Source organism: Jaculus jaculus, chromosome 7 (genome assembly GCF_020740685.1).
Source record: "Jaculus jaculus isolate mJacJac1 chromosome 7, mJacJac1.mat.Y.cur, whole genome shotgun sequence".
NCBI classification, from domain to species: domain Eukaryota; kingdom Metazoa; phylum Chordata; class Mammalia; order Rodentia; family Dipodidae; genus Jaculus; species Jaculus jaculus.
The window spans coordinates 104,156,540-104,444,897 of NC_059108.1; the positions used below are offsets into that span (position 1 = coordinate 104,156,540).

Genomic DNA, 288,358 nt, shown 5'->3' on the forward strand with positions numbered 1-288,358 from the left:
CTTTCATACGTGGGTACAGAGCGAGAGCTCCAGGTCAGCCTGGGCTATGGTGAGTCTCTATCTCAGAAAAAAAAAATGGAGGGCTGAAGAGATGGCTTAGTGGTTAAGGCACATGCCTGCGAAGCCTAAGGACCCTGGTTCAATTCTCCAGGTCCCACATAAGCCAGATGCACATGGTGGTGCATGCATCTGGAGTTTGTTTGCAGTGGCTAGAAGCCTGGCATGCTCATTCTCATTCTCATTCTCTCTCCCCCTCTAAAAAATAAATTTAAAAAAGAGGTTTTAGAGTCAAGTGTGCTGGCGCACGCCTTTAATCCCAGCACTCTGTAGGCAGAGGTAGGAGAATTGCCATGAGTTTGAGACCACCCTGAGATAATATAGTGAATTCCAGGTTAGCCTGAGCTAGAGTGAGACCCTCCCTCAAGAAAACAAAAACAACAATAAAAACTTGTAAGCTTAAAAAACCCAAAGCAAGCTGAGGCCACCTTGAGACTACAAAGTGAATTCCAGGTCAGCCTGGGCTAAAGTGAAACTCTACCTCAAAAACAACCACCGGGGGAGGGGGGGGGAGGGGGGGGAAGCCACTATGGTGGCACACACCTTTAATTTAATTTCAACACTTGGGAGACAGAGATAGGAGGCTCATTATGAGTTCAAGGCTACCCTGAGACTGCATTGTGAATTCCAAGTCAGCCTGGGCTTGTAAAACAAACAAACAAAACAAAACAAAAAAAAAAGGAAAGAACCCAAAACAAGGGGCTGAAGAGATGGCAGGCCCTTGCCTACAAAGCATAACAACCTGGATTCAATTTTCCAGTACCCACATAAAGCAGCAGCTGAAGCCATGCTATGTCCATTTTGTCTGTCTCTGTCCCACTCTGCTTGCACATTACATAAATTAAAAAATAAAAAAAAGCCAGGCATGGCGGCGCATGCCTTTAATCCCAGCACTCGGGAGGCAGAGGTAGGAGGATCGCCGTGAGTTCGAGGCCACCCTGAGACTCCATAGTGAATTCCAGGTCAGCCTGAGCCAGAGTGAGACCCTGCCTCGAAAAACAAACAAACAAACAAAAAAAAAAAATTAAAATTAAAAAAAAAACAAGGTGGGTGTGGTGGTGCATGCCCCTAATCCCAGCATTCAGGAGGTAGAGATAGGATAGCTGTGAGTTCAAGGCCAGCTTGGGACTACAGAGTGAGTTCCAGGTTAGCCTGAGCTAGTGAGACCCCTCCTCAGAAAAAAAAAAATGGTGAGGCAGGGGTCCCTTACTGTAATCCCAGCAATGGGGAAGCTGACCAAAGGCTAATTCCTGGAATTTGTTGGAGCTCACTGGCCAATCTAGTCTAATTGGTGAGTTACAAGACAAAAATAAAGAGACCTTATCTCAAAAATAGGTGGACAGGGCTGGAGAGATGGCTTAGCGGTTAAACGCTCGCCTGTGAAGCCTAAGGACCCCGGTTCGAGGCTTGGTTCCCCAGGTCCCACATTAGCCAGATGCACAAGGGGGCGCACGTGTCTGGAGTTCGTTTGCAGAGGCTGGAAGCCCTGGCGCGCCCATTCTCTCTCTCTCTCCCTCTATCTGTCTTTCTCTCTGTCTCTGTCGCTCTCAAATAAATAAATAAAAATATTAAAAAAAAAATAGGTGGACAGTGGTCCTGAGGACAACACTGGAGACTGTCTCCTGGCCTCCACATGCACACTCACACACATGCACATGCTCTTGCATGTACAAACATGCATGCTGCACACACACAAATCCAGGAAAGACAGATAAGAGATAAGCTTCTTGTGCTGGCTCAGCATGGTCTTGGTGTCTTTTCTTTGAGGCCTTATGCAAATCACATGTGCCAGCCCCATGCCTAAGACCCTCTATCCAACTCACTGCCATGTGAAAGTGGAGACACTTTGGGGATGGCAGGCAGAGCCACAGAGCATCCTGGATGTGGCCCATCTTGGTGGCCAGTTCCCTGGTGGTTTCCTAAGATCAGCTTTTTGTTATCTACATGTGTTCTTGTGTGTGCATGTGAGTGCACATATGTGCAGGGGCATGTGGAGACCAGAGGTTCATCATGATGTCTTCCTTATCACTCTTCTCTTTATTTACTGGAGTAGGGTCTCTCAGTGGAATCCAGAGTTCACTGATTCAGCTAGTCTTAGCCACCTTGGCTCAGGGATACCCTGTCCCCACCTCCCAATTGCTGGGGTTGCAACTCCCACCTGGTGTTTACATGGGTGCTGCGAGTTTGAACTCCAGTCCTCACACTTGCACAGTAAGTGGTACCTACTAAGTATCTCCTCAGCCCCTACATGTCCTTCTTTTTTTTCTGAGAGAGAGAGAGAATGTGGTGTACCAAGGCCTCCAGCCATTGCAATCAAACTCCAGACACGTGCGCCACCTTGTGCACATGTGCAACCTTGCACCTGTCACTTTGTTCATCTGGCTTATGTGGGAACTGGGGAGTTGAACATGGGTCCTTATCCTTTGCAGGCAAACGCCTTAACCAGTAAGCCATCTCTCCAGTTCCTACCTGCCCTTCTTGAGCTTACTGGTAAGCAGTTCTTGTTGACCAGGGTAAAGATCTAGGCAGTGATACAGGCCACCTTCATCTGCTTCCAGAACCAGATCCTTGGCTATGGGTCCAACAGACATAAATAAGTTAACAACAGGAAATAGGGCTGGAGAGATGGTTCAGTTTAAGGTACTTGCTTGCAAAGCTTAAGGACCCAGCTTCAGTTCCCCAGTATCCATGTAAAGCCAGATGCACAAGGTGGCATATATGTCTGAAGTTTGTTTGCAGTAGCTAGAAGCCCTGGCATGTCCATTCTCTGCCTCTTTCTTTTTTTATTCTCTCTCTCTCTCAAATAAAATATTAACAAGCAAACATGAAATAGAAGGCAGCTTCCACCAGCAGGGGCTCTTGTAGCACGAGCACCTTGTTGAAGGTGTAGTTCACCAATGTCCTGAACATGTTGCTCCACCAGATTTTTTTTTTAAGGTTTTTGTTTCTCAATTTTTATTAACATTTTCCATGATTATAAAAAATATCCCATGGTAATACCCTCCCTCCTCCCACTTTCCCCTTTGAAATTCCATTCTCCCGTCCCCTGTCCATCTCAATCAGTCTCTCTTTTTTGATGTCATGATCTTTTCCTCCTCTTATGATGGTCTTGTATAGGTAGTGTCAGGCACTGTGAGGTCATGGATATCCAGGCCATGTTATATCTGGAGGGAGCATATTGTAAGGAGTCCTACCCTTTATTTGGCTCTTACATTCTTTCCGCCATCTCTTCCACATTAGACCCTGAGCTTTGGAAGGTGTGATCGAGATGTTACTCAGTACTCCAGTCACTTCTTTCCAGCACTATGATACCTTCTGAGTTGTCCCAAGGTCACTGCCATCTGAAAAGAGAAGATTCTCTACTCAAAGTGAGAATAGCATTAATATAAGGGAATGAATATTAAGAGAAGTGCTTACTGGGCAGTTTGATAAGCATAGTATATACACTTATCCAGACATCAGCAGATGTTACACCCCTAGGGCTCATGACTACCTGTTTTAAGTTTTCAGTATCAGGGATGTATTCCCTCCCATGGAGTGGGCCTCCAGTCCAATTTGAGGGCAGTTGGTTTCCACCATGACAGACATGCCACTATTGTACCCGTTGGCTCATTTGGCCTGGCTGGCCAATTATAAGGCTTGCAGTGTCCACTGTTGAGTATCTTCACTGGTGGTATCTCTTTCTCCCAATGAACTGAATGTAGAATGGCTTCTTCCAGCTTTCTGTAGCTGGTCTACATGGAGGAGGTTATCAGCTTGGTTCCAGCAGGATGTCTCAATGGCCTGTAGCCCAAGTATGTGGAATCTTCAGCAATAGGGTCTTATCATCTATTACTGTCCACCAGATCCTTGTAGGTTACAATAATGGGGCAGCTGAATGTGTCCAGGTGGGTGTAATACAGCTCAGCTTGGGTATATAGCACAATAATTGTCCTCCTGGATGCTTGTGGCCCGCAAGATGATTTTCATCACTACAGAATCTATCAAACAAACCTCATCTTCTATGCAAACTGATCACCTATATTATACAGGTATCTGTAGCTTGGGAGGTTGTAGACAACAACATAGTGTCTTTCACCCACCAGAGAGGAGAAATTGAAGCCAGATTTCCATCTCCACAGCATCATCCAAAATAGGGCGGCTGGTGGAAATACTGCCAATCTTATCCTGACAACACACACCCTAGGAAGCAGCAGGGAGGTTTTACAAGAATGGATGGAGGGCTGGACAGATGGTTTAGCAGTTAAGGCACTTGCCTGCAAAGCCTAAGGACCCAGGTTCAATTCTCCAGGTCCCATGTAAGCCAGATGCACATGGTGGCACATGCATCTGGAGTTTGTTTGTAGTGGCTAGAGGACCTGGTGCACCCATTCTCTCTCCGTCTGTCTGTCTGTCTCAAATCAATAAAAATAAATCTTGAAAGAAAAAAAAAAGAATGGATAGAGGGACCAGCATGTAGCTCAGTTTGTAGAGTGCACCACCAATACCCCAGCTTAACAGTTTCAAGGACTCCTCACAACATGTTCCCTCCAGAAATAAAATGGCCTGAATATCCATGACCTCATAGTGCCTGATACTACCTGCACAAAACCATTATAAGAGGAGGAAAAGATCATGACACCAAAATAAAAAAGATAAGACTGATTAAGATGGGGAGAGGATATGATGGAGAATGGAATTTCAAAGGGGGATGGAGGGTATTACCATGGGATATTTTTTATAATCATGGAAAACATTAATAAAAATTGAGAAAAAAATTGTACATTTAAGGGCTGGAGGGATGGCTTAGCGGTTAAGACTGCAAAGCTAAAAGACCCATGTTAGCCAGATGCACAAGAGGGCGCATGCATCTGGAGTTTGTTTGCAGCAGCTGGAGGCCCTGGTGTGCCCATTCTCTCTTTCTCTGTCAAATAAATAATGAAAAAAAAAATTAATGCACATTTAACCCCAATGTGGTAGCTTATTCCCATACTCCCCACACAAAGTGCACTTATTTTAGGATGACGGGTTTGAATAAAAAAAGACCACCTTTAAAAGAAACAAATAAACAAAAAACCCCCAGAACTGTCCTAGACAGTTCCGCCATGCTGGGACCAATATTCAACCAGAATGTTATGGGAAGAAGGGATTTATCTCAAGCTTACAACAATAGTAGTGGAAAGTTATATCATTGATAGAATAAGCTGGCTCCCATTCATAAATCCAAGCAGAGAGGGAAACCACCACCAGCCAGCAAACACCAGAAAGCAGCAAGCAGGGACTTCGCCAGAACAAAACCCTCTCTGCGCACCTTTGGACTGGAGTTCAGATCTGCCCCTAGTGACACAGTCCTTGCAGCAAATGTCAGCCTGTACAGTTTAAGATACAAACCCAATTTAATAAAAAACTTTTTTTTTTTTTTTTTTTTTGTTTTCAAGGTAAGGTTTTGCTGTAGCCCAGGCTGACCTAAAATTCACTATGTAGTCTCAGGGCGGCCTCAAACTCATAATGACTCTACTTTGAACTCTTGAGTACGAAGATTAAAGGTGTGTACCACCACTTTGGGCTAGACTCATTTTGGGGAGGTATTTTAAAAAAATTTTATTTGCGAGCCGGGAGTGGTGGCACATGCCTTTAATCCCAGCACTCGGGAGGCAGAGGTAGGAGGATCGCCAAGAGTTTGAGGCCACCCTGAGAGTACATAGTGAATTCCAGGTCAGCCTGAGCCAGAGTGAGACCCTACCTCGAAAAACCAAAAAAAAAAAAAAAAAAAAAACACACCAAAAAAAAAATTTTATTTGAGAGATAAATGTGCTACCTTCTGCATCTGACACACACAGGTCCTGAGGAATCAAACCTGGGTCTTTTGGCTTTTATGCCACAGCCAGGTTTACAAAGCCAATTATTTTAATTAAAAAAAATTTTTGAGAGAGAGAGAGAGAGAGAGAGAGAGGTGTGCACCAGGGCCTCCAGCCACTGCAAACGTATTCCAGATGCATGCACCACCTTGTGCAGCTGGCTTATGTGGGTTCTGGGGAACCAAACCTGGGTCCTTTGGCTTTGCAGACAAGCACCTTAACTACTAAGCCATCTCTCCAGCCCACAAACTCAGTTTTAATGAAACACCTGAGTCTTTGTGGCCATAAAATTACAAGAATCAACTTAAAGGTTTTTAAGTGACATGATATGATTCACACAGCTGTGAATCACTGTAACCCCAAATTCAAGGGAGCATGTGTTACATCAGGAATGCAATGCTGTTGCAAGAAATCCCTTTGAGCCAGATGTAAGTGGGTAGTACTATCTCAACAGTTATCAGGAGACTGGTTTCCTTGTTAGGAGTTTAATCATAAATAACTGGGTTCTTCATTTGTTTGAGATAGGGACTCATGTGACTCAGGGTGGCTCCAAACTATGTGGCAAAGGACTCTCCTCCTATATGATAGGATTATAGGCATTCGCCAGCATACTTGGCACTTAACTCTCTTAAGTCAGCACATGGGAAGCAAAGGGGGGAGTCTCAGGCAATGAACATTTTATTATTATTTTTTAATCCTTAAACTTTTATTTCTTTTTTTTTAAATTTTTATTTATTTGACAGCGACAGACACAGAGAGAAAGACAGATAGAGGGAGAGAGAGAGAATGGGCGCGCCAGGGCTTCCAGCCTCTGCAAACGAACTCCAGACGCATGCGCCCTCTTGTGCATCTGGCTAACGTGGGACCTGGGGAACCGAGCCTTGAACCGGGGTCCTTAGGCTTCACAGGCAAGCGCTTAACCGCTAAGCCATCTCTCCAGCCCTAAACTTTTATTTCATCTGAAGACTTCAGTAAGAGAAGACTCTAGTAACACATTGTTCTCACCCCAGATCCTATATGCTTGGAAGCCTCCTGGACACTGTGGTGACTACGTGGTTCGATGGTATTATGACAAACAGGTCAACTCCTGTGCCCGCTTTTGGTTCAGTGGCTCAGGAAACAGATTCAAAAGTGAAAAGGAATGTCAAGAAGTCTGCATGGAAGGGTGAACAGGTGAGTTAACTCTGCCCAGAGTCTGTAAAGAGGCCAATACAAATAAGGCACCATGTCATAGTGTGCCCTAGATACTGACAATTCAAGAATGTAAGAGAACCCCACATAAACCACCTCAGGATATAGTACGTTAGTATTAACTACTTAGAAGTGAATATAGGACTCTGACAACTATTTTAGTGGCTTGCTGTCATACAACTAGAAGGTGGCAGAACTGGGGATCTGGGCTCAGCTGCATATGTTCAGTACCTAGGTTCTGCTTCATAACCAGCCATGCTAGTTGGTTCTTTTTTTTTTTTCAATTTTTTTTTAACTTCCATGATTATAAAAAAGATCCCATGGCAATACCCTCCCTCCACCCACTTTCCCCTTTGAAACTCCATTCTCCATCATATCCCCTCCCCATCTCGATCAGTCTCTCTGTTATTTTGATGTCATGATCTTTCCCTCCTCTTGTGATGGTCTTGTGTAGGTAATGTCAGGCACTGTGAGGTCATAGATATCCAGGCCATTTTGTGTCTGGGGGGTGCACGTTACAAGGACTCCTACCCTTCCTTTGGCTCTTACATTCTTTCCACCACCTCTTCTGCAATAGACCCTAAGCCTTGGAAAGTGTGATAGAGATACTTCAGTACTGAGTACTCTGGTCACTTCTTTCCAGCACCATGATGCCTTCTGAGTCATCCCAAGGTCACTGCCATCTGAAGAGAGAAGATTCTCTACCAAAAGTGACAGTAGCATTAATACAAGTATGAACATTAAGAGAAGTCCTTACTAGGCAATTTGATAAGCATAGTATATACATTTAGGCAGACAGCAGCAGACGTTATATCCCTAGAGCTCATGACTACCTCTGTTTTAAGTATCAGGGAAGTATTCCCTCCCGTGGAGGCAGCCTAGGGCAATGAACATTTTAGTGAGAAAAGTCCCCCCCCACCACCCTAGGTCTTGCTCTATGCCAGGCGGGTGGCCTCGACCTCACTGCGATCCCCCTACCTTTGCTACCCCAATGGTGGGATTAAAGGCGGGCCTTTCCCTTTCTAGCCACGCCACCTTGGTCAATGTACTGCATGACGGTCCCAGCGTGGTGGAGGACAGAAAACAGGATCAAGCAGCAACTACTCCACCGAACAGCGAACTGCAGACGCAGCCCTAGATTAGGCATATTCCCAAGACGTTTTCTAGTGCAGCTGTCGGGCAGGCGAGGAATCACGTTTAGATTCCGACTTTCTTTCGGCGTCACTAGAAGGTGTGAAGTAGGATGGAACCGAGCTGGGAACAGGGCTAGGCGGCTACGGGGTCGGGGAGGGCCGAGCACAGCAGGCGAACGAAGGGCTTCGGTTTCCATGGTCGCAGCAGAGGATCAGACCCTCCACCACCTAAACCCTCCTAGTTAATATCCGCAAGGGCAAACAGGGAGGAGCATCGCTCCTCCCACAAACGCCTAGTAGGCCACGGCCTCCGCCCACGCCATATGCGGCTGCGTGGTGTGCGACCCGAAGCCGGGGGCGGAGCGTCGGCAGCGCTTCCGGTGCTTCGTTGACGTCATCCGAGGGAACTTCCGGCGCCGCGTCAACAAGGACCGGGCATCCGGGGGCGGGGCGGGCTGTCTGTGCAAGCTTACCCCGAGGCAGGCCGCTTTCTCGCCCTCTGCAGACCTGGCCTGTCGCCACCCGTCCTGCACGCGTCCCGGCGGCCGGGTGCCGCTCGGGGGTGGGACGGTGGGGCGCCGCGGCCTCCCGAGCTCCTGTGTCCCCTGGCGCGGCCGCGGACGTTCCTGGCGCACGCTAGCGCAGCATCAAGATGGCTGATGGCAACGAGGAGCTCCGGGCGGACGACGCGCCGGGACCCGCCTTCGAGGGCTACGAGGCCTTGGAGCCCGCCTGCCCCGCCGAGCGCAGCGGCCACGTAGCCGTCAGCGATGGGCGCCACATGTTCGTCTGGGGCGGCTACAAGGTCAGTGCGGCCCCGCGCCCGGGGCGCTGCTTCTCGGCGCGGGAAGCGGTCCTTCTCCCGGCCCCGCTCCAGGCTCCGGCCGCCACCCCTGGCTCATCCGCCCCCCGAGTTCCCGAGGTGCTCCCCGGGGAGGCGGCGAGCTGCGGGGTCACGTGGACCCCTAGTCGCGACGACCCCAGAGGACTTGGGTCCACACATACCGGGTCCGCCTGTGCGGCCGGACACCACAGCCCTCCACGCAACCTTCCCGCCAGTGGCCCCACCAGCTACACTTGTGCAGATGACTGTCACCTTATTGTTTGAACGTAGGGCCATCTTCCTCTTGGTTTCAGCTGACAAAGGATTTTAAAGTTCTTCAAAAAGAAATTCCTACTACGAAAATGAATGTTAAAATTCCACGGTGACCAATAAAGCCCCTGCTGCAACACATGTAACTCGACTGCAGCTCTTGGGCCCAGTAGTTAACAGTGTGGCCCGTTGTCTGTTCCAAGTCAGTTACGCTGTTGCTGTTACCCTCAGCTGAGGAGGACTACCTTGCTGTCTGTTAAAGCCGCGCTCACTGGTTTTATGTGTTGCTTTTGGAGTTCTGCACTACCGTCTAGTTCTAGAATCTCATTTGCTGCGTGGTTCTGATCCATGCCTACCACCAAGCTATTATTCCCTTTTAATCATATAAACAATCTCCCCGTTCTCAGTGCTTGACACTTAGTTCCCTACACCGGTTTTGGACAATGTGCTTTGTTACTCCAGAAACAATGTAGCTTATGGTACAGTCTAACTGATCACAGTTGACCATTCTACTATTCTTGAGATAACTGTCCTCATATCTTCACTTGGTGTAACTACAGTTGCTTATTTTCCAGTCTGAATTAACCTCTCATGTTTTCCCCAGCCTCCAAAGAATAGGTGTTTAGAGGGTACTTGGTTGGTGTTTGGAACTTTCAGGGGAGAGGAGCAGGTATAAAGTGACCATTATTAAAATGAGGCAAACAGACCTGTTGGCCAGTTATACTTGTCTAAACTGTTTATTGTAAAAACCAGCCTTGAGGGGATGGAGAGATGGCTAAGCGGTAAGGTGTTTGCCTGCGAAGCCAAAGGACCCAGGTTCAATTCACCAGGACCCACAGATAGATGCACAAGGGTCACATGCATCTGGAGTTCATTTGCAGTGGCTACAGGCCCTTGACCTGCCCATTCTCTGTCACCTTTCTACTTGCAAATAAATAAATTAAAAGAAAAGAAAAAAAAAAAACAGCAGAGGGAATGGCACTTTTTCTCTGTTCTCCCATCCCTTTGGACAGTCTCGTCTGAACTTGAACTTTTGAGGTAGCTTTTGCACCACTCAAGTTCTGGGATTACAGGAGTGATCCACCACACCAACTGCCAGAAAAGGACTCCTCTTTGGAGTGTGGGAAGGAGAGGGTTGTCAGGATGAAAAATTTCTGATGGTGGGTTTATGAGGTCCTGGATGCCTGGGTTGAGGAGAGGGAAAAGGCAAAACCACTGAATTGGGTGGCTCTGAAACCCACACTCCTCTACATTTATGGAGATCCTCCTACCTGGGATTAAAAGTTTGCACCACCACACCTGGCTGATGATATCTGTTTTTTTTGGTTATGAAACTGAAACCATTCATTGATAGCATTACGTTCTGACATGGTAAACTTGGTTTTTGTTAGGATTTAATACCTGAAGGGAAAGGGAGCCTAGTGGGGAGCCTACAGTTTTATGTGAAAGCTCAGTATTTGGATATTGCCCTTTGCTTCTTGTCAGAAAATGAGTAGGTCAAGGAAAGCTTGGTTAGAACACCACATTAACAGGGGCCAGGGATTTTCAAGAATCTGCTGGTCATGAAAAGTATGTTCTAACTCATGCAACTGATATTTGGTGTGTGGTCTGTTTAATTTACAGTATAGTCTTAGAGATAACCTAGAGTTCTCTATACACACTTGGGATTGCTTTATTAAAAGTTTGAGAGATAGTCAGGTGTGGTGGTGCATGGCCTTTAATCCCAGCACTTGGGAGGCAGAGGTAGAAGGATCGGATTGAGTTCAAGGCCACCCTGAGACTGTAGTGAATTCCAGGTCAATCTGGCTAGAGCAAGAACCAACCTAGCAAAACAAAAGAAAAAAAAAGTTTGAGAGATAGCTAAGTGGTTAAAGGCACTTATTTGTAAAGCTAGATACACAAAGTGACACATGCATTTGGAGTTTTGATTGCAGTGGCTTGGGGAGATGGCTCGTTTGGTAAAGTGCTTGCTGTGCAAACATGAGGATCTGAGTTCAGATCTCCAGCACTCATGGAAAAGCCTGGTGCACAGGCATTTAGGCCCACCTGTGGGGTGTGTGCCTGCAACTCAACTCTGGGAAAGTGGATACAGGAGGATCTTTGGTGCTTGTTGGCTAGAACTGTAGCCTAATTGGTGAGCTCCAGGAGAGACCTGGTCTTAAAAGATAAGGTGGAGGGCTGGAGAAATGGCTCAGTGGTTAAGACACTTGTTTGCAAAACCTGATTACCTGGGTTTGATTCCCCAGCACCCATTTAAAGCCAAATGGACAAAGTGGCACATGCTTCTGGAATTCGTTTGCAGTGTCAAGAGGCCCTGGTGTGCCCATTCTCTTTCCTTGCAAATAAAAAATATATTTTTAAAAAAGACGGAGAGCAACAAGGTAGACATCTGACATTCTCCTGTGGCCTTCACATGAAAACACATATATGTGTTCACCTAAGTATTACATTTTACACACACACACACACACACACACACACAGTTTGAATTAAGTTTACCTTGAGCATGTGGCATGGATGTTGGAGGTCTGTGTACTTAACAAGTATGCATAACTTAATTTTACATCATATAGTTAGTATCTCAGGCAGATATGAAAAACTTGTAGTGCCTCATTAAAATGTCAGTTACTTATATTTGCAATTTTTTTCTTATTCTTCATAGAGTAATCAAGTGAGAGGATTATATGACTTTTATCTGCCCAGAGAAGAACTATGGATCTACAACATGGAGACTGGAAGATGGTAACTGGATAGATATCATGGGGAGCGGGGACTACAAAGCAAGGTTGCAAAGTAAAAGAAAGCTGAAAATGCATTCTTAGGAATAAAAATATTGAAATTAAGGATGCCATCTATACTGAATACAGTGTCACTAGTTTAGATTAGTTGCAAAGTTAGATTATGTTTTTTGCTGATTTAAAAAAAAATATTTATTTGCTATTTATTTGAGAGAGAGAAAGAGGCAGATGTTGAGAAATAATGGGCACACCAGGATCTCTAACCACTGCAAATGAGCTCTAAATCCATGTGCCACCTTGTGCATCCAGCTTTATGTGGGTCCTGAGGAATCGAACCTGGGTTCATCCTGGCCTAGAACTCAGAGTGATCTCCCTCTGACTCCCAAGTGCTGGGATTCAAGATGGATTAAAGGGGTTTGCCACCATCCTGGCAAGATTATCTTTTCCAAGTTGTTCAGTAGATACTTTTATAACCTTAGAAAGTTTCTTCAAAAAATAGTTTCTCCCCCCACCCCCACCAAAATAGTTTCTTGGGCTTAGAAATTAAGGTGCTTGCCTGTGAAGCCTAAGCACTCAGGGTCAGTTTCCCATGCATCTGAAATTTGCAGTGGTTGGAGTTCCTGGTGTGTCCATTTTCTCTCTTTCTCTCTCACTAAATAAGTAAAAAATAAATTAAGCCAGGTATGGTGGTGCACACTTCTAATCTCGGCCCTTGGAAGGCAGAGGTAGGAGGGTTGCCATGAGTTCAGAGCCACCCAGAGAATACAGAGTGAATTCCAGGTCAACCTGGGCTAGAGTGAGACCCTACCTCAAAAAAAAAAAAAAAAAAAAATCTGAGTTAGGTGTGGTGGGTGGCACATGCCTTAGAAGCAGAGGTAAGAGGATAGCTGTGAATTTGAGTTCAAGGCCAGTCTGAAAATTACATAGTAAATTCCAGGTCAGCTTGGGCTAAAGAGAGACCCTGCCTTCAAAAAACAAGAAAAAAAAAAAAGAAAAGAATTCTTGGAGCTGGGAAGATGGCTAAGAGTGTTTGCTGTGCAAGCATGAGGACCTGAGTTTGATGTCAGCACCCACTCAGTAGTGCTGAGAGGACAGATAAGAAGTCAAGGAAGGGGCTGGAGAAATGGCTTAGTGGGTAAGACACTTGTCTGCAAAGACTAAGGACCCAAGTTTGATTCCCCAGGACCTATGTAAGCCAGATGCACAAGGTGGCGCATGTGCCTGGAATTCATTTGCAGTGGCTAGAGGCCCTGGCACAGCCATTCTATCATCTGTCTGTGTGTGTGTGTGTGTGTCTCTCTCTCTCTCTCTCTCTCTCTCTTTCTCTCTCTCTCTGCATCTTTCTCAAATAAATTAATTAATAAAATACTTTTAAAAATCCGAAAATTTCAACACCAACATGCACACACAAAAGTTATGCCTACAATACAAAAAACAATTTAAAAAAAAAGAAGTCAAGGAACTAAGGCAGAAAAGCCAATAGAAGTTGTACCCCTTTAATCCTGGCCCGTAGGAGGCAGAGATAGGAGGATTGCTGTGAGTTCCAGGCTAGAGGCCCTGGCATGCCCATTCTCCCTCCCTCCTTACCTCCCTTCCTCTCTCTCTAATAAATAGTTTCTTTTTTTAAATTTTCTTTAATTCAGGCGTGGTGCCACATGCTTTCTTAAAAATATTTTATTCATTTTTATTTTTATTTATTTGAGAGCAACAGAGAAAGAGGCAGATAGAGAGAGAGAGAGAGAGAGAGAGAGAATGGGCATGCCAGGGCCTCCAGCCACTGCAAATGAACTCCAGATGCTTGTGTCCTGTTGTGCATCTGGTTAATGTGGGTCCTAGGGAATCAAGCCTCAAACCAAGGTCCTTAGGCTTCACAGGCAAGCGCCTAACTGCTAAGCCATCTCTCCCGTCCAAGAAATAGGCTCTGTTAAAAAAAAAAAAAAAGGCTGGAGAGATGGCTTAGTGGTTAAAGCACTTGCCTGAGAAGCCTAAGGATCCAGGTTCAATTCTCCAGGTCCCACACATGTGTCTGGAGTTTGTTTATAGTGTCTAGAGGCCCTGGCCTTCCCCTTCTCTCTCCCTCTCCTTCTGTATCTAATAAATAAATAAATAAATAAATAAAATAAATATAGCACACGCCTTTAATCCCAGCATTTGGGAGGCAGAGGTAGGAGGATTGCCATGAGTTCGAGGCCACCCTCAGACTACATAGTGAATTCCAGGTCAGCCTGGGCCAGAATGAGACCCTACCTCAAAAAAACAGAAAAAAAAAAAAAAAAAAAAGAACCTGGAATGGAGCTGGGTGTAGTGGCTCATGCCTTTAATCCCAGCACTCCAGAGGAGGCTGAGATTGGAAGATCACTGTGAGTTTGAGACCAGCCTGGAGCTATAGTGTTCCAAGTTAGCCTGGGCGTGGGCATGTACACACATATACACACATACACTCTCTGTCTTTTTCTTTCTCTGCTTGTAAATAAAATACAAATTAAAGACAAAAGAATAGTATGTTTTGGGCTGTGAAGATGGCTCACTGGTTAAAGGCACTTGCTTGTAGTTAAAGTCGATCTGCCTCAGTTTAATCCCCAAGCTGCTCATGTAAGCTGGATACAAAAAGTGGTGTGCTAGCTGGGTGTGGTGGCATATACCTTTAATTTTAGTACTCGGGAGGCAGAGATAGGGTTGCTGTCAGTTTGAGGCCAGCCTAAGATTACATAGTGAATTCCAGGTAAACCTTGTGAGAGCCTACCTGGGGGGCAGGGGAAGTATGCCTACACACACGTGCATGCAAATCAATATTTTTTTTTAGTGGTGTGGCCTAGGGTAGAGATGTTCTGTGGCAGAATGCTTGCCTGCCAAGCCTGAGGACTGGGTTCTTCACTCTCAGCATTGCAAATGAAATTATTCTGTTAAAAATCAAAATGAGGGCTGGAGAGATGGTTTAGTGGTTATGTGCTTGCCTGTGAAGCCTAAGGACCCTGGTTCAAGGCTCGATTCTCCAGGACCCACGTAAGCCATATGCACAAGGTGGGCACATGCGTCTGGAGTTGGTTTGCAGTGGCTGGAGGCCCTGGTGCATCCATTATCACTCTCAAATAAAATAAAAATTAAAAAAAAATTTTTTAATCAAAATGAACTTACATTTGTCTTTTTTTCCCCCCAAGGTAGTGTCTCATACTAGCCTAGACTGAGCTGGAACTCTGTAGCCCAGGCTGGCCTTGAACTCATGGTGAACTGCCTACCTATGCCTTCCAAGTGTTGGGACTAAAGGCATGCACCATTATACTTCGCTCACTTTTATATAAATAGTGATAATCTGAAAGTCATTTACATAGTCAAGGACATGTTATTAACAGCCTTGATGTATTCCTCAAAATGTTGGATTAGCGTATTTGGACATTTAAAAAATTGTTTCCCCCATGGATGTTTTATTAAAACTTTCTGCTTTAGGGCTGGAGGGATGACTTAGCAGTTAAGGCATTTGCCTGCAAGGCCAAACAACCCAGGTTTGATTCCCCAGGACCCATGTTAGCCAGATGCACAAGGGGGTGCACGCATCTGGAGTTCATTTGCAGTGGCTGGAGGTCCTGGCATACCCATTCTCTCTCCCTCCCCCTCTCCCCTCCCTCTTTCTCTGTCAAATAAATAAATAAAAAGGGGGAAAAAACTTCCTGCTTTAAAAAGATGACCTTTGTTCTTTAATATCTTACTTACTCTAGATCTCAGAACTAAAATAGTAGTCCTTGATTTAAAATAGGTCAGTTTCTGTAACTGTTCTGTTATTTCTGTAAATGGAAAATGAATGTTAGTGTAAACTGCTAATCTCTTTCTAGATGATTAGAAGTTTATAATTGTACAGTACTCACTTAATAGAGGAATTCTACATATTAAAATTGAGAATTCTTGGGCTGAAGAGATATGTAAGTGGTTAAGGTGCTTTCCTGCAAAGCCTAATGACTCAGGTTCACATCACTAGTGACCTCATAAAGCCAGATGCATAAGGTGGCATATATGTCTGGGTTTTTGTTGTTTGTTTTGTTTTTTCCAGGTAAGGTTTCACTCTAATTCAGGCTGACCTGGAATTCACTGTGTAGTCACAGGGTGGCCTTGAACTCATGGTGATCCTCCTGTCTCTGCCTTCTGAGTGCTGGGATTAAAGGTGTGCATGTTGTTTGTTTTGTTTTTTTCCAGGTAAGGTTTCACTCTAATTCAGGCTGACCTGGAATTCACTGTGTAGTCACAGGGTGGCCTTGAACTCATGGTGATCCTCCTGTCTCTGCCTTCTGAGTGCTGGGATTAAAGGTGTGCGCCACAATGCCTGGCCTTTATATCTGGATTTTATTTGCCATGGCTGGAGGCCCTGGTGTGGCCATTCATATTCTCCCTCCCTCCTTCTCTGCTTGCAAGTAAAGAATTCTTGGCGGGCTGGAGAGATGGCTTAGTGGTTAAGCGCTTGCCTGTGAAGCCTAAGGACCCCGGTTCGAGGCTCGGTTCCTCAGGTCCCACATTAGCCAGGTGCACAAGGGGGCGCACGCGTCTGGAGTTCGTTTGCAGAGGCTGGAAGCCCATTCTCTCTCTCCCCCTCTATCTGTCTTTCTCTCTGTGTCTGTCGCTCTCAAATAAATAAATAAATATTTAAAAAAAAAAAAAAAGAATTCTTGGGCTGGGGAAATGGCTTAGTGGGTAAAAGTACTTGCTGAGCAAGCTTGATGACCTGAGTTGGGATCACCAGAACTCATGTAAAAGCCTGTACACAGGCTGGAGAGATGGCTTAGTGGTTAAGGCACTTGCCTGAGAATCCTAAGGGCCCAACTTCAATTACCCAGTACCCACGTAAGCCAGTTGCACAAGGTGGCACATGCCTCTGGAGTTTCTTTGCAGTGGCTAGAAGTCATGTTGCGCCCATTCTCTGTCTCCTTCTGTCTCTCAAGTAAATAAATAAAAATTTAAAAATATATTTATTTAAAAAAAAAAGCCTGTACACAGTAAAGTGTATCTGTAATCCCAGTGTACCTACAGTGAGATGAGAGGAGAATCCCAGAAACTCACAGGCCAGGTAGTCTGGCATACACAGTGGTGAACAAGAAACCCTCTCTCAAGCTGAAAGGCAAGAACTGACACCTGAGATTTTCCTTTGACCTCTACACACATGCTGAAGCAAACACATACCTGCACTTACATATACAAAAGAATTCTTACACTGGAGAGATGGCTGGGCAGTTAAGTTGCTTGTCTGTAAAGCCTACAGACCCAGATTTGACTCTCCAGAACCCACATAAGCCAGGTGCAGGTGGTGTTTGTTTGCAGTTGCTAGAGGCCTTGATGTGCCTATTCTTTCTCTCTCTCTCTCTAAATAAGTAAAAATTTAAAAAGAATTCTTAGCTCTGTGTGGTGGCACACACCTTTAATCCCAGCCCTTGAGAGGCAGAGGTAGGAGGATAGCTGTGAGTTCAAGGCTGGTCTGAGACTACATAGTGAATTCCAGGTCAGCTTGGGCTAAAGAGAGACCCTGCCTCAAAAAAAACAAGGCGGGGCGGAGGGGGGGAGAATTCTTGGGGCTGAGAAGATGGCTAAGAATGTTTGTTGTGCAAGAGGACCTGAGTGATGTCAGCACCCATGTTAATAGCGCTGAGAGGACAGACAAGAAGTCAAGGAAGTAAGGCATAAAAGCCAATAGAATGCTGGGTGTGGTGGCGCACATCTTTAAGTGAGTTCGAGGCTACCCTGAAACTACACAGTTAATTCCAGGTCAGCCTGAGCCAGAGTGAGACCCTACCTCGAAAAAAAAAAAAGTAAAAAATAAAAAGCCAATAGAAGCTGGGCACAGGTGTGGTGGCACACACCTTTAATTCCAGCACTCAGGAGGCAGAGATAGGGAGATTGTCATGAGTTTGAGGTCATTCTGAGACTACATAGTGAATTCCAGGTCAGCTTGGGCTAGGGTGAGACCCCTACCTTGAGAAACAAAAACAAAGGAAAAGAAAGTCAGTAGAGGACATCTGAATGCTGAATCAAGTACTTGGCACACAGTAACTAAAAAAGCACCACTTAAGCTTCATTAGTAGTATGTCAGGATTTATTTGAATGACTCAAAGGTGACTGAATAAAAAACTCTATTAATCTGTTAGCACTGGAGATGTTGATATTTTCCTTTTTATGTTCTTGGCCTACTCACAGAAACAAAACTGCTATTTATGGCCATGTAAATAAAAAACAAACAGTTTAGTCCGAGGAATAAGAAATAGTTCCTAGAACATACGAATTTAGGCCTTCAGAACCTCTTATTTTTGCCTATGTGTTAGGCCAGTTTGTACCCTCTGGAATAGCTAAGGAGGAGTTTTTTTTGTTTGTTTGGTTTTTTTTCCTTGAGTTCATGTTAGAGTTAGAAGATATCCTAGATGACATCAGCCTTCTCTGTTTCCCTTCTTTACTGTGAGGATAGAAGTAATAGAAGGGAAATTAATAAATTCTTACATTTCTTACCTTTTGGGAAACTTACATACGTTTAATTCCACCCAGGAAAAAACTTAACACTGAAGGTGATGTTCCTCCTTCTATGTCGGGAAGCTGTGCTGTGTGTGTGGACAGGGTGCTATACTTGTTTGGAGGACACCATTCAAGAGGCAATACAAATAAGGTAGGTGTTTCTAAGGATTATGGTTCAGTGATACTCACTTCTCACTTTCAAGCCTCAATTTCTCCCCAGTCCTCAAACATCAAATTTCTAAAGTTAGGATTATAGTTATTTCTGTTCTAGTTAAAAAATACATACTTGAGTATAATAAATATGCACTTTAATATTTTTACCTACCAGTCTGTATTTACCCAGGCTTTTTGTAAAATCAACTTTTGTTGGCCTGTGTGCAGTGACTTCCTAGTTGGTTTTTCTTAGTGCTCTTTGCAGCTGCTTATTTTCTTATATGCCTTGAGTATTGGGTGAATGTTAGGAAAAATTTAAATCCCTACACTTGGGAAGTAGAGGCAGGAAGATCGAAAAAAGTTCAAGGTCATAGCTGGGTGTGGTGGCACACGCCTTTAATCCCAGCACTCAGAAGGCAGAGGTGGGAGGATTGCAGTGAGTTCAAGGCCACCCCAGACTACGTAGTGAATTCCAGGTCAGCCTGGGCTAGAGTGAGAGCCTACCTTGAAAAAAAACAAAACAAAACAAAACAAAAAAAACATGAGAGAGAAATAAGTTAGAGTGAAGGGTAAAGATAAACACTAAGGATAAATTATTAATGAAAAAATTTAAGTAATATTACTATAATTTATTGTCCTAAGACACAGCTGTTCAGATTTTGTCTGTTTTTTTCCAAATAGGAAAAAAGATGTCAGTTCTCATCAGACAAATGAAGTTTCAGAAAGGTACATGATATAGATAGATATTTATCCATTCATTTTGCAACCTAGTAAGACCTTATACTGAGTATTCAGTGGAACACTGGAGATGGAGATGGAGATGAATGATTCAGCTTCCACCTCACATTCTGGAAGGGACACATACACAAGTAAATGAATGTAGCACATCTACCTGACTGAGAGGCACAGAGCCTGGTGCACAATAATCACAGTGTGGTGGTGCATGTCTTTAATACCAGCACTTACAAGGCTAAGGCAGAGTGAGTGTTCCAGGTCAGCATGGACTAACATGAGACCCTACCTTGGGGGGGGGGGGGAAGTAACTTTGAAAGAGTAATTGGTCCTGGGTTTGGTAGGATGGGGAATAGAGAAATGAAAGTTGTTCATCAAAGACACTGTTTGAATTGAATAATAAGATGGGAGGGTTAAAGTGTGGAGACATAAGTAGGTGCATCTTATTCAAGGAAATTCCATGTGGTTTTGTAGCTAGGACAAGTGTTTGCGATTGTTTCCAACTGTGTTCTTAAAAGCTTGCCCTGTTATCCCTGGGATGAGAATATGGTGTAGCAAGGGCTCCAAACCATACCTACCTTCCCCATTTAAATAAACACAGTCAGGGGAAGAAAAATAACTGACACAAGCAGAAGTAGCTTATTAGGGAGAGAAGCTGGTTTTGAGGGTGGTCACAGAGAGTTATAACTGTGTATCAGATGTAGAGTTGACCAAAGGGAAGCTTGGGTGCCTCAGAAAGGTGAGATGTGTTACCTGGATGGAAGTCCTTTGAGTGATGGACCAGTATATAACCTCCTAAATATTAACTGATCTTTACCTTCTAGAATTAATTAGGCAATTAATTAGACTTTTGTTGAGTCTGAGGCAAAACTGATACACCTAACTTTTTGTTTTGTTTTGTTTTGTTTTGGTGTGGTCTGGATATAAATAGATCAGTAAAATTCAAACTACCTATCGATAAGGCAAGATAAGTAGCTTGTGAAAGAATGTAAATGAACACACTTCCAGCTTCTTTGTTGTAAGTGTAGCTGTGATAGTTAAATATTTTAATAGCATTGTTAAAGATTTAGGTAAGTTACATTCTAACTTCAAAATCTTAACCCAGACTAGTGTGGCAGCTAGTTTGCAATCACAATTTCAGCAGCAGTGAATTAGATGGCACCCTTATTATCACAAATTACAGTAAAGTTAAATGCTAAATTTTGAATTTTTTCCCACATAACCAAAACTAATTGAAATCATTGCTTGTGGCAGTTTTACATGCTGGATTCAAGGTGTACCGACAGAGTGTTACAGTGGGAAAGAATTGATTGCCAAGGAATTCCTCCATCATCAAAGGATAAACTTGGTGTCTGGGTATATAAAAACAAGTAAGTTAGATGTACTATGGGTTTGGGCTTTTGTGCAGAGTGTACTTTGCCCTTTAATATTTTAGTCAACAAGCATTATAAGCACAGAGATTATAAGCATAACTTATAGGACCCACACTAACTAATACATTAAAGCATTTAACTCAGCACTTAAGATATAGTTAAGTGTTAGTCATGTTAGCCATTGTCATTTAAGTAAGTAACTTTCATATACTAAGCTGTACTTTGCAACTCATCCCATATATCAAAGTAGGAAAAATTCTGTGTCCTAACATACAGATGTTTTAATATTTAATGTCTTTGTTTTCTTTCAAACAGGTTGATATTTTTTGGAGGATATGGATATTTACCTGAAGATAAAGTATTGGGAACTTTTGAGTTTGATGAAACATCTTTTTGGGTAAGTGAAGTTTCATATTTGGATATGGTCTATTTAATAAGTTGAGGTAATAATCATTAGTTTTGTTCATTTTACTTGTTATTAAATTAGACTCGGGCTATATAACTTTACAAACATTACTTGTAAAATAATAATCAGGTTCTTTTATATAGAATTCAAGTCACCCAAGAGGATGGAATGATCATGTACATATTTTGGACACTGAAACATTTACCTGGAGCCAGCCTATCACTACTGTGAGTAATAAATTTTTTCAAAACATTTGATCATTTTTCATATAAATTGATTATTTATTTAACAGAGAAAGAGGGAGAGAGAGAGAGAGGATGGGTGTACCCAGGTCCTCCAGTTACTGCAAATGAACTCCAGACACATACATCCCCTTGTGCATATGGCTAACATGGGTCCTGGGAAATCGAACCTGGGTCCTTTGGCTTTGCAGGCAAATGCCATAATCACTAAGCCATCCCTCTAGCCAAGAATGATAAATTATTAAAAAGAGATGACTTGGAGAAGGGGATATACCAGAGTTGGGATGTGGTCTAAAACTGACAGTTTCATTCTTGGTGTGAGATGACCTATGGTATTTATTATTCTCCAAGAGACCTACCTAGACCTTGGAGAAGTTGCAACGAAGGAATAAAAGGTAGCACAGGAATGGAGAGATGGCTTTTAGCAGTTAAGGTGTTTGCTTCCAAAACCTAAGGACCCAGGTTTGATTCCCCAGAACCCATGCAAGTCAGATGCAAATGATGGTGCATGCATCTAGAGTTCATTTGCAGTGGCTAGAGGCCCTGCGGCACTCGCTTTCCAATAAATTAAAGGAAAAAAGGTAACCACTGATAGGTCCTATGCAGTAGCTTCAATTGTTTGTAATTAAATAAATAATAGTAAACTAAAACTTAACAGTAGTATATATTTTCCCTCAGATTCAGACATTGTATGTGCCAGGTTTTATTTTGTTCTTTAAAAAAATATAATTTCATTTATTTATTTGGCAGAGAGGGAATGGGCACATCAGGGCCACCAGCCACTGCAAATGAACTCCAGACGCATGTGCCCCTTTGTGTCTGGCTTATGTGGGTTGTGGGTCATGCAGAGTTGAACCAGGATCCTTTGGTTTTGCAGGCAAATGCCTTAACCACTAAGCCATCTCTCCAGCTGGCCTCAAACTTACAGTGATACTCCTACCTCAATCCCTCAACTGCTGAGATTGAAGTCGTACACCACCATGTCCAGCTTGTTTCAGTCTTTAAAAAAGTAAAAGTTAAGCAGCCATTCTGATACACTAACCAGCCCATTAGGACATTTCCAAAATATAAAACATTAAAATTTTAAGTTGTGAGCCAGGTGTGGTGGTACACACCTTTAATCCCAGTACTTGGGAGGCAGAGATAGGAGGACTGCCATGAGTTTGAGACCACCCTGAGACTACATAGTGAATTCCAGGTCCACCTGAGCTAGAGCGAGAACCTTCCTCAAAAAAATAAATAAATAAAAGTAAAAATAAACAAAAAAAATTGTGGTATCAGCTTTTAATATTGCCATTATCTAGAAGTCTTCAGCTTTTAGAAGCCTGATTATCTGGTGTATTATCTCATACCCAGTGAAGACTCTGGCATTTCCCTTCTGTTTAAAAGAAGCCACTTACTAGTTACCTTGGGACGACTCAGAAGGTATGATAGTGCTGGAAAGAAGTGACTAGAGTACAGAGTATCATCTCGATCACACCTTCCAAGGCTCGGGGTCTAATGCAGAAGAGATGGCAGAAAGAATGTAAGAGCCAAAGGAAGGGTAGGACTCAGAGAGACTGATTGAGATGGGGAGGAGATATGATGGAGAATGGAATTTCAAAGGGGAAAGGGGGGGGGGGAGGGAGAGTATTACCATGGGATATTTTTTATAATCATGGAAAATGTTTTAAAAAATTGAGAAAAAATAATTAAATTTTAAAAAAGAAGCCATTTATAAGCTGTTTTTGCAACTTTTTAATAGGGTAAGGCACCTTCACCTCGCGCTGCCCACGCCTGTGCAACTGTTGGGAACAAAGGCTTTGTGTTTGGTGGCAGATACCGAGTGAGTATGTATTTTTAATGACTTGACTTTGTATTTGTCAAGACATTAACTGTTTACTTTCCTTTTTCAGGATGCTAGAATGAATGACCTCCACTGTCTTAATCTGGATACGTGGGAGTGGAGTGAGTTGTAGGTATCTCTTTAGATAAGTCATTAGAAAAGATTATCAAATGCATTTCACCCCCCCTTCATATTTCCTAGTAGTATGTAATGAAACTGCTTAAAGTTTGTAATTTTGAATTTAAATAAGCATGCTTAATGGGGTCCTTAAGGAATTTAATTTTAAAAAATATTTTTAGGGCTAGAGAAACAGCTTAGCAGTTACTCTTACTTGCCTGCAAAGCCAAAGGACTTAGGTTTGATTCCCCAGGACCCACGTAAGCCAAATGTACAAGGTGGTGCATGCTTCTAGAGTTCATTTGCAGTGGCTGGAGGCCCTGGCATGCCCATTCTCTCTCTCTCTCTGCTTCTTTCTTCTCTCAAATAAATAAAAAAAAATATTTTTGAAAAAAATTTTTTTCTTTTTCAAGGTAGGGTCTTACTCCAGCCCACTATGTAGTCTCAGGGCAGCCTCGAACCTACGGTGATTCTCCCACCTCTGCCTCCTGAGTGCTGGGATTAAAGGCGTGAGCCACCATGCCTGGGTATTTTTGAAAATTTTTAATTTTTATTTATTTATATGGGGGGAGAGAATGGGTACCACAGGGCCTCTAGCCACTGCAAACAAACTCCAGACGTATGTGCCACCATGTGCATCTGGCTTTATGTGGGTACTGGGAAATTGAACCTGGTTCCTTAGGCTTCACAGGCAAGCACCTTAACCACTATGCCATCTTTCTAGCCCATGAATTTTATCTTTATTTCCAGTTTCCATAACTGCCTGGCACAGCATGTGTTCAATGTTTGTTGAAAAGAAAGTCTACTGCCTTCAAAAAACATAGTTCAGTATAAAGTATGTAGCTGTTAATACCAAGAATTCTTTTTAAAGTCCTTTTTCTCCTAGTAACTCCATATACATTTTAAAAGACAACCAGCATTTCTCTGTAACAAATATCTGCTTTGAGCATAGATATTATAACTCAGCTATTATTTTCAGAATTCCTCAAGGTATATGCCCCGTTGGCCGGTCCTGGCACTCACTAACACCAGTCTCTTCAGATCATCTTTTTCTCTTTGGAGGATTTACCACTGAAAAACAGCCACTAAGTGAGTCCTTTAAACATGATATATACATAGATATATATGCATATAATCATAACTGCCTCTCATATAATTAATATATATGTCCGTATAGTAATATCTGAAAATCAGTCTCAATTTAACTTCTTTGGTTTTTTGAGGTTGGGTTTTGCTCTAGCCCAAACTGGCCTGGAATTCACTATGTAGTCTCAGGCTGGCTTCAGATTCTCAGGTGTCCTCCTACTTCAGCCTGCCAAGTGCTAGGATTAAAGGCATATGCCACCATGCTAGGCCTTTATGTTGTTGAGTTAGTTGGAAGATTTATTAACTTTGATCCTGTAACGTACCTGTACCATAATTGCGTACGTTATGACATGAATCCATTCTTTCCAGTTTAAAAAAAAGTCCTAAGCTGGGGGTTAGTGGCACATACCTTTATTCCCAGCACTTGGCAGGCTGAAGTAGGAGGGCTGCCATGAGTTCAAGGCCATCCTGAGACTACATAGTGAATTCCAGGTCAGTCTGACCGAAAGTGAAAACCTACCTCAAGAAAAAAGAAAAAACCTAGAGCTCTCAAAAACCCTGCTAAGGGCTATAACAGACAGGGGACTTATTTCCTTAATTATAGAGAGGGGAAAAAATAAGATATTGCTAAAGTTGTGCCCTTAAAATGTCATACTGACATGATAAATACTTCATGGCTTTTTCTTTTGTTTAATCAGGTGATGCCTGGATTTACTGCATCAGTAAAAATGAATGGATATACTTTAATCATCCCTATACTGAAAAGCCAAGGTAGGAATTACCTGAAAGGTTATTTATTTATTTTTTAGGTAGTATCTCTCTCACTCTAACCCAGGCTGACCTCAAACTCTCAAAGATCCTCCTACCTCTGCCTTCCAGGTGCTGGAATTAAAGGCGTGCACCACCATGCCCGGTTGGAAGGTTATTTTTATCTTTATGTGCCTGTGTAAGTGTGGGTTTTTGCATATCTACAGGTATGTAAAGGTTGGAGGGCAACCTCAGGTATTGGTCCACACATATTTTCAACCTTGAAGGCAAGGTCTTTGCTAGCCTAGCTGGCCCAGTAGCTTCTGGGATTCTCATTTCCATATCTTATCTTGCCATAGGTATTATCTGGCTTTATATGGGTTCTGAGGAATCCAAATTCTGATACTTCTGCTTTCATGGCCAGTGTTTTTACCCATTGAACCATCCCTCATCCCCAGAGCAAGTTAATGAGGCTTATGTGGTTGAATATTTAGCTCAGGTGTAGCAAGTGCAAGGCCCTGGGTGTGGTCCCCTGCCATAAAAAGGGGGAGTGGGAAGAGGAAGCACATGGATGGACAAGGCTGGTAAGAACTGATGTTTTGGCTACACTGTGTCTATCATACTCAGAAAAGTCTTGGTACTAAGTACATCATCTTTATTTTTTTGGTTTTTTCAAGGTAGAGTCTTGCTATAGCTCATGCTGACTGGAATTCCCTATGTAGTCTCAGGGTGGCCTTGAACTCCCAGCAGTCCTCCTACCTCCATCTCCTGAGTGGTGGGATTAAAGGCATGTGCTACCATACCTGGCCACTACTTTTTTATTTTATATTTGTTAAAGAAATATTTTATTTGATAGAGAGAGGGAGAGAGTGGATGCCCTAGGGCTTCTAGCCATTATAAATGAACACCAGATATATGCACCACCTTCTGCATCTGGTTTGTGGGTCCTGGGGAATTAAACCTGGTCCATAGGCTTAGCAGGCAAGCACCTTAACTACTAAGCCATCTCTCCATCTTACTTCTTTTTTTTTTTTAATTTTTATTTTATTTATTTATTTATTTATTTATTTATTTATTTATTTGAGAGCGACAGACACAGAGAGAAAGACAGATAGAGGGAGAGAGAGAGAATGGGCGCGCCAGGGCTTCCAGCCTCTGCAAATGAACTCCAGACGCGTGCGCCCCCTTGTGCATCTGGCTAACGTGGGACCTGGGGAACCGAGCCTCGAACCGGGGTCCTTAGGCGTCACAGGCAAGCGCTTAACTGCTAAGCCATCTCTCCAGCCCTTTTTTAAAAAATTTTTATTAACATTTTCCATATAAAAAAAAATCCCATGGTAATTCCCTCCCTCCCCTCTGACACTTTCCCCTTTAAAATTTCATTCTCCATCATATTACCTCCCCATCTCAATCATTGTACTTATATATACAATATCAACCTATTAAGTACCCTCCTCCCTTCCTTTCTCTTCCCTTTATGTCTCCTTTTTAACTTACTGGCCTCTGCTACTAAGTATTTTCATTCTCACGCAGAAGCCCAGTCATCTGTAGCTAGGATCCACATATGAGAGAGAACATATGGCGCTTGGCTTTCTGGGCCTGGGTTACCTCACTTAGTATAATACTTTCCAGGTCCATCCATTTTTCTGCAAATTTCATAACTTCATTTTTCTTTACCGCTGAGTAGAACTCCATTGTATAAATGTGCCACATCTTCATTATCCACTCATCTGTTGAGGGACATCTAGGCTGGTTCCATTTCCCAGCTATTATAAATTGAGCAGCAATAAACATGGTTGAGCATGTACTTCTAAGGAAATGAGATGAGTCCTTTGGATATATGCCTAGGAGTGCTATAGCTGGGTCATATGGTAGATCAATCTCTAGCTGTTTTAGGAACCTCCACACTGTTTTCCACAATGGCTGGACCAGATTGCATTCCCACCAGCAGTGCAGAAGGGTTCCTTTTTTTCCACATCCCCGCCAACATTTATGATCATTTGTTTTCATGATGGTGGCCAATCTGACAGGAGTGAGATGGAATCTCAATGTAGTTTTAATCTGCATTTCCCTGATGACTAGTGACGTAGAACATTTTCTTAGATGCTTATATGCCATTCGTATTTCTTCCTTTGAGTACTCTCTATTTAGCTCCATAGCCCATTTTTTGATTGGCTTGTTTGATTCCTTATTATTTAACTTTTTGAGTTCTTTGTATATCCTAGATATTAATCCTCTATCAGATATATAGCTGGCGAAGATTTTTTCCCATTCTGTAGGTTGCCTCTTTGCTTTTTTCACTGTGTCCTTTGCAGCGCAAAATCTTTGTAATTTCATGAGGTCCCAGTGATTAACCTGTGGTTTTATTGCCTTAGCAATTGGGGTTGTATTCAGAAAGTCTTTGCCAAGACCAACATGTTGAAGGGTTTCCCCTACTTTTTCCTCTAGCAGTTTCAGAGTTTCAGGTCTGATGTTAAGGTCTTTAATCCATTTGGACTTAATTCTTGTGCATGGCGAGAGAGAAGAATCTATTTTCATCCTTCTGCAGATATATATCCAGTTTTCCCAACACCATTTGCTAAAGAGGCTGTCTTTTCTCCAATGTGTATTTTTGGCTTTTTTTTTTTTTTTATCGAATATCAGGTGGCTATAGCTACTTGGGCTTACATCTGGGTCCTCTATTCCATCTTACTTCTTTAAAGAAAACCAGTATTACTCAAGTACCCAGTGTTTTCTTTTCCGTCACCTATGTATGAAATATTAGGCTGGACTATAGAGATGGCTCAGTGGTAAAGATAAGGCTAGGTTTGTACTTTTGCCTCTTCCTTATTATGAAATTATTGATATAGTTAAAACCCCAAATTAAGCTCTTCAGTTGAATGAAATTTCACCTACATTTATCATTTAAAAACAAAATGTGTAGAGAATTGCTGATTGATTTGCAATATACAAGAGAGATGAAGTCTTTTTGGTGATGTGTGTGTGCAGATGTACTCATCCTGTGTGCATGCATATGAGGCCAGAGGAGGACCTTTTCGTTTATTTCCCTGAGACTGAGTCACTGAACCTGGAGCTTATGGTTTTCCAGTTAGAGTGACTAATCAGTGGGCCCCAGAGGTCCTCCTACCTCTGAGCCTTCAGCATTTGGAGTTGCAGACATATGTGGCCATGCCTACCATCCATTTATTTATTTATTTATTTATTTATTTATTTATTTATTTATAAGTGGAGAGAGAAAGTAGAAAGAATGGGTGTGCCAGGGCTTCTGGTCACTGCAGATGAACTCCAGATACATATGCCTCTTTATGTATCTGGCTTATTACATGGATACTGGGGAAGCAAACATGGGTCCTTAGGCTTTGCAGACAAGTGCCTTAACCGCTAGCCATTTCTGCACCCCATGATCATTTTATTGTTTTTAAGAAAGGGTCTTAAGCTTGGCATGGTTGTGCACATCTTTAGTTCCAAAACTTGGGAAGCTGAGGTAGCAGGATAACTGTGAGTTTGAGGCCAGCCTGGTACAGAGTGAGTTCTAAGGTAACCTGGGCTATAGTGAGGCACTGCCTCAGTGGGGGAAAAAAAAAACAGGGTCATATATAGCCCAGGTTGGCCTTCAACTCATTGTGCAGCTGAGAATGACCATAAACTACTACCTCTCCTTCCTGAGTTGCTGGGATTACAGGTTATAATCACCACATCCTGTTTAATTTTATTTATTTTAGAGAGAGAGAGAGAATTGGCGTGCCAGGGCCTCACCCATTGCAGTCAAATACCAGATGTTTGTGCCACCTAGAGGGCATATGTGACCTTGTGCTTGCCTCAGCTTTCTGAGTCTGGCATACGTGGGATCTGGAGAGTCTAACATGGCTCCTTAGGCTTTGCAGGCTGGCACCCTACTGCTAAGCCATCTCTCCAGCTCCACACTCAGTTTTTATATTCATTGCCTGGGTATTGAACCCAGGGCTCTGAGCATGCTATGCAATTAGTCACCAGCTAAGCTACATCCCGATTCTTTTCCTCAAGATCTTATTTCTCACCACGATGTTTGGTCTGAATTACTTTAAGATCTCTAGTCTTGGGGGCTGGGGAAATGGCTCAGTGGTTAAAGGTGCTTGCTTGCAAAACCTGCTAGCCTGGGTTCAATTCCTCAGCAGCCCACATAAAGCTTCATGGGCATTTATTTGCAGTGGCAAGAGACTCTGGTATGTACATATGTATGTGCAAATAAATAAGGACTTAAAAAAGATCTCTAGTCTTTATTTCACCAGCTGTTCTTTGTAGCTTAGGGTTACTTGCAACTCAAATTTTTGTTTTAAATGCAGGCTATGGCATACCGCTTGTGCGAGTGATGAAGGAGAAGTAATTGTGTTTGGTGGTTGTGCCAACAATCTGCTGGTTCATCACAGAGCTGTAAGTATACCACTTGATACTCTTCTGATACTTATTCATAAAGCACTTTAAAAAAAATTGTGCAGGGCTGGAGAGATGGCTTAGCGGTTAAGCGCTTGCCTGTGAAGCCTAAGGACCCCGGTTCGAGGCTCGGTTCCCCAGGTCCCACGTTAGCCAGATGCACAAGGGGGCGCACGCGTCTGGAGTTCGTTTGCAGAGGCTGGAAGCCCTGGCACGCCCATTCTCTCTCTCTCCCTCTATCTGTCTTTCTCTCTGTGTCTGTCGCTCTCAAATAAATAAATAAATAAATAATTTAAAAAAAAATTGTGCATTGCTTAGGACAGAACACAAGGCTTTGTGTATACTATGCAAACACTCGGCTATTAACCCACATCCTTGGCCTTGGTTTTTGTTCTTTTGTTTGAGGCAGGGTCTCACTCTAGCCTGGAATTCACTATGTAGTCTCAGGGTGGCCTCAAACTCATGGTGATCTTCATTCCTCTGCTTCCTGAGTGCTAGGATTAAAAGCATGTTGCCCCCGTGGCTGGCCTTTTTTTTTTAAATTTAAATATTTTTATTTATTTATTTACAAGTAGAGAGAGAGAAAAAATAGGCACTCTAGGGCCTCCAGCTATTGCAAATGAACTATAGATGCATATGCTACTTTGTGCATCTGGCTTTACTTGGGTACTGGAGAATTGAACTCGGGTTGTTAGATTTGAAAGCAAGTGCCTTAACTGCTAAGCCATCTCTCCAGCCCTGTTTGTTCTTTTTGAGACACTCTCCCTCTATAACCCTGGCTGGCCTTGAATTTTCCTCCGTTCTCCTGCCTTTGCCTCCTTAATGCTGGAATTAAAGGAATGAGCACTTGCTCTTTTTAATATGTTCTTCATCTCTTTTTCAGGCACACAGTAATGAAATACTTATATTTTCAGTTCAACCAAAATCTCTTGTGCGGTAAGTACCTTTTTACCTACCACAAACTTTAGTAGTCTAAAAAAAAACAGGTTTACGAGTTTAAAAATATATATATTTGGAAAAAGAGAGAGAGAGAGAAGATGGGTGTGCTAGGGCCTCTAGCCACTGCAAATGAACTCGATGCATCTGCCAGCTTATCTGGCTTTACATGAGTACTGGGGAATTGAACCTGGGTCCTTTGGCTTTGCTGGCAAATGCCTTAACTGATAAGCCATCTCTTCAGCTCAGGTTTATTGGATTATTTAAAGGCAATAATGAGTGTGTCTTTAACTTGAACTTAAAAAAAAATCATTTGTAAGGCAGAGGTAGGAGGATAACTGTGAGTTCAAGGCCACCCTGAGATTACATAGTGAATTCCAGGTCAGCCTGGACTAGAGGGAGACCCTACTTTGGGGAGGAAAAAAAAAAAGGTAAAAGAAAAGAAAAAACCCTTTGAATGTGTTTCTAAGCAGTAATGTGAGATTATTTTTTCTTTTTCCTTGTCCACTTTCAGGTTAAGTTTAGAAGCAGTAATTTGCTTTAAAGAAATGTTAGCCAACTCATGGAACTGCCTTCCAAAACACTTACTTCACAGTGTGAATGAGAGGTTCGGTAGTAACAACACTTCTGGATCTTAAGGCTTGGCAGATGATACATCTGATCTACTTGCATGGACAGCAATCCTATACTCATCACAGAGTGGGATCATTTGTATAATTATATGCTTTGTTGTAGTTTTCGGCTTTTTGATTTTAAAGTGCATGTGAATGGCCTAGAGAACCTATTTTTGTGTCTAAAATTTACAATAAATGTATTTAACACCAGTCACTGTCCTCTAGTAAAGCAAAACATTAAGGCTTTGTCTTTTTTTTTTTTATACCAAGAATGATAGGTACAGTTCTTTTTGGGGCCAGGCATGGTTGCACATGCCTTTTAATCCCAGCACTCAGAAGGCAGAGATAGGAAGATTGCTCTGAGTTTGAGGCCAGCCTGGACTAAAGTGAGACCCTCCCTCTAAGAAAAAAAAATTACTTTTTTTTTTTTTTGGTAACTTCAGGATATATGTTGAAGTAAGTGTAGCAAATAGTTGTACTATTATCAAAGTGGTAAAGTTTTTTTTGGGGGGGGGGGTAGGATTTTACTCTAGTCCAGGCTGACCTGGAATTCACTACTGTGTAGTCTCAGGGTGGCCTCAAACCCACAGCGATCCTCCTACCTCTGCCTTCCGAGTGCTGGGATTAAAGGTGTGCTCCACCATGACCAGCAAGGTCTTTTTAACATTCAAATTTTGGGCTAGGGAGATGTGTTAGTGGATAAAGCAGTAGCATACAAGTATGACTGCTGATTTGGATTCCCAGACAGACCCCATGTAAAAGCTGAGAGCTGGGTTTTTGTAATTTAGCATGCCTATAGTGAGATGGAAGGCAGAGACATGAGACTCTGCAGGAAGATCACAGGCCATATGGCAAACACTGGTAAACAAGGACCCTGCCTCAGAAATGAGGTGGAAGGCAAAGGCTAACACATGAATGTTGTGTCGTGATCTCCCCACTCTCACAAACACACACATTCTCACTCCCGAATTGTTTTAACTTTTATTATTATTTTTGATTTTGTCTCACTCTAGCCCAGGCTGATCTGGAATTCACTATGTAGTTTCAGCATGGCCTTGAACTAACGGTGATCCTCCTACCTTTGCCTCCTGAGTGCTGGGATTAAAGGCGTGTGCCGCCATGCCCGTATCTTAGCTTTTATTTTACTTTTTCGAGGTAGGGTCTCACTCTAGCTCAGGCTGACCTGGAATTCACTATGTAGTCTCAGGGTGGCCTTGAACTCTTTGGTGATTCTATCTCTGCCTCCTGAGTGTTGGGATTAAAGGCATAATGCTACCATGTCTGGTAGTTTTATATTTTCTTTCTTTGGGTAGGGTTTCACTCTAGCTAAGGCTGGAATTCACTATGTAGTCTCAGGGTAGCCTTGAACTCATGGCAAATCTCCTACCTCTGCCTCCTGAGTGCTGGGATTAAAAGAGTGTGCTACCATGCCTGGCTTTTCTTTCATGTTTTTAAGACAGGGGCACATGTAGCCAGGATGACCCTTACTGTCTCTGCCTCCCAAATGCAAGCACTATAGGCTCCCATTTGACTGGGCTTTTTGGTTTTTTTTTGGGGGGGGGGGCGGTAGGAACAGCCGGTTGAGATAATAACTTGCTTATGTAGTCCAGGCTAGACTTAAACTCTGCCTCAGCTTCCAAAGTGCTAGAATTACAGGCGTGCACCTTCACACCTGGCTTAGTTTTCCCTTTAAATAGCCAAGCAGTCTATAATTATATAACACTGCATCAAAAATTATAACAGTAAAGACATTTTTACATTAATACTATTTTCTTATTTTTTAAAAAATTTTTGGTTTATTTTTATTTGAGAGTGACAGAGAAAGAGGCGGCGAGAGATGGAGAGAGACAGAGAGAATGGGTGCACCAGGGCTTCCAGCCACTGCAAACAAACTCCAGATGCGTGCACTCCCTTGTGCATCTGGCTAATGTGGGTCCTGGGGAATTGAGCCTCAAACCAGAGTCCTTAGGCTTCACAGGCAAGCGCTTAACCGCTAAGCCATCTCTCCAGCCCTACTATTTCCATTGGATATGAAGTATGTGGCAGGATTAATAGCTATCTGGTACTTTGACTTTAATGGGCTGGTGTAAGACCTGGGGCAGACAGTCATATTTACATAGTCAAGAGTTGTCCACTTGATTAAAAAGTGACAATTTTGTAGCTCAAAGGAACAGAATAACATATGATTTTATTCTCCATTCTTTTTGTTGTTGTTGTTTTTTGAGTTCGAGGTAGGGTCTCACTGTGGCCCAGGCTGAACTTGGAATTCATGGTGATCCTTCTCCTTCTGCTACCTCCCCCACCCCGTGCTGGGTTTAAAGGTATGTGCCACCATACCTGGCTCAATTCTCCATTTTTATAGGAGATAAGAAGAAAGATGGATCAGGAATCTTTAGTTGTAAATCTAAAGTGTACTTCTGATATTACATGTTAAGACATAGTGTAACATCCTATCAGAAGTGGAAAATAGTACAGAACAGAGAATGCAAGGGAGAAATTAATATGAAAAGTGATGTATAAAATGAACATAATGATCAATACCAGTTTTCTAGGTGTTAGTTTTCAAGCAGAGAGACACAGAAGGGGCATGTTAAGGCCAACAAACTCTGGACACATGTGCCATTTTGTGTATCTGGCTTTACTTGGGCACTAGGGAATTGAACCCAGTCCTGCAGGCCTTGCAATCAAGGGCCTAAAACTCTGAGCTATCTCTCCAGCCATATATACATATATGTATGTGTATGTATAATTTTTTAACTTTATTTGCAAGAAGGGAAAGAATGGGTGTGAAAGGCCCTCTTGCCACTACAAACTCCAGATGCATCATGCCACTTTGTGCATCTGGCTTCATGTGGGTAGTGAGGAGTCAAAAACCCTGGTCATCAGGCTTTGCAAGCAAGCTCTTTAACTGTTGAGCCATCAAAGTTGTCAAGGCATAATTCTAAATGTTTATTTGTCCCCACTCCCACAACAAAAATTTCCTATTATTATTAGCCTTTAATATGTATATATTTGATATATTCAGTAAACCACTAAGTAATTTTCTTTACATAATGAAATGAAGTTTAGTCTTAACCTCTACAATTTCAATAAAATGTAGAATTACAGATGTATATCATTAGCATTTAGCTTTCCACAAATATTTATGAAATTCTATCATAAGAGTGATTCCTCCATATAAAATGGAAAAAAAAAAAAAACAAGAATTAAGTCATTTTGGTGAATGTAGCAAGGCAATGTGTAGTTTATTTTCAAATATGGAAGTCCTGTTGACATGGTGTTTCCATTCCAAAAGGTTATATAAAATTGAATCTTCTCAGAAGTTCATTTCAGCTATTTTCTCTTTACATTCAGAAGATTAGGTGCAGAGACTTTGACTTTGCCGGGAATGTTTCTTGATAAATCTGTGTCCTAAAAAAGAAAACTGCTGAGTATCTTCATATCCTAGATAGCATTCATATCAAAAGAAGGGCATGGTGGTACATGCTTTTAATCCCAGCACTCTGAAGGCAGAGGTAGTAGGATTGCTGTGAGTTCGAGGCCACCCTGAGACTACATAGTGAATTCCAGGTCAGCCTGGGTTACAGTGAGACCCTACCTCAAAAAAAAAAAAGCATTTCCAAAATTACTAGCTGACATTTTATTACTCACTGCTTCTAGTAGAATGAAATTCTGTCAATAGAAAAATAACTTCTTGCCAGGCGTGGTGGCACACATCTTTAATCCCAGCACTCAGAAGGCAGAGGGAGGAGGATCACCATGAGTTCAAGGCCACCCTGAGATTATATAGTGAATTCCAGGTCAGCCTAAGCTAGAGAGAGACCCTACCTGGGGGTTGGGAGAAGGACATGGGCTGGAGAGATGGCTTAGCAGTTAAGATGTTGGCCTGCAAAGCCAGGACCCATAAAAGCCATATGCACAAAGGTGGCACATGTGTCTGGAGTTCGTTTGCAGTGGCTGGAGGCCCTAGCATGCCCATTCTCTCCCTCCTTCTCCCTCTCAAATAAGTTAATTTTTAAAAAAGATTTAGAATATTTTTTAAAAAAGAAAAATAACTCCTATTTAACTATCACCAATCTCCAACGTTCTGAAGAAAAACTTTATTTACCTTGACACTGCGGAATAAGTCTTTTTCTCTTGCTGTTGCTTCTTTGGAGTGCATGAAACTATTCAAGGCTGTTTTTGCAGCTGTAAACAACAACAAAAAAAATCTATTACTGGTTCAAACACTAAACTGTCTTAAAAATACAATTCAAATGAACAAAGCAATACCTTTTCCCTTTTTCTGAACTCCTGGAGTGAGTTTCACTTTATATCTTTAAAAGAGAATAGTGTACGGGTTACTGAATAGACTAGAAATCAATAAACAATTCATGAAGGTCATTTTGTCAACTACTTTTGAAACTGCTGACTTACTTATAGTTTGTCATGGTGGTGTAAGGGGCACATATTGGAATGGCAAACATTAGTACATCTTCAGGATGTGGCTGGCCTGTTAAAGAATCAAACAGATTTTCCTAAAAGAAGAAAATAGAAACAATTATAAAAGTAATTTAGAGCCGAGCATGGTGGTGCATGCCTTTAAAATTCCAGCACTCAGGAGGCAGAGGTAGGAGGATTGCTGTGAGTTTGAGGCCACCCTGAGACTACATAGTGAATTCCAGGTCAGCCTGGGCTAGAGTGAGACCCTGTGTAAAACAACAACAATAAATAATTTATGCAGAATGTGGTGGCGCACACCTTAAATTCCAGAACTTGGGAGGCAGTGGTATGAGGATCCTTGTAAGTTTGAGGCCACGCAGAGATTACATAGTGAATTCCAGGTCAGCCTGGACTACAGCACGACTCTACCTCATAACGACAAAACAAAACAAGAAGGCAAAACTCACGAATACTCTTTAACATCTGAATATCTCCTTTTCTGATAGGTATATAGTGCAAGTAGTGATAGCAGTGCCTAAACTCTCCTTTATGGTTCCAAAGTACTGAAGAATGTTTCTATATTCTTTTTCTTTTCTGGGTTTTTCCTTTTTCTTTTTTTTTTTTTTTGAAATAGAGCCTCACTCTAGCCCAGGCTGTGCTAGATTTCACTATCTAGTCTCAGGGTGGCTTTGAACTCGTAACGATCCTCTTACCTCTGCCTTCCCAGTCCTGCTATTAAAAGTGTGTGCCACCATGCCTGGCTTTTTCCTGTGTTTTTTTTTTTTTTTTAAATTTTTAATTTATTTATTTGAGAGCGACAGACACAGAGAGAAAGACAGGTAGAGGGAGAGAGAGAGAATGGGCGCGCCAGGGGCTTCCAGCCTCTGCAAACGAACTCCAGACGCATGTGCCCCCTTGTGCATCTGGCTAACGTGGGACCTGGGGAACCGAGCCTCGAACCGGGGTCCTTAGGCTTCACAGGCAAGCGCTTAACCGCTACGCCATCTCTCCAGCCCTTTTTCCTGGTTTTTGAAGCAAAGTTTCAGTCCAGCCTAAGCTGACCTGGGCTTGAACTCAAATGTGATTCTCCTACCTTCATCCTCAAATGCTGGGATCAAAGGTGTCAGCCACCACAGCTGGCTCTCCATAGACTTTGTGACTTATAGCCTAGCATACTCAATAAGGAGTTTTCAAAGCACATGTATAAATATTTTTAGAGAAAGGATAAAAGCCCTATTGGCTATTATACTCAAGTTTCAGAAAGCTACTGCAGATTAAAATGATGTACAATAATAACCACAAACCAGTCTTAAGTGCTTCATGGCATGAAAATGAGACTTATATATATTTTTTAAAATTTTTATTTATTTATTTGGCAGAGAAAAAGAGAGAGAATGGGGCAGACTCATGCACCACCTTGTGCATCTGGCTTATGTGGGTCCTGGGGAATTGAACTTGGGTCCTTTGGTTTTGCAAGCAAGTGCATTAACCGCTAAGCCATCCCTCCAGCCCGAGACTTATATTTTTGTGACACCACTTGAATCTATTCCCTGGACAGTTTTGATTTTCATAGTTGGGAGTGGGATGGGAAGGCAGCTAGTCAAGCAAGACCAGGGATACTGCTGATAAGCTTCTGTATATGACACAGACCCTGGTAAATTATTCATTCCAAATTGTTAGTAGTGTTAAAATTGAGGCCTGGGCTAGAACAGCACCTTCTCTTACCTATTTTCTTTCTTTCTTTAATGTTTTACTTATTAAAAAAATTTTTTTTAAATTTATTTGCAGCCGGGTGTGGTGGTGCACGCCTTTAATCCCAGCACTTGGGAGGCAGAGGTAGGAGGATCACCGTGAGTTCAAGGCCACCCTGAGACTAAAGAGTTAATTCCAGGTCAGCCTGGACCAGAGTGAGACTCTACCTCGAAAAACAACAACAAAAAAAAAATTATTTGCAGAGAGAGGGAGAGAAAACAGGCATGTTTGGGGCTTGTAGCTGCTGCAAATTCCAGATGCATATACATGCTCCATTTTGTGCATCTGGCTTTACTTGGGTACTGGGGAATCAAATCCAGGTCATTAGGCTTTGCAGGCAAGTGCCTTAACCAGTGAACCATCTCTCCAGCCCCATCTTTTACCTGGTTTTAATGAAAAAAAAGCATAGGGCTCCTTCAACTAATTCTCATTTTGTAGGCTATTTAAGAGAATGCCCCATTTTTACTAACATACATAAAAGCAGGGCAAAATGCTTGGTGTGGAACTATAATCAACATTTGAAGTTTGTACCATATATGGTAGAAAGACTAAGGAAAGTAGGGGATAAAGAATGGTTCTGGGTTTACGGTTAAATTTAGCATAGCTGGTATTTCAAATCCAGAAAGTAAGTAGCTTTTCAAGTTTTGAGTTGGTGTATCACATATTCGGGAAAAGGAGTACAATGAGAATGTTCAACTTAAAGCCATACCTCATTTCCCTGTTGATCCAGATCTTGCTCTTCCTGTTCCAAACAAAAATTAAAATTAGCTTGGAAGTTCTGTACCATTAAGCCACAATGAGAAAGAAATAGTGGTATAAGACTAACCCACAATATACTGACCCCAAAATTGTATTCTTCAATGTCCCCAAGTTGAAAGTAGATCAGTATTTATTTAACATTTCAGAATGCAGTGCTATCCAAATAACATAGTCCTTTCAAGTGGAGGGGCAAAACTTTTCATGTAAAGTGCATGCTAAAACAATAGAAGTTGTAGGCAGTGTTTAAAATAACCCTGGTTAACAATTTACATTTATTTTTTTAATTTTTCGAGGTAGGGTCTCATTCTAGCCCAGGCCGGCCTGGAACTCACTGCGATCCTCCTCCTGCCTCCCGAGTGCTGGGATTAAAGGCATGTGCCACCACACCTGGCAACAACTTACTTTTAAATTTCTGTTCAAAAGATAAGCTTTTCAAATACAATTGCGACTTAATTTTGTGTACTTATGTTACATGAGAAGAAACTTTTTGGAGACAGCCTATTCTCGGTTTGTTCAGGTTGCTAGAATGAGAACTCAGATAAGATTAAAAAAAAAATGAATTTCTGGGCTGGAGAGATGGCTTAGCGGTTAAGTGCTTGCCTGTGAAGCCTAAGGACCCCGGTTCGAGGCTCGGTTCCCCAGGTCCCACGTTAGCCAGATGCACAAGGGGGCGCACGCGTCTGGAGTTCGTTTGCAGATGCTGGAAGCCCTGGCGCGCCCATTCTCTCTCTCTCCCTCTATCTGTCTTTCTCTCTGTGTCTGTCACTCTCAAATAAATAAATAAATAAATAAATTTAAATTAAAAAAAAATGAATTTCTATCTTAACAGTTCTGTAGTTATAGCATTAGAAGTCCAAGACTGGGATTCCAGGAGATTCAGTGTCTGGACGGGACTTGACTCAAAAATGGCAAAATAAGCCAGGTGTAGTGGCACACTTGGGAGGCAGAGGTAGGAGGATTGCTGTGAGTTTGAGGCCACTCTGAGACTACACAATGGATTCCAGGTCAGCCTGTGCTAGAGTGAGACCCTATCTCAAAAAAAAAAAAAAAAAAAGCAAAATATGGCAAAATGTTTTATTTATTTATTTGAGAAAGAGAAAAAAAGGTAAAATAGAGAGAATGGACACACTGGGGCCTCCAGCCATTGTATGCACCATCTTGTCCATCTGGCTTATGTGGGTGCTGGGGAATCAAACCTGGGTCCTTTGGTTTTGCAGGCAAGCTCCTTAACTGCTAAGCCATCTCTCCAGCCCTCCCTCTCTCTCATAAACAAATACTTTTTTAAAGGGCACCATAGGGGCTGGAGAGATGGTTTAGCGGTTAAGGCACTTGCCTGCAAAGCCAAAGGACCTAGGTTCAAGTCCCCAAGACCCACTTAAGCCAGATGCACATGGTGGTGCATTTGTCTGGAGTTCGTTTGCAGCGGCTGAAGGCCCTGCTGTGCCCATTCTCTATCTGCCTTTCTCTCTCTGTTTTCTCTCTAAGAAAATAAAATAAAGTAATAATAAAAATAAATGGCACCATAGGCTATGCATGGTGGTGCACGCCTTCAATTCCAACATTTGTGAGGCAGGAGTTGGACTGCTATGAGTTTAAGGCTAGCCTGAGACTACATAGTAAGTTCCAGATCAGCCTGGACTAAAACAAGACCCTACCTTAAAAAACAAGACAGACAACAGCACCACCAAAATAAATAAATAAATTAATTAATTAAAAAGCACCAGAGTGGAGCACAAGCATTGAGGGGGCAGCAGAAGAATCAGGAATTTCAAGGTCATCTTTAGGTACATAGTGAGTTCAAGGCCAGCCCTGACTTGCATGAGACTATGTCTCAAACAACAAAAACTGGGGAAGATGGCTCAGTATTTTAAAGATGCTTGCAAAATTTGCCAGCCTGGGGTTCAACTCCTTAGTAGCCACATAAAGCCAGAAACAAATGTGACACATGCATATGGAGCTCAGTTGACGTGTCAAGAGGCTGTGGTATGTCCACACTCTTTCTCAAGTAAATACTAAAACAACAATAAAAAAAACCTGGTACCTTGTTGCTATGTCCTCACATCATGGTAGAAGAGATCCTCCCTTCAGCCTCTTACAAGGACACTAGTTTCATTCCTGAAGGCCCCACTTCTTAGTATCATCACATTGAATATATAGGTTAACATTCAGACTGTAGTCCTTACTCATGAAAGATGATTGATAATGACTCTTGTGAATTTTTTTTTCTTTTGGTATGAGGTTGGGTCTTACTCTAGGCCAGGCTGGCCTGGAATTCACTATGTCATCTCAGGGTGGCCTTGAACTCACAGCGATCCTCCTACCTCTGCCTCCCAGTGCTGAGATTAAAGGTATGTACCACCAAGAAAAGTTTCTAGGCCTTTATTTAGTAATAGAAACTTGTAATTTAGCCAGGTATTGTGGCTCATGCCTTTAATCTCAGCACTCGGGAGGCAGAGGTAGGAGAATCACTGTGAGTTTGAGGCCACCTTGAGACTACGTAGTGAATTCCAGGTCAGCCTGGGCTGGAGCCAGACTCTATTTCAAAAAAATGGGGGAAAAAATTCTAATATTAAACTCATACAATATTTATAGCTGGGGGTGTGCATGTACATATGTGATCATGCATGTAGAGATCAGAAAAAAAAGGTATGTGCCACCAAGCCTGGCATTATTCCAAGACAGGTTTCTCTACATAGTATCTGCTGGCCTTAACTTTGTAATTCTTCTGCCTCCATCTCCTGAGTATTAAGATTACAGGCATGCTGGCACTACCTACAGAATATCCTCCCTCGTAACAGCAGGAAAAGATGACATCAAAATAAGAGTAATGGGGGGGGGAGGGGTATGATGGAGATTGGATTTATGACGGGGAAGGCGGGGCAGGAATTAGCATTGCTCACTGTCTATAATTATGGATGCTGTCAATAAAAAAAGATATTTAAAAAAACAATAGAGCAGCTAGAGAGATGGCTCAGCAGATAAGGTGTTTGCCTTTGAAGCCTAAAAACCTAGGTTTGATTTCCCCAGAAAGATGCACAGGGTGGCACATGCATCTGGAGTTTGCAGTGACTGGAGGCCCTGGTGTATCCATTGTCTTTTTCTCTCTCTCAAATAAAGAAATAAAATATTTAATTCCAGGCATGTGTTACCACACTTGGAATGAATAGTTTTGAGATGAGGGTTTATACAATAAAGTAAAAAAATATGGCAATAGTATAAAAACTTGAGAACCAAAATGAGTTTCATAACTATTACTACCACTGAAGAAAAAACAATAGAGGAAAAAAGTTATAGAAAAATCCCTCTACATCCCCTACAATTGTAATTTAAACTTTAGTTTACAAAAGCAAAAGTTTTGATTCAGCTTGTATTTTTTTACTGTCTTCTTTTGGGAGGGATGGGGGTTGTTCAAGGTAGGGTCTCCTTATATTCCAGGCTGTGCTGTGATTCACTATGTAGTCTCAGGGGTGGCCTCAAACTCACAACAATCCTATCTCTGCCTCCCAAGTGCTATTTTAGTGCTTTCTGAGACAGGGTCAAGAGCTGTAGCTTAGTCTGCCTTGGAACTCATGTTCCCCAGGCTTGGCAGTGTGACAGTCACACCTCAAGCTTCTTAGTGATGACAGTACGTAAGTTACCATGCCCAGCTTCAGTATATATTCTATACTAATTTAAGACTAACATTTCAGTAATATGTATATACTCATGTAAGAAGATATACTTAGTTTTTTTGGTTTGTTTTGTTTTTTTCAAAGTAGAGTCTCTCTCTAGGTCAGGCTGACCTGAATTTACTTTGTAGTCTCAGGGTGGCTTCGAACTTTTGGTGATCTTCCTACCTCTCTGCCTCCCGAGTGCTGGGATTACAGGTGTGCGCCACCACACCTGGTTAGTTTGGGCTTTAAAAAAAAAAAATTGAGAGAGAGAGAGAAAGGCAGATAGAGTAAGTATGGGTAACCCAGGGCTTCCTGATACTGCAAATGAACTTCAGTCCTTAGTCTTTGCAGGCAAGTACCAAGTCTGGGCTTTTATATATTCTATTTTAATTAATTAATATATTTGAGAAAGAGAAAGTAGAATGTGCATGCCAAGACCTCTAGTCACTGCAAATGCACTGAAGATGTATATGCTATATTCTCCCTGTAACTGAGAAAACTAGCTCTTGATACATGAAGCCATTTTCAACATTAAAAAAAATTATTTACTTATTATAGAAAGAGGCAGAGAAAGAGAGAAAATGGGCATGCCAGGGCCTCTAACCACAGCAAATGAAGTCCAGATGCATGCACCACTTTGTGCAGGTGGCTTTAACCATGGGTACTAGGGAATCAAACTCAGGTCCCTGGGCTTTGCAGGGAAGCACCTTAATGGCTGAACACCATCCTTCCAGCCCCATTTTCAACACTTGTCAGATAATACAGTATATAATCCTATAGAAAAGCTTGCAGAATTAAAAATGTATTTTCTCACTGGGCATGGTGGCACACTCCTTTAATTCCAGCACTCGGGAGGCAAAGGAAGGAGGATGGCTGTGAGTTCAGGCCAGCCTGGGCTAGAGTGAGACCCTACCTCGAAAAAACTAAAAAAAAAATTTTATTTATATATTTATATATGTGTGTGTGTGTGTGTGTGTGTATAAAATTTTTTCTCCTCATCTTCAAGACATGACCAGATTTTTCTCAATCTTAACTGAGTTTCAGTCAGAATCATATAAAGCTCCCACAAAAACTGATAGCTTTTTAAAGGTTCTGAATATATTTATCAGTTATAAAACAGTTTATTTTTATTTATCAGATAGAGAGTTTGGGCTCACCAGGGCCTCTTGACACTGCAAACAAAACAAAACAAACAAACAACAAAAAAAAACCCTTCAGATTGCATGCACCACTTTGTGCATCTGGCTTTATGTGGGTACTAGGGAATCAAACCCAGGCCTTCATGCTTTGCAAGCAAGTGTCTTTAACTGATGAGCCATTTCTCCAGCCTTCACTACTATTTCTATGAAACTACTTTTGGGCTTTATTTGTAAGACAATGTTGCCACTCACCTTGGTCTTAGCCCTCTAAGTTCCAAGTTTTAGTCACCCTCAGAAACAAAGCCCTGGGCTGGAGAGATGACTTAGCAATTAAGGTGCTTGCCTGCAAAGCCAAAGGACCCAGGTTTGATTCCCCAGGACCCATGTAAGCCAGCTGCACAAGGTGGTGCATGCATTTGGAGTTCATTTGCAATGGCTGAAGGACCTGGTGCACCCATTCTCTCTACATATCTACCCGTCTCTTTCTCTCTCAAATAAATATTTAAAATATGTTTAAAAGAAACAAAGCTCTTGTGTGAGATCCATACCTTGTCATCATGTGGATCATCTATAGCTAATTCTTGTAATTCATGAGTTAAAACTTGAAGGGATGGAGTTTCTTTCTTAATACTGTCTGAAACACTCTGTCCACCTCGGGGTTTCTGGAGCTGTTTCTTCATAGGTTCATCCTTTGATTTTCCTTTCTTTCCCTTCTTCCCTTTTTCTTCCTTGTTTGAACCTGCAGACTGTTTTCATAGGGGGAAAAATCTGTTAATATTAGTATTACCAATGTTAAGAGTTTAACAAAAATGTATTGGGATGACTCAAAAGGCACCATGGTGCTGAGAAATGACAGAGGAGTGTGTTCAGCACTGAAATATCTCTATCACATCTTTCAAGGCTCAGGGTCCGTTCCAGAAGAGGTGGTGGAAAGAACAAAGGAAGGGTAGGACTCCTTAAAATGCACTCTTTAGAAACAAAATAGCCTGGATACCCATGACTTCCCAGTGCCTGAAACTACCTACACAAGACCATCATAACAGAAAGAAAAGGTGATATCAAAATTAAAGAGTAATTGGAAGGGGGAGGGGGCTCTATGGAGACTGGATTTGTGAAGGAGAAAGTGTGTGGGGGAATTATGGTTTATTTTCTGTAATTAAAGAAATTGTCAATAAAAAAGGTGTTCAAAATATGTATTGAATAGTTATCTTAATCTAGACATGGGCTGGATGTCATTGAAAAGCAAGTAAGAAAGCCAGGTGTGGTGGTACATACCTTTAATCCTAGTACTTAGGAGGCAGAGGTAGGAAAGTCACCATGAGTTTGAGGCTACCCTGAGACTACACAGTGAATTCTAGGTGAACCTGGGCAAGATCCTACCACAAATAATAATAATAATAATAACAACAACAACAGCAACAACAAACAAAAGAGAAGCTTAATGGTACTTACTCCCAGCAATTTCATAATTAGTTCACGATCTTCCTCATCTTGGTCTTTATATTTTTCCTTCATTTTTTTCATTTTACTCTATAAAATCAGACAATTTAGAAAAAGACAGTAGTAAAGAATATCAAATACTTGTAAAACACCATTTTAGTTTTCTTTCAAAAATATTCTGAAAAAATACATACTGAATAAGGCACAGAAAGACAAACTATCTTCAAGGAATTTTCCATATTACATACAGAGGACACATATACAATAAGGGTAAATTAAGACAACTTACTTTAATTGCTATAGGAAATTTTAAGATAATGGCATTTGGAGTCATAGCACACACAGAAGAGCAGGAAATAGAGCAGCAAAGCCAGGTTAGGTTGAATTTTAAGTAAACCAGTGAGTGACTCCCTCCTCCTCAAGTGCTGGGAAAGGAACTCTTGATTATATTAGGCAGGAGCTCTACCACTAAGCTATACCCCAAGTACAGAGTTAATTGTTACAAAGATACATGCTGCTAGAATACTACCTCTTTATCATTCCTCTTAAGTAACATATGTAAGAACTCTAGCCAAAATTACATGATAAACACAAAAGGAACTACTACAATTTTCAAAATTCAGATCAGCTCAGCACCTAGAGGTATAGCTGAATGGTATAGCAATTGCCTAGCATGCATGAGGCCTGGACTTCAATACCCAGCACTGCAAAAGGAAAAAAACAAAAAAGGATACATCAGCTCTGCCACTGATTAGCAGGGCAAATCACAATCTCCTACATAAAATGACAGTGTGGGCCTGGCATGGTGGTACACACCTTTAATCCCAGCACTCAGGAGGCAGAGTTAAGAGGATCGCTGTGAGTTCAAGGCCAGCTTAAAAATATATAGTAAGGGCTGGAGAGATGGCTTAGCAGTTAAGCGCTTGCCTGTGAAGCCTAAGGACCCCGGTTTGAGGCTCGGTTCCCCAGGTCCCACGTTAGCCAGATGCACAAGGGGGCGCACGCGTCTGGAGTTCGTTTGCAGAGGCTGGAAGCCCTGGCGCACCCATTCTCTCTCTCTCCCTCTCTCTATGTCTGTCGCTCTCAAATAAATAAATAAAAATTTAAAAATATATATATAGTAAATTCTAGGTCAGCCTGGACTAGAATGAGACCCTACCACAAAAGGGGGGGGGGGACTGGAGAGATGGCTTAGCAGTTAAGGCATATGCCTGCAAAGCCAAAGGATCCTGGTTCAACTCTCCAGGCAGATGCACAATGGGGCACATGCATCTGGAGTTTATTTACAGTGGCTGGTGGTCCTGGCATGCCCATATTCAATCTCTCTCTCTCTCTCTCAAATAAATAAGATATATATAAAAAAAAATTCTTTAAAAAAAAAGCATGGGCTGGGCATGGTAGCACATGCCTTTAATCCCAGCCCTGAGAAAGCAGAGGTAGGAGGATCACTGTGAGCTCTAGGTCAGCCTGGGCTAGAGTGATACCCTCCCTACCTTGAAAAGCCAAAATAAATAAGAGTCAGGGACTGGAGAAATGGCTTAGCGGTTATAGCATTTGCCTTTGAAGCCTAAGGACCCAGGTTCAATTCCCCAGAACCCACATAAGCCAGAGGCACAAGGGGGCACATGTGTCTGGAGTTTGCCTGCAGTGACTAGAGACCCTGGCATGCCCATTCTCTCTTCCTCTCTATCTGTATCTTTCTCTCTTATAAATAAAATATTTTCTAAAAAAAGAATGTGATAGTTAATGTTTGGTTGTAACTTGACAGGATTTATTATCATTATTATTGGAGGGTTTTTTTCTTTTTTTTTTAAAGATCCTCTAGGCTGGTTTTTTAAAAATATTTTTTGTTCATTTTTTATTTATTTGTTTGAGAGCTACAGACACAGAGAGAAAGACAGATAGAGGGAGAGAGAGAGAATGGGCGCGCCAGGGCTTCCAGCCACTGCAAATGAACTCCAGATGCGTGCGCCCCCTTGTGCATCTGGCTAACGTGGGACCTGGGGAACCGAGCCTCGAACCGGGGTCCTTAGGCTTCACAGGCAAGCGCTTAACCGCTAAGCCATCTCTCCAGCCCCGTTTTTTTCTTTTTTAAACAGGATTTAGAAATACCATAGAAACAAATTTCTGAGTGTGTCTGTGAGGGAGGAAAGAGCCACTGTAACTGGGTGGCACCATTCCAGAGGCTGAGGTTCCAGACTGAATAAAAGGAGAAAGCAAGTGGAGCACCAGCATTCATTATTCTGCTCTGCTTCTTCACTGTGGACTTAATTTGACCAGCTGCCTTAAGCTTCTGCTACCATGCCTTTTGTACCATAATGTACTGTATCCTCAAACTATAAACTGAAATAAGCCTTAAGTTCTTCTTTTCAGGTATTTGGTCATAGCAACAAGAAAGTAATTATTCCAGACAGCATCGGTGGAGGTGGTTTTATAGGGCTAAGGAACATATAATTGTGATCTCTATGTCCCCTAAACACTGTTATCTTTTCAACTGATTAGCAAAGGAAATTACAAAAATTTTTTGGCTTACATTTTGTATATTCAGTTAATCTTTAAAAATTAAAAGGAGTAACATCAGATTGATTGATACATCTAGTCATACTGCAGATATCAGAAAATCTAAGCATTAAATTAATCCAAGATGCAAAAATATGTACATTATAACACAAGAAACACAAAAAATCAAGACAGTACAAATCCACCAAAAAGTATTAATGCATCAGAAATGACCTCCAGTGAGACTGATTTAGAGGAAATGCCTGAGAAAGATTTCAAAAGAATGATTATAAATATGTTCAAAGAAATCAAAAAAATGACATAAGACATAGTAAACCAATTTAATGAAATAAGGAGGTCAATACAAGACATAAGTAAGGAAATAGAAATAATAAAAACCAGTAAGAATTACTAGCAATGAAGTAAAAAAAGCTCTGTAGAAAATCTCACCAGTAGAATGGATGAAGGAGAGGACAGAATATCTAAACTAGAAAACCAGGTGGCAGATCTAACAGAGTCCAACCAAGAGAAAGACAAACTAATAGGAAAGTATGAATGGGAATTTCAAGATACTTGAGACACTAAGAAAAAAAATCAAACATAAGAATTCAGGATAGGGACTGGAGAGATGGCTTAGTGGTTAAGGCATTTGCCTGCAAAGCCAAAGGATCCCGGTTTGATTTTCCAGGATCCACATAAGCAAATGCACAAGGAGGCGCATACATCAAGAGTTCATTTGCAGTGGCTGGAGGCCCTGGCATACCCATATTCATTCTCTCTCTCTCTCTCTGACTCTTTCTCTCTCTCAAATAAATAAAAAATATTTTTAAAAAAACGAGTCGTGGTGGCACCCGCCTTTAATCCCAGCACTGGGGAGGCAGAGGCAGGAGAACTGCTATGAGTTCAAGGCCAACCTGAGGATCACTACATAGTGAATTCCAGGTCCTACCTTGAAAAAAAGAAAAAACAACAACAACAAAAAAACCAAAAAAAAAAAAAAAAAAAAAAAAAACAAGAACAACAACAACAAAAATTCAGGGTACAGTAGAAGAATTTCACTCCAAAGGCATTAAGTGTTTTCAACAAAATCATAGAAGAAAACTTCCCCCAGATTGGGAGAGATGCCAATGCAGATACAGGAATCCTTTAGAACATCAAACAGACAAAAACTGGAAAGAACCTCTTCTCACCATATAACTAAATTACCAAACATACAAACCAAAGAAAATATGCTGAAAGCAGTTAGACAGAAAAATCAAGTCACATACAGAGGCAAGCCAAGCCCACCAGGATCACAGCAGATTACTCAACACAAACTTTCAAAGCCAAAGGGCTTGGAAAGATACCAAGTTATGAAGGAGAACAACTGCCAACCAAGGTTAGTTAATCCTGCAAAGCTATCCATTCAAATAGATGGAGAAATAAGGACATTCTACAACAAAAGCAGGCTAAAGGAATATTTGAAGACAAAACCAGCTCTCCAAAAATATTTGAAAGGATCTTCCATGCTGAAGAGAAAGAACAGCACACATATCAAGAACCTAGAAAAGGGCTGGAGGGTTAAGCGGTTAAGGCATTTGACTGCAAAGCCAAAGGACCAGGTTCAATTCCCCAGGATCCACGTTAGTCAGATGTACAAGGGGGCGGGCGCCCATGTCTAGAATTCGTATGCAGTGGCTGGAGGCCCTAGCGCGCACATTCTCTCTCCCCCTCCCTTCCTCTCCTCCTTTTTTCTCTATCAAATAAATAAAAATAAAATAAAATATTTTAAAAAATAACCTGGAAAAAATAAGCCATACTCAAATACTAGTTAACAAAAAAGCAAAGGCAAAACTGGAAGAACTATGAAACAAACAAACAAAAAATGGCAAAAATAAATACACACCTTTCAATAGTAATTCTTGTGAAATCTTTTTTTTTGGTTTTTCGAGGTAGGGTCTCACTGTAGCGCGGGCTGACCTGGACTCCACTATGTAGTCTCAGGCTGGCCTCGAACTCACAGCGATCCTCCTACCACTGCCTCCCAAGTGTTGGGATTAAAGGTGTGCGCCACCACGCCCAGCTCAATAGTAATTCTTAATAGCCTCAATGCCCCAACCAAACATAAATTGTAAAGGAAGAAGTCAAGTTATCATTATTTGCAGATGACATGTTTCTGTACACAAAGGACCCTAAAAGACTACCAGCAAACTGTTAGAGCTCATAAACACCTATAACTATGTAGCAGGATACAAAATAAACACCCAGAAATCAGTACCCTTTCTGTATGCCAACAACAAACACATAGAGAATGAAATCAAAAAATCACTCCCATTCACAATGCATCAAAAAACAAACAAACAAAATGTACCTTGGAATAACCCTAACTAAGGAAGTGAAGGATCTCTACAATGAAAATTTTAAAACACTCAAGCAAGAAATTGATGAAGATACTAGGAAATGGAAAAACAGCCATTGTTCTTGGACCAGAAGAACCAACATTGTGATAATGGCAATCTTACCAAAAGCAATCTACACATTTAATGCAATTCCCATCAAAATTCCAATGACATTCTTCATGGAAATAGAAAAACAATCCAAAAATTCACTTGGAAGCACAAAAACTCTCAATTATCTAAAACAAATTTGAGCAACAAACATAAGGCTGGTGGTATCACCATACCTGATTTTAACCTATACTACAGAGCCATAGTAACCAAAATAGCATGGTACTGGCACAAACACAGATATTTAAATCAATGGAAAAGAATAGAGGACCCAGGTATAAGCCTGGGTAGCTGTAGCTACCTGATGTTTGACAAAAATGCCAAAAATACTCATTAGAGAAAAGACAGCCTCTTCAGCAAATGGTGTTGGGAAAACTGAATATGTATCTGTAGAAGGAGGAAAACATATCCTTCTCTCTCTCCATGCACAAGAATTAAATTCAAATGAATTAAAGACCTTACTATCAGAGCTGAAACTCTGAAATTGCTAGAGGAAAAAGTAGGGGAAACCCTTCAACATATTGGTGTTGGCAAAGCCTTTCTGAATATAGTCCCAATTGCTCAAGCAATAAAACCACAGATTAACCACTGGGACCTCATGAAATTACAAAGCTTTTGTATGGTAAAGGACACTGTGGATAGAGCAAAGAGGCAACCTACAGAATGGGAGAAAATGTTTGCCAGCTATACATCTGATAAAGGATTAATATCTAGGATATACAAAGAACTCAAAAAATTAAATAATAAGAAATCAAACAACCCAATTAAAAAATGGGCTATGGGGCTGGAGGATGGCTTAGTGGTTAAGCGCTTGCCTGTGAAGCCTAAGGACCCCGGTTCGAGGCTCAGTTCCCCAGGTCCCATGTTAGCCAGATGCACAAGGGGGTGCACGCGTCTGGAGTTCGTTTGCAGTGGCTGGAAGCCCTGGCACGCCCATTCTCTCCCTCTCCCTCTATCTTTCTCTCTATGTCTGTCGCTCTCAAATAAATAAATAAATAAAAAATGAACAAAAAAAATATTTAAAAAAAATTTTTAAAAAATGGGCTATGGAGCCAGGTGTGGTGGCACATGCCTTTAATCCCAGAACTCGGGAAGCAGAGGTCAGAGGATCACTGTGAGTTCAAGGCCACCTTGATACTACGTAGTGAGTTCCAGGTCAGCTTGGAGTAGAGTGAGACCCTACCTCTAAAAATAGAAAAAAAAAAAAAAAAAAAGGCTGTGGAACTAAATAGAGAGTTCTCAAAGAAAAATACCTACGGCACATAAACATCTAAAAAAAAATGTTCAACATCCCTAGTCATCAGGGAAATGCAGATTAAAACTATTTTGAGATTCCATCTCACTCCTGTCAGATTGGCTGGCTACCATTATGAAAACAAACAAACATAACTGCTGGTGAGGATGTGAAAAAAAAGGAACCTTTCTACACTGTTGGTGGGAATGCAATCTGGTCCAGCCATTGTGGAAATCAGTGTGGAGGTTCTTGAGACAGCTAAAAATATATCTACCATATGACCCAGCTATAGCATTCCTAGGTATATTTCCTAAGCACTCCTCTGACTACCTTAGAGATATTTGCTCAACCTTGTTTATTGCCACTCTATTCACAATAGCTAGGAAATGGAAACAGCCTAGATGTTTCTCAACTGATGAGTGGATAATGAAGATGTGGCACATTTATATAATGGATAAAGAAAAATGAGAAATTTGTAGGACAATGGATGAATCTGGAAAGGATTATACTATGTGAGGTAACCCAGGCTCAGAGATCCAAACATCACATGTTCTCTCTCATATGTGCATCCTAGATACACATGATTGGATATCAGTGTGAGTAGGAAGAAAACTCAGTAGCAGAGGCCAGTAAGCTAGAAAGGAGATATAAATAGAATAGAAAGGAAGAGAGAGGAGGACTTAATAGGATAGTATTGCCTATATGTAAGTAGAAGAAGCAATTGATGAGGGTGAAAAGGCCTAAGCGGAGGTCTGGGGAAGAGATTGAGTAAAGGAAAGGTAGAGAGAGGGTGAATCAAAATTTAAGAGGATATAAATAAATCATATGGACACCTACTTTTTTGGACAATGGAACACTCAGGAGCCATAGATTGTTACTAGAAAATTTTCAGTGCCAGGGATAGAATACCTTTCAGTGAGTTGTTGGACAGGGAGCCCTCAAAGCATTACAGGCCATTGCCAAGGCCCTTGGCTTCCCACCAAGAATAGATAATAAGACCCTATTGCTGAAGACTCCACATACTTGGAATACAAGGTCACTTAGAAATCCTGCTGGAAATAAGCTGAAATCCTCCTCCATGTAGACCAACTGGGAGAAGCCACACTGCAAGCAATTCAATGGGAGAGAGAACTCACCAGTGAAGATACTCAAAAGTGGACACTGAAAGCCTTAGATTTGGTCAGCGAGGCCAAATAAGCCAACGGGTACAGTAGTGGCACATCTGTTATGGGGGAAACCAAATGCTGTCTAATTTGACTGGAGGACCACTCCTAGGGGGAAAATACATCCCTGACACTGAAAACCTACAACAGGGGCAATCATGAGCACTAGGGGTATAATGTATGCTGCTGTCTGGCTAAATGTATATACTATGCTCATCAAACTGCCCAGAAAGCACTTCTCTTAATGTTCATACCCATATATTAATGCTACTCTCACTTTTGGTCACAGAAACTTCTCTCTTCAGATGGCAGTGACCTTGGGATGACTCAGAAGGCATCATGGTGCTGAGAAGAAGTGACAGAGGAGTGCTCAGCACTGCAATATCTCTTTCACACCTTCCAAAGCTCAGGGTCCATTGTAGAAGAGGTGGTGGAATGAGTAAGAGCTAAAGGAAGGGCAGGACTCCTTACAACGTGCTCCTCCAGACACAAAATGGCCCGGATATCCATGACCTCACAGTGCCTGACATTACCTACACAAGACTATCACAATAGGAGGAAAAGATGATGACATCAAAATAAAAGAGAGACTGAGAGGGGGAGGGGGATATGATGGCAAATGGAGTTTCAAAGGGGAAAGTGGGGGGAGGGAGGGAATTACCATGGGATATTGTTTACAATCATGGAAGTTGTCAATAAAAAAATTAATTTAAAAAAATTAAAAGGGGGCTGGAGAGATGGCTTAGTGGTTAAGCACTTGCCTGTGAAGCCTAAGGACACCGGTTCGAGGCTCGGTTCCCCAGGTCCCACGTTAGCCAGATGCACAAGGGGGCGCACGCGTCTGGAGTTCGTTTGCAGAGGCTGGAAGCCCTGTCGCGCCCATTCTCTCTCTCTCCCTCTATCTGTCTTTCTCTCTGTGTCTGTCGCTCTCAAATAAATAAATAAATAAAAATGTAAAAATACTTTAAAAAAATTAAAAGGAACTTTATAACTTCATTGTGAACACTGTCATAAAAGATCACCCAAAATTTTATTACCTTTTGTCCTCGCTTCATCGTCTGCACAGTTACAGCACTTTTGCCTGTGGTCTGATGAGTTTCAGTGTGCACAGCACTTTCTTTGTCCTTTTCTTCGATCACTTCTAAATCCCCTGAGTCATTTGGAAGTTTTTTCTTCTTCATTTCTCTAAATACAATTTGGAAACATCAAATTTTATGAACCCCAACTAACAAAGTAGCAAAAGGAAGCGAAGCATATGGTACATACCTTAATCCCAGCACTTGGGAGGCAGAGGGAGGAGGATCACCATGAGTTTGAGGCCACCCTGAAACTACATAGTGAATTCCAAGTCGGCCAAGGTAGATAGAGCAAGACCCTACTTCAAAAAACAAAATAAGTAAAAATAACAAAAGGAAAACATGTACACTTTATAAAATGATTATCACAAGGCTATAGTGTACACAGGCTAATATAATAACAGAGGAAACATTTTTTTGTGTATGTACATGTTCACGTGTGTACACCTATGTAGGAAGGTGTGTGTGTGTGTGTGTGTGTGTGTGTGTGTGTGTGTATGTGTGTGTGTGAGAAGATCAGAGGATGATGTTGGGTGTCTTCCTTAATTGCTCTCCACAGAGATATATTACTTTGTGTATGGTGAACATGCATAAATATGTGTGGGTGCATGTGCGTGTACACATGAACATGCATATATGTACATGACTATGGAGGCTGGAGGATATCAGATCCTCAAATACACCTATGTTTTTTTCAGCCAGGGTCTCGTACTGGCCTGGACCTCACTAACTGGGCTAGACTGACTGGCCAGTGAGCTCTACAGATCCTCGTATCTCCGTCTCACTGGTGATAGTATTACAAGTGTACACTACTATATGCTCAGAATTTATGTGGGTACCTGGGGATTGAATTTAGGTGCTCATCATTACAAGATAGACACTCTACCAAGCTATCTCCTCAGCCTAAACATATAACACAGGTTGCCTTCAAACTCATGATTATCCTGCCTCACCTTTAGCAACTGACTACTAGTGTGCACCACAACCAGCAATTTTTTTGTTTGTTTGTTTTTTTGAGGTAGGGTCTCACTCGAGCCCAGGCTGACCTGGAATTCACTATGTAATCTCAGGGTGGCCTCAAACTCACCATGATCTTCCTACCTCTGCCTCCCAAGTGCTGGGATTAAAGGCGTGTGCCACCATGCCCAGCTCAGCAAAATTTTCATCATGAATTTTCATCTTTTCTGTCATCCAGACTGAATGTATTATCATGTTTGGCATATTGTACTCAACTAGGCACATTTACTTATTCAACTGCAAACTTTAATGATGAGGCACTAGGACTTAACAGTTCACATATCAGTATGGCCTAGTCAGCCATTCAATAATATAAAACATGTGTTGATTTTTTTGGTATAAATTGTTTGGAAAGAAAGAAGGAAAGAAAGAAAGAAAGAAAGAAAGAAAGAAAGAAAGAAAGAAAGACAAAGAAATGAGGGGAGCATTTTATTGCTGTAATATTTTTCTGTTTTTTAAAAATATTTTTTATTATTTATTTATTTGAGAGAGACACACAATATGGGCATGTCAGGGCCTCCAGTCACTGCAAACGAACTCCAGACACATGCACCCCCTTGTGCATCTGGCTAATGTGGATCCTGGGGAATCGAACCTGGGTCCTTTGGCTTTGCAGGCAAACACCTTAACCGCTAAGCCATCCCTCCAGCCCCACTGTAATATTTTTCTATACTCAATGCCACGATTCTAGTCTAGCTCCTCACTGTTTCCCATACGTCCTTCAATTTCCCATGCATCTGTTCTACTTGAACTTTTTTTTTTTTTTTTTTTTTTTTCAAGGTAGATTCTCACTCTAGCCCAGGCTGACCTGGAATTCACTCTGTAGTCTCAGGGTGGCCTTGAACTCACAGCACTACTCCTACCTCTGCCTCCCGAGTGCTGGGATTAAAGGCGTGTGCCACCATGCCTGGCTTACGTGAACTGTTATATTCGTCCTTCCTAACTGTTTGCCTATGTCACATTTCCTTTTTTTTCGTTTTCTATTTCTTTTTTCTTTTTTTTTGGTTTTTCAAGGTAGGTTCTCACTCTAGCCCAGACTGACCTAGAATTCACTATGTAGTTTCAGGCTAGCTTCAAATTTATAGCCATCCTCTTACCTAGGCCTCCTGAATGCTGGGATTAAAGGTGTGCACCGCCATGCCTGGCTACATTTCCAATCTTTTTTTGTTGTTTTTTTCAAGGTAGAGTTTCACTCTAGTTCAGGCTGACCTGGAAGTCACTATATAGTCTTAGGCTGGCTGTGAACTCAAGGTGATCCTCTACCTTTGCCTCCTGAGTGCTGAGATTACAGGCATGCGCCACCATGCCCGGCTACATTTCCAATTATAACAGAATGTTCTAAAAGAAATTTTCTTTAAAAAAAATTGTATTTATTTATTTGAGAGAGAGAGAGAGAAGGGCAGAGCAGATAGAGAGTGAGAATGGGTGCATCACGGCTTCTAGCCACTGCAAATGAACTCCAGATGCACACACCACCTTGTGCCATCTGGCTTATCTGAGTCCTGGGGAATTGAACCTGGGTCCTTAGGCTTCACAGGCTAAGCCATCTCTCCAGCCCCTAAAGGAATTTTCTGAAGGTTCTCAATATAATTTGCAAAATAAAATCTTAAATCTTTAGTCATCTTTAGTTCTCTCCTTTTTTTTTTTTTTTTTTTGTTCTCACTCTAGCCCAGCCTGACCTGGAATTCACTATGTAATCCCTAGGCTGCCCTCAAACCCAGTGATCCTCCTACCTCTGCCTGCTGAGGATTAAAAGCATGTACCACCATGGCTGGCTTCAAACATTTCTTGAAGGTATGAACTTTATATTTTACCACTCTGTGTACTTAGCATATAGCAAAGTGTCATGTATTTAGACAATTCTTTGTAACAGTTTAATGATTATTTTTCTCAGATGAAATGGGTTTATTATCTATTCCAATTCAGACACTGAAATGCTTTACCAGATTTGCTCATTCCTTTGCCTTTCTACTTACCTCCAAGACCTGCCATTGAAAGGGGAGGCAAAGAGGGGGACTGCAGAGATGGTTTAGCAGTTGAGGCCCTGGCACACTCATTCTCTCTATCTGCCTCTCTCTCTCTCTCTGAGAAACAATAAATAAAAAGATTTTATATGTGGCTGGGAAGCCAGGTGTGATGGCACACACTTTTAATCCCAGTACTTGGGAGGCACAGGTAAGAGGATTACTGAGTTCAAGGCCACCCTGAGACTACATAGTGAATTTCAGGTCATCCTGGGTAAACAAACCCTACCTTGAAAGACAAAAAAAAAAAAAGGTGGCTGGAGAAATGACTCAGCAGTTAAAGGGACTTGCTTGAAAAACGTGATGGCCCAGGTTCAGTTCCCCAGTACCCATGTACAGCCAGATGCATAAAGTGGCACATGAGTTTGTTTGCAGTGGCCCAGAAATGCACATACTCTGTTTCTATCTCTCTCTAATAAATAAAAATAAAAGAAACAAGCAAAACAAAACAAATCACCAAGCATGATGGCACACTCCTATAATCCTTGCTTGCACTTTGGAAAAAGGCAAAAGGAGTGCTAGTGCCACAAGTCTGAGGGCAGCCTGTGAGCGAAATACTTGAGAAGATGAAAGATTTTAAGTCCAGTGCAGTAAGATCCTTGTCTCAAACAAACAAACAAACAAATCCTAAAGGGTTCCCGAGGTCCTGGGATTGATCCCATGCAAAACACACACACAAATACATTTTTTTTTTTCTATTTCAAGGATATTCTTTACTCTTACCAACACCTTAGAATCAAAGAAGAAAGAAAAAGGAAGGTAAAAGAGGGTAGGAGAGAGAGGAAGAAAGGTCAAAATATGATATAGGCACCTATGGAAATATCATAGTGAAATCCACTAAGCAGTAAAACAAATATAAGTGAATAATTATAACTTCTGAAAAATCAGTGCAATGCTGGTTCTATAATGCAATTATGCTCTAATCATAATACATTACAATCACTGTCTTATTATTTGATCTATCTTTCATTAGATAGATTAGAACCTTAAACCCCAAAATCAATAGAGTTGAATATCAAAAACTAAAGACTTGAGCTGGAGTGATGGCTTAGAAGTTAAGGCATTTGCCTGCAAAGCCAAGGGACCCAGGTTCGATTCTCCAAGACCCACACATCTGGAGTTCATTTGCAGTGGCCAAATGCCCTGCACACCTGTTCTTTCTCTCTCTCTCTCACTTGCTACCCTCCTATTTCTCTCTCTGCCTCTTTCAAATAAGTAAATAAAAATAAAAATCATTAATTAAAAAAAACTAAAGACTTGTATGTTAAATCTGGGATAATTTTAATTAAGTCTTTGGAATAACCAAGTAACCTGTAGTAGCTAAATCATCAATTTTTAAAGATAAAATTTTCAGTTACATTAACATAAATGTTTACCTTCTTTCCTTGGCTGACAAATGTCTCCGGCTCTGTACTTTACTGTCATTCTATTAAAATAAAAAAACAAACACAAGAAATCACAATATTACCACAAATATTATTTTTAAGGTAACTTAAAATTATTCATTGAGAAAAAACATAATTGTATAAAACTTCAAAAATAACTTACTGAATTAGAAGATTCTTCTTTTAAAGCCAATTTCTGGAGGGACCTATGATATGAAAAGCAAAACAATTTACTAACATACAAAAAATAATCAAAAAGGAAAGGAGGAGGGTACTTAATAGGTTGATATTGTATATATGTAAGTACAATGATTGTGATGGGGAGGTAATATGATGGAGAATGGAATGTCAAAGGGGAAAGTGTGGGGGGGGGAGGGAGGGAAATTACCATGGGATATTTTTTTATAATCATGGAAAATGCTAAGAAAAAGAAAAAGAAACAAGAAAATGAGCTCCAAAAGGCCAAAGCCACACAGTCAGGTGTCTAGCAGCAATCCCACTCCTCAGTACCACTTTACTGTTGCAGTCTTGTTTGCATTGCTGGTAGAAATCACCTGACCAAGAGCAGCTTGTGGGAAAAAGATGTTTACTTTGGCTTATAGGCTCAAAAATGACGGCATGAGCAGAGGGTGGACATCACCCCATGGCCAACATAAGGTGGACCAGAGCAACGGGAAAGTGTGCCAGACACTGGCATGGGGAAACTGGCTGTAACACCCAAAGCCCACCCCCAATAATACACTGCCTCCTGGAGGCATTAATTCTCAAATCTCCATCAGCTGGGAACCTAGCATTCAGAACACCTAAGTTTATGGGGGACACCTGAATCAAACCACCACAGTTAGTATACAAAATAATCCCATTATCCATTATGACATTTTCTTTTTTTTTTGTAATAAAATATTTATTTTTTATTTGCAAGATGAGAGGGAGGGAAAGAGAGAGAGAGACAGAGGGAGAGAGGTACAGAGAGAATGGGTGCGCTAGGGCTTTTAGCCACTGCAAATGAACTCCAGATGCATGTGCCACTGTGTGCATCTGGCTTACGTGGGCATTGAGGAATTGAACAGGGGTCATTAGGTTTTCAGGCAAGGACCTTCACTGCTAAGAGATCTTTCTTGCCCCATTATGACATGTTCATCCTGCTGTGCTGTTTTGCTTTGCTCGTATTCCTCCCACTGTCCTTTCTCGTCCCCCTTCCATCCTCTTGCTAGCCTCAACCCCGTCACACAGTCCTTCTGCTTTCATGTCCTCTGCACACACATACACACGTATCTGCACATGAGGAAAACGTGATATTTGTGGTGTTTTTCCCCATTACTCTTTTACTTATCTTCTTATTCTTAAATCTGTCCTCCCACATAGTCCCTGTGGTCGTTTGAATAGATGGCCGATATTTTCAGTGTTCTATTAGTTTGTAGTTTGCATCTGCAGCCACCTGGCTGGAGGCAGGGTCACTGGGTAGATCTTAAGGTGTGGTGGTGGGTTTCAGATTTCAATCTAAAGATATGCAAAGTGTGCAAGCTGGAGTTCCTGAAGTGTGCTGTGCTGTGTGGCTTTTGGCTTTTTGGCTTGTGCTTCTCTCTCTGTGCTTGGTCCTGTGAAAGCAGACAGCTTCTTCTACCATCATGGAACTTCCCCTGTAATCTGTAAACTCCAATAAATCCCTTCCCCCCATAAAAAAAAAAATACTCATTTACAAAGTCTCAAATAATTTCCCTACCCTCTTAATTACTTATACTGCTACAAATATTCATATTTGGTTTATTTTTTTAAAAACTATAGGGAAAAGGAGGCTATGGAAACCTACTTTTTTAGACAATGGTGCCCCCAGAAGCTATAGATTGCTACTAGAAAATTTTGAGTGTCAGGGATGGGATACCTGTTGTTGGCCAGGGAGGTCCCTGATGCCCCTAAAACATTACAGGCCACTGCCAAGGCTCTTGGTTCCTATCAGGAATAGATGGTAAGACACTATTGCTGAAGACTCTACATGCTTGGGCTGCAAGGTCACTTAGAAATCCTACTGGAGCTGAGCTGAAAACCTCGTCTGTGTAGACTAGCTGACAGAAAGCTGGAAAAAACTATGCTGCAGGCAGTTCAATGGGCAAGAGAGAAGTTATCAGTGGAGATAAAACACCAGTGGACACTGCAAGCCTTAAGCTTGGTCAGCCAGGCCAAATGAACCAACAGGTGCAATAGTGGCATGTCTGTTATGGGGAAAACCAACCACTCTCCAATTTGACTGGTGGCCCACTACACAGGAGGAAATACATGCCTGATACTGGAAAACCTATGATGGGGGAAGTCATGAGCCCTCAGGGTCTAACACCTGCTGGTGTCTGGCTAAATGCATATATTATGCTCACCAAATTGCCCAGTAAGCACTTCTCTTAATGTTCACACCCATATATTAATGCTATTCTTACTTTTGGTTAGAGAAGCTTCTCTTTTCAGATGTCAGTGACCTCTGGGATGACTCAAAAGGCAACACAGTGCTGAGAAGAAGTGACAGAGGAGTGCTCAGCACTGAAACATCTCTATCACACCTTTCAAGGCTCAGGGTCCATTGCAGAAGAGGTGGTGGGAAGAATGTAAGGGCTGGGCTGGATGGATGGCTTAGCAGTTAAGGCACAAGCCTGCAAAGCCAAAGAACCCAGGTTCAATTCCCCAGGACACAAGTAAGCCAGATGCGCAAGGTGGTACATGCTTCTGGAGTTCATTTGTAGTGGCCGAAGGCCCTGGCATGCCCATTCTCTCTAATAAATAAATTTTTAAAAAATGTGGGGCTACAGAGATAGCTTAGCAGTTAAGGTATTTATTTGCCTGTAAAGGCAAAGGATCCTGGTTCAATTCTCCAGGACCCATGTAAGCCAGATGTACAGGGTGGCACATGCATCTGGAGATTTTTTTTTTTTTTTTTTTGCAGTGGCTGGAGGCTCTGTTGTGCCCATTCTTTCCCTCCCTCCCTCTTTCTCTCTCTCTCTCTCTGCCTCTTTTTCTCTTCAAATAAATAAATAAATATATTTTTAAAAAAGAATGTAAGAGCCAAAAGAAGGGTAGGACTCTTTACAATACACTCTTCCAGACACAAAATAGCCTGAATATTCATGACCTTGCAGTGCCTGACACTACATACAAGACCATCAAAATAGGAGGAAAAGATTATGATATCAAAAATAAGAGAGTATGTGATTGAGAGGGGGAGGGGATACAATGGAGAGTGGAGCTGTGAAGGGGAATGTGTGTGTTGGGGGGGGGGGAATTACCATGCTTTATTGTTGATAATTATGGAAGTTGTCAATAAAAACAATTTTTAACTGAAAAAAAAAAAACTGTAGGGGACTAGAGAGATGGCTCAGCAGTTAAGGCACTTGCCTAGAAAGCCTAGTAACTTGAGTTTGAGTCTCCAGTACCCATGTAAAGCCAGGTGCATAAAGTGGCACACATATCTGCAGTTTGTTTATAGTGACTACAGGACCTGGCACACCCATTTTCTCTCTCATACACTTTCATAATAAATAAATAAATAAATAACATACTAAAAAAAATATCTAGGGAAAAATAGAGTGGCTAGAGAGAGAGAGCTCATCAGTTAAAGGTGCTTGTGTACAAAGCTTGACAGCCTGAGTTTGAGTCCCCTGTGCCCACATAAAGCCAGATACACAAAGTGGTGCATACATCTGGAGTTTGCAGTGGTGAAAGGCCCTGTGGCACCCATTCTCCCCTCCCTCTTACTGCAAATAAATAAATAAATGTGAAGCCAGATACACAAAGTGGCACGTTCATCTGGGTTTTCTGCAGTGGTAGGCCCTGGTGCATCCATATTGAACACTCTTTCTCTGTCTGCCTCCTTCTCTCATCTATCTCTCTCTCTAAAATAAATAAATTTTAAAATTTAAAAACAGAAAAATATATAACTAAATCATCACACCATGTATGTATGTATGTATGTATGTATGTATGTATGTATGTATGTATACACACACACACACACACACACACACACACATACATAAATATATGACTATAAATGTGATGTGCTGGCTGGCTTGGTGGCTTAAGCCTTGAATCTCAGCATTCAGAAGTCTGGGAAAGGATGGCCAGCCTGAGACTCTGCCTCAAAAAACAACAACAAAAAAAGTATTATGGGACTGGAAAAATGGCTCAGCGGTTAAAGGTCCTTGCTTGCAAAGCCTGATGACCCAGGCTTAATTCCCCAGCATCCATGTAAAGCCAGATGCATGAAGTGGCCCATGTGTCTGGCATTTGTTTGTAGGGGCAAGAGATCTATTCATTCTCTCCCTGCCCCTGCAAATAAATAATAAAGTACTAAAAAAAAAAAAAAAAAAAAAAACTCTGTTGAAATCTTAATTATGTTCCAGGTGCTCTTAAGTGTTTTACACACATGGAATCTATACCAAAACCCTGTGACAGGGATACTGTTGCAGTCAACTTCTCATTGCTGGCAGAAAACACCCAACCAGGAGCAGGTTATGGGAAGAAAGGGTTTATTTTGGCTTACAGACTCCAGCAGAAGCTCCATTATGGCAGGAAAAATGATGGAATGGGCATTGGGTGGACATTACTTCCTGGCCAACATCAGGTGGACAACAGCAGCGGGAGAGTGTGCCAAACATTGGCAAGAGGAAGCTGGCTGTAATGCCCATAAGCCCACCAACCCCAACAACACACTGCTTCTATGAGGATCCAATACCCAAATTGCCACCAGGTGGGAACCTAGCATTCAGAACACATAAGTTTATGGAGGACACCTGAATCAAATCACCACAGATACTATTTCATTTTCACCTAGACAGAAACTAAAGATTACACAAAACAGTTTGCTCAAGGACATATCCTAAGACTTAATTTTGGTTTGCCTGCTAAGCCATTTTGTATTATCCCAATAATAATGATTAAAAAAAAAAGCAACCCAGAGCTGAAGACATAGCTTAGCAGTTCAGGCACTTTTGCCTGTAAAGCCAAAAGGCCCAGGTTCAATTTCCTAGGACCCATGTAAAGCCAGATGCACAAGGTGACACAAACATCTGGAGCTCATTGGTTAGAGGCCCTGGAATGCCCATTCTCTCTCTCAAATAATTTAATTAATTTTTTAAAGGTGCTTTCATCAGGCATGGTGGCGAATGCCTTTAATTCTTTAATTGCAGCACTTGGGAGGCAGAGGTAGGAGGATCGCCATGACTTTGAGGCCATTCTGAGACTACATAGTGAATTCTAGGTCAGCCTGGGCTAGAGTGAGACCCTACCTGGAAAAACCAAAAAAAAAAAAAAAAAAAAGTGCTTTCTTGCAATGTCTGCTGGTGGGGTCTAGGTTCAACTGCCCAGTATGTGCATAAAGCTAGATGCACAAAGTGACACATGTGTCTGGAGTTTGTATGCAGTGGCAGAAGGCACTGGCATGCCCATATTTTATCAAATAAATAAGCAAAAACATTCCAGGTCAGCCTGGGATACATTACCTCGGAAAAAATTTTTTTTTACAACAGATTGTGAAAGTACTAGGCTAGTACTAACAAAACAAGGGAAGGTAATAAAAGTACTAACTTCATTTTGGTATTGTTTCCTAAGTATTACCTTATCATCATTCCTTGATTATAAAACTTAGAATTATCTTTTGAAAGTTACCTTTGGGATTGAAGGTGGGACAAGTCAATGGTAGTATCAGGATATTCTAATGTCTCTTCTCCATCTTTCAATTCACCAATAGGTTCCTGATCTTTTAAAACATCTTCAGATTCTCCTTCATCTTCAGAGCTTTCTTCCTGAATTAATTCCTCAGTTAGTTCATCACCACCAAACTGAACAGCAACATCCTCTTGGTGAACCTGAGTTACAAGTCCTAATTCTATAGGAGCATCATGTAATTCCTCTTTATCATCTTCACTGCTGGTATCATCTCCTTATGAAAATTTCCAAAGGGAAAGTTAGTATTAAACTCCCAACAAAGCTATGTAATTTTCCTGACGACTTCATAATAATGTTCTATTGACTGTTTTCCCTGAAAGACCAACAGAATAATTCCTGATCTTCTCCATAAGGTACTGCTCTGACTCAGACAAAAGGGTATTCTGTATCATAAATACATTGAACTATGTGATTTCAAGATTCTTTTACCACTGATTTATATAATGAACATAAATTTATTTGTTTTAGGTATTTCTAAAAAGCATGACAATAAAATTAGCAATTTAAATTCTGCAGCTTCTTCTTCTTTTTTTTGTTTTTAACCTCTCTTGAACTTCCAGGTCCCTGCTCTGTTAAGTACTACTTGTTTCAGCCCAAATGGGCTGAGATGGGAAAGGAACCTCACTTCTATGTAGGCTTTCTATGTAGGCTCTCTACTCCTCTTGCCTTCCATATGCCAGGAGTTCTCTGTACCTTCTTTACTCCTTCATTATCTCTCTTAAAAAAAAAAAAAAAAAAAAAAAGCCAGGCATAGTGGCACATGCCTTTAATCCCAGCACTCGGGAGGCAGAGGTAGGAGAATCACCGTGAGTTCGGGGCCACCCTGAGACTACATAGTGAATTCCAGGTTAGCCTAAGCTAGAGTGAGACCCTACCTCGAAAAACAAAAACAAAACAAAACAACAAAAAAAACCAACCAGCCAAACAAACTACACACACACACACACACACATACATATAAATTTATTTATTTGGCAGAGAGAGAGAAAAAGAGAGAGAGAGAGAGAGAATGGGTGCACCAAGGCCTCAAGCCACTATACATGGAACTCCAGATGCATGCTCCACCATGTGCATCTAGCTTACGTGGGCCCTGGGGAACTGAACTAGGGTCTTTTGGCTTTGTAGGCAAGTGCCTTAACTACTAAGCCATCTTCTCCAGCCCTCCTTCCTTCTCTTAATGTAGTCTGAGAACTAGGGTCTTTTGGCTTTGTAGGCAAGTGCCTTAACTACTAAGCCATCTTCTTCAGCCCTCCTTCCTTCTCTTAATGTAGTCTAAGTCTTAAAAGAAATAAAATAAAATAAAAATAAATTCTTTAGCTTTATTAACTTATAAGTGAAAATTAGTACAAACCATGAAGTGGCAAGGGGCAGATATACTTTTTCAAAAAGAATATTCTCTTTAAAATAAAGGGGGCTGGAGAAATGACTTAGCAGTTAAGTGCTTGCCTGTAAAGCATAAGGACCCCAGTTCGAGGCTCAATTCCCCAGGACCCACATAAGCCAGATACACAAGGTGGCACATGCATCTGGAGTTCATTTGCAGCAGCTGAAGCCCTGGTGCACCCATTCTCTGTCTCTTTTTCTCTCACACACAAATAAATAAAATGGAAAAAAAGAATACTGTCTAATATTAATTGGGTCCAGGGTTTGAGAAGATTGCTCAGTGGTTAAAGGCACTTGCTTGCAAAGCCTACCGCCCTAGGTTCAATTCCCAAGCCACCCACATTAGCTGGACACAAAAAGTGGTGCAAGAATCTGGCATTTGTTTGCCATAGGAAGAGGCCCTGATACACACATGCATACACACCCACACACACAGTGCAAATAATTAAAATAAAGATTATGTATAATAAGATCCAAAAAAATCAAGGTATAACACTTATTTTTCAAGGTATGGTCTCGCTGTACCCCAGGTTGACCTGGAATTCACTATGTAGTCTCAGGGTGGCCTTGAATTCACAGCAATCCTCCTACCTCTGCCTCATGAGTCCTGGAATTAAAGGTGTGAGTCACCATGCCTGGCCTAGTGATTATATTAAAAAAAAAAAAACCAAAAAACAGAGGCTGGAAAGATGGCTCAGGGATTAAAGGCATTATATGCAAAGCCTGACAACCTGGGTTCAATTTCTTAGCACCCATTTGTTAAAAGCTTGAGGAACAAATGGCACATAGCTCTGGAGTTTACTGCAGTGGCTGGCTCTGACATGTCTATACTCTCTGTCTCTCTGTTCCTATCCCCTCAAAAAAAAAATATATATATATATATATATATATATATATATATATATAAAGAATTCTTTTATTTAATTTTTATTAACATTTTCCATGATTATAAAAAAATCCCATGGTAATACCCTCCCCCCCCCCACACTTTCCCCTTTGACATTCCATTCTCCATCATATTACTTTCCCATCTCAATCATTGTACTTACATATATACAATATCAACCTATTAAGTGCCCTCCTCCCTTCCTTTCTCTTCCCTTTATATCTCCTTTGTAACTTACTGGCCTCTGCTCCTAAGTATCTTCCTTCTCACGCAGAAGCCCAACCATCTGTAGCTAGGATCCACATATGAGGGAGAACATGTGGCGCTTGGCTTTCTGGGTCTGGGTTACCTCACTTAGTATAATCCTTTCCAGATGCATCCATTTTTATGCAAATTTCGTAATTTCATTTTTCTTTACCGCTGAGTAGAACTCCATTGTATAAATGTGCCACATCTTCAAATAATATATTTTTTAATTGTCATATAAGAAATTGTACTTTTGGGCTGGAGAGATGTCTTAGCAGTTAAGCACTTGCCTGTGAAGCCTGAGGATCCTGGTTTGAGGCTCGATTCCCCAGGACCCACGTTAGCCAGATGCACAAGGGGGCGCATGCATCTGGAGTTTGTTTGCAGTGGCTGGAGGCCCTGGCGCGCCCATTCTCTCTCTCTCTATCTGCCTCTCTCTCTCTGTCACTCTCAAATAAAATAAATAAAAATGAACAAAAAAAAAATTAAAAAAAAAAAAAAAAGAAATTGTACTTTTGAGCTAGGGAGATTGCTCAGCAGTCAAAGGTACTTATCTGTACCCACATAACTCAGATACAGAGTGATCTCTCTCTCTCACACACACACACACATAAGTAAGAGTTTGAGGCCAGCCTCAAAAAATATATATATACATACATACATACATACATATATATATAATATATATGTATATATTACTTTTTATAAATTTATCAATGTTTTCTAACCCCTAAACCCAAATATAAATCTTTTTTTTATGTTTGTATTTCAAGATAGGGTCTTCCTCTGGCCCACACTGGCCTGGAATTCACTCTGTATTCTCAGGTTAGCCTTGAACTCACAGCAATCCTCCTACCTCTACCTCCCTAGTGCTGGGATTAATGCCTGGCCCAAATATAAATCTTAATTCAGACATACTCATCTTTGCCAGGTACATTAAGTATTCAATTTTTACTAAAGAATGTTAGTAATGGATTCAATTAAATACTTTCAAATTCATTAGAATATATATACATATAAACTATTTTATTTACTTATCTGCAAGCTGAGCAATAGAGAGAGAGAAAGAGACAGAGAGAGAATGAGAATGGGTGCACCAGGGCCTCTAGTCACGGCAAATGAAATTCTAGATGCATGCACCACTTTCTGCATCTGGCTTTACATAGGTACTGAGGAATCAAATTCTGGTGGTTAGGCTTTGCAGGCAAGCGCCTTAACTGCTGAGCCATCTCTCCAGCCCTCATTAGAATATATTTGTAGGGCAGGAGAGGTGACTTAGCAGTTAAGGTACATGCCTGAGAAGCCTGAAGACCCAGGTTTGATTCTTCAGGTCCCACATAAGCCAAATGCACATGGTAGCACATGCATCTGGAGTTCGTTTGCAGTGGCTAGAGGCCCTGGTGTGCCCATTCTCACACACTCTCTCTCTGTCTCTAATAAATGAATAAAATAAAATAATTTTTTAAAAAAGAATATATTTTTAAACTTTATTATTTTATTTTTATTTATTTTATTTCTAGCCACTGCAAATGAACTCCAGACACATGTGACTCCATGTGGATGTGGCTTACATAGGTACTGGGAAATTGAACCTAGGTCCTTAGGCTTCACAGGCAAGTGTCTTAACCACTAAGCCAGCGCTCTCTCTGCAAATGAACTCCAGATTTGTGCGCCACCTGTGCATCTGGCTTATGTGGGTCCTGGAGAATCAAACCTGGGTCCTTTGGCTTTGCAGGCAAGTGCCTTAACTGCTAAGCCATTGTTCCAACCCTAAAAAAATATATATATTTATTTTTTGGGGGGAGGGTTGAGGTAGCGTCTCACTTTATAAGGCTGACGTAGAATTCACTATGTAGTATCAGGGTGGCTTCAAACTCATGGCGATCCTTCTACCTCTGCCTCCCAAGTGCTGGGATTAAAGGCATGCGCCACCACACCCAGCCCCTGTATTTTTAAATCTCAGTATTTAACATCTTCAGAAGCAACATTTAGTAAAATTGGAACCTATTGTTTTGTTTTTGAAATTCTGGTTATCTCAAAGATACATGAACATAGACTGTGAAGTAAAACTACATGATAAAATCACAAACTTATTACAATGTATGAATTACCTAGTTGTTCCATTTCTTCTGACATGAGCTCACTTGAGCAACTTGCCAGTGTTTCCATGTCTTCATCCTGCACTCTGACTTTTCGTTCACCCCGATGTCTCCAAATGCATGATTCATCTACCTACAGAAATAGTTTTTTCTTACTGATGGAATTTTAAGGAAGATTTATGAAAATAAACCTTAAGAAGCTGAAGAGTACCTTAAAGAGGAAGCTAAACCCCATCATTAGATACGAGGGTGGCAGGAAATTCTTTTTTCCTACAAAAGATAACATATTACTATTGTCAAAAAGTTTTATCCTGTTGTTTTTGCAGTTAATTTTTATTTTTATTTTTATTTTATTTTTTTGCAAAGACACCAGGAGTCTTTTACTCTTCATGAAGAACAGTTAAAAAAATTGGCAGTGTGCATGTAAACAGAAACTATGAAAAAATATGTCTGCTCTCATTATCTGGATTATTCAGATCTTTAATAGCCTGTTCTTTAAAGCATTTTTATTATTCATATGTGTGTCTGTGCATGTTTGTGGATGTGTGCACAAGCATGTGTGTGGAGGTCAGGAAAGAATGCTTGGGTCAATACTCCGCCTTTCCATCTCTTTATTTATTTATTTGCAAGCAGAGAGACAGAGAGAGAAAAAAAGGGTACCCCAGGGCCTCCAGCCACTGCAAACGAACTCCATGTGCATGTGCCACTTTGTGCATCTGGTTTTATGCGGGTACTGGGGAATCAAACCCAGGTTGTTGTGCTTAGCAGGTAAGTGCCTTAACCACTGAGCAATCTCTCCAGCCCCCAAATCGATTTTTTATTTATATATACCGCCAGGCTAACTTTTCTTGGCCACCGCTTTTTCTTTTCTTTTTTTTTTTCAAGGCAAGGTCTCAATCTAGCCCAGGCTGGCCTTGAAATCGAGGTGATCCATGTACCTCAATATCCTGAGTGCTGAGATTAAAGGTATGAGCTACCATGCCTGGTTTAAAGGTTATCTTTTCTTAGCTGTACAGCTAATCTATGTGAAAGCACATTCTCATCAATAAGAATATGTATAAAGACAGGAGAAATACTAAATTTGCCATACCAAGGGAAAAACTCCCTCATTTCCTAACACTCATGTGTGAAATCAGAGTAACTTGCTTCTACCTAGAATATTTATAGATGGTGCCTCCATATTTAGTTCATGTCAAGCTATTACCTCTTATCATGAAGCTTCCTGTTGTCAAATATTCTCCAGTTGGTGCTGTTTTTGATACCTAAGGAATATAAGAATATATTTCATTCTTGAAAATACTTAGTAGCAGAGGCCAGTAAGTTAAAAAGGAGACATAAAGGGTAGAGAAAGAAAGGGAGGAGGAAACTTAATAGGTTGATATTGTATATATGTAATTACAATGATTATAATGGGGAGGTAATATGATGGAGAATGGAATTTCAAATGGGAAAGTGTGGGGGTGGGGAAGGAGGGAATTACCATGGGATATATTTTATAATCATGGAAAATGTTAATAAAAATTTAAAAAAAAAGAATATATTTCATTCTTAAGATTTTTTATTTTATTTATTTATTTTTTATTTTTTGGTTTTTCGAGGTAGGGTCTTACTCTGGTCCAGGCTGACCTGGAATTAACTCTGTCATCTCAGGGTGGCCTTGAACTCATGGCAATCTTCCTACCTCTGCCTCCTGAGTGCTGGGTTTAAAGGCGTGCGCCACCACGCCCAGCTACCTCTTAAGATTTTTTTTAAAATCTTTTATTTATGAGAGAGAGAGAATGGGTACACCAGGGCCTTCAGCCTCTGCAAAGGAACTCCAGACACGTGCCATCTTGTACATCTGGCTTATGTGGGTCCTAGGCAATCAAACCTGGATCCTTAGGCTTTTTTGTTGTTGTTGTTGTTTTTGTTTTTCGAGAAGGTAGGGTCTCGTTCTCACTCTAGCTCAGGCTGACCTGGAAATCACTATGTAGTAGTCTCAGGGTGGCCTCGAACTCATGGTGATCCTCCTACCTCTGCCTCCTGAGTGCTGGGATTAAAGGCATACGCCACCATGCCCAGCTCTTTTGGCTTTTAAGGCATGCACCTTAAATGCTAAGACATCTCTCCAGCCCTTACGAATTCTTTTATTCCCTTAAGAATTTTTTAAACTATGCCTCATGTATCCCAGGCTGGCCTTGAATATACTATGTAGCTAAGAAACACTTTCTTTTTTTCAAAGTAGGGCCTCACTCTAGCCCAGCCTGACCTAGAATTCACTATGTAGTCAGTCTCAGGATGGCCTTGAACTCACAGAGATCCTCTATGCTAGCCTCCAAATGCAGGGATTAGCTGGTTGTGGTGGTGTACACAAGTCAGTAGGAATTTGCTGAAGAGGCAGAGGCAAGAGGATCACGAGTTCGAGGCCAGCCAAATGCTGGGATTCTACACATATGCCACCACATTCACTTTATGCCTATTTCTGTATATCTTTCTCAAATAAATAAATAATAATAAAATATATAAAAAAGAAGCAATCTTTTTAAAAAAGATTTTTTAAATTTTTATTTGAGAGTAACAGACAGAGACAGAAAGAGGCAGATAGAGATAGAGAATGGGTGTGCCAGGGCCTCCAGCCACTGCAAACCAACTCCAGATGCATGCGCCCCCTTGTGCATCTGGCTAACGTGGGTCCTAGGGAATCAAGCCTTGAACCAGGGTCTTTAGGCTTCACAGGCAAGTGCTTAACCACTAAGCCCATTCTCCAGCCCAAAAGAAGCAATCTTTAAAAATTTGGGGGGCTAGAAAGATTGTTCAGTGGTTAAGGCACTTGCTGGCAAAGCCCAAGTACCCAGTTAAGATTACCCAGTACCCATCTGTGGTGGTTTGACTCAGGTGTCCCTCATAAACTTACGTGTTCTGAATGCTAGGTTTCCAGCTGATGGAGATTTGGGAATTAATGCCTCCTGGAGGCAGTGTATTGTTGGGGGCAGGCTTATGGGTGGTATAGGCAGCTTCCTCATGCCAGTGTTTGGCACACTCTCCTTTTGCTATTATGCATCTTATGTGTGCCAGGGGGTGATGTCCACCCTCTGCTCATGCCATTGTTTTCTTTGCCATCATGGATCGTCCCCTTGGGTCTGTAAGCCAAAATAAACCTTTTTTTCCCAAAAAGCTGCTCTTGGTCCAGTGATTTCTGCCAGCAATACCAATGTAAAGGCAGATGCACAAGGTGGCACATGTGTCTGGAGTTCATTTGCAGTAGCTGGAGCTCTCTGTGTCTTTCTTTCCCTCTCAAATAAATAAATATTTTTTTAATGTTATTCATTTGTAGAGGAAGACAGGGAGGGAGAGAGAGTGAGTGAGTAAGTACGGGCACAGCAGGGCCTCTAGCCACTAAAAAGATCTCCAAATGCATGTATTACATTGTGCAAGTGGCTTTTACATGAATACTGGAGAATCAAACCAGGGTCATTAGACTTTGCAGGCAAGTGCCCCAACCACTGAGCAATCTCTCCAGCCCTCCACTCCTTTCTTCTAATACAATAAAATGTAAGTTTAATATGCCTATCATAAAACTTTATTGAAAGAATAAAGCTGTATTTACTAAAATCCTTTGCTGAGATACTTTTGATAATAAAAAAGCTTTTCATTGAAGAAAATAAAGATAATAAAAGATTTTTATTTTTTATGTTTTGGTTGTTCGAGGTAGGGTTTCACTATAGCCCAGGCTGGGCTGACCTGGAATTCACTACAAAGTCTCAGGGTGGCCTTGAAGTCACAGTGATCCTCCCACCTCTGCCTCCTGAGTGTGCCAGCATGCCAAGCTAAAAGATTTTTAAAAATATAGTTTTGAAGGAAAATTATACACACATACATACATGCATGCATGCGTGCGCGCACACACACACACACACACACACACACACACACACACACAATTTATATATATATTGTTTGGGACTGGGATATAACTTAGTAAGGAAAATGCTTCATAAGCACAATGACCTGAGTTGGGTACCGTGTACCTAGTAAATGCTGTGCAAGGTGGTGTGCATCTCTAATATCACTGCTGATGAGGCAGAGGCAGAGGGATTCCTGGGGCTCACTTGGCCAGCCAGTCTGGCCAAATTAGTAAGTCACAGGTCAATGAAGGATCCTGTCTCAAAGGAGGTAGACAGCATTTCTAAGGGTGATACCTGAGATGACACAGGCTTTAAGTCACAGCTACTAAGGAGGCTGAGGCAGGGGGATTCAAAGTTCAAGTCCAGCCCAGACAACAAAGACAATTTCTTAAAATAAAACAATAAGCCAGGCACGCCTTTAATCCTAGCACTCAGGATAGAGGTAAGAGAATTGCCATAGTTCTAGGCTAGCCTGAAATCCAGGTCAGCCTGGGCTGGAACAAGACCCTATGTGGAGAAACTAACAACAACAACAATAATAAATAATAAAAATAATAATAATAAAGGCTGAGGCTACAGGTCCCTAGTAGAGTGCTTGCATAGTATGTATGAGGCAGTATGCATGAGGACCTAGATTTAAGCCCAGGCTGGGCATGGTGGTTCATACCCTTAATCCCAGCATTGGAGAGGCAGAGGTAGGAGGACTGCTTTGAGTTTGAGGCCAGCCTGAGCTAGAGTAAGATCCTACCTTGAAAACACACATACACTCAAGCCCAAATACTAATAAAAACAAACAAACAAACAAAACAACAGCGCTAAATAACAGCATTAACCATAAAGAAGGGCTATTTGCCAGACATGATAGTACATGCCTTTAATCCCAGAACTAGAGAGGCCCAGGTAGGAGGATCTCTATGAGTTCGAGGCCACCCTGAGACTAGAGTGAATTCCAGGGTCAGCCTGAGCAAGATTCCACCTCAATGCATGCATCTGGACTTCTTTTGCAGTGACTGGAGACCCTGGCCCACCTATTCTCTGTCTCTTTCAATGAATTATTCAAAAACTTTGGATGTTATTGTTAAGAAATCATTAAAATTCCTATCTTATAATTGGGAAACACATGGACTCATTTTAAAAGCATGTAAAGTTTCCTACCACAGGCTGGCATGGTGGCCATGCCTTCAATCCTGGCACTTGGGAGGCCGAGGTAGGAGGATCACTGTGAGTTCAAGGCCGCCCTGAGACTATAGAGTGAATTCTAGGTCAGCCTGGGCTAGAGTGAGACCCTACTTGGAAACAACAGCAATAGCAACAACAACAACAACAACACCCAAAAGACAGACAAACAAAACAAACAAACAAAAACCTCAATTTCATCTCATGGGAAAACTAAGAAATGGTACTTAGGCTTGGTGTGTAGTTCTTGCCTGCTATATATATGAGGCCCTGTATTTGATCCACCCACAAGAAAGTAACCACTCAATGGTTATTTTAATTTAAATCATATTCTACTGGTAAGAAAAGTTCCTGTGAATGCCTTTAAAATGGTAGTAGCTAATGCTTTGTATTCTATTTCCTATTCCTCATTTTAGGGTCAATACAGATGTATTGCAGAAGCCATTGCAGGGGATATTGAAGAAAAGCTATTTTGTTTGAACTTTACCATTGTTTACCGCCCTAATTTCAATTAGAATAAATTGAGTATATTTTCAAAAAAAAGATTCCACCTCAAAAAAAAATAAAAATAAAAATAAAAAAGGAGAGGAGAGCAGTTATTAAAACCAAGTGAATACAAAAAAGATTTGCCTATTTTCTGGAAAGGCAAAAAGAGAATTTAGAAAACTATAACAAAGATGAAGACGAGAAAGATTTTTTTATGTCAGTATGCCAGGTATAACTACAACATTCTCTACACAGTGTAACTTGCATGGGTATACTCCCTTTTGCTCAAATCATACCTGTCACAGATAAGACTCCTCTGATACTTTATTAAAAATGGGGCTAGACGGGCTGGAGAGATGGCTTAGCAGTTCAATGCTTTCCTGTGAAGCCTAAGGACCCCGGTTCAAGGCTCGATTCCCTAGGACCTATGTAAGCCAGATGCACAAAGTGGCACATGCCCATTCTCTCTCTCTCTGTCGCTCTCAAATAAATAAATATAAACAACAAAAAGTAAATAAGGGCTGGAGAGATGGCTTAGCGGTTAAGCGCTTGCCTGTGAAGCCTAAGGACCCCGGTTCGAGGCTCGGTTCCCCAGGTCCCACGTTAGCCAGATGCATAAGGGGGCGCACGCATCTGGAGTTCGTTTGCAGAGGCTGGAAGCCCTGGCGCGCCCATTCCCTCTCTCTCCCTCTATCTGTCTTTCTGTGTCTGTCGCTCTCAAATAAATAAATAAATAAATAAATAAATAAATAATTTTAAAAAAAGAAAAAAGTAAATAAAATGGGGCTAGAGAAATGGATCCACACTTAAGGTACTTGCCTGCAAAGCCTAATGACCCAGATTTGATTTCCCAGTACCCACATAAAGCCAGATGCACAAAGTGGCACATGTGTCTGGAGTTCATTTACAGTGGCTAGAGGGCCTGGTATGCCCACTCTCTGCTTGAAAATAAATTTTAAAAATATATATTTTTGCCATGTGTCTCCTTTTATTTATTTATGAGAGAGAAAGGCATAGAATGGGTGTGCCAGGGCCTCTCGCGATTGCAAAGGAACTCCAGATGCATGCACCACGTTGTGCATCTCGCTTTAGGTGGGCACTGGGGCTTTGCAGACCGGGGTTTTTTTAACCACTGGGCCATCTCTCTAGCCCTTGTGTGTGCTTTTCTGATGGGCCTTCCCATCACTCCAAGCAGGTGTTCAGGCTCAGGGCCCAGGCATTAGCACCCATGGATGCACAGGCCAGTTGAAGAGACATGTAGAAACAGGCTCCACGTAAATTTTTTCTCAGAGTTGTCTTTTTTTTTTTCTGGTGTTTTTATTTATTTATATTTTTATTAACAACTTCCATGATTATAAACAATATCCCATGGTAATGCCCTCCCTCCCAAAATATTTTAAAAGGAAAATAAGACCTTCGCATTCTATTCTATTGTATACTTTAAGTTTTCTTCTTCAGGACTGGCTTAGCTATTAAAGGTGCTGGCTTGTAATGCCTAATAGCCCAGGTCAGTTCTTCTATACCCATGTAAGGCCAGATGCACAAAGCAGTACATGTATCTCAAGTTTGCTTGCAGTGGCACAAGACCCTGCATTGCCATATACCCATATTCTCTCTCTCTCTCTTTCAAATAAACAAATTTTAAAAATAGGGTTGGAGAGATGGCTTAGCAAGACACCTGCCTGCAAAGCCTAAGTACACAGGATCCCCAGTACCCACATAAGCCAGATAGATGCCCAAGGTGGCACATGCATCTGGAGTTCATATGCAGTGGTTAGAGACCCTGGCACATCCATTCTCTTCCTCTCTCTCTGATAATAAATATTAAAAAATAAAATAAGGGGGGTTGGAGAGATGGCTTAGCAGTTAAGGCATTTGCCTGCAAAGCCAAAGGACCCAGGTTCAATTCCCCAGGACCCACATTAGCCAGATGCACAAGGGGGCACATGCTTCTGGAGTTCATTTGCAGTGGCTGGAGGCCCCGGCACTCCCATTCTCTCTCTCTTTCTCCCCTCTTTCTCTGTCAAATAAATACATAAAAACAAAGTATTTAAAAAGTAAAATAAGGGGGCTGGAGACATGGCTTAGCTATTAAGGCGCTTGTCTGCAAAGCCTAAGGACCCAGGTTCAACTCCCCAGTACCCATGTAAGCTAGACATGGAAGGTGGCATGTGCATCTGGAGTTCATTTGGAGGAGCTAGAGGCCCTAGTGGATCCTTTTCTAAATAAATAAATTAATTAATTATTTCATTTGTTTGGGTTTTTGAGTTAGTGTCTCACTCTAGTCCAGGCTGACCTAGAATTCATCATGTACTCTCAGAGTGGCCTCCAATGCACAGCAATCCTCCAATCTCTGCCTCCCAAGTGCTGGGATTAAAGGTATGCACAACTATGCCTGCCTTTAAAATTTTTCTTTTTTTGTTTGTTTTTTCAAGGTAGGGTCTTGCTCTAGCCCAGGATGATCTGTTATTCACTATGTTGTCTTGTAGTCTCAGCTTGGCCTTGAACTCATGATGATCTTCCTACCTCTGCCTCCTGAGTAATGGGATTAAAGGCGTGCATCACCACACCTAGCTAAATTTTTCTTCTTCATAGCACTTGTTACTTGGATTCTTTTATTTGTTGTTTTTTGTTTTTTCGAGGTAGGGTCTCACTCTAGTCCAGGCTGACCTGGAATTCACTATGTAGTCTCAAGGTGGCCTCAAACTCATGGCACTCCTCCTACCTCTGCCTCCCAAGTGCTGGGATTAAAGGCATATGCCACCATGCCTGGCTCTGGATTCTTAAATATAACTCTACCAAGACAGGAACTATGTCTGTGTTATTTACTCATATCTTAAAAGTTTGGCATGAGTGAGGTAGCTCTTCATAAAGTAAAAGGGATCACAGCCCTTATTACCTGATGATGGTACACCCACCAAGCACTAGTGATAACTCGTGCATCCCAAGCAGCACTGTAACAAAGTGCCATCGTGCCGGCCTCAGTCAATGTCCGTGGAGGGATGGGTTCTCCTGTAATAACAATGCTACATTTCAATACTGAAGTGCAGACTTTCTATTAGAGCAACATGTGAAAATTATATGCAGCATAATTTCAATCATCTTGTATCTTGAATACTACTTCTACATTTTATTTCAATACTTTAAAAGTCAGCTGGGTATGGTGGCACATGTGTATAGTCCCAGCACTCTTGGGAGGCAGAGGTAGAAGAAATGCCATGAGTTCAAGGCCAGCCTTAGACTACAGAGTGAATTCCAGGCTAGTCTGGGCTACAGCAAGACCCTACCTCACAAAAAAAGTCAAAGTAAGGAAGATGATTCAGGGGTTAAATGTACTTGTTTGCAAAGCCTACCAGCCTGATGTCCAATTCCTAAACCATCCACTCATGTAAGCTAGATGCAAAATCTGACATGTGTCTACTGTTCATTAGCAGCAGCAATAATCCCTGGGCCTAAGCACACACACAATCACACGTGTGGGCTTGCTTTAGGAGCATCTCAAGTTTTGTTTTTTTTTTTTTTCCCCTTGGTATTTCGAATAGGGTCTTATTCTAGCCCAGGCTAATCTGGAATTCTCTATGTAGTCTTGGTAGCCTCAAATTCACCTCCTATCTTTGCCTCCTGAGTGCCAGGACTAAAGGCATGTACCACCACACCTGGCTCTTATATTCTTTTCACTTAATTTCCCATTATGTAGCTCAGGAAAACCCTGACATCTCAATTCTCCTACCTCATCTTTTTTGTGTATGTGTGTTAACTTTTATTTATTTATTTGATAGCAGAGAGGGGAAAGAGAAGAGAGAAAGGGAAAAAGTATGGGTTTGTCAGGGCCTCTTGCGCTGCAATTGAACTCCAGACACAGGAGTCACTTTGTGTATCTAGCTTTATGTGGGTGCTGGAGAACTGAGCCCAAGCCAGTAGACTTTGCAAACAAGGCTTATAACCGCTGAGCCATGTGCCCAGCCCTCTGCCTCAACTTTCTAGTGCTGGGATTGATGTAGTGCTTAATGGCCGTACAATTGTGAATCTTTAATATTTTCTATAATTGGCTTTTAATTTTGTCCTATTATGCTCAGAAAAGTTACTTTGTATTACTTCAACTGTCTTAAATTTAAGACTGATTGTTGTGGGGCTGAAAGGATGGCTTAGCGGTTAAGATGCTTGCCTGCAAAGCCTAAGCACCCAGACTCGATTCCCCAGTTACCATGTACGGCAGATGCACAAGGTGGTGCATGCATCTGAAGTTTATTTGCAGTGGCTGGAGGCCCTAGCATGCCCATTCTCTCTTTTTCTCTTTTTTCGGTTTTTCGAGGCAGGGTCTCACTCTGGCCCAGGCTGACCTGGAATTCACTATGTAGGCTCAGGGTGGTCTTGAACTCACAGCAATCCTCCTACCTCTGCCTTCTGAGTGTAAAGGCGTGCACCATCACACCTGGCTCCCTCTCTTTCTCTCAGTCACTCTTTTTCTTTCAAATAAATAAAAATACATATTAAAAAAAATAAGACTGAGTATGTGTGGTGTGTGTACCTGTGAGTCTATAGAAGAAATGCTTTCAGTTTTTCTCTATTTAGCATAATGTTGGCTTTTTTTAAGGCATATGTATGTGCATGGGTAAGCATGTTTTTATGTGTGTGTGCTGGTGCTGTGGAGTCAAGAAGCTGATAGTGGGCTGGAGAGATGGCTTAGCGGTTAAGCGCTTGCCTGTGAAGCCTAAGGACCCTGGTTCGAGGCTCGGTTCCCCATGTTCCACGTTAGCCAGATGCACAAGGGGGCGCACGAATCTGGAGTTCGTTTGCAGAGGCTGGAAGCCCTGGCGCACCCATTCTCTCTCTCTCCCTTTATCTGTCTTTCTCTCTGTGTCTGCCGCTCTCAAATAAATAAATTTAAAAAAAAAAAAAAAGAAGCTGATAGTGATTATCTTCCTCAATCACTTTCTATCTTATTTTTTGAAACAAGGCCTTTTTACAGTGATCCTCCTAAGGGCTGGGATTAAAGGTGTGTACCACCATACCCAACTTTGAAACAAGATCTTTTGAATAAACCTGGAGCCCATAGATTTGGCTAGACTAGCTAGCCAACAAATCCCAAGGACCTTCCTGTCTTTGCCTCCTCAGTACTGGGTTTACAGATGTGCACCGTCATGCCTGGCTTTTACATGGGTGTTGCAGACCTGAACTCTGGTCTCATGTTCCCAAGACAAGCACTTTACTCACTGAGCTGTCTCCTCAGTCCTGAAAAGTGGATAGTCTGTTCATACTGTTAGGTGCTACATTTTAGCAAAATTGAAGTTTAGTTTATAGTGCTGTTCAAACCTATTTCCTTTTCATCTACTGTCTAGTTACTCTATTCATGAGTAAAAGTTAATTGCTACTGACATCTCTAAATATTACTGTAGCCTTCTTTTCCTCCTTTCAATACTGTCTGGTTTTGCTTTATGTATTATAGGGTATAATTGCTAGATATACATGCTTCTGATTGTTACACCTTCACGAAATACTCGTTACTGCATCCTGCTTCATCACCATTGGTTTTTTTTTTTCTTGCAGTGCTAGGGATTGAATATTAATTTTTGTCATACTTGTTATATTAAGGGGGAGGGGAGAGAATTACAATTGTTTATGGTCTATAATTATGGAAGCTGTCAATAAAGAAGTTTTAAAAAGGCGGGCATGGTAGCTCACGCTTTCAATCCCAGCACTTGGAAGGCAGAGGTAGGAGGATCACTGAAAGTTCAAGGCCACCCTGAGACTATACAGTGAATTCCAGGATAGCCTGGACTAGAGTGAGACCCTACCTCAAAAAACCAAAATAATATATATGTATATTTTTCTCTTTTCTTTCTTTCTTTCTTTTTTTTGCTACCAAACTATGGGTAATGATTTCTAGCAAAGGATGAGATTGATCTATTCCTCCCAATATGTATATTTTAAGGAACTAAATTTCTATATAACGGAAATATATTACCTGTTGGATTCTTAATTACACAGCTGGTAGCTCCATGAAGATCAGCATGCACATATATGTCTCCTTAAGTAAAGATAAGAAATGATAAGTCCTTTGTGTCCCCCACCACTTTGTTGCTTTTATTCTTTCTTTTCTTCTTTTTTTTTTTTTTTCCTTTTTCTTTTTTGAGGTAGGGTCTCATTCTAGCCCAGGCTGGACTCAAACAGTGATCCTGCTACCTCTGGCTCTTGAGTCATGGGATTAAAGGCATAAGCCACCAAGTTTCCCAGTCTTTCTTTCTACAATTGGCTCTTAATTTCATCCTATTATGCTAGTTTCCTTCCTTCCTCCTCTTTCTTTTTAAACAAACAAACAAACATAATTTATTTATTTGACAAAGAGAAAGAGGCAAAGAGAGAGAAAATGAGAATGGGCACATCAGGGCCTCTAGCCTCCACAAGTGAACTCCAGATGCATGCACCACCTTGTGCGTTTGGCTTATGTGGGTCCTGGGGAATTGAACCTGGGTCCTTTGGCTTTGCACGCAAGCGCCTTAACTCCTAAGCCATCCCTCCAGCCCCTTTCTCTCTCTTTCTTTTTCCCCAAACAGGGTATCACTATGTTGCCTAAACTGTTCTCAATGTCCTGAGTTCAAATGATACTTCTGTCAGCCTCCCAAGCTGCTGCAACTCCATGTACATACTACAATGCAGCTATAAATCCTATTTCTAAATGGGAAAATTAAGCCTTTAAAAATTTGAGCTATAGGCTGGAGAGATGGCTTGGTGGTCAAGCACTTGCCTGTGAAGCCTAAGGACCCTGGTTCCAGGCTTGATTCCCCAGGACCCACGTTAGACAGATGTACAAGGGGGTGAGTGCATCTGGAGTTCCTTTGCAGTGGCTGGAAATCTTGACATGCCCATTCTCTCTGCCTCTTATTCTGTCACTCTCAAATAAATAAATAAAAATAAAAAAATTTTGAGCTACAATGACTTTATAAACACAGTAGAAGATCAAAAGTCGCTTACAAGGCTGGGCATGGTGCATACAACCTTAATCCTAGTACTTGGGAGGCCAAGGTAGGATTGCCATGAGTTTTAGGCCACCCTGAGACTACATAGTGAATTCCAGGTCAGTCTGGGCTAGAGCAAGATTCTACCTTGAAAAGCAAGAAAACAAACAAAAAATCCAATACCAAAGATTATCTCAGCAATACTAGAAATATTTATTTAAACTGAGAATTAAATGACAAAATACTTCAACAAAACATAAAGCATCAAATATTTCTACTAATTAATTCTGTCAAACCACAGTATAAAGACAGAAAATGTTTTAGAATTGTAATCGTACTTACCTGGTGTCAAGTATCTTTTCACAATTATCTCATTCTGTTGCTGATCTCGCCCACCTATAATTAGATAGTTTTCTGAGCTAATGAACCACAGAAATTTCTCAAACCTGTCAAATTGTAAGAAAGCAAGATTAACTTTTTTTGTTTTTGTTTTTTTGAGGTAGTGTCTCACTCTAGCCCAGGCTGACCTGGAACTCACTATATACTTTCAGGGTGGCCTTGAACTCATGGCGATCCTCCTACCTCTGCCTCCTGAGTGCTGAGATTAAAGGCGTGGCCACCATAGCTGGCTAACATTTTTTTCTTTATAACTGCCTGAATTCATACCATTAAATATTTTTGTTTGCATATGTGTGCTTGCACATGTGCCCACACACCTATGGGCACAACAGGGCCTCTCACCACTGCAACGAATTCCAGACATTTGCATCACTATTTGCAATCTTATGTGGGTCAATTGGGAATTGAACCTAACCCTACAGGCTTTGTGCAGTGGTAATATAATGGGAGTCCCAGCTAATCAAGAGGATGAGGCAGGAGGATAGCTTAAGCCTAGGAATTTGATATCAACCTAAGCAAAATAATGAGATAATATGTCAAAAAAAAAGGGAGGCTGCAGATGTGGCTCCCTTAAGAGTGCACAGGTAGCATGCATGAGGCACTGGGTTTAATTCTCAGCACAGCAAAATAACAAACAGTGCTCTAAGAGAGATCACTGAACTATTATTGAGGGAGATGGTAATGAAATTCCAATGTGTTTGAACATACTTGAAAGAGAAGTTGAAGAAGAGTTAGTTACACAAATAAAATAAAAATAAAGTAAATTAAACAAAATTTTATTTTTATATATTTATTTGAGAGAGAGAAAGACAAAGATGCACAGTAAAAGAAAGAAGGGGGGGGGGCAGATAGATAGACAATGGACACACCAGTGCTCCAGTGCTTCCAGCCACATCAAATGAATTCCAAACAAATGTACCATCTGTGCATCTGGCTTATGTGGGTCCTGTGGAATGGAACCTAGGTCCTTTGACTTTGTATGCAAGCACTGTAACAGCTGAGCCATCCCTTCAGCCCAAATTAAACTATTTTGAACTCCAGGGAAGACATAAAAACTGAACAAAAAGGAAAAGCAATACTATATGGCTCAAATGTGACTACAATATAACTATTCGTAACAATATTAAAGGTAAATATCAATCTTGACAAAATTATGCTAGAGCTGTGTATATGCAACACAGTTTAAATCTAAACTGAAATATTCCTCTTCCATAGTGAGCAGTCAATAATAGACTATTATGCAAAAAAATAAAATAAAATAAGAAGTAGTAATACAAGCATTCACAAAGAGAAATGGAGGAAAATAATTAAAATAGCTAAAAGTAGTTTTTCTGGGATAGCAGGTAATAGGATACAGGTGAAGAACTGTAAGGCTACTGATTTGTAACAAGCACTGTACAACTGCTTGACTTTCTAATTATTATGCATAGCTAATTTCAATAAAGACAGCAAATTTTTAAAAAGGCACAAATAGGGGCTGGGGGAAGGTTTGGAGGGATGGCTTAGCGGTTAAGGTGTTTGCCTGCAAGGTCAAAGGACCCAGGTTCAACTCCCCAGGACCCATGTTAGCCAGATGCACAAGGGGGTACACACATTTGCAGTTCATTTGCAGTGGCTGGAGGCCCTGGTGCACCCATTCTCTCCCTCTCTCCCTCTTTCTCTGTCAAATAAATAAATAAATAAAAATAAAATAGTAATAAATAAATAAATAGGGGCTGGGGATATGGTTCAGAGGTTAGCTGTGCCAGCTGAGGCCTGAGACTGAGACTGCCTAAGTTTGATTTCTTAGCACCCATGTAAACATGTAGGTATGTAATCCCAGTTCAGCAGGAGGCAGAGATTGATGATGCTTGCTGACTGGGAAAAAAAAAAGAGCAAAAATGGAAGCTCTTGATAGAGTGAGAGACTCTTCTCAAGGCAACAACAGGCAGAGGAGCAAAAAGAATGACATCTAAAGTATTCCTTTGGCCATTGTATATGCATACACAGGATGCACACGTGCACACGCACGCACACACACACACACACAAGCTTAATACTTGCCAATACACTTTTCTTGCTTTTTGAATAGAGGTAACGGTTTGTACTTCTTTTAAGGTTTGCTTTGTTTTCTTTTCTGCTGACTTGAATGCCTATTTATAAAAAAAAAAAAAAAAGTTTTATAATGCACTTAATTAATACCAAAGTAAGCAATAGGACAAGTTGTCTGACTTGAAGGTGATTTTGAACTCACAAAGATACACCTGCCTCAACCTCCACCATACTGGGATTATAGGTATGCATAATAATACCAAGTTTCAGAAATAGTTTTTACAGGGGTTAGAGAGATGGTTAAATGGTTAAGGCACTTGCAAGCAAAGCCAAAGGACCCATGTCGGGTTTCCTGGTGCCCACATAAAGCCAAATGCACAGGTGGCGTCTGGAGTTCATCTGCAGCGGCTAGAGGCCCTGGTGCATCCCACTCTCTATCTGCCTCTTAATCTCTAAATAAAAAATAAAAATATGTTTTTTAAAAGTTTTTACAGCCGGGTGTCGTGGTGCACACCTTTAATCCCAACATTCAGGAGGCAGAGGTAGGAAGATCACAGTAAATTCAAAGACAGCTGATTCTAGATAGTGAATTCCAGGTCAGCCTGAGCTAGAGTGAGACCCTACCTCAGAAAAACAAACAAACAAACAAACAAACAAACAAACAAACAAACAAACCAACAAAAAGTTTTTACACTGTCACATAACCTATATACATACTATAATGAAAGATAAAAGATTTAGCTGGGAGAGCAAACTAACACACTGGGTAAAGAGGTGCCTGTCAGGAGGGAGACGAAAATGATCTCACGGGGAAAGTGAGGAGAAAGGCAAGAGGGTCTCTGCAAAGGAGCGGCTAGAAAGGCTTCCTAAAACTGGGGGTGACCCCTGAGGGAAGTGAAGGAGGCAGGGGTGCTATGAGGCAGTACAGCGAGAGAGAAAGAGGAAGGAAAGGAAATTTCAACCATTGCTACTACTAATCAGGGAAAACCCTCTTTTTTGGTTTTTAACTTGTTTAGTTACTGGAAGGCTATTGCTTTGTTTTATGTAAGGAGCGATGACTAACAACTACTCAAATGCTGGGCCTCTGGCTCTGTGATGAGGGCATTTAAGATGGCTAATGTGGGCTGGAGAGATGGCTTAGCGGTTAAGCGCTTGCCTGTGAAGCCTAAGGACCCCGGTTCGAGGCTCGGTTCCCCAGGTCCCACATTAGCCAGATGCACAAGGGGCGGTCTGGAGTTCGTTTGCAGAGGCTGGAAGCCCTGGCGCGCCCATTCTCTCTCTCTCCCTCTATCTGTCTTTCTCTCTGTGTCTGTCGCTCTCAAATAAATAAATAAAAATTAAAAAAAAAAAAAAAGATTTAGCTGGGTGTGGTGATGCACCTCTTTAATCTCAGCACTTGGGAGGCAGAGGTAGGAGGATCACTGTGAATTCGAGGCCACCCTGAGACTACATAGTGAATTCCAGGTCAGCAGAAAAAAAAAGAAGAAGAAAGAAATGTAAACAGTACGGTCAAGTCAAGAAGGCAACTCATTTAATAGATATGAAAGTGCTTACTCTGTTCCAGGCAATACTCCAGAAATTAGGCTACAGCAAGAATCAAAACACAAATCAAACTTTGATGCATATTCTAAAGAGAAAAATATTCAAAGTTTTATGTCAATTGAGGGGGTTAAGAATAATAGCAAAGTAAAATGAGATTGAGTGTGGTAATTTTTAGTAAAAACAGTCAACAAAGGTATCTCTGATAGTCTTATTTAAGTAGACATGTGGATGAATGAAGGAAAGGATCAAACCTTGAAAATGTGAGAACATTCCAGGCAGAAAAGAGAAACAAGTGCAAGGACCCTTAGACATCAGTGATGCACCTTGGTCCTAGGAAGAGCTAAGATCCCAGAAGATCCAAAAAGAGAAGGAACGCAGGTGATAAGTGAGGTCAGGAAAAGCAATCATATAAGCCAGCAGTGCTGTACATTGTATTAAGATGGGAGGAAAGTAAGTGGAAGGTTTTTGTTGTTGTTTTCTTTTTTTATATATTAATTAATTTTACACTCAGCGAATATAGTCAATTTGGTACCATTATTAGGCTCATCCATTACCTACCCCCTCTCCTTGTTGAAGTATATGGGGCATGCATTCTGGAGTTAGCCCACAGTTATGGGTAGGATAAATGTCTGCATATCATGACCCAACATGTGGCTCTGACATTCTGTCCACCCCCTCTTCCGCAAAATTTCCCTGAGCCATGTTGGGTTCGTATTTGGTCTGCTTCAGTGATGAGGTGTTGGAGGCCTCTGGATCTCTGATTTGTAGTAGTTTTTTCTCTGTGTTGATCTCCTTATGTTGTTGTCATTTTGAGGTAGGGTCTCACTCTAGCCTAGGCTGACCCAGAACTCTGTAGCTCCACTCTGTAGCCTCGCGCTCACAGTGATCCTCCTACTCTGCCTTCCATGTGCTGGGATTAAAGGTGCGTGCCACCACACCCAGCAACTGTAAGGTTTTGAGTGAGAGAAAATGGAGTTTGCTTGTAACTTAAGAGAATTACTACTATGTTGAGAACAGGATATAGTGAAGAAAAAGAACAATCCAGTAAGAGACTACTGTTAATAGTAACAGACTACTGTTACAGGTCATGTGGCTACAGAGATAAAGAAGGCCTGACCAGTGGAAACAATGGAATGTGGCCAGATTTTGGTTACTTTTTAATTTCTTTGCTATGCATTTGGTATTGTGGCTGTCTCAAGTAGCTCAGAGTGATCTCAAACTTAATATGAGGCTAAGGATGACCGTGAACTCTTTTGTTTTCTTTTTAAAAATATACTTAATTATTTGAGAGCAGGGAGGAGAGAAGAAGAAGCAGATAGAGAGAGAATAGATATGCCAGGGCCTCCAGCCACTGCAAACTAACTCAGTGGCATGTACCACCTTGTGCATCTGGTTTATGTGGATACTGGAGAATGGAACCTGGGTCCTTTAGGCTTCACACACAAGCACCTTAACTGCTAAGCCATCTCTCCAGCCCATGCAAAAACATTCTTTTTAATCAAGTTAAGACTAAAAAGTATCCTAATTTGTTTTGTAGACTATAGCTGAGCACTAAGTCATCAGAAGCCTTAGGCAGTATGGGTAGGTAGGTTATATATCATAAATATTAAAGAAAATGTTGTTGCTTGACTATGTCATACTGCATTTCATTTTGATGGATTTTAAATTCCTGAGAGTTAAAAAGATGACTAAATATTGTTTCTTGTTGCATCTCAACAGCACCAAAATCTAAGCAATTAACACATTTCTCAAGACATTTCTTGTTTTATTTCCTTCAACTTTTCTTTTTTAAATTTTATTTATTTATTTGACAGAGAAAGAGGGAAAGGGAGAGAGAGAATGGGCACATCAGGGCTTCCAACCAATGCAAATGAACTCCAGATGCTTGTGCCCCATGTGCATCTGGCTAATGTGGATCCTGGGGTATTGAACCTGGGTCCTTTAGCTTTGTAGGTAAACACCTTAACCACTAAGCCATCCCACCAGCCCTGCTTTCACTTTTCTACCTGCAACTTCAACATCACATTTCCAGATTATTCTTTCTCAATTCATTTTCGTGCCTTACATAATAGCCATGCGGAACTGTTTTCAGTATAAAAGCTGATCTCTATGAAGCTTTGACATTTTGACAATCCCAAATGTGCTGTCATCTAACCCCTCTAACATTAATAAGTCTCTTACACTGAAACTAAAAGAACGGGTCTCAGAAAGACACTTCTTTGCACATAAGAGCATTTAGTGAAGACTTGGCCTTCAAAATTTATGGCTTTTTTTTATCTTGAACTGTTCATTTTCCTGCATCTACCTCCTAAGTCTGGGAATTACATGTATCCCCATCACACCTGGTTATATTTAAACTGAGAATCAAAACAACTTGCAGCTTGGTTGGAGAAGGCTTAGTGGATAATGAAGACACTTGCCTACAAAGACTAAGGACCCAGGTTTGATTCCCCAGTACCCACATAAACCAGATGTATAAGGTGGCACATGTGTCTGGAGTTTGTTTGCAGTGGCTGGAGGCACTGGTGTGCCCATTCTCTCTATCTGCCTCTTCCTCTCCTTCTCTCTCTCAAATAAATAAATCAATAAAATACTTAAAAAAAAAACAAAAAAACTTGATTGAGGCTACCCTGAGACTTCATAGTGAATTCCAGGTCGGCCTGGGCTAGAGTGAAACCCTGCCTAAAAAAAAAAAACTTGATGATAGCCTGGATATCATTTATGAGAAAGGAGTTTTGGGTTTCTCCAGCATTTGATCCAAGAAAAATGAAGGTGCTATTTCCTGAAATGGGAGAAAAAAGATGAAGGTGATGCAAGCTTAGGGAGAAAAACTAGAAATATACACATTTAATGCAAAATTAGGCTGGATGAACTGCTTGCTTGCTCAAAGCCTGAGCTCACTTTGAATAAACCTATCCTTCTACCACTTCAAATAAAAGGAAAATTTCCGGGCGTGAGGAAGCAACGAAGAACACAGTTAATGAAATAAAAAACTGTAGATAATCTACCCAGTAGAATGGATGAAGGAGAGGACAGAATATCTAAACTAGAAGACCAGGTGGCAGACTGAATACAGTCCAAGAAAGAGAAAGACAAACTAATAGGAAAGTATGAATGAGAATTTCAAGACATTCGAGACACTATGAAAAGATCAAACATAATAATTCAGTGTATAGTAGGAGAAGAATTTCACTCCAGAGGCAAAGTAGGTATTTTCAACAAAATCAAAGAAGAAAACTTCCCCCAAATTGGGAAAGAGATGCCAATACAGATAAAGGAAACCTTTACAACACCAAATAGACAAAACATGGAAAGAACCTCTCCTTGCCATATTATAACTAAACTAACAAACACTCAAACCAAAGAAAATATACTGAAAGCAGTTAGAGAGAAAAATTGAGACACATACAAAGGCAAGCTCATCAGGATCACAGCAGATTACTCAACACAAACTTTCAAAGCTAGAAGGGCCTGGAATGATGTATTCCAAGTTATGAAGGAGAACAACTGTCAACCAAGGTTACTTTATCCTGCAAAGCTATCCATTCAGATAGATGAAGAAATAAGGACATACAACAACAAAAACAGGCTAAAGGAATATTTGAAGGCAAAACCAGCCCTACAGAAAATACTTGAAAGAACCCTCCATGCTAAAGAGAAAGAAAAGCACACATAGAAGAAACCTGGAAAAAACAAACCATATTCAAATACTAGTTAATACAAGAAAGCAAAGGTAAAACCGGATGATCTACAAAACAAGAAAAATGGCAAAAATAAATAATACACCTTTCAATAATATCGCTTAATATCAATGGCCTCAATGCCCCAACCACAAGACATAGGTTTGCAGACTGGGTTAAACATCAGGATCCTTCAATTTGTTACCTCCAAGAAACTCACCTTTCTACAAAGGATGGACACTATCTTAGGGTAAAAGGTTGGAAAACAGTGTTTTAAGCAAATGGGCCTAGCAAACAAGCAGGGGTTGCTATCCTAATACCTGACAAGGTAGACTTCAGTCCAACATTAGTAAAGAAAGATAAGGAAGGTCACTATATATTTATTAAAGGCACACTCCAACAGGAAGACATTACAATCCTAAACATACATGCACCAAACACAGGGGTTCCCAACTTCATCAAACAAATGCTATTAGAACTAAGGTCACAGACAACACCAAACACAGTTGTAGTGGGTGACTTCAACACCCCACTCTCATCAATTGACAGGTCATCCTGGCAAAACAAATAAACAAACAGAGAGGGAGGTATCTGGATTAAATTGGATCATAGAACAAATGGACCTAACAGATATCTACAGGACATTTTATCCAAATGCTGCAGAATATATTCTTCTCAGTAGCACATGAAACATTCTCTAAAATAGATCATATATTAGGACACAAAACAAATCTTAACAAATACAGAAAAACTGAAATAATTACATGAACTCTATCTGATCACAATGGGATCAAACTACAAATCAATAGCAAGAAAAGCTACAGAGCATACACAAAATCATGGAAACTAAACAATACACTATTAAAGGATGAATGGGTCAATGAAGAAATCAAGAAGGAAATAAAAAACTTCATAGAGTCAAATGATAATGAAAACACAACATACCAAAACCTTTGCGACACAAATGAAGACAGTCCTGTGAGGGAAATTTATAGATTTAATGCCTATATTAAGAAATTAGAAAGGTCACAAGTAAACAACTTAATGCTTCACCTTAAAACCTTGGAAAACCAAAAACAAGGCAAACCAAAAATCAGTAGACAGGAAGAAATAATAAAGATTAGGGCAGAAATTAATGAAATAGAAACCAAAAAAAAAACCAATCCAAAGAATCAATGAAACAAAGAGTTGGTTCTTTGAAAGGATAAACAAGATTGATAAACCCTTAGCAAATCTGACCAAAAAAAGAGAAGAGACACAAATTAATAAAATTAGAGATGCCAAAGGCAGTATCACAACAGATACCAGAGAGATTCAAAAAATTGCCGGGCATGGTGGCACACGCCTTTAATCCCAGCACTTGGGAGGCAGAGGTAGGAGGATCGCCGTGAGTTCGAGGCCACTCTGAGACTACATAGTGAATTCCAGGACAGCCTGAGCCAGAGTGAGACCCTACCTTAAAACACACACCAAAAAAAAAAAAAAATCACAGGGACATACTATAAGAACATATACTTGACTAAGTTTGAAAATCTGAAAGAAATGGATAATTTCCTTGATTTATATGACCTACCTAAGTTAAATCAAGATGAGATTAACCACTTAAAAGACATGTAACAACAAGTATGGAGATCCAAGCAGTTATGAAAAAAAAAAAATCATAAACTGGGCATGGTGGCGCACGCCTTTAATCCCAGCACTTGGGAGGCAGAGGTAGGAGGATCACCATGAGTTTGAGGCCACCTTGAGACTCCATAGTGAATTCCAGGTCAGCTTGAGCTAGAGTGAGACCCTACCTCGAAAAAAAAAAAAAAATCTACCAACTAGCTGGGCATGGTGGCGCATTCCTTTAATCCCAGCACTTGGGAGGCAGAGGCAGGTGGATCGCTATGAGTTCAAGGCCACCCTGAGACTACATAGTGATTTCCAGGTCAGCCTGGACTAGAGTGAAACCTTAGCTCAAAAAAAAAAAAAAAAAAACCAAACAAACTAAAAAAAGTCTAGGCCCAGAGATGGGTTCACTGGTGAATTTTACCAGACCTTCATGGAAAAACTAAAACCAATGCTTCTTAAACTTTTCCATAAAACAGAAAAAGAAGGAATCTTACCAAACTACTTCTATGAAACCAACATCACCCTGATACCAAAACCAGGCAAAGATAGAACAAAAAAAGAAAATTACAGACCAATGTCCCTCATGAACATAGATGCAAAAATTCTCAACAAAATATTGGCAAACAGATACAAGAATATATCAGAAAGATCATTCACCCTGACCAAGTAGGCTTTATTCTAGAGATGCAGGGATGGTTCAACATATGCAAATAGATAAATGTAATACATTATATAAATAGGCTGAAGGACAAAAATCACATGATCATCTCCTTAGATGCAGAAAAAGCATTTGACAAAACCCAACATCCCTTCATGATAAAAGTCCTACAGAAAACCAGCTGCACAAGGTGGCGCATACATCTGGATTTTGTAGTGGCTAGAAGACCTGGCATGTTCATTCTCTCTCCCTCTCATTCTCTGTCAAAAGGTAAAAAAATAAAAATATATATTTAAAAGAAAAAGTCGGGCTGGAAAGATGGCTTAGCAGTTAATTGCTTGCCTGTTAAGCCTAAGGACCCCAGTTCGAGGCTCGATTCCCCAGGACCCACGTTAGCCAGATGCACAAGGTGATGCATGCATCTGGAGTTCGTTTGCAGTGGCTAGAGGCCCTGGCACACCCATTCTCTTTCTCTCCCTCCCTCCCTCTTCCGCTCTGTTGCTCTCAAATAAATAAATAAAATAAACAACAACAAAAAAAAGTCCTACAGGGACTGGGAATAGAAGAAAAATATCTCAACATAATAAAGGCTATTTGTGACAAGCCTACAGCCAACATAATACTAAATGGAGATAAACTTGAGCTTTTCCACTAAATCAGGAACAAGACAAGGGTGTCCACTGTCCCCACTTTTATTTAATATAGTACTGGAAGTCTTAGCTATAGCAATAAAGCAAGAGGCACTCATAAAAGGGATACAAATTGGAAAGGAAGAGATCAAGTTATCATTATTTGCAGATGACATGATTCTGTGCAATAAGAACCTTAAAGACTCTACTTAGCAAACTGTTAGAGCTGATGATAAACACCTACAGCCATGTAGCAGGATACAAAATAAATACACAGAAATCAGTAACCTTCATATATGCTAACAACAAACACAGAGAGGATGAAATCAGAGAATCACTCCCATTCACAATAGCATCCAAAAAAATAGAGTACCTTGGAATAAACCTAACCAAGGAAGTAAAGGCTCTCTACGATGAAAACTTTAGAACACTCAAGCGAAAAATTGCAGAAGACATTAGGAAATGGAAAAACATCCCTTGTTCTTGGGTTGGAAGAATCAATACTGTGAAAATGGCAATCCTACCAAAAACAATCTACACATTTAATGCAATTCCCATCAAAATTCCAATGGCTTTCTTCACAGAAATAGAAAAAAATAATGCCAAAATTCATTTGGAAGCATAAAAAAACCTTGAATATCTAAAACAATACTGAACAAAAATAAGGCTGGTGGTATCACCATACCTGATTCTAACCTATATTACAGAGCCATAGAACCAAAACAGCATGGTACTGGCACAAAAGCAGATATATGGAATAGAATAGAGGACCCAGATATAAGTCCGTGAAGCTATAGCCACCTCATCTTCGACAAAAATGCCAAAAATACCTACACAAGACCATCATAATAGGAGGAAAAGATCATGACATCAAAACAAAAGAGAGAGTGATTGAGAAGGGGAGAGGATATGATGGAGAATGGAGTTTCAAAGGGGAAAGTGGGGTAGGGAGGGAATTACCATGGGATATTATTTACAATTATGGAAATTGTCAAAAAAAATTTAAATAATAATAATGAAGGGCTGGAGAGATGGCCTAGAGGTTAAGGAACTTGCTGGCAAAGCCAAAGGACCTCGGTTCGACTCCCCAGGACCCACATAAGGCAGATGCACAAGGTGGCGCATGCATCTGGAGTTTGCTTACAGTGGCTGGAAGCCCTGGTGCACCAATTCTCCCCACCCACCTTCTCTTACTCACTGTGCCTCTTCCCCTCTCTGAAATAAATTTAAAAAAAATTTTTTTTAATGAGGCATCTGAAAAGCACGTAAGGCAGGGTTTCACTCTTTCCCCACTATGGAAAAAAAGCCCAAACACAAAAAACAATGACCATTCATTCTATTGTTACCTTCTCAGCAGCTTCAACAGTCTTCTGAGTTTTTTTCGCAGCATATCTCTTGTGATCATAATATCTACAAAAAAATATGACTCTTACACACAAAGTAAAATCTGTACTATTTAGTTATTTATTTATTTTAAATCATACAGAATTAAGCTAGTCTCAAATAATACAGAACAAAGTTGCAGGTGCACAAACTAAAGATAATTTTGCACCAAAGTAATTATATACAGGGCTGGGCCTGGTAACACATGCCTTTTATGCCAACACTAGGGAAACAGATGTAGAAGGATCAACGTGAGTTGGAGGACACCCTGAGACTACATAATAAATTCCAGGCCAGCCTGACCTAGAGTGAGATCCTACCTCATAAAATCCAAAAAGGGTCTGAAGAGATGTCTTAGTGGTTAAGGCATTTGCCTGTGAAGCCTAAGGAGGCAGGTTTGACTCCCCAGTACACATATAAGCCAGACTTACAAGGTGGTGCCTGTGTCTGGAGTTCATTGCAGTGGCTAGAGGCCCAGGCATGGCCACTCTCTCTATCTGCCTCCTTTTCGCTGTCTCAAATAAATAAATTAAATTTTTTAAAAATGTATTTTTTTTAAATTCAAGAAAAGGGACTAGAGAGATAGCTCAGCAGTTAAGGCATTTGCCTGAAAACCTAACAATTTAGGTTTGATTCCTCACATAAAGCCAGATGCACAAATTGGTATGTTCATTTGGAATTTGTTTGCAGTGGCTAGAGGTCCAGATGTGCCCATTCTCTCTCTCCCCTGTCTCTCTCTGCCTACAAATAAATAAATGAAAATATTAAAAAGCCAGGCATAAAATAAATAAATAAATAAAAAGCCAGGCATAGTGGCACACCTTTAATCCCAGCACTTGGGAAGCAGACATAGGAGAATGGCTTTGAGTTCGAGGCCAGTCTGGGATTACAAAGTGAATTTTAGGTTAGCCTGGATCAGAGAGAGATGCTACCTCAAAAAACCAAACAAGGGCTGGAGAGATGGCTTAGTGGTTAAGGAGCTTATCTGTAAAGCCTACCGACCCAGGTTTAATTCCCCAGTACCCATGTAAAGCCAGATGCATCGAGTTCATTTGCAGTGGCTAAAGGCCCTGGCATATCCATTCTCTGTCCCACTCCCCTCAAATAAATCAAAACTTAAAATAAATAAATAAAAATAAAACATTTTTAAAAGAACTTACTTTTTGGCATTGGCATAGGCTGACAGGCTTAGATCAACATCAACAAGCAATGGCTTATTTTTCAGAGGCTTCTGCAACTGTCTATTCTTTTGCTTTTTCTTTTTTCCCTTTGGTGGTTCAGCTTCACTTTTCTCAACACTGGCATCACCATCGTCATCTTCCTCCTCTGATAACAAGTATGGATTTCTATTAAAAATATTCAATATATTCAATAGTATTTCACTTATGTCAATGATATCACTTTTGTTTAAGTCTTTTCTCTATAAAATTGTTTCATTATTTATTTTAGAAAAATTTTTATTTCTAAAAATTCCTCCACTGATAACAAGTATGGGTTCCTATTAAAAATATTCAATAGTATTTCACTTATATAAATGACATCACTTTTTGTTTGTCTTTTCTCTATAAAACTGTTTCATTATTTATTTTAGAAAAAATTTTATTTCTAGCAATTTCCAAATATAAAGAAAAAAATGAATGTAGCATACATTAAATAACAACATAAAAATAAGCACTAACTGCTTAACTAAGAATCAAACTTACCTTAGCAGCATTGTAACATGGTTTGTTTGTAGTTTTAATTCTTTGATCGCATTTGCAACAGGATCTCCTTGAGCTTGGGCTTCTTTCACAATGACTCCAATTTCTGTCCAATTTATCTGGTTGGCCAGAGCACTACGAACTACTTGAATGGCTCTGTCAACTATCTGTAGGTTCATTTCTATAAGCTCTCCTTTCATTTTGTCTATTTCCTTAAGAAACAAGGCACATATACTGTAATGCCAGCTGAGATTATCATTTTGGAAAAAGCATCTGAGAAAGCTAAATATAATACCTGAGCCTGCTGAAGAGCTTCTAATCTGTTTTCGTGATCCTTTCGGACATTATCCAATTTCTTCAGTGCTTGTTTTTCCTTTCAGTAACAAAACAAGATTTTTCAAGTTATATTTCTCCCATCTCATGGTACCTTCTCTCTCCTAGCTCCTAATATTCTCTGTCTTGTTCTCTTCATGTTGTTATTTGGCCAGCTTCTCCATCATGTACTCTTATCAAGATGAACACACTAAAAATGCCATGCTCCAAATTACCTCTCTTGTCTACCAACATACTACTCTCCTTATAGGAAAATGTAAATTATAAGATGACTCTTAATTTATAACTATGGCATAAAATGTTTTGTTTTTCTTTTATGGTACTGGCAACTGAACTCAGGGCCTTATGTACACTAGACAAGCACTCTATTACTGAGCTATATCTGTGCTCAAAATCAATTTTCTTTTTTGGTTTTTCAAGGTAGGGTCTTACTCTAGGCCAGGTTGACCTGGAATTAGTCTCAGGCTGGCCTCAAACTACCAGCAATCCTCCTACCTCAGCTGGGGATTAACGGTATGTGCCACTATGCCTGGCCAAAATAAATTCTTAAAAGCAAAACTAGGGCTGGAAAAATGGCTCAGCAATTAAGGTACTTGTTTTCACAGCCTGGGTTCAATTCCCCAGTACCCACAGCAAGTCAGATGCTCAAAGTGGCGCATGCATTTAGAATTTGTTTGCAGCTCCAAGAGGCCCTGGAGTGCTCATTCTCTCTTCTCTTTCTGTCTCTCCTTGCGAATAAATTTTTAAAACTGTACAATTATAGCTGGGTGTGGTGGCGCACACCTTTAATCCCAGCATTCAGGAGGCATAGGTAGGAGGACTGCCATGAGTTCAAGGCCACCCTGAGACTACATAGTAAATTCCAGGTCAACTTGGACTAGAGCGAGACTATACCTCAAAAAAGCAAAATAAAACAAAAAATTAATTAATTAGTTAATTAATTAAAAAGCACAATTATATCAATACTTTTAGTTTAAGTACTATTTCTAGTATTTTTCAGACTACTTTTATTCCTAAATTATCAACATACTGGTTCAAGGTAGTCATTGGACCTACTGTATAGCACTTAATAATATGTTAATTTATATTTGTTTTGTATGTACGAGGGTACACATGTACCATGTAGAGGTCAAAAGAAAACCTTGGATGTCAGTTCTTGCCCTCCAGAGATTCTCTGGTCTCTGCCTCCTATCTTGCCATAGGCCCTCTGGGATTGGATGCCTACTACAGCATCCAGCTTTTTACATGGTTCTAGAATTCTGAACTCAAGATACTCATACTTACAACACAAGCACTTTATCCACTGAGTCATTTCCCAAGCCCTTTTTTTTGTTTTTGCTTTTAATTTTTATAAATATTTGCATTTATTTACTTGACAGAGAGAGTACCCAGCCCTCTTGCCACTGCAAACGAACTCTAGATGCATGTACCATTTTATTCATCTGGCTTTATGTGGATACTGGGCAAGTGAACCCTGGCAGGTAGATTTTGCAAGCAAGCACCCTTAAACACTGAGCCATCTTCCCAACCTTGTTGTTTTGTTTTGAGACAGTATCTCATGTAGCCCAGGTGGGCCTCAAACTTACTGAGGCTGACCTTATATTTTTCTTTTCTTTTATTTATTTATTGGGAGTGGGGGAGAATGGATGCACCAGGGCCTCTAGCCATTGCAAATCAACTACAGATGCATGCACCACCATGTGCATCTGGCTTACGTGGGACCTGGAGAATCAGACCTGGGTCCTTAGGCTTTGCAAGCAAGCACCTTCTCTCCAGCCTCCCCCTCTTTTTTTTTTTTTTTGAGGTAGTCTCACTCTAGCCCAGGTTGACTTAGCATTCATAGTCTCAGGCTGACCTCAAACACACAGTGATCCACCTACTTCTGCCTCCTGAGTGCTGGGACTAAAGGCATGTGCCTCCACACCCAGAAACATTTTTCCTTTTTAAAAATTATTTTATTGGGTTGGAGTGATGGCTTAGCAGCTAAAGCACTTGCCTGAAAAGCCTAACAACCCAAGTTCAACTCCCCAGTGTCCATGTAAAGCCAGATGCACAAGGTAGTGCATGCATCTGGAGTTCGTTTGCAGCAGCTAGAGGCCCAGGTACACCCACCATTCTGTCTATCTTCTCTCTCTCTACTTGCAAATAATTAAATAAAATCTAAAAAGTAATTTTATTTATTTATGAGGAAGACACACACAGAGTGAGGCAGACAGAAATAGAACATGGGTGCACCAGGGCCTACTGCCACCGCAAACCAACTCCATCCCTCTCAGAGGCTCTCAGTGGTTAAGGCGCTTGCCCGTAAAGCCAAATGACCCAGGATCAATTCCCCAGTATCCATACAAAGCCAGATACAAAAGGTGGCACATGCATATAGAGTTTGTTTATAGTGGGTGGAGAGCCTGGAGCACCCATTCTCCTCTCTCCCTGCTAGGTATAGTGGTGCATGCCTTTAATCCCAGCACTTGGGAGGCTGAAGTAGGAGGATCACTGTGAGTTCCAGGCCAGCCTGAGACTACATTGTGAATTTCAGGTCAGAACGGGCTACAGCAAGACCCTACCTTGAAAAAACAAAACAAAAATGTTTCAAGCCAGGCATGGTGGCACACAGCTTTAATCCCAGCACTCAGGAAGCTAAGGTAGGAAGACCACTGTGAGTTTGAGGCCAGCCTACTAGGCTAAGTAGTGAGACCTTACCTCAAAAAAATTACATATTGGGCTGGTGAAATGGCTTAGTGGTTAAGGCATTTCCTCGCGAAGCCTAAGGACCCTGGTTCGATTCTCCAAGACCCATGTAAGTCAGATGCAAAGAGGATGCATGCATCTGGAGTTCGTTTGCAGTGGCTAAAGGTCATGGCACACCCATTCTCTATTCCTATCTGCCTCTCTCTCTCTCTGAAATAAATAAATAAAATATTTTTTTTAAATTATATATATAGGGGCTAGAGAGATGGCTTAGCTGTTAAGCGCTTGTCTGTGAAGCCTGAGGACTCCGGTTTGAGGCTCCATTCCCCAGGACCCACGTTAGCCAGATGCACAAGGGGGCACACGCGTCTGGAGTTCGTTTGCAGTGGCTGGAGGCCCTAGTGCACCCATTCTCTCTCTCTCTCTCTGCCTTTCTCTCTCTGCCTGTCGCTCTCAAATAAATAAATAAAATAAACAAACAAAAAATATATATATATAAAGCTGGGCGTGGTGGCACATGCCTTTAATCCCAGCACTCGGGAGGCAGAGGTAGGAGGATTGCTGTGAGTTCGAGGCCACCCTGAGACTACAGAGTGAATTCCAGGTCAGCCTGGGCTACAGTGAAAACCTACCTTGGAAAAAAAAAGTTTATGTGTGTGTATGTATGTATGTATGTCGTATATATATATATACGACATACATACATACATACATATATGGACTGGAGAAATGGTTCAATGGTTAAGGCGCTTGCCTACAAAGCATAATGACCACAGTTCGATTCCCAGTACCCACATAAAGACAGATGCACAACTGGTGTATGCATCTGCTGTGTCTGCAGCAGCTGGAAGCCCTAACACACATGTGCTTGCTCTCTCCTTGAAAATAAATATTTAAATGAATAATAAAGTTTTTACCAGTCATTGTGACATATGCCTTTAATCTCAGCACTTGGGAGGCTGAGATAAGAGGATAGCCAGCAGTTTGAGGACAGCCTGGAGCTACAGAGTGAGTTCCAAATCAGCCTGGGCCACAGTGAAACTGTACCTCAAAAAAAAAAAAAAAAAAAAAGTTTATAACAAAAACAATTATTTTTGTGTAATATTTGTGGCATGTATGTCCATATAATATAATATATGCATATGTATACATGGCAAAGGCCACAGAAGGATGTCAAGTATCTTCTATCACTTTTCTGCCTAGGTTCCTTGAGACAGGATCTCATTGAACCTGAAACTCCCACCATTTTTTAGTTAGGAGTAGCTTGCCAGCAGGCACCAGCAATCTCTGCTCCACTCTGCACTGGGGTTAAAGGTACTTTTTAAGTGGATGCTGGAAATCAAACTCCATTCCTCATGCTTGTGGAGCAAGCACTCTTACCCACTGAGCCATCTCCCTAGCCCTCAGGCCCATTTAAAATATTCTCAAAGAGAAAGGGAGGGAGGAGCGTACTTAATAGGTTGATATTGTATATATGTAAGTATAATGATTGAGATGGGGAGGTAATATGATGGAGAATGGAATTTCAAAGGGCAAAGTGTCGGGGGGTGAGGGAGAGAATTACCATGGGATTTTTTTTTATAATCATGGAAAATGTTAATAAAAATTAAAAAATTAAAAAATAAAATAAAATATTCTCTAGTGTGGTAGCATACACCTTTAATCCCAGCACTCGGGAGGCAGAGGTCGGAGGATTACTGTGAGTTTGAGGCCACCCTGAGACTACATAGTGAATTCCAGGTCAGCCTGAGCTAAAGTTAGACCTTACCTCAAAAAAAAAAAAAAACAAATAAGTAAATAAAAATTTAAAAATCCCCCCCCCAAAATAAAATACTCCCTAGTAGTGTTGTAATTACAAACTAATTGCTTAATAAGTCACACTATGTATAAATAAAGGGCCTCATAATCACACTAAGATTCCAGTCATGTTAGAAAGTATCTTAAAATGGGCTAGAGAGGTGGCTAAGCAGTTAAGGCACTTGCCTGCAAAGCCTAACAACTGGAATTTGATTCCTCAGTGCCCATGAAAAGCCACATGCACAAAGTGGTACATGCATATAGAGTTCATTTGCAACAGATGGAGACCCTGGTATGCCCATTCTCACTGTCTCTCTTTTATCTCTACTTGCAAATAAATAGTCAAATTAAAAAAAAAAATGTTTGGACTAGAGAGATGGCTTAGGCAGTTAAGGTGCTTGCCCGAGAAGCCTAAGGATCCAGGTTCCATTCCCCAGTAGTCACGTAAGCCAGATGCACAAGATGGTGCATGCATCCGGAGTTCACTTGCAGTGGCTAGAGTCCCTGGCACGCCCATACTCTCTTTTGCTCATGTGCCTCTTTCTCTCTCAAGTAAGTAAATATTTTTTTTTCTCTTTTTATTTAAAGAGAGAAAGAGGCAGATAAAGAGAGAGAATGAGAATGGACATGCAAAGGACTCCAGCCACTGCAAACAAACTCCAGACATATGCTGCTCTATCTGGCTTATGTGGGTACTGGGAAATTGAACCTGTATCATTAGGCTTTGCAGGCAAGTGCCTTAACCTCTAAACCATATCCCAAATATTTTTTAAATGTTATTTTAAAAAATCTGAAAGTGGAATACATGAAAAGAATGAAGATACATACTTATAATGAGACTTCCCTTGACCTTGATTTCACTCCATGAGATGGCAAGTTGATACTATTTCCCACATTTCTTCTGTAAGGTAGCTGATTCCTAAATGAAAGCAACATCTACCCATGAAATCTATGTCTAACTGGTCTAACATATTTTAAATAATACCATACCTGTTGTAAAGCTTTTAAATCAATTTTCTGACCTTCTATCTTCGAATAAAATTCATCCACAGCCTTATTTTAAAAAAATAACAACAGATAATTAAGTAGCTGTTTTAAAAAAAACTACATTCTATGCTTCAACTTACATATACAAAATTTTAGTCTGTTTTATACCATAATGTCACTCAGCAAACCTGGTCAGATGTCTAATAAATCTATTACATATCTAAAAATATCAAGAATAAAACTGCCGGGCATGGTGGCACATGCCTTCAACCCCAATACTCAAGAGGTAGGAGGATCACCGTGAATTCAAGGCCACCCTGAGACTACACAATGAATTCCAGGTCAGCCTGGGCTACAGTGAAACCCTGCTTCAAAAAACAAAGAATAAAACTATAATCAAGTCTTTGGTCCTTATTTTCAAATCCAATGATAACAATTGTTTCCAATAGTTGTTAATGTGACTTCTTGATTTTTTGTTTTGTTTTATTTTGTTTTCCAAGGTAGGCTCTCACTCACTGTAGCTCAGGCTGACCTGGAATTCACTATGTAGTCTCAGGGGGGCCTTGAATTCATAAATGCCAATCCTCCTACCTCTCTGCCTCCCAAGTGCTGGGATTAAAGGCATGAACCACCATGCCCGGCCTACATTGATTTTTAACCCCCACAATTGAATGATTTAGTTTTTGGTGCCGGGGACTGAATCCAGGACTTGCACATGCCAAGCAGGCACTCTACCACTGTACTATATTCTCAGCCTAACCCCAGATTCACAGTGATTATAATGTAAGAATATTTATTCTCTTTTTAGGAAAGTGCTGATAATTAAAAGCAGGGCCCTGAAAATGAAGCCATCCTTTCTAAAGTAAAAAGACTGTTTTAGTTGCTAGTTTGTACTGAGTGTTGACCTCTCCTGTGCAGTTTTTTGTTCTAAACTTGTATAAGTAACAGCTGTATAACATGTCTCCTTTCTCCATTTTAACAACTGCTTCAGCCTACATTATAAATAAAGAACTACTGAAGGCAGGGCCCTTGGAATGCTAATAATAGGCAAAGATGCTATCAGTGAGCTCTATCCCCCAAACCAAGGTAGAGCATACAATTCTTAGAACTGATGCTAACAGAACAAAAAAACAGAAGAGGAAAACTCACCTTGTCAAATGATTCAAATTCTATATATGGACATTGTGAATGTTGAGAAAACAAGAAAGGATGAAATTCCTCATACCTATAAAACATATTTATTATATTACATTAAAGAACACTAGTTAACAATACAAAGCAAATTGGTCCATGCCTACATACTTACGTGAGTATATTTTCAACTGGTTTATCTGCATCCAGGGTTGGTTTTACTTCTTTTTTCTGAATTATATAGCCCTATCCCACAAAAAAATTCCAGTATTAGACATATTTAAATTCACAATTAACAACATTTCACTTTTCAAGACATTAATTTTATTGAGTTTCTCCTAAGTACTTTGAATTCAAAAGAAAAATACAAGGTATAAGGTACCCTTTTCAATATTTAACTCTTAAGTAAGTGTCTTTACGTGTTGGTTAATTAAAACATGCTTCTTTGACTAAAATCAATTCAGGAAGCAATGTTTTAGCCAGGTGTCGTGGTACATACCTATGATACCAGTACTTAGGAGCTCAAGGTCATCTTGGACTACATAGCAAGACTTTATATCAATCAAAAAAAATACAATTTCCAAATTCCTCAATTTTTTCCAGAGCACTCAAATAATGTCACTGACAAAGTATTATCTTGTTTTTTGAGACAGGGTCTCATAAATAAAGCTGGTCTTTACCTTGTTATGTAGCTTCTCAGCTACAGTCTCATGACCCTGAACTTCCCAAATTATGGGATTTGGGATTAAAGGAGTATATCACCAAATCCTATTTATTTGGTGCTGTAATTTCAGCACTCAGGAAGAGGGCCATCATGAGTTAGAGGCTAGCCTGAGCTACAGAGTGAGTTCCACATTATCCTGACCTAGAATAAAGACCCTGCCTCAAAAAAAAAAAAAAGAATAAAATAGAGACTTTTATTTTTATTTATTTATTTGGTTTTTCAAGGTAGGGTCACACTCTAGGCTCAGGCTGACCTGGAATTCACTGTCATCTCAGGGTGGCCTTGAACTCAAGGCGATCCTCCTACCTCTGCCTCCCGAGTGCTAGGATTAAAGGTGTGCACCACCACAACTGGCCTCTTAATTTTCTTAAAGATTGGGCACCCCTGGCCTCTAGCCACTGCAAATGAACTCCAGATACATGTACTACCCTCTGCATCTGGCTTATGTGAGTAGTGGGAAATTGAACCTGGGTCCTTAGGGTATGCAGGCAAGTGCCTTAATCACTAAGCCATCTCTCCAGTCCCAGTTTTTATTATTTATTTATTTATTTAATTTTGGCTTTTCAAGGCAGGGTCTCACTCTAGCCCAGGCTGACCTGGATGTAATCTCCAGGGCGGCCTCAAACACGTAACAATCCTACCTCTGCCTCCCAAGTGCTGTGGTTAAAGGTATGTGCCACCACACACGGCTTATTTTTCTCTTTTCAAGGTAGGGTCTTGCTTTAGTCTAGGCTGACCTGGAATTCACTATGTAGTCTCAGGATAGCCTTGAACTCATATCAATCCTCCTACCTCTGCTAAGTGCCAGGATTAAAGATATGTGTGACCATGCCCAGCCACTTATTTAATTTTGATTAACCTTTCCCTTCTTGTCCCCTCAGAAATCAACTTTCAAACCTATAACAGTAAATTGATATACATGAATCTTTTAATGGATATGTCATTTATGAAAATCCAAATGATAAAGTAATAAACAGTACATATACATAATTTTGCTACCTTTCCATTGAAGTTGCATGTTTTCTTCATATAGTCTTCTGCCTTCTGCAGACAAATCAATACTTTTTCAATATCTAACAGGAAAATCAAGAAAAAGAGAGAAAAATGGAATGCCAGTGAAGTGTTGATTAGCCACTACTAAACAGATATGTATAAAAGCAGAAAGGCTGGGCTAGAGAGATGGCTCAGTAGTTAAGATACTTGTCTACAAAGCCTAATGAGCCAGATTTTGTTTGTTTGCAGTGGTTGGAGAGACCTGGTTTGCCCATTCTCACTGTCTCTCTTCTTTCTCTCTGCTTGCAAATAAACAAACAAAATTAAAAAAACAAACAAACAAACAAGGGCTGCAGAGATGGCTTAGCAGTTAAGGAGCTTGCCTCCAAAGCCTAAACACCCAGGCTCAATTCCATAGAACCCATGTAAGCCAGATGCACATGTTGGAACCTGTATCTGGAGTTCATGTGCAGTGGATACAGGTCCTGGAGCACCCATTCTCTCTCTCTCTACCTACCTACCTAGTTTTATCTATCATTTATCTTTTTTTCTCTTGCTCAAATAAGTAATAAGTAAACAGATAGTCCCTGAACTCAGACCAATCAGTCCTCTAACAGACTCACCTGAGCTTGAGGGTAAAACCCACCACAATAAAATTATAGATGCTGGGCTGGAGGGATGCCTTAGTGGTTAAGGCTCCTGCTTACAAAGTCAAAGGACCCAGATTCCATTCCCCAGGACCCATATAAGCCAGATGGACAAGGCAGCACATGTGTTTAGAGTTCATTTGCAGTGGCTGGAGGCGTGGTGTACCAATTCTCTCTCTTAAATACATACATACATACATACATACATACATACATACATACATACATACATACATACATACATATAAACAAACAAACAAAAACCAAAAAGCTAAGTGTGCAGAGGAACAGTGATGGGTGATGGGTATGTGAGCATCCCTCAACAGACAGCATGAGCAGTGCCAGTACCTGTACCACCACCCGATTCCCCAGGACTGTGTAAACTGAAAGAATGCTCTCTACTCCCCCTCCTTGGTCATTGATGGTGGACCTCCCTCCCCCCACCACAGGACTACCTGGCTCCCCACCAAACACTGAGTAAAGCTCCCAGAGGAAACCTGTTCACTTCTAAGGGATAAAAGGGAGGAGAAGGGGGAAAGGAAGGAAATATGGGAACTGCCCAGGCACTGAGAGTCCTACATTGTCAAGCTTCAGATGAATCTGAAAAAAAAAAACAAAACTTAAAAAACCAGGCATGGTGTTACATGCCATTAGTCCTAGCAGCCAACAGGCTGAGGTAGGAAAACTGCAGTAAGTTTGATATCAACCTGGGATACAGAATGAGTTCCTTACCACTACCACCAAGAGAAGAAGGAAAGAAGGAAGGAAGGAAGGAAGGAGGGATGGAGGGAGGGAGGGAGGGAGGGAGGGAGGGAGGGAGGAGAAAAATAAGTGCATGGGGAGATAACTCAGCAGTTAAAGGCACTTCTAAGCCTGCTTCCCTAATTCAAGTCCTTAGCAATCATGTAATGCTTGATGCCGAGTGTCTGTAATCCCAATGCAACTAAGACAATGGGAGGCAGAGCCAAGGAATCCAGAAGCTTGTAAGCCAGCTAGACTGGCACATGCAGCAGTAAATCAAAACCCTGTTTCAAAAAAGAAGAGGACAAGCACTTAAAGACTGTCCTCAGACCACCCCCACCCCCACATGCCATGCACACAAGTATACATACACATATCCACATACACACAAATTTAAGAAAATGGAAAAATTATTTATGAAATAGTGTTCTTAACAAAAAAATAAGTAGAAGAAGAGATTAATAATAGGGGTAAAAAGGCCTAAGTGAGGTCAGGGGAAGAGGTGGAGAAAAGGAAAGGTAGATGGAGGGCTAAACAAAATCTAAGAGGAAGAAAAAATAAATAAATAAATCTAAGAGGATATCAACAAGTCATATGAAAACCTACTTTTTTGGACAATGGAACACACAGGAGCCACAAATTGTTACTAGAAAATTTTAGGTGCCAGGGATGGGATACCTTCTGTTGAGTTGCTGGCCAGAGAGGTCCCTGGTGCCCCCCTAACATTACAGACCATTGCCGAGGCTCTTGGTTTCCCACCAGGAATAGATGGTGAGACCCTATTGCTGAAGACTCCACATTCTTGGGCTGCAAGGTCACTGAGAAACTATGTTAGAGCTGAGCTGAAAACCTCCTCCATGTAGACTAGCTGACAGAAAGCTGGAAAAAGCCATTCTGCATGAAGTTCAATGGGAGAGAGAGAGATCACCAGTGAAGATACCCAACAGTGGACACTACAAGCCTTATATCTGGCCAGCCAGGCCAAATGAGTCAACAGCTACAATAGTGGCATGTCTGTTATGGGGAAAACCAACCAACCTCTAATTTGACTGGAGGCCCACTCCATGGGAGGGAATACATCCCTGATACTGAAAACCCATAGCAGGGATAATCATGAGCTCTAGGGGTGTAACATCTGCTGCTGTTTGGCTAAATGTATATACTATGCTCACCACACTTCCCAGTAAGCACTTCTCTTAATGCTCATATCCATATATTAATGCTACTCTCACTTTTGGTTAGAGAAGCTTCTCTTTTCAGATGGCAGTGACCTTGGGATGACTCAGAAGGCTCCATGGTGCTGAAAAGTGACAGAGGAGTGCTCAGAACTGCAATATCTCAATCACGTCTTCCATGGCTCAGTGCCCATTGTGGAAGAGGTGGCAGAAAGAATTTAAGAATCAAAGTAAGGGTAGGACTCCTTACAACGTATTCCTCCAGATACAAAATGGCCTGGATATCCACAACCTCACAGTACCTGACACTACCTACTCAAGACCGTATTAGGAAGAAAAGATCATGACATCAAAATAAAAGAAAGACTGATTGAGAAGGGGAGGGGAAATGATGGAGTGGAGTTTCAAAAGGGAAAGTGGGGGGAGGAAAAGAATTACCATGGGATATTGTTTACAATTATGGAAGATGTCAATAAAAAATATTTTTAAAAAGAAAAATTTTTTTTTCTGTTTTGTAAATGATATACATATAATAAATGAATATCAGAATCAGTTTATAGTAACAGACAAAAACATCACTATCACCTGTTATCATTTTGTATGTGTGTGTATGTACACATATGCAGGGAGGAATTATGTTGAATTAGTATATTTTAGAAAATAAAACATTCAGATTTTTTTTCTTCAAGGTATTGTCTTGCTCTAGCCCTGGCTGACTTGAAATTCACTCTGTAGTCTCAGGGTGGCCTCAAACTCATGGTAATCTTTCCAACTCAGCCAGTCAAGTGGAAGGATTAAAGGCATGCGCCATCACACCTGACCCTCAATTTGTCTATTTTTTGGGGGGAGGGCTGAGGAGGGGTCTCACTCTAACCCAGCCTGACCTGGAATTAATTCACTTGGTAGTCTCAGGGTGGCCTTGAATTCAGGGCGATCCTCCTACATCTGCCTGGGAAGACTAAGGCCTGGGTTTGATTCCTCAGAACCAGGTGCACATGGTGATGGCCTGGCATGCCCATTCTCTTTCCCTCTCTCTAATAAGTGCTAGGATTAAAGGTGTGTGCCACCACACCAAGTTTGGATTTTCTTTAAATGTATCTATCTATTTATTTATTTATTTTGTCTGTTTTTCAAGGGAGGGTCTCACTCTAGCCCAGGCTGACCTGGAGTTCACTATGTAGTCTCAGGGTGGCCTCGAACTCATGGCAGTCCCCCTACCTCTGCCTCCCAAGTGCCACCACTCCTGGCTGCATTTATTTTTATTTATTTATTAGAGAGAGGGAGAGAGAATGGGCATGCCAGGCCATCACCATGTGCACCTGGTTCTGAGGAATCAAACCCAGGCCTTAGTCTTCCCAGGTAAGTGCCTTAGCCGCTGAACCATCTTTCCAACCCAATTTTTATTTTTAAAATGCAAGATAGGGCCAGAGATGGCTTAGCAGTTAAGGCACTTGCCTGAAAAGCCAAAGGACCAAAGTTTTATTACCCAGAACCCATATAAGCCAGAAACACAAGGTGGCATATGTGTCTGGAGTTAGCAGCTGGAGGGACATGGTGTGCCCATTCTCACTCTACCTCTTTCTCTCTCAAGTAAATAAATTTTTTAAAAATTATTTAAAAAAATTTTTTAAATAGGGCTGGAGAGATGGCTTAGTGGTTAAGGTGCATACCTGCAAAGCCTAAGGACCCAGGTCCGATTCACTAGATCCCACATTAGCCAGATGCACATTGTGGTGCAAGCATCTAGAGTTTGCAGTGGCTAGATGCCCTGGCATGCTCATTCTCTCTCCCTCTGTATCTAATAAATAAATAATACGATTTAAAAAAATTAAAAATAGCTGGGCATGGTGGTACATGCCCTTAATCCCAGCACTCAGCAGGCAGAGGTAGGAGGATCACTGTGAGTTGGAGGCGACCCTGAGATTACATAGTGAGTTCCAGGTTTTCCTGGGCTAGTGCAAGACCCTACCTTGAAAAACCCAAATAAAAACAACAATACAGCCAAACACCACAGAATTGAAAAATTCAAATACTGTGCCTGGCATGGTGATGCACACCTTTAGCCCCAGTGCTTGCAAGGCAGAGGCAAGAGGATCTCTGTGAGTTCAAGGCCAATGTAGGATTACAGAGTGAGCTGCCAGATAAACCTGGGCTAGAGTAAGACCCAACCTCAGAAAGAAAAAGAGAGAGAGAGAGAGAGAGAGAGAGAGAGAGAGAGAGAGGGAGGGAGGGAGGGAGGGGGAGGGGGAGGGAGGAAGGGAGGGACGGAGATGGGCCAGGTATGGGGGCATACATTTGTAATCCCAGCACCCAAGAGACTGAAGCAGGAGGATCCACAATTCAAGACCAGCTTAGTCTACAGTGTGAGACAGACCCTGCCTCAAAAACAAAAAGGAAATAAATAAAGTGCAGCTGAAGAGTAAGGCAGTTCTTAGCATCATAAATTTTTTTTTAATTTTTGTTGTTGTTCATTTTTATTTATTTGAGAGTGACAGAGAGAGAAAGAGGCAGAGAGAGAGAGGCAGAGAGAATGGGCGTGCCAGGGCCTTCAGCCACTGCAAACGAACTCCAGACATGTGCGCCCCCTTGTGCATCTGACTAATGTGGGTCCTGGAGAATCGAGCCTCGAACCGGGGTCCTTAGGCTTCACAGGCAAGCACTTAACCACTAAGCCATCTCTCCAGTCCAAAATCATAAAATTTAAAAAAGAAGCCAGGTGTGGTAGTGGACACTTTTAATCCCAGCACTTGGGAGGCACAGGTAGGAGGATTACTGTGAGTTCGAGGTCACCATGAGACTACATAGTGAATTTCAGGTCAGCCTGAGCTAGTGCAAGACCCTACTTTGAAAAACCAAAACAGAAAAATAAATAGAAAGAAGAAAGAGGAAGTGAAATAAATGAAAATAAACAAAGCTTGGACCATATAAACATACCTTTACTTCCAAGTTTTTCATCCACTTTGACATTGCCAGAAAATCCATTTTCTATGAGACAGTGCTCAATAAGAGCAGGGCCATAGGCTATTAAAACAGAGGGTATTTTTAGTATTTTCCCATAAAATTTAATATGTAAAATGTAGTACAAAGTTATATCTCAATATAATCTACTCAACAAAAGTCAGCTGAGCATGCTGGTACATGTCTTTAATCCCAGCACTCAGGAGGCAGAGGTTGGAGGATTGCTGTGAGTTTGAGACCAGCCTGGAACTAGAGTGAGTTCCAGATCAGTCTGGGCTAGAGTGAGACCCTACCTGAAAAAACCAAAACAAACAAACAAACAAAATATAATTGAGCCAGGCATGGTGGCGCACGCCTTTAATCCCAGCACTCGGGAGGCAGAGGTAGGAGGATTGCCATGAGTTCGAGGCGACCCTGAGACTCCACAGTGAATTCCAGGTCAGCTTGGGCTAGAGTGAGACCCTACCTCACCCCCCCCCAAAAAAAAAAATAAAGGACTGACAGGAGTTGGGGATTACAATAAATGCAGAAGAAAACAGTGTGAGTTCTAGGTATTTAATGGCAATCAGCCACATATATAAAAGAATAGGGGGCTGAGTGTGGTGGTGCACACCTTTAATCTGAGCACTGGGGAAGCAAAAGGAGGACTGCCGTGAGTTCAAGGCCAGCCTGAGACTACATAGGGAATTCCTGGTCAACCTGGGCCAGAGTGAGACTCTACCTAAACCCCCAGCCCCCAAAAAGAAGAAAGAAAAAGAAAAAAGAACTCACGGCAATCCTCCTACCTCTGCCTCCTGAGAATTCAGATTAAAGGTGTGCGCCACACCACACCCGGCTTGAAATTCTTTTCCTTCCTTGGAAGCACAGCAAAGTTTATAGCACTTGTTTAGCACATAGTACACCCTGGATCTGATCCAGTATCACAAAAAATAAAATCATGTGAAAAGACAATAGGGATGGAAGAATAGTAAAGCACTTGCCATGCAAGTCTTAGAACCTGAGTTCAGACCCCAGCACCACTATGAAATGCCAGGAACAGTAGTATGCTCCTGCAGTGTCAGGGCTGGAGGGGTGGAGACAGGTGGATAGATCCCACAGCTTGCTAGCTACTTATATATTCCTGAAAACACAATCTTAGAAACGTTTTAATGCTATATGAAGGATTACTCACGAAGTAAAGGGTTAAGAACTCTCTTCAGTAATTCACCTTTAGGAGCACTAGCTATTACTTCAGTCAATCTGTGAAACAAAATTGATATATTTTATTATCTTGTCTTTATTAAGCTTTACAGCAGTGTTCACATTCATTTATCAAATTCATTTCATCAATTCATCTGATCTTTATAAGATTCGGAAATACAACAGAAAATAACTCTTCTAAAGCCAAGCATAGTGGCGCATGCCTTTAATCCCAGCACTCAGGAGGCAGAGGTAAGAGGATTGCTGCGAGTTCCAGGCCACCCTAAGACTACATAGTGAATTCCAGGTCAGCCTGAGCTAGAGTGAGACCCTACCTCAAAAAACAAAAAAAGAAAGAAAATAACTTGTCTTGTAGGTAGAAAAATGAGTTATGAAAGTAATTTATCCAGTCAGGCATTGCAGTATATACCTTTATTCCCAGCACTTGGGAGGCAGAGGTAGGAGGATAACTGAGAGATCAGGGCCACCCTGGGACTACAGAGTAAGTTCCAAGCCTGGACTAAAAGTCAGGCCTTACCTCAAAAACAGTAACAACAACAAAAGAATTTATCCTGAGCTGGGCTTGATGCATGCCTATAATCCAAACATCCCAAAGTCACCATGAGGCAGGAGGATCACTGTGAGGTCAAGGCCAGTCTGGACTACATAGTAAGTGTGATGCCAAGACCCTGACTCAGCACACACACACATAATTTATTCAATTAATTAGTTTCTGAATGGCAGTCTGAGACTTGAATCCAGACTTCCTAGTAGAAATAAGTTTTTCAGAATTGGTCATTTTATTGCTTATTATCCAAGTACCTTAAAACAAACATTTCTTGGGCTGGAGAGATGGCTTAGTGGTTAAGCACTTGCCTGTGAAGCCTAAGGACCTCAGTTCCAGGCTCAATTCCCCAGGACCCATGTAGGCCAGATGCACAAAGGGGAGCATGCATCTGGAGTTTGTCTGCAGTGGCTGGAAGCCCTGGCGTGCCCCCCCCTCTCTCTCTTTTTTTTTTTTTTTTTTTTTTTTATTTTTCGAGGTAGGGTCTCACTCTGGCCCAGGCTGACATGGAATTCACTGTGGAGTCTCAGGGGGGTCTCGAACTCATGGCAATCCTCCTACCTCTGCCTCCCAAGGGCTGGGATTAAAGGTGTGCGCCACCATGCCTGGCCCCTCCCTCTCTCTCTCTCTCTCTCTCTCTGCCTCTTTCTCTGTCTGTTGCTCTCAAATAAGTAAAAAGAAAAATAAATTTTAAAAAATAAACACTTCTTTCTCTTTTTTTTTTCAAGGTAGGGTCTCTCTCTAGCCCAGGCTTACCTGGAATTCACTATGTAGTCCCAGGCTGGCCTCAAAATTCATGGGGATCCTTTTACCTCAGCCTCTCAAGTGCTGGGATTCATGACATGTGCCACAATGCCTGAAAACAGGCATTTCTATATACAAGTTAAGGGTTATTTATAAATCCTCATGCCATATCTAAACATTTGAAATACCTTTATCTAATTGAGCATTTAAGAACTTTTAAGAATCCTGTGCCTCAATGTGGTTCCCAGATCATAACAATCAGCATTACCTAGGAACCTATTAGAAATGGAAATTCTGGGGCTGGAGAGATGGCTTAGTAGTTAAGGCGCTTGCCTGCAGAGCCAAAAGACCTTGCTTCAATTCCCCAGGACCCATGTAAGCCAGATGCACAAGGTGGAGCAGGCAAGCGGAGTTTGTCTGCAGTGGCCGGAAGCCCTGGTATGCCCATTCACTCTCTCTCAAATTAAAAAAAAAAAAAAAAAAAAAAAAAGCCGAGCGTGGTGGCACAAGCCTTTAATCCCAGCACTTGGGAGGCAGAGATAGGTGGATCACCATGAGTTCAAGGCCACCCTGAGACTACATAGTGAGTCCCAGGTCAGCCTGGACTAGAGTGAGACCCTACCTCAAAAAACCAAAAAATAGAAAAAGAAAAAAAAAGAAAGGGAAATGGGCGTGGTGGCACATGGCTTTAATCCCAGCACTCGGGAGGCAGAGGTAGGAGGATCGCCATGAGTTCAAGGCTACCCTGAGAATACAGAGTGAATTCCAGGTCAGCTTGAGCTAGAGTGAGACCCTACACCTTGAAGAAGGAGGAAAAAAAAAGGAACGAAAAAGAAAAAAACAAATAGAAATTCCAGGCCCTATCCTGGATCTACTGAATTAGCATCAATGGGTCAAACTATATTTTAACAAGCCTTCCAGTTGATTCTGATGCAAACATACCGAGGACCACTGCTGTGGAATACTAGCAAGCAGTCCTTCCAGCCAGAAGAGAACAGCTATAACTTACCATCACCATATTATGTACCTTCCTTTCCCTTTTGCTATATAAATTGAATGCATACTTTCCTTTGTGTTTTGGCCAAGATATTTATCTGTCTTCTCACAGAAGACATCACCTCATTACCTCACTTTATCAAGAAGTGAGAAACATTCAAAATAACCAAAAATATAATCTAAAGAGACACAGATTTGTTACTCCCAATTAAAGTCTAATTGCTTACATGCATGTTTATCTAGTTATACATGTAACCATCTTCTGAAGGATTTTCATATTGTAAAGTACGAAGTATTTTTTTTAGTACAGTAAAAAATGAGTTTAGGGCTGGAGGGATGACTTAGTGGTCAAGGCATTTGCCTCCAAAGCCAAAGGATTCCAGTTCAATTCTCCAGGACCCATGTAAGCCAGATGCACAAGGAGATGCATGTATTTGTCTGCAGTGGCTGTGGGCCCTGACATGCCCATTCCCCCCCCCCAAATAAATAAATAAATAAATAAACAAACAAACAAAATGTTTTTAAAAAATGAATTTAGAGGCTGGACAGATGGCTTAGTGGTTAAGTGCTTGCCTGTGAAGCCTAAGGACCCCAGTTCAAGGCTCAATTCCCCAGGATCCACGTAAGCCAGATGCACAAGGTGGCACATGCATCTGAAGTTCGTTTGCAGTGGCTAGAGGCCCTGATGTGCCCATTCCCTCTGTGTGTGTGTGTCTCTCTCTCTCTTCTCTGCCTCTTTCTTTCTCCCCCTGTCGCTCTCAAATAAATAAATTAATTAAAAAAAAAAAAAGAGTTTATAGGGCTCGAGAAATGGCTTAGTGGTTAAGGCACTTGCCTGCAAAGCTGAATCACCCAGGTTTAATTTCCCAGGACCCACGTAAGGTGCATGTGTCTGGAGTTCATTTGCAGCGGCTAATGGCCCTGGCCACCCATATTCATTCCCTCTCTTTCCCTCCCCCTTCCTCCCTCCCTCCTCCCCTTCTCTCTTTCTCCAGTAAACAAACAATAAATAAAACAAATTTAAAAAATTTTAATGAGTTTGTAAACAAAAGACATTACCTGTCCAAAGTAAGCAAAGGTTCAGCAGCTCGAGCATGATCAAGTGGATAGCGTTCACGAACAGCAAATTTAACATCATCTGTCTCATCAGTTCGAAACCTTAGGATATTTAAAATTAAGTACTCATAATCTGTTAGAACAATGTTTCCCTGCAATAGAGTAAAATACAATTTAAAGCTTTTCCAAATAAATTCGAAACTTCTTAAAAAATTGAAAAAGATGTAGTCTCCTAACAACTTACGGTTGCAAAAGGGAAATTACAAAACAAAAAATACCAGTCAGGACTGGAGAGATGGCTCATGGTTTAAAAAGCTTGCTTGGGGGAAAAATAAAATAAAATAAAAACCCAAGATGCTTGCAAAGTCTGATGACCCAGATTTGACTCCTCAATACGGACATAATGCCAGATGTACAAAGTGGTGCATACATCTGGAGTTCATTTGCAGTGGCTAGAGGCCCTGGTGTTCCTATGCCCATTCTCTTATCTTTCTCTCTGCTGGCAAAAAAACAATTTCTTTTCTTAAAAAGCACCAGCATGGCCAGGCGTGGTGGTACATGCCTTTAATCCCAGCACTGGGAAGGCAGAGGTAAGAGGATCGCCATGAGTTCAAGACCACCCTGAGACTACATAGTGAATTCCAGGTCAGCCTGGGCTAAAGCAAGACCCTACCTTGAAAAACCAAAAAACAAACCCAGCACCAGTGAGGGGCTTGAAAGATGGTTCAATGGTTAAGGCACATGCCCGAAGACCCAGGTTTGACTCCCCAGTACCCACATAAAGCCAGATGCACAAAATGGTCATGCATCTGGAGTTCATCTGCAATGACTAGAGGCCCTGGTACATACATATTCTCTCTGTCTTTGCAAATAAAAGAATAATTTTTTAAATTTTTATTTATCGCAGATAGAATCGCTTCTCGGCCTTTTGTCTAAGATCAAGTGTAGAGACAGACAAAGAAAGAGAAAGAGAATGGGTGAGCCAGGGCCTCTAGCCACTACAAATGAACTCCAGACACATGCATAACTTTGTGCATCTGGCTTACATGAGACGTACCACTAAGCCATCCCTCCAGCCCTAATATTTTCCTTTTTTACTGCCAGGCATGGTGGTGCACACCTTTAACCCCAGCACTCGGGAGGCAGAGGTAGAAGGATTGCTATGAGTTTGAGGCCAGCCTGAGACTACATAGTGAATTCTAGGTCAGCCTGGGCTAGAGTGAGACCTCAAAAAAACCAAAGTGCCAGTCAAAACTAGATAGTGAGCTGGATAGATGGCTTAACAATTAAGGCGTTTGCCTGCAAAGCCAAAGGACCTCAGTTCGATTCTCAAGGACCCACGTAAGCCAGACGCACAAGGTGGTGAATGTGTCTGAAGTTCTTTTGCAATGGCTGGAGGCCCTGGTGAGCCCGTATTCATTCTTTCTTTCTTTCTTTTTCTTTCTTTCTTTCTTTCTGTCTGTCTGTCTGTCTGTCTGTCTGTCTGTCTGTCTCTCTCTCTCTCTCTCTGTCTGTCTGTCTGTCTGTCTGTCTGTCTGCCTTTCTCTTGCTCTCTCAAATAAATAAATTTTTAAAAATCTTCAATAACTACAGTTCTTTACCTCAAATTATATTAAAAAAAAAAAAAAAGTGGTTTGGTGCCCCGTGGTGCATGACTTTAATCCCAGCACTCAGGAGGCTGAATTAGGAGATAACTGTGAGTTTGATGCTAGCCTGAGACTACATAGTGAATTCCAGGTCAGCCTGCGCTAGAACAAGACCCTAACTTGAAAAACAAAAATAAATACATAAATAAATAATAAATAAAAGGGCTGTAGAGATGGTTACATGGTTAAGATGATGGCCTGAAAAGCCTAATGACCAGAATGTGATTCCATGTACCCACATATAGCCAGATGCACAAAGTGGTACATGTGTCTGTAGTTCATTTGCAGCAGCTAGGGGCCCTGGAATGCTCATATTCATTCATATTCTCTCTCTCTCTCTCTCTTTCTGTGTTTGAAAATAAATAAATACAAATATTTTTAAATTTAGTTTATTTGTTTGAGAGAGAGAGAGAGAAAAAATGGTACACCAAGGCCTTCAGCTGCTGTAAATGAACTAAAGACACATTCTCCACTTGGTACATATGGCTTACCTGGGTCCTCAGAGATCGAACTTGGTTTGCCTACAAACCCAGCAGGCCAGGGTTCAATGACCTTGTTTTGATTCCCTAGTATCTACATATAGCTGGAGATACTGAGTGATGCAAACATCTGGAATTCATTTGCAGTGGTTAGAGACCCTTGCATGACCATTCTCTCTATCTCTATTATCTTATGGAAAATAATGTCCAATGAGCACATTTTGGGAAACACTGCACTGTACTCAAGTGAACCACTTTCTGATCTTACAATACCTTTCATTTTTTGGTTTTTCAAAGCTGGGTCTCTCTCTAGTCCCAGCTGACCTAGAACTCACTCTGTAGTCCCAAACTGGCCTCAAATTCATAACAGTCCTCCTACCTTGCCTCCTGGGTGCTGAGATTAAAGGCATGTGACACCATGCCCAGCCAAATCTTAACATTATTTTTATCAGAGGCTTTTGTATTGGGAACTTATTAAACCCACATTCTTAAAATGATTTCAAGTTGCAATAAGCCCCTTTCTACAATGTCTAATCCATTCTAGATATACCATCCCTCAAAATTCCAGATATGAAAACTGGAAAAAGTAATCTTCAGACCTATTTTTAAACAACCAACTACCTCTCACAGACACAAGAATGACTAAAGAAATCCCAAGCATACTCTCACATATAAATCCTTAGCATTCAAATTCATCACTAATAGATTTCTAAAACCGAGATAGAATGCATATCTACTACTCAGATCCTTCCATTGGAAAGTCAGTGGGATTTACTAGAACAGAAAAGGTGTGAATGGAAACACTGGTGAAATCAGAACAATCTACAATTCAGTTAACAGTTAATTCATTTTGACAAATGTTTACCTTAACAGAAATTAGTTCGTTTACAGTGGCTAGAGGCCTTGATACACCCATTCTCTCTCTCTCTCAAATAAATAAATAAATATAAGGTATGGTGGCCCATGCCTTTAATCTCAATATTCAGGAGGCAGAGGTAAAAGGATTACCATGAGTTTGAGCCACGCTGAGACTACATAGTAAATTCGGTCAGCCTGGGCTAGAGCAAGACCCTAACTTGAAAATCCCCCCAAAATAATAATAAAGAAATTTACACTATGAAAAGAATTTTTGCATATCATATGATCATATTTTATGAGGTTACATGATGGATATACATATGGTATGCATTTATTTTTTTATTTATATTTATAAATTTCTTTTTTCAAGGTAGGGTCTCACTATAGCCTAGGCTAACCTGTAATTCACTATGTAGTCTCATGGTGGCCTCCAACTCAAAGCAATCCTCCTACCTCTGCCTCCCAAGTGCCAGGATTAAAGGCATGCTCCACCACACCTGGCTGATATATATTCTTAATAACCATCATAAAATGCCCAGACAAAGGATTCTGGGTGAATTAAGAGACAGATATGTATTGCAAGAAATGTGAAATGAAGAAAACTTTCTACAACATCAATGAAAATAATACTCTGTCAAATATGAAGAACATCTCAAACATAACACTAGATAACAGGAAGAATAAAAACCAGACTATGACTCTATTCCTTTATCCCATCTTTCAAATTTAACTTACCCTATCATAAAGCTCAATGATTAAGTGATAAGCAGCTTCATCACTTCCAAATTGGAAATCTACAATTCTATCCATACCAAGCTGTTTTGCGCTGACTAATCTTCGACTCTTCAAATGCTTTCGGCACTAGCAAGAAACAGAAGAAAAAGGCATTTATGTAGTAAAAGAAAATTCCCTAAATCAACTGGTACTGGTTTATGAAAATCTTCATTGTATTATCATCAAGAATAATATTTAAGCGCTAGTAAATGAAACAATATATACATAACACAAGAGTTTGCAAATGGTAATCAGAGGAAAAATCATTTATTCTAGAAACTGCTAACAGAAACAATATTTTATAGTCAACCATATAAAATAACAGCCCTGGGGCTGGAGAGACGGCTCAGCAGTGAAGGCACCTGCCTGCAAAGCCGAACGACCCATGTTTGATTCCCAGTGCCCACGTAAAGCCAGATGCGCTGAGTGGTGCATGTGTCTAGAGTTGGTTTGCAATGGCTAGAGGCCCTGGTACACCCATTCTCTCTAATTGCCTCTCCCTCAAATAAATAAATAAAAATATATTTTTTATTTACAAAAAAAGAAGATAAAAGGCATCCCTGAAAGGAGAAGTGCATGCCACAGTCAGATTCTTTACCATGATGAGTACTGATACATCATTCATACTTAAGTGACACAAAAATGTACTTGAAATTCCAAAATATAAGCATGCCAGGAATAATCAAAGTGATTTCAGTCAAGCCAGCTCACACCTTGAATCCTAGTATTCAAGAGGATGAAAACTGCTGAGTATGAAGTCAGCCTAAGTTAGAGGGAGCTTCTGCCTTGAAAAAATAAAAAGGACTGGAGAGGGCTGGAGAGAGATGGCTTAGCGGTTAAGTGCTTGCCTGTGAAGCCTACGGACCCTGGTTCGAGGCTCGGTTCCCCAGGTCCCACGTTAGCCAGATGCACAAGGGGGCGCACGCGTCTGGAGTTCATTTGCAGAGGCTGGAAGCCCTGGCGCGCCCATTCTCTCTCTCTCCCTCTACCTGTCTTTCTCTCTGTGTCTGTCGCTCTCAAATAAATAAATAAATAAATAATTTAAAAAAAAAAAAGGACTGGAGAGATGGCTTAGTGGTTAAGGCACTTGCCTGAAAAGCCAAAGGACCCAGGTTCAATTCCCCAGGACCCACATAAGCCAGATGCACATGGCAGTGCATGTGTCTCAAGTTTGTCTGCAGTGGCTAGAGGCCCTGGCGTACCCATTGTCTCTCTCAAATAAGTAAATATATATTTTTTAAATTAGTAAAAGCAAAGAGAGGTGAAATATTAAAAATAAAACTTAGAAGGCAGGCATGGTGACACACACCTTTAATCCCAACATTCGGGAGGCAGAAGTAAGAGGATCACTGCAAGTTCAAAGCCACCCTGAGACTACATAGTGAATTCTAGGCCATCCTGGGCTACAGTGAGACCCTACCTCAAAACAACAAGACAAAAAATATGACTTAGTAACATATTAAGGTCATTGGGAATGCTAACAAAGTACAGATATGGTAGAGTGATATGGTTTATGAAAATCAGTTTGGGGAGGGCTGCTTAGTGGTTAAGGAGTTTTGCCTGCAAAGCCAAAGGTCCCAGGTTCGATTCTCCAGAACCTACGTTAGCCAGATGCACAAGGGGGCGCATGCATCTGAAGTTTGTTTGCAGTGGCTGGAGGCCCTGACATGCCCATTCTCTCTCAAATAAATTTTTTAAAAAATGCCAGGCATGGTGGCGCATACCTTTAATCCCAGAACTCAGGGAGGCAGAGGTAGGAGGATCGTTGAGAGTTCAAGGCCACCCTGAGACTACCCAGTGAATTCCAGGTCAGCCTGGGCTAGAGTGAGACCTAACCTGGGGGGGGGGAGGGAATTAGTTTGGGGGCTGGTGATTTAGCTCAGAAAGTAGAGTGCTTGGGCAGCAATGCAAAAAACCCTGGGCTCAATCCCCAACACTGTACACACCAGGTATGATAGTACATAGGGCTTTAATCCCAGTACTCAGAGGAAGAAGAAAGATCAAGAGCTATGGTTATTCTCCATCATACAGTGAATTCAGGGCCAGCCTAGGATACTTAAGAACTGTCTCAAAAAAAAAAAAAAAAAAAAAGGAAGTTTTAGAAGACTAGATTAAAAAGGTTAAGATGATGTCAACAACACTAAGATATAGAATATGGGTTTAGGAGGTCCTACCTCTGAGGATCTATGGCAGTTAGTGGTTGCGGGAAGAGGGAGAGACATTTTCTTCAGAGGTATAGCCATTGTTAAATTACCTGTGCTCCTGTAAGAAACCCCTCACCAACAGTCTATAAGCAGCCCTAACTGCATTAGGTACTAAAACCAAAAAATAGACATGAAAGTAGAAGGTTACTAGTTGGGAAGAAGGATACTGGGGGAGGGGGCACAAGAGTGGGTAATGAAAGGTGAATACGATCCAAATTATGTATATTTGCCAATAAGATAAAAAAAGAAATTAAGGAACCATATAAAATAACTAATGAAAATGATTCATTTAAATAATTAATAGTTAGGCATGGTGGTACACACCTTTAAAACCAGTTCTTGGAAAGCAGGGTAGGAGGATCAGTGTAAGTTCAAGGCCAGCCTGGTACTACAGAATGAGTGCCAGTTCAGCCTGGACTAGAGTGAGACCCTGTCTCGAAAAACTAAACACCAAAATTAATACTAACAATAAAGCTAGGTATTATGGTGCATGCTTTTAATCCCAGCACCCAGGAGGCAGAGGTAGGAGGACTGCGTGAGTTCAAGACCATCCTGACAGTACATAGTGAATTCCAAGTCAGCCTGGGCTAGAGCAAGACCCTACCTCCAAAAAAAAAAAAAAAAAAAAAAACTTACTAAAGGTTTTTGTTTTTTTTTTTCTGGCATGTGTAGATACCATGTGCATTTGTGTGTTTGCATAAATGTGATGCATGTGTGTGCTAATGCATACTAATGCTGCTGTCAAGTGTCTTCCTGTATCCTTTTCCACCTTCTTTAAGACAGGGCCTCTGGCTGAACCTTGAGTTCATCTAATTTCAGTTAGACTAGCTAGCAAGCGAGTCCCAGGCATTAAATCTCCATCTCCGCAACACCAGAATTATAGGTGCATACCACCACTCCTGTCATTTTACTTGGGTTCTGGGGAATCCAAACTCAGGCCCTCATGTTTGTGTGTTAAGCACTAAGCCACCTCCAAAATTGTTTTGATGGGAACAAGTGGAGTATAGTTAATGGGCTGCATGGCTGAATGTGATAAAAGCTTGAAGTAAAATGCTAACTGTAAGCTGGGCAGGGTGGCACACACTTTTATTCCCAGCACTTGGGAGGCAGAGGTAGGAGGATCACCACAAGTTCGAGGCCACCCTAAGACTACATAGTGAATTCCTGGTCAGCCTGGGTTAGAGCAAGAACCTACCTCAAAAAAAAAAAAAGTAAAAATAAAGATAAAATCTAACTGTAGGTAGCCAGGAGTGGTAGTGCACACCTTTAGCACTTAGAGGGTAGAGGTAGGAGGACTGCCCTGAATTCAAGGCCATCCTAAGACTATATAGTCCAGGTCAGCCTGGGCTAAAGTGAGACCCTACCTTGAAAACCAAACAACAACAACAAAAAAGCTAGCTAACTATAGGTTAAAAGGAAAACCAGAGCAGAATAGGGTTACAATAAGAGAAAGTCAACAAGTACCTAATTTGTTTATCTCATTAACTACCTACCAACTTACTACCTCTATCTTTATGTTCTTTATTAGTAACAGTGAAATAAAATAAAATCAGCTTAAAACCTCCATTGTTACTGATCTATCACAAGGGCCTTAAAATTTTGCTGCAAGAGCTGGAGAGATGGCTCAGTGCTTCAAGGTGCTTGCTTGCAAAGCCTGAAGGCCCGGGTTTGATTCCCTAGCATCCATGTAAAGCCAGCACAAAGTGGTGCATGTTTCTGGAATTCATTTGCCATAGCAGGAGGCCCATACTGGTGTGCCCATACTCACTCTTTCTGTCTGCCTCTTTCTCTCTTGTCTCTCTCTCTCTCTCTCTCTCAAGTAAATAAAAATATATATATTTTTAAATTTTGGCTTTGAATACAACTTAATATTTACCTTCATGGCAAAACTAGATGGCATCATGTTCTTGGGCCACTCAAATTCTGTTGTGTGAATTCGTATACCAGATTCAAGTAAAAGTGTAGCTTTAAAATCTGGCCTGTAGAGGAAGGAAGTCAAATTATTCTTTAGGAAATTTGTCAAAGTTTATTCAGTGAAACAACTTTAAGTGTAGCTTCAAAAAGTCAATAATCTCAAGTTAAATTATCAACAATAAAAAGCTTATAAAATGTTCTTACTTTTGAAGTCGAATAAGATATGTCTTATTATCCACGTCATAAACATTGTTAACTCTCATTCCCAGCAAGCTGCAAAGATAAAAGAAACGTAACCAATCACACTACTGTATGAAACAAATCGACTTGCAATTTATTAAGGCTGAGGAAGGAAACCTTCAACTCTAAGGTTATGGGAGCAGAGTGTTACGGTTATTGGAAATATCACCCAAAACTGAAATCATTTAGGCACAGAATTAGTCCACCAGTCTCTTAAGAAACACCGTAATACCTTGCATGTGAAATGACTAATGCTTTTTTGAGGACTGTAGTAAAATCTGATATAGTATAAGGGGCAGGGTGGGCCGAGGCCCCAGGAATACGACACAGCTCAATGAAACAGAAACAAGAATAGCTCACAAGTCTCGAGCCCGCCCCGCTACCTTCAGCTAAAAGGTCAACGCTCCTCCACAGGATATGCCGAGGACACCAGGCCTCCAGTCCTGAAAGCCGCCCGAGCCGATGGCACTCTTGGCATCTCCCTTTCTCCCCCACGCCAGCCGCGGGACAGGCCGGACCGAGCCCTGGACCGACCCGGGGCCGCTGCCGCGCGACCGGTCGTCCGTCCTCCCAGGCCCGGCCCCGGTTTTTCCCGACGCAGGAGCCCGGGCGCCTGGCACGTACCTGGCGTTCAGCTCAGCAAGTACGGCGCGCAGGTCAACCGTGCTGAAGCGGGTCTTCATGGCGAGGCCGAGCGTCACCACCACGGTTCTCCCTGCTCCAGCCTGACTGCAAGCCGCTGCTCTTTCGCGCAGGCGCCCTCGTCCGACGTCTACGGCCGCCCGGAAGACCCAATATTCCTTGAAACGAAAGTGCGCGCGCGTGTTGTGTGTGTTTTGAAAAGTTTGGGGGAGCTGTTAAATCACGGTTGGATCACTTATCATTGCACCCGAGAAATCGAGCCAAAGTATTCTCTGGGAACCGCGTCTCTTCCTTGAACACTGATGAGTGAGTCGGTCACCTGGTCCTCCTGGTGTCGTGGATCCCAGCCGGCCTCCACAGTGACCCCTGCTGGCCAGAACAATTATTAAAGGAGTGTGGGCAGCTTTGCCCAGGTGGGCGGAAGGGACTGGAGTTAGCTGGGTCAAGAAGAGCCTTCAAAGAGCAGTCCTCCTGTCTTGACCGGCACTGCTCTCGGGCTGGAGAGATGGCTCAGCGGTTCTAGGCACTGGCTCGTCGGGAACTGTCCATTACTTTCCCGCGTATTGTAAAGGATTCTTCAACCTCCATCTTGGTATCCCCAAGAGGACTCAGTGTATCTAGCATACAGCTGGGGCTTCATAAGTGCTTGGTTATAATCCCCATAAGCCTACCCAACAATACACTGCCTCCAGAAGGCATTAATTCCCAAATCTCCATCAACTGGGAACCTAGCGTTCAGAACACCTAAGTTTATGGGGGACACCTGATCAAACCATCACAAGTACTTTACCGAGTGAGCCATTTACCCAGCTCCCCAACCTCTCTCTATATATTGTTTTTGTGTGGGGGAGGGTTTCAAGATAGGGTCTTGCTGTAGCCCAGGCTGTCCTGAAATTCACTATGTAGTCTGAGAGTGGCCTTGAATTCATGATGAACCTCCAATCCTCTGCCTCCTCAGTGCTGGGATTAAAGGTGTGTGTCACCATGCCCAGCCTTATTTTTTTTTTAATTTTTTATTTTTATTTATTTATTTGAGAGCGACAGACAGAGAGAGAGAGACAGAGAGAGAGAATGGGCGCACCAGGGCCTCCAGCCACTGCAAACGAACTCCAGACGCATGCACCCCCTTGTGCATTTGGCTAACGTGGGTCCTGGGGAATCAAGCCTCGAACCGGGGTCCTTAGGCTTCACAGGCAAGCGTTTAACTGCTAAGCCATCTCTCCAGCCCTTATTTATTTTTTTAAGTTATTTTGGTGCAGTGTTTCATTATGTAGTGAAGGTTGACCTTGAACTTCATTATGTAACCAAGTCTGGCTTCAAACTCATGGCAATCCTCCTGTCTCTGCTTTAATTCTCAAGGAAAATATAAAAGTCAATTAGACCCAACCAAAAATTTAGAGGAAATTATTAATGGATAAATTATGTGCATTTAGGGCTAGAGAGAGGTGTCAGCACTCAAGTTGCTTGCCTGCAAAACCTAGGGATCCGGGTTTGATTCCTCAGTACCCATGTAAAGCCAGATGCACAAAGTATCTTTCCAATGTATCTGGAGTTCATTTGCAGTGCCCAGAAAATCTGGTGTGCCCATTTTCTCTCTCTCTCTCCCTCCTTCCCCACTCTGTTTCTCCTCCCCCTTGCAAATAAATAAAATATTTTAAAAAAATTATTAGCAGCATTTAGCCAGGCATGGTGGTGCATGCCTTTAATCCCAGCACTTGGGGAGGCCAAGGTAGGAGGATCATTGTGAGTCTGAGGCCACTCTGAGACTCCATAGTGAATTCCAGGTTGGTCTGGGCTAAGACCCTACCTGGAAAAACAAAAACAAACTGTATGTATGTATGTATGTGTATATATATATATATATATATATATATATATATATATATATATATGTATATACACACACACATACACACACACACACACACACACACACACACATATGTATGTATGCATTTAGATTCTCAAACTTGAGTATACATTAAAAATTTTCTGGTTATCATACCTAGAGATTCTGATTTCTTTTTATTTAATATTTTTATTTCTTTCTTTTTTTTTTTTTTTTTTTTCTTTTTGAGGTAGGGTCTCACTGTACCCCAGGCTGATCTGGAATTCACTCAGGGTGGCCTCGAACTCACAGCAATCCTCCTACCTCTGCCTCCCGAGTGCTGGGATTAAAGGTGTGCGCCACCACGCCCAGCTTATTTAATATTTTTATTTCTTTATTTGTTTTGCAAGCAGAGAGAAAGAGATAATCAGTGTTCCAGGTCCTCTTGTCACTCACTACAAATGAACTCCAGACACTTGCACCACTTTGTGCATGGATATTGAGGAATTTAAACCAGACCTTCAGGCTTTGCAAGCAGGTGCCTTTAACCACTTAGCTGTTTCTCCAAACCGAGCTTCTGATATGTTGATTTTGGCTCATAATATCTGCATTTATTATTATTTGTGTGTATGTATATAACATATGTGTGTGGGCATACATGTAAAGGACAGAAGACTATCTCAGAATATCAGTCCTTACCTTCCACCTTGTTTGACAGAGTATCTCTTGCTGTTGGCTGCAGGGAAGGCCAGACTAACTGGCTTGTAAGCTGTGAGAAATAAGCTTGTGAGGGGTGGTCTATTGCCTCCCATTATTGTAGGTACGTGGGGTTACAGATGAGTCAACTACTTTGTTTCTGGCTTACATGGATGCTGGGGATCCGAACTCTGGTTGGAAGGTTGCACTGAAAGTGCCTTAAACTACTGAACCATCTCCCCAGCCCCCAGATATCTGAATTAAAAGTCATTGTAGGGCTGGAGAGATGACTTAGGAGTTCAGGCACTTGCCTGCAAAGCCAGAGGACCCAGGTTCAATTTTCCAGGATCCACGTAAGCCAGATGCACATATATATGGAGTTCATTTGCAGTGGCTGGATGTCCTGGTGTGCCCATTCTCTCCCTCTTTTCCTCTCTCTCCTCTTTGCCACATTCTTTCTCTCTCAAATAAATAAATATTTAAAATCATTATATTATATGTATAGTTACTTGTTTTGTGTGTGTGTTTCACTGTTCCTGAACCATATTTTATGTTTGTTTGTTTTTCAAGGCAGGGTCTCGCTCTAGCCCACACTGACCTGGAATTCACTATGTAGTCTCGGGTGGCTTTGAACTCATGGTGATCCTCCTAATCTCTGTCTCCTGAGCGTTGGAATTAAGGCATGCTTTGCCACGCCTGGCCTTATTTTGCCTTTTGTTGCTTGAGATAGGGTCTTTTGCAGATCCTGAAGGTTGGCACATTTCTTGGTAGGTAATGCCGCATGAGCTCAGCCTCTGCTTCCAGGCCACATTTCTTTCAGGAACTTTGCTTAGCAGTTAAGGCTCTTGCCTAAGAAGCCCAAGAACCCAGCTTCAATTCTCCAGGTCCCACATAAGCCAGATGTGCATGTCTGGAGTTCACTTACAATGGCTAGAGGCCCTGACATGCCTATTCTCACTCTCTTTCTCTCACTCTCTGGCTCTAATAAATAAATAAAAATAAATATTTTTTAAAAGTCTCTTTTAAGCTGAGCTTGGTGGCGCACGCCTTTAATCCCAGCACTGGGGAGGCAGAGGTAGGAGGATTGCCATGAGTTCAAGGCCACCCTGAGATGACAAAGTTAATTCCTGGTCAACCTGGACCAGAGTGAGACCCTACCTTGAAAAAGCCAAAAAATAAAAATAAAAATAAAACAAAAAGTCTCTTTTTTTGTGGTGTAGAAGGGCAAGATTTTCTTAAAAATCTGGAAGTTGTGCAGTGAGTTCCAGAGGTGCAATTTCTGTGAGTAGTGGACTTTTTGTGGATGCAGCTGCCTGAGTTGAGTAACTCATATCCTTGTAAGTAACCCCTCACGATTAGTTCTTTAAGTAACCCTAATAAAATAAAATCATTGGTTTACCAGGATGGATAAAAACCACCATTTCCCACTTAGTGAAATCTAATTATTTGTCCATGACTTTTAAATTATTTCATTCTTTTTTTTTTTTTTCAGTGCTGGGGATAAAGCCCAGGACCTTTACATTTTAAGTTAGCATACTTTCATGAGGCTTCTATCTTTAGCTCTAGCTTCCAAGTTCTCAAAAGTTCATCTTGTGTTCATCCGCAGTGAGACTTAATATAAGTTGTCTGTATTCATAAAAAGCACAAAAAAACACAACGTCGAGAATAAGACCCAGGACTTCGGCACAGCTAAACACATCTTTTGCCACTAAGACACAAGCCCAACTCGGCAAATTGTTGAAGGAACTTCTATTCTCAGGGTATTTTTCTCCAGTTGGTTTTGGGCAAACGAGCAGCCACTATCGGTTCCTTGAGTAATAACATCCTTTTTTGGAGATATTTTGACAATATTCCAGTAGGGGTCAGTACTGAGGAAGCCACAAGATACGTATTATCATAATTAAATCGGTGAGTTTTAACCGTAAAGAAACAAAACCGTGGCCAGAATATTAAGGATAAAGAAGCGATAAGCGATAATCACAAAAAAGGAGACCCTGACAATATTTATATATATATCCTTAAACTTATGAAGCCCTGGGAAAAAAAACACCTTTAGAGTTCATCGGTAAAAAAATACGAAAAACAAACCAACAATAATAACAAAATTAATAACAAAAGGGGGAAAAAAAAAAAAAAAAAAAAAAAGGACTAGAAATAAGGACCAAAAGAGACGGGGTCTCGCTATGTTGCCCAGGCTGGAGTGCAGTGGCTATTCACAGGCGCGATCCCACTACTGATCAGCACGGGAGTTTTGACCTGCTCCGTTTCCGACCTGGGCCGGTTCACCCCTCCTTAGGCAACCTGGTGGTCCCCCGCTCCCGGGAGGTCACCATATTGATGCCGAACTTAGTGCGGACACCCGATCGGCATAGCGCACTACAGCCCAGAACTCCTGGACTCAAGCGATCCTCCTGTCTCAGCCTCCCGAGTAGCTGGGACTACAGGCACGCGCCACCGCGCCCGGCGGTTCGGCAGCGCGGCAGGGACATACTAGAGTCTACGTGATCCGTGACGTCACGGGGCGGGCGGGGCGGGGCGGAGCCGGGCAGCGCGATCCGGGGCACGCCCAGCCCTGCGGGACGTGGAGGGCCTGGTGGCTGCACTTCCCGGCCTTTGCTCAGGCACGGCGTTGGTGCTGGGTGGAAATCGGTCTATATTCTCTTCCTGAGAGGCGCCGGAGAAAACCAAGTGTGCTACTCGGGTCCTTCCCTTTGCTCCAGCAGTCTTTGAATCCGTGCTGCATCTTTTGGGAGCCGCTACTTCTGAGGGAACCATCTGTCTGTAAATCTTGTCTTACGCGCAGCGGACGCCCAGGAGGGTCCTGGCCCCGTGTAAGAAGAGGGATGACCCTTAGTGTCAGACGTGGGGGTTCCGGAGAGTGACCAAACCCGCTCAGTCTATGCTATTGCATAGAACCGCGGGCCTCCTTTTGTGTACATTTCCTTCACTGTAGATTGTGGGGAGGAGGGACTTGGCTTTAACAGCCTTTTGGGTGGTTTTCTTTTGTTTTAATACAAACTTAGAAAAGGGTAGGCGGTGTGTGGGGGGGGAAGCAAAAATTTCCAGCCATCCTAGTAAACGAGGAGCAGCAGACTTCATTTGTCCCCCATAGGCTGTCTTTGTCATCCCCTTTTCTCCCGAAAATTAGTTTGAGCTTTCCTCTTCGCAGTAGTCCTTAGTGCTGGTAACAACTGCTCAAAACAAAGACAAAATTCAGCTCCCTCTGTGTTTTCTTAAGTTCAGTCGAATTCATCAAATGCGTCTCCTTCCCTCTTCCTTTCCTTGCGTCTCTCCCTATCAACTCCCCTCACCCCCATCTTGAGCCATTTTATTTAAAAAAAAACATTTTTCCTTGGACTCTACCTCTTTTCAAGGCAAATCAAACAAAACAAAAAACAGAAGAATAAGGAATTAGTGAGGGTGCTTCAAATGCAAGAAACAAAGACTCAATGTAAACCAAAGAAAATGAGCTTCTCTTAAGGAATTGATTAGGTAAAAACGAGAAGGTGGAATAATGCTAGTTGTGCTCAAAATGTGTTACCTCCTTTCATTAAACTAATATATTTTAATTTGACACACTTGGTCCTAATAGTAGACCACATTTCACAGTTTGCACTACTACGAAGTATTGTCAAAGTTTTCACCAACAGAACATGAGTTAAAATGCTCTATATAGGCTGGACCTGAGTCAGAAACCAGCTTGGATTACAGAGTTGCAGACAAGCCTGGACTAGAGCGAGGGACCTTGCCTCAATATATTACTTACACATATGTATATGTATATACAAAAAAATAAATAAATAGGCCGGAGAGATGGCTCAGGGGTTAAGGCATTTGCCTGCAAAGCCTAACCACCCAGGATAGATTCCCCAATACCTACCTAGAGCCAGATGTAAAAAGTGGTGCGTGTATCTGAAGTTCATTTACAGCAGCTAGAGGCCCTGGCAATTCACTCTCTGTCTGCCCCTTTCTCTGTGTCTGTCTCTCTCTGAATGCAAATAAATAAATCAGCAAAAAACAAAAAGCAACCAAAAAGTGTGATTTGTGATCTATAGCACTTATTTAAGACTAAACCAAGCCAGGAGTGGTGGTGCACCACTTTATTCCCCAACACTCGGGAGGCAGAGGTAGGAGGATCACTGTGACTTTGAAGCCACCCTGAGACTAGAGTGAATTCCAGTTCAGCCTGAGCTAGAGTGAGACCCTACCTTGGAAAAGTAAAATTAAATTAATTAATTAATTAGGGCTGGAGAGATGGCTTAGCGGTTAAACGCTTGCCTGTGAAGCCTAAGGACCCCGGTGCGAGGCTCGGTTCCCCAGGTCCCACGTTAGCCGGATGCACAAGGGGGCGCAGCGTCTGGAGTTCATTTGCAGAGGCTGGAAGCCCTGGCGCGCCCATTCTCTCTCTCCCTCTATCTGTCTTTCTCTCTGTCTGTTGCTCTCAAAGAAATAAATAAATAAAATTTTTTAAAAAATTAATTAATTAATTAACCAAGTCAGGCCTAGTGGGGCATGCCTGTAAGTCCAGCCCTGGAGGAGTATCACCATGAGTTGTAGGCCAACCTGAGTTACAGAGTGAATTCCCAGGGTCGTCTAGAGGGAGACTCTACCAAAAACTAAACAAAGAAAGCCAGAATGGTGGCGCACACCTTTAATCCCAGCACTTGGGAGGCAGAGGTAGGAGGGTCACCGTGCATTGGAGGCCACCCTGAAAGTACATAGTGAATTCCAGGGCAGTCTGGGCCAGAGTGAGACTCTACCTTGAAAAACAAAAACAAAACAAACAAAAAACCCAAAACAACAACAACAAAAACTCTGTAGAAAGTCTCACCAATAGAATGGATCAAGGAGAGGACAAAATATCTAAACTAGAAGACAAGAAGGCAGATCTTGAATATTCCAACAAAGAGAAAGACAAACTAATAGGAAGGTATAAAGCAGAATTTACATCTGGGACACTATGAAGAGATAAAACATAAGAATTCAGTGGGGGGGGGGGGGAATTACCATGGGATATTTTTTTATAATCATGGAAAATGCTAATAAAAATTAAAAAAAAAAAAGAATTCAGGATATAGGTGCTAGAGAGATGGTTTACAAGTTAAGGCACTTGCCTGCAAAGCCTAACAACCTGGGTTCAATTCCCAGTACCCACATAAAACCAGATGCACAAAGTGGCACATGCATCTGGGTTTGTTTGCAGTGTCTGGAGGCCCTGACATACCCATTCTCTCTCTCTCTCTCTCTCTGTCTCTGTTTCTCTCTGCTTACAAATAATATATACATATGCATATATATTTCAAGGTATAGTAGAAGAAGAATTTCACTCTAAAGGCATAGTAGCTATTTTCAACAAAAGCATAGTAGAAAATTTCTCCAAAATAGGAAAAGAGATGTCAATACACATACAGGAAGAATACAGAACACCAAACAGAAAACAACCTCTCCTCACCATATTAAAATTAAAAATTAATACACACAGACCAAAGAAAAAAATATTTTTCTCAATTTTTATTAACATTTTCCATGATTATAAAAAATATCCCATGGTAATACCCTCCCTCCCCCCACTTACCCCTTTGAAATTCCATTCTCCATCATATACCCTCCCCATTTCAATCAGTCTCTCTTTTATTTTATTTTTTTTGTTCATTTTTAAAAATTTTTTTATTTTTTTAATTTATTTGAAAGTGACAGAAAAAGAGGCAGATAGAGAGAGAGAGAGAATGGGCACGCCAGGGCTTCCAGCCACTGCAAACGAACTCCAGACGCATGCACACCCCCCTCCCCCTTGTGCATTTGGCTAATGTGGGTCCTGGGGAATCAAGCCTCCAACCGGGGTTCTTAGGCTTCACAGGCAAGCGCTTAACTGCTAAGCCATCTCTCCAGCCCTCTCTTTTATTTTGATGTCATGATCTTTTCCTCCTCTTATGATGGTCTTGTGTAGGTAGTGTCAGGCGCTATGAGGTCATGGATATGCAGGCCATTTTATGTCTGGAGGGAGCACATTGCAAGGAGTCCTACCCTTCCTTTGGCTCTTCTTTCCGCCACCTCTTCTGCATTAGACCCTGAGCCTTGGAAGGTGTGATGGAAATGTTACTCAGTACTACAGTCACTTCTTTCCAGCACTGTTACCTTTTGAGTCATCCCAAGGTCACTGCCATCTGAAAAGAGAAGATTCTCTACCCAGAGTGAGAGTAGCACTAATATAAGGGTATAAATATTAAGAGAAGTGCTTACTGGGCAGTTTGATAGGCATAGTATATACATTTATCCAGACATCAGCAGATGTTACACCCTAGGGCCCATGACTAACCCTGTTTTAAGTTTTCAGTATCAGGAATGTATTCCCTCCCACGGAGCGGGCTTTCAGTCCAATTAGAGGGCAGTTGGTTTCCAACATGACAGACGTGCTACTATTGCACCCGTTGGCTCATTTGGCCTGGCTGGCCAATTATAAGGCTTGCAGTGTCCACTGTTGAGTATCTTCACTGGTGGTGTATCTTTCTCCCATTGAACTGCATGTAGAATGGCTTCTTCCAGCTTTCTGTCAGCTGGTCTACATGGAGGAGGTTATCAGCTCAGTTCCAGCAGGATTTCTCAGTGGCCTTGCAGCCCAAGTATGTGGAGTCTTCAGCAATATGGTCTCACCATCTATTCCTGGTGGGAAACAAAGGGCCTTGGCAATGGCCTATAATGTTTTGGGGGCACCAGGGACCTCCCTGGCCAACAACTCACTGGACGTAGTCCATCCCTGGCATTGAAAATTTTCTAACAATGATCTATGGCTCTTGAGTGTCCCATTGTCCAAAACCAGAGGATTCCAGATGATTTATTTGCATCCTCTTAGATTTTGATTAGCCCTCCCTCTACCTTTGCTGTACTCAATCTCTTCCCCTGACCTCACTTTGGGCTTTTTCATCCCTGTTCATCTATTCTTCTACTTACATATATGCAATGCCAACCCATTAAGTACCATCTTCCCTTCTTTTCTCTTCCCTTTATATCTCCTTTTTAACTTACTGGCCTCTGCTACTGAGTTTTTTCCTTCTCACACAGAAGCCCAATCATCTATAGCTAGGATCCACTTATGAGAGAGAACATGTGGCCCTTGGCTTACTGGGCCTGGGTTACCTCACTTAGTATAATCCTTTCCAGATCCATCCATTTTCCTGCAAATTTCATAACTTCATTTTTCTTTACCGCTGAGTAGAACTTCATTGTATAAATGTGCCATATCTTCATTATCCACTCATCAGTTGAGGGACATCTAGGCTGGTTCCATTTCCCAGCTATTATGAATTGAGCGGCAATAAACATGGTTGAGCATGTACTTCTAATCAGACCTGAAACTCTGAAATTGCTAGAGGAAAAAGTAGTGGAAACCCTTCAATGTACTGGTCTTGGAAAAGACTTTCTGAATATAACTCCAATTGCTCAGGCAATAAAACCACAGATTAACCACTGGGACCTCATGAAATTACAAAGATTTTGTACTGCAAAGGACACTGTGAATAAAGCAAAGAGGCAATCTACTGAATGGGAAAAAAATCTTTGCCAGCTATATGTCTGATAGAGGATTAATATATAGGATATACAAATAACTCAAAAAGTTAAGTAGTAAGAATTCAAACAAGCCAATTAAAAAATGGGCTATGGAGCTAAATAGAGAGTTCTCAAAAGAAGAAATACGGATGGCGTATAAACATCTAAAAAAATGTTCTACATCCCTAGTCATCAGGGAAATGCAGATTAAAACTACATTGAGATTCCATCTCACTCCTGTCAGATTGGCTACCATCATGAAAATAAATGAACATAAATGCTGGCAGAGATGTGGAAAAAGAGGAACCCTTCTACACTGGTGGTAGGAATGCAATCGGGTCCAGCCACTGTGGAAATCAGTGTGGAGGTTCCTAAGACAGCTAAAAATTGATCTACCATATGACCCAGCTATAGCACTCCTAGGCATATATCCTAAGGACATATCCCAAAGAAAATATATTAAAAGCAGTAAGAGAGAAGCATCAAGTCACCTATAAAAGAAAAGTCTGTCAGGATCTAAGCAGATTACTCAACATAAACTTTAACAGCAAGAAGTATGTGGAATAACGTATTCCAAGTTCTGAAAGATAAGAACTGTCAACCAAAATTACTATATCCAGCAAATCTATCCATCATAATTGAAGGAGAAATGAGGATTTTCCATAACAGAAAACAGGTTAGGGCTGGAGCGATGGCTTAGCAGTTAAGGCACTTGTCTGGGAAGCCTAAGGACCCAGGTTTGATTCCCCAGTACCCACATAAGTCAGATGCACAAGGTGATGCATGCATCTGGAATTTGTGTGCAGTGGCTGGAGGCCCTGGAGCACCCATCCATTCTCACTCTTTCTCTCTAAAATAAATAAAAATAAAACAGGCTAAAGGAATATTTGACCATTAAGCCAGCTCTACAGAAAACAGTTGAAGAGATCCTTCACACTGAAGAGAAAGGAAAGCACACACATGAGGAAACAGACAAAAAAAAAAATCCTGCTCAAATAATAGTTAATACAAGAGAGTAAAGGAAAAAAGGAAGCACTATAAAAGCAAGAAGAATAAACACACACCTTTCAATAATAACTCTTTTTTTTCTTTTTTTGAGGTAGAGTTTCACTTTAGCCCAGGCTGTCCTGGAATTCACTATGTAATCTCAGGGTGACCTCTAACTCACATTGTTCCCTCTACTTCTGCCTCCCGAGTGCTGGGATTAAAGGTGTGTGCCTACCTCAGAAAACCAAATAAAAAAAAATAAAATAAAAATAAAGTCATGTACCACCTCACCTGGCTTAATAATAACTCTTAACATCAATGGCCTCAATACTCCAACCAAAAGACATAGACTTCCAGAGTAGATTAGAAGGCAGGATCCTTCTGTTGCCTCCAAGAAGGTCATCACTCCATAAAATACAGATACTACCTTAGGGTGAAAGGATGGAAAATGGTATTTCAAGCAAATGGGCCTAGAAAACAAGTAGATATTGCTATCCTAATATCTTACAGTGTAGACTTCAAACCAATATTGGAAAGATAAAGAAGGTCACTTTATATTGATTAAAGGAACAATTCAACAAGAAGAGATTCCAATTCTAAACATATACACACCCAACATGGGTGCTCCCAATTGCATTAAGCAAACATTTCTAGACTCAAGTGTAGTGGATGACTTCAATATCCCACTCTCACCAATTGGCAAGTCATCCTGGCAAAAAATAAACAGAGAAAGGGCTGGAGAGATAGCTTAGTGGTTACGGCGCTTGCTTGCAAATCCTAAGCACCCAGATTCGATTCCCCAGGACTCAAGTAAGCCAGATGCACAAGGGACACATGCATCTGGGGTTTGTTTGCAGTGGCTACAGGCCCTGGTGTGCCCATTCTCTCACTCACTCACTAACTCATTCTCTCTCTGCTTGCAAATCAATCAATCAATAATAATAATATAAAAAATTTAAAAACAGGCTGGAGAGAATGCTTAGTGGTTAGGGCGCTTGCTTGCAAAGTCTAAGAACCTCAATTCCCCAGTACCCATGTAAGCCAGATGCACAAGGTGGCACATGCATCTGGAGTTCATTTGCAGTGGCTGGAAGCCCTGGTGTACACATTCTCTCTCTCTCTCAAATAAATATTTAAAAAGACCAAAAACCTACCTGGGCATGGTGGCACATGCCTTTTATCCCAGCACTAGGGAAGTAGAAGTAGAGGTATGACTTCCAGTCCTCCCTGAGACTACATAGTGAATTCAAGGTCAGCCTGGGCTTGGGTGAGACAGTGCTTCAAAAAAACAAAACAAAACAAAATTTGCCCTTCACAGCTTTTCCCCTGCTCCAGAGATAGATGGCGCCAGTGCAGACCCTTGGAAGTGCCCAGCTGTAATCATGAAAATAAGAAAAATTATCCCACCCAAGGGAGTGGAAGGGACTTAGGATGAATAATGTTGAGTCACCCTGCCAGGCAAGGCCATTCCTACCTCTGGACTTTTACATTAATAATATGCTTCTATTTCATTTAAATCAGATTTTTAAAATCATTTATTTATTTATTTATTTATTTATTTATTTATTTATTTATTTATTAGATAGAGAGGGACAGAAAAAGAGAGAGAGAGAGGGAGAGAGTGAGAGAATGGGCACATCGAGGCCTCTAACCACTGCAAAGCAACTCCAGATGCATGTGCCACGATGTGCACCTGGCTAACATGGGACCTGGAGGATTGAACCTGAGTCCATAGGTTTCGCAGGCAAGTGCCTTAACCGCTAAGCCATCTCTCCAGTGCCCCCACACTTCTTAGGCTTTTTGAGTGAGGTTCTAGCTCTAGCCCAGGATAAGCTGGAATTCACTATGTAGTCTCAGGGTGGCCTGGAACTCATAAGTGATCCTCCTACCTCTGCCTCCTGAGTGTTGGAATTAGAGGCATGGGACACTATTCCCGGGTAAATCACTTCACTTTGAGATCTCTTCATTATTATGGTATGCTCTAATATAGGGAAGTTTACAGGGATTAAATTTTTTTTTGCGGGGGTGTATTTCAAGGTTAGGGTCTTGCTCTAGCCCAGGCTGACCTGGAATTCACTCTGTAGTGAGATAAGGGTAACCTTGAACTCATGGTGGTCCTCCTACCTCTGCCACCCGAGTGCTGGAATTAAAGATGTGCACCACCATGCCCTGCTTACAGGGAATTTACAGGGAAGAAAAACCTTAGGTAGGAAGAATATAGAAAGGGCAATAATCAAAAGAACTGCAGGCACTCCCATGGAGTAATACCATCTTCCACCTGAAGGAGTCTGATTTTCTACTTTGAGTCTGTATTCTCCTATAATCTCTATTTATATACAATTTCTATATTTGTAGTTTTTTTTTTTTACCATGATGTTATAAATGAAACTTACTTTGTGCCTGTCTCAGTTATTATACTGTCAGTAGCAGTAAATTTCTTATTTGTCATTATGATGATTTAGGTTGAACCACTATTGGTTACTTTAACCACTTTGTAATAAAAATTTCACCTGCATGAGCCAAGTGTGGTGGTGCATGGCTTTAATCCCAGTACTCAGGAGGCAGAGGTAGGTGGGTCACTGTGAGTTTGAAGCCACCCTGAGACTACATAGTGAATTCCACGTTAGCCTGGGCTAGAGTGAGACCCTATCTCAAAAACAACAAAAATTTCACTTGTATTATAGTGATAGATAGTATTCAGTGCTAAATCAATTATGCATAAATTCCTGTTAGTTGTTTGCTTTTGTTTGTTTTGCTTTGTTTTTCAAGGTAGGGTCTTGCTCTAGCCTAGGCTGACCTGGAATTCACTATGTAGTCTCAGAGTGGCTTCAAACTCACAGTGATCCACCTACCTCTGCCTCCCCAGTGCTTTTTAAAATATATCTAGGGACTGTAGCGAGGGCTAAGTGGTTAAAAGAGCTTGCTTGCAAAGCCTGATGGCCTGGGGGTTCTAGTCCCCAGAATCCACATAAAGCCATGCATCTGGAGTTCATTTGCAGTGGCAATAAGCACTAGTGTGTCCATAGTTTCTTCCTCTGTTTCTCTCTCTGACTCTTTCTATCTCTTGGTCTCAAATAAATAAATGTATCTAAATGTTTTATTTTTTTCAGAGGTGGGGGTTTATGTTGCTCATGCTGGCCTGATATTCCTGTGTCTAAGCAATCGTCCTGCCTCAGACTCCCAAGCTATTAGCTGAAACTACAGATTGGTACCTTCCACAGCAATGATTGCTTCTTGGCTGCAAAAAACAAGGTCATGGTTGGATTTTTTTTTTTTTTACACTTCTGAGAAGAAATATAACCTCTATGACAATGAATTCTGTGGCCCTAAGAGTTATTACAGGTAATGCTCTCATCTCAAATGGAATGCAAAGCTGTCCATGAAACATCATGGGGACCTGGAGGTTAAATGCACTTGCTTGCAAATCTGCCTGTTCCCCAGAACTTGTGTAAACCAAATGCTAGGTGGCACAGGTCTGTAACCCCAATACACTCAGGGCAATGAGGAGTGGAGCCAGGAGTATCAGAAAGCTCACAGGCTAGCTAGACTGGTACACAAGAAGCGGCAAAAACAAACAATGGAGACCCTGTCTCAATCAAGCACAGTGGAAGCAGAGGACAAACACCCCAGGTTGTCCTCAGACCTCTACGCACTCCTATATATAGGCAAATCATGCACACAGCTGAAAAACAACAAAACCACCACAGGACTCAAAATATTTATAAATTAGTTCTGTGAGAGCGTTAAACCAAGAGCGGTCAGGCGGAAACTCTTTCCGCTCTGGTCAGGGCGCGAGGTTCGTGGCCAAGCAGAGTCGGCGTGAGGCAAAAGGAGCCACGGGCGGCAGGGTGGCAGTAAGGCAGGGGCTGGACCCAAGCTGCGAAGTGCAGGATTGCTGGGCCCTGCGAGAACACGGACAGGCGGAGAAAGACAGTGCAGAGGTCACAGACGCACTTGCAGCAGCAGGGAGGCACCATGGGACAGTTCCCGGCCGGAACCCCTCTTTCGTGGTAAGAGTAGGGGTGCCCGGGCCAGTGACCACGCGGGCCGGAAGACGCAGAGGAAGAGGGGCGTGGAGCGCAGCTTGGAGTTAGCGGGCCGCCGGCGGGGGCGGGGCCGGCGGCAGGAGGCGGGGCTTCGGGCGCAATGGCGGGGTTTGGCAATGGGTAATGGGCGGGGCTTACGGCGGAAAGGGCGGGCCTCCGATCCGAGAGACGGGCCTGGCAACGAATGGAGGGTGGAGCCCTGGGGTAAAGCTGCAATGAAAAGAGGGCTGAGCGGCCGCGCAGGGCGCGAAAGACAAATTACCCAATCAGACCAAGGCGGGACGGTCTAGCGATTCGGCAGCCCTGGTTTGCCCCGGCAGACGCGCTGCCTGTTATTTGTCGTTCACCACTGTGAGGTCACCAGGCACTGCAGGCCGGATTTTCATGACGACAGCGAATTTACATGCTTTTGTGGGCTGACCCTTACGCTATTGCATTTAATAAGAGAGCTATGAAGCAATGCGAATTACACTTTTTTTTTGGTTTCCAGGTAGGGTCTCGCTCTAGCCCAGGCTGACCTGGAATTTAGTACGTAGTCGCAGGGTGGCCTTGAACTCACGTCAGCCCTCCTACCTCTGCCTCTCGAGTGCTGGAATTAAAGACGTGTGTCACCACGCCCGGCTGCGAATTACACTTTGACACAGAACACGTTTTCTTATTGACATACTACTTGGAGGAAGAGCCTTTTATGAAGTCAATAGTCTCTCATCAAAACAGGAACTCAATAAATAGCAGCAGTTAAAGTGACTTAGCCAATGTGATAATTCTCTTTTTCTTCTATTTGAATGTTTTTACTTCCGTATGACAACTCTGCACAAATGTTTTGGCGTCTTAAAAAGTTGAAGAACTATATAAATCATGTCCTCAAACCAAAGCTTCATACATTAAAAACTCAGTATTTAACAGACTTTATGAAAATATCCATCCTGTTTCTGCTGTTATCTTTTTGTTTGTTTTTTGGGACATGTACTCACGTAGCGCAGCCTGGTCTGAAACTCACGAGGGAACAGAATATGGCTCTGAGCTATTCCTCCTACCTCTAGCTCCCAAGTGCTCTGATAGGAAACATGCACCCCCAACCCTGGCAAGACTACTTCATTTAAATCAGTTTATGTTGGAAAGATTATTCCTTTGAAAATGGTTCTCAGCCACGTGTGGTGGCACATACCTTTAATCCCAAACCTGGGGAAGATCACAATGAGTTCAAGGCAAACCTGAGACTACATAGTGAATGCCAGGTCAGCCTTGGTGGGGAGAGCGGCCGGGAACCCAAAAAATGTTTCTCATCCTCTGTAGACTTAAGCAAATATCACACACAGCCAAAATAACTGGCGAATCAATTTACTTTTTTTTTTTTCATTTTTAATCCCCACTTAATTTTCTTTTTTTTAAAAATTTTTATTAACATTTTCCATGATTATAAAATATATCCCATGGTAATTCCCTCCCTCAATTTACTTTTCCTGACTTTCTATCTTCAGCGCTATTTATTTGTCATGGTTAGTATAGTTGAACAGCCTAGTTGGTTTTGTGTGTGTGTGTGTGTGTGTGTGTGTAGGGTTGCCTCAAGGTCAAAAAGCAAGTAGAAAAATGTTGGCCTCAAACTCATGATCCTTCTGCCTCCACTGCTTCAGCAATTTCCTATTGGTGTGTACCACCACAATTGGCTAGTTTTCTTTTTCTTAAAAAAATTTAAATTTATTCATTTGAGATAGAGAAGCAGAGAGAGAGAGAGAGATTGAGAGAGAGAGAGAGTAAGAGAGAGATACTGGCACACCAGGGCACCCAGCCACTGCAACCATATTCCAAGTGCATGTGCCACCTTGGGCATCTGGCTTACGGGGGTCCTGGGGAATCAAACCCTGGTACTTTGGTTTTGTAGGCAGGCATCTTAACTGCCAAGTCATCCCTCCAGCCCTCCTTTTTTTGAGATATGGTTTTGCTGTAGCCCAGACTGACCTGGAATTCACTATGTAGTTTCACGCAGGCCTTGAACTCACAGAAATCCTCCTACCTCTGCCTCCCTAGTGCTGGGACTAAAGGCATTTGCCACCACACCCAGCTTTTATTAAACAGAAAGCTACAGATACTTTATTTTATTGTAAATCCAGAGGCTAAATATAGTAGAGTTTTGAAAAAATGGAATCCCACTATCTGATTCACATGAATTCTGCCATTTATTTTTTTTTCTTTTAAAAAAATTTTGTTTGTTTTTATTTGAGAGTGACAGAGGAGAAAGAGGCAATTGCGGGGGGGGGGGGGGGAGAGTGAGAGAGAATGGGTGTGCCAGGGCTCCCAGCCACTGCAAACGAACTCCAGATGCTTGTGGCCTCCTTGTGCATCTGGTTGACGTGGGTCATGGGGAATCGAACCTGGTTCCTTTGACTTTGCAGGCAAATGCCATAATTGCTAAGCCATCCCTCTAGCCCCCAACTTTCTAACATTACTTTGTTTCAATTTCAAGATGAAAATGTTGACTACATAGCATCAAGGTGTTTGTTTAGGAGGTGCTTTATAAACACCTTATGTTATCAACATTCACATTGTTAATAATAAAAACACATTGCAAAGTGGCATATCTGTTATGGGGGAAACCAACCGCCCTCTAATTTGACTGGAGGCCTGCTCCATGGGAGGGAATACATCCCTGATACTGGAAACCTACAACAGGAGTAGTCATGAGCCCTAGGGGTGTAATATCTACTGCTGACTGGCTAAAAGTATACACTATGCTCACCAAACTGCCCACTAAGCACTTCTCTTAATGTTCATACCTATATATCAATGCTACTTTCACTTTTGGTTACAGAACCTTATCTTTTTAGATGGCAGTGACCTTGGAATGACTCAGAAGGCACCATGGTGCTGAGAAGAAGTGACAGAAGAGTGCTCAGCACTGAAATATCTCAATCACACCTTCCATGGCTCAGGGTCCATTGTGGAAGAGATGGTGGAAAGAATATAAGAGCCGAAAGAAGGGTAGGACTCCTTACAACATGCTCCGCCAGACACAAAATAGCCTAGAGATCCATGCCTTCACAGTGCCTGACACTACCTACACAAAACCATCCTAATAGGAAGAAAAGATCATGACATCAAAATCAAAGACTGATTGAGAGGGGGAGGGATATAATGGAGAGTGGAGTTTCAAAGGGAAAAGTGGGGAGAGGGAGGGAATTACCATGGGATATTGTTTACAATTATGGAAGTTTTTAATGAAAAAAATTAAAATTAGGGCTGGAGGGATGGCTTAGCACTTAAGGCATTTGCCTACAATGCCAAAGGACCCAGGTTCGATTCCCCAGGACCCATGTTAGCCAGATGCACAAATGGGTGCATGTGTCTGGAGTTCATTTGTAGTGGCTGGAATCCCTAGTGTGCCCCTTCTCTCACTCTCTCTCCCTCTTTCTCTGTCAAATAAATAAATGAATAAAAATAAAATATTTTAAAAATAAATAAAATATTAAAAAATTAAATTAAAATAAAATAAATAACAACGCATTGCATTATACTGTTTTCTGGGTTTTCTCCTGGGTAGCTTTTAAGGCTCTGAACCCTGAAACCAGCCCTATTTAAATAGGGGATACAGAAGGCACACTGCTGTGTCAGCTCAACTAACCTTAACAAACCTCTACCCCACCCCACGCTACAATAATAAAGCTCTAATTCATTTTGTGGTGCAGCTCATTTCCCAAATGGGAGCATAGCGGGTGTGTGTGTGGGGGGGAGATATAAAAGAAAACCCATTATGGACAGGTTATAATATTCTGTTAATATATTTTTTCAAATATATATATTTTTAATTTTATTTATTTATTTATTTATTTATTTATTTATTTATTTATTTGAGAGCGACAGACACAGAGAGAAAGACAGATAGAGGGAGAGAGAATGGGCGCGCCAGGGCTTCCAGCCTCTGCAAACGAACTCCAGACGCGTGCGCCCCCTTGTGCATCTGGCTAACTGGGACCTGGGGAACCGAGCCTCGAACCGGGGTCCTTAGGCTTCACAGGCAAGCGCTTAACCGCTAAGCCATCTCTCCAGCCCTCAAATATTTTTATTTATGGGAGAGATACAGAAAGAAGCAGACAGAGAGCATGCACATGGGTGCACCAAGGCCTCCTGCCAAGGCAAAGAAACTCCAAACAAACTTTGTGCATCTGTCTTTTAAAAATTTTTTAAAATTTTATTTTCTTTATTTTCTCATTTTTATTAACCTTTTCTATGATTATAAAAAATATCCCATGGTAATACCCTCCCTTCCTCCCTACTGTCCTCTTTGAAATTTCATCCTACATCATAACCCCTGCCCATCTCAATCATTGTACTTACATATATACAATACTAACCTATTAAGTACCCTCCTCCCTTCCTTTCTCTTCCCTTTATATCTACTTTTTAACTTACTGGCCTCTTCTCATGCAGAAGCCCAATCATCTGTAGCTAGGATCCACATATGAGGGAGAACATGTGGCGCTTGGCTTTCTGGGCCTGGGTTACCTCATTTTGTATAATCCTCCCAGATCCATGCATTTTTCTGCAAATTTCATAACTTCATTTTCCTTTACTGCTGAGTAGAACTCCATTGTATAAATATGCCATATCTTCATTACCCACTCATCAGTAGAGGGACATCTAGGCTGGTTCCATTTCCCAGCTATTCTAAATAGAGCAGCAATAAACATGGTTGAGCATGTACTTCTAAGGAAATGAGATGAGTCCTTAGAATATATGCCTAGGAGTGTTATAGCTGGGTCATATGGTAGATCAATCTTTAGCTGTTTTAGGAACCTCCACACTGATTTCCACAGTGGCTGGACCAGATTGCATTTCCACCAACAGTGTAGAAGGGTTCCTCTTTTTCCACATCCCCGCCAACATTTATGATCATTTATTTTCATGATGGTAGCCAATCTGACAGGAGTGAGATGGAATCTCAATGTAGTTTTAATCTTCATTTCCCTGATGGCTAGTGATGTAGAACATTTTTTAGATGCTTATATGCCATTCATACTTCTTCCTTTGAGAACTCTCTATTTAGTTCCATAGCCCATTTTTTGATTGGCTTGTTTGATTCCTTATTAGTTAACTTTTTAAGTTCTTTGTATATCCTAGATATTAATCCTCTATAAGATATATAGCTGGAAAAGATTTTTTCCCATTCTGTAGGTTGTCTCTTTGCTTTATTCACAGTGTCCTTTGCAGTGCAAAATATTTGTAATTTCATGCGGTCCCAGTGATTAATCTGTGGTTTTAAGGCCTGAGCAATAGGGGTTATATTCAGAAAGTCTTTGCCAAGACCAATATGTTGAAGAGTTTCCCCTACTTTTTCCTCTAGCAGTTTTAGAGTTTCCGGTCTGATGTTAAGGTCTCTAATCCATTTGGACTTAATTCTTGTGCATGGAGTGATAGAAGGATCTATTTTCATCCTTCTACAGATACATATCCAGGTTTCCCAACACCATTTGCTGAAGAGGCTGTCTTTTCTCCAATGAGTATTTTTGGCATTTTTATCGAATATCAGGTGGCTATAGTTATCTGGAGTTACATCTGGGCCCTCAATTCTGTTCCATTGATCTACATGTCTGCTTTTGTGCCAGTACCACACTGTTTTTGTTACTGTGGCTCTGTAGTATAGGTTAAAATCAGGTATGGTGATAACACCAGTCTTATTTTTGTTGCTCAGTATTATTTTAGATATTTGAGGTTTTTTTGTGATTCCAAATGAATTTTTGGATTGTTTTTTCTATTTCCATGAAGAATGCGTTTGGAATTTTGATGGGGATTGCTTTAAATGTGTAGATTGCTTTTGGTAATATTGCCATTTTCACAGTATTGATTCTTCCAATCCAGGAACAAGGGATGTTTTTCCACTTTCTAGTGTCTTCTGCAATTTCTTGCTTGAGTGTTTTAAAGTTCTCATTGTAGAGATTCTTTATTTTCTTGGTTAGGTTTATTCCAAGGTACTTTATTTATTTATTTATTTATTTATTTATTTATTTTGATGCAATTGTGAATGGGAGTGATTCTCTGATTTCATCCTCTGTGTGTTTGTTGTTAGCATATATATAAAGGCTACTGATTTCTGTGTATTTATTCTGTATCCTGCTACATGGCTGTAGGTTTTTATAGGCTCTAACAGTTTGCTAGTAGAGTCTTTAGGATCCTTTATTATATAGAATCATGTCATCTGCAAATAATGATAACTTGATCTCTTCCTTTCCAATTTGAATCCCTTTTATGTGTGTCTCTTGCCTTATTGCTATGGCTAAGACTTCCAGAACTATATTAAATAAAAGTGGGGACAGTGGACACCCTTGTATTGTTCCTCATTTTAGTTGAATAGCTTCCAGTTTTTCCCCATTTAGTAATATGTTGGCTGTAGGTTTGTTATAAATAGCCTTTATTATATGTTCCTTCTATTCCCAGTCTCTGTAGGACTTTTATCATGAAGGGATGTTGGGTTTTGTCAAACGCTTTCTCTGCATCTAATGAGATGATCAGGTGATTTTTGTCCTTCAATTCTATTATATAATGTATTACATTTATAGATTTTCATATATTGAACCATCCCTGCCTCTCTGGGATAAAGCCTACTTGGTCAGGGTGAATGATCTTTCTGATATATTCTTGTATTCTGTTTGCCAATATTTTGTTGCGAATTTTTGCATCTATGTTCATGAGGGAGATTGGTCTGTAATTTCTTTTCTTTTTTTTTTTTTTTGTTCTATTGCATCTGTCTTTACCTGGGTACTGGGGAATTAAACTGGGCCATCAGGCTTTGCAAGCAAGCACCTTGAACCATTGAGCCATCTCTGCAACTCCTGTTAATATTCTTTCAAAAAATATTTTTGGGAATTCCAGGTGAGCCTGAGCTAGAGTGAAACCTTACCTTGAAACCTAAATATATATTTATATACATACATACATACATACATACATACATACATACATACATGGGGGCTGGAGAGATGGCTTAGCAGATAAGGCAGTTGTCTGCAAAGCCAAAGGACTTAGGTTCGATTCCCCAGGACCCATGTAAGCCACATGCACAGGTGGGACATGCATCTGGGCCCGTATAAACCAGATGCACACGGTGGCACAGATGTCTGGAGTTCATTTGCAGCAGCTGAAGGTTCTGGTGTGCCCATTCTCTCTATCTACCTCTTCCTTCTCCTCCTCTCTCTCTCTCTCTCTCTCTCTCTCTAATAAATAAAATAAAAAAAGACAAAAAACATTTTGGGGGAGCTGGAGAGAAGGAATAGCAGTTAAAGTGCTTGCCTGCAAAGCCAAAGAACCCAGGTTCAATTCCCCAGGACTCATGTAAAGCCAGGTGCACAAGGTGGCACATGTGCCTGGAGTTTGTTTGCAGCGGCCGGAGGCCCTGGTGTTCCCATTTTCTCTATCTGCCTCTCTCTCTCTCTTTCAAATAAATAAAAAAATTAAAACACAATATTTTGCGGCTGGAGAGATTGCCCAGTGGTTAAGCCACTTGCTGGCAGAAGCTACAGACCCAGGTTTTATTTCCCTGTAATCATGTAAAGCCAGATGCACTAGGTGGCGCATGTGTCTGGAGTTCATTTGCAGTGGCTAGAGGCCCTGGTGTATCCATTCTCTCTCTTTCTTCCTCTGCTTCTTTCTCTCTCAAATAAATAAATAAATATAAAAAATATTTTTGTTTTTATTTATTTGCCAGGAGAGGAAAAAGGGGGTGATTGGGCATTTCAGGGCCTTTTGCCACTGCAAACTAACCCCAGATGTATGTGCCACTTTGTGCATCTGGCTTTACATGGGCATTGGGGAATCAAACTTGAGCTGGCAACCTTTTCAAGCAAGTGCCTTGAATCACTGAGCCATCTCCCCAGCTTTTCTGCTAATTTTTTGTAGTCACTACAACACATGCATATATAAAGAGTATTTACGGCTGGAGAGATGGCTTTGCTGTCAAGGCATTTTCCTGCAAAGCCAAAGGACCAAGATTTGATTCCCTAGTACCCATGTAAAGCTAAAAGCACAAGGTGTCACATGCATTCATTTGCAGTGGCTAGAGGACCCAGTATGCCCATTCTCTCTCTATCTCCTCTCTCTCTCTAGGTAAATAAATAAATATTTTAAAAAGAATACTTGTAGGGCTGGAGGGATTGCTTAGTGGTTAAGGTGTTTGCCTGCAAAGGCAAAGGACCTAGGTTCAATTCCCCAGGACCCATGTTAGTCAGATACACAAGAGGACACAGGCATCTGGAGTTCATTTGCAGTGGCTGGAGGCCCTGGTGTGTCCATTCTTTCTTTCTCTCTCTACCTCTTTCTCTGTCAAATAAATAAATAAATAATAAAATATTTAAAAAAGAATACTTGTACAAATTAGATAAACATATATAAGTTCCGAGTTACCATTTCAAAACTGATATCAATGATCTTGTACATTAATCTAATAATATCAACCAGAAGTCATTTATTTACTTAGATCAAAAGGCTTATTAAGGGCTGGAAAGATGGATTAGTGGTTAAGGCACTTGTCTACAAAGCATAAGATCCCATTTCAACTCCCCAGATCTCACATAAGCCAGACACAACAAGGTGATGCATGTGCAAGGTTTCACATGCACACAAGATGGCACACGGGTCTGGAGTTCAATTGCAGCAGCTGGAGGCCCTGGTGGACCAATTCTCTCTCTCTCTCTCTCTCTCTCTCAAAAGGAAAAAAAAAAGAGGGCTGGAAAGATGGCTTAGTGGTTAAGACATTTGCCTGTGCAGCCAAAGGACCTAGGTTTGATTTCCCAGGACCCATGTAAGCAGATGCACAAGGGGCACATGTGTCTGGAGTTTGTTTGTAGTGGCTACAGGCCTTAACATGCCCATTCTCTCTCTGTATGTCTCTCTTCTCTCTATATCTCTCGCTCTCTGCTTGCAAATAAATAAATAAAAATTAAGAAAAAAAGGAAATGAAAAACAGTTGACTAAACTGGCCATGGTGATACAAGCCTTTAATCCCAGCATTTAGGAGGCAGGGATAGGAAGAGTGCTGTGAGTTCGAGGCCAGCCAGAGACTGCAGAGTGCATTCTAGCGAGATCCTACCTTGAAAAAAAAAAAAGATTGATCAATAGCTTGTTACAGTACAACATGCCTTTAATTCCAGCATTGAGAAGTGATAGTAGGAGGACAGGAGTTTAAGGTCATCCTCAGCTACATAGTGAGTTTCCTAATTTCATTAGGAAATTCAGTCAAGCAGGGCATAGTGTGACTTTAATCCCAGGAGGCCAAGGTAGGAGAATCACTGTGAGTTGGAGGTCAGCCTGGACTATAGAGTGAGTTTCTGGTCAGACTGAGCAAGAATGAGAACCTCTACCTTAAAAAAAAAATATATATATATATATATATGTATGTATGTATGTATGTATGTATGTATGTATGTGTATGTATATTTCAGTCAAAATTGAAAGTGGCCCAGCGTGGTTGCACATGCCTTTCATCCCAGCACTGGGGAGGCAGAGGTAGGAGGATTGCCATGAGTCCGAGGCCAACCTGGGACTACAGAATGAATTCCAGGTTAGCCTGGGTTAGTGATACCCCACCTTGAAACAACAACAACATAAAACCAAAACAAACAAAGCTGAAAGTGTGGGGATGTGACTCATACCTCTAAGCCCAGCATTCAGGATGTCACAGAAGAGGTGTTTCCACAATTTTTTTTGTTTATTTTTATTTATTTATTTGAGAGTGACAGAGAAAGAGGCAGAGAGAGAAAGAGAGAGAGAGAGAGAGAGAGGGCGAGCCTGGGCTTCCAGCCACTGCAGACGAATTCCAGATGCGTGCGCCCCCTTGTGCATCTGGCTGACGTGGGTCCTGGGGAATCAAGCCTCGAACCGGGGTCCTTAGGCTTCACAGGCAAGTGCTTAACTGCTAAGCCATCTCTCCAGCCCTGTTTCCACAATTTTGAGGTCAGCTTGGGCTACCTAGCAAGTTCCAGGTCAGCCTGGTCGACAAAGTGAGACTCAAGAAAAACTAAGGGCTGGGGGGAATGATCTGTGGTTAAAGGCACTTGCTTGCAGAGGCTGTTGGTCTGGGTTCCAATTCCTCACATCCATGTGAGGAAAAAAAGCCAGACACAAAAGTGGCACATGTGTTTGGTGTTTGCAGTGGCAAGAGATCCTGGCATGCCCATGCACGCGTGCACACGCGCACGCACACACACACACACACACACACACACACACATAAATAAATATCATATATATTTAATTTTTATTTATTTATTTGCAAGCACAGAGGGAGAGAGACAGAGACAGAGAGAGAGAATGGTGCAGCAGGGCCTCTAGCTACTGCAAACAGAGTCCAGATGCATGCACCACTTTGTGCATCTGGCTTTATGTGAGTACTGGGGAATTGAAACTAGGTCATTGGGCTTTGTAAGTGCCTTAACCACTGAGTTGTCTCTTCAGCCCCTGTATATGTTTTTTCAAAAAATTTTAGCTGGGTGTGGTGATGCATACCTTAATCCCAGCATTTGGGAGGCAGAGGTAAAGAGGATTGCCATGAGATCGAGGTCGCCCTGAGACTACATAGTGAATTCCAGGTCAGCCTGGGCTAGTGTAGAACCCTGCCTCGAAAAAATTTTTTTTTCTTTTAAAAAATTTATTTGCAAGTGTAAAGAGAAAGAAGAGAGACAGAGAAAATGGATGTGTTGGGGCCATCAGCCATGCAAATGAACTCTAGATGCACGTGTAACTTCGTACATTTGACTTTATGTGGGTACTGGAGAAATGAACCTGGTTCATTAGGCTTTGTAGGCAAACACCTTAGCTGCTGAGCCATCTCTCCAGACTTTTTTTTTTTTTTTTTTTTTGAGGTGGGATCTCACTCTAGCCCAGGCTGACCTGGAATTCACTATGAAGTCTCAGGGTGGTCTCAAACTCAACATGATCCTCCTACCTCTGCCTCCTATTTTTATGAGAAAGAGAGAGAGAGAGAATTGGAGTGCAAGGGCCTTAGCCACTGCAAATGTATTTCAGATGCATGTGCCACCTTGTGCATCTGGCTTATGTGAGTTTTGGGGAGTTGAACCTGGGTCCTTAGGGCTGTAGACAAGTGCCTTAACTGCTAAGCCATCTTTCCAGACCTGGCTTTTCCTTTTTTTTTTTTTTTTTAATATGTTTTATTTATTTGAGAGAGAAAGAGGTAGAGAGTAAGAGAGAGGGAGAATGTGTATGCCAAGGCCTCCAGCTACTGCAAACGAACTCCAGATGCATGTGGCCTCTTGTGCATCTGGCTTATGTGGGTTCTGGAGAATTGAACCAGGATCCTTTGGCTTTGCAGGCAAGCATCTTAACCACTAAGCCATCTCTCCATCTTGGTTTTTCCTTTTTTATGTTTTTTTTTTTAATTTTTTTTTATTTATTTAATTGAGAGCGACAGACACAGAGAGAAAGACAGATAGAGGGAGAGAGAGAGAATGGGCGCGCCAGGGCTTCCAGCCTCTGCAAACGAACTCCAGACGCGTGCGCCCCCTTGTGCATCTGGCTAACGTGGGACCTGGGGAACCGAGCCTCGAACCGGGGTCCTTAGGTTTCACAGGCAAGCGCTTAACCGCTAAGCCATCTCTCCAGCCCGGTTTTTCCTTTTTAAAAGAATTTTAGGTGCTGGATGTGGTGGGGCACACCTTTAATTCTAGCACTTGGGAGGCAGAGGTAGGTGGATTGCTGTGAGTTCAAGGCCACCCTGAGACTACATAGTAAATTCCAGGTCAGCCTTGGCTAGAGTAAGACCCTACCTCAAAATACCATAAAGAAGAATTTTAGGGGCTGGAGACTAGAGAGAGAGCTTAGTCATTAAGCCGCTTGCCTGAAAAGCCTAAGCACCAGGTTTGACTCTCCAGGTCCCAGATGCACAGTGATGCAAGCACGCAAGATTGCACACGTTCACAAGGGGGGACATGTGTCTGGAGTTCAATTGCAGTGGCTGGAGGCCCTGGTGCACCAATTCTCTCTCTTAGCAGTTAACCATGTTTGTTTGGAAAACCCTTGGACTGCTCATTTATCTCAGTAGATGCCTTAAACTCTATGAAGCTGAGAATGACCTTGGCTCCAGATTCTCCTGTCTCTCTATCTTTCAAATTCTGAGATTACGTACTGTGGTAGTTTGAATGTATGTTCCCCATAGGTGCAAGTGTTTTTATTTATTTATTTATTTTATTTTGCAAGTGTTTTTATAAAAATTGAGTTTGTGGGGACTGGAGAGATGGCTCAGAGGTTAATGTGCTTGCCTACAAAGCCTAATGATCTGGGTTTGATTACCTAGATGCACAAAGTGGCACATGCATCTGGAGTTCATTTACAGTGGCTAGAGGCCCTGGGGCACCCACTCTCTTTCTATGTCCCATCTCTCTGCTTGTGAATAAATAAATAAAAAGCTGGGCATGGTGGTTCATGTCTTTAATCCCAGCATTTGGGAGGTAGAGGTAGGAGGATTGCATTGAGTACAAGGCCAGCCTGAAACTACATAGTGAATTCTAGGTCAGCTTAGGCTAGAGCAAGAAAAACAAAAACAAAACAATACAATACAAAACAAAAAAACTTATTTTAAAAATTGCCTTTGGACTGGAGGAATGGCTTAGCAGTTAAGGTGCTTGCCTGCACAGCCAAAAGGCCCAGGTTCAATTCCTCAGGACCCACATAAGCTGGATGCACAAGGTGTTGCATGCTTCTGGAGTTTGTTTGCAGTGGCTAGAGTCCATGGAGCGCCCATTCTTTACCTGCTCCTCTCTCTCTCTCTCTCTCTCTATTAGATATGGACATATTTTGTATGGAAACAACACATGTTGGTACCATCCTTTCCCTCCTCCCAACTCATTTTCTGAAGAGGCCTTCCTCATTGGGGATGCAGGTCAACCCCATGGAGATTGTGGGTTATGCATTATTGGGGGTGGGGGAGAGGTGATGTCTCTGTGCTGCTCTCTCTTTGAAATAAATAAATAAAAATAAAATTTACTTGCAAAATTTTGCATTTGCAGCTTCAGCCCCTAACTGTGCGGGGAAGGAGAGGAGTGACTGGGGAAGGATTTGAATTCCAGCCAAAAGGCATGCAGAGAGGTTTTCGTGCTCTGGCTGTGCTTGCTTGTGGTGCTGGCTGTTTGTTGGTGACTTTCTGTGTGGATTTATGAATGGGAACTAGTTTCCTCCTCCATTTGATGGAACTTCCCCTGGATCTGTAAGCTTGACATCTCACATAAACTGTCCGGTTTGGATGTTCATCCCAGCAGTGCGAAGCTGACTACAACACAGACCTATGACACATTATCAGCTCTTTTATTTTTTTCCAGGTAGGGTCTCACGATGTAGACCAGATTGGCCTTAAACTCTTAAACCTTCTGCTTTAGCCTCTTGAGTGCTGGATTACAAGCATAACACAGCCACACCAAGCTTTATATATTTGTTTTGATGTTAAAATTTTTGTTATGCCTGCACATATTTTTCCTTGCTGTGTTTTGTAAATCTATAATGTTTGTTTATAAGTAACAGATAGGGTAGCTTTAGCACAAAGGTAACGTAATATGCAGATATAGCCTGCTTCATAAAACTCAAACATTGACATGCAGACTGGGCTAAGGAAGGATCTGGAAATGTGGGTGTTAGTCACTGCTCTCTCCACATATGTGTTTCTTTCTTCCTTCCTTCCTCTTTCTTTTGGTGTGTGTGTGCGCACTGTGCATGCTTGTGCATGTGTACATACGTACGTGGGCAAACATGTGTGTGCATCATGTAGAGACCAGAGGTCAGCATCTGTTGTCTTCCTCAGACTCTCTCTACCTTACTCTTTTTTTTTTTTTTTTTATGGTTTTTCGAGGTAGGGTTTCACTCTAGCCCAGGCTGACCTGGAATTCACTATGGAGTCTCAGGGTGGCCTCGAACTCACAGCGATCCTCCTACCTCTGCCTCCCAAGTGCTGGGATTAAAGGTGTGCGCCACCACGCCCGGCTGTTTCTACCTTACTCTTTAAGACAGAATCTCTCGCTGAACCTAGAGCTCACCAATTTGGCGAGACTAAGCCAGTGAGCTCTAGGGACGTCTTGATCCCCCAGTGCTGCATTACAGGTGCACACCTGACATATTACATGAGTTCAGGAACTTATGAGCTCAGGTCCTCATACACTTTACCCACTGAGCCATCTCCCCAGCCCAGCTTCTGTCACTAGCTTCTGTTGCCACTCAGCATCCAAAGAATACACTGTGACAAAGCCCCTAGTTAGAAGCATGCAGGGACACCAAGTAGAGGCCGATTTCTATGCTCTTTCTTCAGATCTAAGTCTAAATTCTCAGGAACAAATATGCTTAGTTCCAGGCATGGTCATAGTGCACATCTATAATCTTGGGACTTGGAAGGCTGAGGCAGGAGGATCCCAAGATTCAGGCAACCCTGGGCTATGTGTTGAGATGTTATTTCAAAAGGAAAAAGAAGGGCTGGAGAGATGGCTTAGCGGTTAAGCGCTTGCCTGTGAAGCCTAAGGACCCCGGTTCGAGGCTTGGTTCCCCAGGTCCCACGTTAGCCAGATGCACAAGGGGGCGCACGCGTCTGGAGTTTGTTTGCAGAGGCTGGAAGCCCTGGCGCGCCCATTCTCTCTCTCTCCCTCTATCTGTCTTTCTCTCTGTGTCTGCCGCTCTCAAATAAATAAATAAAAATTAAAAAAAAAAAAAAGGAAAAAGAAGCTGGGGATATTGCTCAGTGATAGGGCACTTGCCTAGCATGCAAACCTAGGTTCTGTCCCCAGCATCTCAAAAGAGAGATGGAAGGAGGGAAGAAAGGAGACTAGCTAATTAGAACAATGAATCTACCTATGGTCCAGGTGGCATGGCCAAAAAAAAAATATTTTTTCTTCCATGGCAGGGTCTCACTCTAGCCCATGCTGACCTGGAACTCATTTTGTATCCCCAGGCTGGCCTCAATTTCATAGCAATCCTACCTCAGCCTTCTGAGTGCTAGAACTAAAGGCATGTGTCACTATACCTGGCTAGGGTTTTTTTTTTTTTTTTTTTCTTTCCCTGAGGTAGGGTTTCACTGTAGTTCAGGCTGATCTGGAATTCACTATGTAGTCTGAAGGTGGCCTCAAAATCATGGCAATCCTACTGCTGTCTCCCAAGTGTTGGGATTATTTATTTGAGAGAGAATACCATGCCAGGGCCTCTTACCACTGTAAATGAACTCCAGATGCATGTGCCACTTTGTGCATCTAGCTTTATGTGAGTACTGTAGAATGGAATCTGGGCAACTAGTTTAGAGGCCCTGGTGTGTCTAATCTGTGTGTGTATGCTTCAAACAAATTTAAAAAATATTTTTTTTTCTTGGTTTTTCGAGGTAGGGTCTCACTCTAGCCCAGGCTGACCTGGAATTCACTATGGAGTCTCAGGGTGGCCTGAACTCATGGCAATCCTCCTACCTCTGCCTTCCGAGTGCTGGGATTAAAGACGTGTGCCACCACACCTGGCTTAAAAAATATTTTTTAAAAAAGAAAAGAAGGCTTCTTCTCCTATACTTTCTGAATGGAGGTGTTGGTTGCCAAAGGCATCCCAAGGAGCATGCCCTATTCCTAGAATCTTTGATATACTGTTAAAGATATAATCAAAATTGTTATAAAGTTCCAGGTCAAGAGTATATCACCAAGGTTACTACTTTATAAGCATGTTGAAATTATGAGCTCCTCCCCCACCCATAATGTTAAAAAATATAATAAGCAGCAGAAAGATCTGGTTTTACATTTGAAAATGAAGCCAAACATTAGAAACTGCTTCAAAGGCTGTAGGGTTTTCCTTTTCTGGCATTAATGTAGTTGATTTGGGAAGTTGGCACACAGGATAGTTGACCTCCTTCCCACAGTGAGGAGAGCACAGAACTGCTGCCCTAATATTCACCAGGGGTCACAATGCCATGGACCCCAGTTTAATAAATTGTAACATTACCCCTGAAGCTAGTCTTTAGCACAATGGGCTATGTGATTTAGCTATTATTTGTGGACATATAATTGAGCAAGTGTCTTTCCAAATCTCTTGCAATATAAATCTTTCTTACTTGAAATGGAAACAAACCCATAAATTGTGCTCAACTAAGCTGTTGTTAAATTGTAACATTGTAGCCATGTAACATTGACCTATGATTTTACAACCATTTCCACACTCATAAATCTTAGTTACTGTGTTCAAAACGGTATCTTAGAGTACGAGCTACTACACATAATTACATACTGGTGGCTCAAAGGTTCTGAACAGCATAAAAGCTGCTCCATTGTTTTTTCTTGGTATAGATACTGTGTATGCTTATAAAAAAAAACTCAAAAAGGTTATGAAGCAGAAAATCTCACATGATGTACCTGGGTATGGCTCTTTCTTTTTCTTTTCCTCCCCCCTCCCTCTCTCTGACAGAGTCTGTTCTGCTTAGTAGCAGGCATGGTAGGGCATACCTAAAATTCTAGTACTTGGCAGGCTGAGGTAGGAAGATTAGGCAAGCCTGGGCTATGTAGTATGATGTTGTCTCAAAAAATAAGGGGGGGGGGGCTGGAGAGATGGCTTAGCAGTTAAAGCACTTGCCTGAGAAGCCTATCCAGGTTCAACTCCCTAGAAACCACAGACACACGAGGTGGCATACGTGTCTGGAGTTTGATTGCAGTGGCTAAGGCCCAACATACCAATTCTCTCTCCTCTCTCTCTCAAACAACAACAACAACAACAACAACAAAATACCTAAGGATATTGCTCAGTGATAGGGTACTTGCCTAGCATACAAGCCCTAGTCAGCCTCCAGCATCAATCTCAAAAGGAGAGAGGAGGGAGGGGATGAAGGAGAAGAGAGAGGGAGAGAGATACAGCATAAACTCACTATGTAGCTAGGGATGGCCTTGAAAAAAAAAATAGGGCTGGAGAGATGGCTTAGTTAAAGCCCTTGCCTGTGAAGCCTAAGGACCCAGATTCGATTCTCCAGATCCCACATAAGCCAGATGCACATGGTGGTGCATGTGTCTGGAGTTCATTTGTAATAGCTAGAGGCCCTGATGTGTGCAGTCTCTCTCTCTCTTTTTCTGTAATAAATAAATTAAAAAAATTTTTTTAGAGCCAGGCATGGTGATGCACACCTTTGATCCCAGCACTCAGGAGGCAGAGGTAGGAGGATAGCCATCAGTTCAAGGCTACCCTGAGACTACATAGTGGATTCCAGGTCAGCCTGAGTTAGAGTGAGACCCTACCTCGAAAATAAAAACAAAAACCAAATAACAAACAAACAAACAAAATTAAATAGTTTTTTAATTTACATATTTAAGAGAGAGGCAGAGAGAGAGAATAAGAATGGGCATGCCAAGGCCTTGATCACTACAGATGAACTCCAGATGCATGTGCCACCTTCCTTACATGAGTACTGAGGAATCGAACCTGGGCCCTTTGCGTTTGCAGGCAAGCACCTTTAACCACTAAACCATCTTTCCAGCCCAACTTCAAGCTTTTGACTCTCCTTAACCTTCACCCCTCTAGTACTGGGATGCACCTCTGAGCTGAATTTATCTGGGTATGTTTGTTTTTTATTTTATCTCAGGGTGGCCTTGAATTCACTACAGTCCTCCTCCCTCCGCCTCCCGAGTGCTGGGATTAAAGGTGTGTGCCACCATGCCCAGCCTGAAGTTTTTTTTTAAATTTTTGAAATCTTTGTAATTTATTTATTTCAGAGAGACAGGGAGACAGAGAGACAGAGAGAGAGAGAGAGAGAGAGAGAGAGAGAGAATGAGTGAAAGAGAGAGAGACAGAGGACATAGAGAGACAGAAAGAATGGATGTGCCAGGGCCTCTAGCCATTGCAAAGAAGTCCAGACGCATGTGCGACCTTGTGCATCCGGCTTTACGCGGGTATTGGGAATTGAACCTGGGACCTTTGGCTTTGCTGGCAAGCATCTTAACTGCTAAAAAACCTCTCCAGCCCTTAGGTATGTTTTTCTAAGGAATTTTTCCTTTGGGACGCAAAGTTGTTAACCTGACATATCAATTTGCATTTCCAAGTTCTCTGTTTCCATAACCTTTCTTTATTTTTCTTTTTGTTTTCTTCCTCATCTCCATTTTTAAAATTTATTTATTATTTCTCTTTAAAAAAGCACTGTATGGCATTAAAGTTATTTTATTCTATAGATGTTTGTATATGGACAGTAAATGTACTCATTTACTAACATTTTTTTTTCAGATTTGAAAGATTAATCCTTTTTTTTCTGGATTCTGTTTTAAGTGTGTATACCACCAAGCCACTTACTAGAAGGACGCCCTTGAGAAATTGATCCCTTAACCAGCTAGTAAGTAAGCCAGGCAGATAAAGTGAAAAATACTATGCTAGAGGCAAAAAAGCAATATAGAGCACTGATAGGATGTTTAACTTATTAACTGTTTAGTGTTTTGCTTTGTATCCTTTCTTCATTAAATAGCTACCAGAGAAAACAAAACCAGAAAGAAAACACAAAAACATGAACATCAATAAATGTTAGACCGGGCTGGAGAGATGGCTTAGTGGTTAAGTGCTTGCCTGTGAAGCCTAAGGACCCCTGTCCGAGGCTTGATCCCTCAGGACCCACGTTAGCCAGATGCACAAGGTGGCGTATGCATCTGGAGTTCATTTTCAGTAGCTGGAGGCCCTGGGGCACACATTCTCTCTCTGTCTATCTGCTTCTTTCTCCGTCTGTCACTCTCAACTAAATAAATAAATAAACAAACAAAAAATTTAAAAAAATAGAAATGTTAGGCCTAGAGAGATGGCTTAGCAGTTAAGGCACTTGCCTGTGAAGCCTAAAGACCCAAGTTCCGTTCTCCAGACCCCATGTAATCCAGATGCATGTTGTGGTGCATGTGTCTGGGGTTCATTTGCAATGGCTAGAGGCCCTGGCATGCCCATTCTTTCCCTCTTTCTCTGTCTCTCTCTTCCTCTCTCAAATAAATAAAAATAAAATAAAAAAAGAAATGTTAATCTGGGGGCTGGAAAGATGGCTCAGCAGTTAAGGTGCTTTCCTGCAAAGCCTAAGCACCCAGGTTTGATTTCCCAGGACCCACGTAAGCCAGATGCACAAAGTGGCACATACATCTGGAGTTGTTTGCAGTAGTTAGAGGTCCTGGCATGCCCATTCTCTCTCTCTCTCTCTGTGTATGTCATTCTCTCCCTCACTCTCTCTCAAATAAATGAATAAATAAATAAAATATTAAAAAGTAGCCAGACGTGGTGGCACACACCTTTAATCCCAGCACTCGGGAGGCAGAGGTAGGAAGATTTCCATGAGATCAAAGCCATCCTGAGACTACAAAGTGAATTCCAGGTCAGCCTGGGCTAGTGTGAGATCCTACCTCGGAAAAACCAAAATAAATAAATACATAAGAGAAACGTTAAGCTGGAATGTCTATAGGAATTACAAGGAACTCAGTCCTCAGAGCTTTGGTGTCCCTTATGATTCCTCCTGGGTAGCACATCAACACCAAGACACAGCAACTGGAACGCCCCTGTGTCTGACTGACCACCCAGGGACTGACAGCACAGGCCCAACAACCGAAACTACACAGACCTAGTACACTGCTGTTTCATTGCTTAATGATGAGGTTGGAGTAGTAAGCCATTAAACCGTGTGAATGATGGAGCCTCTCTGTTCTGTTTAGATTAGCTCAGAGTATTATAAGCTCATTGTCAGGTTAGACTGAAATAATCATCTTCATGTGGCTTAAAATACTCTTCTGGAGGCTGGAGAGATGACTCAATGATTAAGGCACTTGCTTGTGAAGCCTAAGGATCTAGGTTCAATTCCCCAGTACCCTCACAAGCCAGATCCACAAGCTAGTGCATATGTCTGAGTTTGTTTGCAGTGGCTGGAGGCCCTGGCGCGCCCATTCTCATTCTCATTCTCTCTGTCTCTTCACCTCTCCCTCAAATAAATAAGTACTCTTCTGACAACCCCTTAGGGATCACTGGGGTAAGAGGGGCAGGCAGAATGGAAGAGCTGGAGGATGGGGAGAAGTGTTGTCTTCTGGGCACAACAATGTGGCCTTTCTACGTATGAACTCACAGCAGCTGTGGTTTCCTGTGCAAGATTGAACCCATCAACATTTATTCTACCATATATCAGGGAGGGGCTCATTAGACTCCATTCCTCCCAGGGAAGCTTTTGAAAAAAAATTTTTTTTTTCGAGTTAGGGTCTTGCTGTAGCCCAGGCTGACCTGGAATTCACTATGTATTCTCAGGGTGGCCTTGAACTCATGGTGATCCTACCACCTCTGCCTCCCAAGTGCTGGTGTTAAAAGCGTGCACCACCACACCTGGCTACTTTTGGAAGTCAATGGTTGCTGGGGGTGGGAAGTAATGTTCTTCAGTGAAATAGCCACTGGTAAATTGCCAATAAAGAGCCCTCCTTCCCCACATACACCCATGCTTAAGCATGTAGCCCTAACTTAACTTAGTGGGTCACACACACAAAAAGACATGAAAGTAGGAAACGAACTAGTCGGTAATGTTTAGTAGGAAAAGAGAGGATAAGAGAAGGTAAAGGGATTGAATATGATCAAAATACATCCTATACATGTATGCAGTTGTCCATATTAAAAACTACTCTTCAGTCAGGTCTGGTGGTGCAAACCTTTAATCCCAGCACTTGGGAGGCAAAGGCAGGATCTCCATGAGTACGAGGCCATCTTAAGACTACATAGTTAATTTCAGGTCAGCCTGGACCAGAGAGAGACCCTACCTCAAAAAACCAAACATGCTGTGAATTCACATGTGTGTACAGATGAATGAGCCCATGTACCGTGCACATGCCAGAGAAAGACATCAGGTGTCTTTCTCCGCCCATCCCTCTTCTACTTTATTTGCCTGAGACACAGTCTGTCTCTGAATCTTTAGTGTTCCATTTTTGGATTTGACTGGGTGACCAGTAGCCCCAGTGATCCTCCAAACCCTCAGTCCCTAGCACTAGAGTTACATGCATATGCAGTCTGGCCTGGATTTATATGTGGGTTCTGGTGATCTAATTCAGGCCCTCATGTTTGTGCAGCAAGGTCTTTTGCCCACTCAGCCATCTCTCTCACCCCCAAATGTTATTTCTAAAGTTAAATTATATATATATATTTTTCTTTCTGATATGGTTTTATTTGCTATATTTCTTCTCAATTTTTATTAACATTTTCCATGATTATAAAAAATATCCCATGGTAATACCCTCCCTCCCCCCAAAATTATATATAATTTATCCATTGATTTGTCAATGAACATTTATGTTGCGTTCTTATCTTGTGTATTGTAAATAATGTTGCAACAAATACAGTAGTCTAGATTTCTTTAAGGAGGAGTTTATTCATAATTTTTGGGCATACAACAAGAATAAAGACAACTGGTTGTATTATAACTCTATTTTAATTTGCTCTTGGTTATTTTAAAAATAATGGCTATAACAATCTAATTTCCCACCAACTGTACACAGCTTTTCTCCTTTCTCTTCACTGTGGTCAGCAGTTAACTTTTGTATTTTGGATAATAATCATACTCATTCTAGGGAGGTGATATCTCTTGGTGATATTAATTGTAATTTCCTTGATAATGAGTTATTTTGAGAAATTTTTACATAACTGACCACCATTGAATGTTTTCATTTGGAAAGGCTCTGTTTTTAATGAGGTCAGCATTATTGTTGCAACTATATTATAACTGTTCTTTGTAAATCTTGGATAGTGTTATCATATATCGGGTTTGCAAATATTTTCCCAGGTCGTGAACAGCATTCTCATTATGTTGACAGTTTCCTATAGTATGCAGACGCATTTTAATTTAATAAAGTCCATTTATTTATTAAAAAAAATACCCAAACAACAATAACAAACAAAAACTTACTCTTCACAGAGCTGGGAATGTAGCCTAGTAGAGTGCATGCATGAAGCCCTGGGTTCAGTCCCCAGCCCTGCATAAATTGAACATGGTGGTACACAGGAATGTAATCCCACTAATCAGGAAGCAGAGACAAGAGGATCAGGGGGTCAAGATCACTTTCAGCTACATATCAAAACCAAGGCCAACCTGGGTTACATGAGATCCTGTCTCAAAACACAAAATGCGGAGCTGCAGAGATGGCTCAGTGGTTAAGGCATTTGTCTGCAAAGACTAATGACCCAGGTTTGATTCCCCAGTACCCACAAAGCTAAATACAAAGTGACACACGTATCCGGAGTTTAAGAGGACCTAGTAAAGGTGTGTACTACCACTTGTTTTCTTCTTTTTTTCTTTTGGTTTTTCAGGGTAGGGTCTCACTCTAGGCCAGGTTGACCTCAGGGTGGCCTCGAACTCAGAGATCCTCCTACCTCTGCCCTCTGAATGCTGGAATTAAAAGCATGTGCCACCACGGCCACTTGCTTTCTTTTTTGAGGTCTCACTGTAGCCCAGGTTGACCTGTCACTCACTCCCAGCTGGTCTGGAACTCAGGGTGATTCTCCTACCTCTGCCTCCGTAGTGCTGGTATTAAAGGTGTGCAAGGGTGTGCACCACCACGCCAGGCTTTGCAAGGTCACTTTCAGCACAGAAGATAAACTCAGCAGGGTTGAGTAACCAGATGTAGCATGTTTGTACCTGTGGTCTTTGATTCTAAATCCTTTGCTAACACCCTTGAGTCTTAAAGCTAAGACAGGGTGGGTGAGTGAGAAGTTACTAATCACACAAAAAAGGTAATATTTAAGCATAAAGTTTCCACATTAAAAAAAAAAGTTTTTTAAAAAAAGCCAGGCGTGGTGGCACAGGCCTTTAATCCCAGCACTCAGGAGGCAGAGGAAGGAGAACCTACCTCAAAAACAACCAACCAAACAACCGCCCCCCCAAAACAACAATTAAAAAAACGGATTCAGGAACTTTTACTACCCTATTATTATTATTTTTTTGGGTTTTCGAGGTAGGGTTTTACTCTAGCCCAGGCTGACCTGGAATTCACTCTGTAGTCTCAGGGTGGCCTCGAACTCATGGAGATCCTCCTACCTCTGCCTCCCGAGTGCTGGGATTAAAGGCGTGCGCCGCCACGCTCGGCTCATACCCTAATTTTTTAAGAAACGTGGTTTGGTTCGGAGGAGATACACAGACAAGGGTCCAACAGCCAAAGGGAGGGCTTCAAAGAACCCACACCAAGTCAGAGTGCTGTGTGCCCTGAGTAGCAGACTGCACGCGGAACACTGTCCTCGCACGTGTCTCCGAGGACACTCACAACTCCGGCCATAAAAGAAGTCAAAATGGGGCTGGAGAGGAAGGGAGCCGGGGCGCGCCAACGCTGGGGCGAGCTGGAGGGAACTCGGGCCCGGAAGCAGCTCAGCGCTGCCGCCCGGGGTCCCCCACCCTGTGAAGCCCTCCACCCGGTGGACTGCTCCCCTGCTTCAGCAGAAGGCGCGGAGGCGGAAGCCAGGGGAGACATTAGGACAGCGACAGGTGGGCGAGGGTTCCGTCCGAGATTGGCGGGCTCCGCGCGGCCCGCGCCTATGAGCCCTTCAGGACGCCGTAGCCCCGCCCCCTGGGCGCGTGGCGCCCGTGACGTCAATGCGCGCGGGCCACTCTCCTTACAGAGGTCGCTCTGGTCCGAACGGTCGGCGTCTGGCGCGCCTGCGTGGTTGGGAGGGGAAGTGAGGCGGTTTCCTCGGCGCCTTTTCCGGCGGCGGCGGCGGCGGCAGAGCTGGGCGGAGGAGGTGGACGAGGCCGGAGGTAGTCCGCGCTCCGGGCGGCGGCTGGAGGTAAAAGCCCGCGGCGGGGCCGAGCTGGAAAGGCGGGTCGTCGCGACCCCCTGTTTCTCTGCAGAGCTGTGGCGGTAACTCCCTTCTCCCCTCTCTGTGTCCCTGCAGGCAGCGCCCCGAGTTCCCGCGAGGATCCATGAGCTGACGGGGCGCCCGAGCCACGCTCCTCCTCGGGTGACCCGGGTCGGTGGTGCCCTCCGGTGCTCGCGGGCCGGAGGACCGCGTTCTCCCGCGGCGGGCCGCGAAGGAGCGTGAGCCGCGGCGGCGCGGCGCCTGCGGGGGGAAGGGCAGTTCCGGGCCGGGCCGGGCCGCGCCTCAAGCAGGGCGGCGGCTCGCCCAGCGCCGACTCAGGGCTCCCGGCGGCGGCGACGGCGGGGGCACGAGGCTTCAAGTTGTGTGTCCGGCCGGTGATGCCCGAGTGAGCGCGCGTCCAGGCCCCTGCCCCCGGGAGGCAACTTGCACGCAGGCCGCACGGGCGTCCTCGCGGCCAGGAGGCTTCGTTTCGGTTTTGGCGGAGGCAGCGGCGGCGCGGTAGGTTGAGGGGGACCCGGGACACCTGAATGCCCCCGGCCCCGGTTCCTCCGACACGATGGGGAAGGTGCTATCCAAAATCTTCGGGAACAAGGAAATGCGGATCCTCATGTTGGGCCTGGACGCAGCCGGCAAGACCACGATCCTGTACAAGTTGAAGCTGGGCCAGTCGGTGACCACCATCCCCACGGTGGGTTTCAACGTGGAGACGGTGACTTACAAAAACGTCAAGTTCAACGTGTGGGATGTGGGCGGCCAGGACAAAATCCGGCCGCTCTGGCGGCATTACTACACCGGGACCCAGGGTCTGATCTTCGTAGTGGACTGCGCCGACCGCGACCGCATCGACGAGGCCCGCCAGGAGCTGCACCGCATTATCAATGACCGGGAGATGAGGGACGCCATAATCCTCATCTTCGCCAACAAGCAGGACCTGCCTGATGCCATGAAACCCCACGAGATCCAGGAGAAACTGGGCCTGACCCGGATTCGGGACAGGAACTGGTATGTGCAGCCCTCCTGTGCCACCTCAGGGGACGGACTCTATGAGGGGCTCACATGGTTAACCTCTAACTATAAATCTTAATGAGCATTCTCCACCCATCTCCCGGAAGGAGAGAAATCAAAAACCCATTCATAGGATTATCGCCACCATCACCACCTCTTTCAATTGCCACTTTCTCTTCTTTTGAATTTGAACTCTGGAGTTACTGTTCTATGGTTTAGTGGGGTTGGGGGGTTTTCTTTCTTTGTTTCTTTCTTCTTCTTTTTTTTTTTTTCTTTGTTGCTTTGCCTTAGGATGTTCTGATCTGACATTTGACATGAACACAGTGCTAGATGCTCTTGGTGACTTCCAGCAAATGGGGTGGGGGAAATATAGCAGCTCTTGGTAAAGTCCTTTATAATAATGGTTTGATTTTTTTATTTCGAGCGAATCTTTTTTCCCCCCAATGTATGCTTTTTTCCTTTTTGCCCAGTTTCCTTATCACTTGCTGTAGATGGCTTATTTTGCATTCATGCAGACTATGTTGCAAGTCTGTTTCATCTAGTAAACTGAAAATTATTGCTTAATCAAACTGCCGTTTGTCTTTTATATTTAAGGCCTTCCCCCCTCCCTTATTAGCTCTAACTTAGTAATTTCAAATGTGACCTTTTATATCTAAGACCAGTATGGTGAAAGCCACAGTGGCAAATAATGAGTAATACCAGTGTAATATGTTCCAGTTGCACATCAGTATGTTAAACAGGTAATGTAAGAAGTTCTTTGAAATGTCAGCTATTAAGTTCTGAAACATACATCGTGCATGAGTATGAATAAAACCCAAGTTTCTCCTTAATATAGCTAATTTAAGCCGCATAGAACATAAAAGTGTAACTTGCCAAGGACGCAGAAATTTTTCACTGCAGAGTTAGTAACTTTGCTGTTTTCCCTCTTACCTTTAAAAAATAGACAATTTCCAGAAAATGGAGCAATAATGGTGTGTTCTACACACAGCTGAAATATTTGTAGAAATTTTAAGTGACTTTTGGGCAAACCTGGAATATATACTCTCGTTTCAAATGCCTAAGATGAGTAGTTTTAAAAATTACTAAAACAGTTTGGTTATTACTTAAAACATTTAACAATTCAAGCTATTATGCACCTTTTACCTAGTTGGAAAAATAAACATTCCTGTTTTCACATTACAGCAGCTGATTAAGCTTAAGATATATCATGTTTTTAGATGGGTGGTCCACATCTCCATTAATTAGAACACTGGAAAAATGTTTTTATATATAAAACAAAGTATTTAGTTTTGCTTGATTGTAGGATTAACTCATGCAAATAGTTACCCTGTTGGTTCAGTAGTACACTATCTTTAAGGAAGGAAATGTGATGAATGAGTGCTCTATAGACTTGAGGGAAGACAAAGGGGAAGTAGGATGAAGAGTGAACCTGCAGATGACAATGAATGTAAACTTATTTTTCAAGGGTAAGCATTGCGATCACTGGTGATAGATATCCAGATCTTAACGTGATTAGCTGGTTAGGACCAGTAACTAGATTGAGACCACTATGATAATATTTTGAACCAAATGTTAATGCTTGATTCAGAATTTTGAAGCAGCATTTGGTTCTCACATAGCCTTAAGGATTAATTTTAGTGATCCTCAAGGAATTAAACTTAGGGAATTTCAGAAATGTAGACTGCAAGGGCAGTATACAGAAGAGGTGGAGTGGTTTTGTTTATGAGGGTGTCTGAAAATTAAAATTGAGCCGGATATCATGGTATATAAGTTGGACAGTATTAGTCCTTCAAGTTTTGGCCATATGTATAATGGAGCTTTTACCAAAGATGTATGAGAAGCATTAGGCTATTCAAAAATCAACTATTCAAAGTAAAACTCAAAACATTTTCCTTAAAGCAGATGAGAAAAGGTGCTATGTTGCAGGCTCCTATTGATGCAGAGGGATTTTTGAATTGAAAATGCAACCTAAAGTGTAGTTTTCAGTTTCACTTTACTTAGAAGTATCTAGAAATTAGGCTGATACACAATTAAGAACATTTTAGTTGCTTTTTAAAATTCCCACAGTTCCACCATAAATGTAACTCTTGGCATTTTAAATGATTACATTTTAAGGTACATAAACATGGGTTATACAAATATCAAAGCTATAGTAACATCCTGAAACAAAATAAGCACAAAGGTATAAATGCCTAAACTGGAGGAAACTTGAAACCCTCATGTTAAATCTTAAATGTAGTGTTTCTAACTTGTGACAGACAGATTGGTAGGCAGCCATTTTTTTTTGTGTGTGTGTCTTAAAATAACTGGGGGGCATAGTTAAAATTTTATACATCAAATGATTGCTATTACTGAATGTTGCAGGTGGGATGTTATTTTTAGTTTTATTTGAAATGTCTGAAAAGGTGGGAGGGGAAAACACTTTTTTGAAATTTGGACACCCTGAACCTTTTGGAAAGAAATTGTAATTTTCATTTACACTTAAGGATTATAAGAGATTTATAATTGATGTAGTTAAATTGAACCATAACCATTGGTGATTATGGAGCAGGTAATTATAGCCTGCAGAAAAGTTATAATTTAAAAATAAAAAATCCTGAAGATTTTAATTGCATCAATTTCTGTATTTATGTGAATTTATAAACTGCAGTAAGTTTTGAAATGAGGTTAATCTTGTCTAATATAAGTAAATGAGTCTGTAGACTGTGATCTCCCCAAGCTAAAAAGTACGATACTTGGAATTGTGTTCTTTATGGTTGTAGTGTTGGTAAAGCACTAATATGCAGAAAATAAAGACATTACACAGTGCAGTTTCTCACGTTATGTTACTTGAACTAAGTAAGGATTTGTTGGTATGCTGGGACCTATTCTCAAGGGTTATATGGTAAGAAGTGATTTGTTATAAAAACTTACAAAAACAACCAAAAAGAATGATTTTTTTTTTTTTTGTGAATGGTGGCTATTTGAGGTTTGCCCTGTTTTAGTTTGACATTTTCGACCCAGGAACAGTTGGAAATAAAATTTAAAAATTGAGGTCCTAACCAGTTGTAACATGTTCATATAATAAAGTTCTTAAAAAAAAAAAAAAAGTCATAGTCTCCTCACCTCCCCAACAAATGCTACGGCTCTACAATACAATTACATCCCTGACCCTTTTTTGCTTTTTCAAGGTAGGGTCTCACTCTAGCCCATGCTGACCTGGAATTCACTATGTAGTTTCAGGGTGGCCCCGAACTCCTACCTCTGCCTCTTGAGTGCTGGGATTAAAGGCGGGTGCCACCACTCCTGGTTTTAGTTTTAGTTTTGACAGGGTTTTGCTAAATTGCTCAGGCAGGCCTTGAACGTCCCATCCTGCCTAACCTGTGTAGTTGGAATTAACAGGCCTGTACCATCAAGATCTACTTCAGAATTATTTATTTATTTATTTATTTTGAGGTAGGGTCTTAAACTGTAGCTCAGGCTGACCTGGAATTAGTCTCAGGCTGGCTTCAAATTCATGGGATTGGCATTGTGTTTATTTTGGAGTTGTCTGACTTAATATAGTTGGATTTTAAGATTGTTGTAGAGATCAAAGTTGTTTGATAATAAGGGGAAAATTTTAGCCATGTAGAAATTAAAATTGTAGATGAATAACTTGGGTAGAAGGATTTGAAAAACTGGGGGTTCAGGATCTAGCTCACTTTGTAGAGTGCTTGCCTAGCATGCTTGAAGCCCTGGGTTTAATTCCCAGCGTTGCATAAAGCCAAGTGTGATGCAAGCCAGCCTCATAGTGAGTTTGAATTTTAACATGAGATCCCGAGGGGGGGGGGGAGATCAGTTTTGTAAGTATACCCTAAACAGCACTTTTTTTGTAGCTTGACTATAATGTTTTAATGTGACACAGAGTGTAATTAAGGCTGGACATAATAGTGCATGCTTGTAATCCCAGCACTTAGAAAATGAAGTCAGGAAGATCAGGAGATGGGTCAGCCTGGTTACATGAGACTTTCAAAAACTAGTGAGTAAATCGCCATCACTATTTACTAGTATATGTAGTATTATGACTTACTGATCCAGGATCAATTTCTCAGTGGTAGTAGTAGGAAATATTTTAAAGGTTTGGAATATATTAATTTGAGTAGAGATAGAATTTATCAAGTTCCTTAATACCTTGCCATATATGTATTTTGTCTCTATTTTTTTTTGTTGTTGTTCATTTTTATTTATTTATTTGAGAGTGAGAGAGAGAGAGAGAGAGAGAGAGAATGGGCACGCCAGGGCCTCTAGCCACTGCAACAGAACTCCAGACTTGTGTGCCCCCTTGTGCATCTGGCTAATGTGGGTCCTGGGGAATGGAGCCTCGAACCTGGGTCCTTAGGCTTCACAGGCAAGTGCTTAACCACTAAACCATCTCTCCAGCCCGTGTATTTTGTCTCTTAAAGGTAAAAATTATTAAACCACATAGAAATCTGTGCTAACTTTTAAATGAGATTAATTACTGAGCATAACGTATTTGGAGTATAACCTTCAATGGAATCTGGCTTTTTTTTTTTGCTTGTTTAATCAAATTATGGACAGTAGAAGTTACAATATCCAAAAGTTTTTAATAATCAAATATTGGAAGATGGAGCCTTAGAGAAAGCAAAGTAACTTGTTGTTTTGCCAAACTTTAAAGTTGCCAAACTAGTTGAACTGGCAGGGAACACTTGTGGATAAGATCAAAGAAAACAGAACTGGTCTGCAGAGGGACTTAGGAGTTACAATTGGAATTTATTACACTAGCTAAAGTAATGGTGAACTTCAAGAGAATTAGACCGTAAGAGCTAACATCATTTTGTAGGTCAGTAAAAATGTTTTTTATTATATATTTTTTAAGAACAGTCTCATTGTGTAGCCCAGGCTGGCCTCAAGCTTGCAATCCTGCCTTCTTTCCAGCCATGGTGTAGGGCTTTGATTCTTATCCCCTCCTCCGCTCCTGCTTTACTTAAAATGCCTTAAGATTTCTTTTTGGTTTTTTGAGGTAGGGTCTCACTCTAGCCCAGGCTGACCTGGAATTCACTATGGAGTCTCAGGGTGGCCTCGAACTCACAGCGATCCTCCTACCTCTGCCTCCTGAGTGCTGGGATTAAAGGCGTGCACCACCACGCCCAGCACTAAGATTTCTTGAAAGAACTAGAAAGAGTATTTGTCAAATTTGCCCTTGAATATATTTCATTTATGTTACATATACATTTCCACTATAGTATTTGTGTGAATGTGAGGGTAGATTTATTGAGAATCTAATATGTCTGGAACAGTTTGGTACAGTGAAGAAAATGAAAAGTGAAACAAATGTCTACCTTCATGGAACTTAAGAGTGGGTAGAGAGCAAAGACCCGGCCAGTGCGAATGTTAGGTGGTAACACTACTGCACAGTATGGTATAGAGAGGATCAGGCAGGGACGTGCTTAAGGAAGTCTTCACCGAGAAGGTGACATTTGAGCAAGTATTTGAAGGAAGAAAATAGGGTAATTGGCATACGAATCAGATAACTGTAAAGCTGGGCTGGGATGCATGACCAAGGGCAAATCTAGTTGTGGTCTGCTTTTATAAAGGCTGTGCTAAGAATGGCTTTTATGTTTTTACAGGAGTTTTAAAGATGATAAGAGGGCTGCAAAGATGGTTCAGTGGTTGGGCATAGGTACAAGTAGCTGATTTCAGATCCCCGACCCCATATGAAAAGATTGTAAGAAAAAAGAGGACTGGGGATGCAGCTAAGTGGTAGAAACACTTGCCTAGCATTTATAAAGCCCTGAATTAATCTGCACTCAAGAAAAAAAAAATTGTAAAAAATGATATGTGACAGGAATGGTATGGCCTGAAGAGCACACAATGTTTACTATCTGGCCCATTATGGAAAACATTTGTATACTTCAAATCTAAAGCCCAAAACTTCAAACATGATCAAAATACATAGCAAGCACAACAATTTAAAGCAGACCATTGTTAAGTAAATGAGCTGAATCAAAATTTTGGGAAACAGTGGTTTATATAATCTACCACATCTAGTGAGCCTAAGGCTTGCTAGTTAGAGTGCTGGGGTTACAGGATAACGGATTATTATTATTATTATTATTATTATTATTATTATTATTATTATTATTATTTTTGAGACAGGATCTCACTATGGTAGACAAGGCTGCTCTCAAATTTGCAATAATCCTCCTGCCTTAGACTCCTAAGTGTTGGTATTAAGGTGTATAACACACCATCCCTATCTTCTTTTCCCCCTTGTAATATGCTTAAAATTTGAAATCAACAGTTTCTCAGTTCTAATCTCAACATCATTAAAAAAAATTGTGAATAATTTCATTTAAACCACTTATTTTTATGGTGGCTTGATCTTTGGATTGAAATTAAATGTGTGTGTTTCTCTGAAAGTGCCCTTTCCTCCAGATAAACTAGAGTGGTTTGGAATAGGTTCAGATAACATCATTCAATTGTGGCTTTATTTACTTGGTATTACTGTAATCAAGTTCTTTTTTTTTTTTTTTTTTTTTTTTAAGGTAGAGTTTCACTCTAGTCCAGGCCGACCTGGACTTCATCAAGGTGGCCTTGAACTCATGGCAATCCTCATACCTCTGCCTCCCAAGTGCTGGGATTAAAGGTGTGTGCCACCATGCCCTGCTCAAGTTTTGAGTTGAATATTTTATGAAACTTTGGAAGAGAAAGTGTTTATTGAATTGGAAATTAATATGTTGCATGGTATTTGGTTTCTTCCAGTATTATTCCTATTACCATATAAACTAGAAAAAAAAATACTTCATATGTGTGCTTTTTTTTTACCCTGGAGAATTGCTCTATACTAAATAGGATGTGGAAACTCTTGTTTTACAAGAGGAAACAACAAAGCAAATCAATAGGAATTATTTCATGAAGGTTTGTGTTCTAACAGAGATTCAAGGTAGCTCTGGCTGGCCTCAAACTCAGTGATTCACCTGCCTCAGCCTCCCAAGTGCTAAGATTACAGGCATAAGTCACCATGACTGGCTGGATGTAAGATTTTATTTTTTGATTTTTTTGAGGTAGGGTCTTGGCTGTAGTCCAGGCTGACCTGGAATTGACTATATATTTTCAGAGTGCCCCTCAAACTCACAGCTATCCTCTTACCTTTGCCTCCCGATTGCTGGAATTAAAGGCGTGCTCCACCACACTGGGCGAAGATTTTTTTAAAAATTATTTTGTTTACTTGAGTGTTTGCATGTATGTATGTGTGTGGCATATATGGGCACACCAAAGTTGCTGCAAATGAACATTTTTCTGGCTTTACATGGGTGGCTAGAAGGTTTGGTAAGCAAGAGCCACTTCCCCCGTTCCTAGAAGTAAATTTGTAAATAAAATTTATTTATGAACAAGCCTTTAAAAAGTGAAAAACTTGGCTGGAGAGATGGCTTAGCAGTTATGGTGTTTGCCTGCAACACCAAAGGATCCTGGTTCAATTCTCCAGGACTCACGTAAGTCAGATACACAAGGGGGCGCGTGCATCTGGAGTTTGTTTGCAGTGGCTGGATGCCCTGTCGTGCCCATTCTCTCTCTCAAACAAACAAATAAATAAAATATATTAAAACTCTAAAAAAAAAAAAAAAGTGATAAATTTGCGTGGTGGCTAATGCCTTTCATCCCAGCACTTGGGAGGCAGAGGTAGGAGGATCACTGTGAGTTTGAGTCCATCCTGAGAAGACAGAATACAGAGTGAATTCCAGGTTAGCCTGGACTAGAGTAAGACCCTACCTCGAAAAGCCAAAAAAAAAAAAAAAAAACAACTTTTGGTTAGTCAGCATATGTAAAACTGGTTATTCATGAGAAAATAAATTTTTTTCTGAGCTGGGCGTAGTGGTGCACACTTTTAATCACAACACTCAGGAGGCTGAGGTAGGAGGATCACCATGAGTTTGAGGCCACCCTGAGAATACAGTGAATTCCAGGTCAGACTGTGCTAGAGTGAGACCCTACCTTGAAATACAAATAAAGTTTTATATTGCATCTAAATAGATTGGCCTAAAAATATTTTAGTATATAAGAGGAAAACAAAACACCTATAATCTCAGCACTCAAAAGGTGAGGAGAAGAGTTGGCATGGTGATGCATACCTTTAATTTCAGCACTTGGGAGGCAGAGACAGGAGATCACCAAGAGTTTGAGGCCACCCTGAAACCACATACTGAATTTCATGTCAGCTTGGGTTCAAGTAAAACCCTACCTCAAAAAAAAAAAAAAAAAAAAGTGAGGAGGTTATCAGCTACATAATGAGTTTGAAGCCACCCTAAGCTACATGAGACCTTGTCTTGAAAGTAACAGTAGCAACTCACGGGGAGTGCTGGTACAGGCCTTGAAGCAGAAGGCGGGAGGATCAATATAAATTTGAGGTCAGAGTGGTCTACATAACAAGTAGCAAATCATTTAGGACTATATATTGAGAACCTGTTTCAGAGAACTAAAACTGGGGCTGAGGAGATGGATCAGCAGTTAAAGGCACTTGCTTGCAAAGCCTGACAACCTGGATTTTTTTCCCAGTGCCTACATAAAGCCAGATGCACTAAGTGGTGGGCACATGCATCTGGTGTTGGTTTGTAGTGGCAAGAGGCACTGACACTCTCATGTTCTTATTCTCTCTCAAATAATAAGAGTAATTGAAAAACTAGAAAAACAACTCAGTACATGTCAGCTAGAACCTAGAGTGTAGAATCAGATAGTTTTAATAAGATACTTTGATGTTATAGCAGTGACCTTCTTATTGCAGGGATCAAACACTTGGTCAAAAGGAAAAGGTTTATTTCCAGCTGATAGTATTGAGGGGAAATTTCATCATGGCAGGAAAACAAGGCGGGAGCAGAGAGCTGGGCATCACATCTCCATAGCAGCAGAGTGTGGCAAGTGGGGGCAGGGCCTTAGTGACTCACCTCCTTCAGCAAGACTCCACCTTCCAAAGGCTTCACCAGCTGGGGCTTAACTACAAGGCTTAATCACAAACACAAGAGACTATAAGAGACATCTTACATTCAAACTACCACAGATGTCTAAACAAGATTTATAGTATGCATTGATAATTTTATTATAATGTGAAATACCTTACTTAATGTGTGTGTGTGTGTGTGTGTGTGTGTGTGTGTGTGTGTGTTAGGAATTCAACCCAGGGCCTTGGAGCATGTCAGATGGGCTGTATCACATTTATTTGCTAGTAATTTTTAGAGGTATAGATTTAAGGTTAAATAGGACATACACATAAAATATTCAAAGTAGTTAAGTGCTATATTAACTATTAGATAGAAGGGAGAAAATATGGGCTGAAGAGGGTTAGAGGAAGATGATCAGTGTGAATTGAGCTGGACTCAAGGTCACAGTTTTTTTTTTTTTTTTAATTTGTTTTTGTTTTTTGAGGCAGGGTCTTGCTCTAGCTCAGGCTGACCTGGAATTTACTGTGTACTCTCAGGGTGGCCTTGAACTCAAGGCAGTCCTCCTACCTCTGCCTCCCGAGTGCTGGGAAGGTAGCAATTTTTTGAAATATATTTTATTTCTATTTATTTCAGAGAGAGAAAAAGAGGCAGATAGACAGAGAATGGGTGTGCCAGGGACTCCAGCTGCTATAGATGAACTCCAGACACATGTGCCATCTTGTGCATCTGGCTTATGTGGGTCCTGGTGAATCAAACCTGGGTCCTTTGGCTTTGCAGGCAAGTGCCTTAATTACTAAGCCATCTCTCCAGCCACCACAATTTTTTTTTGTTTTATTTACTTATTGATTTGAGAGAGGGATATATAGATAGAAAGAGAAAGAATGGGTGCACAGGGCCTCTAGCCACTGCAAATGAATTCCAGAGACATATACTGCATTGTTTGTGGCTGATGTGGGTACTGAGAATTGAACCTGGGTCCTTAGGTTCACAGGCAAGTACCTTATCTGCTAAGCTAACTCTCCAGCCTCCTTTTTTTTCTTTAAAAAAAAAAGGGGGGTCTCATTCTAGCTCAGACTGACCTGGAATTCACTATGTAGTCTCAGGGTGGCCTCAAACTCATGGTGATTCCCCTACCTCTACCTCCTACTTCTGCCTCCTGAGTGCTGATATTAAAGTCATGTGCCACTGAGCCTGGCTGACAAATTCTTTTTTTAAAGAATATTTTTATTTATTTATTTATTTGACAGAGAAAGAGAGCGAGCGAGAGAGAAAGTGAATGGGTGCATCAGGGCCTCCAGCCACAGCAAACAAACTCCAGATGTGTGTACTCCCTTGTGCATCTGGCCAACGTGGGTCCTGGGGAATCAAACCTGGGTCCTTTGGCTTTGCAGGCAAATGCCTTAACCATTAAGCCATCCCTCCAGCCTGATAAATTCTTTTCAAAAAATTATTTATTTGAGCCGGGTATGGTGGTGCACACCTTTAATCCCAGCCCTCAGGAGGTGGAGGTAGGAGGATTGCCATGAGTTCAAGGCCACCCTGAGATGACAGAGTTAATTCCAGGTCAGCCTGGACCAGAGTGAGACCCTACCTCGAAAAACCAAAAAAAAAGTTATTTATTTGAGAGGGAGGGAGAGAGAGAATGGAAGCACCAGGGCCTTTAGCCACTGCAAACAAACTCCAGATGCAAGCACCACCTGGTTTTTGTGGATACTGGGGAACTGAAATTGGGTCCTTAGGCTTCTCAGGAAAGTGCCTTAGCCACTGAGGCATCTCTCCAGTCCACGGTCACAAATTTTTAATGTTACCATTTATTAATATGCTCTTGTGTGATAGACACTACTCTAAGTGTGTTACATGCATTCTGTCTTTTTGAAATGTGTGAGTATTGGCTGGGGAGATGGCTCAACAGTTAAAGGTGGTTGCTTGCAAAGCCTGCTGGCCAGGTTTAATTCCCAGGTGCCCACACAGAGCCAGATGCACAGAGTGGCTCATGCATCTGGAATATGTTTACATTAGCAAGAGGCCCTAGCTCACCCATACTCTCTGTCTCTCAAATAAATAAAAACAAATGGAAAAAATGTGAACAATTATGCACATGTAGATACAGCAACATGCATATTTGCTCATTTATATATGTATACACATACATATACATACATGCATCCATTCATACATATGGGAAATAGTGAGTAGACTCCTTTGATTAGAGTTCTTAGACTTAGCAAATAAAGGTATAGCATAAACTGAGCATGGTGACGCCCACCTACATGTAATGCCAGCACGCAGGAGGTAGAGGCAGGAGGACTAGGAATTCAAGGATAGCCTGGGCTACATGAGGCCATGCCTCAAAATAAAAACAGAAAAGAAAAAGCAAAAGAAAGAAGACAGAGTGTAGCTAGTTGTATTTCAATTACAGATCAATGAATGTTTTAGTATAAGTATATCCCAAGCAATATACTAAAATTATATGCTAAGAATTACTTTTTTTTTTCAAGGTAGCATTTCACTCTAGTACAGGCTGACCTGGAATTCACAACATAGTTTCAGGGTGACCTTGAACTCAGAGCAATCCTCCTACCTCTGCCTCCCAGAGTGCTGGGATTAAATGTGTGTGCCACCATGGCTGGATAAGAATTGGAATTCAAATTTCATTGGATATCCTACACCCTTTTTTGGTTTTTATTTATTTGTAAGCAGAGAGAGATAGAGGAGAGACAGAGAATGGGCTTGCCAGGGCCTCCAGCCATTGCAAACAAACTCCAGATGCATATACTACTGTGCATCTGGCTTTATGTGAGTACTGGGGAATCGAACCCAGGTCATTAGGCTTTGCAGGCAAATGCCTTAACCATTGAGGCCAGTAGTTAATCCCTCTAGCCCACTATCCTATATCTTACTATAATCCTACATCTAATTTGAATGGCAGGAAAAGGGATAAGGTTCAAGATGAAAGTTAAAAATTAGAGCTTTTGGGCAGGAGAGATGGCTCTGTGGTTAAAAGCACTTGCTTGCAAAGTCTGATGGCCTGGGTTTGATTCCCAGTACATATGTAAAGCCAGATGCATAGGGTGGCACATGAGTCTGAAGTTCATTTGCAGTGGCACATAGCCCTGGTATATCCATTCTCTCTCTCTTTCTCTCTCTGTCTTTCGTATATATAAATAATATCTATCTATCTATCTATCTATCTATCTATCTATCTATCTATCTATCTATTTTTTTTTTTGAGAGAGAGATAAAGAGAGAATGGTGTGCCAGGGTCTCTAGCCACTGCAAATGAATTCCAGAAGCAGGTGTCACCTTGTACATCTAGCTTACATGGGTCCTGGGAATTGAAACTGGGTCCTTAAGCTTTTTAAGCAAGTGCCTTAATCCCTAAGCCATTTCTCCAGCCCAAATAAAATATTTTAAAAATATTAGAGTTTTAGGCAGGCATGTTGGCGCATGCCTTTAATCCCAGAAGCACTTGGGAGGCAGAGGTAGGAAGATCACTGTGAGTTATAGGCCACCCTGAGACTACATAGTGAATCCCTGTTCAGCCTGGGCTAGGGTGAGACCCCACCTTGAAACTCCCCCACCAAAAAAATTTAGTGTTTTGAGGTTTGAGGTTGAGGATGTAACTCAGTGCTAAGAGCATTTACTTTGCATATGCAAGGCCTGTGTTTGATACCAAGCACAGGAGAAAAGTTCAGAATGTTTCATGAGTTAAACAAGTAATTTGGACATTGCTTTATGTTATGAGAGCCAATGAATTTACATATATATATTAAATTATACATTAGAAGTATGTCACATGATTAGGGATATTAATCTAGTAGGTTTGTATCAGGAACCTTGCAGAAGTTAGAAGAAAAACATCTGGGCTGAGGAAATGGCTTAACAGTCAAGGCACATGCCTGTGAAGCCTAAGGACCCTGGTTCGATTCCCCAGGGCCCACATAAGCCAGATGCACAAGGTGGCACATGCGTCAGGAATTTGTAGTGGCTGGAGGCCCTGGCGCACCCATTCTCTCTTTCTCTCTATCTGTCTCTTCCTCTCTCTTTCTCAAATAAATAAATAAAATTTTTTTTTTAAAAAAAAACACCTCTGAAACTAGGGAGATGGCTCAGTGGATAAAGTGAGTAACTCACTTCTGATCCCTAGAACCCACATAAAGCTGACTGCTGTATATTCCAGTGTGCCTACAGCAAGAAGGGAGGGGCAGACGCTCAGTTCTTCTGTCAACTAGTCTAGCAACTGCAATAGTAAATACCAAGTGCCCCTTCCTTAAACAAGGTGCAAGGGGAGGAATGATACAGAGTTGTCCTCTGGCCTTCTCGTGTGTGTGCACTGTGACACACACACACACACACACACACACACACACACACACCACATATACAAAAACACACATCAAAAGAAAAAAGAAGAAAAACACCCTTTATGGAGTCTGTCAATATTATCAGTTGAAAAAAAGAAGACCAAGTATAGCATAGAGAAAATCAGTTGGTAAAATACAGTACTTGTGAAAGAATTGCTGTGTATCCTAATAGCACCATTGACAGAAAGAAACAGAACACACAGAAGATATGATGGAGAGGAAAGAACACATTTGAGAATTGTTTGTGGTTTTCCTTTTTAAAAAATATTGTATTTATTATTTATTTGAGAGAGAGAGAGAAACAGAGAGAAAGAGGCAGACAGAGAGTGAGCATGGGCACACCAGGGCCTCCTGCTGTTGCAAACAAACTGTAGATACATGTGCCACTTAGTGCATCTGACTTTACTTGGGTACTGGGGAATTGAACCTGGTCCATCAGGCTTTGTAAGCAAGTGCCTGTAACCGTAACTGCTGAACCATCTCTCCAGCTCTTGTTTTTTCTTTCTTTCTTTTTTTTTAAATGAGAGAGAAGGAGAGAGAGAGAGAGGGAGGGAGGGAGAGAGAGGGAGAGAGAGAGAGAGAGTTGGTGTGTACCAGGGCCTCCAGCAATTGCAATCGAACTTCAGATGAATATGCCATCTTGTGTGCAGGTGCCACCTTGATAGCCTGTGTTAATTTGTGAGTCTGGCTTATGTGTGAACTGGAGAGTCCAACATGAATCAATAGGCTTCTCAGGCAAGTGCTTCAACTGCTAAGCCATCTGCCCAGCCCTGTTTTTCTTTTGATTTATTTTTCTTCTTCTTCTTCTTTTTTATTTTTTAAATTTTTATTTTTTTTAAATTTTTATTAACACTTTCCATGAATACAAAATATATCCCATGGTAATTCCCTCCCACCCCACCCCCACACTTTCCCATTTGAAATTCCATTCTCCATCATATTACCTCCCCATTACAATCATTGTAATTACATATATACAATATCAGCCTATTAAGTATCCTCCTCCCTTCCTTTCTCTTCCCTTTATGTCTCCTTTTCAACTTACTGGCCTCTGCTACTAAGTATTTTCATTCTCACACAGAAGCCCAGTCATCTGTAGCTAGGATCCACATATGAGGGAGAACATGTGGCGCTTGGCTTTCTGGGCCTGGGTTACCTCACTTAGTATCATCCTTTCCAGGTCCATCCATTTTTCTGCAAATTTCATAACTTCATTTTTCTTTACCGCTGAGTAGAACTCCATTGTATAAATGTGCCACATCTTCATTATCCACTCATCAGTTGAGGGACATCTAGGCTGGTTCCATTTCCCGGCTATTATAAATTGAGCAGCAATAAACATGGTAGAGCACGTACTTCTAAGGAAATGAGATGAGTCCTTTAGATATATGCCTAGAAGTGCTATAGCTGGGTTTGTTTGTTTTTTTGAGGTAGGGTTTCACACTGGCTCAGGCTGACTTGGAATTCACTATGTAGTCTCAGGGTGGCCTTGAACTCACAGCGATCCTCCTACCTCTGCCTCCCCAGTGCTGGGATTAAAGGCGTGCGCCACCACACCTGGCCTATTTTTCTTATTCTTATTTATTTATTTATTTGACAGAGAAAGAGGGAGAGAGAAAGAGAGAGAGAATGGGCATGTCAGGGATTTCAGCCACTGCAAATGAACTTCAGATGCTTGTGCCCCCTTGTGTATGTACCTAATGTGGGTCCTGTGGAATCAAACCTGGGTCCTTTGGCTTTGCAGGCAAATGCCTTAACCTCTAAGCCATTCCTCCAGCCCTCTTTTGGTTTATTTTTATTCATTTATTAGTGATAGAGAGATGGAGAGAAGGAGAAAGAGAGAGAATGGTTGCGCCAGGGCCTCTAGCCACTACAAACGAATTCCAGACATATGTGCCACCTTGTGCATCTGGCTTACATGGGACCTGGAGAATTGAAGCTGTATCCTTAGGCTTCAGAGCCAAGCACCATAACCACTAAGCAATCTCTCCAGCCCTTTTCTTTATTTTTTTTTTAATTAAAATTTTTTAAAACAATTAATTTATTTTTATTGACAACTTCCATAATTATAGGCAATATATTATGTTTTTTTTTAAATATAGCTACTTGTATGGCTCTTAAATTCTTTTCACCCCTTCTTCAGCCATGTTTCCTGAGCTTTGGCAGGTGTTATAAAGATGTTTTATTTAGTGCTCAGCACTAAACAGTCTCTTACTTAGCAATTTGATCAGTCTTGTTTTGTTTTGTTTCATTTTGTTTTGAGGTAGGGTCTCACTCTAGCCCAGGGTGTTCTGGAACTCACTCTGTAGTTTCAGGATGGCCTTGAACTCACAATAATCCTCCAACTTCTGCCTCCTGAATGCTGTGATTAAAAGCATACATCACCTCACTCAGGCTCACTTTGATGAGTTTTGAGTTTCTCCAGTCAGCACTGCCAACTGAAAAAGAAAGCTTCTCTGACCAAAGGTGAGAAAAGCACTAACTGATGGGCATAAACATAAATAGTTAGAGGGCAATATGATGAACATAATATATCCATGTAGCCAAACTTGAGACATATTTGAATGAGTGAATAAATGAACTAATGAATGAAACTCTTTGGGGAAGGTGAAGCTTACAGACCATCTGGGAAATGCTTCATAATATACCTGCATTTTGGATTCACAAGGTACGTTAGCATATTGACGGTTTGTAAAAGTCTTGTTTAAAAAACAGGGCTGAGGGCTGGAGAGATGGCCTATGGGTTAAGGTGTTTGTCTGCAAAGCCAAAGGACCCAGGTTTGATTCCCCAGGACCCATGTAAAGCACAAGGTGGAGCATGTGTCTGGAGTTCCTCTGTAGTGACTGGAGGCCCTGACATGCCCATTCTCTCTCTATCTGCCTCTCTCTCAAGTCAATAAATAAACAAATAAAATACTTAAAAAAATAAATAAAAAATAATCAGGGCTGAGCTGGGCATGGTAGTGCACGTCTTTAATCCCAGCACTCAGGAGGCAGAGGTAGGAGGATTGCCGTGAGTTCGAGGCAACCCTGAAGACTACATGGTGAATTCCAGGTCAGCCTGGGCCAGAGTGAGAGCCTACCTTGAAAAACAAACAAACAACAACAAAAAAACAGAGGCTGGAGAGATGGCTTAGTGGTTAAGGCACTTGCCTGCAAAGCCCAATGATGCTGGTTCGAATCCCTAGTACCCACGGAAAGCCAGATGCACAAAGTGGTGCATGCATCTTATCTGGCCCGTTTGCAGTGGCAGGAGGCCCTGGCATGCCCATTCTTTCTGTCTGTAGCTCTTCTCTCGCTCTCTACTTGAAAAAAAATAAATTAAAAGAAACAATGGGCTGGAGAGATGACTCAGCAGTTTGGGCATTTGCCTATGGAAGCTTATGACCTGGGTTCAATTTTCCAGTACCCATGTAAAGCCAGATGCAGAAGGTGGCACATGCATCTGGAGTTCATTTGCAGTGGCTAGATGCCCTGGCATTCTCATTTTCTCTCTCTTATTTCTATCTCTCTTTGCTTGCAAATAAATAAGTTAATTAAAAAAAATAAAAGTTAGGGCTGGAGAGATGGCCTATTGGTTAAGGTGCTTGCTTGTGAAGCTAAAGGACCTAAATTCAATTCCCCAGGACCCATGTAAGCCAGATGCACAAGGTGGTGCATGTGTCTGGAGTTTGTTTGCAGTGGCTGAAGTCCCTGGCACACCCATCTCTCTCTCTCTCTCTCTCAACAACTTTAAAAAAAAGTTTAAAAACACGAAAAGCTGGCCATGGTAATATATGTCTATAATCCCACCATTCAGGAGGCTGAGGCAGAAGGATCCAGAATTCAAGGCTAGCCTTGGCTACATAGTGAGACCCTCTCTCAGAAAGGCCCCCCCAAAAAAGAAAGAAAAGATTGAAAGAATAAAGGGCCCACTTTATTTTCTTAAAGATTTTGTTTATTATGAACGAGTGAGCAAGGGGGGGGGAGGGAGAGAATGGGCGAGCCAGGGCCTCTAGCCGAGCAAATGAACTCCAGATGCATGTGCCATCCTGCATCTGGCTTTTATGGGTTCTGGGGAATGGAACCTAGATCCTTAGGTTTTTCAGGCAAGCATGTTAACTGCTAAGCCATCTCTCCAGCCCAAGGACTCACTTTTACCCAGTGTTTTTCAAGCTCATTCAATCACAAAACTCTACTACTTATTTTATTTTTTGTTTTTTTGAGGAAGGGTCTCACTCTAGCCCAGGCTAACCTGGAATTCACTATGGAGTCTCAGGGTGGCCTCAAACTTGGGAATACTCCTACCTCTGCTTCCTAGGTGCTGGGATTAAAGGTGTGCGCCACCATACCCAACTTCTTTCTTCCTTCTTTCCTTTCTTTGAAGAAAACCACTTTATCCCAATTAACTCACAAATAATAACATTGCATAGCTGGTTTAATGAAGCCATACAAATACTCGCCCAGCCCCATATTCTATACCATCTCGGTGAACTCTTGTTTGGTCAGAATTTCCTCTTCCATGGTCATTGTGAAGCAGTGAAACCATTAATAAAAGAAGTTTAAATTGTGGTTTCGCACTTTAACTATCAATTACACTTTTATACTCACATAACTTTGTCATCAGAATCTAGTTACTTGAAGTTTCTTCATTTGAGCTTTGTATTTTTTAAAATACCTTTTCTATTTATTTGAGAGGAAGAGACGGGGAGAGGTGTCAGAGAATATAGGCAGGTCATGACCTCTTGCCACCACAAACGAATTCCAGCTACATTTGGCAGTTTGTGCATCTGGCTTTAAGTGGGTACTAGGGGACTGAACTCAGGTTGGCAGACTTTCAAAGAAAGTGCCTTTAAATGCTTAGCCATCTTCCCAGCTGTTTGGTTTTTGATACGATTTCCTCATTATATAACCAAACCTGGCCTACAACTTGCAATCCTCCTGCTTTGCCTTCCCTAGAGCTGGGATTATAGGAGGGTTCTGCCACATCTGGCGACACACACACACACACACCGTTGGAACAAGGTCTTTCTCTGTAGACCAAACTGTATGTAGCCAAGGTTCTCCTTGAATTCAAGGCCATCCTCCTGCCTCAACCTCCTGGATGCTAGGGTTATAAATATGTGTCACCATGTCCACCTTACATGCTAGTTTTGACAGTAAGTTTTAGGTGCTTATGACATGTCTAGACAGAGCTAACAGAGGTACCTAGCAGATATGTCAGGAGCTCCAGAGAGATAGAGGAAAGGAAGTTAGCTTGCAAGTAGAGTAAACTTGATGCTATGGATGCTGGTGAGGATTCCTAGGAGCTAGGTGAGTAACAAGGCACAGGATGGAAGCCTGAGGAAACACCAGTGTATTATAGACTGTAGGGCTAGAGAAATGGCTCAGCAGTTAAGGTGCTTGCCTGCAGAGCCTAAAGACCTGAGTTCAAAGTGTCAGAGTGGTGCAGCATAAGCATGTTGGGCCCATAAAGACTTGAGTTCAATTCCCCAGTGTCCACGTACAGCAAGATGCACAAGGTGGTGCATGCATCTGAAGTTTGTTTGCATGGCTAGAGGCCCTAGCATGCCCATTTTGCCTCTTTCTCTCTCAAATAACTAAAAAAAAAGAAAAAAAAAATCTTAGGCGGGTGTGGTGGCGCATGCCTTTAATCCCAGCACTCAGGAGGCAGAGGTAGGAGGGTTGCTGTGAGTTTGAGGGCACCCTGAGACTACATAGTGAATTCCAGGTCAGCCTGAGCTAGAGTGAGATCCTACCTCAAAAAACCAAAAACAAAGCAAAACAAAATTCTTAAAAAAAAACGTAGAGTGTAAATAGGAAAGACAGAAGATATAGGAAATGTCCGAACAAAGAGCCTCCATGATATTATATCCAGTAGTGAGAGCAGGGAAGTTGAAGTTCAAAAATAATTCTTTAGACCTGACCTCTGGGTGATTGGGAAGTTCCTTATACAAATTTGAACCATCCAGTCAGAGACTAGTTTGCAGTGCAAGACGCCGAAGGCAGGGTTGGTTACTAAAATATTCTAAAAAGCCGGAGATGATGGTTTGATGACAAGGGAATGGTAGCCAGAGGGAGTTGTGCACGAAAGTTTTAGAAATACTTGAATATGCCAGGGTTATTTAATTTTCAAACATTTTGTTTTCCTTACAAGTATTGTAGGTATTGGTGGTTGGAATGGAGTGTGGCATGAGGAGCATATCTTTCCAACTATCAGTTTTCTAGGGGTAAGAAAAAACTGGAAGAAGAATCCATTTGAAAAATTTCACCTTAACTACTGGGGAGACTCAAAACTCATCAAAGTGTTGAAAAGAAGTGATAGTGGCGTGTTCCGCACCAAAAGACATTTCTATTGTACCCTGCAAGACTCATGGACCATTGTGGAAGAGGCAGTGGGAAGAATGTAAGAGCTAAAGGATGGAAGGAGTGCTTTAGAATGCTGTTTTCCAGACACAATGTGGCCATGGCTCTCATGACCTCACAGCAGCCGATGCTACCTACACAAGACCTACATAATATCAAAAAAATAATGACATCAAGAAAGCGGGGTGTGGTGGTACACTCCTTTAATCCCAGCACTAGGGAGACAGAGGTAGGAGGATTACTGTGAGTTCAAGACCCGCCTGGGACTGCAGAGTGAGTTCCAGGTTAGCCTGGGACAGAGAGAAGCCTTACCTCAAAAACAAAAACAAAACAAAACAAAACAAAAGCAAAACAAAATGAAATAAAACAAAATAAAAATAGAAGAGGGACTAGTTGGAAAGAAGAGGTTTAATAGAGGGGGTAGAGGAGGGACAAGAAAGTGTGAGAGGGGATTATAATCAGGGCACATTGTGTATATGTATGGAGGTTGTCAATAAAAAGCTAAGGAAATATTTTAATTCTTTATGTTTGTTTTCTTTTGTTTTTGCATGGTTTACTTCCTAGAGATGCTTACGATGACTACGCCCAAGTAGTTCTGGTCCTACTGTAATTATGCATGCAAATGGTGATGTCTCCATCTCAAAAATGTAGAATGTAAGTTGTGGAGGCGGTAACTTGAGACTTGCCCAGTAAACCAGAGTAGTTAATGATAGAGGTGAGTCTAGACTCCAATTTTTTTTTTTTTTTTGTATTTATCATTCAAGTAGTCATGGAGTGAAATTTTAAAGAATTCCTATTATGTGGGCATTATGGTGTTAACTTGCTCTCTGACTAAAATATAAATGCATTTATTATGAAACTTATCTCGAAAAAAATTTAAAATAAATAAATAAAATAATTAAAAAAAAAAAAAGCCGGTTGTGGTGGTGTACGCCTTTAATCCCAGCACTCGGGAGGCAGAGGAGGGAGGGTTGCCATGAATTCAAGGCCACACTGAGAGCACATAGTGAACTCCAGGTCAGTCTGAGCTGGAGTAGGAACCTATCTCAAAAAACCAAAAGAGGGCTGGAGAGATGGCTTAGCGGTTAAGCGCTTGCCTGTGAAGCCTAAGGACCCTGGTTCAAGGCTCCATTCCCCAGGACCCACGTTAGCCAGATGCAGAAGGGGGCGCACGTGTCTGGAGTTTGTTTGCAGTGGCTGGAGGCCCTGGCGCGCCCATTCTCTCCCTCTCTCTAACTGCCTCTTTCTCTCTCTCTCTCTCTCTGTCACTCACAAATAAATAAATAAAATTAAAAAAAAAAACAAAAGAATAAAAAAGGGATTTATTTGAGAGAGAAAGAGGAGAGGTAGCTAGAGAAAATGGGCACACCAGGGCCTTCAGCCACTGCAAATGAGCTCCAGACACATGTGCCATCTTGTGCATCTGGCTTACATGGGTCCTGGGGAATTGAACCTGGGTCCTTTGGCTTAGCAGGCAAGCACTTTAGCAGTTAAGTCATCTCTCCAGTCCCTCAATTTTTTTTTTTTATTTGAAATTTCTCTTAAGATTTATAAACTGAAGCTTTCGTTGTCTGCATCAGTTCTGAAGTGAATATTTTTGTCCCTAATGATTTGGGTAATTCTGGTTAAAATCTAGATGGAAAATCTACAGGAGGAGAAAACAGAGTATAGACATAAATAATGGCTGTTTTTTAAAAAAAATAATTATTTATTTATTTTTATTTTTTCGAGATAGGGTCTCCCTCTTGCCCAGACTGACCTAGAATTCACTATGTAGTCTCAGGGTGGCCTCGAACTCACAGTGATCCTCCTACCTCTGTCTCCTGAGTGCTGGGATTAAAGGTGTGCACCATCACACCTGGCTAAAAATTTATTTTAATTTAATTTTATTTATTTGCGAGAGAGAGGGAGAAAGAAAGAGAGAATGGGCATGCCAGGGCCCTTAGTCACTGCAAATGAACTCTAGAAGTATGTGCCACCTTGTGCACCTGGCCTTTGTGGGTACTGGGGAATCAAACCTGGGTCCTTTGGCTTTGTAGGCAAGTGCCTTAACCACTAAGCCATCCCTCTAGTCCGAATAGGTGTTTTTGAATAATTATTATGGGCCTGTCAGATGCTATGAGCTTTAAGTATAATCTTCACTGACAGACCAGCAAAGTAGGAGGTGTTATCTCCCATTTTATAGGTAAGAGAAGTAATGCAAAAAAAATTCAGACCATGCACACCTTTATTCCCAGCACTCGGGAGGCAGAGGTAGGAGGATCACAGTGAGTTTGAGGCCACCCTGAGATTACAAAGTGAATTCCTGGTCAGCCTGAGCTAGAGTGAGACCCTACTGGAAAAAAAAAAAAAAACCAAAAAAAGAAAAAAAAAAACTAAAACCATTTGTCCCTGATAACCCAGGACATTTTAAATGGTAGAGACTATACTGAAGCCTAAGTCTTGTGACTTTAGAAAGAGAGACTTCTACCACGGTGGCTGGAACTGTGCCAGTTGCTTTATCAGGTGCTTGTGTGTGGCTCTGAAGTCAAAGCAACATAATGGAGGGACAAAGTCTTAAAGTAAATAAGGGATGTACTTCCCTTCAATGAGTGAAGGAGCTGGCAAGTTTAAGAAAATCCCAGACATTCCCATTCATGTGTCCATTAGCACCCAAGGACCTGATTGAAGAGAAAGGTTTTGGAGTACAGGATGAAGGCCAAGTGATGGAGAAAAGAGCAACTGCTGTTCTCTCCCCTTCGGTGCCGTGAGAACAAATGACATGCTTTCAGCCATACTGATACATGTCCTTGATCAGGGAATTAGTGGCAAGTTGCTCTCCTTTTGAACAGCAGCATTGGTACAGTCCTTTCATTTTATTTTTATTTATTTATTTGAGAGAGAGAATATGAATGGTGTACCAGGGCCTCCAGGCACTGCAAAAGAACTCCACCTTGTACATCTCGCCCCTTTCATATTAAATGCTAACAATCTGCACTGAGCCAGGCGTGGTGGTGCACATCTTTAGTCCTACCACTCGGGAAGGCAGCTGAAGGCGGATAGGTGTTAGTTCAAGGCCACCCTGAGAGTGCATAGCGAATTCCAGGTCAGCCTGGGTGAAACCCTGCCTCAGGAAAAAAAAAAAAAAAAAAAAAAAAAAATCTGCACTGTAACAATGGTCAGGCCTGTAAGTAAAGATAGGCATGTATCTCAAAACAAACATGGATACAATTATGTGTAACTAAAGATAGGCCTGTGTCTCAAGCAGGGTTTCTGAGCACTTTATGGCTTGTCTTGTCCTTACTTGGAGAAGAACCAGATATATTCTGTTTCTGGCTTTTCTGTGCCTTTGCCAGGAAATCATGGGCATGTGTAGACATGCCTTTCATGTGTTCATGTTCCATTCTCTTCATTTTTCTTCTTGGCTTGGATTTTGTATCAGGTAAACTTGTGATCATATTCATAAGAAACTCAACATTTAAAGCATATAAAGATTTAAAGAATTCATGGGGAAAAAAAAACAGGATGGAGCTCAGGCTCACTTTCAAAGGTTTGTACAGGATAGAAGAAAAACACACATTTTAATGAAACCATCTTTGTGCCAAGTGACAATTTGATTATTCATGTCTAAGAGGTGGAAGAAAGTCCCTGAAATTTTCAAATAACTTTGAGAAAAATCTGTGTAGCATGTTCTGAATTTGACCCACTGCTAGTTGGGTTATGTAATAGTGTATGAAAGTTTGTAGAAAGGCTTAGTTTATTTTTAAAAAATCATATGGGCATGGCATGGTGGCACATGCCTTTAATCCCAGCTCTGGAGAGGCAGAGGTAGGAAGATTGCTGTGCGTTTGAGGCCACCCTGAGACTACATACTGAATTTCAAGTCAGCCTGGGCTAGAGGGAGACCCTATCTCAAAACCCTACCCCCCCCCAAAATAAAAAGTATGGCAATATGGGAAAACTAGCTGTAAAGTATTAGGGTTTATCCCCTCCTGAATGAAAATGGGAAGCGGGAGGGGAAGACAAGTCAGTGTTAAGGTCACAGGTTGAATCATCTGAGGAAATGAGTCAGTGACTGTGAGCCCTAACTTTCTTCTTTCTGAGGCTCTGACTTTGAATTGTTTGAAAAATCTCCCTTGCTAACAGTGCATTAAAAATAGATCTATTCTGTTTTTGGAAATCTTCCAGTACTTGGATTCATTCACTGTTTCAAGCACTATCGAGTAGAAATACATGGATATTAAGAATAGTAGATATATTCCTCAAACTAAATTTACTCATGAAGTATAGTAATTAAAAAGTGAGTGACATATTACTATCTTTGTGTATATATTTAGCTCCAGGTAACCAGTAGTGATTCTTAATCAGCTTTTAAAACAAGTTTTTTGAGGTTAATAACTGATGACTCATTGGTGAACTCAACAGGATAAATGTGGCACTCTGGTGGCTGGTGACACATCCTATTTCTATTTGCTACAAAGGAGTGTTTTTGTGTGTGTGTTTCTGAGCCGTGAATTATTTCTTAGGGACTCTAAACACACACTGAAATGAACATATTGATTATGGCTTAATATTGAAACTTTTTTTCCTGTGGTACTGCGAGTTGAATCCAGGCCTCATGCTCACCATCTCTACAAGTACCCTACCACTGAGCCACACCTCCAGCCCCTTTTCTTTTCTCTTCTCTTCTTTCCTTTTTTTTTTTTTTTGGTTTTTCAAGGTAGGGTCTCACTCTAGCCCAGGCTGACCTGGAATTCACTATGTAGTCTCATGGTGGCCTTGAGCTCATGGTGATCCCCTTACTTCTGCCTCCCTGAGTGCTGTGATTAAAGGCATGCACCACCACCCCCAGCAGCCCTTTCATTTTAAAATGTTGAAAATCTGAAGCCGGGGCTGGGCGCTTGCCTGTGAAGCCTAAGGACCTACGTTAGCCAGATGCACGAGGGGGCGCTCGCATCTGGAGTTCGTTTGCAGTGGCTGGAGGCCCCAGTGCGCCCATTCTCGCTCTCTCTCTTTCTGCCTCTTTCTTGCTCTCTGTCACTCTCAAATAAATAAATAAAAATGAACAAAATTAAAAAAAAAATAAAAATCTGAAGCCCGGAGTGGTGGCTCACGCCTTTAATCCCAGAATTTGGGAGTCAGAGGTAGGAGGATCACCAGGAGTTGGAGGCCACCCTGAAAAACAAACAAAAAATCTGCGCGGTAACTAATGGTCAGGCCTGTAGGTAAAGATAGGCATGTATCTCAAACCAAACATGGATACAATTATATGAACATTTCTTAGCCTTTAATGGTTGGGCTGACCTCTTTGGACTTTCTGTTTTGTTTTTTGGGAGACAGGGTCTTGCGTGGTATGCCATCCAGACTAGCCTCAAACTCAAGGCTATCTTCTGTCTTAGCATCCTGGGTGCTTAGATACCAGGCATTGACCACCATGCTTGGCAGGTCTCTTTAATAAGATTTGGATTCAAGTGAGGTGGCACATGCCTTTAACTCCAGCACTCAGGAGGCAGACAGAGGTAGAGGTAGGAGGACTGTTGTGAGTTTGAGGCCAGTCTGGGGCTACCGAGTGAGTTCCAGGTCAGTCTGAGCTAAAGTGAGACCCTACCCCCCAAAAAAAAATTAAAATTAAAATTAAAAAAAAGGTTTTGCTTTTTAAAAATTTTCTCCAATTCATGAATACTTGATTTAAATTGAATGTGTTTCAACACAAGAATCTAGCAGCTTAAGTCCTGTTTTTGTCATCAAGAAAATTTAAATTATAGAATGAAATAGATTTTATATTTTTTCTAATTTTTTTTACATTTTCACACATTCATTGCTTATTTATAAAAAATATTTATTTATTTGAGAGAGAAACAGAGAGAAAGAGGCACAGAGAAAGAGAGCGAAAGAAAGAGAGGGCAGGAGAGAGAATGGGCACCTGTCAGTGCCTCCTGCCAATGCAAACAAACTCCAAATGCATGGGCCACTTTGTGCATCTGGCTTTATGTGGGTACTAGAGAGCAAGCGCCTTTAACCATTGAGCCATCTCTCCAGTCCCAACTTCTTATATATGTTTTATTTATTTATTTACTCATGAGAGAGAGAGAGGCAGATAGAGAATGGGCATGCCAGGGCCTCCAGTTACTGCAGAGGAACTCCAGACTCATGCCCCACCCTGTGCATCTGGCTTATGTGGGTACTGGGGAATCCAACCTGGGTCCCTTGGCCTTGCTGCAAGTACCCTAACTGCTAAGCCATCTCCCCAGTCCTGTTGTGGTTTTCGAGGCAGGATTTCGCTCTACCCCAGGCTAACCTGGAATTCACTATGTAGTCTCAGGGTGGCTTCGAACTCAAGGTGGTCCTCCTACCTCTGCCTCCTAAGCGTTGGGATTAAAGGTGGTGCCAGCACACCTGGCTCTGGCTCTATTTTTTTTTAAGGCAAGATCTTGCTGTCGTTCAGGCTGAACAAAAACAAAAGAATTGTGGGTGTTTTCCTTTAAGCTGCACAAAATGGGTAATCACTAATTCTTTGACTAAAAGGAAGGAGTGTCAAGAGGGAAGCCTGAAAAATCCTGAAGGGTTTAAATGCTTTTGTCTGATTTTCTGAGTCACTCCAACAGGGTGGAGTTTCTGCGGCAAGGCTCCTGCCAACATAATTTTCAAATGTTTGAAAGAGAACAGTTGGGCCAAGGGAACAGCAACCAAAATGCGCTCTCTGACATTGGAACCTGCTTTATCTGCAAACATTTTCTCTATTATGTCACTAAGAATAATGAACCATGTTAGTTTCCTAAGATGAATGTATACCATATTGCAAACAATTGAAAATCTCCATGGATCACTTAAACATAGGAATGTGATTCTTTCAAAGGTCTGGGGGACAGTGTGACTATTCTATACAGCTCTGAGATGTAGAAGAAAAAAATTGTATGACTTTCTTGCCTTTTTTTTTTTTTTGAGGTAGGGTCTCACACTAACTCAGGCTGACCTGGAACTCACTATGTAGTCTTAGGGTGGCCTCCAACTCATGGTGATTCTCCTACCTCTACCTCCTGAGTTCTGTGATTAAAGGTGTGCACTACCACGCCTGGCACATTCTTGCATGTTTTTTTAAAAAATATTTTTAAAAATTTATTTGCAAGGAGAAACAAGAGAGAGAGAAAGAGAGAGAAAAACAAGAATGGGCATGCCAGGGCCTTTTGTCTTTGCAAATGAACTCCAGATGAATGTGCCTCTTTGTGTATCTGGGTTTATGTGGGTACTGGGGAATCGAACCTGGGTCCTTTGGCTTTGCCGGCAATCGCCTTAGCTGCTAAGCCATCTCTTCAGTCCTAGACTTAATTAAAAACAAAAACAAAAACAACAACATATTTATGGGGCTGGAGAGATGGCTTAGCAGTTAAGGCACTTGCCGGCAAAGCCAAAGGACTGAGGGTCAATTCCTCACAACCCACATAAACCAGATGTACAAGGTGGCACATGTGACTGGAGTTTGTTGGCAGTGGCTGAAGGCCCTGGTACGCCCGTTCTCCTCCCCCCCATCTACCCCTTTCTCTCTCAAATAAATAAAATAAATTTAAAAATATTTATTTAGCTGGGCGTGGTGGCGCACACCTTTAATCCCAGCACTTGGGAGGCTGAGGTAGGAGGATCGCCGTGAGTTCGAGGCCACCCTGAGACACCATAGTGAATTTCAGGTCAGCCTGGGCTAGAGTGAGACCCTACCTCGAAAAACCAAAAAAAAAAAAAAAAATATATATATATATTTATATATATATATATAATATATATATATGCATATATATATATGTATATATTTATTTATTTAATGTGCAAGGTGAGAGAATTAGAATAGGTGTGTAAGGCCTCTTGCCATACTACAAATGTACTCCAGATGTACAAGCCATTTTGTACATCTGGCTTTATGTGGGTACTGAGGATTTGAACCTGGCCTGAGTGGTAGGCTTTGCAAGCAAGTAGCTTTAACAGATGAGCCATCACCCCAGCAAAATATTTATTAAGGCAAAGTCTCACTCTAGCCCAGACTGACCTAGAACTCATTCTGTAGTCCAAGCTGGCCTTGAATTTACAGTGATCATCCTACCTTAGCCTCTGGAGTGCTGGGATTAAAGGTGCGAGCCACCATGCCTGGCCTACACTAATATTTTAATCAAGGGTAATACTTCTTGTGTGTGTGTGTGTGGTGTATGCTCATGTATGTGCCCATGTGATGCCCTGTGGGCTCACCTTGGTGGCTGGAGGAGGATACTGGGTGTTCCCCTTCATCACTCTTCTGCTCATTTCTACTTTTTAGCTGGAGTCTCTTATTGATCCTGGAGATTGCCATTTCTTTTCACGAGCCCTGGTGATTCTCTAGCCACTGCTTCCCACAAGACTGGGATTATAGACGTACATGGCCATATCCAGATGTTTATGTGGGAACTCAAGTGCTTGCTCAGGCTTCCTCAACCCCTCATGCTTGCACAGTAAGTGTGCATAACCACTGAACAGTCTCTCCAGTCCAAAACTTGATATTCTAGATTAAGGATATTCATTCATTCATTTGAGATAGGGTCTTATGTACCCCAAAGTGGTCTTGAACTCACAGAGGTCCTTTCTCCTCTGTACTGAGATTACAGATCTGTACCATGACAGATTTTTTAAATTAATTTTTTATTGACAGCTTCCATAAGTATAGACAATAAAACAATGATAATTCCTTCCTTTCACTCCCATGTCCCCCTCTACAATCTATCCCCTATTGGATCCCTTCCCCCTCCCAATTAGTCTGTCTTTTATTTTTATGTCACCGCCTTTCCTCCTATCATGAAGGTGTTGTGTAGGTAGTAACAGGCACTGCAAGATCATGGATATCCAGCCCATTTTGTGTCTGAAGGAGCATGTTATAAGGAGTCCTACCCTTCCTTTGGCTCTTATATTCTTTCCGCCACCTCTTCTGCAATGGACCCTGAGCCTTGGAAGATATGATAGTGATGTCGCAGTGCTGAGAACTCCTCTGTCACTTCTCAGCACTATGTTGATTAAAAAAAAGATTTTAATTTTTGTTTATCAATTACAGAGAGACACAGAGAGAGAGAGAGAGAGAGAGAGAATGGGTGCGCCAGGACCTGTAGCCACTGCAAATGAACTCTGTATGCATGTGCCACCTTGTACATTTGGTTTATGTGGGCACTGGGGAACTGAATCTGGGTCCTTTGGCTTTGAAGATAGGTCTCTCCAGCCCTATGGTGAATTTTGAGTACCCCAGTGATCACTGCTACACAGGTTTATTTTTAAAGAACAAAAGATTAATTATCTTTTTAAGAACAGAGTTAGAAGTCAAGCATCCATTTAGAGAGAGCAGGGCTTTCCCTTCCTGTTCTGCCCTTACAACGTGACTGTGTATTGCTTGAAAGTTTCTCCAAGAATTTTGGATCCAGACCACAAACTGATGTAGTAGATTAATATTCAAACAACCTTTCATTAAAGCCTCAGTTCATAAATAACCTTTCATCAGAGCCCCAATTCAAGAACTACGGTCATTCAGCCAGGTGTGGTGGCACATGCCTTTAATCCCACCACTCAGGAGGCAGAGGTAGAAGGATCGCTGTGAGTTCAAGGCCAGCCTGAGACTACATAGTGAATTCCAGGTCAGCCTAAGCTAGAGTGAGACCCTACCTCAAAAAAAAAACAAAAAAAAAAACAAAAAAAAAACCAACAACAGAAAAAACAGTCATCCAACAATGACACATATCAGCCTAGTCCTTGAGGAGCGTGGAGGGTATTACAAAGAGGTATAAGCAAAGTTCCATGGTGAATGCACCTGCTCTCATCTGATCTTGGAAGCTAGGCAGGGACTAAGCAGGGTTGGGCCTCGTTAGTACTTGGATGGAGCCAAAGTTCCATGGACACCTGAGGGTGGGAGTGAGGACAGGTAGGGATGTGGAACTCACACTTATTACAAATTACTATTGTGGGTGCTATGTGGTCTTACATCCTTATGTTGCAAGGACTGCTTGAAATACTTGAAATTAACAATTTTCTTCTATAGGCTGGCTTCTTGTCCTGACACACTGTAGCACCTAATACTGGGAGATTATGGACAAGATTGCATGAAATGTCATGGCTAAAAATATTTGCTCTGGATTGGAGAAATGGTTTGGTGGTTAAGGTACTTGCCTATGAAGCCAAAGGACCCAGGTTCAATTCCCTAGGACCCAAGTAAGCCACATGCACAGGATGGCACATGTGTCTGGACTTCATTTTCAACAGCTGGAAGCCCTGATATGCCCATTCTCTTTTTCTCTACCTTTCTCAAATAAATCAATTTTAAAAATAAAAAACTTACCATCTTTTTTCCCAAAGAAAATATGTAGAATTAAAAAAATATGTGTTTTAATTCTACTCTACTTTGTAATATATATATGTATGTATATATATATGTATGTATATATATATATATGCATGTACATATATATATATGTATATAAGTATATATATATATATATTTATGAGAGAGAGAGAGAGAGAGGGAGAGCGCACCACCAGTGCCTCCTGCCACTGCAAATGAACTCTAGATGCATGAGCCACTTTGTGCAGTTTACATGGGCATTGGGGAAACAAACCTAGTCCAGCAGGGTTTGCAAATAAGCACCTCTAACCACTGAACAATCTTCCCACATCTGTATTCATCTTTTTGACACAGGGTCTTTATCTCAGGTGGACCTTGAATTCTTTATGTAACTGAGGATGATTTTGGACTTCTGACCCTCTTGCCTCCATCTATCAAGCGCTGGCCTTATAAGCACATGACACCACACCTGCTTTATGCGGTGCTGGAGGTCAAACCCAGAGTATTTGGTATGCTAGGCAAGTACTCTCCAAACTGAGCTACATCCCAGCCTCTGTTTTATTTATTTACTTATTTGCAAGCAGAGAGAGACAGAATAGAGACAGAGCGAATAGGACTGCCAGGGCCTCCAGCTTTGCTGCTGCAAATGAACTCCAGGTGCATGCATCACTTCATGCATCTAGTTTTATGTGGGTACTGGGGAATTGAACCTGGGTTGTTAGTTATGTTTTGCAGTCAGCATCTTAATCACTGAGACCCCATGTTTTTGTTTTTGTTTTTCAATCTGAAATTTAAGTTTAACAATGCCAGTGCATGTAAATGCTCCATAAATGTTAGGCTTGTTGCTAGAAGTATCCCACTTGAGGGAGTTGGGTAAATTGCTCAGTAGTTGAAGGAAATTTCTTGCAAAGCCTTCCAGCCCTGGTTCAATTCCTCAGCCAACCACATAAAGCTGGAAGAGCATTTATTTGCAGTAGCAAGAGACCCTGGTGTACCCAAACACACTGATACACATGTGTAAATAAATAAATACATAAATATTTTTAAAAGTATCCCATTTGGACTAGAGAGATGACTCAGTGGTTAAGGTGCTTGTCTGCAAAGCCTAGGGATCTAGGTTCAATTCCCAAGTATCCATGTAAAGCAAGGTGGCACATGTGTCTGGAGTTTGTTTACAGTGGCCAGAGGCCCTGGCATTCCCATTCTCTCTGTCTCTCTCCCTCTCTCAAACAAATAAATAATTTTTTTTTTTGAAACAAGCCCAAAAGATTGGCCTTTTTTTGTTTTTTGTTTTTCAAGGTAGGGTCTCACTCTAGTACAGGCTGACTTGGAATTTACTATGTAGTCTCAAAGTGGCCTTGAACTCACAGTGATCCACCTACCTCTGCCTCCTGAGTTCTGGGATTAAAGGCATGCACCACCATACCCAGCTGGCCTTTGCTTTTTTATGTGACAGAGCAAGAGTGAGAGAGAGTGAGAAAAAGAATTAGCATCCTCCAGCCACTGCAAACTCCAGATGCATGTGCCCCCTTGTGCACATGTGCAACCTTGTGCGCCTGCCTCATTATGTGTCTGGCTTATGTGGGATCTGGAGAGTTGAACATGAGACCTTAGGCTTCGCAGGCAAGCACCTTAACTGCCAAGCCCTATCTCCAGCCCTAAATAATTTTTCTTTTCTTGTTTTGGTTTTTTGAGGTAGGATTTCACTCTAGCCCAGGCAGACCTGGAATTCCTTATGCAGTCTCAGGGTGGCCTCAAACTCACAGTGATTCTCCTGTCTCTGCCACCCAAGTGCTGGGATTAAAGGTGTGTGCCACCACACCTGGCATCTAAATAAATATATATATTTAAAGTCTCTTGTTTGACAAATGATGGAAAACTCAGGACAAATAATTTGCATTATTTCCATATATAAGTAGTTAAATGCTGCAAGCAGTTGAGAAAATGTCAGTTACTTGGAATGGTCAACACAGAGCTGCTGTATGATCTGGTAATTAAACCCATCTGCTTGAGAAGATTGGCTTTCTCAGTGTAAATATCAGGAGGTGGGAATTACTAAGGCTCTTATGTCAACCTAGCATGAGAGGCTTATCTGTCCTCACAAAGACAGGAGATACTACTGTACTCCATCGATGACTTACTTGCAAATCTGTTTCCAAAGGAAAAGTAGGGTCTGGAGAGATGGCTCAGAAATTGCAGGTGCTTGCTTGCAAAGTCTGACAACCTGGGTTTAATTCCCCAGTGCCCATGTAAAGCCAGATACATAGAGTGGCACATGCATCTGGAGTTTGTAGTGACAAGAAGTTTTTTTTTTTTTGTAGTGACAAGAAGTTCTGATGTGTCCATTCTCTCTCCCTCTCTCTGCTTGCAAATAAATAAATAAATAAATAAATAAATAAATAAATAAATAAATAAATATTGTTTGTTAAAGGGAAAGCAGGTTAATATTAGAAGTTAGTATTACTTCCTTTTTTAGTTTAAGCAAAGGAGAAGAAATGCTTATAGAATACCAAGTATACTGCTACTGAAGAATTGAAGCCTTTTTTTTTGGACAAAGGCTCTTACTAAGTACTTGGCTGGCCTGGTTCTTAGTATGTAGCCCAGCCCGGGCTTGTTCCCTTGCCTCAGCTTCCCAAATGCTGGAACTACAGCTATGTGCCATCACACCCATCTGGAAACTTTTAATAGAAGTTAAGTGCCTTAAGTGTTCACTATTCTACATAGAATTTAGTTAATATTCAGAGAGAACAGCTGTTAGTGAGGCCAGCCCTTTTAGGTGCAGAATAATGTTGAGAAGTATTGAAAACTCTGGGTGGAGCTTGGACTGAATGTCACAATTAATAGGGCAGTATAAAAGGGCTTTGCACATGCCTTCTCATGGGCAGGAGCTCTCTGTGGTCTCTCTCTCTTTTTCTTCCCTTAGTCTAATAAAGTTGCTCTTTAAAAAAGAGCTTTGCATAGGGAAATGATATGAGGAAGGATGAGAAAATACTCTTTGGCAACCGGACTTACAGGGAGGTGCACTGGGAGGTCTGAAATCGTGAGGCTGCTGCCATCATGCAAGTGATGTGAAGTGCCAATCATGATGGTAAAAACAGGTCATTCCAACATCCTATCAGTTTGACCTACGATACCATTAGCTTCATTCATACTTGAGGTGTGGCAAGATGGCCAAATGGAATAATCTGGTAAGTAGATGATAAGAGACTCAGAGTTTCTGAGAGTTAAATACTGTAGAAAAATGAGGCAAAAAAATACACTTTCCATTCTATATTCCTGGGGTGATTTTACTATTTCCTTTTAGTGTTGAAGCTGTCATTTGGTGATGGCTTGAATCTTCATATTTATTTCTCCAGACATTTATATTCAAGTGTCATTAGGGCCTCTGCCATTGGATATCCCAATGATCTTTTCCTTTTCTTGACAGGATATGGCTATGTGGCCCAGAATGGCTTTCAATTTCAATTCCCCTACCTCCGCTTCCAAGTCTGGTGTTTCAGGCATGCAGTATCATGCCAACTGCAAGAGAACCATCTAACTCAACATAAATATATGTTTTTTAATTTTTATGTCTTTACTTATTTGCATATATGAGTGTTTGTGTGTCTATATAGGTGTGCCAGGACCTGTTGCCACTTCAAACACCAGGTGTTTGCATCACTTTTTGCATCTAGCTTATGTGGGTAGTTGGGGAATTGAACTTGGGCTGGCAGACTTTGCAAGCGTCTGACTGCTGAGCCATCTTTCCAGCCCCAAATATATATTTTTCATCCTTTCCCTTGCCTCACCCCTCTTTTTTTGCCTCTTAATATTTTTTTTCTTTTAAAGTTTTATTTATTATATATGCATTTTGTGTGCATCAAGAAGTCATTCAAGACTGGGCATAGTGGTACACACCTTTAATCCCAGCATGCAGGAAGCAGAGGTAGGGGGATTTCTGTGAGTTTGAGGCTACCCTGAGACTACATAGTGAATTCCAGGTCAGCCTGAGCTAGAGTGAGATCCTACTTCAAAAAACCAAAAGAGGGCTGGAGAGATGGCTTAGCGGTTAAGCGCTTCCCTGTGAAGCCTAAGGACCCCGGTTCAAGGCTCAGTTCCCCAGGTCCCACATTAGCCAGATGCACAAGGGGGCGCATGCGTCTGGAGTTTTGCAGAGGCTGGAAGCCCTGGCGCGCCCGTTTTCTCCCTCTGCCTCTATCTGTCTTTCTCTCTGTGTCTGTCGCTCTCAAATAAATAAATAAATAATTTAAAAAAAGAATGTATTAAAAAAAAAACCAAAAGAAAAAAAAAAGATCATTCACTCTGATCAGGTAGATTTTATCCCAGAGATAGTTCAACATACACAAATGGATAAATACACCATGTAATTTGTAATATACCATGTAAATTGAATCAAGAACAAAAATCACATGATAATCTCAATAGAAACAGAAAAGGCATTTGCCAAAATCTAACATCCCTTCATGATAAAAGTCCTGAAGAAACTTGGGATAGCAGAAACATATCTCAACATAATAAAAGCTATTTATGATAAGCCTATAGCCAACATACTAAATGGGGAAAAACTCAGAAAAAACAGTTGTGGTGGCACATGCTCTTAATCCCAGCACTCAGAAGGCAGAGGTAGGAGAATTGTCATGAGTTTGAGGCCACCCTGAGACTAGTAATTCAGGTCAGCCTTGGCTATAGCGAGTAACTACCTTGAAAAACCAAAAAACAAAACAAAACAAAAACCTCAAAGTGTTTCCACTAAAATCAGGATGTCTGATTTTAAAATCAGGATGTTAAGGTGTCTATGTTCCTCACTTTTATTTAATAAAGTACTGGAAGTCTTATCTATAGAAATACAAGAGACACAAATAAAATTGGAAAGGAAGAGATCAAATTATGATTATTTGCATATGATATGATTCTATACATAAAGAACCCTAAAGAGTGTACCAGCAGATGGTTAGAGCTGATAAATGTTTTCAGCAAAGTAGCAGGATACAAAATAAACACACAGAAATCAGTAACCTTCCTATATAACAACAGCAAACATGCTGAGAATGAATCAGGAAACCACTCCCATTCACAATTGCCTCAAAAAAAAAAAAAAAAAAAAAGTACCTTGTGGAATAAACCTAACCAAAAAAGTAAAGGATCTCTACAATGAAAACTTTGTTCCACTATTGCACAAATGTGAACTTCATGACCAGCTGTTTGATTTCATACTCCATAGGGTCTCCTGCTTATTCATGCTCTTGGTGACCTTTGTCCTCCAGAAGCTCCCATAGGGCTCTCCAGCACCTATGAAGGCTATAGCCAGGTGGGAGTTTGTTTCCCTTTTGGTCAGCATTAGGGTCTTACCTTTTAGCTCTGGCAGGTAATTAAGGGTTTTGGCAGTGGCCTACATTGTTTTGGGGACCTCATGGATCACCCTGGCCAACAGTTCACTGGGGGCAACCCAATTTGAGGCCTGGGAATTTACCATCCAGAGCCCATTTAAAAAAATGTTTTATTTATTTGAGAGAAAGTGTGAGAGATTAGGTGAGAGAGAGAGAGAGAGAGAGAGAGAGAGAGAGAGAGAGAGAGAGAGAGAGGGAGAGGGAGAGGACGAGAACGAGAACGCACTAGGGTCTCTATCCAATGCAAACAAATTTCAGGCTCATGTTCATCCAGCTTTATGTAGGTAATGAGGAATAGACCCTGGGCCCTGAGGCTTCAGAGGCAAGCACCTTAACAGCTAAGCCATCTCTCCAGCCCCTTTAAAAATGTTTTATTTATTTGACACAGAGAGAAAGTAAGTGAGTGAGTGAGAGAGAAAAAGAAAGAGAGAGAAGGGCGGGGGGGGGGGGGATCCATGGTGTTAAGCTTTTTCCACTTTCCGTGTGGACTGTCCCTCCTTCCTTTTTATTTATTGGTAGTCAAATCTTGTAGAGTGCTAGCCAGAATGAGAGTTCCTATGGAAGGGATTCATGTTTTCTCAACTTTTGTGTAATTCTCTCCCCACCCTCCTTACCCCACTAAGCACCCCCTCACCTCTGATGTTCTGCTGGCAAGTGCCTTAATGACTGAGCCATCTCTCCAGCCTAATCTGTAGAATTTTGTAGTGAAATATAAATTAATTTTAATTCGGTGAGAGGACAGATGGAAAATTTCTGTATAGAATTCCCAAGGGAATTTCTTCCCTAGACCTTTATCAAGTTGGCACAGTCCCTTTGCTGTTGATGTCAAGATGAAATTCCTTCTTGGGGACGTCACCATCCATGCTCACCATTGCTCCTCTGACCGTCGTTAGCTCCCAGAAAGTGCACGCCAGTGCCAGACATGGAGGTCAGCCTCCTGTGCTCACACACACGTGACATGCTCCTTTTAATTCAAAGTAGAAGCAAACACCTCACAGCAAACATTATGTACCAAATATTAATTTCCAGTCGTGTATAGCCTACTGCTTCTATGTCACCCCATGTAAAAGAAAAACAAAGTCCTCAGATTTTTTTGTGTGACTTTGTGACTTACTAATCACATTTAGAGTAGGTTTTATGCTAGTCTCCCCATTCTACCTATTAGTGACCACTACATTCTATTTATTATTTATTTGAGAAAAAGAGAGAGAACATGAGTGAGCAAGAGACAGAAAGAGAGAGAGAGAGAGAGAGAGAGAGAGAGAGGGAGGGAGGGAGAAAGAGGGAGAAAATGGGAGCGCCAGGACCTCCAGCTGCTGCAGATGAACTCTAGATGTGTGTGCCACCTTGTGCATCTGGCTTATGTGGGCCCTGGGGAATCAAATCTGAGTCCTTTGGCTTTGCAGACAAGTGCCTTAGCTGCTAAACCATCTTTTCAGCCCTCTTACATTATCTTGAATGCCTTTTCTTTCTTTTTAAAAAATATTATTATTATATATTATGTGTGTGTGTTTGGTTTTTCAAGGTAGGGTCTCATTCTAGCCCAGGCTGACCTGGAATTCACTATGTAGTCTCAGGGTGGCCTCAAACTCACGGCAATCCTCCTACCTCTGCCTCCCAAGTGCTGGAATTAAAGACATGTGCCACTACGCTTGGCTTTATTTATTTCTCGGCAAGGAGAGAGAGAGAGAGAGAGAGAGAGAGAGAGAGAGAGAGAGAGGGAAAGAGAGAGGGAGAAAGAGTGGGTTTGCCGGGGCTGCTTGCTATTACAAATAAACTCATGATGCACGCACTACTTTGTGCATCTGGGTCTTCAGGCTTTGCAAACAAGCACTTCAACTGCTGAGCCATCTTTCCAGTCCATCAGGTTTATTTTGTTTTATTGTTATTTATTTATTTTTTGAGGTAGGGTCTCACTCTATTCAGGCTGACCTGGAATTCACTATGCAGTCTCAGGGTGGCCTTGAACTCTTGGTGATCCTCCTATCTCTGCTTCCCAAGTGCTGGGATTAAAGGCATGTGCCACCACACCTGGCTGTTATTTATTAATTTGTAAGCAGATAGAGACAGGGAGGGGAGAGAGAGATTGAGAGAGAGAGAGAGAGAGAGAGAGAGAAAGAGTGAGAGCGAGCTAGAGAGAGCATGCCAGTACCTCTTGCCACTGAAAACAAACTCCACACACATGTGCCACTTTGTGCATCTGGCTTTATGTAAGTACTGAACCCAGGCCATGAGGCTTTGCAAGCAAGCTCCTTTAACTATTGAGCTTCTCTCCAGCCCCAGGTTCGTTCGTTCGTTCTTTCTTTCTTTCTTTCTTTCTTTCTTTCTTTCTTTCTTTCTTTCTTTCTTTCTTTCTTTCTCTCTCTCTCTCTTTCTCTCTTTCTTTCTTTGCTTCCCATTGGCTGTGACTCCCTGGCCATTACAGAATACATTCCACTTAGCTCTGTGACATCTAGTTTGGTTATTTTCTAATGTAATTTTTCAAGTCATAGCTTCACCAACTGCCTCTTCTTTCACTAGCCTGTCTTACAGCCACTGTGTTCTTTACCCAGCCTTCAAGACCAAAGAGATCTTAGGCTTTATTTAGCTCACTCAAAATCACTTGGGAGGCACAGGTAGGAAGATTGCTGTGAGTTTGAGGCCAGCCTGAGACTAATAATTCCAGGTCAATCTGTGCTAGAGCGAGATCCAACCTCAAAAAACTAAAGGAAAAGAAAATTACAGTGCTATTATTTTCTGGGTTCCAAAAAAGTGAATGCTGGGGACTTTTACTCCCTCCTGCCTTCTCGTGGGTAGAGGCTCTTCACAATGTCTCCTCTTTCTTTCTCTTAATCTAATACAGTCTCTCTAAACTTTAAAAACAATAGAGAATATTGGGTAAGAGAGATTGCTTAGAGGTCAAGGTGCTTGCTTGCAAAGCTTAAGGACCCAGGTTCTATTCCCTACTTCCCAAGTAAGCCAGATGCACAATGTGGCACATACTCTGGAGTTTGTCCATAGCAGCTAGAAGACCCTGTGTCCCATTCTCTCTCTCTATCTGCATTTCTCTCTCTCTCTCTTTCTCTCTCTCTCTCTCAAATAAATAAATAAAATATTGAAAAAATAGAGAAGATTGACACAATACCAAATTATTTTTTAAGAGCATTAAACCAATTAATGTCTTGTATAAGAGGGTACTCTTACTGTAGTTTTCCAGTATTGATCAAGTATTTTGCTATTTTTTATGTTTACTTATTTATTTGAAAGTGACAGACAGAGAAAGAGGCAGAGAGAGAGAAAGAGAGAGAGAGAGAGAGAGAGAGAGAGAGAGAGGGAGAATGGGCACGCTAGGGCCTCCAGCCACTGTAAACAAACTCCAGATGTGTGTGTCCCTTGTGCATCTGCCTAACATGGGTCTTGGGGAATCGAGCCTTGATCTGGGGTCCTTAGGCTTCACAGGCAAGCGCTTAACTGCTAAGCCATCTCTCGAGCCCATAATTATGCTAATTTTTAATGTTATTTATATATTTGTGTGTGTGTGTGTGTGTGTGTGTGTGAGAGAGAGAGAGAGAGAGAGAGAGAGAGAGAGAGAGTCAGATAGGGAGAGAATGGCATACCAGGGCCTCTTTAAAATTCTTAAATCTTTAAAATTTAAAATATTTTATTTATTTATTTGAAAGAGAGAGAGAAGCAGATAGAAAGAGAGAGAATGGGCACACCAGGGCCTCTAGCTACTGCAAACATGTTCCAGTCACATGCACCACCCTGTACATCTGGCATTATATGGGTACTGGGGAATCGAACACCTTAGACTTTGCAGGCAAGGGCCTTAACCACTGATCCATCTCTCCAGCCCTCTTTTATTTTATATTTTATTTTATTTTTTTACTTTTGGTTTTCCAAGGAAGGGTTTCACTCAAGCTGACCTGGAATTCACTATGTAGTTTCAGGGTGGCCAGGAACTCTCGGCATTCCTCCTACTTCTGCCTCCAGAGTGCTGGGATTAAAGGTGTATGCCACCACCACCTCGGGCACTCTTTTTCTTTTTCTGAGACAGAGTCTTATGCAGTCAAGGATGACCTTGAATTCCTGATCCACCTTCCACATTCTGGGATTACAAGTGCGTGTGCTACCTCATCAGGCTGGATTTTATAATAGGGCATTTTTTCTCTTTTTAATTATCAAGATTCTGTAATTATTATTATTTATTTAAGAGAGAGACACATAGAGAGAGAATGTGCATGGGCACACCAGGGCTTCCTGCCGTTGCAAACAAACTTCAGATGTATGCGCCACTTTGTGCGTCTAGCTTTATGTGGATACTGGGAAATTGAACCTAGGTCATTAGGCTTCGCAAGAAAGTGCCTTTAACCACTGAGCAATTTCTCCAGCCCCATCAAGATTCTTTTTTCTCTTTTCTTTTTATGAGGTAAGGTCTTACTCTAGCCCAGGTTGACCTGGAATTCATTATGTAGTGTCAAGGTGGCCTCAAACTCCTCAAACTCATGGTGATCCTCCTACCTCTGCCTCCTGAGTGCTGGGATTAAAGGTGTGCACCACCACGCCTGACCCAGAATTTTTTTTTACATTTTTTATATTTATTTATTTATTTGACAGAGAAAGGAGAGAGAGAGAGAGAGAGAGAGAGAGAATGGGTGCCAGGGCTTCCAGCCACTGTAAACAAACTCCTGACGCTTGTGCCCCCTTGTGCATCTGGTTAACGTGGGTCCTGGGAAATCGAACCTGGGTCCTTTGGCTTTACAGGCAAATGCCTTAACTGCTAAGCCATCTCTCCAGCCCCAGAAATTTTTATATTTGTCTTTTTCCCCTCTTTAATTTCCAGAAATAGTTTATCAGTTAGGAACATCTAATTGCAAACAAAATTTACCTAACTAATTCTTGTGTAAACTCAACTTACACAACAAGAATTCAGATATGTTAATTATCTGATGTTACATAACCAATATTTCCCCCAACCTAATGAATTGAACAACAGCAATTTATTATCTGTCATGTGCTCCGAAGTTCAAGCATTTGAGGGTAGCTTGGCCTTGTGCTTCTGATTCCGGGTGCCTGGTAAGGCCCGAAGGGGGCTAGAGTGCACACTACTGTGATGGTTCGTTTTCATGACTGGTCAATAGGCATTAGTGTTTGGCAAGAAGCCTCAGTTTCTCTCCCTGGGGCTTCTCCATGGCACTGCTCAACTGTCCTCCCAGGAAGGCAGCTTACTTTTTCAGGAGGAGAAAACCAAGAGAGCCAAGTGTAAACGGCAATCCTTTCATAATCCAATTATCAGCAACACACCCTTGAAGGTGTGGCGGCTCACACCTGTTACCCAAACACTCCGGAGTCTGAGGCAGAAGAGGCACCCCAATTTCAAAGCCAGCTGGAGCTACATGAGACCCTGTCTTAAAAAAACCCCAAAACTTGCATGCATCTGGAGTGTGTTTGCAGTGGCTGGAGGCCCTGGCTGTATCCATTGTCTCTGTCTCTCTCTGCTTACAAATAAATATATATATTTTAAAGTTAAAAAAAAAAAAAACTGACCAAAGAACAATAACAAAAGACACATCTTCACTTTTGATCAGTTCTATTGATCACAGAAGCTTGCCCTGATTTACTGGTAGAGAGGACTACCCAAAAGTGTGAATAATAGCAACAGTTGAGGGTCCCTGGTGACCATCATAGATGCTATCCAAAACAATAGTAAATCCATAATTGGCATAGAAACTCAGGTCTACATTATCCTGAGGGCTGGAGAAATGGCTTAGTGGTTAAGGCACTTGCCTATAAAGCCAAAAGTCCCAGGTTCATTTCCCCAAGACCCGTGTAAACCATATGCACAAGGCAGTGTATGTATCTGGAGTTCGTTTGCAGTGGCTCAAGGTCCTGGTGTGCCTATTCTCTCTCTCAGATAAATAATAAATAAATAGCTAAATAAATAAATTATCCTGGACCTGACTCCCTCTTGGCCAATCCGCCATTGCTAGCTCAAAGCCTTTGTCTGGTAGGTGCAATATGGCTGCCTGACATCCAGTTGTTGCTTTTAAGTATCAGGCTGGAAGGTGGGAGAAGAAAAGTAAGAGGTATTACCACATTTCCACTCTGTCTTCTTGAATAAAACTATGTCTGCCACATTACCTTGGCAAGCCATCAAGACACCTAGAAACTGCGAGAATGTTGTTACCTTCTTCAGCAGAGGTGGCAGGCAAGGAAGGGGCCAGCTATTTGAAATGCAGGCTATCAGTCAGTACTCAGCATCGACCCCAATCAGCATTTGCCATTTCAGTGAGGGAGTGATACTATAATGTTTAATATTGAATGGGTGCTCATTGAATACTATACATTCTTGTAGGCAATTAAGGAAGAAATTTTCAAAGTTTTTGTATTTTATTTTTATTTATTTATTTGAGAGAGAAGAAAGGGAGAGGGAGAGGAAGGGGGGAGAGAAAGAAAGAATATGGGTAAGCCAGGGCCTCCAGCAGTTGCAAATGAATCCCAGACCTGTGCTCTACCTTGTGTATCTGGCTTATGTGGGTCCTGGGAAATTGAACCTGGGTCCTTTGGCATTGCAGGCAAATGCCTTAACTGCTAAGCCATCTCTCCAGCCCTTCAAATATATATATATTTTTTGAGGTAGAGTCTCACTGTAGCCCAGGCTGACCTGGCATTCACTATGTAGTCTCAGGCTGGTCTTGAACTCATGACAATCCTCCTACCTCTGTCTCCTGAGTGCTGGGATTAAAGGCAGCAACACCACATCCAGCTTCAAATATTAATTTTTTTTTTGTTTTGTTTTTTTTGAGGTAGGGTCTCACTCTGGCTCAGGCTGACCTGGAATTCACTATGTAGTCTCAGGGTAGCCTTGAACTCTCGGCGATCCTCCTACCTCTGCCTCCCGAGTGCTGGGATTAAAGGCGTGCGCCACCACGCCCGGCCTTTAATTTTTTTTTTTTAAAGAGCAGGTAAGTTTAATAAACAGGCAACTGAGACAAGGTGAAAGGAGCAACAATGCTAATACAGTGCTTGGTTATTGAGAGCAGTCCTAAATTCTGCTCAGCAGTCCTTTCCCACCCACAGGACGTTTTCATAGGTCACATACCATCTCACTTAGCCTTCCCAACAACTCTGTAGAGCAGACTATTCTTTCCACTTGTATCTCTGTTGTATAATGAGTTGGCTGTGGTCAGAAACCAAAATGACCCACTCACTGGTAGAAGTGACTATGACTGACTTGGAGCCTGGAACTTTCCTCTCCCATGAGCACCTCAGTTCAGCACTTCCTGGGCCAGTAAAGCTGGACTGGTGGCAAATATTAATTTTTAAGAGACAGAAATGTAGGGCCCATTTTGAAAAGAACCAAAGATATAATAGTACATGCAAACTAATGGTGATTTCGAAAAGGCCCTTTATTTCGGCATCTGCTTTGAGAGGCTTCTGGTGTTCCACTCAGGCTTCAACGGCTTTCCAGAGTTTAAAAACATGAGTTCTGTTTGTGTTGTGGTTCAGAGTCAGGGACTTGCTATGTCGTCCAGGCTGGCCTTGAATTCATGATCCTCCCACCTCAGCCTCCCAGGTGTTGTAATTATAGGCATAAACTATCATGCTCTGCTGTGAGGTCTGTTTTCTATGTGTGAATATGACAGTACGCATGGATCGTAGCCCAATGCTTAAACTTCTGTCATGTTTCCTCTACTAGAACCCCATCCCTTCTGACTGCTGGGATCAAGCTCAGAGCTTCAGACGTGCTAGGCGAGTACTCTACCACTGAGCCACATCCCAAGTCCTTACCAACAACTGCTTAATTTATGCTTACTGGGTTATATGCAAAATATGTAAATTGTCATTGAGAAATTGGTAATCTATTTGGAAAGGTAAGAATTATATACTCATGATTTAAGCTCACTTGTAAAAACACATTAGCAAAGGAAATGCTATATTTTCTTTGGAAAACAAAGTGGAGGACCAGCTGGGCATGGTGGTATGTCTTTAATCCCAGCACATGGGAGGTTGAGGTAGGAGGGTCACTGTGAGTTCTAGGCCAGCTTGGGCCCACAAAGGGAGTTTCAGGTCAGCTTGGACTAGAGTGAGTCCCTACCTCAAAAAAACCAAAACAAGCAAAGGACAATAAGTTTCACTACACATTTGAGCAATTTAAAATTAAACTAACTTGCCTGCCAGTATATTAATAAATTTGTGAGTTCCTAAAAATAGTATAGCTCAGTTTTGAATTAAAAATATCAATTCTGGTAGGGCAGAGATGATAAGGCACCACAGAAAGAAATCAGAATAAGCAATTTACATCATCTCCAACTCTGTTACCAGGTGATGTTTTCATTTCCTGTTGGGCCCCATCCCTTGGGGTTATCCTGGGGTCAGACACCCTCACACAGCTTTGGACTGCATTGAGGCCCTTATAGTTAGAGGCAGTTTGATACCGAATCTTCCACTGTTACAGAACTGTTGAGAGTATAGACGACAGAGTCACTCAATGCCCTCTGTATGGGAGCCACCTGAAGGACCAGTGATAGATTAACAGCTGTGTTTTTACCTTAATGACAGTTTATATCCCACGACTGGTTATATTTCCTTCTTCCTTTGTGTTACTAGGAAGTTCAAAATCTCAGTGATCCACCTTTAGTAATTGTGAAATACTTAGCACACACATTTATATCTCTGTATTAATACTGTATCATACTTGTGGACCCTTGTTCTTTTTCATTTTGATATTTATATCTTTTTGTTGTTGTTGTTTGTGTTTTTAAGGTAGGGTCTCACTGTAGCCCAGGCTGACCTGGAGTTCACTATATAGTCTCAGGGTGGCCACGAACTCACAGTGATCTTCCTACTTCTGCCTTCTAAGTGATGGGATTAAAGGCGTGGACCACGATGCCTGGCATTTTTTTTTTCTTTTACTTTATATGAACCTTTTGCCATTGTGAATACTTTTTAGAAAAAAATCATATTTTAATTAAAAATAAAACTGCTACATGCTCACTAAAATTAGTTAGAAACACTGGCAGTGCCATATGGTGGTGGTAGTAGGGCAATTAAACTCTTCAAATGTTGCGTGTGGGGATGGAAAACCCGCTGCCTTTTTGGATAAAGTTCTGATAGTTTCTCATAAAATGAAACATGCACTTATGACCCAGAGAAATGAAAGCATATTACTAAACAGGCAAAAATGTTCTTGTCAGTTTTACTCATGAGCACCAAACTGAAAATAACCTGTATGTGCATCAATGTGAGAGTGGAAAAATGCTGTGTGGTGGATTTCACACCTCAGACCATATGCACCAATGAAAAGGAACCAAGTACTGGCATATAAAACAACACGGATACATCTCAAAAATATGTTTAGCAAAGGAAGCCTTACACAAAAGTTTTTTTTTTAAAAATATTTTATTTATTTATTTATTTATTTGAGAGGGAGAGAAAGAGGCAGATAGAGAGAAAGAGAGAATGGGCACGCCAGGGCCTCTAGCCACTGCAAACGAACTCCAGACGCATGCACCACCTTGTGCACCTGGTTTACCTGGGGTTTTGGGGAGTCAAACCAGGGTCCTTAGGTTTCATGGGTAAATGCCTTAACCACTAAGCCATTTTCCCAGTCCCCAAAAGTTTTCTTTTGTTGTTTGTTTTTTTAAGGTAGGGTTTCACTCTAGCCCAGGCTGACCTGAAACTTACTCTATGGTTCCAGGCTGGCCTTGAACTTACAGAGATCCTCCTACCTCTGTCTCCTGAAAGAGTGTGTGTTTTATGATTGCATTTGAGGAAATTCTAGACTAAGCAAAACCAATCTATGGTGAAAAGTCAGAAGGTAATGGCATAGGTTGAAGACATGAAAGGGTGCATTTACTGGGAAAAGGGTGTGAAGACACTTAGAGAGAATGGTCTATATTTTGGTAGGAGCTAAGGTTACCTGTGTATGTTTGTCAAAACTCAGCAAATGAGCCGGGTGTGGTGGCACATAATCCCAGCACTTGGGAGGCAAAGGTAGGAGGATTACCTTGAGTTGGAGGCCACCCTGAGACTACGTGGTGAATTCTAGGTCAGCCTTAGCTAGAGTGAGACCCTGCATCGAAAAACAACAAAAACCCTCAGCAAATATACATTTAAAGTACGTACTTCACTGTAGGTCAAATTTACATAAGGTTATTAACAAATATTGCGTTGTAGTTGTAGCATGCGCAACATCCAGATACTACAAACCCAATTCTATTTCATAGATGACATGTTGAAGAATTTGGGGAAAAATGTACTGATGTCTGGAGTTTTCATATAAATACATAAAAAACTAAGATGAGTTTAGAGTTATAAATCAAGCATAATCAGATGATAATGGTTGAATGTAGGCAGTGGGCACATACGTCACAAGTTTGAGAGATGTTGGGTGTCAGTGGTTGTGGGGATCAACTTCAGGGCCTCACACATGCTAGGCAGGCACTCCACCACCCAGCAGCACCCCCATCCCTCACTATCAAATTCCTTCAACTTCTTCCTAATAAGGTATTGGGGAGAAATGCCCTTAGATTTTCTTTCATCTGTTCTGGCTGGCTATATTTTTTCTATTAATATCTTACATAAATGTTGTAGCTTTTCTTTTCAGAGGGAATTTGTGTCACACCTTTTAGAATTTATATGATGTCTAACTTAAGCTATTTCCCAGGTTATCAACCGATAGATCTCACTCTAGGTACAGCTCACTTTAAAAATTAGCTGAGGAACTGGAACTGGATCCTGAGGTGTGCTAATTCCCCAGCCCTGAAACAAATAAAAGGGCAAATGTTGGTATATTTTGATATATTGTGCCTTGATGTAGCATAGTATAGACCTAAGAGAATTAGGTATGGGACACATGTGTGCCCTGAATACAATCTCAGGTTTTTCCATACCTCTGATGATCTAGAAATAAAGTCTTAAAAATCTTTTAAGGTGTGTATCTTTTTTTCCTTCTTTTTTTACAGGAAGGGTCTTGCTTTAGCCTAGGCTGACCTGGAATTCACTATGTAATCTCAGGGTGGCCTTGAACTCACTGTGATCCTCCTACCTCTGCCTCCAGAGTGCTGGGATTAAAGACGTTTGCCACCACGCCCAGCTTAACAGTCTTTTAGAAAGTTCTAGTTAATTTAGTAGAATACTAAGACTCAGTACCTTAATGACACTGGTGCCAGGCTACATCTCACTATCTGATTTGCCCTCTTTACATGTAACTAGCTTGAGATGCAATAGCCTCGTAGGTCCAGAGTGTAGGTGGAACATCTTTTTCTCAGAAGTAGCTGTTATATTATCCGTTCCCAGAGATTTCCTTGCCAAAGGTGTTGTGTTGATCTACCTCATAAATTCTCTACTGCCAAGATGAGCAAGCAGAAAACTCCATCATTGGGATTGCTAAGGTGCCAGTTGACTGGGTCTGGAAGGAAGTGGAGAGTGGGGAAGGGAAGCTGACCATGGAGTAAGAAAAACCCCTTCCTAGATAAAACCTAAGCTGTCCTTTTGGCTACTTCCAAGAAGTAGCTATGAAAAAAATCATATGCTTCGAAGCAAGTCAGCTTAGGGAAAAAGGAAACAAATGAAAAAACAAATTAAGGTGGGGTGTGGTGGTGCATACCTTTAATCCCAGCGCTTGGAGGCAGAGGTACGAGGATTGCTTGAATTCAAGGCCACCCTGAGACTACATAGTGAGTTCCATGTCAGCTTGGGCTAGAGTGAAACCCTACCTCAAAAAAAAAAACAAAAAAAAACAACAAAAAAAAACTATTGAATGATAGAGATATAATATATATTAAGAAATGTTCAGGGCTGGAGGGAAGGCTTAGTGGTTAAGGCATTTCCCTGTGAAGCCAAAGGACCCAGGTTTGATTCCCCAGCATCCATGTAAGTCAGATGCATAAGGTGGCACATGTGTCTGGAGTTCATTTGCAGTGGCTGAAGGCTCTGGTGTGCCCATTTTGATAATATTAAAAAAAAGTTCAACTTGTAGATAATGTATTGTTTGATTTGCAAAAAAAAAAAAAAAAAAAAATCCAGGCTGGAGACATGATTTAGTGGTTAAGCCATTTGCCTGCAAGGCCAAAGGACCATGGTTCAATTCCCCAGTACCCACATAAAGCCAGATGCACAAGATGGTACATGATTCTGGAGTTCGTTTGCAGAGGCTAGAGGCCCTGGTGTGCCCATTCTCTCTCTCTCTCTCTCTCTCTCTCTGCCTGTTTCTGTCTCCCTCTCTCTCTCTCAAATAAATAAATAAAAATAAAAATTTTAAAATTCTACAAGTATGCTATTTTTATCAGTAGACCTTTGCATTGCTCACTGCTGGTCTATGTTTGGGATTTAGTCTCTCATGCTGTTTCTGCTGAGTACCACTCTAAGCCAGATGTGGATCCAGGTGCTGGACTGCAGTGGAGCCCTTCTCTGGTATTTACAATCGAATGGAAGGGAAGACCGTTGTGGTGGTTTGATTCAGGTGTTTCCCATAAACATAGGTGTTCTGAATGCTAGTTTCCCAGTTGATGAAGATTTGGGAATTAATGCCTCCTGGAGAGAGTGTATTGTTGGGAGCGGGCTTATGGGTATTATAGCCAGTGTCCCCTTGCCAGTGTTTGGCACACTCTCCTGTTCCTGTTGTCCACCTGATGTTGGCCAGGGGGTGATGTCCACCCTCTGCTCATGCTATTGTTTTCCCTGCCATCATGGAGCTTCCCCTCGAGCTTGTAAACCAAAATAATCCTCTTTTTCCAACAAGCTGCTCTTGGTTGGGTGATTTCTACCAGCAATGCAAACCTGACTGCAATAGTAAAGTGGTACCGAGGAGCGGGATTGCTGCTAGCTAGAGACCTGACTGTGTGGCTTTGGCTTTTTGGAGTTGATTTTCATGAGGAATGTGGAATTGAAACTTTGGCCTAAGAGACGCCTTGCAGAGCTGTAAGTACAGCTTGATGGACTATTCTGGTCAGAGTTGAAAGACCTGAATGCAGTAAGAATTATGGACTGTGAGGTTTGGCTTATGAAGATGAGAAAGAGCTGTGCCTGGACTATAGGCTAGCAGTTTGTATGGGAAGCTTGCTGTTATGCCCATGTCCTGAGATGTTGTGCAGGGTTGCTTTGCATAGAAATGAATTAGTGTGAGCAGAGGGATATGGCACAGAAAAAATGAAATCTTTGGGCCTAAATTTCTGCCCATTCACCTGCAAATTGTTTGAGAGATTACAACTTTTCAGATTGGGCTAGCTGACCTGCACTGAGGCAACATGAAGAATGTAGACTCTTTTGGAGGGGCCTGAGTGCTCAAGAAATGGCCTGTTCTTCAAAGTCTGCTTTGTTCCCTGCTGGGTTAACAAATTGGCACCCTACTGGCATTGTGGAGTATAAGAAATGCAGGAAAGAGAGGGTCATTGAGTTTGCAACACAGTCTTGTGTTTTGGAAATGGCCATGGGCAGTGTGAAGCAGGTTTGCTGGATGCCTGCATGGAGACCCCATGGGACCATGAGGGTGAACCGTGGCTTGCAGTGGAGACCCAGTGGAGATGCAGGGACCACGAGATGGCTGCTAAGGAAAGCTGCTGGCCCCAATGAAGTTTTCCATGACTGTGAGTAGCCTAGCTGGAGGGGCGGAATTGGAATGCCAGAGACTTGTTGCTGGTTAGAATTATCGGACTTGGAGATTTGTCACTGGCTAGAGTTGTTGGACTTGGAGCTACAGTTTGGTGTTTGCCCTGGTTTTTTAAAATCATGTATTGCTTGAATATTTCTTTGCTATGCCCAATGCCATCTTTTGCAGTGTGAATGTTTATTCTGTGCTATTATTGTTTTTTGGGGGGATTTTTTGGTAGTATGGCTCAGTTAAATGACCTTCGATAATGGGGATGTTTGGACATCATTAGGATTAAAAAAATATGGGAACTTTTAAAGTTGGACTGAATGCATTGCATTTAACATCATGTATGGTTAATTTATGGGGACCAGGGGTGGAATGTAGTGGTTTGTCCCCCATAAACTTAGGTGTTCTGAATGCTAGGTTCTCAGCTGATGGAGATTTGGGAATTAAAGCCTCCTGGAGGGAGTGTATTGCTGGGAGTGAGCTATGGGTATTATAGCCAGTATCCTCTTGCCAGTATTTGGCACACTCTCCTGTTGCTGTTGTCCACCTGATATTGGCCAGGGGGTGATGTCCACCCTCTGCTCATGCTATCATTGCCATCCTGGAGCTTCCCCCTCGAGCCTGTAAGACAAAATAATCCTCTTTTTCCCACAAGCTGCTCTTGGTTGGGTGATTTCTACCAGCAATGTGAACCTGACTGCAACAACAGTGAATAAGGAAATAGATATGGGAGAGTGAGCTATTTCCATTGAATGGCTGTGGGAGGTCTCTCAGAGAAAACAAAAACAAAACAGAGAAGTCACTGTTGGGGAGATCTGGAAGCAAAGTGCTCAATAAAGACATGAGGAATACAATTAGCTGAGTGAGTGCAAAGGCAGCATGTCCTCTTTATGCAGGATTTGAGGTACTGGCTTGGGAAAGAGATCATTTTCATCGCAGTAAGGAAGTATCTATCATTATTCTTTTCTTTTCTCCAGGTAGGGTCTCACTCTAGCTCAGGCTGACCTTGAATTCACTATGTAGTCCTAGGGTGGTCTTGAACTCACAGCAATCCTCCTACCTCTGCCACCTGAGTATTGGGATTAAAGGCGTGTGCCACAACACTCAGCTTTTTTTTTTTTTTTTTTTAATTTTTTTTTGAAGGTAAGGTCTTGCTGTAGCCCAGGCTGACCTGGAATTCACTAAGTAGTCTCAGGGTGGCCTCAAACTCAAATTGATTCTCCTACCTCTGCCTCCTACGTGCTGGAATCAAAGGTGTGCACCATCACACCTGGCTATAGAAACAAAGGGCACACCAGTGTCTCTAGCCACTGCAAACAAATTCCAGATGCATGTGTCACTTTGTGCATCTGGCTTTATGTGGGTACTGGGCAATCAAATCACAGCCCTTAGGTTTTGCAGGCAAGTGCCTTAATTGCTGAGCCCTCTCCCAAGGCTTTATTCTTGTAACAGTTTCTAATATGTTCTACTAAATACTTGGCTCCACTGAATGCTAATAACAGGTATACCTTTCTGAGTGTCTCCAACCTGTCGATTTTTTTTTTTTTTTTTTTTCGAGGTAGGGTCTCACTCTAGCCCAGGCTGACCTGGAATTTACTATGGAGTCTCAGGATGGCCTCGAACTCACAGCAATCCTCCTACCTCTGCCTCCCAGATTCTGGGATTAAAGGCGTGAGCCACCATGCCTGGCTAGCCTGACAATTTTGAATCACAACCACTGCAGCCTCAATGTGAGTCTTCCATTTGGCAGAGTCAGCAGGACCATTTGCTGAGTAATGGGTGAGTTTCCCATGCAGACTTGCTCAGAATTAAAGAACACTCACAGCATCTAATTTCGGTTATTGCATTGCTCAAGACTATGAGACGTAAATGTAAATATATAAATGATTTTTTTCAACATTGATATTATGGGGAAATTTTTGCCTTTTTTTTTTTTTGAAGCTGTACATTCTTGAAGCTTTATTGACAGCTTTCATACATGTATGTAATATATTTTGATCATAATACCCTCCCATTACCTTCTGTTGGCTGCCCTTCTTGTATCCTTTCATTGAATCCTTCTTTCTTTCTTTTCTTAATTTCAGAGGGGGGGAGGGGAGGGAGGAAGAGAGAGAGGGAGAGGGAGAGGGAGCAAGAGAGAACTGGCAAACCAGGACATCAGCCACTGAAATTGAACTCCAGATGCTTGTGCCACCTAGTGGGCATGTGTGACCTTGGGCTTGCCTCACCTTTGTGCATCCGGCTTATGTAGGATCTAGAGAGTCGAACATGAATGAGTCCTTAGGCTTTGCAGGCAAGTGCTTTAACTGCTAAGCCATCTCTCCAGCCCCCCTTCTTTAAAATTTTTTTTTTTATTGACAACTATTATACTTACAGACATAATTCCCTTCCCCTACTTTCCCCTTCACAACTCCACTCTCCATCATATCCCCTTCCTCTCACTCCATTAGTCTGTTTTATTTTGATGTCATAGTCTTTTCTCCTATTATGGGGATCTTGAGAAGGTATTGCTAGGCATTTCGAGGTCATAGATATGGAGGTCAATTTCTGTCTGGACTATTGCATTGTAAAGAGTGGTACCCTTCCTTTGGCTATTACATTCTTTCTGCCACATCTTCCACAATGGACCCTGAGCCTTGGAGGGTGTGATAGAGATGTTTCAGTGCTGGACATTCCTCTGTCACTTCTTCTCAGTACTATGTTGCCTTTTGGATCATTCCAGTGATCACCACCATCTGAAAAGAGAAGCTTCTCTAACCAGAAGTGAGAGTAGCATTAATATATGAACATGAATATTAAGTATAGTGTTTTCAGGGCAAATTTGGTGACAGTAATATATGTATTTAGCTAGACAAGAGCAGGCTTTATACCCCTAAGGTCTATGACCTCTCCTGCCATAGGCTTTTGGTTAGGTTTTCAGTACCAGGCATGTATTCCCTCCCATAGAGCAGGCCCCCAGTCCAATCAGAGAGCAGTTGGTTTCCCCAGAGCAGCCATGCCACTATTGCACCCATTCAGTTATTTGGCACCCAAACTTGAGGCTTCCAGTATCTACTGTTTTCACTGCTGATGACTTCTGTCTCCCATAGGGCTCCATGCAGTGAAGCTGTTTATAGCTTTCAGTTGGCTGGATTATAGTGAGAAGGTTTCCAGCTCAGCACCAACTTAATTTCTCAGTTACCTTGCTTCCCAGGCATGTGAAGTCTTCAGCAGTAGGGAACATCTGTTACTTCTGGGAAACTAAGGGCCTTGGCAATAGCCTGTAATGGTTTGAAGGCAACAGGGACCTCCCTGGCCAACAACTCACTGGAAGGTATCCCATCCTTGGCACTGAAAATTTTCTAGCAGCAATCTATTTCTGGATGTGCCATTATCCAAAAAAGTAGGCTTTCATATGTCTTATTCAGAATATCTTGAATTTTGATTGACCCTTCTCCCATCCTTCTCTCTCTCTTTTTTTTTTTTTTTTTTTTTTTGGTTTTTCGAGGTAGGGTCTCACTCTAGCTCAGGCTGACCTGGAATTCACTATGTAATCTCAGGGTGGCCTTGAACTCATGGTGATCCTCCTACCTCTGCCTCCTGAGGGCTGGGATTAAAGACGTGCGCCACCACGCCCGGCTCCCATCCTTCTCTTAATCTCTTCCCTGGCCTCATTTAGGCCATTCCACTCCCTATAATCTGTTCTTCTACTTACATTTTTACAATACCATCTCCGTAAGTCCTTCCTTCTCCTCCCTCCCTTATAGCCTTTTTCTAGCTTACTGGTCTCTGCTACTAATTTTTGGTTCTAGCTCACACACAAGTCTAAACATTTGTAGCTAGGATCCACATATGAGAGAGAATATGTGATGTTTGGCTTTCTGGACCTTGGTTACCTCACTCAGTATAATCCTTTCCAGGTCTATCCATTTCCCTGCAAATTTCATAATTTGATTTTTCTTTACCACTAGATAGGACTCCATTGTGTAAATGTACCACACCTTTATTATCCATTTATCTACTGAGGGTTAGGGTCTTGCTCTAGCCTAGGCTGACCTGGAATTCACTATATAGTCTCAGGGTGGCCTTGAAGTCACGGTGATCTTCCTACCTCTGTCTCCTAAATGCTGAGATTGAAGGCATGTGCTGTCATGCCCACTTTGTCCTCTTTTTTTGTTTTTTTTTTAAACATGACTGGTCTACCATTAACCTAAGCACATGAAATGCAACATAGCACAGTCTTTACCAATATGGGCTTCTGAGTCCAACTGCCTGGGCTCATATCTTGGCTCCACAAGCTGAGGTAGGCTAGGCAAATTTCTTAATGCTTCCATGACTCAGTTTCTTTATCTGTAACATGAAGATGGATGCTGGATTAAATGTGTTACTTAATTTCATTTAATTAATTAACCTGCTTATTTATTTTTAAAATTTATTTTACTCATTTATTTTCTTAGAGAGAGAGAGAGAGAGAGAGAGAGTGAGAGAGGGAGCTAGAGAGAAAGAGGCAGATAGAGGGAGAGAATGGGCAAGCTAGGGCCTCTATCCACAGCAAATTAACTCCAAATGCATGTGCCATCTTGTGCATGTGGCTTTATGTAGCTTCTGGGGAATCAAATCTGGGTTTTGCAGGCAAGTGTCTAAACCACTAAGCCAGCTGTCCAGCCCTACTTTTTTTTTTTTTTTTTTTAATGGGAGGGTCTTGTTCTATCCCAGACTGACCTGGAATTCACTATGTAGTCTGGGGTGGCCTCAAACTCATGGCAAGCCTCCTACCTCTGCCTGCCGAGTGCTGAGATTAAAGGCGTGCACCACCACGCCTGGCTCCAAGTGTGTTACTTTATATAGAGCACTTTGAGTACTATGAGTGTTAGCTAGCTAGCACGACAGGAACTAATTACTTCATTTACTTCCTGGACTTACAGCAAAAGTAGCAGGAGGGCTCTTTACAAATTCGGCTGGACATTACAAACCTCCTTGTGTGAAGGAGGGATTCCAAGCCTAAACTTTAGTATCTATGACAGGAAATCTCCAAGTGCTATGTTTGGCACATGGGTGTCCTGTTGTGGTCAGTTCAATCTGAAGGACTGAGGACACCATTTCAGAGTGAGGATGTTGAAACTTCCATTCTAGTGGCTGGAGAGATGGCTCAGCTGTTAAGGCACTTGACTGCAAAGCCTAAGGACCCAGGTTCAATTCCCCAGTACCCGTGTAAAGCCAGATGACACAAGGTGGCACATGCACCTGGAGTTCATGTACAGTGGCTAGATGCCCTGGAGTGTCTGTTCTTACTCCCTCTCTCTACTTCTCTCTCTCTCAAATGAATAAAATATTAAAAAAAAAATCCATTCCAATTAAGGAGAGCAAGGTCCTTAGCACCAAGGAGTGCATGGTTTCTGACAAGAAGAAATCCACTGTTTCCTGTAAGCAAATAAAAAATGCTGGCCCAGGAAATAAACACTCAGAAAAATGCACGAGATTGAACAATAGGAGGAACTTACTGTATGTGGTGTGCTTTGTGAATATTTTAACTCTGAACTAGTAGAGCCTTTCCCCTGGAAGAAGGATCTTTTCTTTCTATTTATTTATTTACTTGTGCAAAAACGATAGTGGGGAGAGAGAGAAAGAGAAAGAGAGTATGTGGGCCTAGCAGGGCCTCTTGTCACTGCAAGGGAACTCCAGACACATGTGACACATGCATCTGGCTTTACATGGGTATTGGGGAATTGGGCCAGGAATGGCAGTCTTCCAAAGCAAGTGCTTAAACCACTGAGTCATTTACCCAACCCCCTTTTTTTTCCCCAAGGCAGTCTTGTTGTAGTCCAGGCTGACCTGGAATTTACTATGTAGTCTTGGGCTGGCTTCAAACACACAGAGATCCTCCTACCTCTGTCTCCCAGTTGCTGGGATTAAAGGCGTGTGCCACCACAATAGGGGCTTGCTTTGTAGCCAGGCGGAACTTGAACTTGTGATCCCCTTGATTCAGCCTCTCAAGTGCTGGGATTACAGGCATGTACCCCCACACCTGGCCTAAGCTATAAACTTTTTATTTTTAATTTTTTTTATTTGAGAGCGACAGACACAGAGAGAAAGACAGATAGAGGGAGAGAGAGAGAATGGGCGCGCCAGGGCTTCCAGCCTCTGCAAATGAACTCCAGATGCGTGCGCCCCCCTTGTGCATCTGGCTAACATGGGACCTGGGGAACCGAGCCTCGAACCGGGGTCCTTAGGCTTCACAGGCAAGCACTTAACTGCTAAGCCATCTCTCCTGCCCGCTAAGCTATAAACTTTTAGCAATAGTCCTGGGCAAAGTGTAGATGTTGAGGTGTGGTGACCAGGCTAGGCCATTCCTTTTGTATTCCCTACTTCTTCCCACAGATCTCTCTCTTAAACATTGCTGTTTCCTGGAGGACAATGACCTATAAAGCTGATTTTGTACATATAGCAGGAGCCCTGTTTAACTGGTGAGACAGTGCTATGAGAAGAGAAAGAGGTTTGAAGTTATGGACAAGTGTGTAGTCTAGATTTCAGGCCCAGGGTACTGGCTGATCTTAGGCAAGAGGTTAGACATCTATGAACTTTGTGTTCCTTGTCTATAAAATGGAGGCAATAATACCTTCTGTAGTAGTTTGAATGTATGTTCCCTGCAGACTCAGGTGTTGCTGTATTTTTAAATTTTTATTTATTTAAGAGAGAGAAAGAGAGAGAGGGGACATACCAGGGCTTCTGGCCACTGCAAATGAACTTCAGGTGCATGCACCACCTTGTGCATCTGGGTACTGGGTAATTGAACCTGGGTCCTTTGGCTTTGCAGAAAAGGGCCTTAATCACTAAGCAATCTCCCCAGCCCTTTAAAAATTTCATTTATTTATTTAGATACATACATGCATATATATAAACAGCAGTCCTCCTAGCTCTGCCTCCTGAGTGCTGGGGTTAAAGGCATGCACCGCTGCACCCTCTCTGGCTCTGCTTTTTTTTTTCTTGTGGCTGTTTAGTTGTTTCTGTTTGGATGTATGGAGGTAGCTTCTTCCACCACTGATGGACTTTTGCCCTAGATCTTAAACTTAAAATAAATCCTTTCCTCCCCTAAACTGCCTGGTTTAGATGTTCATCCCAGCAATGTGGTGCTCAGTACAAAACCTGCTAACACTGCTGCTGTGAGAATCAAACGTTCTATGTAAACTACAATATAGAAAGTAGACCCTCAACTAATAATAGCTTTTCTCATTATCAGCTGCAGATAGAGACAACTGACCTGATTCTATTTTAGCCAGCTTGGTATTTCCTGTCTCCAGTAGAGGTATAACTAGGAATATTAAGACATACAGATGTGTATATATGTTACATTCAGGGTCTCTATAATAGGATAATGCAAGATCTCTATTTCTAGAAAGTCATCAATTTTATCAAGTATTTACAAGAACTTGGCTACTTGATCACACACTGAATAGTAGTATAAAGTAAGATTTAATTCAGGTGTAGTGGTAGATTATATACATCTATCTATCTATATATATTTCAAGGAAGGGTCTCACTGTAGCTCAGGCTGACCTGGAATTCACTATGTAGTTTCAGGGTAGCCTCAAATTCACTGTGATCCTCCTACCTCTGCCTCCTGAGTGCTGGGATTAAAGGCATGGGCCATCATGCATAGCTTGGTACATATTTTTAATTTCAGCACTTGGGAGGCTGAGGTAGGAGGATGGCTGTGAGTTCCAGGCCAGCCTGGACTAGAGTGAGACTTGGACCAAAAAAAAGAAAAGATTTAGAGTTTAAGGGTGGAAACTATCTTCTTTAGGATTCCTGGAAACAGCTGCTTTGGTATGGTGGTGTACACAGAATGTGCTAGAAAATGCTTGTTAAGTATTCTACTGAAGTTCACTTAATGTATATTTACATCAACATACATTTTTATAACTGCCATTTCTGTATCTTCAAGAGTGAGTCTTAAAAGAAAAAAATGTATTCAAGGAAAGCTTTTACTTGGGTTGTCAAAGCTATGCTTGAACATTGATTCTTTTTTAAGAAAATATTTTATTTTTATTTATTTACTTGGGAGAGAGAGACAGAGAGAATAGGCACATCAGGGCCTCCAGCTACTACAAACTAATTCCAGATGCATGTACCACCTTGTGCATCTAGTTTACATGGGTCCTGGGGAAATCAAACCTGGGTCCTTTGGCTTTGCAGGCCAGCACCATAACCACTAAACAGCCTCCAGCCTTGATTTTTTATTTCTTTGTTTTTCAAGGTAAAGTTTCATTCTAACCCAGGCTGACCTGGAATTTGATATGTAGTCTCAGGGTGGCCTTGAACTCTAGGTGATCCTCCTACCTCTGCCTCCTGAGTGCTGGTATTAAGGAGTGTACCACCACTGCCCTTGATCCCTTTTTTTTTTTAATTTTAAATATGTTATTTATTTATTTGAGAGAGAAAGAAAGAAAAGGGGAGGGAGGGAGAAAGACAAAGAGAGAGGGAGGCAATGGGTACAGCAGGGCCTCATGCCACTGCAAATGAACTCTAAATACATGCACCACTTTGTGAATTTGGTTTTATGGAGGTAGTGGGGAATTGAACTGGGGCCACGAGGCTTTCAAGCCAACTCCTTTAACTACTGAGCAATTTCTCCAGCCCTGATTCATTCTTCATTGTCCAGAACTCCTTGTGCTTACAAAACAAGCATGCTTAGGTAGCACAAAGATGAGGAGGAAATAATAACAAAGTGAACTGTGATTCTGTTATTTTTTCCAACTTATGCTTTGTAATACATAGCTTTATTTTTCCTACTTATGTTGCATAATAATGTTCTGTCATAAACATATTACCTTTATAATACATATATATATATATATATATATATAATTTATTTGAGAAAGAGAGAGGCAGATACAGAGAGAGAATGGGTGCACCAGGGCACCCCTAGTTACTGTACATGAACTCCAGACACATCTCTCCAGCCCATATCTTTATACTTTTAAAATCTCATCTTTCAGTTGGAAGGATGGCTTAGCAGTTAAGGCATTTGTCTGAAAAGCCAAAAGACCTAGGTTTGATTCCCCATGGCCCACATTAGCCAGATGCACAAGGGGGCACAGGCATCTGGAGTTTGTTTGCAGTGGTTGGAGGCCCTGGCATGCCCATTCTCTCTCTCTCCCTCTTTCTGTATCAAATAAATCAAAAAATTATAAAACCTCATTTTTGAGGTAGGGTCTTACTCTAGCTGAGGCTGACCTGGAATTCACTCTGTAGTCTCAGGGTGGCCTCGAACTCACAATATTCTTTCTACCTGTACCTCCCGAGTGCTGGAATTAAAGGCGTGCACCACCATACCAGTCTAAAGCCTCATTTTTTCCTAAATGTCTGTATGTATGGACACATATAGCTTGTGTGTGTGTGACATGTATGGGCACATGTATGCAAACACATACTTTCTTACTCTTTCTACAGTATATATTCAGTGTGATGGTTTCAACTTGATACGAGTTGGAATCACAGACCTTCCTTAATCGTGGACAGCACCCTTCCAGAGTTCTGGACTGTACAAAAGGAGGAGAGCTGGCTGAACATTAGCATTCGGAGCTCTGCTCTGCCTTCTCACTGTGGGCTGAATGTGACCCAGGCCTCGGGCTTGTGCCCCGTGCCTTCCCCACCACGATGGACCGTAACCTGGAACTGCAAGCTGAAATAAACCCTTCCTCCCTTAAACTGATTTTTGTCAGGTATTTTGTCCTAGCAACAAGTTCAATGACATATTGTAAACATTAAGTGTAAAACTGATAGGATGGACAAAATTGTCTTCATTTCAAGTGGATCCTGGTGGCACACACCTTTAATCCCAGCACTCAGGAGGCAGAGGTGGGATCACTGTGAGTTTAAGGCCACCTTGAGACTTCATAGTGAATTCCAGATCAGCTTGGGCTACAGCGAGATCCTACCTCAAAAAAAATTTAAAAAAAATTGTCCTCATTTCATCATCCTTTTGGGACTTGAATAGTTATGTGGCCTGAATAAGGTCTGAAGAGGGTTGTTTCTTGTGCCCTGTGGACCTGTGGATCTTCCTGCCTCTATTTCCTGAGTGACGAGATCACAGGCGGGCATCATCATGCCTGACTTTCCAACATATTTGCACTTCAGACGTTCACACTGATCATGCAACCTATTCTGTGTACATAGTCTCACATTTTTATATTGGTTAAACATTCTAGGAAGTATTAGGAACATATTAATATAACTACATGTTGATTTTTAAAATCAAGTTTATGTAAGTATATAGTATAGATTCAAATGGTTTTTACATTGATTTTCTTTTGGTACACAACATATCACTCTATAGTAGGTTCAATTTTAAAAAAATATTTCATTTTTTCCATTTATTTGCTTGAGAGAGTCAGAGAAAGAGAGAGAGGTGGGGGAGGGAGGGAGGGAGAGGGAGAACATGGGTGTGCCAGGGCCTCCAGCTGCTGCAAAAGAACTCTAGACACATGTGTCACCCTGCGCATCTGGCTTACATGGGTCCTGGGGAATTGAACCTAGGTTCTTTGGCTTTTCAGGAAAGCACCTTAACTGCTAAGCCATCTCTTCAGCCCTCAATTTTAAAAAAATATTTTATTTTATTTATTTACTTGAGAAAGAGGGAGGGAGGGGGAGAGAGAGTGAGAGGGAGAAAATGGGCATGCCAGGGCCTCCAGCCACTGCAAATGAATTCCAGACAACACATGCACCACCTTGTCCATCTGGCTTATGTGGGTTCTGGGGAATTGAACCTGGGTTCTTAGGCATTGCAGGCAATGCCTTAACCACTAAGCCATCTCTCCAGCCCCTCAATTTCTTTTTCTTTTCAAATTTTTTCAAATTTTTATTAACAGCTTCCATGATTATAAAAAATATCCCATGGTAATACCCTCCCTCCCCCCACTTTCCCCTTTGAAACTCCATTCTCCATCATAGCCCCTCCCCATCTCAATCAGTCTCTCTTTTATTTTGATGTCATGATCTTTTCTTCCTATTATCATGGTCTTGTGTAGGTAACATTAGGCACTGTGAGGTCATGGATATCCACACCATTTTGGGTCTGTGGGGAGCACATTGTAAGGAATCTTACTTTTTCTGACTCTTACATTCTTTCCACCACCTCTTCTGCAATAGACCCTGAGCCTTGGAAGGTAGGATAGAGATATTGCAGTGCTGAGCACTCCTGTCACTTCTTTCCAGCACCATGATACCTTCTGAGTCATCCCTAGGTCACTGCCATCTGAAAAGAGAAGATTCTCTACCAAAAGTGACAGCAGCATTAATATAAGGGTATGAACATTAAGAGAAGTGCTTACCGGGCAGTTTGATAAGCATAGTATATACATTTATCCAGACATCAGCAGATGTTACACCCCTAGGGCTCATGACTACCCCTGTTTTAAGTTTTCACTATCAGGGATGTATTCCCTCCCATGGAGCAGGCCTCCAGTCCAATTAGAGGGCAGCTGGTTACCACCATGACAGACATGCCACTATCGTACATGTTGGCTCATTTGGCCTGGCTGGCCAAATATAAGGCTTGCAGTATCCACTGCTGAGTATCTTCACTGGTGATTTCTCTCTCCCATTGAACTGCATGCAGAATGGCTTCTTCCAGCTTTCTGTCGGCTGGTCTCCATGGAGGAGGTTATCAGCTCAGTTCCAGCAGGATTTTTCAGTGGGCTTGCAGCCCAAGTATGTGGAGTCTTCAGCAATAGGGTCTTACCATCTATTCCTGGTAGGAAACCAAAGGCCTTGGCAATGGCCTATAATGTTTTGGAGTCCCTCAATTTTTAAAAATAACGATAAAATGGGCATGATGGGTCATAGTCACACTTGTAATCCCAGCTCTAGGGACAGGTAAGAGAATAATGACTTTGAGGAGAGCCTGGGCTGCATTTTGAGCTTTAGGCCAGCCTAGGCCTCACAGTGAAACCGTCTCAAAAATGAAAATAATAAAAAAAATTATCTCATAGTCTGTGAATCAAGAATTTGGATCAAGTTTTCTTGGCTGGTTCTGTTATTCCTCAGCATGCTTCATGAAGATGCAGTCCAGAAATTACTCTACATTTCCACAATATCTAATTTGTCACACAAGTCAGGCCCAAGGGTGTGAATAAAACCAGACAAGAATCACTTTATCTGGATGTGGTGGCTCACCCTTAAAATCCCAACACTGAGAGATAGAGGCAAGAAGATCAGGAATTCAAGGTCATCCTCAGCCGTGTTGTGAGTCTGAGGCCAGCATGGGCTACACGAGACCCTGTCTTAAATGACAGCAACATCATATTAGGGCTGGAGACACAGCCGGGTGAGTCCTGGCTTAGCTTACATAGCCCTAGGTTTGATCCCCAGTATTTCCAGTCCTTCCCCCACCAAGCCAAAACCAAACAATCTCAGGGCCATCTTGGAGGCCAGCTGCTGCGTTTCTACAAAGTTTTATACGAAAACACCACTTCTACTTGGAGAGTAGAGGTGGGAGCATTTGGGGAAGATGACTTTCTTACACTATTTCAGAGTGTGAATGTTTATAGAGCAAGGCCCTGGGCACCAATGAGTGCATGGTTTCTGACCAGAAGAAACTGACTGAATCCCCTGCAAGCAAATAAAAAATGCTGGCCCAGGAAATGAGCATTCAAGAAAATGCACAAGGTTGAACAATAGGAAGAACTTACTGCATCTGGTGTGCTTTGTGAATGTGTATATATATATATATATATATGTATTTAAATTTTTATTCATTTGAGAGAGAAAGAGGAAGGAGGGAGAGGGAAGAAATGGGCATGCCAGAGCCTCCAGTTGCTGCAAATGAACTCCAGATGCATGTGCCACCTTGTGCATCTGGCTTACATGGATCCTGGGAAATCACACCTGGATCCTTTGGCTTTGCAGGTAAGTGCCTTAATCACTAAGTCATCCCTCTAGCCCTTTGTGAATATTTATTTATTTATTTGTTTGTTTATTTTATTTATTTATTTTTTTGGTTTTTCGAGGTAAGGTTTCACTCTAGCCCAGGCTGACTTGGAATTCACTATGGAGTCTCAGGGTGGCCTCGAACTCACGGCGATCCTCCTACCTCTGCCTCCCAAGTGCTGGGATTAAAGGCGTGCGCCACCACACCTGGCTCTTTGTGAATATTTAACTCTGAATGAGTAGAACTTTTTCCATGGAAGGTTTTTATTTGTTGTTTCTTTTGTTTTCGATAATCCTTTCACCATGGGTTTCTTTTTTTTTTTTTTTTTTTTTTTTTAATGAGAGTGCAAGAGAGAGAGAGAGAGAGAGAGAGAGAAGGAATGGGCCTGCTAGGGTCTCCAACCACTGCAAACTCTAGATGCATGCACCACTATGTGCATCTGGCTTACATGGGTTTTGGAGAATTGAACCTGGGTCTTTAGGCTTTGCAGGCAAGCCCCTTAGCTACTAAGCCATTTCTCCAGCCCTTTGTTAATCCTTTCAGTTTTAGCTGATTCTTTTGGTTCAATTTTATTTATTTATTTATGTATTTGGTTTTCTGAGGTAGGGTCTCACTGTGGTCCAGGCTGACCTGGAATTCACTATGGAGTCTCAGAGTAGCCTTGAAATCATGGCAATTCTCCTACCTCTGCCTCCTGAGGGCTGGGATTAAAGGCGTGTGCCACCACGCCTGGCTTTATTTTTTGTTTTTTGATTTTTCAAGGTAGGGTCTAACTCTAGCCCAGGCTAACATGGAACTTATTGTGCAACTCCATGGCAGCCTCAAACTCACAGTGATCCTCCTGCCTCAGCCTCCTGGAGTGCTGGGACTCAAGGCATGCACCAGCATGCCTAACCTTCTTTTGGTACAATTTTAATTTAGATTTTTCTTGGTTTCTTTACTTTTTCTTACCTCTTACTCCAGCCAGTGTGCCTGCTTCTAAAAATGCTCACCTTATTCTTCTGAACTGTTAGGTCATAAGGGAAATGAGATTGTTTTAGTTTTAAGGGATATTTCCTTTGTAGTGACACATAAATAAAACATGCAAAAACTGGACAGTGTTTACAGTAAGTATGTTCAGTTGTTCACCACAGGAAGAATTAGAATTGTTTCCTTTCTTTCTTTCTTTCTTTCTTTCTTTCTTTCTTTCTTTCTTTCTTTCTTTCTTTCTTTCTTTTTTTTTGTTTTTGAGTAAGTTTTTACTCTATGTCAAGCTGACCTGAATTCACTATGTAGTCTCAGGGTGGCCTCAAACTCATAGTGATCCTTCCATCTTTGCCTCCCCAGTGCTGGGATTAGAGGCATGTACCACCATGCCTGGCTTCAAAAATTAGATTTTTTTTTTTTTTTCATTTTGGTTTTCCGAGTTAGGGTCTCACTCTCTCCCAGGCTGACCTGGAATTCACTATGTAGTCTCAGGATGGCTTTGAACTCAGGGCAATCCTCCTACCTCTGCCTCCCAAGTGCTGGGATTAAAGGAGTGTGCCACCACGCCTGGATAGAATTTTCTTTTTTTAACTGTGCAGTAGGCATTTGGACATCAAGTGTTATGTGTAACACTATGAATTCAGGTTCATTGGGTGTGATTGATTGATTGAATTTTCAACTAAAGTCTCTTTCTAGTCCAAGGTTGTCTTGAATTCACAGTGATCCTCCTGTCTCAGCCTCCCAAGGCTGGAATTATAGAGGTGAGCTGCCATATCTGGCAAATGTGCCTTATTAGTGACATTGATTAGCTACCACCTATGAAAGAGCTGTCAATGTAGAGGTTTGTAAAGACAGTTTGATAGCTAGTTACTCATAAATAAGAATATCCATTTAATCTCTATGTAAACCTGTTAGTTATACGTTTGCTAGCTCTACAGGTCTCCACTGCCTGGGAGGATGATAATGTGGTGGAGGGAGCAGCCAGGTCCCAGAGAGAGGAGCTAAAACAAAATGTCCTCTCAGAGTTAGAGCTTTTATTAGGAAAGTTGGAAGGACTATGTCCATGTGGCATACTGGGGTCTGAAACCAGAGAGAAGGAAGGAAAGAAAGATGTGGGGCTGGACAGATGGCTCAGCAGTTAAAGGTGCTTGCCTGCAGAGCCAAAGGACCCAGGTTCGATTTCCTAGTACCCATGTAAAGCCAGATGCACACGGTGACACATACATGTGCATCTGGAGTTCCTTTGCAGTGACTAGAGGCCCTGGCACACACCTTCTGTCTCTCTGCCTGCTCTCTCTCTCAAATAAATAAACAAAATGTTTTATAAAAGAATGAGAGAAAGGGTAGGGAGAGTGAGAAAGAAGGGGCAAGAAACACGAATTTCCTGGAGAAAGGGGTGTGTCTGTGTACAAACTGCAAGAAGTCATGGCAGCAATGAGAGTGGGAGATAAATAAAGTCTCTAAGAGGAGGGGCTATTCCATACTGTTCTGCTCTGAAGTAGGACCCAAGGCCATAACTCAGGTGGCTTTGGGATTTTCTGGCAACAGGGGCTTGTCTTGTCCTCTCCTCCCATCCCTGAGCAGCAGGGCCACTGGTCTTGCCCACCTGGCCTTAGACGTCAGGTAGCAGCAGAGCCTCTTAAAATTACCACATATGTTCAAACAGCGGACACACCTCCTGTGACAATGCTGCCCTTGAGAATCCACAGCTGGAATTTTCTGGGAGCTGGGAAGGTTCTTCGTGAATCAGGTAATGAAGAGGCAGGGGAATGGGTGCTCTAAGAATGTCTGGAGTTCTCGTGTTTTCCTTTACAGAGTTCCAGGTTCTTTATGAATCTATCAGTTAGTTGTTACTGTTTTCCGGGGTCAGCTTGTACCACACACTTACTCCTAAACTATTAGTATTGAGTGCTAGAGATTGGACCTGGGACCTCATGTAGAATAGTTACATTTCCAGCTCTCACACATGAGCTTTTCTTTTTCATGTTTTGGTTTTTTGAGGTAGGGTCTCACTCTAGCCTAGGCTGACGTGGAATTCACTATGTAGTCTCATGGTGGTCTCGAACTCACAGTGATCCTCCTACCTCTGCCTTCTGAGCACTGGGATTAAAAGCATGTGCCACCACACCCAGCTCTTTCTTTTTTAATTTAAAATAGCCATGGTTGAAAAAAAAAAAAAAAAAGAGAGCAGCGTGGAGGGATGGCTTAGTGGTTAAGGCATTTGCCTGCAAAACCAAAGGACCCAGGTTTGATTACCCAGGACCCAAGTTAGCCAGCTGCACAAGGTGGCACACCATCTGGAGTTCATTTGTAGTGGCTGAAGTCCCTGGCACACCCATTCTCTCTCTCCCCCCCCTCCCTTTCTCTGTCAAATAAATAAGTAAACTAAATTTTTAAAAAAGATTTAAAACTCTGGGTGTGGTGGCGCATGCCTTTAATCCCAGCACTCGGGAGGCAGAGGTAGGAGGATCGCTGTGAGTTAAAGGCCACCCTGAGACTACAGAGTTAATTCCAGGTCAGCCTGGACCAGAGTGAGACCCTACCTCGAAAAACCAAAAAAAAAAAAAAAAAAAAAATTAAAAAATGACTGTGGGGTGGAGAGATGGATCAGCAGCTAAAGGTCTGCTGACCCAGTTTCGATTCCCCAGTACACACACAAAGCCAAATGCACAAATTGACATGTATTTGGAGTTTGCTTGTAGAGCATAAGGCCCTGGCATGCCCATGCTTCCTCTGTCTCTCAAATAAATAATATAAGAATACCATGGCTATGGAATAGGACACAAAATAATCAAGCATACTTAATTCAGTACTACCACAGAAGCATTAAATGCACAAATCGACTCTGCCATCTGTTATCCAGCTACAGGTTAGAGTCAGGCCCCGCTGCGTAGGTGATGATAGATTTGTGAGTTATCTAGTTAGCACACAGACTTGCTAGAACTGCATTATATGGGCAAAGTAACTCAAAAGGAAGTCGAGGGCTGGTGGCTTAGCGGTTAAGGTGCTTGCCTGTGAAGCCTAAGGACCCAGGTTTAATTCCCCAGTACCCACATAAGCCAGATGCACAACGTGGCACATGCATCTGGAGTTTGTTTGCAGTGGCTAGAGGCCCTGACATACCCACATTCTTTCTCTCTCTCTACCTCTTACTTGCCAATAAATAAATAAGTAAAAATATTTTCTCAAAAAAAAAAAAAAAGAAAAAGAAAGAAAGAAAGAAAAGAAAGAGAAAGGAAGTTGAACTGGGGCATCCAGGAAGTCAGTCCCCTGGTCTCTGAGTGTGGGCAGGAGGTGGGTGGTAAGAGTGGCTTTTGAACTTCACAGCAGTTTCTACACTCATGGAGTGAATTTGAGTAGATTAGTTAACCTCGCAAAGACTTACTACATCTTCTTTAGAGTGGGGGATAACAGCACCTAGTTCATAAGATTGTTGTAAGTGTTGGTGAAAAAAATATACGTGGGCTGAAGAGATGCCTCAGTGGTTAAAGGCACTTAGCCTGACAGCCGGGTTTGACTCCCCAGCACCCACATAAAACAAGATGCACAAAGTAGTGCATGCACCTGTAGTTCAACTGTGGTGGAAAGAGGCCCTGAAGTGCCCACTCCTCTCTTTCTGTTTGCAAATAATAAATAAAATATTAAAAAAAAATTCATGCAAGGTGCTCAATCTACTGGCTCTCAAGAAGCGCTCAAGCATCAGCATTTGTTTAAATGCTCACACATACCTTGGATCCCCACTGTCTCCACACTGAGTGCCTCCGCCATTTTTTAAAAGTATATTTTAATTAATTTATGAGAGAGAAAGAGGCAGGTAAAGAAAGAGAGAAGGAGAATGGGTGCAGCAGGGCCTCTCGCCATTGCAAATGAACCAGATGCACATGTCACCTTGTTCATCTGGCTTTACATGGATATTGAGGAATTGAACCCCAGTCCTTAGGCTTTGTAGGCAAGCGCCTTAACTGCTGAGTCATCTCTCCAGCCTTCTCCATTTCTTTTTAAAAAAAAATTTGTTATTCTTATTTTGAGGTAGGATCTTGCTCTAGCCCAGGCTGACCTGGAGTTCAATATGTCATCTCAGGGTGGCCTCGAACGCACAGCAGTCCTCCTATCTCTGCCTCCCAAGTGCTGAGATTAAAGGTGTGCATCACCATGCCCGGCTTTTTTTTTTTTTTCCATCATTTTAAATCTTTTTAAAAGACACTTGAAATGAGAATCTTCATATTTTTTTTTCCTAGCAAGAAATTTAAAACAACTTGGTTAAAGGACAGTGTGAAGGCAAGAGAGCACTATGGGCTAGCACTTACCATATGATTATGGGATGGACTGTAGATGTATTACGTACTTTAACTACTCAGAGGCTTTGGGAGGTATGGGTTCATAGGCGAAGTGTTCTTCCAAGAGTTACATGTCAACCTGAGTTTAAAGGGCTGGAGGGGTCAGCAGCATCTGGAGGACATGGAGCACAGGCAACAAGAGGAAGGAAGATAATCAGACACAGGAGGGGATGAGGTTAGGTGTTGATTAGTGAGGGCTCTTTCAGGGAAAAATACCACATCCTATGCATCGTAAGCAAAGGTGAGATCCAAGCTAAACTTGGCTCCAGGCAGCGCTAAGTCCAGGGCCCAGGTGGCAGAGGTAGGGAAGCCTCCTTTCCCACCTGGCAGACAGGCTGTCTTCCAGCTGTCTAGTTCAGTAGCAGGGAAGAGCCTTTTCTCAGACCCTAATCAGATTCAAAGCTGGTCTAGCCTGAGCCACAGGTCCAACCATCTCCAGTCACTGTGGGATTGGGGTGAGCTGGGCACACGGACTTGGCTCATCGTCATCATGTTCTGTTCCCAAACACAGAGGCAGAAATTGCTGCCAGGCTCAGGTAGCAGACCTGCCCACCTTCCCACACCATCTGCCAATACCCCATGGGCAGCAGACCTTCTGCTCTAGCCTCACACCTGCTCCTGAGCCAACAGGACCCCTGAGGTGACTACAGTTCATGTGGTCATAAGAGTTCCTAGAAACTCCATCTCCTAGTGTATAGCTGTGTCAGGGACTAAGCACAGAGAGGGATTTGGAGTAGAATTCAGGAACACAGGGCCAACAGAACAAGAATGAGCAAACGGTATGGTATTGGCAGCACTAAATTAATGCAGCCCCAGGAGCTATTTTGGATCCAGCTGACTAGGATGGGTAGGTAATGGTTGATGAGTTGTGTGCTAAACTAATAAAAAGGGTCAATGTTTTAGTACTGAGTTATGTGTGCAGTTTTATTTCCAGCGTATTGCCCCCTGTTGGACTCAGCTCAATGGACTGCATGCACACTGTATCCTTAGGTGAAGATCCTCAGGACCATCTCTAGAAAACTGCTTACTTATGATAAGAACAGTGCACACATATCCTGTACTTGAAAGACTTCTAAGTGACGGGACCCAAAGGCTGGGCACAGACCAATGCGGGGAAGTAGCATGGATATCACTAGAATGCTTTAGAAACCCTTGCTTGCTTCAGATAATTGCGTAATTAAATTTGAGGATAGCTGCTGGGAAAGCGCCAGTCAGAGAAAGCGCTCTGGGGCGCACATGGCTTTGGCTCTCTGCTCCTCACTACAACAGCTAGAAGGAAAGCCTGGCTGAAAGCTAGCGCGAGAGAAGTGAGTGGGTGTGCTCGGAGGTGATTCATCATATTTACTTTCAGGCTTCCGTTTTATAAAAAGGTTATTTCAGTAGAGCTCAAATTCCAGGGGAGAAAAATGTCCCATTTATTGTTTTAGAGGCGTGCTTCTAAAGCAGGTTGATTTTTCAAATTGCTTCAGCTGACAATTCCTAGAAATGGAAGCTAACATGGTTCCACTTTTTTTTTTTTTTTTTTTTGGCAACTGGAAAGTTCTATTTGAACATCCTACAAGCCAGTTGGCAGGACTGGGAATTTCTAATACTTGAGTTTTAGCTAGATTTTGAAGTTGACCTATCTCTCTTTCTTTCCTTCCTTCCTTCCTTCCCTCTCTCCCTCCCTCCCTCCTTCCCTCCTTCCCTCCCTCCTTCCCTCTCTCTCTCTCTCTCTCTCTTTCTGTCTTTCTTTCTTTCTTTCTTTTTGAGATGGTGTCTTCTAAGGAACCTAGGGTGGCCTTTAAGTTGAGATCCTCCTCATCCTCCCAAGTACTGATGTTGCAGATACATGTCCAATATACCCAGAAAAGTGAAAATTTGTGAAGGGACTGAACATCAAACCCAGGGTCTCATTCATGCTAGGCAAGAACTCTGCCAATTAAGCTATACCCCCAGCAGAGCTTTTTTTTTTTTTTTTCTTCAAGATAGGGTCTCACTCTAGCTCAGGTTGACCTGGAATTAACTATGTAGTTTCAGGGTGGCCTCGAACTCACAGTGATTCTCCTACCTCTGCCTCCCAAGCACTGATTAAAGGTGTGTACCACCATGTCTGGCTATCCCAGCAGAGCTTTTAACTATTGGTCTTCCTTTTTTCATTTCTCTTTAGTCCCTCCAGTCCTGGCTTGCTATAGGGACTGTCCTCAATAAGACCATGGAAAGCTGAGTGGTCCCTCTTTTGGAAGCACACTTTCTGACCATGTTGGGCAGATCAACAGGCCAATCCACTTGGCCAAACAGTCAGTAGGAGAATTCAGCAATGATGTCCTATAATCTTTTCAATTGTAAATAGTAGGCCCAATCAACTTAAATCCAAGAAAATACCATCAACTAATTAATTCTTAGTGGCTGGTCATCACTGGTTGTCTCTAGGGCACTATTTCAACCTTTAAAAAAATATTTATTTAGGACTCCTGGTTCCCATGCACTGGCAATGAGAACCAAGATAAACCACCCTTTGCACACCAGCCAGGGTCCAGGTGAAACCACAGAGGACCTGGAGAGATGAGCATGAGTGCTGCTTCCACTGTGAGCCTGACAACCTGCCCCAGCGTGCTACAGACAGACACTGAGGGGACTCAAAACTTACAAAAGCAGAAATCCAGAAGCTGCTGAAAGCACAGCCCCAAAGTAGACTTAAATCACACCCACCATGGCTCAGGGAATTTTGCAGGAGAATCTAAGAGCAACAGGGTGGAGGGAAACATTTAGAGGTACTCTCCTGCCCACCCCAGTGACTGCCGCTGCTCTCACCTCCCACGACCTGCAACCCCAGGGGAATATCAGCAACCCACTGAGGAGGGCCCCAGTGGAATGGGGGCAGGGAGGGGGGAAATGACAGTACCAACACATGATGTGTCCACACGAAATTTCTACTTTATAGAAAAAAAGATAAACTGAAAACAAATTAGTTATCTGTTTGAGAGAGAGAGAGAAAATAGGTGCACCAAGGCTTCCTGCCTCAGCCAACAAACTACAGATTCATGGGTAACTTTGTGTGTCTGGCTTCATGTGGGTACTGGGGAATAGAACCAACCTACCTTCCTTCCTTCCCCTTTCTCTTTCTTCCTTCCCTCCTCTTTCCCACCTCTCTCTTTCTTTCTGCCCTTCTTTCTTCCTCCTTCCCTTTCTTCCTTCCTTCCCTCCTTCTCTCCTTCTCTGCTTCCTTCCTTCCTTCCTTCTCTGCTTCCTTCCTTCCTTCCTTCCTTCCTTCCTTCCTTCCTTCCTTCCTTCCTTCCTTCCTTCCTTCCTTCTTTCTTTCTTTCTTTCTTTCTTTCCTTCTTTCCTTCCTTCCTTCTTTCTTTCTTTCTTTCTTTCTTTCTTCTTTCCTGGAGATAAGGTCTCACTCTAGCCCAGGCTAGACCTTGAACTCATTTCATAGCTCTGGGCTGGCCTTGAGCTCATAGTGATCCTCCTACCTCAACTTCCCAGAGTGCTGGGATTAAAGACATGCACCACCACTCCCTGCTCTAAGCACACATTTTAAAAAGGCTGATTTCAAGGGCTGGGTAGAGAAAGGAGACCTAAGTAGCTAGAGAGACAGGAGATTTGGGAAAGGCCTCTTTGGAGGTTACTGTTAGGTGAAGTGACATGCTTGTAAGCCTAGCACTCAGAAGGCAGAGGCAGGAGGATTACCATGATTTTGAGGCCAACTTGGGCTATGCAGTGAGTTCTAGGCCACTCTGGGCTATAGAGCTAGATCCTATTAAAAAAAAAAAATCGAACAATGAAGAAACAGAACAGAACAGAATAGTCAGTGCTGTGAAACTGACCAGTAGGCAGTCACTGGCAATAAGGAGCATATTTCTTTTCTTTTTTTTTTTTTTTTTGAGGTAGGGTCTCACTGTGGCCCAAGCTGACCTGGAATTCACTATGTAGTCTCAGGGTGGCCTTGAACTCATGGCGATCCTCCTACCTCTGTCTCCCGAGTGCTGTAGAGTATATTTCTTAACCGATAAGAGATGCTCAGGCATGAAAGTCTTCCTTTAATGTATGTATGTATTTTTTTATTCTTAATATTAAGGAATATAAGTACAGATGCTATGAATTAAGTGTATAGTTTGCTTTAATGGTATGTTAAGATGATATTAATCAGGCATGATTTTTATTTCACTATAAATATTGGCTGTTTTCAATAAAAAGATAGTTCACATAAAAAAGGAAAGCATTTTGCTAAAACATGTCTACCAGTGAGGGGAAAGAACAGTTTATCTGTGGAGGCTGAACACAAGATGGTGAGAATTCAGCATGGAACACTTTCCATGTCTCTTTAAGAGAGGCGTGGGGGAGGACTCAGCAGCAACAGAGTGGAGAGAGACAAAACGGGCCCTGTTGCTGGCTTTAGCCAGGTGTCAGGGAGGTTGAAGTGGTTTGAGGCAGGGACATATTCCTTCAGCTAGAAGAAAGAGGGCCACTGAATATGTACGCTATGGGCTGGGGAGATGGCTCAAGCTGTGAAAGGTGCTTGCTTGTAAAGCCTGACAGCCTGGATTTGATTCCCCAGTACCCACGCAAAGCCAGATGCATGTTTCTGGAGTTTACTTGCAGTAGCAAGAAGGCTTGGTGTGCTCCTTCTTTCTCTCTCTCTTCCTCTCTGGAATTAATAAATTAAAATATATATAAAAAGAAAATGTCTAATATGTGATGCATCTATTCAACTTTCTACTTAATTAAAAAAAAAGGGCTGAAGAGATGGTTTAGTGGTTAAGACATATGCTTGTGGAGCCTAAGGACCCAGGTTTGATTCTCTAGGTCCCCCATAAGCCAGATGCACATGGTGGTGCATGTATCTGAAGTTCGTTTGCTGTGGCTGGACACTCTGACATGCCCATTCTCACTCTCTGTCTATCTCTCTCTCTTCCTCCCTCTCTCTGTCTCAAATAAATAAAATAGATAAATAATTTTTTTTTTGTTTTGTTTTTTGAGGTAGGGTCTCACTCTAGCCCAGGCTGACCTGGAATTCACTATGGAGTCTCCGGCTGGCCTCAAACTCACGGCAATCCTCCTACCTCTGCCTCCTGAGTGCTGGGATTAAAGGTGTGCACCACCATGCCCAGCCTGTTTTTTTTTTTTTTTTTTTTTTTAAGAAAATGTAAGTTAAAAAGTAGAAAGGAGAGAAGGGCAAGGGTCATTAGTCTCGTTTTTCTGTTCTTTTGCGATGAAGCAAGAGGCTGAGTTATCTGCTGAGCTGGAAAGAGTTTGGAATCTCTCTTTCTCTCTCTCTGTTTGGAGGTAAGGTCTTGCTATGTAGACCAGGCTGGCCTCAAACTTGTGCCTGGCCCTCTTGCCTTGTGAGTGCTGAGATTATAGGTGTGTGTCACCACTCCCAGTTTGGAAGTATTGAGAATTTTTTTTTTTTAAGGTAGGGTTTCACTCCAGGTCATGCAGACCTGAAACTCACTCTGAGTCCCAGGCTGGCACAATGACCTTCCTAGCTCTGCTCCCATAGTGCTGGGATTAAAGGCGTATGCCATCATGCCTGGTGAATTGTTTTGTTCTCAAGATAGCATCTCACACTGCAGGCCAGGGTGGCTTGGGACTATGTAGCCCAGGCTGGCCTTGCATTTTCAGTAATTCCTTTGCTTCGGCTTCTTGAGTGCAGAATGAGCCACCATGCTGGATAGTCTTTAAAAATTGCTAGGCATGGTGTCACACGCCTTTAACCCCAGCACTTGGGGGACAGAGGTAGGAGGATTGCCCTGAGTTGAAGGCCAACCTTGGGCTACAAAGTGACTTCTAGTTCATTCTGGGATAGGGTAAGACACTACTTCAAAAAAAAAAAAAATTTTTTTTTTAAACTATGGTGTGTGGGGTTACCTTTTTTTTTTTTTTTTTTTTTTTTGGTTTTTTCTCACTCTGGTCCAGGCTGACCTGGAATTAACTCTGTCATCTCAGGGTGGCTTCGAACTCATGGCAATCTTCCTACCTCTGCCTCCCGAGTGCTGGGATTACAGGCGAGCGCCACCACGCCCGGCTGGGGTTAACTTTTTATAGACCTCATATGTTACATTTCCATGTTGGAATCTGAGTCATGTTTCACTTTCTTTTGAACCCAAAAACATCATGTTTAAGAGCCAAAAGTATATGCTAAGAGCCACAGAATGTTAAGGTTTTCAGCCCTGCCTGTAAAATCCACTCTAGAAATTTCTGACCAGCCTTCTAGTATACAACCTGGTCTACTAGATGGAAAATTTGCTCAGCTCTATATAGGTGTTATGGATAAGAGAGATTGGTGTCTGAGCAATATAAACATTAACTAACCTTATAAATCAACTATCTGTGAGAATGTGGCCATCTTTGGAAAGTGAAAAACTCCTTGGGGTAGGGAGGTCCCCTGAGAAATCTTACTCTTCCTGATGTAATAATAGACTAGAGAGCCTTTCATTATGGGGAAGGTGTCACAGCTAAGAAATGGGAAGATATAAACATGAGTCATAGAAAATCTTCATTCCGTATCCTTTAGCCATTGTCAATCATATTCTGGAATGTGATGTAAGGAACTTAAAGCTATATATATATATATTTCTATTCTTTACTCTTTTAACTTTTCATAGAGAACTTCCATAGATATGGACAATATACCATGATCATAATCCTCTCCCAATTTTCTCCTTTCCTCCCTTCCAAAATCCCTTACACTGAATCCCTTCTTTGCAACTAGTCTCTCTTCTACCTTGATGCCATCACTTTTCCTCCTATTTTGCAGTTAATACTTCTATTTTATGTAATATTTCTAAGTGCTGTGGATATTAAAGTTTCCTCTGGTAAAAAAACAAACAAACAAACAAAAACCAAGACATGCATAGTTGTATTTCTTCCCCAGCTTAACATATGGGAGGAAGAAACTCTGTCATTGCAGAGCCATCAGCTAGGAAGGAGGGATCCCTGAAGGACATACATTCTGCCTCTCAGTGAAAGCCTCAGAATTAAAAATGTGCTGTGTTTTCCTTTGCGACTTTGTACCTTGGTCCCAGGATTTTGCTTCAGACCACAGCGAGGCGTACCCTAGGACAGGCTCACCCACTCTGCCACAGAGCTCAGCAGAAGCCTGTCTGCTCTTGTCCGGGTTGCTCACCACACCTCAGGGCTGGGCCCTGCCTAGCTTTCCAAACCTCACATATGACCAGCCAGAACCTGTTTGTTGTTGGCCGGTGGCCAGCTTGGAGGCCACTGGTGCTATGGCTTGAAAGAGCCTGTTGGCTGGAATGTTCAGTGAAGCAGGGGTTGGCATGGTGGAGGGTGGCCCCACCTAGAAGGACTCTGCTCTTTCTTTACCCAAATGATAAATATACAAAGAAAAAAATTTAAGAAAGTTAAAATAAACAAAGGCAAGATTTGGGCTTTACTTACAATTTTCTAACTTTATCTCCTTTATCTCTCCCCCCCTTTCACTTCTCTCATCCCCTCTCCCTCTTCCTTTTTTATTTTTTTGAGGTAGGGTCTCACTCTGGCCCAGGCTGACCTGGAATTCACTATGGAGTCTCAGGGTGGCCTCGAACTCACGGCGATCCTCCTACCTATGCCTCCCGACTGCTGGGATTAAAGGAGTGCACCACCACGCCCACCTTCCTTTCTTTTTTAAAAAGATTTATTTTATTTATTAGACACAGAGAAGGATGGACACAGAGAGAGAGAGAATGAGAATGGGTGTGCCAGGGCCTCTAGCCACTACAAATGAACTCCAGATGCATGCACTGTCATGTGCATCTGGCTTACGTGGGACCTGGAGAATCGAACCTGAGTCCTTAGGCTTCACAGGCATGCACCTTAACCGCTAAGCCATCTCTCCAGCCCCCCTCTTCCTTTTCATTTGTGACAGTCTTGCTCTTTATCTGTAGCCCACACAGGCTGGCTTTGAACTTGCAGTCTTCCTGCCTCAACTCCAGGTATGTGCCACTGCATGGTTCAACTTTTTCCTTTTTAAAGAACATTAAAAACAGCAAAACAAAATTTATCCAGGCATGGTGGTGCATGCCTTTAATCCCAGCACTCAGGAGGCAGAGGTAGGAGGATCACCGTGAGTTTGAGGCCACCCTGAGACTGCATAGTTAATTCCAGGTCAGCCTGGGCTATAGTGAGACCCTACCTCAAAAAACAAAAACAAAAACAACATTATCCAGGGTTGGAGAGATGGATGGTTTAGTGTTCAAGGCACTTGTCTGCAAAGCCTAACGACTGGGATTCAATTTCCCAGTGCCCGTGGAGTTAGTTTGCAGTGGCTGGAGGTCATGGTGCACCCATTCTCTCTCTGTCTCCTCTCTATCTGTCTGCTTGCAAATTAATAAATAAAAATATTAAAAGAAAGAACATTAGCTTATAAGCATTTACTATGCATTTATTGGTCATTTATACTTTCTAAGTACTTTCACAAAAGTTGTGACTCATTGTCACACAACTGGAAGGTTTGAATGGACCCTTCAGCCTCTTGTGGCTTTGCTCTTGTCAGAGCATTTGCCTCCTCTCTGACATCCTGGATCCGGATCAACCTCTATACAAACGAGGTACTTCAGCCAGATGCAAATTCTGAGGTTGTTTCCCCTTGGTGCTTCTAGAACCAAGAGGACTCCTTTCCTACCTGGACTTAAGCCTCAGGCTCTGTCTGCTCTCTGTGCTCACCCCCAAGGCAGGACAAGCAGTGAGGAGAAGTGACTGTGGTGAGGGAGGTGTATCCCTGGCCATTGTCACAATTCTCTGGACCACCCTTCCTTCTATGCATGGGAACAGATTCAGAGACAGGCTATGGATGTCTTCTCTTGTTTTTTGAAGTTTTGTTTTTATTTATTTATTTGAGGGGGAGGGGAGAAAGACAGACAGAGAGAGAATGGGTGCACCAGGGCCTCTAGCCACTGCAAATTAACTCCAGACACATGTGCCACCTTATGCAGCTGGCTTACATGGGTATTGGTGAATTGAACCTCAGTTGCTAGGCTTTCCAGGCAAGCGCCTTAACTGCTAAGCCATCTCCCCAGGCACTGAAATTAAAAAAAAAACAAAACAAAAAACCAACATCTTCACATATACCTTGTATCTTATTTACTGTTGTATATATCATGAATAGTATTTTCTTGTTTTTGAAGAGCTTAAGAGTAGGCCCGATTCCTCTTTCCTGATAATATTCTTCTGTGAATAAGAGGTAAAAATAGCTTTCTAAGCCTGTGATCTGTAAGTTTATCTTTCTTTTTAGCTGTGCTAGGATACTAAGAGGTCGCCTGCTTCAGGTGGAGTAAGAGGTGAGAGATGAAGTGCAAAAGGTCACTGAATTTAGGTACCTGCAAATCTTTCAGTGCCTGAGCTAGGGAATGGCTACAGTGCTACAAACCCAACAGGAAGTAATGTAGGGACAAGTGCAGGGCAGGAATCAGGGGCAGGAGTCACAGAGTGATGTGAAAGCGGAATTATGAGCCTCCATAAAGCTTTTACAGGGGCTTGATTTCAGTATATCAGCTGTAATATTTCCAAGGTAATTGAATGAAAGCTGGAGCTGGTAAAGCTGCTTTTTTTTTGAGGTAGGGTCTCACTCTGGTCCAGGCTGACCTGGAATTCACTATGTAGTCTCAGGGTGGCCTCGAACTCACAGTGATCCTCCTACCTCTGCCTCCCCCTGTGCTGGGATTAAGGGCGTGAACCATCACACCTGGCTGTTAAAGCTTTTACACTCATTTGTTCTCCTTAACTGTCTGAGAACGTGGTGGTGGTGGTGGTGGTGGTGGTGGTGGTGGTGGTGGTGGTGTGTGTGTGTGTGTGTGTTGCTGGAGACTGAACCCTGAGCCAAGTGCATGCTAGGCACTTGCTCCACCATTGACCTACACCACCACCAACCCTAGAATTTGTCCTCTGCTTAGCATCCTCTTTCATTCTGGAAGAAATTCTCAGTTACACATAGTTTTGGGGTGATGCAGTGCTCTGTGCTGTATTCAGGGGTGCTCTTCTTTTCCTTACCCCAGACCTCCAGGGTATGGAGCTGGAGCCAGGCTCATCAGTCAGTCCCTCCTTTCTGGGACTTTGAAAAACAAAGGAGGACCCAAGTTGTGTAAGGCTGGTTCAGAAGCCACTGATTACTCGTGGGATGCATGTCCTGCAGAATGTCCTTGCTGCCCATTCCCTAAGCCTTGTTCTCCAGCCCTCCTGTTCACTCATGAACTTTCGATAGCCTGGGGTTGGCTTCTCCTTTCAAGGGTCACTTGGGTCTCGAGGAAGGGTGTGTCAGAGTGCCAAGGTAGTCCTCAACCACTGAATTGCACTGGTGACAGCTGAGGCACCCCTGTCCCGGCCTGGCCTAGATCACGTGAAACCTAATGAGTGTTTATTTTCTTTTTGTGTGGCAGCTTTTGGAGCCTGGGAATCTTTTATATATTTTATTTGACAAAGAAAGAGGGAGAGTGAGAGAGAGAGAGAGAGAGAGAGAGAGAGGGAGGGAGGGAGGGAGGGAGGGAGGGAGGGAGGGAGAGAATGTGCACGCCAGGCCCTCCAGCCACTGCAAATGACCTCCAGATGTGTGTGCCCCCTTGTGCATCTGGCTAACGTGGGTCCTGGGGAATCGAACTTGGGTCCCTTTGGCTTTGCAGACACATGCCTTAACCGCTAAACCATTCCTCCAGCCCAAAGCCTGGGAATCTTTAAGGAGGCAGCTGCCTAGATTTGCATCTCACTAGGCATCCCACAGAGCTCAGATTAGGCGATCTGATCCCCTGGCTGTCACCATCCGGGCAGTGTTCAAGTTCCTGATGCTCCAGGAACCCACACCCTCCTGACTCTCCTTTCCCTAGACTTCTATAAACTGATCAACATTCAACTTTCTTCACGGTCCCTTTACATAGCTATCCATTCCCAAAGTGTAAGCTCTGAATATCAAGGCCCCTTTGTGTCTGGAAGGCCTTGCTGTAAGCATTCCTCCCCTTCTTTTGGCTTTTACATTGTTTCCATTACCTCTTCTGCAGTGGTTCTTGAGCCTTGGAGGGTGTGATAGAGACGTCTCAGTGCTGAGCAGTCACTGCCACTGCTCAGCACTATGGTGAGTTTTGAGTCACCCCAGTGGTCACCACCATCTGAACGGAGAAACTTCTCTAACTAAAAGTGAGAAGGAGGAGTCTTTTTTTTTTTCTTTTCCCCCCGAGGTAGGGTCTCACTATAGCCCAGGCTGACCTGGAATTCACTGTGTAGTTTCAGGGTGGCCTCAAACTCATGGTGATCTTTCTACCTCTGCCTCCTGAGTGCTAGGATTAAAGGTGTGCACCACCACACTCGACTCGAGAGTGGTCTTAATATATGGGCATAAACATGACTATTTAGAGGGCACTTTGGTGGGCATAATATATCCACTTAGCCAGACGGACAACAGTACTAGTTTCCTGCCTAGGACGAAAGTGTAAGCTTTTAAAAATCAAATATGAAAAGGAAAATGCCAGCCAGCAGCACATACCAATCCCAGCATTCAGAAGGTGGAGGCAGGAGGATTCCCTTGAGTTTTAGGCCAACTCTGTCAAAAACAAACCAACTAACCCTAAAGATAAAAGAAAGAACATGCCCCACACGGCACTTGGACGTTCCGCCTTGACCCTCTTCTCTTCTGGAGCGGATGCCCACAGCCTGTCCTTTGCTCAAACAGGAGGAAGGGTGGGAGGATATTATCTTTAAAGAAAAAGTCATGTCAACAATATGTAGAATTAATGAGGATAAAATGAAGTTGAGGTTCTGGAATGCTCTCAGTTGCCAAATAGAAGGGTTAATTGGATTTGGAGTTGATGTCACCATCTTCTGTGAATCCTAGAAGTTTTCTAAGAGATACCAAATGCTCTTCTGGCGTGACTGTCCCTCCCTCGCTCACCCTAGCCTTTTAGAGTTAGAAATGGGGAGTGTTTCTTGTTGGCATTTTGCAAATCAAGTCAGCAATTCTATCGCTTATTAGTATGGAACTGTACTCTAACTGAAAACAAATATTTGTGTTGCAAATTCAATAGCCTACAACCCACTGTCGAGCTTCTCATTGAATCTTACAGTGTAGCTGCTTCCTTGAGCTGAATTCACTTGTTATAGACTTGGACTGCAAGGCCACTTTGATGAGGTGAGCCTAATAATTGACTGAGACATTTAAAAGGTGAAAGATTTATACGCTCTGAAGAGAAAGAATATCATTCATTGAGATAGGTAAAAGGAGATTATACTAATTTTAAGAAACATCCCGCCAGGCTTGATGGCACACGCCTTTAATCCTAGCCCTGGGAGGCAGAGGAAGGAGGATCACTGCGAGTTCGAGGCCACCCTGACACTCCATAATGAATTTCAGGTCAGCCTGGGCTAGAGTGAGACCCTACCTTGAAAAACCAAAGAACCAACCAAACAAACAAACAAACAAAAACACCATCCTAATGCTGACCCAAGAAGCAAAGTATCCACATCTGGGAAACTGATAACCCTACTTCATTCTGTACCTCTAAAGGACAGACCAGTAGAACTGATTTAACACTAGACAAGCAGTTAAAAGAGGATGCAGCCAGGCGTGTACCAGCCCTCAATCACTGCTGACTTTGAAGACAGGGACCCTGATTCAAATGGGCTTGTAGCCAAGAAGGGCTCATTGTCTCACTAGCAGGGGTGAATATAGGTTAGTCCTAGCTCTGGTTCATTTAGGGCCTTAGAGACATCACAGAAGACCCCGATTCGGCTCTTCTTTCCTCTCTGTCACTTTATGTGGGGCTAAGGCATTTGGTGGCATCAATTCATAGAACAAAGGAGCAGTTTCTTCACACTTGACTCTTTAGTCTCAGTCCCCTTCATTGGCTAGAATTGAGTAGAGACAACTCCCTCAGGGCTTGATACTGCAATGACCTTTCCAGAGTTTGTGACCTGGAGGAGACCAAATTCATGTCCAAGGAAGGAAGGGTTAGATTTAGACAGGCGATCAGCAATGGATGTCATGTCAGCTCAGCCCCTGATGTTGAGCCCCTGTCCACCTTTCCTGGACTACAGAGGTTGCCTCAACACAGGTATCTTTTCTCCAGTCCACATCCCATCAGATGCCCTCACTGCATGTCTCTAGTAGCATGGATCAACACTCTTCTTCAATGGACACGATTAGAAGAAAGCTCAGAACTTTAAGCATTTATTATTTCTTGTTTTTAAGTTTATTACTTAACATTTTTATTGATTTATTTGAAAGAAAGAGAGAAAGAAGAAGAGTATGGGTGTGCCAGGGCCCCTTGCTGCTGGAAGTGAACTCCAGATGCATGCATCACTTTGTGCATCTGGCTTTGCATGCACACTGGGGAATTGAATCATAAGGCTTTGCAAGCAAGTACCTTCAATACCTGGGCCATCTCTCCAGCCCTTATTTTTATTAACTATGTTTGTTTTATATGTGTGAGTGGTATGCATTTGTGTATGTGTGGGCACATGTGCGTGGGTGTACACAGGTGCACATTTGTGGACATGAATGTGGAAGTCAGAGGTTGACGTTGGGTATCTTCCTTATTTTTGAAATAGGATCTTTCATTGAGAACCAAAGCTCACCAGCTAGGCTAGACAAGCTAGCCAGCAAGCTACAGGAATCTGTTTGTTTCTTACCAAGCATGGCCATTATAGGCATGTGCCACCATAAATGGCATTTTATATGGGTGCTGGACATTTCAACTCAGGTCCTTAAGCAGGGCAAACACTCTGGGTATTTTCCATCACTTAGAACTGAGTCTCATGTTACTCAGGATGGTCTTGAACTTTCTATGTAGCTGATATCAAACTCATGATCCTCCCACTGTTACCTCCCAAATGCTGGGATTACAGGCATGAGTATCTACGACATGTCAACCTGGCAGGGTACTCAGGATACAAATGAGTTTTAAGCCTTGGCTTCTGTCATCAGGGAGGTTATACAGGAAACGAAGCAAGCCAGCCCTCCAGTGTGATGGTTACTGACACAGCTGAGCTGTAAGTAAGGGATGAGGGATATGTTAGTGATTCAATTCAAAAACACTGTGGGGAAAAATACGTATCTGCAAGGTAGACTGGGAACCAAGCCACATCTCTAATGTTTTCAAATTCCTGGCTTAAAAAAAGAAATTTTTGGGCTGAAGAGATGGCTCAGCTTGCCTGAGAAAGCTAACAACCTGAGTTTGATTCCCTAGTACCCACACAAAGCCAGATGCACAAAGTGGTGCAGGCAGCTGGTGGAGGCCCTGGCATGCACAATCTCTCTATGCCGCTCTCTCTGCTTAAAAATAAATAAAACATTAAAACAGAACTTTTCAAAAAGCTGGGCATGGTGGTGCATGCCTTTAATCCCAGCACTTGGGAGACAGAGGTAGGAGGATTGCTGTGAATTCAAGGCCACCCTGAGACTACATAGTGAATTTCAGGTCAGCCTGGGCTAGAGTGAGACCCTACCTCACAAAAAACCAAAACCAAAACAAAACAATACAAAACAACAACAACAACAAAAACCAACAAAACAAACAACCCCAGAACTTTTCAAAAATGATCACTGTAGGATTTGGGGCTGATGTGAAGTGTTCTGCAATACAATGAAGGCATGGGGTATGGTTTGGATTCTCCAGCTTTTCAAAACAGTTGTTGATATTGTCATTTACTAATCTTATTAAAAACATCTTTTCTGGGGTTTACTTAGAAGTAAATATGTCAAAAATATATTCTACTAACTGCTAAATGTTTCATTTGAACTTTTTTTCTTTTTTGGTTTTTTTGAGGTAGGGCCTCGCTGTAGCCCAGGCTGACCTGGAATTCACTATGTAGTCTCAGGGTAGCCCAAACTCATGGTGATCCCCTGTAGCAGACAGATTCAGGTTCACTGAGATGAACTTCCAGACCAGGCACAGTTATGGAGGAAGGGATTTATTGAAGCTTACAGATCCAGGGGAAGTTCCATAATGGCAGAAGAAGCTGGCCTGCCTTCACAGTCCCAAGCAGACAGAAAGAAGTACAAGCCTAAAGGTCAAAAGCCACAGCACACTTCAGAACTCCAGCTAGGCACACTTTGCATATATCTAGATTGAAATCGGAAACCCACCACCACACCTTAAGATCACCCAGTGACATTGCCTCCAGCCAGGTAGCCAGCAGATGCAAACTACAAACAATAAAGAACTGAATATATTGGGGGCCATCTATTCTATTCAAACCACCACATCCCCCTACCTCTGCCTCTCGAGTACTGGGATTAAAGGCCTGTGCCAACATGCCTGGCTACGAACGCCCCTTCTCCCTTCTTTCCCTTTTTGAGACAGGATCTTGCTATGTATCCCATGTTGACACCAAACTTGTGCTGCTCCGGACTCTCCCAAGTATTGGAACGTGTGTGAGGCACTGTCCAGGTGACTTTTACTCATTACAGAGTTGACATAGACATCAGAGAGCTGTTGTGTGACTTGGAAGTCTTTGTTGAGAATACTCTGAATTCCTAGATGCTTCCCCTAGCTCCCTGATGTCACCTGCCCATTCCTTATCCCAGTTTTTCTCTTACTCTTTACTACTGGGCACACACCCTCTTCCTCAGGGAGGGCCATGTTCACATGATATTCCTGTCCCAGCCATGCAAATGATGCCCAAATTTACAGTTTCATCCTGTACTAATCTCACATTTCCATACAAGGGGTGGCAATTTTCAGTCGGGTAGGTTGCTATTAACCCAGGTCCAGCACACCTGAAGTCAGCCTGCCCTCTCTCATCATGCCACTTCTTTCCTTAATTTTCTTCTGTATATTTACTCAAGGCCAACTCAGATCTCTTCTCTGTGAAGATCTTCCTGATTACCTTTCATCCAACAAATAAGTATTTTCTGTGTGGGGAAAAATACCGTCTGCTATTAAACTTGACATATTACTGGTCAGAGTACATGGTGGTGTGTTCTTCCTTCCACAACATCCGTTCTTGTGGGGAGAAGTACCAGGTAGTAAGAGATGGGTGCTAGGAAAAAACTCAGAAGGGCGGAAACTGATCTCTTGCCCCCGTGATATCATAACACACCACTGTCTATGTAATAAGGACCCACAGTGACAGTTACTTGTCTTGAATATTTGCTAGAGATAGCTGCTGTTCCAAGCACTTAACATTCAACAGTTAGCTTAATAGTCTTCATGTAGACCCTGTGAGGTAGCAAAGACCACTCACATTTAAAAAATATTTATTGAGGGCTGGAGAGATGGCTTAGCAGTTAAAGTGCTTGCCTGTGAAGCCAAAGGACCCAGGTTCAACTCCCCAGAACCCATGTAAACCAGATGCAAAAAGTGACACATGCACACAAGGTCATGCATGTGTACCAAGTGATTGCAGTGGCTAGAGGACAGGCCAATTCTCCCCTTCTCTCTCTCTCACTCATAAAAAATTAAGAGACATATTTGAGAGAAAATGGGAACACCAGAGCCTTCAGCCACTGAAAACAAACTCTAGACACATGCATCCCTTTGTGTATCTGGCTTACATGGGGCCTGGGGAATTGAACCTGGGTCCTTTGGCTTTGTAGCCAAGCTCCTTAACTGCTAAGCCATCTCTCCAGCCTGAACTCCATCCTTTATATGGGTAGTGGGAAATCATATATGGGTCCTTTGGCTTTGCAGGTAAGCACCTTACCACTAAGTCATCTCTCTAGTCTCCCCTGCCCTTTTGAGACAGGGTCTCACTTTGTATCCCAGTTTTGTTTTGAACTTGTGGCAATCTTCCTGCCTCAGACTCCCAAGTGCTGGGATTGCAGATATACATCATTATGCCCAGTTAGCCCCCTCCTTGTGTCCTTTTATTAAAAAAAAACAAACTTGGGCTGGAGAGATGGCTTAGCGGTTAAGCGCTTGCCTGTGAAGCCTAAGGACCCCAGTTCGAGGCTCTGTTCCCCAGGTCCCACGTTAGCCAGATGCACAAGGGGGCGCACGCATCTGGAGTTCGTTTGCAGAGGCTGGAAGCCCTGGCGCGCCCATTCTCTCTCTCTCCCTCTCTATCTGCCTCTTTCTCTCTCTGTCACTCTCAAATAATCAAAGAAATACATAAAAATCTTTAAAAAAAACAAACAAACTTAAAGCCGGGCATGGTAGTGCATGCCTTTAATCCCAGCACTCGGGAGGCAGAGGTAGGAGGATTGCCATGAGTTCGAGGCCACTCTGAGACTACATAGTGAGTTCCAGGTCAGCCTGGACTAGAGTGAGACACTACCTCGAAAAAAAAAAAACTTAAAAAGTTTTTATTTTTATTTATTTACTTATTTGACAGAGAAAGAGGAAAAGAGGGAGAGAGAGAGGGAGAGAGAGAGAGAGAGAGAGAGAGAGAGAGAGAGAGAGAGAATGAGAATGAGAATGGGCATGCCAGGGCCTCTAGCCACTGCAAATGAACTCCAGATGCATGCACCCCTTGTGCATCTGGCTAACGTGGGTTCTGGGGAATCAAACCTGAGTCCTTTGGCTTTGCATGCAAATGCCTTACCAGCTAAACCATCCCTCCAGCTCTGCCCCCCTTTCTTTTTTCCAGAAGAGGAAATTAAGACACAAATGGGTTTAAGAAAACTTATCCAGGGCTCCAAAGTTAGTTAATGATACATCTACTTCTTTTAAAACTAGAAATGTAAAATAAAACACGTAAGTTTAAAATAATACCATAAATTTTAATATACTTGATTTTCAATAATATTAATATCCTAGAGAAATATTAATAATTAAAGTATACTAAAATAAATACATAGGAGTGCACATTTTTCCTTTTGCCTCTGGCTCCCATGTGGCTTGGGACAACATTATTTTTATTTAAACAGCTGCTACTTTTTGCATCACAGACTTACATTAGCCTTAGTTATTAAAACTACTGCATTAAGCTGGGCATGGTGGCACACGCCTTAATCCCAGCACTCAGGAGGCAGAGGTAGGAAGATCGCTGTGAGTTCAAGGCCACCCTGAGACTACATGGTGAATTCCAGGTCAGCCTGAACTAAAGTGAGACCCTACCCCAAAAAACAAAAACAAAAATATTGCATTAGGGGACTGGATCGATGACTCAGTGATTAAAGGTGCTTTCTTGGAAAGCCTAATTCCCTGGGTTCAATTCCCTGGTACCCACATAAACCCAGATGCACAAAGTGGAGCATGCAACTGGAGTTCAGTTATAGTAGCAGGAGGCCCTGACACACTCATACTCTCTCTTTGTTTCTCTCTTTCTCTCTCAAAAATAAATAAATAAAATATATTTTATAAAAATATTGCATTAATTCTGGACATGATAGTGCATACCTTTAATCCCAGATTCAGGAGGCAGAGGTAAGAGGATTGCTGTGAGTTTGAGGCCATCCTGAGACTACAAAGTGAATTTCAGCTCAGCCTGGGCTAAAGTGAGACCCTTCCTTGAAAAACCAAAGAATAAAAAATACTGCATTAGGGCTGGAGAGATTGCTCAGTGCTTGAGCACTCCTGTGCAAATATGAGGGTCTGACGGACAACTGGATGTATAACACCCAGATCCCACATAAACAGTCAGGTGTGACCACATGAATCCGTAACACCAGACCCATAGGGAAGTAGAGACTGGAGAATTACTGCAGCTTGCAAAACAAACAAAACAAAAGAACGGGCAACTTTGGGATCAGTACGAGACTGGCTTAAATAAAAGTGGGCAGAAGAGTGACGGAGCAGGACATCCAACGTTTCACTCCAGCCCCGTGCCACATGGCAAATTCACGTGTGCACACACAGCACACACACACACACACACACACACACACACACACACACACACACACTGTACTGCATTAAGTAGTATTTATCTTGGCTCATGAACTTTTTGACTCCCCCTTAAATGTTGTGCCCAAGGCAGTGCCTTGCTCTAATCCCAGCCTTCATGGTGAAGCAGAGTCCTGGCAATGAGGCTCCATTTCTGTACTGTGTCAGTTATTTTACTCATGACCAGTATTGCTGATTTTTATGTTTACTTATCACTTCTCTTGCTGATTAAATTATAAATGACTTGAGGACAAACACCATTCATCACACTGCCTTCTTGGATTCCCCCAAAACATCTAGCATGGTGATTGGTTGGCAAAAGTGTGTTTCATAAAGGTTGGCTGGAAGGGAATCAAATGAGAATTTTCTAGTGCACTAAACTTGAGCATTACTACCAACTACTGTCACCATAACTTTTTACAGTTTTATTTTCAGGGCAACTTCTCTCATACTCAATTTTATAAAAATAACTGAAATAATATACCTCATTTAAGGGTGATGAATGAACTTATGTAATAAAAACTCTGAAAATAAAGCACTTTCTTCAGCCCAGTGTTTTCCTTTAGTTAACCTTTCACATTTTTTTCAAAATAATATGGCCTTTAGGGAGAAAACCCAGAAGTTCTGTACGATTCGTGTAGTAGAGGGAGGTAGGACCTCTCTGACATGATTACAGATAGGCAGTTCTGAAGCCAACAGTTCTGTGATTTATGCTTCCTGCAAATCTGAAGCTGTTTGTCACCTTCTGCGCCCTGCTGCGAAAACCCCCTCACCTGTGGGTGTGCCCAGCTTGGGGCAGTAACTTCATGCCTGCCTGGTTGTCTTTTCTCCAGCACTCCTTCCGGGAATGACAGTGGAGGATATTTTCTCTCCTGCTACTGAACTACCAGAAACATGTTTTTTTAAGGAGCGAGGATTAGTGGTGAATACATCAATCTCTTTAGGGCACATTATATAAATCCTTTGAGAGCTCTCCTCAGGGTGGGGATCTTGAAGATAAAATAAAGGAAACATTCCTACAAGGTAACTTATCAACTTCCTTCTCTTCTCTCCCTTCTTTCCTTCTCCTCTTTTCCTCCTCTTCTCCTCCCTCCTCCATCCTCTCTCTTCCTCCTTCTCTTCGGATTCTCAGGTTACCCTTCTGCCTCAGCATCCTATGTGCTGGATTATAGTTGTGTGCCACCAAACCAGGCAGACCAATCTGCTCCAGCTGGATGGAAAAATTCACATTACTTTGAGTTTCTGGGCTGGGTGTTAAAATCTTCTGAATAGGTTGGATTTCTCTTGGATTTTAGTTCTGAGTACACTGTGCTGAGCAGCTTTTACTTAGGGTACAAAGGGGCCTTCTCACACTATACCTGCTTGAACTTGGGATGCATGATTGAGGGAGTAAATCACTGGTGCGGTCTAGTTCAGAAACGACAGCATTATAACTCGCAGTGTGAAGCACTATGGGATTACCAAACACCTGCAGCTATTAGAAGTTGGCCTAACTAGGGCTGGAGGGACAGCTTAGCAGTTAAGGTGTTTCCCTGCAAAGCCAAAGGACCCCAGTTCGATTCCCCAGGAATCAGGAAAAAAAAAACTTGCCTAACTAAAGTCTGCTTCACTTTGAAGAAATGGGGTCTAAAGAGAACTAGCTAGGATTGTTAGTTTGTTCTGAAGATAGCTTTGCTGAAAAAATTCTTCTGTTTGATTTAGACCCTGAGCCCCTGGTCTAGTCTCGGTACAAACACAACTTTGTGCATCTGGGGACAGAAGAAACACTCCTGAAGGGTCGGGGATGTAGCTCAGCAGTTTGATTCCCACTTCCATAAAGAAATGATACTGGAGGGCTGGAGAGATGGTTTAGCAGTTAAGCACTTGCCTGTGAAGCCTAAGGACCCCGGTTCGAGGCTCGATTCCCCAGGACCCACGTTAGCCAGATGCACAAGGGGGCGCACACATCTGGAATTCAGCTGTAGTGGCTGGAAGCCCTGGCGTGCCCATTCTCTCTCTCTCTCTCTCTCTCTGCCTCTTTCTCTGTCTGTCGCTCTCAAATAAAAAAATAAATTAATTTTAAAAAAGAAATGGTTCTGGAGCTGGGGCCATTTTTACAGGGCAGCCAGTTAGTGACTTGAGTGGCACATTCATGTTCATCATCCAGGCTGCCATGGTCTGCAGACCAGAATTAAAAACGGGGGCAAAAAAGTTTCAGTGGTTAACCAAGACTCAAGTCCACTGTAGCCTTTTGGTTTAACAACCTGAGCAGCTCACAGGGCTCATAGTGAAACAGTGGGAGACTCAGTCTCCAGGTAACGGAAAGAGAATAGCACCAAGAACCAGTGTCAGGTGAGGAAAGGTGTGACAAAGGGGCAGGTCTAAGCCTGGTGCTGTGTATTACCTCTGAAAGCTCAGGGACAGCAGTGACATTCTGAACACAGGGCAGCCAGACGTCACTGAGGTAAATCACACTCAGATGATGACAAAACCTTTCCGTCTGTGTCCACACGCAGGCTAGCCCTGCATTGCCCAGCAGGGAGTTTGAGAGGTAGAAACGTGAGTGTTTAAAGGTGGCTTTTAGTCTTACAGTTAAACATTAAAAGGTTAAGACAGCTGGGCTTGGTGCACATCTGTAATCCCAAATTTGGGAGGTAGAGGCAGGAGGATCAGGAGTTCAAGGTTATTTTCTGCTATGTGGGGAGTTATGTCCTGGGTTATATAAGACCTACTACAACCTACTACCCCCACACCCTTCCAAAGAAAATAAAAGAAGAAAGAAAAGAACAAAAAGAGGACAGTGACAGCTCGGGAGATATAGAAGGATATGATTAAAAAAATAAATAGCTCACTGTGACCCTGGGTCTGGGGACACAGACAAGAGACAGGAGGAGACAAGGTGCTGTCCAGGGGAGCTGGGATTAGTCTGGGATCATGTGTTTTACACACAAGCCGCCACACATGACCATAGTTGGATGGTGTTTCATTGCAGGTGAACTTTCAGAGCCATAGGCTAGTGTGTGCGGACATTTTAAACGGGAAGTGTGACAGTGACAGGACTCCCAACGCCCCTTGTATCTTCCATGTCACGTCCCCCCCACCCCGCCTGCTTCAGTTTTTTTTTTGTTGAGCTCTGCTGTACCCCAAACTCACCACCCCAGAACCTAATTACAAGCCTACTTTTAGTGCCTACTTACAGGAAAGCTTGCGTCATGAGTAGCATAAACCTATAGAAAGATTAAGAGGGTGTAATTTCTAAATGCTGATGAAGCAATGCTTAGACATGCTTCACTGTCAAAGTGATGGCACAGGGAACCTGCAATAGGTTAGGTCAGGCCAGTGCCAAGCAAGAGGGTATGTGGCATTGTTTATTGGTAATGACGATGGCCTAGTACAAGTTTATCTGAGACATTTTCAGAGACCTCAGTGTTAGTGTGGATCAGAGCTTGGCCTATTACACCTTGGTTGGCTGTTTGTTTATTTGAAAGAAAGAGAGAAGGCATGCACCAGGGCCATCTGCCACTGCAAATGAACTCCAGATGCATGCACCATCTTGTGAATCTGGCTTTATGTGGGTATTAGGGAATTGAACCCCGGTGGTTAGGCTTTGCAGACAAGAACCTTAACCTCTGAGCCATCTTTCCAGCCTATTATTTTTTTTCCCACTAGGCCTTATCAGTCTTGACAAATAATGTTTGTAATAACAGTAGCTTGCTTAAAGTATTTAAACATTAGGTCTATTTACAGTTGCTCTAAATTTTCTGCTTTTAGTTATAGGCTTTCTTGCTAATACTAGAATGTTATCCAGGCCTTTGGTCTCTGAACCAGTGCTGATTTATTTCTTTTCCACTTAACATGGGAGAGGAGGCAGAGATGGAAAAATAACTCTAGGAGCAGTATGAGTGGTGATCTTTGATTGTGAAGAGGAATCTCTCTCTTCCAAATTGTCCCAAATTACCTTGAGCTGTGTGAAAGTGTTCCTCCTCTGGATACAAAACAAATATGAACTGAGCAGAAGCATCTATGGTATTCAAGGTTTACAGATGGACACCTCTGTGCAATTAAAAACATCTTCAAGGGCTGGAGAGATGGCTTAGCAGGTAATCGCTTGCCTGTGAAGCCTAAGGACCCCGGTTCGAGGCTCGATTCCCCAGGACCCACGTTAGCCAGATGCACAAGGGGGCGCATGCGTCTGGAGTTTGTTTGCAGTGGCTGGAGGCCCTGGCACACCCATTCTCTCTCTCTCTCTGTCTGTCAAATAAATAAATAAAATTAAACAAACAAACAAAACCCATCTTCAACCCTTCTAGCAGATCCTTCTTTTCTGTGGGATTATGTAAAAACTGTAGAGTTGAGGGCTGGAGAGATGGCTTAGCGGTTAAGCGCTTGCCTGTGAAGCCTAAGGACCCCGGTTCGAGGCTCGGTTCCCCAGGTCCCACGTTAGCCAGATGCACAAGGGGGCGCATGCGTCTGGAGTTCGTTTGCAGAGGCTGGAAGCCCTGGTGCGCCCATTCTCTCTCTCTCCCTCTATCTGTCTTTCTCTCTGTGTCTGTCTCTCTCAAATAAATAAATAAAATAAATAAAAATTAAAAAAAAACAAAAAACTGTAGAGTTGAAAACTTCCTTCCATCTTGAAGCAGGGTCGGACATTCTTATCAAATGAATAACAGGGGAATGTTTTACCTGCCCAACTAGTTCATACTATTTTATTCAGGTTTCAGTCAAATGTTTCTACACTCTGCTGGGTGTGGGAGGCTGTGACTCATAGCAGAGGGGATGTCATTGTGTTCACACCCCAGATACTGCAGGATAACCGAAGACTTCTTAATTTGGGCTTGGGTCATTTGGTTCCTCCCTTGTTCTCTCTTGGATATTGGCTTGACTGTTTGCTCCCAAGGAGAACCAGTCAGTGGAGTATTCAAATCTTAATTCCTCTTTCTGTTAGTGGCTAAGCAAGTTTTGGCTAAAATCATACACTGAAGCCTGAGGAAAAGCACCTTGCGGGGAGAAGGGAGACCGAGTAAAAAGACAAAGGAAACTGGAAAATAGCTCTTCTGAGTTTTTTGTTTGTTTGTTTTGTTTTCAGAGGTAGGGGCTCACTCTAGCCCAGGCTGAGCTGGAATTCACTATGGAGTCTCAGGGTGGCCTCGAGCTCACGGCGATCCTCCTACCTCGGCCTCCCAAGTGCTGGGATTAAAGGCGTGCCTCACCACGCCCGGCTCTCTTATGAGTTTTGTGATGTTTCTTTGTCTGTGATCTTTGTGTACAAGTAGACTAAGCAAATATTTTGATGACAATAACCTTGAACTAATTTATTTGTGCCAATATGATTCTTCTTGTCTGCTATGGCTTGATCTTCATGGGCTATAAAAACTCAGAGGAAGGGCTAAGGAAATAGCTCAGTGGGTAAACTGTTCATCTTGAAAGCATTGACAAGCAATCCCCAGAAACTGCTTGAAAAGGATGGGCGCAGGTTTGTAATCCCAGGTCTGGGGAAGTAGAGACAGGAAGATCTCAGATGCCATTCAGTCTAGCCTAGTTGGTAAGCTCTAGGCCAATGGGAGACCATTTCAGAAAAACCAAAAAGGTGGGTTGCATTCCTGTAAAACAATGCCCTCAGTTGTCCTTAGGCCTACATACACGCACGCACGCATGCCCACGCACACTCACACGCATGCACGCCCACGTACACTCACACACACATAAATACATATACATTAAAAAACCAAAGCTCAGCCGGGCGTGGTGGTGCACGCCTTTAATCCCAGCACTTAGGAGGCAGAGGTAGGAGGATCGCCATGAGTTCGAGGCCACCCTGAGACTCCATAGTGAATTCCAGGTCAGCCTGAGCCAGACTGAGACCCTACCTCGAAAAACCAAAAAAAAAAACAACAACAAAAAAACCAAAAAAAACAAGGGCTGGAGGGATGGCTTAGCAGTTAAGGAGTTTACCTGCAAAGCCAAAGGACCCAGATTTGATTCCCCAGGACCCACATTAGCCAGATGCACAAAGGGGCACATGTGTCTGGAGTTTGTTTGCAGTGGCTATATGCCCTGGAGTGCCCATTCTCTCTCTCTCTCCCTCTTTCTCTGTTAAATAAATAAATAAATAAACAAAAACAACAGCAACAAAAATCAAAGCTTTGAGGTGCTTTTGTCCCCAAGGCATAGGATCCTGTGAATAACATTTTGCACCTAACAACCATTTGTCTCCACCCTTTTATAGATCATGAACTTGCCCAAACCTCTAGTGGCTGTAGACTGAGTTCCAAGTTGGGAGGTGGGAAGCTAGCTGAATAGTGGAAAGTGGAAGCTATGCACGGATACGCCCTGCTGCTCCTGAAACTGCATGCTTTTCTGATTTTAAGCTCACTTTCTGGGGCCCCATTTCCCTCTCACAGACCTTCCCCAGCTCCATCCCCAGTCTCACTCAGTAGCCCAGGCTTGCCTTGAACTTAAAGCAATTTTCCTGCCTCAGCCTCCTGAGTGTGATCACAGGCATGAGTCATCATAGCCCGTTCTTCCATATACATCTTAAAAACTTTAAAAAAATTATTATTATTATTATTTTGGTTTTTTTAAAGTTTTAAAAAAATATTTAATTAATTTATTTGAGAGGGGAGAGAGAGAGAGAGAGAGAGAGAGAGAGAGAGAGAGAGAGAGAGAGGGAATATGAATGGACATTCCAGGGTCTCCAGCCACTGCAAACGAACTCCAGATGCATGCGCCCCTTTGTGCACCTGACTTATGTGGGTCCTGGGGAATCAAACCAGTGTCCTTAGGCTTCACAGGCAAATGCTTTAACTGCTAAGTCATTTCCCCAGTCCTTAAAATCCTTTCAATTATCAATTTTCATAATTGTATATTGTAATGTGTTTTGATCATAATCCTCTTCCATTACCTTCTTTTGTCCTCCCATTCACTTTCCACGGAATCCCTTCTTCTTTCCAGCTAGTTGTCTTTTATTTTGATGTATTTTGGGGGGCTCTCCATCATGATGAAATATTGATGGGCTCAATATTGTGCAGACTTTGTGTAGATAATGAGAGCTGCTGTGAGGTCATGAATGCAATGGTCGCTTCATATCCAGAAAACAGAGTTCCAAAGCACTCCTCTCCATCCTCTGGCTCTTACATTCTTTCCATCCTCTCTTCTGTAATGTTCTCTGATCCTTGGAATGGGTGATGTAGATGCCTCGTTTAGCACTGAGCACTCAACAGTCTCTTATTCTCAGCATCTTGACAAGTTTTTTGTTTCCCCAGTAGTTACTGCCATCTGCAAAGAAAAGTTTCTCTAATCACAAGTGAAGCCTGGCATGGTGGCACATACCTTTAATCCCAGCACTGGGGCACCCATACTTACTCTATCTGCCTTTCTCTCTCTCTCAATTTTTTTTTTTTTTAAGCCCAAACTAACAGGATGTGGTGGTGTACACCTTTAATCCCAGCACTTGGGAGGCAGAAGTAGAGGAATCATTATGAGTTCGAGGCCAACGTCAGACTACATAGTGAATTCCAGGTCACCTTGGGCTACAGTGAGACCCTACATTGAAAAAATCTAAAAAAAAAACAAAAAAAAAACTTGTCCTAACCAGATGGCTTTACTGGTGCATTCTAACAAATATCTAGAGAAGAATTAATATCAATCTACAAGTTTTTTCTAAAAAAAAAAAGTTAAAGAGCTACTTTCTAATTCTGTGGGGCTAGCCCTACCCTGATACTGAAGTAAGAAAAAGACACCATAAGAAAAGCAAGCTACAGACCATCTGTTGGGGACAGAGATGTGAAAATCCTCAGCACAACACTAACACAAACTTCCGTAGCATAATAAAGGACTATGCACCATCACCAAGCAGAGTTATTCCCAAAAGGCAAAGTTGGTTCAACATGAAAATCAATCAGTGTAAAATACCACATTAATAAAGTGAAGAAATGACCATATGATCATCTCAATTGACTCAGAAAAAGCATTTGACAAAATTCAATACTGTTTGATGATATAAAACACTTAGAGGGCTGGAGGGATGGCTTAATGATTAAGGCATTTGCCTGAAAAGCAAAAGGACCCAGGTGTGATTCCCCAGGACCCACGTTAGCCAGATGCACAAGGGGGGTGTACGTGTCTGGAGTTCGTCTGCAGTGGCTGGAGGCCCTGGCGCACCCATTCTCTCCCTCTCTCCCTCTTTCTCTGTCAAATCAATAAAAATAAAGTATTAAAAAAAACACTTAGAAATCTAGGAATAGAAGGGAACTGCTTTACTGTTTCTTTCTTTCTTTCTTTTTTTTTTTCGAGGTAGGGTCTCACCGTAGCCCAGGCTGACCTGGAATTCACTATGGAGTCTCAGGGTGGTCTCGAACTCAAGGCAATCCTCCTACCTCTGCCTCCCGAGTGCTGGGATTAAAGGCATGCGCCACCACACCTGGCTCTTATTTTTTACTTATTTATTTATTTTGGTTGGAACTGCTTTAATATTGAAGGACCCAGAAACTAAATGCCATGACAGGCTTCAGTAGAGCGCTGCCCTGGTTAGGCCTAAGTTACAAGTTTCAGCTTCAACAGAGAAACAAAGGGGCAGCTGCCCTGCCTCCTGCCCAGGACACCTGAGACTGGCCAAAGACTTGTCCCTCCTGCCTCCCTGTCTAGGCCAATCGAAATACATACAAATGTTATTTACTGCTTATTGCTTAGTTACCTAGCTCCTGCCCACAACCTTGGCACCAATGTCCTAAGAAATCAATCAGTCATGTACCCATTCCCCACTTCTTTGTTCAAATCCCTATAAAAAGCCTGCCCTCCTGCTGCTCGGGGCTCTTGTACAGACCCACTGCATTGGTGAAGTCAAGAGACCGAGCTTAAGCCCGAAAATGAAGCTCCTTGCCCTTGTATACGTGTTTGGTTCTCCTTGGTGGTCACTGGGGGTGCTGAGAACTGGGCATAACAAATATAATAAAGGCTGTATGAGAAACCTTAGCTAGCAATACTGAAAGCTAGTGCTAAAAAGCTTGGAAGCTTTTCTCCTTAAGGCAGAACAAGAGACATCCAGTTTCACCTCCGCTACTCAACATGGAATTGGAAGTAGCACAAGGAGCCAACAGAAGGAAATAAAGGTTTCTGATTTCTGTACTGAAAACGACATAGCATGGCTGAAAGATATGACAGAGAATATAAGTAAGGAGAAAGACATTCTCTGTTTGTGGATTGAAAAATTCAATATAGTCAGGATGAAAATGGTGCACAAATCAATCTACGTATTAAATGCAATCTCTATCAAAATCCTAGCAGCATTTCTTTTTTTTGCACAGAAATAGGAAAACCCATTCTAAAATTTATATGCAATCTCAAAAAAGCCCCAAATAGCCAAAATAATTTTGAAATAACCAATTGCAAAGTTTACTACCCAGCCATTCAAATGGTGATTACAGGCTAGAGAGATGGCTTAATGGTTAAGGCACTTGCCTGCAAAGCGTAAGGACCTAGGTTCAATTCCCCAGTACCCACGTAAGCCAGATGTATGTGGTAAGGCATGCATCTGGAGTTCATTTGTGGTGGTTGGAGACCCTGGTGTGCTCATTCTCTCTCTCTCTGTCTCTCAAATAAATAAATAAATAAATAAATAAAATGTTAAAAAATTAAATAAGATGGCTATTACAAAAACAAAACCAGAAAAGAAGTGCTGGTATGGAGAGAATGAATGTATTATTCATGGGAATAACAAAATGATCAGCTGCTGAGGAAAAGTTTATAATTTTTTCAAAAGGCAAACATATACTACCATATACTTCAACAATTTACTCCTAGGGGCAACTGAAAATAGGACTCAGACAGATACCTGAACAACAATGTTCATAGGAGCATTACTCACAACAGCCAAAATATAGAAATTGGATGGATTTTTAGAAGATGTGGAATATGAATACAATGGAATACTGTTCACCCACAGAAAGGAATGAAATTCTGATATGTGCTGGGATATGGGTGAGTGTTGAAAACACTATGCTAAGTGAAATAAGCCAGCCAGAAAGGACAAATGTCATATGATTCTATGCTTATAAAGGTTTCTAGAATCAGATACAGAAAGTCCAGTGGAAGTTACATGGGCTTGAGGGGCTAGGGACTAAAGAGCTATTGGTTAAAGGTCATAGTATTTCATTTAAAAAGGTTCTGGAAATGGAGAGTGGTGATAAAGGTACTGCAATATGAATATATTTAATGATACTCAACTGTACACTTACAAGTGACAGATGACTACAGTCAGGCCTGGAGCCTAGCATGGACGAGGATCTGCAGCCCTCAGCACTATTTTTTCCCCCTGAGGTAGGAGCTTGCTGTAGCCCAGGCTGACCTGGCATTCACTGTGTAGTCCTAGGCTAGCTTTGAATTCATAGTGATTCTCCTACCTCTGCCTCCCTAGTACTGGGATTAAAGGCATATGCCACTGTAAGGGTCTGAGAATTGCTGAAGAAAGAACCCAGACTCAAATAGTATGTAAAAGTAAAGAGCTTTTATTCTGCAGAATCAGCCAGCATGTGGGGGTCAACCATTCATGCAACATGAGAGGAGCTCACAGGCTCCTTTTAAGCACAGCTAGAAGAATTTTGGTGGGTTAGTCTTTTCTAACAAGATTGGCTAATTTGAACAGTAACTGTACTTGCATTCTTTTGATTGGTCCTAATGTTTTGGTGGGCTAGGGCTAGGTGAGTTTCAGGCTGGTTAGGTAATTTTTAAAATGATTGGCTAGCAAGCAGCAGTTATAGTTGTGCATCTCTGATTGGTCGGGGCAGAAGGCACAAAAGGGACATGTCTGGACATGTCCAGGAACTGACTAGCCTCTGGGCAGCTATCTTCCCAGTCATGTGTCAGGGAAGTCTTGCCTGCCTTTCTGGGAAACTAAAAGTTAGGCCTAGTTAGAGTGCTGCCTTTCTGAAGCCTGTCATGGTGTCAGTTTAGTCCCTTCATTATTACAACTGGCAATACTACATTTTTTAAAAGTTACAGCGCTAAATTTTATATTGTATATTTTACCAGGAAGTTTCTTTCAAAAATAAAAAGTATACCCATTCCAGGGTCCCATCCTAAGAAAAGAGTATGGTGTGGTGTGGTGGTTTGTTTCAGGTGTCTTCCATAAACTTAGGTGTTCTGAATACTAGGTTCCCAGCTGATGGAGATTTGAGAATTAACACTTCCTGGTCTGTTGCTGGGGGCAGGCTTATGGGTGTTATAGCCAGTTTCCCCATGCCAGTGTTTGGCATACTCTTCTGTTGCTATGGTCCACCTTATGTTGGCCAGGGGGTGATGTCCACCCTCTGCTCATGCTATTGTTTTCTCCTGCCATCATGGAGCTTCCCCTTGAGCCTGTAAGCCAAAACAAACCTCTTTTTCCCAGAAGCTTCTCTTGGTTGGGTGACTTCTACCAGCAATGTGAACCGGACTGCAACAGTAAAGTGGTACTGAGAGTGGGGTTACTGCTAGACACCTATGTGGCTTTGGCCTTTTGGAGCTGAGTTTCGAGAGGAATGTGGAGGGATTTGAAAGTTTGGTTTAAGAGATGCCTTGCAGTGCTGTAAGTACAGCTTGATGGACTATTCTGGTCAGAGTTGAAAGACCTGAATGCAGTAAGAACTATGGACTGTGAGGTTTAACTTATAAGGATGAGAAAGAGCTGTGCCTGGACTAGGCTAGAAGTTTGTGTGGGAAGCTTGCTGTTATGCCCATGCCCTGAGAAGTTGTGCAGAGTTGCTTTGTGTAGAAATGAACTGGTGTGAGCAGAGGGATATGACACAGAAAAAATGAAATCTTTGGGCCTAAACTGCTGCCCCTTCATCTGCAAATTGTTTGAGAGATTACAACCTTTCAGATTGGGCTAGCTGACCTGTACTGAGGCAACATGAAGAATGTAGACTCTCTTGGAGGGAACTGAGTCCTGAAGAAGTGTCCTGTTCTTCAAAGTCTGCCTTATTCCCCCCTGGATTAACAAATTGGCACCCTACCTGGTATTGTGGAGTATAAGAAATGCAGGAAAGAGAGGGTCATTGAGTTTGCAAAACAGTCTTGTGTTCTGGAAATGGTTACCGGCAGTGTGAAGCAGGTTTGCTGGATGTCTGCATGGAGACCCCATGGGGCCATGAGGATGAACTGTGGATTGTAGTGGAGACTCAGTGGAGATGCTGGGACCATGAGATGGATGCTAAGGAGTTGCTGGCCCTGATGAAGCTTTCCAGGACTGTGAGTAGCCTAGCTAGAGGGGTGGAATTGGAGTTCCTGAGATTGTTGATGGTTAGAATTAGTGGACTTGGAGATTTGTCACTGGCTAGAGTTTTTGGATTTGGAGCTACAGAGTTTGGTGTTTGCCCTGTTTGAAATCATGTATTGCTTGAATATTTCTTTGCTATGCCCAATGCCATATTTTGCAGTGTGATTGTTTATTCTGTGCCACTATAGGTTTGGGGGGATTTTTTGGTATTGTAGCTCAGTTGAAAGACCTGGACTATAGGGATGTATGAACATCATTGGGATTGATAAAAACTATGGGCATTTTTTAAGTTGGATGAATGCGCTGCATTTTATAGCATGGATGGTTATCAGTTTATGGGGGCCAGGGGCGGAATGTAGTGGTTTGATTCAGGTGTCCCCCATAAATTTAGGTTTTCTGAATACTAGGTTCCCAGCTGATAGAGATTTGGGAATTAATGCTTCCTGGAGGCAGTGTATTGTTGGGGGCGGGCTTATGGGTGTTATAGCCAGTGAGGAAATGGTCACTACTCTATGTAAAATACCTGTTCATCTGTCATCGATCCAAGTGTCAAGCTTGAAGTACTGTTTTAAAATCTGAGTCGGCCATGATTGCTTGCTCTTGGTGTTAGGGTGCCCACCCCACTTATGAAGTGGTAGAAATTTCAAATGTCTGCCCTTAGCAAAATAAAAATCAGCAATACTCAAGTTTTTGTAATTTTAAGGATCCATTAAATTCTGGGAGCCAATTCTCCACATACCAGTTCCATTTTCAAATAATGAAACAGACACTCTTCCTGCTATTTATTTTGTTTGTACCTTACAACTGAAAGGGCCTGTCTCCTTTAGTGTGGCTCTCTCCCAGCCCGTAGGCAGCATTCTTCCTGTTCAGCCTGAGAGAGGAAGATGAGGGAGGCTCAGGGGGCAGGGTGAGATGAGTCCTGCAAGCTTCTGAGAGGTGTGCTCTCCTGTCCTTGTTGGGCAGCGGGGAGGCCTGAGGGAGGCCCGTGATGTCCAGGGGCTACCTTCACATTCCAGAGGAAGGCAGCTGGCTGGAGGAGTGCTGAGTCTGTGGAGCCACAGCCCACCCCTCCCTGAGGCGGATTAGTTAATTATTGAAAAGTGCTTTAGAAGCACAAAGGTCTGGAGAGATTCCATGTGCTCTTTCACAGGCCTGTGTAGGAGCTGACATTCCATTTTCTTTTATTTTTTAAGTAGAAACTTTGTATGGACACATCATGTGCTGGCACCATCATTTCCCTCCTCCCTGCCCCCATTCCATTGAGGGCCCTCCTCAGAGGGGTTGCCGGTATTCACAGTGGGGTTGTGGGTTAGGAGCTGTGAGAGCAGCTGTCAGTTTTGAGGGATCACTGAGGCTTCTCAAGGAGACTTTGACCAGGAAAGGACCCCTTTCCCATTGATGCAGGTGCGGAAAGACAATTGCAGAGAATTCCTGTATTGTGTATTCAACTTCTCAGGAGAGGAGTTAAATTTATTTTGCTGTTGGATTTGTAAGGTCTTTAGATAAATGAACCAAAACAAATTTTGCTTTTGTTTCCCTTGTGGTTTCCTTCCTTTCTTCCTTCCTTCCTTCCTTCCTTCCTTCCTTCCTTCCTTCCTTCCTTCCTTCCTTCCTTCCTTCCTTCTTTTCTTTCATTCCTTCTTTGTTTCTTGGTTTCTTTCTTTGTCTTCAAAGTATGGTCTCACTCTAGCTCAGGCTGACTTGGAATTCACCATGTAGTCTTAGGGTGACCTAGAACTCACAGTGATTCTCTTACTTCTGCCTCCCAAGTGCTGGGGTTAAAGACGTGTGCCACTATGCCTGGCTTGCTCCCTTGTATTTTTTTTTTTTAATTATTTATTTATTTATTTGAGAGCGGCAGACACAGAGAGAAAGACAGATAGAGGGAGAGAGAGAGAATGGGCGCGCCAGGGCTTCCAGCCTCTGCAAACGAACTCCAGACGCGTGCGCCCCCTTGTGCATCTGGCTAACGTGGGACCTGGGGAACCGAGCCTCGAACCGGGGTCCTTAGGCTTCACAGGCAAGCGCTTAACCGCTAAGCCATCTCTCTAGCCCGCTCCCTTGTATTTTTTAAAAAATATTTTTTCTTCCTTTCTCCTTCCCTCTCTCCCTTCTTTCCTTAGAGAATAGACAGGCCTTTGGCCACTGCAAACAAACTCCAGATGCATGTACCACTTTGTGCATCTGGCTTTATTTGGGTACTGGGGAATTGAACTCTGGTCCTTAGGCTTTGCAGGCAAGCCCCTTAACAGGTGAGCCATCTTGCCAGCACTCCCTTGTGGTTTTGAATGTTTATATGAAGATTATTTGAACATAAACAAGATTATGCAACATGTGGTTTGTACTGTTTGAAAATTTGATGCCTCCTGGTGCTCTTTCTGTGTTAATGCATAGGAGTTTTCCCTATTTCCCCTGGAAGATACATTTACAGGTTGTATGGATGCAGCCTTCATAGTTTTCCATTTTTCGGCAGCACAAACAACACTGCAGGGAACATTCTTGACACTGTGTGTGGTGCAGAATGTGTGGTATATGCCTGTGTGTGCAGAAGCATGGACAGATGTGCACATGTGCAGAGCCTAGACAAGGGTGCCGGGTGTCCTTTATCGCTGGGAAGTGAACTCAGGTCCTCTTGCCTGTGCTGCAAGTCCTCCTATCCCCTGAGGCAGCTTCCCCCCAACTTGTCACAAAGTTGTATGCAGAGAGAGGGGACTGTTTCTGAGTGATTTATGTTTAGAAGTGGATTTCTGGTTCGTAGGCCATACACGTTTAATGTTTTTTTCACATAAATAGTGTGTTATAATATTTATTTGAGAGACAGAATGGACACACCAGAGTCTCTTGCTGCTGCAAACTCTCTCCAGATGTGCATGCCACTTTGTGCATCTGAATCTATATTGGTACTGGGGAATCAATCCCGAGCCAGCAGGTTTTGCAAGTAGGCGAGTGCCTTTAACCACTGAACCATCTCCCCGGCCCCACATTTAAAATTTTGATCAATAATGCCAAGTTTCTCTCTGCAAATTCTGTTCTAATTTCTATGGTCATCATTATACTTGGCAACCTTGGGCATTATCATTAAAAAATTATAATTTGTCAACATCATGTACAGGAAAAAGTGGAGTCATCTTAAATTGCATTGCCCTGGTTTACCAGTTGGACTACTCACCTTATTATATGACTGCTGATCATTCGGGTTTCTTGGAGCATTTTTCTTGAGGTATACAAATACAGAAAAAGCATATAAATCATAAGACTGCTCCATGGATTAACACAAGGTGAAATCTTCCTTATCACCATCTTATAGGTTAAGAAATAGAATATGAGCTGGAGAGATGGCTTAGTGGTTAAGGCAGTTGCCTGCAAAGCCAAAAAACCCAGGTTCAGTTCCCCAGGACCCATGTAAGCTAGATGTACAAGGTGGTACATGCATCTGGAGTTCATTTGATGTGGCTAGAGGCCCTGGCACACCCATTCTCTCTTTCTCTCTCTAACTGCCTCCCTCTTAAATAAATAGAGAAAATTTACATATATATATATATATATATATATATATATATATATATATATATTAAAAAGAAATAGAATATTATCATCCTCTTTGGCCTAGGGGAGGAGATAAGGGAGGAAACACCACTCTGAAAGTCATCACTGGCCTGACATCTAACCCCTATTGATTAGTCATGTCTGTTTTTCTCTTTATATGAATGGCATCATAAAAACATGTGCTCTTCTGCAGCTGGCTTACTTTATTTGGCATTATGTTTATGAGTCATTCATATACTTGTAGGTACTTGTAAGATACTTATTTATATTCCTTATTGTACGCCATTATGTGAGTATACCACATTTTATTTATCAATGGACATCTGGGTTGTTTCCAGCTTTTAGCTATTAATAGACAATATTGGCTGAACATTCTTGTGCATGCCTTTCAATAGGCATGTGCACACCTTTCTGTTTTGTGTATATCTGGGAATAAAACTTCAGGGTTTAGGAGCAATGCTCTATTCAACTTGGTCAATTGTACTTTTGAATTCCCTATGAGTATTCTTTGTACTATAATTGTTGGGCAATATGTGTGTTACTATTGATTTGCATTGCTCTATTTATTCTGGGTATTAATTCTGTTCTATTCAGTTGTAAATATCTTCATAAAGTGAACATTAAAATTTTTTTGTTGTTTATTTTATTTCTTTATTTGAGAGCAACAGCCACAGAGAGAGAAAGGGGAGAGAGGCCGGGGGTGGGGGGGAGATGGAGAATGGGCATGCCAGGGCCTCCAGCCACTGCAAATGAACTTCCATGTGCCACCTTGTGCATCTGGCTTATGTGGGGTCTGGGGAATCAAGCCTTGAACCAGGGTCCTTAGGTTTCACAGGCAAATACTTAACCACTAACTCATCTCTCCAGCCCAAAATGAATATTTTTATGTAATCAAATGTGTCATTTTTTTTCTCTCTTTGAGAAAGCATCTCACTGCATAGCAGCCTTGGCTGGTCTGGAATTTACTATGTAGATAGACCATGCTGGCTATGAATTTGCTCTGAACTTGTATGGGTCCTTCTGCCACTGCTTCCCAAGCGCTGGGCTTAGTGGTGTGTTTCGCCATGCTTAGCCCTGTAAGTAGATGTACTTCTTTCTCTTCATGGCTTCTGCTTTTTTTTTTCTTCTTCTTTATATATACCAAGGACAAACATACTGAGAAAGAGATAAGGGAAACAGTCCCATTTTCTTTCTTTCCTTTCTCTCTCTCCCTTTCTTTCTTTCTTTTCTTTCTTTTTTTTCTTCTTTTCCCAAGGTAGGGTCTCACTCACTCTTTCCCAGGCTGACCTGGAATTCACTATGTAGTCTCAGGGTGGCCTCAAACTCACAGTGATCCTCTAACCTCTGCCTCATGAGTGCTGGGATTAAAGGTGAGCACTACCATGCTTGGCCATTTTCTTTTTTAACTTTTTACTGACGAATTCCATAAATATAGACAATATGCCATGATCATCAACACTTCTATTTTTCTACTCCCAAATCCCCCCTCCACTGAATTCCTTCTTCTTTTCAGCTAGTCTCTCTTCTATTTTGATGCTATCATTTTATTCTCTCATATTATGCAGGTCTTGTGTAGGTAGTGTCGGCCACTGTGAGGTCATGAATACCAGGGGTACTTTGAAGGGAAGCAGTCCCTTCCCTTCCTTTGGCTCTTATATTCTTCTTCTTGTTTTAATTTTTATTTATTTATTTATTTGATTTTTCTGAGATAGCGTCTCACTGTAGCTCAGGCTGACCTGGAATTCACTATGTAGTCTCAGGGTGGCCTCGAACTCATGGCGATCCTCCTACTTCTGCCTCCTGAGTGCTGGGATTAAAGGCATGCGCCCAGCTGGCTCTTATATACTTTTGGCCACCTCTTCTACAATGGTCCCTGAGCCTTGAATCGTATGATAGACATGTATCATGGGAAACACTTCTCTGTGTCAAATTGTAGGCTATTCACTTATATTTCCTTCTAGGGGTCATTTTCTTTTAATTTTCACTTTAAGCTTTTTAATCAGTCTGAAATTTGTTTTTGAGGGTGAGAGGTAGAGGCTAATTAATTATCTAACACCCAAGGGATGAATAAAATTAAACTATTTGCTGCCTGGAACTTTTAATATCTATTTTTAACAACTTGAAGCAGAGGATAGCATCAAAGAGCTAAGAAACTGTCAAAAATCTTGAACAATTGTTTTACTGTCAAAAAAATCTTTAGCCTGGTGTGGTGGACTATGCCTTTAATCCCAACACCTGGGAGGCTGAGGTAGGACTGAAGAGTTTGAAGCCAGCCTGGGACTACAGAGTGAATTCCACGCCAGCCTGGGCTAGAGTGAGACCCTATCTGGAAAACAACAAAAAATTTTTAAATATTGTTTCTTCACCCCAGAATAGTCACCCCTAAGTTAAGCTTGCTAGAGTCTCAATAAGGCCAATGACATGACATGCATGTAATCGCTAACAGGAAGAAAGAGGCCATTCTGGTACCTTAGAGCACCTGACTACCAAGGGGATTGTGATCCCAGGTCAGGCGACTCTCAGTGGCTTTCTGTCTCCCAAGGCTCCAGTGCCTTCCAGTTGAGCAGAAGATCCCCACGTATGTCATGTGCTCTGTTCCTATCCTCAGGATAGAAAGATGGGACTTGTACTTACAAATCCCAGGGTCAACTTTCGGGAAAAGATGTCCTCAGACAAAGCCAGCCACTTGAAGAAAGTATTCTTGGCTGGCTGGGTGATTGGTGTTGGCAGTCCCAAAAGGAAGAAGCATGCTTGAAGCGGGACCATTCTCCCCTTTGTCTGAAATGAGTCATGCTTGTTGGGCTTGTGCTGGCCACGCTAAGCGTGTAATCGCTCAGTGGTGCTTTGGCCTCGGTGGCTGATCAGAGTGTGAAGCGCTCTTCCCTATTCACTTTTGGCAAAGCCTGATTTCTTGTCATTTTAGTTAACAGGCTGTGGGAACTGAGGCTCGAGCTAGGCGAGGAGAGGAAACATCCTGCTTAGCTCAAAGAAGAGCTTGGTAGAGGCTGCGGAGCTGAATGTGAAGCTGTCTGGGCGGCTTTTCCTGGAAATCGCTCTGTTGGCTGAGCTCCAGAAAGATATCAAAGTGGCCTGAAATTACAAGTTTTGCTGCTTGCATTCATAGCTCCACACTTTAAGGATTTGGCTGGTGCTTGTTCTGAAAGCATGGAATCCTGTTTGCTACACATGTTACCGTGTGTGTGTGTGTGTGTGTGTGTGTGTATGTGCACGCATGTGTGTACACGCACGCAGGACCCAGGATTTTCTGCATGGGCATGTTTTACAGTGAGCTGTTTGTACCTGCAGGGAGCCTATGATTAAACATCATAGTGTGTGGCAGATTTTCTTTGATTTTAAGAATCATAGATCTAGGTTTATAGTTTAGTGTCTGGAGAAATGTGATGGAGAACCTTGTACCTAACTGAGATGGAGCTATTGGGTATGCTTCAGCAATATCAGAGGAAAATTCACTTAGGAGAAGCCAGTGTCTCATTTTTCAGAGGAACAGGTGTATTTGATCACTCATGGGGAAGTGAAGTCCTGAGCTTTGAGGAAGTCAACTGTGAAGTCATCTGAAGCAGTTCTTTATATCTGAGTGATGTGTATCTAAAACCAAAGTCTTTCATTTCACCACTGTTACGGAACTAGTTTAGAGCAGAGGAAGGGCGTGCATTTTGCCTTGTTAAATATCTTCTGGTGTGGCTGAAACTTCTTGTTATATGTCTCTTGGCCCTATCATGGTAAAAGAGTGCCTGCATGCTCTTTTTTTTAGCCTTATAGATGGCTGATCGACTGTGACTTGACTTTTGCTACCTTTCCCAAGCTACTCCACAATGTGAGAAACCTGTGTGTGTGTGTGCGTGCGTGTGTGTGTGGCTTTGAATTATCTCTACCAGTCATCAAAAGCACCATTTTAGGAGCTCCTGGGTTCAGTATTATGATAAATGAAATCTCATGTAACTTGCTTCATCTTTATACCACTTGAGTCCTGATACCCCCTTACCCCTTCTGGCTCTTTTGGTTATGGGGAATGAATGTGTTTTGGGACAAACATCTCAGAATGATGAGGGAGAAACTTGGCAGTGCAGCAAACTGTGATATACTTGATAAGGACTGAGAAAAAATACACCTCGGATTCTTCTCACACAGTTCTCAGCCTCGGGTTCAGGAGGTGACTCAGAAGCTGTACAAGGGGAGGCTCCACTGCGGCTGGGTGAGGGCCCTTACAGCGAGTCTTTACTGAGGAGCCAACAAGGGCCATTTCTGTGCAACAAGATGAAGTGTCTGAAGGAGAGCTTAGCCTGTTTCACCAGGCAGAGGTGGGCACTGGAAAGGGCCTTAATAATGAGAAGACCCGGAGTAGATGTCCAGAAAATGAAGCACTCATGATGATATTAGGAACTGCAGGTAGCCGGAAACAGCAATGTGTTGGCATAAGCGTTTAGATTTTTCTGGGCTTGCCTAACCCCAGTCTTTGAGAGTTTGCCTTGAAGAGAGTAAACATGGTTTAATAGTGAGCAAATATTAGTTCACATAATTAGAACCTGTTGAATTGAACAGGAAGAGTTCACGGGACGTCTGCAGGTGCCTGCAAGCCATGGTGAAGCTGGGGATCTTAGTGTGTTGACTCTCTCTTCCCTCCTCTGAGGGGAGTGTCCCTGGAATGGAGCCACCAACGACATGACAGGACGTACATACAAAGCATGAACAGTCCAGCAAGGCTCTGATTTATTAATAAGGTGCCAGCCCTAGCAGGGTGTAAAAGACTTCTGGGATATTTGCATTTTTGTTTATTGAAGGGATGAATACAGCTCACACCACTGCCTTCATTTGGAACATGAAATTTCTAAACTTACTCTGTCTTTCATCTCCACTGCAGGTTTCATCACATATTAAAGAAAGTTCCAATCTGACTTAAGGAAGAAAAGCCACCCTGCTTTCTCAAATCCAATTTTGCACTGCAAGGGGTTTTCTTACTGGAAAAAGCAAAAAAAAAAAAAAAAAAAAAAAAAAAAAAAAACCATGGTATTTCTTTCCTCTTCACCATCCTGCATTCTTTTCATTCCCAGGCCTGGGACAGGACAGCAGCCAGCAGCCCTCTTCCTCAGGCTTGTGGTGATGAATGGGAGGCGGGCCCAGCTCTGGCTCTGCCTTAAGTCCTTTCCAAACCAGAGTGGAGACAAATGGGTGTGTGACTCACCATAATGCATAGCAAGATGTGATACACACCATGAGAGAAAAACAAGCGGAGTGATGATGGAAAATTGATTTCATTAGGGAGATTTGCCTGTGGTGACATTTGAAATGAGCCTGAAAAAAAATGAGCAGGATATGACAGATGGAAAAAACTGTTGCTAGTACTACTGTGGTATTTATATCAATAACATTTATATCAAATTGTATCCTAGCGTTTTTGCAGGGCTAGTCTCTGCAGACTCTTCTGTGGCTGGAGCACTTCCACTATCCTTCAAACCACTGTGTTTCTCCCATTCTCAAATGCTTGGAGTGAATCTGGCCTTGCTTAGGCTCCAAGGTAGGCTGGCCAGTATAAACCATATTGCCTTAAGTGGTGATTGGTTCAGGAGTATGAGCGTGTGACCCAGACTGGCCAATAGGAGGATCATCTCACCTTGGGTGGTGATTGGCTTGGTGTTGGTGCGACTCAAATTGGGCGAGTCCTGGATCTGTAGAAGAAACACCTTCTCTTTCTACTGGGGCTCCTAAACTGGTGGGTTCTCATTCAGAAGTCTCAAGGAAGCTATTTTGTCACCATAGAAGGAGAGCTATAGGGAGCGATATTCCTGAATCCTTCATTTAAACACCCGGATCCAGCTGTGACTGCACCACTACTTCTGGATACTTTTGCCACTCAAGCCAGTAAATTCACCAATGAAGTCATTTTATGCTGCGTTTGTACTTGTTCCTGGCAAGAAAAAATACCTTGGTGAATAGAAAAATCATAAGTAAACTGCTTTAAAAACAAGCAAAGCTGTTGTTGGTGAGAGAAACTTCAAACGCACAAAGCAGGCTCTTAAAGTCCCTGCTGCACCTTCTAGGCCAGCTTTTTTAGCTCCCAATGGTTAAGATAGTGGGACTTTTTTTCTTAAGCTTTCTCTCTGGTCTGAGGATTTTCACAGATTGAGCTGACTTCTGGGTGCTAGCTATTTTTCCATGAATCAGAAAAGAAATATGCATTGCTGTAGCCACACAACAATGAAAAAAGTCCATCAGCCTTTTGTGTCTTTCCAGGCCTTTTTTTTTTTTTTTTTTTTTTCTGTGTCACACATGAGAAGAGTCATAATGACAATCCAGGCATCTGGATTATTATCCAGAATAATAAAGTGATTCACTTTATTAACAGTTGAATAGACTATTAAACAATAGACTTATTAATCAAGAGGTAAATTCATTGCAGAACTGCATAGTGGGACAAGAATCTTTACTGATGAATTTTCTGTCCCTTCAGGGAAAATTCTTGCTTAAGTGCTGCTTCTGGAAACACAAGGACATAATTACTTTTACTGAGGGCTTGGTGTGACTTTGGTGCTGAGAGTGTTTGCTCACAGTCTCCTTTCATTTCATCAGTTCCTCAAGGTAAATTCTAACCTCATTTTATAGGTGGAGAATGAGGCACATACTACCAATTATCACTTCACATCCATCCTCTGCTTGGCCACCACAGAAGCAGCTCCAAGCAGTGGCTGCTTCAAGGTCAAAGTTGAGACCCTCATGTGATTGCTCTGGACTGTCTAGTGAGGTGAGGAGAAGTCTTCTGGGGGAATTGTGGAAAAGTATTGCTCTTCTTCCGGTCTGGGATGTGTGTGTGAGGCTAGTGGCAAAGAAGCCATTCAGCCTCAAGGGTGGTGAGGTAGGAAGACAAAAAAAAGCGATCATCTGATTAGTCCAGTGAAGTTGGAGTTCTTTCACAGACAATTGAACAAAACTCCTAATGATTCAGGAAAACTGGGCTGGAGTTTAAGAGACTTTGCTCACATTTCCATGTCAAGTGAAACCCTGATGCTGAATCAGATGCATTATCCACCCTGAGAGCGCGCATCACATCTCTGTTTGCGAGGCAGCTGCATAAAGAAACACTTGTAGAATCATTAATACTGTGAGTGTGATTTGCATATGGTATCATGGGAAACTAAGGGGTGGCGGAGATAGAAGGAAATGAGACTAGTAAAGTTGGCCATGCCCCTCCCCCCAAAAAAAATTGTTGAGAAAGGAGGTTACAGACTGCACAAATGCATGGAATGAGACAGCACAGCTTATGCAGAGGCCACAAGCTGGTCTGAGTGGTCGGAGCAGAAGGCTCAAGGCAGGCAGTCATGGGGAAGGGGATGGAGAGGTGTCATTTAGCCTTTGCTACAGAATTAGCCACACAACAACTAACTGGCTAACTGTGTTTTATCATTTTGCAGAATTCTACAATCTGAGCTAAGTGTAGCTGGGCAGTTCTTCTGTTCATAGTCTGTAAGAGTTGAAAATACTCAAGAAAACTTCTCTTCCATATTTGGTGCCTCCAGCCGACTGCTTGAGCCCCTCGCTCTCCCCTCATGGAGCCTTCCTGTTTGAATATCTCGGGTTTCTGCGCAGCATGGGGCTTTGCAATCAGTTGGAGTTCTTATATGTGGATGGCTTCCAGGTAAGAGAAAAAGAGGAGGCCGCCTCAGTCCTTGAGGTCTGGCCTCAGAAGCACTAGAACATCATTTCCACTAAGTTCCACTTTCAGTTCCCTGTGTGGCTCAGAGCAAGTTCAGCCCTGTATCAAGGGAGAGGAAATAGCTTCTGCTTGGTGGGAGGACCCCTGTACACAAATAGGGAGAGCTGAGCTAGTGGGTGTGCCTGCCCATGGGCTTGCTTTCCTTTCTCTTCAGACATATTTTTAAACACTTTTATTTATTTGAAAGAGGCAGAGAGAGTGAGAGAAGGAGGGAGAGAGGAAGGGAGGGGGAAAGAGAGAGAGAGAGAGAATGGGTGTGTCAGGGCCTCTCGCCACCGCAAATGAACTCCAGGCGCATGGGCCACCTTGTGCATATGGCTTATGTGGATCCTGGGGAATTGAACCTGGGTCCTTAGGTTTAGCAGGCAAGTGTCTTAATTGCTGAGCCATGTCTCCAGCCCTCTCTTCAAATATATTAAAGAGGTGTGGAGAGGAACTCTGTTCACGCTAACAGATTTGACTAATGTCCTTCCTCAGGACCCAGGATGTCCGACAACTCCCTGGGCCCTTCTCCTCAAGGTCAGGCCTGGTAAAGGGACAGACCTGGGAGCCTCTTCCTATGTATGGGTCATGGGCTTCCGGTCAGAGGTCACTTTCTCCTGACAAGTCTTTTGCAGAGAAAGACAGTGGGAGCTGCTCAGATGCAGCCTGGAATATCCCTTGAGTGTCATGGCTTCTGGCTTCTTCACTGTGTGGATTCATCCTTTGATTGACACCAGGTTTTATGGACCCATTGCTTCCCCCCCCCCCCCATGTATCCCAGAGCTTGGCCACAGGGTCTTGGAGCTGAGTTTGGGCTCTTTGCAAACTTCATACCCTGGAGTAGCTGGCACACCTGGCACATCTCTCCCCTTGTTCTCTTTCTCTCTTGAAGGAATTTGCCATTATTTCCTCCAGTGGGTTTGTTGGCAGGGTAGACAATGAGTTCAGAGGAAGCGCACATAGGAGGGAGTGTAGCCTGGCCCTTCTCTTTCCTCATCCCCTTATCTTTGTACTTAGAATAAAAGACTGTCAGCCTCTATCTCTAGTGACAACCCAGGCACCTCCTTTCTGCTCAGTCTCTTTAAATGAGACATCTCTTTGGTTTCTTGACGTTTGGATTCTAGAACAGGGAATTTAGCACAATAGTAGAGGGCTTGCTTAGCAAACACAAGACTTTGTGTTCAATTCCAGCAAACTCTCTCTCTCTCACACACACACACACACACACACACACACACACACACACGTTTATATTCTAATGTGATGTTTAAATTCTGAATTAGACAGAGACCGATTTGAGCTCTTAGAGAAAAAAAAGAAATGAAAGCTTTTAATCCCAGCACTTAGGAGAGAGAGGATCGCAGTGAGTTTGAGGCCAGCCTGGGACTATAGAATGAGACCCTACCTCAGAAAACAAACAAACAAAAAACCATTCTTCCTCAAATTGGAATTAAGGCAATTTGGGGAAGATCAAAGCAACTAAGTTGTGTTGCAGAAATACAAATCTTGCAAAGCATTTCTCTAAAAAAATAAAAAATTAATTATGGCAGGAGAATGCATCAGTGGGAATTGGGGAGGGCACTTCAGTTTACCTACAAACAACTCTGCCTTCAAGAGCAACATAGCCACACAATACGATAATCAAGAAAGGAAAGTTTTTTATGCAGAAAACATTTCGATGAATCACTCCAAACTGAGAGCTTAGAATTGCTTCCAGAGTGATTCACTCTCCAGCACTTTGGAAGTCACCAACATAACTGCAGCCTTCTGGTACAGAGTACATGCCAAGAAGAATAGACACGATGGGGAGGCAATCTGCGTTCTTGGGATTTCTTTCCACTCTGCAGGGGCTTTCATAAAACCACGTGGGAGCTCTCACAGGGTCCTTGGCTCATTACTTTGCACCGGCCTTCCGGCAGGAGCCATCTCAGAGAGCAGGGTAGCTGGTCCCTCTCCTGGGCCCCTCTGTGAACCTGCCACTGTTCTGGGTTTTGCTTCTCTTGTCTTGAGTGTCTAATGTCTCCTGGTGTGCTCTCTAGCTCTTAAGATTCCTTCTACCACCTCTTCTGTTCTAGACTTGTCCCTCCGGGGTGGTAGCCCTGCCTGAGACCTGCCGTTTCACCTCACTATGGACCAGGTCCAGATCAATAAACTGGGGAAAGGGTGTGTGGTAACATCCAGGCATTAGATTTCCAGGAAGCAGATTTACATTGTAGTTGGGGTCGCCTGGGAGGAAATGTTATTTCAAAGGAATTTCCAGGCATTAGAACAAGGTGTGTGGTGTGTGTGTGTGTTGGACAGGAGAAAAGATAAGGCAGAGAAAGGAAGAGGAAAATAGTGCCTATCCATTATTAATTCAGTACAAAGAATGTAGAAGACACTCATGACCCTCCCGTACAGAGATGTTTAGGTACAGATATCCAACATCACATAAAACACATGGATATCATTATCTCCCATGTCAAATTGAGCCATCTTTATGCAACTTAAAGGAAACTTGCACATATAATCTCTACATGTAGCATTCAGTAAATCTAAGAAGATTCCCTGTTCAGTAATCCCACTTCTGGATTCTATTAAAAAAACCCAAAAATAATAAAAATAATATTAACCAGGCTGGAGAGATGGGTTAGTGGTTAAGGAGCCTGCCTGCAAAGCCAAAGGTCCCAGGTTTGATTCCCCAAGACCCAAATAAGCCAGATGCACAAGGTGGTGCATGTGCCAGGAGTTTGTTTGTAGTGGCTGAAGACCCTCGCATGCCCATTCTCTCTCTCTTTTCTTTGTCACTCAAATAAATAAATAATTAAGAAATATTAGCCATCATGTGTTGAGTGTTCACTGGGCACCAAGGGGTTTCCCCACACTGGCTCAGCCCTGCAGTGCAGATAATGCATTGTCACTAGAGGCTGGTGGAATTAAAGCCAGTGACCTCTGCTCCCAGCTAGTTCTGAGTCATCCTCTTGGATCCTGAGCGGTAAACGTCCCCTGTGCAAGAGCACCCTGTTCCACGGGGCTAGTGGCCGTGGGAGTAGCTTGTGATGCTTAATGCTGACTGTCCCTTTGTGGCTCTAGTGTCACCTAGAAGACTCTGGGCAGGTCTGTGATGGGTTTTATATGTTAGGATAATTGAAATTTGAAATGCATCTTAAATACGGCTTGTACCATCCCATGGGCTGGGGTCACAGACTTCATAAAAAAAAAAAGGGACAAATTGAAGCCCGGCGTGGTGGCGCACACATTTAATCCCAGCACTCAGGAGGCAGAGGTAGGAGGATCACCATGAGTTTGAGGCTACCCTAAGCATACAGAGTGAATTCCAGGTCAGCCTGGGCTAGAGCAAGACACTACCTGGAAACAACAACAATGAAAACAAACAAACAAACAAACAAAACAAAAAGGCAAATTGAGCTCAGCATCAATGTTCATCACTTTCTGCTTCCTGACTACAGAATAACGGTGACCAGCTGCTTCATGTTCCTGCCGCCATGCCTTTTCTGCCGCAACGGACTATATTCCATCATACTGTAAATCGAAATAAATCCTTCCTCCATTAAATTATTTCTTGTCAGGCATTTTGTCACAGCACCAAGGAAGGACCCAAAGTCTTGCCCTCCATGGGGAGTGGCCACTGGTGACGGCCTATGGTGCCTCCCACCTGTCTATTTCCTTTCCTCTCATGTGTCAGGCCACGGTCATCTCTCCTTCCCCAGGGACTCTCCGTGCTTTGGAGTTCCTGAAGTCCAGCACAGAAATTCCCTGCTCCCTCCCCTCTAGTCACAGCACTTCTCAAATGTGGCCTAAGGGTTTCACTCAACGTGATCTGAAGAGTTTCTACAAGTGCAGCCCACTGGCCCCGAGTCCCTGGTCCTGACCCTTGCGCGCACACACACTGGCGGGGGGGAGAAAGCTGGCAGTTAGGTCTGCATGCGGGGAGCAGAATCTCCTGCTCTTGTTTCCATAGGTAGCCAAGCGTCTGGCCATTGCGTAGAGGGATTTCTTGGGAGGGAAATGAGAGGCAGGATGGAGGGGCACATGGGACTGCAGGTATGGGGCAACTGAAAAGGGTGTAGTTTAACAGCTTTTGCAGGAGAGAGATGAGGGCTGATCTGGAATGCCCATCCTTGGAGTCCTTTGAGCCACACCAGCAGATATTCTGTTACCATCTCTTCTATTTCTTTTTATCCCCTCAGTTGCATGTTTTAATTCCAGAAAATTTTTTTTTTTTGAAACTTGAAGTTTTAACGCCAGAATGAGTAATTGTGCATAAAGTGGGTCACGGGGAAGTGATAATGAATGCACAGACTATTTTAGCTGCAAAATCAAAAATCTCTATGCCACATTATGAAATATACAGGAAGGAAAGTAAACAGATGCTAGGAATGGAAGGAATTCTAAAATAATATTTTTATCAACAAGTCCTAGCCTGACACACACTTCAGGGGCAGAAGAAGCACCCACAGTAACTTCTGAGCGCTGAGGGGCTGGAGATTGAAAAGAGAGCCCACCCCACTACACCGCACCAGCAAGTAGGGTTCAAGGAAAACCAGTGTGGCCTCAAAAAAAAAAAAATTGTTTTTTGAAGCAAGCCCAACAGACTGACCCTTTTTTCCCTTTTGGTTTTTTGAGGTAGGGTCTCCAACTCTACCCCAGTCTGACCTGGAATTCACTATGTAGTCTCAGGGTGGCCTTGAACTCACGGCAATCCTCCTACCTCTGCCTCCCGAGTGCTAGGATACAGGTGTGTGCCAGCACACCAGGCTTGTTTTTATAAATGCAAGTGTATGTGTGTGTGTGAAAGAGAGAGAGTGAGAGAGAGAGAGAGAGGTTGCACCAGGGCCTCCAGCTACTTTAATAGAACTCCAGACTTGTGCACCACCTTGTACCATGTATGATCTTACATCTGGCTTATGTAGGATCTGAACATGAGTACTTAGGCTTTGCAGGCAAGTGCCTTAACCAGCCTCTCACAAAGAAAAATTTTAAAATTTTTCTATTTTCTCTTCCTCATATAAATAAAACCCATCTTTTTTGGTTTTACTTGGTTCATAGATTTTTTTGTTGCGATAAAATAGATGTAACATAAAAGCCGGGCGTGGTGGTGCACGCCTTTAATCCCAGCACTCGGGAGGCAGAGGTAGGAGGATTGCCGTGAGTTCGAGGCCACCCTGAGACTACATAGTGAATTCCAGTGACACCCTACCTTGAAAAACCAAAAAAAAAAGATGTAACATAAAATTACCATTTTAACCCTTGTTAAATATGCAATCCATTGGCGGTAAATACATTTATAATCTCTATGTCTAAGGCCTTTCTTTGTCTACACAGAAACTGTATCCAATGGGATACTTTTTATAATCATGGAAAATGTTAATAAAAATTGAGGAAAAAAAAAAAGAAACTACGTCCAACAAGCAATAACTCCCTTGTCTCTCATATGTTAGCCCTGTTACACCATTCTGCTTTCTGCCTCTGAGTCTGGTGACTCCAGATCTTGCATACAAAAGGAATCACATGCTTGCCTTTTTGTGTCTGGCTTTCCTTACTTAGCAACCTGTTTTCAAGGATCATCTAAGTTATAGTATGTGTCGGAATTTTATTTTATTTTATTTTTTGAGGCAAGGTCTTGCTCTAGCCCAGGCTGACCTGGAATTTACTATGTATTCTCAGGGTGGCCTCGAATTCATGGCAGTCCTCCCATCTCAGATTCCCAAGTGCTGGGATTAAAGTCATGTGCCACCACACCTGGCAGAATTTCTTTTTTTTTTTCTTTTTGAGGTAGGGTTTCCCTGTAGCCCAGGCTGACCTGGAATTCACTATGGAGTCTCAGGGTGGCCTCGAACTCATGGAGATCCTCCTACCTCTGCTTCCTGAGTGCTGGGATTAAAGGTGTGCACCACCAGAATTTCATTTCATTTTTATGAATGGTGAGTAATGTTCTCTGCATGTACGTGTCACATGTTGTTTGTCCATCTAGGTGTTGAAGTTTCCACCTCTGGCTATTGCCCATAATGCTGCTATGGACATTGAGAAACAAGCTTCATTTGAGCTTTTTGGTTCTTTTCACTCGGTGCAGTGGAGCAGGATCGGTGCAGCATATGGTAATCCTATGCTTAACTTCTGAGGAACTGCAAGCTGTTTTTCAGAGGCGGAACCGTTTTGCATTCCTACCAGCTATGTACAAGGATTCTGATGCCTCTACTTCCCCAGTGACTCTTTTAATTTTATATCCTACAGGTATAAAATGGTATCTTATTGTGATTTTTTTTTTTCGAGGTAGGGTCTCACTCTAGCTCAGGCTGACCTGGAATTCACTATGTAGTCTTGGGGTGGCCTTGAACTCAGGGCAATCCTCCTATCTCTGTCTCCTGAATGCTGGGATTAAAGGCGTGCACCAACACGCCCTGTTTATTGTGATTTTGATAGATATGTAAGCAGAAATCATACAAAGAACATGCATTACAGGTAGAATTTGCAACAAAAATTTCAAAAAATTGGGTTGGAGACATGGCTTAGCAGTTAAGGTGCTTGCCTGCAAAGCCAAAGAACCCAGGTTTGATTCCCCAGCATCCACTTAAGCCAGATGCACAAGGTGGCACATGTGTCTGGAATTGGTTTGCAGTGTCTAGAGGCCCTATTGCACCCATTCTCTCTCTGTCTCTTCTATATCTCTCTCTGCTTTCAAATAAATAAACAAAATAAAAAAATTTAAAAAGTAAAAAATCAAAACCAAAAGTCTACTAGGGCTGATTCTGCTTCATCTTACTGCATATGTACTCTGTCCTCTTGTTCATCCTGTGTTTCTGTGAATATCCACTGCTATATTCTCTCCTCATTAGTTTTTCTTATAGTCATAAGTTTCAGTTTATCAAATGTTCTAAAAATGCTTTAAAAAAATATTAGCCAGGTGTGGTGGTACACGCCTTTAATCCCAGCACTCAGGAAGCAGAGGTAGGAGGATCACTGAGTTGAAGGCTACCCTAAGACTACATAGTGAATTCCAGGTCAGCCTGGGCTAGAGTGAAACCCTACCTCGAAAAACCAAAAGAACAATCCCCCCTATTTATTTATTTATGAGGGGGGGGGGAGGAAGAGCGAATTGGTAAAATTACTTTTTGTTCATAGTAAATATCCAAAGATGTTTTCTGGTTACAATTGTCATTTCCTCTGGTATCTTGAGGAGCCAGCCTGGGAGGCTGGTGGATTCTTTAGATTCCAGGATTAAGTTATGCAGCATTCTGCAGTCATTAGAAGCAAGGATGAGAGGCTTCTGAGCTGGGGTCCTTTCTTAAGATACCTATCATACTCATAGCTAATACTGACATAGCTAATGTGTTGAAAGAGTCTCCGTTTAGTCTTTTTGTTTTGTTTTCTGATGTGGGTCTCACTCTGTAGCTCCAGCTAACCTTGAATTGGAAATCCTCTCTGTGCTAGCATTATAGGTGTGTGCTCCCATGCCCAGTTTGCTGTTAAATCTTAATTTTCTTTGGGGATAACTAACACATTGGAATTCATGAATGTTTGTTCAATAAATTTTTTTTGTTTTGTTTTTTCGAGGTAGGGTCTCACTGTAGCTCAGGCTGACTTGGAATTCACTATGTAGTCTCAGGGGGACTTAAACTCACAGCGATCCTCCTACCTCTGCCTCCCGAGTGCTGGGATGAAAGGTGTGCATGTCCAGCTTTATTCAGTAAATTTCTGAGAGCTTACTGTGAATCAGTCATTGTGCTAAATGTGAGGTATACTGGTGACCAGACAAACCTCATGCTCTGTAGTAGTAGAAATAGAACAGTCTTATTTATTTTTTTCAAGGTAAGGTCTCACTGTAGTTCAGGCTGACCTGAAATTCACTATGTAGTCTCAGGGGGCCCTGAACTCACAATGATCCTCTTAACTCTGATTAAAGGCGTGAGTCACCACACCTAGTTTAGTCCTATTTTTAAACTTTTTTTAAAATATTTATTTATTTATTTATTAGAGAGAGACAGCCAGAAAGAGGCAGAGAGAAGGAGAGAGAGAATGGGCGTGCCAGGGCCTCCAGCCACTGCAAACGAACTCCAGATGTGTGCGCCCCCTTGTGCATCTGGCTAACGTGGGTCCTGGGGAACAGAGCCTTGAACCGAGGTCCTTAGGCTTCACAGGCCAAGTGCTTAACCGCTAAGCCATCTCTCCAGCCCTAGTCCTATTTTTATTGTCTATTTGACTAACATCTCTCTCTCTCTCTCTTTTAAATATTTATTTATTTATGAGGGGAACAGGAAGAGAGAGAAAGAGAATGGGAGCACCAGGGCCTTCTGCCACCGCAAACAAACTCCAGATGCGTACACCAATTTTTGCATTTGGCTTTTATGTGGGTACTGGGGAATTGTACCTGGGTCTTTAGGCCTCTCAGGCAAGCACCTTAACTCCGAAGTCATTTCTCCAGCCCTTATTCTGTCTGTCTCTGTTTTATGGTTTTTCGAGGTAGGTTCTCACTCTAGCCCAAGCTGACCTGGAATTTACTATGTAGTCTCAGGGTGTCCTCGAACTCATGGTGATCCTCCTACCTCTGCCTCCTGAGTACTGGGATTAAAGGCGTGTGCCACCATGCTTGGCTCTCTCTCTCTTTTAAGAAAGGGTCTCATATAGCCCAGACTGGCCTTGAAATCACTATGTAACAGAGGGTAGTCTTGAATTTCTAATCCTACTGCATCTGCCTTTATCCTCTGAGTGCTGGGGTTGGTTAGAGGTATTTACTACATTTTGAATCTTAACTTTTTTTTTTTTTTTTTGCAAGTGTATGTATGTGGGAATGTGTATATATGTGTTTGTATGTGTAGCAGACAGCTTCAGGTTTGCTGAGATGAACTTCCAGACCAGGCACAATTATGGAGGAAGGGATTTATTGAAGCTTACAGATCCAGGGGAAGTTCCATAATGGCAGAAGAAGCTGGCCTGCCTTCACAGGTCCAAGGAGAGAGAGAGAGAGAGTCCACAAGCCCCAAAAGCCAAAAGCCACACAGCACAGCACACTCCAGGAACTCCAGCTAGGCCTTCTTTGCATATCTTTAGATTGTAATTTCAAACCCACAACCACACCTTAAGTTCCACCCAGTGACACTTCCTCTAGCCAGTTGGCTGCAGATACAAACTAAAACTAATAAAACACTGAATATATTGGGGACCATCTATTCAAACTACTACAGTATGTGTGTGGGCACATGTGTGTAAGCATGCACATAGAGGCTAGAGGTCAACGTCAGATGTCTTACTCTCCACCCTACCTTTTTTTTGTAGGGTCTTACTCTAACCCAGGCTGACCTGCAACTCACTCTATAGGTCCCAGGCTAGCCTTGAACTCACAGTGATCCTCCTGCCTCTGCCTCCCAAGTCCTGCTGGGCTTCAGTCTTTTTTTTTTTTTTTAATTTGATTTATTTGACAGAGAGAACAAGAGAGAAACAGGCAGGTAGACAGAAAGAGAGAGAATGGGCACTCCAGGGCCTTCAGCTACTGTAAACAAACTCCAGAGGCATGCGCCACTTTGTGCATTTGGCTTATGTGGGTCCTGGGGAATCAAACCTGGGTCCTTTGGCTTCTCAGGCAAGTGCCTGAACTGCTAAGCCATGACTCCAGGTCCCATCTTATTTTTTAAAAAAATTTTTATTTAATTTTTTGTTTATTTTTATTTATTTGTTTGAGAGTGACAGTCAGACAGACAGAGAAAGAGGTAGATAGAGAGAGAGAGAATGGGCATTCCAGGGCCTCCAGCCATTGCAAACGAATTCCAGATGCATGTGCCACCTTGCGCATGTGGCTTATGTGGGTCCTGGGGAATCAAGCCTCGAACTGGGGTCCTTAGGCTTCACAGGCAAGCGCCTAACTGCTAAGCCATCTCTCCAGCCCTTTAACTTTTCTTGAGAGTGAGAGACACAGAGAAACAGTCAGATTATGAGTGTGCCAGGGCCTCCTGTCACTGCAAACAAATTCCAGATGCATGTGCCCCTTTGTACATATGGCTTTTTATAGGTACAGAGGAATTGAACCCAGGTCATCAGGCTTTGCAAACAAGTATTCTTAGCCACTGAGCCATCTCTTTAGCTCCACTCTACTTTTTATTTTTAAATTTTTTTGTTCATTTATTTATTTGAGAACAACAGGCAGAGAGAGAGAAAGGCAAAGAGAGAGAGAGAGAGAGAGAGAAAGAGAGAGAGGGAGGGAGAGAGAGAGAATGGGTGCGCCAGGGCTTCCAGCCACTGCAAACAAACTCCAGACACGTGCGTCCCCTTGTGCATCTGGCTAGTGTGGGTCTTGGGGAATCAAGCCTTGAACCGGGGTCCTTAGGCTTCACAGGTGAGCGCTTAACAGCTAGGCCATCTCTCCAGCCCCACTCTACTTTTTGAGACATTTTCATTCTGAACTGGGAGCTCACTAATCAAGCCCTAGGTATCCTCCTCTCTGTTTCCTCAGTGCTGAGGTTACAGGTACATTTCACCATGTCACACTGGTAACTTGTGTAGCAGTCATTTTGCCCATGGCACCAGCAACACCAGCCTATTGAAGAAAAGCTTGTAAGAGTTCATGAATAACATCTGTGGACGTTTGAATAGATGCTCCCAATATATTCAAGATTTTATTAAAGTTTGTAATTTAGATCTATAGCTGTCTGGCTGGAGGAGGTATAAATGGGCAATCCTAGGGTCCAGCCCCAAGATGTGGGAGTAGATGTGGAATTCAAGCTTAAAGATATGCAAAGTGTCTGGGCTTTGCCTGGAGTTCCTAAGTGTGCTTGTTTATGGTGCTGGTGTGGCTTGTGGCTTCCTCTCTCTGCTTGGACTTGTGAAAATGGGCCAGCTCCTTCTGCTATTATGGAACTTTCCCTGGATCTGCAAGCTTCAAATAAATAACTGTGTCTGGTCTAGAGGTTCATCCCAGTGACATGAGGCTGTCTATTGCAACATCTCAAGACAAAATTGTGCTCATTGAATTGACCTCCGCTCCCCCCCCCCCAGGTAAAGTCTCACTGTAGCTCAGGCTGACCTGGAATTTACTATGTAATCTCAGGGTAGCTTCAAACTCACGGTGACCCTCTACCTCTGCCTCCTGAATGCTGGGATTGAAGGCGTGCACCACCATGCCCAGCTGAGTTGACTTTTTTATCCATATCTTTCCCAAAATAATTTAAATTAGATATATAGACAACAATCTGTGATAGCATATGCATATAGTCCTAGCAATCAGGAAGCTGAGGCAGGAGAATTGTTGTGAGTTTGAGGCCAATCTGAGCTCCATAGCAAAATACTATCTCAGAAAAAAAAGGGCTGGAAAGACTGCTCAGCAGTTAAGATGCTTACCTGCAAAGCCTAATGACCCAGGTCCGATTTCCCAGTACCCATGTAAAGCCAGATGCATAATGTGACACATGTGTCTCAAATTTGCTGAAGGCCCTAACATAACATTCTCTCTGTATTTCTCTTTCTCTGTTTGTAAATAATTTTTTTAAATGAAATACCTTAATAACTTTGCCCTAAGCAGAACATGTTTAAGATAAATACTGTTATATATTCACCATGTTACTGTGTTTGTCACAAATTCTAGGAAATGCATTTGTTTGATAAAAATGACTTAGATGTAAACAAATGGGAGCTCATCGACTTCATATGACAAGAGACTTGACACTATGCCATGTGGACCTAGTACAGGACCTGTTTGCCAGAACTCAGGCTTTCTTCGTCTGCTCTGCTTTCCTGGGCACTTAGATCTCTGTCATCCTGTCACCATGTGGTCCCACATAAGAAAGGAGACAGGAAAGGAATAAGATCTTTCTCCTACCTCATGTTTTAGTTCTGTAAGGAATGTCCTGTCATGAACTATGCTTTTACCCTAGTTAGAAGCTAAAAAGTTAGTTTGTTCTGGTTTGATGGATAGGAGTGAAGCCGTGAGGTTCCTGGGACAGAGTACCTGGTCTTTGTTACTCAGAACCCAGTGAGCAGAACACCTGGGACAGCTCCCTTTGCCCTGAGGATGACCTCTGAGGGTAAGATAGATTGGTAGGAAGGCTTGCCCAGGCAGTAACTGGTTTCTTCATAGGAGAGGAACCCTGGCTGATGGACTCCACATATCATATTGTGGGCAGTTGGCAGGTCGGCTCTTTGCTCTGTCTCCTGCGGCTCTAAGAGTTCCACTTGCTCTGCAGACACAGCATCTCTCTTCCAAAGCTTTATGAGACATGAGCATCCCTGAAATGACGGTCAAATAAAAGGTGGTCAGGGGCCCTGGTCACAAGATCTGTAGAAATGTGAGAACATGGAGCATTAGCCACCACGCCTGGCTTAAATTTTTTATTTATTTAAAATTTTTATTTATTTGTGTGTGTGCATGTGCACATGTGTTGGGGGCTTTTGCCACTGCAAATGAATGCTAGATATATGCACCACTTTTTGCACTTTGTGCAGAAGAAGCTTTACATGGGTGCTGGGGGTTGAAGCCTGGCTAGCAGACTTTGCAAGCAAACAGCTTTAACTGCTGAGCCATCTCCTCAGCCCTTTAAAAAACAACTTATACTAGTTATTCTTATTGTACTACTTTCAGTGATGAGAATGATGCTTTGGGGCTGGGAGTGTAGATCAATGGCAGAATGCTCTGTGTAGCATGTGTGAAGCAGTGGTCTCAATACTCGATATGAGATACGGGAGGCAGGGGGAAGGGAGGAATAATTCATTGTTTTTCTTTTTGTGTTTATGGGTTTGTACTTTTTTCTTTTGGTGTTTTTGACACAGTGTCTTATTTTGCAGCCTAGACTAGCCTTGAGTTCCTGACCCGTTTGCTTTCCACCTCCTTAGCTGGGAATATAGGCAGGTTCCACCATACCCTGCTCAAAGTCTTTGACGTCAAGAAAAATGCCATCACGAAACGTCCCCCATTGTGAACAGATAGGTGTTTGGTGAGAGGTTTATTAATATACCTTTTCTGATTTCACTTATTTTAAGAGTATTTCTTTCACCTCATGACAGTCACTGGAGGCTGATGATGTTTCCATGGCAACTGTGTTCCAAAATGCTGGTTTCGGGTAAACATTGGTCCTTGAGAGCCTCACTACCACCTCCACTTCCGTATGTGAAGGAGCTTCGCTCCGAGAGCACGTTTAGGTCAGAGTCCGCTCCCGGTGCGGTTAGGAAGCAGCACCACAAATGGCTGGTTTCCTCTCAGGAGCCCAGTGAAAGGACTCCAGGGAGAGTTTGACTCAACCCAGCCCACATGGCTCACACTCCCGCTGTAGTAGAAAGGAAAACTTCTTTGTTTCCTTTTCAGCAACATCATGAAAGCTCAGAAGCTCAGCAAATGCCAACACACGGGCAAGGTGGAAGACTGGGGATGGGAATGAACATGCCCTCCTCAGAGACTAAGAAGTTTGCAAATTACTTTTCAAAGCCCTAAGTAGATGATTTTGAAATGAAAAATGCTCCTCTCCTAAAAGGGAGGGAGAGATTTTAATCTGGGCTGTGCACTGGGACTTAAGGACTGATCCAAATCAGAGTCCAGTGGCATCATGGGAATAAAGGTCAGGTTTATAGCAGGGCAAATTGCAGTGGGGGGTGGGGGTGGGGAGGTTCTCCTCTTCTCAAATGGGGATTGCTTTCAGCAAGGCTTTGTGTGTGAGACAGGGGAGGTTTGTTAGAGAGAGTGACTTTGAAAACTTAATTTTCCTTGCCAAGAACTGATGGGCTGTCTCCAATGTGCATGAAATTCCATTCTGCGCAGACCAGAGAAGCCAAAGTGAGGCCTCTGTGGACTGAATTTGGCACCCATCTACCTCCACGTGAGTCTGGATGAGTCTTCACTGTAACCAAGAAAACAAACAAAGGCCCGGAGAAGCTTCATTGAGACAACAGTTGGGTACAAAACAAAACAAAACAAAAAAAAGGGCATTTGAACCAAGATAATATTCATTCCACTTTATCCACATGTTCCTGCAGCCTGATTGCTGGTAGTTAAATGTAATTTGATCTTTACCATTAGATTAAAATTTAGCCAGGCTGGCACAGACTTCATATCATTCATAAATCTGTACACAGATCACCTGATCTTTTGCTATGTTTAGAGCTATTAATAGAATTAAAGGATTCCAAGTTGGTTTTCTTATCACTTTTGTCCTCTGCAGAGGTGAAGATGTTTTTGTGAGATGGAAATCCAAGAGGTACAATCAAAGGCACAGCTGGAGAAATTGCTCACTGCTCACTTGCAGCAGCAGCTAACCTTTCTAGAGCTGTGGCCACTGACCAGCCAGCCAGGAGCTCAGTGCTGCCCAGAGCCTCACAAACAGTGTTTCATTAATTGGTCATTAGCAGTCTCAGGAGGCGAATGCTCTTAGAATCTTCCCGTTTTTCAGTTGCAACAACTGAGGCAGAGGGAAGTCATGTGACTTGCTCAGTGTCACAGGGCTAGTTGTGAAGGACCACACTATGTGAAAAGTGATGTGCATGGTCTCCCTGGCTCAGGCTCCTCAGAGTAGAATGCCACAGCAGGGGTGGGAGAGGGAGAAGGAGAGGGTCCTAAGGCCAAGGCAAGGATAGTATCTCTAAGGACCATGTACATGTTCTCAGCAGTGACACATTGGTCGGGCTCCCCAGCCTCAGAGGCCCTGCCAGGATTTCCTCAGGGTTGCTAGTCAACTGCCCACCGGGATGCTTCAGTTCTGCGCAGATGCCCAGCTTGCCCTAGGCCTGGCTGGTCTCTTACCGCAAGATGAAGGAATCCATTCCTGGCTGTTTTCCTTCAAATGACCTTTCTGAGATGAGTTTGGGCGTCTGTGCTTCTCAGTAAATCCTCTCAGGCTCCAGAGACATGACATCTGATATCCATCAGTTATCCAGTGCCCTTGCATCTGGTCCTCAGAGGCTCCAGTCAGTCCTAGGGCGCTTTCCTGCAAGGATCTCGCCATATTGAAAGTGATGACGTTTGTGTGATGGGGCTTATCAGCAAAATGCACCTAGTTCTCCTTTCTGCTGCCTGCTATCCTTGGAGAATAAAGCTCTGTTTCATCCAGACAATGGGTGGGGAACATGTGGGCTGGGGATGTGACTGTCTGTGGTGGAAATTAAAAAGCAGAGGAAGCTGGGCATGGTGACACATGCCTTTAATCCCAGCACTCAAGAGGCAGAGGTAAGAGGATTGCTGTGAGTTTGAGACCACCCTGAAACAACATAGTGAATTACAGGTCAGCCTGGGCTAGAGAGGGCGACCCAACCTTGAAAAACCAAAACAAACAAAACCCTAAACAAACAGAGGACACAGGCAAACACCTTCTTCTGGAGTTCTTTTGCCTGTCTCTGTACTGTAATAGCCTCTTGGACCACTACCTTTTCACCGTTTATCCTTTGGTCATCAAGATAACCAGGGCATGTCCCCAAAATATGCATAGGACAGTCTTTTGGTTTAAAAATATATGGGTACCTCTAACAAAGTAGAGGAGTGCATCAATTAGCAAAAGTTTAAAATTTCAATATCAAGCTCTCTCAGATAAACCCACAGCATGAGGTAGCACAGGTTTAGTCTAACCAACACTTGAAAGCACAATTTAGCTACTCTTCTGAAGACTGGAAAAGAAAAGCATCGCGATTGGGAATAATTGTTCACATCTGCTTGGCGATGTTTCTATTTGAAAAGACAGAATATAAAATCAAGAGTTACAATGGCTTTCAGTTGATAACGAAAGTCAGAATGGAAAGATTCAAGCAAATGAGAAGTGCACACTTCTAGAAGGCGTTCTTCACAGGAGAACTCAAGGTCACATGTTTTATTAGCATTAGCAGACATTATTTTCTTCTTTTGATTATTTGGTTTTCACCCAGGTGAAGGGGGGAAGTAGATATTTTAACTGTAGTGAGACAATAATTCACTTCTATTACTTGACTGCCTTGTTTGAGCTATTCATCATCACTACAAGGCCATCTTGTGCAGGGAGGGGCCAGGAGCCTTGAGAGATGTCAAAAGAAAATCAACACCTTATCTCACCCAGTCTCTGACAGAATCATACCCTATGACGTTTGGCTGACCACAAATGCCCGGTTGCCCTAAGTCCAGGTGCTTTATCCTCCTAAATGAGAATGTTACAGCATAGTGCGAAGTCTCTTAGGCCAAAGTTTCAAATCCTTCCACATTCCTCTTGAAAGTCAGCTCCAAAAGGCCAAAGCCACACAATCAGGTGTCTAGTAGTAATTCCACTCCTCTGAGCTAACAGAAGTTAGAAACAAATTGCTAAAGAATGACCTGTGCTGGGAAGAGCAAAGTTTGAGGGAAACACATGGCCAGAAATGGGCGAGTATGCATGGGCTCTTGCCAGGGCATGCCAGAGAAGAAACTGAGTTAACCCACAGTTTCTCTGTATGATCCTCCTGCATGCTGGGATTATGGATGGATGCCACCATGTCTGATCTATAAGTGGAGATTCTAATGAAAGACCAATGTGCCAATGTGGCCTCTCTCTCTCGCTGGGGTTTCAGTATATAGCCCAGGCTAGCTTTAACTTCATAATCCTCTTCCCTTAGCTTCCAAATGCTGGAATTACAGACATAGGCCACCACACTTGACTTCTCTGTCTCATTGTAGTCTGCTATGATGCTGGCTTTATTCTGAGACTGTACAGTCCTGAGGGAAAACCTCTTTCCCAGAAGTCCCTGGCAGTGTCTCCTTGCATCAAGCATTGAGGATGGGATGATGGAGGCCACCAGCTGGCTAAAAATTACCAAGTTCTTTATGGAGAATTAGAACTAGGTTAATCCTCTCATTAGTTATGCTGGGAAGTATGGAGCCCTGCTAGGAAGCAGAAAAAAAGAGGAGGCCATAGTGTGCTCTCTTTTTTCTCTTGCTCATCTCCATCAGATAATGTTGTGGTGGTTTGCTTCAGATGTCCCCCATAAACGTAGGTGTCCCGAATGCGAGGTTCCCAGCTGATAGAGGTTTGGGAATAAATGCCTCTTAGAAGCAGTGTATTGTTGGGGGTGGGCTTATGGGTGTTATAGCCACTCTCCTGTTGCTATTGTCTACCAGATGTTGGCAAGGAGGTGATGTCCACCCTCTGCTCATGCCATCATTTTCCCCTGCCAGTAAAGTTGGGGCCAGAGGAGTGGGATTACTGCTAGATACCTGATTGTGTGACTTTGGCCTTTTGGAGTTGATTTTCAAGAGGAATGTGGATGAATTTGAAACCTTGGCTTAAGAGATGCTCTGCAGTGCTGTAAGTACAGCTTGATGGACTATTCTGGTCGGAGTTGAAAGACCTGAATGCAGTAAGAACTATGGACTGCGCTTTGGAACTATGGAAAGAGCTTTGCCTGGATTGGGCTATAAAGCACTTTGTGTGAGAGGCTTGCTGGTATGCCCATGTCCTGAGAATTTGTGCAGGGTTGCATTACATAGAAATGACTGGTATGAGCAGAGGAATATAACACAGAAAGAAATCTTTGGGCTAAAACTTCTGCCTGTTTAGCTGCGATTGTATGAGAGAATACAACCTTTGAGATTAGGCCAGCTGATCTGCATTGGGGCAACAGGAAGAAAGTAGACTCTTTTGAAAGAGCCTGGATGCTAAAGGAGTGTCCTTTTCTTCAAAGTCTGCTTTATTCCTCCCTGAATTAACAAATGGGCACCCTACCTGGTATTATGAACTATAAGAAATGCAGACAAGAGAAAGGGTCATTGAATTTGAAACATGGTGTTGTGATTTGGAAATAACCATGGGCAGTGTAAAGCAGGTTGGCTAAGTATTGCCTTCAAGGAGACCCAATGGAGCCATGAGGATGAACCATGGGTTGCAGTGGAGACCCAGTAGAGATGCCAAGGCCATGAGATGGCTGCTAAGGAAAGCTGCCAGCCCCAGATGAAATTTTCCAGGACTGTGAGTAGCCTAGCTGGAGAGGCAGAATTGGAATCCAGAGACTTGTCAGTGGTTAGAGTTATTGCACTTAGAGATTTGTCATTGACTAGAGTTGTTGGACTTGGAGCTACAGAGTTTTATGTTTGC

The 288,358-nt window shown here is 42.2% G+C and overlaps 3 protein-coding genes across 3 annotated transcripts; 2 read left to right on the forward strand and 1 right to left on the reverse strand.

Moving 5' to 3' along the window:
* The first annotated feature begins 8,682 nt into the window (after window positions 1–8,682).
* Klhdc2 (kelch domain containing 2) lies at window positions 8,683–31,380 on the forward strand. The gene is made up of 13 exons (XM_004649159.3): window positions 8,683–9,023; window positions 11,974–12,053; window positions 18,563–18,680; window positions 20,669–20,784; window positions 21,103–21,184; window positions 21,337–21,420; window positions 23,180–23,260; window positions 23,331–23,389; window positions 24,357–24,466; window positions 25,162–25,234; window positions 29,533–29,620; window positions 30,504–30,556; window positions 31,071–31,380. Exons 1-13 carry the CDS (start codon window positions 8,871–8,873, stop codon window positions 31,192–31,194), a joined length of 1,221 nt encoding a protein of 406 aa, XP_004649216.1. The 5' UTR covers window positions 8,683–8,870; the 3' UTR covers window positions 31,195–31,380.
* A 3,004-nt stretch (window positions 31,381–34,384) lies between these two features.
* Window positions 34,385–121,447, reverse strand: Nemf (nuclear export mediator factor). The gene is made up of 33 exons (XM_045155065.1): window positions 121,134–121,447; window positions 120,474–120,542; window positions 120,232–120,334; window positions 116,113–116,238; window positions 112,398–112,546; window positions 109,026–109,093; window positions 107,831–107,917; window positions 102,340–102,413; window positions 100,792–100,862; window positions 100,635–100,710; window positions 99,489–99,551; window positions 93,976–94,053; window positions 93,684–93,892; window positions 93,141–93,326; window positions 91,944–92,007; window positions 82,487–82,575; window positions 80,387–80,490; window positions 79,054–79,116; window positions 75,988–76,100; window positions 68,747–68,804; window positions 67,754–67,812; window positions 67,555–67,675; window positions 62,869–63,142; window positions 57,383–57,425; window positions 57,211–57,260; window positions 52,755–52,902; window positions 44,348–44,425; window positions 43,444–43,641; window positions 38,054–38,086; window positions 35,587–35,687; window positions 35,443–35,486; window positions 35,279–35,358; window positions 34,385–34,581 (listed from the first exon to the last, which is right to left on the reverse strand). The coding sequence occupies exons 1-33, from the start codon at window positions 121,190–121,192 to the stop codon at window positions 34,504–34,506; spliced, it is 3,216 nt and encodes a 1,071-aa protein (XP_045011000.1). The 5' UTR covers window positions 121,193–121,447; the 3' UTR covers window positions 34,385–34,503.
* A 38,939-nt stretch (window positions 121,448–160,386) lies between these two features.
* Arf6 (ADP ribosylation factor 6) lies at window positions 160,387–163,840 on the forward strand. Its single transcript, XM_004649160.2, has one exon. The coding sequence runs from the start codon at window positions 160,582–160,584 to the stop codon at window positions 161,107–161,109; it is 528 nt and encodes a 175-aa protein (XP_004649217.1). The 5' UTR covers window positions 160,387–160,581; the 3' UTR covers window positions 161,110–163,840.
* Window positions 163,841–288,358: the final 124,518 nt, after the last annotated feature.

Bases quoted from the DNA above. Each gene is read 5' to 3' on its own strand.
- Nemf (XM_045155065.1), bottom strand. From the start codon at position 121,192: ATGAAGACCCGCTTCAGCACGGTTGACCTGCGCGCCGTACTTGCTGAG. The intron at 57,426-62,868 runs GTAACTTTCAAA...TTCATATCATAG, and splicing joins TCCCACCTTCAATCCCAAAG to GTCCCTCCAGAAATTGGCTT. The intron at 35,688-38,053 runs GTATGGCTTTAA...TTCTTCTTTTAG, and splicing joins TGGATCAACAGGGAAATGAG to GAAAATCTGTTTGATTCTTT.
- Arf6 (XM_004649160.2), top strand. From the start codon at position 160,582: ATGGGGAAGGTGCTATCCAAAATCTTCGGGAACAAGGAAATGCGGATC.
- Klhdc2 (XM_004649159.3), top strand. From the start codon at position 8,871: ATGGCTGATGGCAACGAGGAGCTCCGGGCGGACGACGCGCCGGGACCC. The intron at 23,261-23,330 runs GTGAGTATGTAT...TTCCTTTTTCAG, and splicing joins TGTTTGGTGGCAGATACCGA to GATGCTAGAATGAATGACCT. The intron at 23,390-24,356 runs GTAGGTATCTCT...TATTATTTTCAG, and splicing joins ACGTGGGAGTGGAGTGAGTT to AATTCCTCAAGGTATATGCC.